Source organism: Chlorocebus sabaeus, chromosome 17 (assembly GCF_047675955.1).
Source record: "Chlorocebus sabaeus isolate Y175 chromosome 17, mChlSab1.0.hap1, whole genome shotgun sequence".
Lineage (NCBI taxonomy): Eukaryota > Metazoa > Chordata > Mammalia > Primates > Cercopithecidae > Chlorocebus > Chlorocebus sabaeus.
This window is the reverse complement of record NC_132920.1, coordinates 19,050,413-19,263,774: the sequence shown is the minus strand read 5'-3', so window position 1 is coordinate 19,263,774 and position 213,362 is coordinate 19,050,413. Positions and strand designations below refer to the sequence as shown.

Below are 213,362 nucleotides of genomic sequence, written 5' to 3'. Positions count from 1 at the left end.
AGTGGGGGCTGGCATTTTTTTTTTTTTCCACACACAAAAAATCCTTCCTGACTCCTATCAGATCTGATCTGGGCCAGGAGGCCAGAAGAGGCCCAGTGCCTCCATGCTGCTCTTCTGGACTCCCAATCATCATTGGTGTGTCTCCATCTTTCCAATGCACTCCCGTGCTCTCCCTTCAATACTCCAGTCAAATCTTAGCTGTTTATTCATTGTCTTGATCCTTTCTTGTTGGGGCAACAAACTCCGGGTATCCCTCGTCAGTCACCTTCCTGAAGTCCTGGATAACTATTCTAATTTCACACTGGTGAGCAGCAAGACCTGAGTGATGGCACTAGTAACTCTGGAATGGTACTTTATTTTATAAGGATTATAAGTTAGATTCAACACAAAGACCTCCTGAATTCTTTCAGCACGAGCAGAGCAGTCGGTTTGTTTGCTACCTTGTAACTAAGATCTGATAAGAATTCAAGTGATTGCATTTTCGGAAGCAAACAATGGCAAGGCTCAGAGCAGCTGTACAACATGACCACTGAGGAACCTAAACCGCACTCTCATTAGCATTGGTCAGAGAATGAAGATTCAATCTATGTATAATAGTTGCCTCTCTAAAAACAACCAAAACAAATGGAGAAGAAACAATGGTCCAAAATTAGGTAAAGAATGGACCCTACACCTTCCAGATAGGAGCCTCAAAAGAGGAAAACATGAGCTGGAATTTAGCCACCTGCATTGGACTCTGCCTTCTTCCTTGAGAGTATAGACTAAGCGAGGTATTCTATGAGAAACTACTAGCCAATGGTTAATAGACAGAGGCAATCTGTCCTCAGTGTTTAGCAAAACTAATAATAATAATATTCATGATGCTAATGCTAATGAGGACAACAAAGGCAACACAGATTTTAGGAAGTAACATTTAAGCTGAGAGTGGAAAAACTGGAAGAATTAAGCCACATGAAAGGGAAGGGAGAAAAGTGTTCTTGGCAGAGTAAATTTAATGTGAGTAAAGACCTACAGAATAAAACACAATAAATTAAATACAAATATAGAATTGTGTTATAGTTGGAGGAAGAAATCTGATGAGAAATGAGGACTGAAAAAGAAGCATAAGTGTATGTTCAGGTTCCTATCCAGAGACTTCTATTTAATCAGACATTAGTTATTGTCCTGTCTTTCCCTACTATAGAATATTATTTTCGTTGAGAGCAACAGTATTCTCAGCTTAAAGACAAACAAATAAATAAACAAAAACTAACCCCTTTAACTTTCAGAGAGTGATGGCCACATGACTAAGTTCTGGCCAATGAGATATAATGGAAGTTATGGTTGCAGATTTTGGACAGGCTTGACACGTGGGGATGAACCCAGTAGGCATATACCTTTCTCCTATATTCTTCACCTTCTTATAGCTAGCTCAACAAGTGGAAGCCTCTTGTGGGGAAATATGAGCATCTACCAATCCAAGGCTTTGAAAAAAGAGGGGATTCACTTTTTTCCCTCTTCTCTCCTCTTAGCCATAGTCAGCCTGGCTCTCCAAGTCCCCCAGAATCACTGATAATTTACTTAAATTGTTTAATTTTGATTAATCACAAAATCTATTACCCACAAAAACACTGATTCTAAGAGGAACCACTCATTATTTCCTCTCTTATGATGTGGTTCACACTGATTATTGCATTCATAAGAGCATAACAGAGCCTTATCTAATGACTTTCACTTAGGGAATCAAAGTAGCTTACCGAAAACATATTTTTCTAGACCTGTATCTTATCCTCTTATAGTCTTTCTTAAAATGGTTTCTGATTTGAATGTTATACAGAAATTAAAATATGCTTAAAATATGAATAAATATTATTCACTATATTTCCAGTTTTAAAAAGCTCAAACATATTTATAGTTCAGTTTCTATCTCTGTCTATCTATAATCAAATGCATTGATAATTCCCTTATTCATAAAATACTTTCTTCTCATGATTTTCAGGACACTGTGGCCTCTGGATTCTTCTTCTACCTCACAAGCTACTACTTTTCAGTCTCCCTTGCTATATTCTTCTTCCTTTCTCTAACTGTAAGTATTGGAACTTTCCAGGTATTGATCTTCACACTTCTTTCTTTCTTTTTTTAAAGCTATGTTCATTTCTATGGGACACATGATTTAAATATTATCTATATATTGAGGCATCACAAATGTATATCTTCTGTCCTGCTTCTCCTTTGAGTTTTGACCAGTTTTTCCAACAGTCTACAAGATATTTTTCACATAGAAGTCCAGTTGGCATATCAGACTTCATACTATCACCTCATGTCTAAAATATTCCCACAGCCTCCTAACTGGTTTTCCTGATTTTGCTCTTTTGCACAGTGATGTGGATGAGATTTCTAAAGTGGAAATCAAATCATTTCACTCTCCTGCTCAAAACCTTACAATAGCATCCCACACTCTTTAGCAAGAAGCCCAAACTGATAAACATGACAAGGTTCTGCCTGTTTCTTTGATTTCATTTTTTGATAATTTCCTTACCTCTTGCTGAAACCTCTCCAGCTCCACTGACTTTCTTGCTATTCTTAAACAACCAGAGTATGTTCTTTTGCCAGGTTTTTTACCCTGCTGCTGCTTTTGCTTAGAATTTTCTTTCCAGACCATCATTGACCCCCTCTCCTCCCCCACCTCCTCCTCCTGCTTACCTCTTTCTCACCCACCTCCCCCTCTTTATTTGAGTTCAATAAGACCTTTCCTCAGCATTCAAATAAAATAGCTCCTTGATTCCTTCTTTCATCATGATAAATTTTTCTTTATAACATATGTTATTAGTAACTAATACGTTTACAATTTTCGATTTCTCCCATAAGTGTGAAAACAGGCTTGTTCTTCACTCTAAACACAGAAAACCCAACAGTGTCTGGCAGTAGGAACTCAATAAATATTTATTGAATTCATATATGTATATTTCTTTATACACACATACATACAAAGTACCAAAATGTTAACCATGGATATCATCTGAGATATCTGGAATATTATCTGAAAGCCTACAATATTCTTACAATCAAATCATTATTTTTTCTTGCTTTCAAAAGTACCCTTTAGCATGTTTGTGTATTTCTTCTATGTTGTGACCATAGATATTTTATTCCTTTCCTTCCTTTCTTTCTTCTTTTGTCACATGATGTACACCTTCTTTACATGAAATGCTGTTACATCTTGCTCTAAGATCAATTTCCTTTGAATGAGGCATACCCTTTCATTATTATAGAACATACACACCTTCATAATGGTCTCACTACTACATAAAAGATTGTGCCAACAGTCTACAGATAAATTTTAAATTTACCTTATCATTCTGGTATTAGGATAAGGTCATATTGCATAGAGGTTAAAACCACAGATTCTGAAATCATTTTTCCTGAGTTCAGTTTCCAGTTATACTGTTAACAGTTCTGCAACCTTAGTCAAGCAATTCAATCTACCAAAGCCTTGAAAACTACCTCACTGAAACACTGTAGGTAATCAATGAGTTCATGTGTATAAAGTACTTTGAACAGTGTCTGCACATATGACTGGCCTGATAAATGTCAGCTATTATGATGATCAGATTCTATCATGATTTATGCTCCTGATGAATTGTTTCTCACCACCTTCTAGGTCATGTTTACTTGAAAACTATCTATTATTGTTATTTTAAAATTGTATCAGATATCTACAATAATGTCTGGTTTCACAGTTTAACTGTCCCTGTTTCTAGAAGTGTCTAGTTAACAAATCTTCTTTGAAAAATATTCTTTCCTAGTCCTTATAGTTGTATTTCATTCTTTGCCAGTTTATCATTCCATTTTCATAATCCAGAAGAATTAATCCCAATCTTTGATAACATCTATAGAGCCAGCCATTCTCTTTTGAAATTCTCTCTTTTAAAGATCATTATATTTCAACTGGAAAAATAGAAAACACACACACACACACACACACACACAAATGCCTCTTTCTTTCTGCCTGCCTTCTTGCCTTCTTGCTTTAAATAGCTAAAATGGTTACATCTTAAAACTGTAAGCTGCTACAACCAGCAAATGCCCCTGCACAGGGTTCCTTCCCAGCCCAAGAATGATGCTTATGCTAAGAAAGGAGGAAAGTTGTTAATTGAAGACATTTTTATTTACTTATAGCTACTTTAAATGATTTCCAAGATTATTCTTGGTATTCATTTCTAACTGGTGAAGTTCCAGTTGATTTAACCAGAACAGAGAGAAATTTTCAAACATTGTTTGTTTTTGCCTTCGTGGCTCAGTAATGGAATAGACTTTGTAAAGACTTTCCTTCCTTCTCTGTGTAGGCTGTGCTTGAATGAAGAAGTCATCCAGCTAGGTCTTATAAAATGTATTTCTCCTTTCTTGTCACAGAAACATAATTTGATCAGTATTTTTTAAAAATGATATTTTTTCTCCCTTTAGAAATTGTGTGGGTTGAAAAATTCTCCATGCTGTCAAGCTCTTCATGACTAATAAATGTTACCTGTATCAAATCTTCTAATTATCTCCAAGATTTTAGATTTTGGAGCCAACAATTTCATTATTTTACCATCTGCCAAAGAGTGTTTTTGGCAGAGTGCAGTAGAAAAATAGGCAATGTGGATGAAAACTTGACTAATTAAATCCTAAACCTACTTATAAAAATGATACTAGGGAGTTTTGCTTAAGTGAACCTGAGTTGCATTTGGTGCTACTGGGTCCATGGTGAACTTCAATGCTTCCCAAGCCTACCCACTGGCCATGTCACTCATGCACAGGGGAGTTAAGGAGGAAGCGAGGAATACTTTCCATGGCAGTTAATGTTCATTTCTTTAGGTGAGTATTTTATATTTAAATAACTTGTGATTTCAGGTTATTAAAAATAACATATTAACAAAGAAAGCCAAAAACATAAACAAATACATCTTTTACAAATTTGTATTTGCTACAGAACTAATGTGTGCATTGAGATCTAGAGTGTTTCTTGTGATTCTTATAAGTTTTCTTATCCATCACACAGAGGGTGGTAGGCATATGAATTTTGGACTTCTTCAACACCTTTAGGTAACTCACAGACTGAGAAAACTGCTTCTAAAAGGAAATGCTCCACGTGTGACCTTTTATCTAAAGAAGACCTTTAGGCCGGGCATGATGGCTCACGCCTGTAATCCCAGCACTTTGGGAGGCCGAGGCGGGCAGATCACCTGAGGTCAGGAGATCGAGACCATCCTGGCCAACATGGTGAAACACCGTCTCTACTAAAAATACAAAAATTAGCTGGGTATGGTGGCATGTGCCTGTAATCCCAGCTACTCGGGAGGCTGAGGCAGGAGAGTCACTTGAACCAGGGAGTCGGAGGTTGCAGTGATCCGAGATTGCACCACTGCACTCCAGGCTTGTGACAGAGCAATACTCTGTCTCAAAAAAAAGAGAAAAAAAAAAGAAAAAAAAAGAAAACCTTTAGACACTGATGTGTGCCCTTTTACCTAAAGAAGTCATGTAGACACTGAAGTAGTCCAGTTCTTTCTATGCCATAAAGGTACTACACTACCATTTTAATAGCAAATTGATATCACAGCACGTCCTGTGCATCATCTTGAAAAGACTGGCACTAAAACTCAGTCTGAGGAGTATGAGTGTATTTGTTCAGAGGTGCTCCTGTGATGTTTCCATCTTTGGAAACTGGATTTGAACTCTAACTCTGCTGCTTACTATCTAGCCATGAGGAAATTATTTGACCTCTCCTATGTGCCTCAAAATCTGCCTCGAGAGAAGATAGATAATAATAAGACCTTGTTCAACAAATTGATGTAAGGATAAATGAGTTAATATCTATGAAGCACTTAGAACAATGTCTGATACATTAGTAAGCACTTGAGAAATGTTACCTAAATAGAACATTATTTGTATCATTGACATAGAAATTATATTAAGATAAAACTTCCCAAACGCACATGGTTATAGAGAGCAACATGCATGGCAACATTTATAACTGTATAAATATGGTAGCAAATTTAGTAACATGCAAATTCTAATTTTTTCATATTAAGCAATAGAAATATGACACAAGATTTCATGTAAACATGATGTCACTGATATAAAACCATAAGCAAAGTGCCATATAAATAAAGCAATGTTAATAGACAAAGATGAGGCCGGGCACGGTGGCTCAAGCCTGTAATCCCAGCACTTTGGGAGGCCGAGATGGGCGGATCACAAGGTCAGGAGATCGAGACCATCCTGGCTAACACGGTGAAACCCCGTCTCTACTAAAAATACAAAAAAATTAGCCGGGCGAGGTGGCGGGCGCCTGTAGTCCCAGCTACTCGGGAGGCTGAGGCAAGAGAATGGCGTAAACCCGGGAGGCGGAGCTTGCAGTGAGCTGACATTCGGCCACTGCAGTCCAGCCCGGGTGACAGAGCAAGACTCCGTCTCAAAAAAAAAAAAAAAAAAAATAGACAAAGATGATCAGATTTATGGGTGATTTTTTCTTCACACTTTAGCTCTTTGTTTCTACAATAAATATCACTTTATAGAAATAAAAAGTAATATATGTTAAAGTAAATTATTCCATGAATGAATTATAACAAAGTCAATATAGAAGGGAAATGTAAAATATGAAAACTGTGGGATCTTTTAAAGATCATTTATTCTAACGTCTATTAATGAGGGAATAGTACGTTCAGAAAATGGCTTGTTTAGTCATACAATTAGAGTGTCTGACTTGTGGTCTAACTTGTTACAAGACATGTATTGAATGAGGTTTTGCTGTGATACTATCTCGTGCATCTGTGATTAAGGAAAATATGAAATAACCTTTTAGAATGGGAAATTCTCTTCTTTGGTGCTATACGAGAATATGTCTTTAAAGGAAAATGTCATTATGACAAAAGCTGTAGAACAATACTGGTATTTCAGAGAGGCGGATTTAAATCAGTTTAAAGGGAACAGAGGGAAAATGTTTTTAATTAGGTAACTATCCTGACTAATATTTTGGTGTTAGCATGTGAAGTTAATACTGTACAATTCTCACTGGCTGACAGGAGAGTGACAAGTGAGGTTGGAGTCACAGACCAATTAGACAAGATTCTGAGACGTGACATCTCACAAGAAAGTAGTAATATCGTGTATTTGAATTTATAAACTTGCTCTAATAGGTATCCATTATCAATCTTTTGGTATTTGACGCATTATTTGAAGCCGGCATTAGGTGTATATACTTTACTTATGACTGAATCTTCCTATCATAGCTTTACTTTCTCTGGTATTTTAGATTTAGTTTATCTTGCTGATATAGTATTTCTTTTAAAGTCACCCTAATTTGTTTCTAGAATATAGTGGGCTGTAAATAAACTATTTTGTTATTGTTGTGATTATTGCTACACTAGGACTTATTCCTACCATTTTACTTTGTTTTTTATTTCTTATGCTTCCTTACTATACATTCTCTATTTTCCAGTGGGTAGAGGAAATTTTTCTTTACTTGTCTTAAAGTTCTGCATTCTATTTTATTCTCCTGGTGGTTACCTCTAATTCATTAACACTCAAAGGCATGCTTATTTATTATTTAGCAACACTAAAGCTAAGATACATCTATATATTACCCTGGGCCAGCAAGCCATTTAGTTGGCATGTTCTCATCTTCCACTAGTGCCATGAATACTGCCTCCAGTTCCCAGTCAAGTAAGTATTTTCTAGAGTTTTCATACCAGATTATACAGATTAAATTTTTACAAATTTTTGCCTATTTTGACATGTTCATCCATCTGTCTTTCCTCTATATCTTATTGCCTTCTGCATTTGTTTTTCTTCTTCCTGAGGTACAACATCTAAAAATTCTTTCAAAGTAGATCGTGTTGTAATACTATTTGAGATCCTTTAGCCTGAGAATATCTTTAATCCTCTTTTATCTTAAGTGCAAATTGGGGTATATATGAAATTCTTTATTAAAATTTAATTTCTTCAGCCCTTTCAAAATAATATTCGATTATCTTCTTAAGTCGGTGTTGCTGTTAAGCTATTTAATGCCAATCCAATGTTTACTCCTTAGAGAGAATCCGATTTTTCTTTCTAGAATCTGTTGTAGTTTTCCTTTGTCTATGGTGTTCTTAAATTTTACTAAAATGCAGCTAGGGTACTTTTCTACCCTATGTGACACTTTCTGAGCCCTGCTATTCCAAAATATTATGACAACATTTACTGTTTGTAAAATTGCCATTATAATCTCAAATTTTTCCCCCTCTCTGTTTACATTTTTTTTCTGGGACTCCTAGGGGTAGATGTTGAATGTCTCCTGTCTTCTTCCCTGTTTGTTACCTTTCCTTTCTCACTTATCCTTTCCTGATCCCTTCTGGAAATATTCTTTGACCTAACCCTTTGCTCACCAAATGTATCTATCCATTGAGATTATTCAACAACTATATCTCTTATTCCAAATACCTCCAACTGATTTTTCTTCATAGCTGCTTTCTCCTATCTCATGTTCCAAATGTCCTGTTCCATCTATGAGTATTTTAAATTCTTCTTTCTTTTTCATTAGGTCTGTCTCCTTTTGTAGAGCTCCCTCAATTTGTTATTTTGCTTTCATTTTAAGTCCTCAAAAGTATTGATTTCACAGTAACTGAAATTTTACCCTCTGTCATCATTAGCTGTATTGACTAGTTTTGTCAACTTTATGGGAACTGATTAAAGCCTGGGCTTTAAGCTTTCACTCGCTCCAATGAGACTAGAGGGAGCAGTGCTTCAGAACAGGGAGCCTCTCCCTTGTAATCCATGCCTCTCTACCTCCCCAGGCATCTCTTGGCTGCTGAGAAAATTCCCCAGTGCCTCTGATCCAAGTTGTGTTTTAATCCAAAAGTAGGCACATTTTAAGGTTATTGCTTGTTCAGGGAATGCAGAAAAATGTTCTGGATCATTGAAATATTTATTGCTATTGGCTGTCCAATGGAGCAAAGGTACAAGCAATTAAAGAAAAGGGCACTACTAGAAAACTCTCCGTAGGCCAGGCCACAAATGCACGCCGGCCCTGGAGTTCTCCTACTGGAAGCTGTTTCCCACATACTGGGGCTAATTCACTTCTGTCACTCCCTAGGATTTTCATTAATACTTTCTGTGAGTTACCATTGGCATCTCCAAATCTGGGTTGAAGGGAGGAAGCCAGAAGCCTGGACTTTTTGCTTAGAAATATATACAGTATCATTTATATGTGAACTATAAGTATGTTGATGTGTTTTCTTAGACTAGAATTCTATAATTTAACTTCAGGAATATACAGACATTCTAACTAAATGAAAGCTATAATATATTTGCATAGTAATTAAAACTTTAAACAACTTTTTAGTTTTGAAAGAATAGTAGCTAGATACAAAATACAGATATGATAACTCAAACAATATAATAATATTACATTCATGTTGAACATATTTTAAAGTGTGTATTTTTCAAAGAAAATGCTTCACTTTTTAGGCACTCATGGCAAATTTTACCAATAGAAGCTGCAGAGGAAATCTCAATACATTTTGAAAAAGATATTTTTTATTGTTTACATTCTTGTATTGAACTGTTGCAAGAAAATTTTGAAACAATAGTAAAAAACTAAACAACCACTACCAACAACATAAAAAAACCAAGCTTTTAGGAATTAAAACTTATCTGCTAAAAACCATGGTGATCAAATTATAAATTAAAATGTTGGTTATATATCAAGGTTGGCCAGGATGTAGGAAAATGGGCATGGATACATACTATTGTTGTGTGTACTAATATAGCCTTTTGTGGAGAGCAATTTGAGAATTCTTATCAAAATTAAACATGTATATACACCTTGACCCAGGAAACCCACTTACTGAAATCTATTATAAAGAAATATTTGTACATGCAGGCAATGATATGAACATAAGAATGAACATTTACAGCCTTTAAAAAATGTAATGCATATTAATGTAAGTAAAAAATGTTTAAAACAATAAAGGGACTATTAGCAGTTGGTAACATTGGAAAGAAAGCTGGTTTGAGGTAAGGTACAGTAGAAAGTGTATTTTTTATTTCATATTTCTTTATTGCTTAAAATTTTATGATTAGTAAAGAGCAATAAGGTAACATATTTAATTCTAGAGTATTTTAGAAGTAATCATAATGTGATTAAAACATCACTATAACAGGTGGCCAAATAATTTTTTACACACCACTTCAGATACTTGAGTGGCAACATTTTGCTAGAATAATGTAAGTATGTAAATAAAATATTCAGTCATAGAAACTGAGTATGCACAGCAAAGGAACTCAAAGAAAAATAAGAAAAAAAAATATCAAAAACGAAAGCTGATAGTTAATGATTTAGCAAATATATCCAAGAGCTGGTTTTTTAAAAATTTTAATAAAATAGAAAACCCTTTGGGAAATCTAACGATAATATAATGTAAATACTTACAATTAGAAATGAATAACTACTGGGAGAAAAAATACAAGATAATACTTTGTATGCCTTTAAGCTACTTTATTTATGTTTTTGTCATTTCATGATTTTCTAGAAAAAAATTTATAAAACTGATCTGTTTTCCTAAATTACAAAACTTAAACCAAGAACCAAGATCTAGAAAGGTTCTAGGACCTAATGATACAGAAAAGAATTTTTTAAAAAAATTCATTGAATAAATGAAAAATAGAAAGCTTTCAAATCATTTTATGATTATTATGACCATTCCATAAAACCATTACATAAAACCTGTTTTGTAAATGTATATGTTAAATCAATTCAGATCCTTGTTTGAAGAACAATTTTAGGTAAAATCTGGAATTATATTAAAAATCAAATATTTCCATGCCCGAAGAAGGTATATTTTGAGAAAATAAAGAGGATGCAACATTAGACATTAGAAAGTTTCTTAATGAAACAAAGCATGTCAATAAGCTAAAGATTAGCCTGTAGGCCAACTGCCAACTCTACCCCAACCAAAGTAAAAAAGCAAAGACAGAAACAGAAACTAACAAAACAAAGGATTTGACTAAGTACTACATACATATTGTTGCCAATAAAAATTCTCAGAATACTAGAAATAGAATGGTACTTCCTTAGTATTCTAAAGAGTATCTCAACCAACAGCTGCATCATTCCTCATGGGGAACACTGAATCCCCTGTAAATAATGTATTATTACAGTAAAGAATAATAAAATGATGCTGTTTCTAACAGCTGGTGAATTCCTACTTAAGAATTATTTCCTCTTCCTTCTGCTAATAGAACCTCAATATGATTCAGGCACTGTGTGTCTATGTGCTCCATTGGATACTGGGCCCCTCTTTAGTCCCAGAGGATGCATCTTGATAAGTCGAAGCCAGTCCTGGTAATGTTCTGTTTGCCTAAGCGAAGGTTGCCTTAGAAAAGAATGTACAATAAAATTATAAAAATAAAATGTGAGATGTCTGTTGTGGGGCTTCTGGGAAAATGGGCATAAATGATGCATAAAAGTCACTGTGTTATGGTTTTATTATGTTTTCACTGAATACAGAAACAGAAACTACAGCAGCCTTCTTGCAACCATGAGGAGTGAGCAACCTTCTGAGGATGGCCAAGAGAAAAGATAGAATCTGGATCATTTAATAATGTTGTGGAGATAGATTTACTAGCCCTGAAATAACTCTATTTTAGAGTTATATGAAATGAAGTAATTAATCTGATTTATTTAAGCCCTGTGTATTTGGGGTTTCTGTTAAGTAGAGCTGAAGTCATTGAAATACCTATGCTTTCCAAATTATTTAACAGTTTTTTGGAACTAGAAGAAATTAAATGGAACTGGTAAAACAAAATTTAACTTTAGAAAAGAAAGTGTTGTTATTTATAGATATTATAACTGTCCCTGTAGAAAACTCAAGAGAAACAGCACAAACTATTGGTCTCTAGTGGATGTTTTCGAGATTTACCCCTTTACGGGGGCTGTGTTTTCATTAATCAAATGCTACATTGTAATAACATTTTCGTTTAGGCATCAGACCATTCTCTGATACAGTTAACGCTGTTGGCCTTAGATTTAAACCTGATTCATGAATCTTGATTTTAATAGAACCATTTGAATTTAGAAGCCAGTGCTATGTCTGAAATGTAACAGTGCAGTTGAATTACTTCTTGATGAACTCTCACAAAGTGAATAACTGAATACTCTGCAACCACCTTGCAAGACAAGAAATAGAACATGGACAGCATCTCAGAAACTACCCTGGTATCTTCTCTGTATCTTTACACCTTCTCTCTTTTATCAAAATGTAGCTATAATAATTTTTATCTCATCTACTTCTGACGAACATTTCGATTAGGGAGAGTTTTCTGTTAAAAATTTTTATTTTGAAATAATTTTAGACATACTATAGATGGTAGAGTTCCTATCTACCTTTCCCTAGTTATCCTAGCTTTCCCTAATGATAGCAGCCTACACAAGCACAGTAAAATTATCAAAATGATACTAACATTGGTACTATGCTGTTAACTGGAGACTTCATCCACACTTTACCAGTTTTTATTTATTTATTTATTTATTTGAGACGGAGTCTCGCCCTATTGCCCAGACTGGAGTGCAGTGGCGCAATCTCGGCTCACTACAACCTCTGCCTCCTGGGTTCAAGTGATTCTCCTGCCTTAGCCTCCTGAGTAGCTGGGACTATGGGCGCCTGCCACCACGCCCAGCTAATTATTATTATTATTATTATTTTTACTTTTAGTAGGGTTGGGGTTTCACCATGTTAGCCAGGATGGCCTCGAACTCTTGACCTTGTGATCTGCCGACCTCGGCCTCCCTAAGTGCTGGGATTACAGTGGCGTGAGCCACTGCGCCTGGCCTAACTTTACCAGTTTTTAAATTAAGTTCTTTTTCTGTTCCAAGATTCAATCCATAATTCCCCATTATGTTTAGTCATTGTGTCTCCTTAGTTCCTTCAATCTGGGGCAACTTTTCAGTCTTTTATATGTTGCTGGATTTGGTTGGCCAATATTTTTGTTGAGTTCTGCATCTATATTCATAAAGAATTTTGGTCTGCAGTTTTTTCCCCCAAAATGTTTTGTTTGGTTTTGATATCAAGAAAATGTTGGCATCAAAGAATGAATTGAAAGTGTTTTATCCACTTCGAATTTTTTTTTTTTTTTTTTTTTGGAAGCTTTGGAGAAATATTTGACACTCTTTTTAAAAGCTTGGTAGAATTCAGCAACAAAGTCATCAGGTCCTAGGCTTTCCTATGTGGGAAATCTGTTGATTACAAATTCCATCCCTTTACTTACTGTAGGTGTAATCAAATTTTCTGTTTCTTTTTGAATCATTTTTGGTAGTTTATGTCTGTCTATGAACTTCTCTATTTCATAAAAAATACTTTAACAAAACTATGGACTTAATAGGCCTAACAGATGTCTATAGAACACCCCAAACAATAACAACAAATACACAGTTTACTCAAGGGCACATGGAACATTCTCCACATGCAATATATATCACATACAAAGTCATAAAACAAGTCTCAATAAATTTTAATAGGTGGAGAACATACTACTAAATATCAGTGTGTCAAAGAAGAAATCCCAAGAAACATTAAAAAATACTCTGAGATGAATGGATGTATAATACAACATGCTAATGTGTATGGAATTCAGCTAAAGCAGTGCTTAGAGAGAAATATGTAGATTAAATGTGTATCTATTATTGAAAGTGAGATATTGGGGAAGTCTTCAAATATTAATGTTGAATGGTCTGTTTCTTCCTTCAATCCTGTTAGTTTTGTTTTGAGTTTTTGGTGTTGTGTTGTTAGGTGCATACAAATTTATACTGCTATACCTTCTTAATGGATTGAAACTTTTATTATGAAAGAATGTCCTTCATTGCCTCTAGTGACAATTATTGTCTTAAAGTCTATTTTGTCTGATATTAGTATATCAGCTCTCTTTTGTTTACTGTTGACATGGTATATCATTTTTCATCTTTTTACTTTCAACCTGTGTGTGTCTGAATCTAATGTTTGTCTCACGTACATAGCATATAGTTAGATCATGGTTTTCCTTAGAAATGCTTTTTGCACATCTCTGCCTTGTTCAATTCATTCACATTTAATGTAATGATTGATAAGATAGGATTCATCTCTACCATTCTTTTAAATTTTCTTGTTTTGTTTTCTACTGGTACTGTGTTATTTTTATTCCTCTACCTCTCAATTAGTGTCTTCTTTTATGAAATCATATTTTCTTCCAAAAATGCCATCTTAACTCTCTTGTTATTTCTTTTTCTATGTTCTTCGTGTTATTCTCTTAGTAGTTTCCCTAGGGGTTACAATTAACATGTCAACATATAACAACCTAGTTCAGATTACTACTAACTTAATTTCCATAGTATATACAAATTTTGCTATTATGTAGCTATATTCTCTTCTCACCTGCAAGATTTGTGCTATTATTGTCACACAAATAATATCTTTATACATTGTATGCCCATCAACACATATTTATAGTTACTACTTTACATAGTTGTATTTTAACTCACATAAAAGAAAAAAAGATTTACAAACAAAAATACATTTAACTGTTTTTATGTTTTCCTGTGTATTTGTCTTTATCAGTGTTCTTGATTTCTTCGTGTAGATTTGAGTTAATGTATCATATTCTTTTATTTCAGGTAGAGGACTTCGTATTATAGGGCAGGTTGGTTAGTGACAAATCAGTTTTTGTTTATGTGGGAATGTTTTAATTTCTTGTTCATTGTTGGAACAGTAGTTTTGCTGGATGTAGTATTGTTGGTTGACAGTCTTTTTTGTTTAGTGCTTTTTTTTTTTTTTTGAGACGGAGTCCTGCTGTGTCAGTCAGGCTGGAGTGCGATGGTGTTAGCTCACTGCAACCTCCATCTCCCAGGTGCAAGTGATTCTCCTGCCTCAGCCTCCCGAGTAGCTGGGATTACAGGCTAACACTACCATGCCCAACTAATTTTTGTATTTTTAGTAGAGATGGGGTTTCACGGTGTTGGTCAGGCTGGTCTTGGACTCCTCACCACAAGTGATCTGCCCGCCTTGGCCTCCCAAAGTGCTGGGATTACTGACATGAGCCACTGTGCTCGGACTGTTTAGTGCTTTGTACACATTGTCGCACCTCCTCTTGGCCTTCATAGTCTCTGAATGAGAAATCAACTGTTAATATTATTGAGGATCACTTGTGATGCATGCTTTTCTTGCTCTTTCAAGACTTCTTTATCTTTTAATAATTTGGATATGATACAGCAGAGTGTAAATCTGTTAAAATTAATTCTACCTAGAGTGTGTTGTGCTTCTTGGATGTAAATACTAATGCTTTTCACTAAACTAGGGGTTTTGGCCATTATTTCTTCAAGTATTAATTTTATCCCCCTTTCACCTTTTCTTTGAGAACTTCCATTATGCATATCTTGGTATAGTTGATGGTGTACCACAGGTCTCTGAGGCTCTTTTATTTCTTCATCCTTCTTCTGTTTCTCAGACTGGATGGTCTCAGTTGACCTGTCTTCAAGTTTGCTGATTCTTTTGCCCTATCTTCAAGTTTGCCAACTAAAACATGCTATTGTGCCTCTCTATCCTCTAGTGTGTTTTTGTTTGAGTTATTGTATTTTTAAATCGAGAGTTTGCATTTGTTTATTTTCCTTTCTCATACTTTACTTTTAGTTCATTCGGCATTGTTTCTTTTTGTTCTTTTAACATATTTAAAAAAGGTAACAAAATGTTTAGTAAGCCCAACATCTAGCCTTCCTCAGTGACGCTTGTCCTACATAGCTGTATTTTCTCCTCTTTCTCTTTTTTTTTTGCTATTATTGTATATATTATGTTTATTTTGGTTACAAATACAATCATACACTATTATAATTATTACTTTATATGATTATATGTCTTTTAAATAGGCTGAGAAAACAAAAGAAGTATATGTTTATTGAGCTTGTTATAATTACCATATACTTACTCTTTCTGCTTTCCTTAACATCATTTTGTGGTTATAACATCTAATGTCTTTTCTTTGCTCCAATACAAATTTGTGACCACCTGGTCCTTTGTGTTGTTATTGTTACATATGTTACATTTCTATATTTTATAGGTCCACAAATTGTATAATTCTTATTTTATATAATTGCCTTTTAAATCGTTTAATAAAGGAAAGAAAAAATATGCAATTATATTGTCTTTAGTAATTACACAATTACCTTTATTGATACTCTTTATTTTGTATGTAGATTTTGTGTCACTTCCTTTCATCCTGAAGAACTTTCTGTGGAATTTCCTGCTAGGTGTTTCTGCAGAAAACAAATTATTTCCATTTTGGTTTATCTAACAATGTCTTAGTTTTACCTCCTCCATTGAAAAAATGTAGTGTTGCTGGATATAAAATTGTTAGTTGGCAGTTTTTTTTTTTTCTATTTATAACTTTGTAGATGTTATCCCACTGCTTCCTGGTCTCTATGACTTCTGTTTAAAAGTCTGCTGTTAATTTCATTGCTTTTCCTTTTGCTCAATGAGCAATATTCTCCTAATGCTTTCAAAATTTTCTCTGTCTTTGTCTCAGCATTTTCACTATGATGGCTCTGGAGGTAAATCTCTGCATTTATCATGCCTGCAGTTGACTGAATTTTTGGATGTGTAGATTTATGTTTTCTATCAAATTTCTGAAGATTTTATTCATTTCTTTTCAAATATTATTTCTCTTTTTTCTCTCTTGCCTTCTTATGCTATTTCCATTACACATATGTTGGTGTGTTTAATGGTATATTACCTTTCTCTGAGGCTCTGTTCATTTTGTAAATTCTTTTTTCTCTCTGTTCTTCAAATTACTTAATCTCTATTGATTTATCTTCAAATTTACTGACTCTTTGCTAGCTTAAATTTTGTGTTGAGTCCCCTTAGAGAGTTTTTCATTTTAGTTATTGTATTATTCAACTCTACAATATCTATTCATTTCCTTTTTATAATTTTTATGATTTTATTGATACTATCTATGTTATGAGGAATTGTCATCAGGCCTTTCTTTGTTTCTTTAAGCATGCTTCTATTTGTTCTTAAAACATATTCATTTTAGCTAGTTTAAAGTCTTTGTGGGTCGAATGTGACATCTGGGCCTTCTCAAAGTCAGTTTCTGCTGCCTAATTTCTCCTCCATCTATAAGTCATGGTCTCCTGTGTGTTTTCATGTCTTGTGAGCTTTTTAGTTTTTACTGTGGACATGCAAATAATTTATTGCTGCAACTCTGGATACTGATTTATTTTCTCCCAACTAGGAAGTTGTAGTTTTTGTTATTTTTGCTTGTTTATTTATTTAGTGACTTAATATTTCAGTGAAGTCTATCACTCTATAGAGTGCATCCTCTAATGCTGCACCTCAGAGGTCACAGCTCTGGGTATGTGCACAGTCATCCTATCCACCCCCAACTTCCATGGATAAAAGTGGCTTTAGTTAGTTTTGTTTTAACTGTCTTTTCTTTATTATTTCTGTTGAGCTTCTAACTGGTCTGCCTATATTGGTACCACACTCAGCTGTTAGCCTCCAATAATTGAGCCATTGTTTTCAACAATGCCCTAGGGCATAAGTTGCTCCACCATCTGACTAAATTAAGGAGGCTTGTTGGGATAGTCTTTGATGCCAGTCATTGAGACTTGTTTTTCTTAATATTATGATTGTTATTATACTTTAAGTTCTGGGATACATGTGCAGAACATGCAGGTTTATTACACAGGTATACATGTGCCATGGTGGTTTGCTGCACCCATCAACCTGTCATTTAGGTTTTAAGCCCTGCATGCATTAGGTATTTGTTCTAATACTCTCCCTCCCCTTGCTCACCACCCTGCAATAGGCCCTGGTGTGTGACGTTCCCCTCCCTGTGTCCATATGTTCCCACTGTTCAACTCCCCTTATGAGTGAGAACATGCAGTGTTTGGTTTTCTGTTCCTGGGTTAACTTGCTAAGAATAATGGTTTCCAGCTTCATTCATGTCCCTACAAAGGACATGAACTCATCCATTTTTATGGCTGCATAGTGTTCCATGGTGTATATGTACCACATTTTCTTTATCCAGCCTATATTGATGGGCATTTGGGTTGGTTCCAAGTTTTTGCTATTGTGGATAGTGCCACAATAAACATACATGTGTACGTGTCTTTATAGTAGAATCATTCATAATCCTTTGTGTATATACCCAGTAATGGCATTGCTGGGTCAAATGATATTTCTGGTTGTAGATCCTTGAGGAATTGCCACACTGTCTTCCACAGTGGTTTAACTAATTTACACTCCCACCAACAGTGTAAAAGCATTCCTATTTCTTCACATCCTCTCCAGCCTCCGTTGTTTCCTGACTTGTTAATGATCACCATTCTAGCTGGCATTAGATGGTATCTCACTGTGGTTTTGATTTGCATTTATCTAATGACTAGTGATGATGAGCTTTTTTTCATATGTTTGTTGGCCGTATAAGTGTTTTCTTTTGAGAAGTGTCTGTTCATATCCTTTGCCCACTTTTTGATGGGGTTCTTTTTCTCTTGTAAATTTGTTTAAGTTCTTTGTAGATTCTGGATATTAGCCCTTTGTCAGATGGATAGATTGCAAAAATGTTCTCTCATTCTGTAGTCTGCGAATTCACTCTGATGATAGTTTCTTTTGCTGTGCAGAAGGTCTTTAGTTTATGTAGATTCCATTTGTCAATTTTGACTTTTGTTGCAATTGTTTTTGGTGTTTTAGTCATGAAGTCTTTGCCCATGCCTATCTCCTGAATAGCACTGCCTATGTTTTCTTCTAAGGTTTTTATGGTTTTAGGTTTTACATTTAAGTCTTTAATCCATCTTGAGTTAATTTTTGTATAAGGTGTAAGGAAAGGGTCCAGTTTCAGTTTTTTTGCATATGGCTAGACAGTTTCTCCAGCACCATTTTGGTTTCGTATGAAATTTAAAGTACTTTTTTCTAGTTCTGTGAAGAAAGTCAGTGGTAGTTTGATGGGAATAACATTTAATCGAAAAATTACTTCGGGCAGTATGGCCATTTTCATGATATTGATTCTTCCTATCCATGAGCATGGAATGTTTCTCCATTTGTTTGTGTCCACTCTGATTTCCTTGAGTAGCGGTTTGTAGTTCTCCTTGAAGAGGTCCTTCACATCCCTTGTAAGTTGTATTCCTAGATATTTTATTTACTTTGTAGCAGTTGTGAATGGGAGTTCACTTATGATTTGGCTCTCTATTTGTCTATTATTGGTGTATAGGAATGCTTGTGATTTCTGCACATTGATTTTGTATCCTGAACGTGTGCTGAAGTTGCCTATCAGCTTAAGGAGTTTTTGGGCTGAGATGACGGGGTTTTCTTAATATACAGTCACATCATCTGCAAACAGATACAATTTGACTTCCTCCCTTTCTATTTGAATACCCTTTATTTCTTTCTCTTCCCTGATTGCCCTGGCCAGAACTTCCAATACTATGTTGAATAGGATTGGTGAGAGAGGGCATCGTTGTCTTGTGTCAGTTTTCAAAGGGAATGCTTCCAGCTTTTGCCCAGTCAGTATGATACTGCCAATGGGTTTGTCATAAATAGCTCTTATTATTTTGAGATACATTAAATCAATACCTAGTTTATTGAGTGTTTTTAGCATGAAAGGGTATTGAATTGTATTGAAAGCCTTTTCTGCATCTGTTGAGATAATTATGTGGTTCTGTCATTGGTTCTGTTTATGTGGTTGATTATGTTTATTGGTTTGTGTATGTTCAACCAGACTTGCATCCCAGGGATGAAGCCGATTTGATCGTGGTGGATAAGCTTTTTGATGTGCTGCTGGATTTGGTTTGCCAGTATTTTATTGAGGATTTTGGCATCAATGTTCATCAGGGATATTGGCCAGAAAATTTTTGTGTGTATGTCTCTGCCAGGTTTTGGTATCAGGATGATGCTGGCCTCATAAAATGAGTTAGGGTGGAGTCCCTATTTTTCTATTGTTTGGCATAATTTCAGAAGGAATGGTACCAGCTCCTCTTCGTCTCTCTGGTAGAATTTGGCTGTGAATCTGTCTGGTCCTAGGTTTTTTTTTTTTTTTTTTTGGTTGGTAGGGTATTAATTACTGCCTCAGTTTCAGAGCTTGTTATTGGTCTATTCAGGGATTCGACATCTTCCTGGTTAGTCTTAGGAGGGTGTATGTTTCCAGGAACTTATCCATTTCTTCTAGATTTTCTAGTTTATTTGCATAGAGGTGTTTATAGTATTCTCTGATGGTAGTTTGTATTTCTGTGGGATCAGTGGTGATATCCCCTTTATCATTTTTTGTTGTGTCTATTTGATTCTTCTCTCTTTTCTCCTTTATTAGGAGCATATCTATTTTGTAATCTTTTCAAAAAACCAGATCCTGGATTCATTGATTTTTTTTTTGAAGGGTTTTTCAAGTCTCTATCTCCTTCAGTTCTGCTCTGATCTTAGTTATTTCTTGTTTTCTGTTAGCTTTTGAATCTGTTTGCTCTTGCTTCTCTAGTTCTTTTAATTGTTATGTTAAGGTATCAATTTTAGATCTTTTCTGTTTTCTGATATGGGCATTTAGTGCTATAAATTTTCCTCTTAACTCTGCTTTAGTTGGTCCCAGAGATTCTGGTACATTGTGTCTTTGTTCTCATCGGTTTCAAAGAACTTATTTATTTCTGGCTTAATTTCATTATTTACCCAGTAGTCATTCAGGAGCAGGTTGTTTAGTTTCCATGTAGTTGTGTAGTTTTGAATGAGTTTCGTAATCCTGAGTTCTTATTCAATTGCACCGTGGTCTGAGAGACTGTTTGTTATGATTTCCATTCTTTTGCATTTGCTGAGGAGTGTTTTAATTCCAATTATGTGGTCGATTTTGGAATAAGTGCTATGTGATGCTGAGAAGCGTGTATATTCTGTTGATTTGGGGTGGAGAGTTCTGTAGATGTCTATTAGATCCACTTGGTCCAGAGCTGAGTTCAACTCCTGAATATCCTTATAACTTTCTGTCTCATTGATCTAATATTGACAGTGGGGTGTTAAAGTCTTCCACTGTTATTGTGTTGGAGTCAAAGTCTGTTTGTGTATCTCCAAGAACTTGCTTTATAAATCTGGGTGCTCCTATATTGGTTACATATATATTTAGGATAGTTAGCTCTTCTTATTGCATTGATCCCTTTACCATTATGTAATGCCCTTCTTTGTCTTTTTTGATCGTTGTTGGTTTAAATTCTGTTTTTTCAGAGACTAGGATTGCAATCCCTTTATTTTAAACCTATGTGTGTCTCTGCATGTTAGATGATTCTCCTGAATACGGCACATTGATGGGTCTTGACTCTTTATCCAGTCAGTCTTTTAATTAGGGCATTTAGCCCATTTGCATTTAAGGTTAATATTGTTAGGTGTGAATTTGATCCTGTCATCATGATGCTAGCTGGTTATTTTGCACATTAGTTGATGCAGTTTTTTCATAGTATCATTGGTCTTTATATTTTGTTATGTTTTTGCAGTTACTGGTACCAGTTTTTCCTTTCCACATTTAGTGCTTCCTTCAGGAGCTCTTGTATGGGAGGCCTGGTGGTGACAAAATCTCTCAGCATTTGCTTGTCTGTAAAGGATTTTATTTCTCCTTCACTTATGAAGCTTAGTTTGGCTGGATATGAAATTCTGGGTTGAAAAATCTTTAAGAATATTGAACATTGGCCCCCAATCTCTTCTGGCTTGTAGGGTTTCTGCAGAGAGATCTGCTGTTAGTCTGATGTGCTTCCCTTTGTAGGTAACCTGACCTTTCTCTCTGGCTGCCCTTAACATTTTTTCCTTCATTTCTATTTGTGTCTTGGGGTTGCTGTTCTCGAGGAGTATCTTAGTGGTGTTTTCTGTATTTCCTGAATTTGAATGTTTGCCTATCTTGCTATTTTGGGGTAGTTCTCCTGGATAATATCCTCAAGAGTGTTTTCCAATTTGGTTTCATTCTCTGTGTCACTTTCAGGTACATCAATCAATTGTAGGTTTGGTCTTTTCATATAGTCTGATATTTTTTGGAGGCTTTGTTCATTCCTTTTAATTCTTTTTTTTTCTAACCTTGTCTTCATGCTTTATTTCATTAAGTTGATCTTCAATCTCTAATATCCTTTCTTTCACTTGATCGATTCAGCTATTGATACTTATGTATGCTTCACAACATTCTTGCACTGTGTTTTTCAGCTCCATCAGGTCATTTATCTTCTCTAAACTGGTTATTCTAGTTAGCAGTTCCTGTAACCTTTTATCAAGGTTCTTAGCTTCCTTGCATTGGGTTGGAACATGCTCCTTTAGCTCAGACGAGTTTGTTATTGCCTACCTTCTGAAGCCTACTTCTGTCAATTCATCAAACTTATTCTCTGTCCAGTTTTGTGCCCTTGTTGGAGAGGAGTTGAGATCATTTGGAGGAAAAAAGGGATTCTGGTTTTTGGAATTTTCAACATTTTTGTGCTGTTTTTAATTCATCTTTGTGGATTTAACTACCTTTGATCTTTGATGCTGATGGCATTTGGATGGGGTTTTTCTGTGGGCATCCTTTTTGTTGATATTGATGTTGTTGCTTTCCGTTTGCTAGTTTTCCTACTAACAGTTAGGCCTGTCTTCTGCAGGTGTGCTAGAATTTGCTGGAGGTCCATTCCAGACCCTGTTTGCCTAGGTATCACCACTGGAGGCTACAGAACAGCAAGGATTGCTGCCTGCTCCTTCCACTGGAAGCGTCATTTCAGAGGGGTACCCACTTGATGCCAGCCAGAGCTCTCCGGTATGAGGTGTCTGTCGATCCCTGCTGGGAGGTGTCTCCCAGTCAGGATGCACAGAGGTCAGGGACCCACTTGAGGAAGCAGTCTGTCCCTTAGCAGAGCTCAAGTACTATGCTGGGAGATCCACTGCTCTCTTCAGAGGCAGCAGGCAGGAATGCTTAAAGTCCCCCCAAAGCCGCACCCACAGCTGTCCCTTCCACCAGGTGCTCTGTCCCACGGAGATGGGAGTTTTATCTATAAACTCCTGACTGGGGCTGCTGCCTTTCTTTCAGAGATGTCCTACCCAGTGAGGAGGAATCTAAAGAGGCAGTCTGGCCACAGCCACTTTGCCGTGCTGTGGTGAGCTCCGCACAGTCTGAAGTTCCCGGCATCTTCATTAACACTGTGAGGGAAACTGCCTACTCAAGCCTCAGTAATGGCTGACGCCCCTCCCCCTACCAAGCTCAATCATCCCAGGCCAACTTCAGACTCCTGAGCTGGTAGCAAGAATTTCAAGCCAGCAGTTCTTAGTTTGCTGGGCTCTGTGGGAGTGGGACTCTCTTAGTGAGACCACTTGGCTCCTTGGTTTCAGTCCCTTTTCCAAGGGCATGAACTGTTCTGTCTCACTGGGGTTCCAGGTACCACTGGGGTGGGTACAAATAAAAACTCCTGAAACTAGCTTGGTGTCTGCCCAAACAGCCGCCTAGTTTTGTGCTTGAAACCCAGAGCTCTGGTCTTATAGGCACATAAGGGAATCTCCTGGTCTCAGTTGGAAATGCAGAAATCACCCACCTTCTGCGTTGGTCTCATTGGGAACTGCAGACTGGAGCTGTTCCTATTCCGCTATCTTGCCAGCAGACAGCGAGACTTGCTCTTACCCCAGGAGGGCTAATTGGAGCTTTCCTTCCTTTTTTGAATTAAAATTCTAGCTTACTTACAATTTTGCTTATTGTCATCATGGAGTACCAGCCTCCTCTGAATTGCTGATCGGCAAAATATTCATTGATTTTGACAACCTTAAGAAGCTTGAACCTTCTGCACTGTGTTCTAAATAAAGTCAGCCCCAATGGGAGAGCTATAGAACTGTCTGCTCTTTGGGGCTACTTTTCTCACTGTGCCACTGCTCTAGACCTGGGCATGAGGACAGTGATCTCTTTCTCAGAGTGATACCACTGTTGTACAAATTAGATGTTGGGCAAGTATGATAGCCATTGTTTTTCTCAGCTCGACTGTCCTGGCATGAAACTTTCACCCTCTAAATACTGTAAGGCAAGGGTGATTGGGGTCCAGAATTCTCAGTTTTTTGCTCCTAAGATAGCTCTGCAAGTGGAAACTGGCTGAAAAAAGGGAACCTCAGACATCTTAGTTCCACTTCTCTGGAATACAGCTCCTGCAATACAAAGTTGGGGAATAAATAAGGAATTCTTGTGGCTTGCCTCACACAGGGAAAACTGTAGCCCTAAACTGTATCTTTTGGGAGAAGGAGCTCCATGTTCTTCACTGAATCTTCCTAGAGAAGAGCTTCCATCACATTGAGTTGGTGGTGGGCATGGGAAGGTCATGGATCAAATGCCATAGACTCTCTCTTTTCTTACCAAAAATTAGATTTGAATAAATCTGCTTAACTTGCTGTATCCCTTAGGACAAATTCCAGAAATTTTAAATAGTTGCTTTCTACAATTTTCAACAATTATGATTTATAATTGTGAAGAAGCTTTATAGAGCTCTTCATGCTGGCATTCCAAAATTACTTTCTATTCTTTTATTTAGACAACATTAAATTGACTTTATACTATTCTTTCCATTGGTATCTGGTAGGACACTCAAGTGAAACCATCTAATCTTAGAGTTATTTTCTTGAAAGGCTTTAAAGTAAAAAAAATTCAATTTCTTTAATAGAGATGGAACTATTCAAATTATTCCTTTTTGAGTAAGTTTTATAACATATCTTTCAAGTGTTTGTTGATTTTATTTAAGTTGTTAAATTTATGTGCATTGAGTAGTTTAAAATATTCCCTTTATACCCTTTTAATGTCTGTAGGTTCTCTAGTGATATCTCATTTTTCATTCTTAATATCAATAATTTATGATATTCCTTTTTATTTTTGGTCATTCTGGCTAGAGCTTTATACATTTTATTAATTTTTCCAAAGAAACACCTTTTAGTTTTATTTATTTTCTCTATTGTTCTTTTGTTTTCAATGTATTGGCATCTGCATGTATTTTTTTTTAATTTGTATTTTCTTTCTTTTGCTTATTTTGAAGTTTGCCTTTCTTTAGATTCTTACCCTAGAAGCTTAGGTTACTAATCTGACAAATTTTTTTTCTTTTCAATATAAAAACTGAATAATATAATTCCACATATGTGTACTGCAATAACAGCATCATAAAACTTTTGATAGATTGTATTTCTAGGTTTTTTTGTCAGTTCAAAATATTTTAAAATTTTACTTGAGAGTTCCTCTTTGACTCATAGGTTATTTTGAAGGTTTTTTTTTTTTTCCCCAAATATTTGGGAATTTCTTGTTATTTTTATTTTATTGATTTCTAGTTTAGTTCCATTATGGTCTGAGAATATATGGTTTCTACTATTTTACATTGTTAAGGCTTAAAAATTTCTTGTTTATCTTTTGAAAGTTCTATGTCTATTCTATTCTTCGTTAGATTTCTAAAAACTTTCTATAAATTCTAGTTAGGTCAAGATGTTTGATAATGTTTTTTAGGTCTTGTGTAGTCTTCCTGATTTCTGTCTATTTGTATTATGCATTACTGAGAAAGGAATGTAAGTATCCAACCGTAATTGTGGATTTATTTCTTTCTCCTTTCATTCTGTATGCTGTTTCTTTGTCTATTTTGAAACTCTGTTGTTAGATGGATAACATTAACATTCTTGTATCTCCTTGGAGAACTGACTGTTTTTCATTCTGTAGTATCTCTCTTTATCTCTGATAATACTCCTTAATCTGAAGTCTATTTTGCCTGTTACTAATATGACTACTTAATCTTTTTTTTTTTTTGGTTAATGTTTGTAGGTATATCTTTTTCTATCCTTTTAATTTTAACATATGTATAGTTCTATATTTAATGTGAATTTCTTATAGATAATATGTAAATGGATCTTGATATTTTATCCAATCTGACAATTTCTGTTTCTTCTGGTGATGTCAATTGATACATGTGGTTTAAAATACACTAACTTTCTAACTATTTTCTATTTGTTCCTTCTGTTTATTCTTCCTCTTCTGTCTTTTTGGTACTTTTTAATGATTTATTTTATTTCCTTTATTGATATACCTTTTAAGGACTGTTTATTGGTGGTCTTAGAGTTTACAATATACATATTTAATCAATCAATGTCTACATTTAAATAAGATTATCTCTTCATGTGTAGTGTAAGAACTTTATAACAGTATGTTCCCATCCCAATTTTCCCTTTTCATTTATTGTGCTATTGTTGCCATACACTGTGCTTTCCTTCTTTTTTTTTTTTTTTTGAGGCAGAGTCTCACTATGTTGTTACCCAGGCTGGAGTGCAGTGGCACAATCTTACCTCACTGCAAGCTCTGCCTCCTGGATTCACGCCATTCTTCTGCCTCATCCTCCTAAGTAGCTGGAACTACCGGCACCCACCACCACGCCCGGCTAGTTTTTTGTATTTTTAGAAGAGACGGGGTTTCACCGTGTTAGCCAGGATGGTCTCGATCTCCTGACCTCGTGATCCGCCCGTCTCGGCCTCCCAAAGTGCTGGGATTACAGGCTTGAGCCACCGCGCCCGGCCTACACTGTGCTTTTCTATGTGCTACGGACATACATATTCCTACTATCTATGGTTTGAATAGTCAATTGTCTTTTAGAGTAATTAAAAATAAGAAAACATTTTCATGCTACCTCCTCTAGCACTCTTCTTTTCTTTGTGTAGATGCAAGTTTCTTTCTGTTGTTGCATTTCTTTTTCTTTTTTTTTTTTTTTTTTTTTGAGACGGAGTCTCGCTCTGTCGCCCAGGCTGGAGTGCAGTGGCGCAATCTCCACTCACTGCAAGCTCCGCCTCCCGGGTTCACGCCATTCTCCTGCCTCAGCCTCCCGTGTAGCTGGGACTACAGGTGCCCAGCACCGCGCCCGGCTAATTCTTTTTGTATTTTTAGTAGAGACGGGGTTTCGCGGTCTTAGCCAGGATGGTCTCGGTCTCCTGACCTTGTGATCCGCCGGTCTCGGCCTCCCAAAGTGCTGGGATTACAGGCTTGAGCCACCGCGCCCAGCCTGTTGTTGTATTTCTCTACCCAAAGAACTTCATCCAATATTTCTTGAGTAAGAATTCTGTCAAATTCTTAGTTTATTTTTATTAACCTGAAAAACGTTCTTATTTTCTTAAGAATTGAAAGATTTTCTTTTCTTTTTTTTCTTTCTTTTTTTTTTTTTTTTACCAAATACAGAATTATTGATTGACAGCATTCTTTTTCTCTCAGCCGTTTAAATATTTTACTTCCTTGTTTTCTAGTTTGTATGGTTTCTGACTAAAAGCTGCTTTAATTCTTATCCTCATTCTTGTCAAGATAATGTCTTTTTCTCTGACTTATTTCAAGATTTTCTTTGCCTTAAAAAAATCGGTTTGAATATTATAGCCGTAGGTGTGGTGTGGTGTACACGTGTGCTTGTATGTTTGATATTTTTCCTGCTAGGGGCTTCCTGAGTTTCTTATGTCTGAGGTTTGATGTCTGTCTAATTAAAAAAAAAAATTCTTCATTATTATTATTTTTCCTCTGCTCTGTTTTTTTTTCTTCTGAGATTCCAATTACATATATTTTATGTAATATAAAATTACATAATGAGCTTTTCTGTTGAACTTTCATTTTTAGTTTCAGTTTTTGTAATTTTTATGGGCTTATCTTCAAGTTTGCTGTATCTTTCTTATGTTATGAGCTGAATTGTCTGCCCCAATCCCTGGCCCCAAGAAACCTCAGAAGAAAGTAACTCTACCAACACCTTAATACCAGACTTCTGACTACAGAATTGTGAGAAAATAAATTTCTGTTTTTAAGCCACTAAGTCTGTGCTACTTTTTCGTGGCAGCCTTACCAAACTAATACACCTTGACTAAGTCAGGTCTACTATGAACCTGTTAAGGGTATTCTTTACTCCATTACTGTATTTTTCATTTCTAACACTTCTAATTAACACTTTCTTACAGTTTGTTTCTCTCTGCTGAAATTACCCAATTGATATTGCATGTTATTTACCTTTTCAATTAGAGCTTTTAATAGCTGAATCATATTTAATTGAAACTCCTTGGCAGATAGTTCTAATCTCTATGTCATATCTGAGTCTGCTTTTAAGGATTGCTTTGTTTCTTAGGAATGTGCTGGGCTTTTTTCTTTTTTCTTCCTTATGCTTTGTACTTTTTACTGAAGACTTGAAATTCTGTGTACTATAGTAAAGGCTGAGGTATACAGCATTTATTCCTGGAAATTGGCATAGTTTTCTTTTGCTAGGATTTTACTGTGGAGAGGTTAGGGTTAAGCTAATTAGAAGCTGAGCTGTGTTTTAGGTTTGCTGTTGCAATGGTTATCCTCGGTGCACCACATATTCTTCTAGTGATGCTTTGTGTTTAGAGTGGGGACTATTTTGCCTGAAGGTTTTTACCCTCTTTTTTTTTCAGTGTCTACTCAACTATCAGCTTTTAGTCTTTCCTTAATGCCATGTATACAGAGGGTCTATATCTTGAAAGTTACTTCTTTCTACATGCTGGTTAGCCTGTCATGGAGGATTGGGACATTCACTGTTTTGACTAAGCTTCACTCTTAGGTCACCATCAAGTACCTACATTTTGTGTTTCTGGGTTTCACCACTGACCATGTAGCCCTGAGCCCAGCCTGTATTCCTGTTCCTTGCTGAGGGATAGAGATTATTTTCCCATTCTCTTTTCCTATTTGCAATAGGCAGTGGTGCTTGTTGCCCTTCCCGCTTCCCTCTGCAGATTAAGGCTTTTGTTCCATAGGGAAAATAGGGGAGAAGTGTCTTGACAAAATTTCTCTTACTACTCCAAATCTTTTCAGTATATGTTTTCTATCTTCTAATTGGAAGTTACCACATTTTTCATATAACATATATCCTAGAAGGTTTTAGTTTTAACTTTGGGAGATCAAATTAAATAGCTAAAATTTAATGAACTATAATATTTAATAGTTTAAATTTCTTTGTTATTATTAGTAACATAGAAAGAAATACAATGGAAATATGATCAAAGTGTTCATTTCAGGTATTAGGGCTGCTCAGTGATAATGTAGCTTTCCTCATTTCAGTTACATGGTAAGATTGCATTTCCCTATCTCCTTGATGTTGGGCGTGTTATTTTAAGTTGTTTTTGGAAAATGAAACTTGAGTACAAGTGCCAGGAGACAGTTTGAGACTCTTTTCTGTACATTTCCTACTTTCTGCCATCAGAGGATCTAGCTATACTCCTGTTACACACAGGGTTCCTAGCCTGGGACCTGGAGTAAAGAGATGTGGAATAGATTTCACAGTTAATTCAAAATGAACATGTAGCCAGAGTATACTTTTGTTGTTATAAGACACTAATATTTTAGGAATGTTTGTTACCTCACTATTATATAGCTACTTTAACTAATATTATTGCATTTCTCAGGGAAATGAACTTCAGCAGTGGTATCTATATCTCAGTGGACATCTGAAATACCCCTGAATGTGGGAGGCCCAGGCCAGTAACATAATGTGTTATTGATAACCCACGATAATTTTATTGTTAAAAAAGACGCACTAAAATTCACATGAAGACATTGAGTTGTACTTAGGGATGTAGAAAGATGGAAACAGAGCTGGAATCTACTTTGTACAACATCTTTGACATCAATTATTCCATTTTCTTATGTAGGGTCCCTTAGTCTGTCTGTATTTTTATTTTCACCAATATTTCCAAGTTTGTGTTCTTCCTCCTCTGTTTAATGGATAATATTCAGCCCCTTTTTATATCCTTTGGGAATAATCTTTTTAGATGACTGTATTTGCTCTTATAAATTATATTTTTCCTTTGTGTTAAATTGCCACATTACTCCAAAAATATTATAAGAATGTATATCATTCAGCTATTGACATATTTAAAGACATACATGTGTGTATATATATGCTCATATATGTCTCCACATTCATGTCTGCTTAATGTCCACTCTAATAGAATTGCCATGAAAAATCATGTGAACTTATATGTCCACTATCATTTTGTATACCTTTAGTTTTATATATGGCTACCGTAATTTTTCTTTGAAAACATATATCTTATGGTAAGACACATGACTATATTAAGGGATAAATTATTTGATGTTATTTTACAATAATCACTGGTAGCTGGGACAGGAGTAGGAAACATTTCCCTTTAACTTAATAGAAGATCTAGCATTTCCATTTCTTTAAAGCAGCAACAAAGGAGTTTGTGCACCCTATTCTGATAAGCTTATGGCAATACAGACAAGAAACATGGGGAAGCAGAGACCCAGACTTGCAATGTGGGTTGACAATGAATACAGGCCCTTCTCCACTACTGATTAATTTCCAGGTGATCTTATCACCTGCCAGAGCAGGAAGAAAGGCTGAGGGTGCCTTATAGGGAAGAAAAATCAGGCTTTGAGTTCTGGGCACCCGGATGTTTGACTCTTTCAGGTACTTTGCTCATTTTGGTGATACCATTTTATGAGGAATTTTGTTTAGTTTTTCTATCAGTATTTCCCCTCACACTTCAGTAAAATGTAAAATAAACTTAACTGACTGCCAAAACCAAGCTTATAAGTAAACAGTACTAGAGAGAGCAGAGGCAGAGTGCTGAGCGGAAAGCCATGGAGAGGAATGAGAGTTTAGCCTCACAAAAGCCTTAATAGGAGCTGCTTTGAAATGACTAACAATAACAGACTAAAACATTCAGGAAGAAAAAATAATGTTTAAAAGGTTATAAAGCAAAGAGGCTAGTAGCAAATATATGACACAAAATGTTCTGAAGCTGCTTCGCCGCTCTCTCTCTCTCTCTCTCTTTCTCTCTCTCTCAAAGCTATTTTGGCTTGGTTTCAGGTTCCAGGACAGGGCTCAAAGGGACCCTCTGTCTTTTGGAAACTTTGTGCCAAGAATCCTGGATCCAGAGTGCCTCTGGGAGCCTGGCTTGGTTCTGGGGAGTTGGCATAGACTCTGGAGACTACACAGAGAAAATATATATTTTTTAAATTCTAAAAGCTTCATCCTCCCCATCAACTGGTTTCACCTCTTTACTTTTTCTTCTCAGTTTCAGATACCCTGAGGTAGATGAAAAGCAACCAGCAAGGCAGAATGGTACGTAAGAGATGATTTTCCAAAGTTCTTAGAGCAAACATTATAGGGAAGAACATGAGTTAACATTGTTCAGGCCTCCAAGAAAATCTTGAAATCTCTGTTCATGTCTAAACCTTTCAGTCATAGTTCCTGTCAACATTTATTTTTCCCTTTATCCAAATTCCTATGGTTCCTAGAGTCTCTACATTGGTGCTTATTTTTAGATGTATATTTTTTTACATGTTAGAATTATCATGAGAGATTTTAAGTGTTCATGGCCTCATCATAGTATTGTGTCTGCTTCTTAGGGTTTTCACTCCACCTGTTGATAAAACAAGTGTGGGTAGAATGTGGCAAATAAATTGTTGTATATTCTGACTATACAACTATTATACACCAAAAAAGTTGAAGAAAAATATTGAAAAGAAGGTGCATACATTTATAAGTTGCATTATCTATGATCACTTAGGGTCAAAGCCTGTCAATAAATGTTCATAACTCACACAATGGAAGTACATTCTTATTTAACAGTATGAAGGAAAACAAGCAAGAAAATATCGACAGGATAACATTGAGGAAGGAAGGGTACAGGAAGAAAATACAGGAAAGTTTTTATTATTCACATTAAGGAACCAATAGATATTGTCTAAAGAAATGAATGTCTAAAGATACAGCAGAGGAAATAGAGACCAGCAAACCACAGCTTATGCCAAATCTAATTCCTGCCTGTTTTCATATGACCTACAAAATATGTTTTTTTCATTTTTTAATTGTTGAAAAAAAATCAGAGGATAATAGTTCCACACATGTGAAAATTGTATAAAATTTAGGATGCAGAATCTACAATAAAGTTTTTCTGGAACGCAATCATACTCGCTCATCTGCAAATAATCTACAGCTGCTTTCATGTTATAATGGCACAGTTGTGACAGAGATCCTATGGCCTGTATTTTCTAATTCTAGTAATTAGAAAAATGATGGATTTAATATAGAGAAACAAAAGATGTTTCTTTCAAAAAAGAACAAAATATTAGGTAACTTAATCAAGAAAAAAGGCAAAAAAATTGCAATTAAAAACAAGCAATGAAACATACAACCAGATAGTAAAATGGAAATGACCACATAGAAACAGAGGAAATTAAAGATTCATAAGAATTCTAAATTGAAAAGCTTGGATGAAATAGTTATCTTTTAAGGAAAATATGATTTACACAAAACGACAACACAAATGACAGAAAATCTAAACAGAACTACTTCAAGAAAGGCAATAGACAAAATTATGCAAAGGTTATTCCCAGCAAAGTGGCAGATTTGGACAGTTTCATAAAGGAATTCAAATATCTTAAAAGCAAGTAATGCCAATGCTATTTAAATTGTTCTGGAAAAGACTAGACAAAAGAAAATCTCCAAATTTTTTTTGGAAAGGGGGTATAAAATTGGTAATGAAACCTAATAAAGATGTGCACACAAACAAAACTATAGATTAATCTCAGTTATAAATAAAAACAGAAACATTCTAAAGAAATTTTTAGCAAATGAAATTCAAAGGCTTGTAAAAAGAATCAGTATTTTGAAAAGAATAATTTATTTTAGAAGTACAACCATAAGGAAAATGCAAATCAATATCACCTTACATCTATTAGGATGCCTATTATCAAAGAAACCAAAAGACAACAAGTGTTAGTGACTATGTGGAGAAAAAGGAATCTTTACACACTGTTGGTGGGAATGTAAATTGGTACAGGCATTATGAAAAACAGGATGCAGCATTCTCAAATTGAAAGTATAACTACCATATGATCCAGCAATTCCACTTCTGGGTATTTACTCAAAGAAAATAAAATTAGAATCTCTAAGAAATATCGGCATTCACATGTTCATTGATCGCATCATTACGCACAACAGTTAAGATGTGGAGACAACCTAAATGTACATGAACAGATAAATGGATAAAGAAAACATGGCATATACAGACAATGGGATATTATTCACCCTTTAAGAAGAAGGAAATCCTGCCATCTGCGACAAAATGAATGAACCTGGAGGGCATTATGCTAGGTGAAAGAAGCCAGACACCGAAGGACAAATTCTACATGATCCTATTTATATGAGAAATCTACAATAGTCAAACTCATAGAAGCAGATGGTAAAATGATGGTTGCCAGTGTCTGGGGGGAAGGGGAAATGAGGAGACACTTTTCAAAAGGTACAAAGTTCTAGTTATGCAAGATGAATAATTTCTACTGATCTGCTATGCAGCATAATGTCCATAATTAACAGTATGGTATTGCATACTTAAAATTTTGCTAAAAGGTAGATCTTATGTTAAGTGTTCTTATCATAAACATAGATAAACAAAGACGGTGGGAGAAAACTTTTGAAAGAGAGGGATATGATAATGGCATTGATGTAGTGATGGTTTCACTGGTGTATTCTTAACTCCAAAGTCATCAAGTTGTATATGTGAAATATGTACAGCTTTTTGTACATATTCATACCTCCATAAAGTGTTTCTTTAAATAAGTACAAGGATGGTTTGTTATTCTGAAATTTGTTAATAGACAGCTTATAATGTTGAAGAAACGTTGTGATCATTTTCCTATATGTCAAAAAGACATTTGACAAAGTATAACAGCCATTCTTCACAAAAACATTCAGTTCAGTAAGGATGTATATACACTTTTTAAGCACAGGAAACATATTTATCTCAATCCAAAAAGTTAATATCATGCTCAGTTGAGACATACTACTAAAATCAAAATCAAGATGCTCACTACTACCTCTACTATCCCACAAAGTACTGGAATTACTAGTCATTATGATTAGACAATGAAGGAAAATTAGAAGCGTAAACACTAAACAGTTAACTGTGTCGAGATGACATCATAGTATATTTGAAAACCCAAGAGAATCAACTTAAACACTACAAAGAGTGAGAGAATTCATGAAAGTTATTGTGTAAAAATTTTAATAAATAGCAATAGATTATTATGTACAAATAGCAAGGAGTTAGAATACATAATGGGAAAACATTTAAAACAGCAAAGCAATACCTCTAGAAATACATGTAATAAAAATGTAGAAACCAATATGAAGAAAAATTAAAACACTTCCCAAATGTGAAAACAAAGATGGACTTTTTAGTAAATGGTGTTGATATTACACATCTGGGGGAAAAAAAAAAGGTGGAATCTACACCTTACACTAAACATCAGGAATAATTCCAAATAAACAAATTTCTTTTTTTAAATTAAAGAAGAAAAGTTTTTAAAATAGTAGGTAAAATGGGATAATTCATATATAAATCTGAAGTGGGGGATTCCCTTTTAACCAGCAACTCAAAACCTAAATGATAAAAGATGACATAAGAAAACAGAAAAGAAACTTCTTCAAGCAAAAATGAAAAACAAAAACCAACACAACAATAACATAATGAATAAAGAGACGAATATACATAGGACAGGGAATAATTACAATCTCTAGCACAGACACAGGAATACTTTTTCCTAATATATAAATAGTTTCCCCAAATTAACAGTAAAAGAGAATTGTATAGAAAAAAAATAGATTGAATGGACAGCTCAAACATAAAAAATGATGAGGTTCATTTCTAATACAGTAAAACCACATAGATATACCATTCTTCATCTATCAAGTTAATTCAGATACCACAGTTTAGAAGGCCCCCCTTGGTGATGCTGAGGGATGAAGTATTCTGCTACAGTACTGATAGAAGCATGCATTGCCAGGGAGCTTTCCCACCACTGTCCTGGGAGATCCTGATCACCTCAGCCCTCCGGCAGCTAGACGGATCCTGATCAATTACAGCTCCTAGGGTTGTTGCCTTTGGCCATAAGTCATCTTTTATACAGCTCCAAATCCTCTCCAGTTTAACCCATGGGTTATTTGATGGTTGTATTTACGATGAGTTTTATGATGTGAAAAAGCTTGGGAAGACCTATTATAGTCAATTTGATATTACCTGTCAAAATTATGAATTTATACCATTTCCAATTTGGGAATTAATCCAGGAGATATACCTGCACATGTGTTTAATGAAATATATTCAAGGTTATCCTGCGTGTCAGAATTTGTAATAGCGAAATACTGGAAGCAACTCAAATGTCCATTGAGAGTTCAGTAAAGATTAGATAAATTAGGATCATTCAAACAATGGAACACTATGAAGTGACACTTAAAAAAAATCATGTGCTAGTTTGGAAAGATTCCAAGTAAACTATTAATTTTTTAAAAAGGAGAGAGAAGAACAATGTATATAATATGCTAACTTTGGTCAAAAAAATGGTGAGAAATAATATATATTCACATTTGCTTGCATAGCATTAGTAAGTGAAGAATACATAATTAGAAGGACTTTCCTGGGGTCAGGCGATGTGGGCTGTGAACTAGTAAATGGCGATCAGAGGTAGGATCAAGATATTTTGCTGAATATATTTCTGTATTTTTCAATTGTTCTTATTTGTGAACAATGTAAATGTGTCACCATACCAAAACTATTAAAACAAACAAAATGCAGCAGCATTTGTTTTCAAAACAAGGAATTAGGACAAGTGGTAGAATTGGTGATAAAACCTGTTGTGTCAAATGTCAGACACAAAGAAATACATACTGAATCCCTACAAGATACCCTGGTCAGGAGGTGGTAAGTGTGGTAAATGCTCCTGAACAATTGTCTTTTCCCACTACCACTGGAGATGTCACACCCTGCTCTGATTTTTGGTCACACCCTACTCTGATGCTTTAAGGAAACAAGAGGGCAGCTTCTCATCTGGCTTATTCACTTTCCCCTCAGTCACATTCGAAGTAGCCACATAGGGGTAGTACTCTTGACTTTTAAGGAAAGCTAGCACCAATTCCTTTAGAATAGGAAGTCGAGCCAAATCGTGATGCTAAGGCAATAGGCTATGAAGATCCCAGACTCTGGGGGAGCCTGCTGGGGTTGAGTCCAGCTTCTACCTTTAGAGACTTTTTACCTTGCCATTTAATCTCCTCATCAGGAAAAAAATAAATTATAATATTACCTACCTCAGAGTGCTCATTAGAATTAATCCATAGAGAGTGTTCAGAAGAGTGGATGCCAGTTAGGAGGGGCTCTGTGTTAGTTATTATTCTTTTCATAATGCAACTCTTGCAATCAATAAAGTCTTATACTATTAGACCACAGACACTTGAGGACCTGTGGTGTGTGACTTCTTTACCCTGCACTGTACCTGGAGTTTTGTTGCATATAACCCACTGCTTTTTAAGTTGAACAATATCAAAGTTTTCTGACATCTATTTAGTTCTCTAAAAAGGCCAATGAACAGGATGTGTTAAGGTTGCAGATTGTGCTGACTTACTACAGTGCAGTGACAAATATCCCAAGCTTTGGAATCAGATAACTGGAGATTACATACCAGCTCCACGAATTACCTACATGTCTCTGTCTTGGTTTCCTCACCTCTGTTAGCCTAATACCAGGCTCACAGGGGCACTGGGAGAATGATGAGATGCTGGGCAAATAACTAGTAGCGGCTAATTAAGTAGATGCTATTTTTTTTCTTTCACTATGTCATCATGACCCATCTCAGAGACATCTGGCATGCAATAAATAAGAGGAGGGAAAAAATGCAATCCAAAGACAAATTCCCAGAATTAATGAATAATATTGAAGTGGAAGAAAGGCTGAGGTTAATTTTTTGGAAAACTTTCATCTCATCCATTGCCAGATTCCATTCCAGAGCTATAAAGGTCAGAATTGGTATCATTTTCTAACATCAGAGGTTCATTATACTCTCTCCAAACTCTATGAAACATCAATTGTGTTTTATTCCTCAGATCTTGGCTCTTAGAGGAATACTCTCGTTTTTATAAATAGTACAAGGTCACATGTTACAAAAGCCGTACAATTCACAGGGGATACTCTTGTGAGGGGCTGCAGCTGTCCCAGATTTTACTGACGAAAGCTTTTCTTCTTTCTCACTCTAATGTTATTTAGTGTTCACTTGATAAATTTTATTTTACTATAATAATAATTCAAATTAAGTTCAGAAATATAACCATCTTATTGGTTGCCTCTCTTGTTGTCTCCAAATCTCCTGGTAAAAGGCCTTTATACAATTTGCCAAAAGGCAGATATTCTTAAGCTGCCTTGCTGCTGTTTAAGTTAAGTTCCTCCAGATAAATGTGGAGCTTAAGACGATAACTTCTTTGAGTGGCCTATTAAGAGAAATTCTGCTGTCCGACCCACATCCCTGGAGTCCAGGCAATCCGATTATGGATTTCTGGACGACAAGGTGTTACTTTGTTTCAGTATCAATCTGTTCCAAGACCTTGGGGAGGCCACAGTGATGAGATGTTATCTCTAATGAACTTAATATTAAATAATCTACTGAACCAATGCGAGTCTCAAGTTATGAAATGTATCACGGTGGATAGACCATCTGTCAGGATATAAACTGTTTTGATAAAAAAATATACGTGTGTGAGAGTTTATAACAAATTTCACAGCACAGTAGAAATACTTGTATCACAATGATAGAGATGCATAGTATACATAGAGTAGTCCCCCCTTATTCACTGGGGACACATTTTGAGACCCATAGTGGATGCCTGAAATCACAGATAGTACCAAATCCTATATATACTATGTTTTTCCTGTATATACTTACCTATGATAGAGTTTAATTTATAAATTCAGTTTAAAGTTTAATTTATGAATTTAACAATAACCAGTAATAAAATAGAACAAGTCTAACAATGTGGCAGCACCACTACTCTTGTGCTTAGGGGCCATTTGTAAGTGAAATAAGGGTTACTTGAACATAAGCAATGTGATTCCATGACACTCCCCTGGTAACTGAGATGGCTCCGAGGTGACTAACAGGTGCGGAGCGTTTGTGGATATGCTGAACAAAGGGATGATTCAAATCCCAGGTGGGACGCAGCAGATAGCATGAGATTTTTGTCATGCTCCTTAGATCGATGTGGAATTTAAAACCTATGAATTGTTTACTTCTAGAATTTTCCATTTCCTGAACACAGTTGACTGTAGGTAACCGAAATCATAGAAAGTAAAACCTTGCGTAAGAGGCGACTAACATATAGGTGTCATTAGAAGTACTGCATGTGTATTGCTACAAATATATGTATATGTATAATTTCACCTGTCATCTAAAGGGATAATGACATCTCATAGTGTAGATATTACATATTGTCTTTACAGGTCCAAGCATAAAAATTGAAGAGGAAGATCAGTTTAAAGCTTAATTTTACTTGCCTCTCTCAGGATGTAAAAAATAATAATAAAATAACAATGTTATCAGATCCTGGATACTAGGCATTCTTCACAGCATCTTTAAAATTTTACTTCTTGACTAAGATAATGCTGCAGACAGACTTGCTGAACCAGCTAATTGAATATATTTAAGCAATATTAACATTAGTGATATCAGGAACCTTGAAATGAAAGGCAGCTGAAATGTCATCTTTTCAACCAAATGTACCTTATGTAAATAAGTTCTAACTTGGGTTTATTGACTCAACCCCCTGTTCTTATTGTTTCACTTATCAGGGACTCTTGGAGGGATTTCATATCAGGTAGAGTGAGTCATTGTGGTGACATGATAAGCCATGTATTCTGGGGTACAAATAATTGCCTCTTATTTAAATCGTATGATATAATAACGTGGATTAAAATTGGTTCTGGTACCAGACTCAAGAGCACTCAAACTGTATTATTTTTATCTTGCCTTGTGCTCAACTTGGATTTTATTAAACTGAAAGCTGTCACCATTTTTCTATAATCACACACATCCTACTGCAGATGTTGTATAGTCCTTGAAAGAAAATGAAGACTGTGTTTTATACATCTTTGTACTTCTTGTAGCACCTGTGTAGTGCTTTCTGTATGCAGGATTCCTAATAAATGCTTGATGAAGGTATAAATGATTTATTTAGAAAATCTTCATCTAACTCATATAATTAAAGGAAAATTCTACCTAGTGCTATAACTTACTTGCAAATCAATATTTGTATTTTTTCAAAAAGGATGAGATTCATGGAATAATTGGAGTCTGCTATTTTTTCATGTGGCTTTGATGTAGATCATTCTCACAAGGCATACATGGAAAGATGAATTTAATGAATGTTTCTTTTTAGGTCAGATTTTCTAGAGGACTTTGCCAATGATTAAGGATCAAATGCAAATGCTACATGATTCCTTCCTCTCAGTATTTTCCCTACTGGTCTTTATTTCTCTAAGTGGTAAATGTTCATTTGAATGTTAAACTCTAAAATTCAATTTTTGTTTACTAGCACCACTGCAATTTTGAGGAGGACGCAATTCACATTCTATCTTTTTCAGAATTTTAAACAAAACTTTGAGGCTGTGTAACATATCTCTGAAATCCACCGAAAACAAATAGACAAAGAGATGATACCATTTTGAGTAGTAACTGTTCTTAAGAAAGACAATCAATATCATCAATATCAACATAATGAGATAGGTTTGTTCATTCCATTAGAACCTAGGAACCCTAGGCCAAACCCATGGATTAATACTCAATGAATTGGTTCTACTTATCGTGGGGATCAGGCTTGTGCATACATGCTCTACCACTAATCAACAAAGGGATACGTGATAAATCAGTGCTCATCATAACTACCAACAAAACAACTCAAGACAAGCTCCACGTTTGGTAAATCCATAGTCTCTACCTTATTACCTGTTTCTCAGTACCTATACCTGGTACTGTTCCAAGTACGTAGAATGCATCAAATTAACACAGGTACACAAGTCACACTCTCACTTTCCTTTGCTCCCCATGCTGTACTGTTTGTTCTTCCTTATCCACTGCTCATTTCCACATCATGGCCTTCATTCATTTTTCTCTGTGGGGTTTGAGTATTTCTTCGTTTGATTCCTTTTCCTTTCTTCACTCTCTTCTCCTGCCTAATTCCTACTCAACATTCAGATCTCACTTTAAATGTCATTTCTTCTTATTTTCTCTGATATTTTCCTTATTTATATTTGACAAGAATGCTTAAAATCATATGCATCTCCTCTGTAAAACCTCATAATTATGATAGAAATAATTGTGAGATTGGTTATAAATCATGTGTCTTCTCCACTAGCGCGGAAGCTCCATCACAGCGAGGACACCATTTTCTTATTTACTCTTCTATTCCCAACATATAATAAAAATTTAATTAGTATTTATTGCATAGATGAATCTATATATATAGATATAAAATACGTAATGCTGTTCTTATACTTTTAGATTACTGTAGGAAATGTTGTAGTACTTACTATGCAATAATTAGACTTTGCTAAATGAGCACATAATATTGTATTACGTATCCATGGAAAAAAAGAGTTTTGAAATATGAGAAAAAAGCACAGACTGTGAAGTTAAAAGAAAAAGAGCAGGACACACGATTGTACATACAATATGGCCTAACTGGTATCTACATAGAAAAACCCAGAAAGAAAATTCACTGAAATGCATAAAGTGGCATTTGGATGATGAGACTAGGGATATTTTATACTCTTAATACAGTTTTGTAGTTTCTATATTTTTTGTAATTACCATAAATTGAGAAAATAAAGATATTGGAAAAATAAACATTTAAATTATGTATTAATCCTTGGTTGAGCATCTTTTTTCCAGACGCTGGGCAAAAGCAAGCAGTGACAATAAAAATAGTCTCTGTCTGTTTGAATGTACATCCTTATGGGAGGAAGTATACAAGAAATCAGCAAACAAACAAATAAGAGAATGTCACATAGAAATAAGTGCTTTAAAGAAATAATACAGGTCACTGGGACAGAAAATGAGTGATGGCAGAATTTTAGACAGGGGGTTCATGATGGGCTGTTCATGAAAAAAATAATAGCTAACCATTTTTAAACAACTGCATCGTACCAGCCAACCTAATTGTCCAGTTAAATGCTTGATCTCATTTTTTTCTCACAATATTCCTAGAAGAGAGGTGTTATTCTTACCCTATTTTAACACACAAGGAAGTAGAGGTTTAGAGATATCACATAATTAAGATTTAACAGCCAATTTGTGATCTACTTCAATGCAGTGTTTATCACATTGTAATTATTTATTTCATTCTCTGTCTTCACTATAATACTCTCTGTTTCATGACTGCTGGGGTAAAGTCTCAAAGTACTTTATATCTTAAGCACATATTCCAGAGACTGAAACAGAATTAAATCTCAGCATACTTTTTGTTAGATGAGCAAATACATGAGTGAAAAAGTTAAGACGAAGGAGAGAACTCACCATAAGAGAATGGTAGTATTATTCTGAAAATTTATGAAAAAGTATACCTTATAAAATGAGTGGAAAATTATTCTGTAATGTATCTGTTAATGTTCTCAATATGATAGGAAAAAATGTATATGAAATAATAATAGAAGTTCATCAAAAATAATAAATAGGCCAGGCGTGGTGGCTCACGCCTGTAATCCCAGCACTTTGGGAGGCCAAGGCAGGCAGATCATGAGGTCAGGAGATCGAGACCATCCTGTTTAACACGGTGAAACCCCGTCTCTACTAAAAATACAAACAAAATTAGCCAGGCGGGGTGGCGGGCACCTGTAAACCCAGCTACTTGGGAAGCTGAGGCAGGAGAATGGTGTGAATCCGAGAGGCGGAGCTTGCAGTGAGCCGAGATTGTGCCACTGCACTCCAGCCTGGGCGACAGAGCGAGACTCTGTCTCAAAAATAATAATAATAAATAAATAAATGAAACATTAAGGCAAATTATAGATTAAATTTTTAAAAGAGCTAGTTGATTTTTTAAAACTCTAATCTCATGACAGAGTAACTAGTTGATTTTATTAAAAACCTACACAGAAGTTTAAAAATATAGTAAGAAAATCAGAATCTTAACTAGAGGATTTCAAAGCTTTAATGAGGGAATTTAATATACCACTTTCAAACTTCATCAACCTAAGTACCTGAAAATTATACAAGAGAATAGAGCTTTTGAATATGTAACACAATTAATAAATTCAACCTGATAGCATATAAGAACTTTATAAAAAAGAAAAGCTATAAAATTTGTAAGAGTTATCTAGAACGAAACTATAATAAATGATGAGTCATATATTACTGTAAGAGGAGAGTGAATATTATAAAGATATCAATTCATCTGTATTAAATTTACAGGTTTAAATGTTATTCCAAATAAAACTTAAATATATTTAACTTTAGGGCTTTGAAAAAAATGACTTAAAGCCTTTCTGAAAAATAAAGTTTCAAATAGATTAGAAAAAGCATCACTAGAGAAGACATGAGGAGGGGATAATCATATTAGGTACTGCTGTACATTTGAACACCGTAACAATTTAATCAACAGAGCACAAAGACCAATGGAGGGAATAGAGAGAAGTACAACATGGTAGTTAAGGCCATGAATGTTGATTTATGAAAAACAAGATTTAGAGACTTCTTTTTTCAGCTCCTTTACCTAAGCAGCTTGGAAGTCATCATTCTCATCCTTACTGTCAGGCCTCTGAGCCCAAGTCTGCATTTATACATGCAGATGGCCTGATGCAACTGAAGAACAAAAAAAGAAGTGAAAATGGCCAGTTCCTACCTTAACTAATGACATGACCTTGTGAAATTCCTTCTCCTGGACAATGAGTCTCAGAAGCTCCCCACACTGAGCACCTTGTGACTCCCGCCCCCGCCAGAGAATAACCCCCTTTAACTGTAATTTTCCACTACCTACCCAAATCCTATAAAACTGATCCACCCCTATCTCCCCTTGCTGACTCTCTTTTCGGACTAAGCCCACTTGCACCCAAGTGAAATAAACAGCCTTGTTGCTCACACAAAGCCTGTTGGTGGACTCTCTTCACACAGACAGGCATGACACTTACAAGAAAAGAGCTGAACAAACTTAAAATCATGGACATTTCTTTAATTTATTATATAATTGAGATCCCAGAGTAAACTCCCACCCTATACAATCTACACACAGGTGAATATGAGGTATCACATCCCAGATAAGCTAACCTTGGGCAAAAGTCACTGCAGCCATAAACTGGTAGAAACACTTAAATGGTAATATTAATGAATTGTTAGAGACTGAGTATGGATTAGCCTAAGGGTAAGAAATTCCTTGGGCACCTCATCTTAGGAGGGCCACAACACTTTTACCTCCAGGAATCCCATCAAGTTTTCAAGGATTGAAGACTCATGAAAAATTCCCTCATGTCTGGCACAGGGAATGAGAAAAGTAATCATTTAGAAATGCACCTAGAATGTTTTCCATAAGAAACATCCTCAAATATAGTTAATTTATCTTTGACAGAAGAACAAAGGCAAATTAATGAAAAAAAGATAGTATTTTCAATAAATGGCACTGAAACAATTGGACAGCCATATGTATTGGCAACAGAATTTAGACATAGACCCTACACTTTTTACAAAAGTGCCTTAGAATAGATTATAGACCAATTTACATAATACAAAACTATAACATTTCTAGAATATGACAAAGAAAACATAGGTTACTTTGGATTCAGTGATGAGCTTTTAAATACAACATAAAGAGCATGATGCATAAGAGAAAAATTGATGTTTGACTTTATTAAAATTAAAAACTTCTCTGTGAAAGACACTGTTAAGAAAATGAAATGGCAAGCCACAGACTATGAGAAAATATATGTAAAACACCTCACAAAGGACTTGTATCCAGAATATACAAAGAACACTTAAAAGTCAATAATAAGAAAACTAACAATTCAAATAAAGATCTGAACGGACATCTTATCAAAAAAGATATACAGATGAAAATAAGCATATGAAAGATGCTCAACGTTATATATCATCAGATTTGCAAATTAAAGCAACAAGAAGATACCAGTACAAAACCGTAAGAATGTTAAGTCCAAAAAACTAACAATACCAAATGCTGACAAGGATGTGGAGCAACAGGAACTCTCATTCACTGCTGGTGGGGATGAAAAATTGTACAGCTACTTTGGAAAATAGTTTGTCAGTCTTATAAAACTAAACATTGTCTTGCCATAAGATTCAACAATTGAACTCCTTGGTATTTGCCTAAATGAGCTGAAAGCTGTCCACATAAAGTTTACACATAAATGTTTATAGCAGTTTTATTCATAATTCAAATTTGGAAGCAACCAAGATGTACCCCAGTAGGCACTAGGTAAATAAACTGTGCTACATCCAAACAATAGAAATTTACTCAATGACTTGAAAAGAAATAAACTATCAAGCCATGACATGGGCAACATTAAATACATATTTTTAAGTGAAAAAAGCCAATCTTAACTATATGACATTATGAAAAAGGCAAAACTATGGAAACTAAAGAGATCAGTGGTTGTCATCGTTTTGGGGGAAAGGTATGAGAGACAGAATAGGTAGAATACAGACAATTTTCAGGACAGTAAAACCATCTTTCAGGACACTGTGATGGTGGATATTTGGCATTATGCATATGTCAAAAATCTTATAGAACTTTACAACACAAAGATTGAACCATAATACAGGCAAATGAAAAAAAAAAAAGTATCATGTAGGAGATCATGGGATCCCAGGAACGAATGAAGACTGACAACAGAATATAACTGTGTTACAAATGTATGAAACAGCCTCACTGAAAGGAGTGGGAGAAAAGGTGCTACCCTAAGTAACTGGAAATGAATGGAGTTTGTAAGACTTAAGAAAAAAGGAACTGGGTAATATAAGGAGTAGCCTGCTCCACCATGGACCTCCCACAGACACTTCAGCTGGCAGGAGGAGCTGCTTTGAGAGGTGGTAAGAGCAGTACTTTAGCCTGTGTAGAGCCCAGACGGTTTGGTACAGAAATGTCTGCAGGGTAGCACTGGAGTGGACCAGGTATGCCCAGTCCCCAAGCCCTGCCATGTTCCTCCAGGAGACTTTGGCCAGAGGGGGACTGTTGGACCTGGACAGAGCAGGGCGGTCTTGCCCATGTAATGGAACCAGTTTCAGCTGAGTGTCCTCCTGGCTGCCGGCCTCTTCCCAAGGCCCCCAGCCTGTCCATACCCACTGACATCCGATGCCCAACCGGGGTGCTTCCTGGAGACCGTCATCATAGTTCTTTCACCAGCAGGTGGCGCCTGACCATCAGAGAGCTCCAGCAGAACAGCGCCCGTCCTCCCCGCAGTGTGCACAACCCCACCCCACCCCAGTGCAGACTCTCTTATACTGCTTAGCTGGCACACACTCACCCATAACCCCCACTCCTCGCCATGGCTTTGCTGGTGTGTGCACACAGATGAGCCTGGCATTCTCTCCCCTGCTGGTGTGTGTGAATGCACACAACCCGACACTGCTGCCAGCGTGACCACAATTCACTGTCCTCCCAACCCCCAAAACGTTTCCATCCAGCCATGCTGCCATTGCTGCCACAAACACATGCATTGGCAACAGTGATCCACACACACGTGCACACAGTCACGCCACTGCCACTGGCACTAAGGAGTTCATGGACACCAGCGGCTCCACTTTACCACCGGTACAAATGTGCACACAGATGCCAGCAGCCATGCCCCCACACCTGTGCCAAAACCACCACCAGCATGAATGTGTGCATGGACACCAGAATTTCCTCCCAACCTCCATGCCACCACTGCCACCACTGCAGTCATGTGAGTGGATACCAGTGGCCATGCTCCCCCAGGACTCTCACCACCAGTGGTGCAAACGCACAAATGCTGGCAACTCCACCCTGCCCCCTGGCAGTGTGAATGCACACACAGAGCTAGCAGACATGGGGCAGCACCGCACCACTGCCCAGGCAACTGCAGGCATGAACACTGACAACCATTTCCCAACCTGAGCTCCACTGACAGCATCCGCACATGTAGGAAAGTTGCAGGCCATTTCCACCAGTACCCCACCTGCATCAATCTGTTCTCGCATTGCTATAAAGAACTACCTGAGACTGGGTAATTTATAAAGAAAAGAAGTTTAATTGACTCACAGTTCTGTAGGCTGTACAGGTCTGGAAAGGTCTCAGGAAACTTATAATCATGGCGGAAGGCAAAGGGGAAGGAGTCATGTCTTACATGGCTGGAGAAGGAGGAAGAGAGAGAAGGGGGAGGTGCTACACGTTTCAGAACAACCCCATCTTATGAGAACTCATTCACCATCACAAGAATAGCAAGGGAAGCTGGCGCCCAGGATCCAATCACCTTTCATCAGGCCCCTGCTCCAACACTGGGGATTACAATTGAACATGAGATTTGGGTGGGGACACAAAATCCAAGCCATGTCACCACCCTAGCCAATGTGCATGTACCCCACTTTACTGCCACAGCCGCTGGCATACCTCAGTAAGCATGGATCCTGCTGCCACCGCCCCAAAGAAGTGCTTTGACCAGCAGAATGGCAGCACCCAAGCCCCTCCAGTGCAGTAGGTTCGTAACCTCCAGGAGCTAGAGAACAAAGCTGGGGGCCCAGTACCAGCTCCCAAGAGTTAGAGCACACACATCAGGAGTGCTGAGCGGAGCCCTGGAGCCCTAAAATCTTCCAGAAATGAACCCAGTCAACTGAACCTACCTTATACCACAATCAACCCCCCAAGATAATCAAAGATGATAAAGAAAAAGAAAAAGGTCAATCCATTCAGAGGAGGGCAACTTCAAAGACTGGAGGAATATCACCTCAGACAGATGAGAAGGAACCAGTACAAGAACTCTGGCAACTCAGAAAGCCAGAGTGTCTTCTTACCTCCAAATAACTGTACTAGTTAACCAGTAATGATTCTTAACCAGACCAAAATGGCTGAAATGACACAAATAGAATTGAGACTATGGATAGGAACAAAGATCACTGAAATCCAGGAGAAAGTTGAAACCCAATCCAAGGAATTTAGGGAATACAATAAAAATGATTTAAGAGACAAAGTGTTAAAAAATGGCCATTTTAGGAAAGAACCAAACTTATCAGACTGAGCTAAAAGACTCACTTCAAGAATTTCAGAGTACAACTGCAAGTATTAACAGCAGAATCGACCAAGCTGCGGAAAGAGTCTCAGAGCTGGAAGACTGGTTCTTTGAAATAACTCAGTCAGATTAAAAAAGAATAAATGAAGAAGAATAAGAGAAATATGAGATTACATAAAGAAACCAAATCTATGACTCACTGGTGTTCTTGAAAGAAAGGGAGAGAAAGCAAACAACTTGGAATATATATTTTAGGATATCATTCATGAAAACTTTCCCAACCTAACTAAAGAGCTTCTACACAGCAAAAGAAACCATCAACAGAGTGAACCGACAACCTACAGAATGGGAGGAAATATTCACAAACTATGCATCCAACAAAGGTCTAATATCCAGAATCTATAAGGAACTTTAACAAATCAACAAGCAAAAAACAACCCCATTAAAAAGTGGGTAAAGGACATGAACAGGTAGTTTTCAAAAGGAGACATACATGCAGCCAACAAACATATGAAAAAAATCTCAATATCACTCATCATTTGAGACACGCAAATCAAAGCTACAATGAGATACCATCTCACACCAGTCAGAATGGCTATTGTTAAAAAGTCAAAAAATTATAGTTTCTGGTGAGGTTGCAAAGAAAAGGGAATGCTTATACACTGTTGGTGGGAATGTAAATTAGGTCAGCCATTGAGGAAAGCAGTTTGGTGATTTCTTAAAGAACTCAAAACAGAATTACCATCCAACCCAGCAATCCCATTATTGGGTATATACCTAAAGGAATAGAAATTATTCTACCGTCACAACACATGCATGCCTATGTACATCACAGCACTATTCAAAATAGCAAGGATGTAGAATCAACCTAAATTCCCATCAACAGTAGCCTAGTTGAAGAAAATGTGGTATATACACTCCATGGAATATTACACAGCCATAAAAAGGAACAAGATCATGTCCTTTGCAGAAACATTGATGCAGCTGGAGGCTATTATCCTAAGCGAACTAACACAGGAGCAGAAAACCAAATATCACATGTTCTCACTTCTGAGTAGAAGCTAAATATTAAGTACACATGGACATAAAGAAGGGAACAACAGACACTGGGGCCTACTTGAGGGTGGAGCATGGGAGAAGTACTACCTACTAAGTACTATGTTTATTACCCAGATTACAAAATAATCTGTACACCAAACTCCCATAACATGCAATTTATCAATACAACAAACCTGCACACATACCCTGAACCTAAAATAAAAGTTTAAAAACATTATAGATTTACTAAAGAGAACAAATAGATTGAAATGCAGACTTCAGTGTAGAGAAAATATTTGTCAGTGAAAGATCACTTAACTATCCATTATTTGGCAAATTAACAGAGACTTTTATAAATGCAAATATGTAGTGCAAATAAAGGTATGAGGATATGGGCATCCTAAATATTTTTCTTTGGAGTATACAGGAGTATATTTTGCTAAGCATCTTGGAACTATGTATTAAAATTTCAAAATTGCCTGTTTTCTCTAACAAAGATTTATATACAGAAATGAACAGTTGTTCTTATCTTATAAAAAGCTGGAAACAATCTAAATATCCCCAAATAGATAAATGGTTAAATGGTTTTTAGAATATTCATAATTTAGAGTGTTGAACAGCTATCAAAATAGTATTTAGATTTTCTAAAACTCACTTTGTTTCTAATAAATGATATTTCCGCATTATAAAGAATTTAAACAATTAAGGAAAAAGTTACAAATTTCCAAACCTCCCTCTACCCCACCATTAAGCCAAAACAAAACAGACTTTTAGGCATTATTCCAGGTATATAGATAGGCAAATAGACAAAAACAAACAAACGAAAAACAGAGAAGATAACTGATGCCTATTGGCATTATTTTTTATGTTTATTTTAAAAAATAATTTCAACTTTCAATTTAGCAGATATATGTGCAGGCTTATTACATGAGTATATTGTGTGACACTGGGATTTGGGGGAACAAATGGTGTCATCACCCACGTAGTGAGCACAGTACCCAATAGGTAGTTTTTCAGCTGCTGTCCCCATCTCTCTCCACCATCCCCCACCCGTGTAGTCACCAGTGTTTATTGTTTTCATCTTTACGTCCGTGTGTATCCAATGTTTAGCTCTCACTTATAAGTGAGAACATGCGATATTTGGATTTTTTCTTCCTGTGTTAATTTGCTTAGGATAATGGCCTCCATCTGAATCCATATTGCTAGAAATGATATTTTATTCTACTTTACAGCTGTGCAGCATTCTATATACGTACCACATTTTCTTTATCCAATCCATTGTTGGTGGGCAAGCACCAGAGTATTTCTTTTTTTTTTTTTTTTTTTTTTTGAGACGGAGTCTCGCTCTGTCGCCCAGGCTGGAGTGCAGTGGCGCCATCTCGGCTCACTGAAAGCTCCACCTCCCGGGTTCACGCCATTCTCCTGCCTCAGCCTCCCAAGTAGCTGGAACCACAGGTGCCCACCACCACGCCCGGCTAATTTTTTTTTGTATTTTTAGTAGTGACGGGGTTTCACTGTATCAGCCAGGATGGTCTGGATCTCCTGACCTCGTGATCCACCTACCTCGGCCACCCAAAGTTCTGGGATTATAGGCGTGAGCCACTGCGCCCGGCCTTTTTTTTTTTTTTTTTTTTTTTTAGATGAGGTTTTGCTTTGTCACCCAGGCAAGAGTCCAGTGGCACAATCACAGCCCACTGCAGCCTTGACCTTCTGGGCTCAGATGATGTTCCTACCTTAGGTTCCCAAGTAGCTGGGACTACAGGCATGTACCACCACTCCTGGCTACATTTTTTGAACTTCTGCATGGACAGGGTTTTGCCACGTTGCCCAGACTGGTCCCAATCTTATGGGCTCAAGTGATCCACCCACCTTAGCCTCCCAAAGGGATTATAGGCATGAGCCACCGTGCCCAGGCATATTTTTGAAAAGTGTTATTTTTGAAAAATGACAGTACCAAGTGTTGGCCAGAATGCAGAGCAACTGGAATTCTCATATGTAGTACAAAATTGTACAAACACCTTGAGAAACAGTTCAGCAGTTTCTCAGTGAGTCAATTAACCAATATGCATTTATTATATGACCAAAAAACCCATTTAAAGATGTTTATCAAAGAGAGAGAGAAAAAGATGTTGACACATAAACCAATGTGTGAATATTCACAGCAACTTTCTTCATAGCCAAAAAATCGGGAAGCAACCCAGATGTCCCTCAATTGGTGAGTGGATAGGTAGACAAATTATGGCATATCCATACAATGGAATAATATTTTGCAACAACAAAAAACCAAACATGCATGCAGTAACTCGGGTGAATATCAAAAGCACAGTGCTAAGTAAGGAAATTAGACTCAAATGCACAATATAATTCTGTTTATTTGAAATCCAATAAAAGACAAAGCTGTAAGGACAAAAACTCAGTGGCTGTCCAGCAGAATCAGGTTAGAGTGAGGATTGACTACAAAGGGGCCTTAAAAAAATTTTGGAGTGATGGAAATATTTTATATCTTTATTATGGTGATGATTAAATGAGGTCATTTATTTGAATAATCCATAGAATTTTATTTACCTAAAAAAGCAAATTTTACTGTATATAAGTTATACCTAATGAAACAAAGAAAACAAAATATCAATATACTACTTTGCTATTTTTTAAAAAAATTATATAGTAAGTACAGAGAGAGAAGGCACTGAGACTGGATGGAGGGAAGACAGGAAGCTGGGCTGATGGGGGAGAAAGCTGGCAAACCTGCTTGGGGTAATTGCACACAGAGACTTGTTCCTGGCCCCCAGTGGCTCCTGGGTAATGGGTTTGTTGAACTGGCAAGGAGCAACCTGCTCCTGCCACAGGCCTCTGGACCCCTGGCAGGAGGAGACCCCTTAACCACCATGGATACTCTTGTTGGCATGGAGAGCAGCTTAGAAAAGTGGTAGGGGCAGCAAGCCAGCTGACATGAAGCCCAGAGGTTCGGTGAGGGAGCATCTATAGCAGAGCATGGCCAGAGATGGCCATCTCCCTAGGCTCAACTTGGTCCCACAGGAGACTTTAGCATTAGTGAATCTGTTAGACCTGAACTCTTTGTTCTTGCCCAGCAGATAGGGGCTGGTCCAACCTGAGCACCCTTTGGTCTGCTGGCTTCTCACAGGTCCCCAGCCTGGCTATGCATGTTTGCAGGACAGTTTTGGATACCCTGGGAACCTACACGATAGCTTCCACTCTGGCAGACTAAGATTGACTGGTGTAGAGCTCCAGTGGGGTGGCCCCTGCAACCACACACCAGCCCACTTGCCCTTTCTCCATACTGCAGCTTCTGCCTGGGACCAAGGAAACGTTCCACATTGCTTTGCGGGAGCATGTCTGCAGGCACGTTTTGCATTCCTTGCCCTGACAGCAAGCAGGAGTGAAGTCTGCCCCACCTCTCCCTGCCAACTGCCATTGCTGACAAAGCCTTCACAGGCACAGAGCCAGCCAGCCTCGCGCCAGCCAGTGCCCTGCCCTTGCGCTAACACTGTGCAGAGAACAGCAGATACTCCACTGCCCCAAGCAACCACTCCTGCTTGTGGGGCAGAGAAAAAGCACCCAGACCTGCAGTCACCAGTGTCCTGTCTACAAGCCAACACCACCTCCAGTATGACCATGCACACAGTCACCAGGAGGAGCTCCCTCAACTCCCACCTAGCTGAGTGACCTCCACCAGTGTGGTGAATGCCTGCAGGGAGGCAGGTACCCTGGTACCCACTAGCACTCTACTGCAGCTGATGCTGTGAGGATGAATTCCACTGTCACTGCACTACAAAATGCTTTGTCTGACACTACCCTATGGGAGAGTAGTGACCAGTGGCCCAGAAGCACCTTGGGCCTGCCAGCAAAGTGGATTTCTAACCTCAAGGAGCCAGAGGACAAAGTCACGGCCAAACACAAGTCCCTCAGATTTAGAGCATGCAGCCCAGAAGTTGGGAGCTGTATGTTGGCCCCCTAAAATCTCTCCAGAAATGAAGCCATTTGGCCGAATCCACCTTATACCATAATCAAACCCTGAAAGTCATCAAATAAAATAAAAGAAAAAAAATCCAAAGGTCAGCAAACTCAAAGATTGAAGGTAGATACACTCATAAACATAAGAAAGAATCAGTGCAAGAACCCTGACAACTCAAAAAGCCAGAGTGCCCTCTTTCCTTCAAATGACCACATCACCTCTCCAGCAAGGGTTCTAAACCAGGTTGAGATGGCTGAAATAGAATTCAGAATATGGAGAGGAGCAATTGAGCTACAGAAGTACTCAATCCAAGCCAGCTAAAAACCAATCCAAGCAAGCTGAAAATTATGATAAAACAATGCATGAGCTGAAAGATAAAATAGACAGCATAGAAAAGAACATAACTGACCTGATAGAGCTGAAAAACACACTACAAAAATTTTAAAATGCATTCACAAGTATTAATAGTAGAATAGACCAAATGGAGGAAAGAATCTCAGAGCTTGAAGGTTCCCTTTCTGAAATAAGACAGCCAGGCAAGAACAGGAAAACAAAAACGAAAAGGAACAAATAAAACCTCTGAGAAATACAGGATTTTGTAAAGAGCCCAAATCTACAACTCACTGATGTCCCTGAAAGAGTTGGGGAGAATGGAACCAACTTGGAAAACATATTTCAGGATATCACCCATGAGAACTTCTCCAACCTAGATAGAGAGGCCAACATTCAAATTCAGGAAATACAGAGAAACCTAGTAAGATAACTCATGAGAAAATTATCCCCAAGATACATAATCATCAGATTCTCCAAAGTTGAAGTGAAATAAAAAATCTTAAAGGCAGCTTGAGAGAAAGGTCAAGTCACCTACAAAGGGAAGTGCATCAGACTAACAGGAACTCTCAGTAGAAACCCTACAAGCCAAACAGATTGGGGCCAACATACAATATTCTTAAAGAGAAGAATTTCCAACCCAGAATTTCATATCCAGTCAAACTAAGCTTCATAATGAAGGAGAAATAAGATCCTTTTCAGACAAGCAAACGATGAGGGAATTTGTTACCACCAGACCTGCCTTATAAAAGTTGTTGAAGGAAGCACTAAATATGGAAAGGAAAGACCATTCATCACTGACTACTACAAAAACACACCAAAGTACACAGGCCTGTGATACTATAAAGCAACCACTAAACAACTATGAAAAATATCCAGCTAATATAATGACAGGATCAAATCCATACATGTCAATACTAACCTTGAATGTAAATAGGCTACATGCCCTGATAAGAGACATAAAGTTGCATGTTGGATAAAGAACCAAGACCATTTATATGCTGTCTTCAAGAGATGCATCTCACATGCAATGGCACACATAGGTTCAAAATAAAGGGATGGAGCAAAATCTACAAAATAAATGGAAAACAGAAAAAACCAGAGGTTGCAATTCTAGTTTCAGACAAAACAGACTTTAAAACAACAAAGATAAAAAAGACAAAGAAGGGCATTACATAATGGTAAAGGGTTCAATTCAAGAAGGCCTACCTATCCTAAATATATATGCACCCAACACAGGAACACTCAGATTCATAAAGCAAGTTATTAGAGACTTTCAAAGAGACTTAGACTGCTCCACAATACTAATAGGAGATTTTAACACCCCACCGACAATATTAGACAGATCATTAAGACAGAAAATTGACAAAGATATTCAGGACCTGAACTCAGCACTGGATCAAATGGACTTGATAGACATCTACTAAACTCTCCACCTCAAAACAACAGAATATACGTTCTCCTCATCATCACGTGGCACATACTTTAATTTGATCACATAATTATAAATAAAACACTCCTTAGCAAATGCAAAAGAACTGACATCATAACAAACAATCTCTTGGACAACAGTGTAATGAAATTAAGAATCAAGACTAATAAATTCACTCCTAGTCATACAATTACATGGAAATCAATATGGTTTGGCAGTGTCCTCACCTAAATCTCATTTTGAATTATAGCTCCCATAATCCCCACATGCTGTGGAAGGGACCTGGTGGGAGATAATTGAATCATGGGGGTGGTTTCCCCCATACTGTTCTCATAACAGTGAATAAGTTTAATGAGATCTGATGGTTTTATAAGGGGTTTCCCCTTTCACTTTGCTCTCATCCTCTCTTGGTTGCCACCATGTAATACATGCCTTTCACCTTCTGCCATGATTGTAAGGCCTCCCCAGCCATGTGGAACTGTGAGTTCATTAAACCTCTTTTTTTTTTTTTTTTTATAAATTACTCAGTCTCATGTATGCCTTTATCAGCAGTGTGAAAACAGACTAATACAGTAAATTCGTACCAATAGAGGGGGGCACTGCTGCAAAGATACCCAAAAATGTAGAAGTGACTTTGGAATTGGGTAACAGGCAGAGGTTAGAATAGTTTGGAGGGCTCAGAAGATAGAAAAATGTGGAAAAGTTTGGAACTTCCTAGACTTGTTAAATGGCTTTGACTAAAATACTGATAGTGATATGGACAACCAGGTTCAGGCTGAGGTGGTCTCAGATAGGTATGAGGAACTTCTTGGGAGTAAAGGTCACTCTTGCTATACAAAGAGACTGGTGACATTTTGCTCCTGCCCTAGAGAACTGTGGAACTTTGAACTTGAGAGAAATAATTTAGGGTATCTGGTGGAAGAAATTTCTAAGTAGCCAAGTGAGCAAGAGGAAGCAGAGCATAAAAAGTTTGAAAAATTTGCAGCCCAATGATGTGATGGAAAAGAAAACCCCATATTCTGGGGAGAAATTCATGCTGGCTGCAGAAATGTGTATAAGTAATGAGAAGCCAAATGTTAATTGTCAAGACAATGGGGAAAATGTCTCCAGGGCATGTCAGAGGCCATCATGGCAGCCCTTCCCATCACAGACCCAGAGGCATAGGAGGGAAAAATGGGCTATGACTTCAGAGGGTGCAAACCCAAAGCCTTGGGAGCTTCCAGGTGGTGTTGAGCCTGTGGGTGCACAGAAACCAAGAATTGAGGTTTAGGAACCTCCACTTAGATTTTAGAGGATGTATGAAAATGCCTGGATGTCCAGGCAGAAGTTTGCTACAGGGGTGGGCCCTTAAAGATAACCTCTCCTAGGGCAGTGCAGAAGGGACATGTGGGGTTGAAGCCCCCACGCAGAGTCTCCACTGGGGCACTAGACAGTGGATCTGTGAGAAGAGGGCTAGTATCCTCCAGTCCCCAGAATGGTAGATCCACCAACAGTTTGAACCATGTGCCTGGAAAAGCTGCAGACACTCAACACCAGTCTATGAAAGCAGCCAGGAGGGAGGCTGCACATTGCACAGTTACAGGGGTGGAGCTGCCCAAGATCATGAGGTCCCACCTCTTGCAGCAACTGTGACCTGTATGTGAAACACAGAGCCAAAGGCGATCACTTCGGAACTTTCACATTTGACTCTGTCGATGAATTTTGGACTTGTATGGGGCCTTTAGCCCCTTCATTTTGGCCAATTTCTCCCATTTGAAATGGGTGTATTTATCCAATACCTGTACCCCCATTATATTTAGGAAGTAACTAACTTGCTTTTGATTTTACAGGCTCATAGGTGGAAGGGACTTGCCTTGTCTCAGATGAGACTTTGGACTGTGGACTTTGAGTTAATGCTGAAATGAGTTAAGATTTGGAGAACTGTTGGGAAGGCATGATTAGTTTTGACATGTGAGGACATGAGTTTTGGGAGGGTCAAGTGGTGGAATGATATGATTTGGCTGTGTTCTCACCTGAATCTCATCCTGAATTGTAGCCCACATAATTCCCACATGTTATGGGAGGGACCTGGTGGGAGATAATTGAATAATGGGAGTGGTTTCCCACATATTGTTCTCATGGTAGTGAATAAGTCTCATGATATCTGATTTATAAGGGGTTTCCCCTTTCACTTGGCTCTCATTCTCTCTTGCCTGCTGCCATGTAAGATGTACCTTTTGCCTTCTGCCATGATTGTAAGGCCTCCCCAGCCATGTGGAACTGTGAGTCCATGAAACCTCTTTTTCTTTATAAATTACCCAGTCTTGGGTATGTCTTTATGAGCAGCATGAAAACGGACTAATACAGAAATCAAACAAGCTGCTCCTGAATAACTTTTGGGTAAATAATAAAATTAAAGTGGAAATCAAGAAGTTCTTCGAAACTAAGGGCAACAAAGATACAGCATACGAGAATCTTTGGGAGACAGCTACGTCAGTGTTAAGAGGGAAATGTATAGCGCTAAATACCCACACTGAAAAGTTAGAAAGATCTCAAATTAACAACCTAGTATCACAACTAAAAGAACTACACAACCAAGTGCAAACAGATCCCAAAGCCAGTAAAAGATGAGAAATAATCAAAATTAAAGCTGAACTGAAGGAGACTGAGAATCAAAAAAACATTCAAGAGATCAACAAATGCAGGAGATGTTCTTTTAAAAAAATTAATAAAATAGATAGATCACTAGCTAGACTGAAAAAGAAGGAAATAAAAGATTTTAAAGTAAACACAATCAGAAATGATAAAGAGGATATGATCACCGACCTCACAGAAATACAAAACAACCATCACATAATATTATAAACAACTCTATGTACATAAACTAGAAAATCTAGAAGAAATTGATAAATTCCTGGACTTACACAACCTCCAAAGATGGAACCAGGAAGAAATTTAATCCCTGAAGATACCAATAATGAGCTCTGAAATTGAGTCAGTAGTAAAGACCCTGCCAAGAAAAAATGCCCTGGACCAGATGGATTCATAGCCAAATTCCACCAGATGTACAAAGAAGAGCTGATACCATTCCTGCTGAAACTATTCCAAAAAAATGAGAAGGAGGAGCTCCTCCCTAATGAGCTCTATGAGGCCAGCATCAGCCTGATACCGAAACCTGACAGACACACAACAAAAAAAGAAAACTACAGGTTGATATCCTTGAGGAACATCAATGTAAAAATTCTTAACAAAATATTCGCAGACTGAATTCAGCAGCACATCAAAAAGCTTATCCACCATGATCAAGTAGGCTGCATTCCTGGATTGTAAGGTTGATTCAGAATATCCACCTTAATAAATGTGATTCATCATGTAAACAGAACCAAAGACACCACATGATTATTTCAGTAGATGCAGAAAAGGCTTTCAATAAAATTCAAAACCGCTTTATGTTAAAATTTCTCAATAAACTAGCTGTTAAAAGAACATATCTCAAAATAATAAGAGCCATCTATGGCAAACCCACAGCCAATATCATATGGAATGGGCAAAAGCTGGAAGCATTCCTTTTGAAAACTGGCAAAAGATGAGGATGCCCTCTCTCACCACTCCAATTCAACATAGTATTGGAAGTCCTGGCCAGGGAAATTAGGCAACAGAAAGAAATAAAGAAAGAAACAGAAAGAAATAAAGGGCATCCAGGTGGGAAGAAAGCAAGCCAAACTTTGCAGATCGTGTGATACTATATGTAGAAAACCCCATAACATTAGCGCAAAAGCTCCTTAGGCTGATAAACAACTTCAGCAAAGTCTCAGGATGCAAAATCAATGTGCCAAACTCACTGGCATTCCTATATACCAAGCCATAAGTCAACTCAGGAACACAATCCCAGTCAAAATAGTCCCCTGCAAAAAATACTAAGGAATACAGCTAACCAAGGAAAACTAGAAAAAACAGTTTCAAAATTCATATAGAACCAAAAAAGAGCCCAAATATCCAGGGCAATTCTAAGCAAAAAGAGCAAAGCTGGAAGCATCATGCTACCCAGCTTCAAACTATATTACAGGGCTACAGTAACCAAAACAGCATGGTACTGGTGCAAAAGCAAACACATAGACCAATGGAACAGACTAGAGAACCCAGTGGTAATGCTGCACATCTACAACTATCTGATCTTCAACAAACCTGACAAAAACAAGCAATGCAGAAGGATTCCCTATTCAATAAATGGTGCTAGGATAACTGGCTAGCCATATGCAGAAGATTGCAATTGTACACCTTTCCTTACACTATATACTAAAATTAACTCAAGGTGGATTAAAGACTTAAATGTAAAACCTACAACTATCAAAACCCTGGAAAACAACCTAGACAATACCATTCTGAACACAGGAGTAGGCAAAGATTTAATCATGAAGAAACCAAAAGAAATTCCAACAAAGGCAAAAACTGACAAATGGGATCTAATTAAACTAAAGAGCTGCTGTACAGCAAAGGGAACTGTTAACCGAATGAATAGGCAAACTACAGAATGAGAGAAAAATTTTGCAAATTACGCATCTCACAAAGGTCTAACATCCAGTATCTATAAAGAACTTAAACAGATTTACAAAAACAAGCAAGCAAACAACCCCATTAAAAAGTAGGCAAAGGACATGAACAGATACTTCTCAAAATGTCCATCAGTGACAGACTGTATTAAGAAAATGTGGCACATATACACCATGGAATACTATGCAGCCATAAAAAAGGATGAGTTTGTGTCCTTTGTAGGGACATGGATGCAGCTGGAAACCATCATTCTCAGCAAACTATCGCAAGAACAGAAAACCAAACACCGCATGTTCTCACTCATAGGTGGGAACTGAACAATGAGATCACTTGGACTCGGGAAGGGGAACATCACACACTGGGGCCTATCATGGGGAGGGGGCAGGGGGGAGGGATTGCATTGGGAGTTATACCTGATGTAAATGATGAGTTGATGGGTGCTGACGAGTTGATGGGTGCAGCACACCAACATGGCACAAGTATACATATGTAACAAACCTGCATGTTATGCACATGTACCCTAGAACTTACAGTATAATAATAAAATAAAATAAAATAAAATAAAATAAAATAAAATAAAATAAAATAAAATAAAAAAAGAAGACATATATGGGGCCAACGATCATGAGAAAAAGCTCAACATCACTGATCGTTAGAGCAAAGCAAATCATCAAAACCACAAGGAGATACCTCTGACACCAGTCAGAATGACTTTTTTTTTTTCTTTTTTTGAGATGAAGTCTCGTTCTTGTTGCCCAGTCTGGAGTGCAATGGCATGATCTCAGCTCACTGCAACCTCTGCCCCCCAGGTTCAAGCAATTCTCCTGCCTCAGCCTCCCGAGTAGCTGGGATTACAGGTGCCCGCCACCACATCCAGCTAATTTTTGTATTTTTAGTAGAGACGAGGTTTCACCATGTTGGTCAGGGAGCTGGTCTTGAGCTCCTGACCTCGTGGTTTGCCTGTCTTGGCATCCCAAAGTGCTGGGATTATAGGTGTGAGCCACTGCACCCAGCCCAGAATGACTCTTATTTAAAAAGTAAAAAAATAACAGATGAGGTGAGGTTGTAGATAAAAACTTTTATACACTGTTGGTAAGAGTGTAAATTAGTCCAGTCATTGTGGAAGACAGTGTGGCAGTTCCTCAGAGACCTAAAACAGAAATACCATTCGACTCTTCAATCCCATTACTTGGTGTATACCCAAAGAAATATAAATCATTCTCATATAAAGACACATGCACACATACGTTCATTGCAGCACTATTCACAATAGGAAAAAAAAGGAATCAATCTAAATGCCCATAAATGGTAGACTTGATAAAGAAAATATGGTACATATACTCCATGAAATACTATGCAGCCATAAAAAAGATCATTTCCTTTGCAGAAACATGGATGGAGCTTGAGGCCATTATCCTTAGCAAACTAATACAGGAACAGAAAACCAAATACCGCATGTTTTCACTTGTAAGCGGGAGCCAAAAGATGAGAACACATGGACACATAGAGGGGAACAACACACACTGGGGCTTACATGAGGGTAGGGGGTGGGAACAGGGAGAGATTCAGGAAAAATAACTGGTGGATATTAGACTTAATACCTGGATGATGAAATAATCTTTACAACAAACCCCTATGACACAAGTTTATCTGTATAACAAACCTGCACATATATCCCTGAACTTAAGATAAAAGTTAAATAGAAAAATAAAATATATAGTAAGTATAGTATTATATTTAATTTTATTAGGATTTAATTATAGAAGAAAGATAAATTGATGTGAATTTAAAAGCATGCTGAAATTCTCCTTCATTATCCTAGATCATAAACAGATTTACCATTTCTTAAAAAATAATTTAAAGTTTAGAAATATTTATGAAAAATTGTGAGAGACTTAAGTCAATATTGTTTTTAATCAACCTGTTTTCATTTGACACTGTACAGATTGACCCCCTGCTATACAGATGAGAATATTAACATGTGTATCTTTCTCCCATTTTCCTCTCTTCTTGCTTCCTGGTTTTGTTAATTATTTGTTTTGTTTTATGCTGTTAATGTGTTTTACGCTGTTAATTTGTTAATTATGTGTTTTATGTCAAAGTTTCTTCTGTTTAAATTCTATTTCATGATAAACTGCACTCATGTTTAGTGTTAATTCTCTACTTAAAATTATTCCATGCATGCGACCCTCAAATTGTATCCGCTGTATTCTTGTATTCTTAATTTCACAATTTGTTTGGTTTTCATTTTTCATTTTTTCTAACTTACAATCACAATCAGTGCATCAAATATGGATTGTGCGATCATAATTCATGAGTTTCCTTAACATTTTAAGGTATCTGCCTATCGCCTTCAGACTAGAATTACATCACTGTGGAATTTAATTTTCTCTGTCCCAATTTTCTTCATCTAGAAATTTGTTCATAAACCTCTGACTCCCATTATTCAGTGTGGCTGAGGAGATTTTTTTTTTCTTCTATCTTGGAAGCTAAGTAATTTTTGTGTTAGGATTTCTAAGGTATTCTTTATTTTTCCTGTAAGTGTCATACACCAAGGTTTGTTTTGATGTATAGTGTGCTTGATATATAGTGTGCTCTGTCAATTTGCAAATGTAGTATTTTTTCATTTTCAGGAAATTTTTGAATACTTTTAAATGCTTTATCTTCTGAATTTGCTAAATTTTTAAATTTATGACTGTTCAATATCTATATGTAGGTTCATTCTTTCATTCTTTTCTTTTCTTTCTTTTTTTTTTTTAAGATAGAGTCTTGCTCTACTGCTTAGACTGGAGTGCAGTGGTCCAATCTTAGCTTACTGCAACCTCTGCCTCCAGGGCTCAAGAGATTCTCATGTCTCAGCCTCCAAAGTAGCTGAGATTATAGGCATGTGCCACCACACCTGGCTAATTTTTGCATTTTTAGTAGAGATAGAGTTTCACCATGTTGCCTAGGCTGGTCTCGAACTCCTGGCCTCGAGTGATCTGCCCGCCTCAGCCTCCCAAATTGCTGGGATTATGGGTGTGAGCCACCATGCCCAGCCTATATGTAGGATCATTCTTATCTGTCTTCCATTTCGATTAGTTTTTCTCAGTTGCTTTAATCTCTATATTTTTCATGAGCTTTCACTGGGCTTATCCCAAACCATTTTCTCTTTGTAATTATCAATTGTGTATGCTGTGTTTTGTTTCCAATGTATTCTCTAATGATATTACTTATGTCCTCATTTTGTTTTCTTAGGCTTGTAACTTCCTTCCTTTTGATTCTGGATTTACTAAATTTGTGTTCTTTAACACAAATTAAAGCTTTTAAAATAGTATAAAACATGCATATGGAATTACATTATGTGAAGAAATCTGAGTTAATTTTCAGTCTATCTTAGAATACTTGATTACTTATAAGGATCTCGTAAATGTTCCATAATAAGATTCACCCCAACTAATTGAGAGGTGCACCCAATCCCAGAGAGGGATATCCACAGGGTTGAGATAGCTCACATGGATTGACATGAGGCCCTGACCTTTGACGTCCTTCTGAACAGTCAATCCCTTGACTCCTTCTCACTTTTATTTGTTTTACCCTAACAGCTGTTGTCACCACTTCCTGGGAGGAGGAAGGAAGTCACAGATAAGGGTATCTTCTCAAAAGAGGATCTGTCTGGTTTGGGAGTATTGGTGAGAAAGCTGAGGTTTATCAATGCAGTGCTTGTGGGTAAGGGTGGTGATTAAGAGAGCCAAGCTCTTTTGCACTGTGCCTTTCTCCCAAGCTCCTACGTTTTTTTCCTTGACTTTTACTCATTGACATTTATGGCTTTGGGTCCTCTTTTCATCATGAGTTGATGTAAGGGAAGTTTGTCTAAAGAAACAGATTCCCACATCCTTACTTCCAAGATGTCACCATTGCACTGGATCCTGCTCTCCAGTCTGGGGGTGCCTGACTCTTTAAACACAAAGGCAAAATAAGGGGGCCGTGCAGTTCAGGTGCAAATCATGAACTCCAATGATGAAGTATTAATACCTTTCTTCAACAAGTCTTTAAACCCAACACTAGAAATTTTCCTAACAACTCTATTCATTCAGTTTTTTTCATAAAGCTGGAGCAAGAGAGATCATTAGAAAATGATTTCCAATGAAATTTGGAGAGGTACTCTGAGAAATATGCTTCATTGTACTGATACTTATAAAAACTGAAAACAGTGAGTGCACTATGAGTAGTGCTCTTCCCTCCAAGAAGATGTCCTCACTTTGTGTCCAGTTCACCACACCAGAAGCACATTAGCCAGATGCTTTCTCAGATATAGTCTACTTTTATTGTTTTGACATGATGACTGACAAAGTACTTCTAGCTTTTAGTGTTGGGTAAAACCTAACACACCCAAACCCAACACACCCAAACCCATTCTTGCAGCTGTGTTTTCCCATAGTTGTGATGTAATATACTTGGGGAAGGCTACATTAATACAGTCTTGTCACATAACTGGAGGTCACTGATTAATCTGCATAAAGATCCTATGGAAGTGCTGGAGCTTGAAGGTTAATCTTGTAGAAAATGAGAGAGCCCATAAGATTAGTGGTCTCATATTGCACCGTGTAGGTGCTCAGTCTATAGTTGGCAATTGATTTATTTTCCTTGTAGAACCCCACAAAAGCCTATGGCAAAACAAATAACAGGATCATTTCCCTTAATCTCACCCTAGTGTGCTCTTTTATTGGATTTAGAGAAATGAAAGCAAGCCAACTTATTATTCTTGGAATAAAAAATTCACATTTTGGTTTGTTTTGCATATGTGACAAGCCAAATTTAAGAGGACACTTATAATCAGATTTGAAGTCTGAAACAGATTTAGAGGAAGAATTATTTTGCCTACACCAATCATCCTTCTCCCCCAAATGGACTAACACAATAAAAACTGCAAATAATTGGTTGAAGTACTTTCCAGGTTTCAAAGATGTAAGCAGAGTTTATTATCATCTTTAGAAAGTGTTCTTAAAATTTAATCTAATTTTGTCCAACTTCCTTCTTAGGTTATGGATTCCAGACCTATGGAAAGGAGGGTTTTGTACATTGTAAGCAGTAGGTTGTGAATACGCTAGTGTTGGTGAAGTGGGTTTTCAGCAATACTCTTTCCTGTCCTTTGGCCTCCTAGCCTCTTTGTAATCACTTGATACCCTACTGCTGGGATTACAAAGAGGAACTGCAGTGCTCAGCAAGATAAGGGAATGCAATTCTTTTGGTCAGTCCCATACTGTTAACCAAGTTGAAAACTGATAGAAATGGGACGAGAGAAGATAAGAAAAGAATTGCTTCTTCAGGGCCATTATATACAGGAATTTATCTAAGTTATGGGCTATATCCACCTGTTCCCTTGGAAAAATAAAACCTAATCTCTTTGCATTGTGCTTAGGCCTGCAACTTTAAGAGAAAGGAACTTCATCTTCCAACCAGAAAAGAGCCTTGAAGGCAGGTGCTTCTCTTCACCAAATAGGAAAGGTCCAAAGTAAGCCCTAGTCTCTCGGCTGTGCCACATTTGCTGGTATCATGGTCTGTTTGTACCAGAGCAAGGCAGCATTCTGGTGGAGGTGACACAACACGAAATCTCTCAGCTGGGCCTTCATAGGAACCTTAATGAGGAATAGTAGGGTGGGTTGTTATTGCTGTATAAAGAAAAGAATGCTTTTTCATTTACCTCAAAACTGTAGGGAGAAAAAAAAAACTTTATGAAGACAAAAAGGCTGAATACAAAAAAGCAATTATCTTTTATTCATTTACATTCCATTTGGTAAGAAAAAAATTATATGCTGTTGGGCTTGATATCTTTTAAAACATTGAAAAATCAATCAATCAAATAAATTAGGTGCTTTGGAATTTTACAGTCAATGTCAAGAACATGCCATGGGGATTACATATGAATTCGGAGCTATTTTTTTCTGAAGCATATTGCATTAAAAACATTTTGAAATGATTTGAAGCAATACAATACAATATAATACAAATAAATGTGAAAAGAGAAATAATAACTGGGCAGGGGCTTCATTTGGAAGGGGAAAATATCCATGCAAGGCTTGGCCCTGCTAAATTTCAAATGTGGTATCAGGGCTTGAGTTTTTAGAAGAAACATCAAATAGATTCAAGTCTGCTAAAGTCGATAGGTGGCTTTGTTGTACAGTGTGGGGGAAAACCTTTGCTACGTACTTCTCAGTCTGAGAATTCATTATACAGTCAATCAATCTCTCCTCCTCCTCAGTTCTAAGGTTGGTTCCTGCACTAAAGCCCAGAGTCAATGTACCACAGACTTAGCTGTCATTGTGAAGATAATGTTTGTGTCCCTGTGTTTTGTCTATTTTGAGATGCAACTACAAATAGTCCCTGACTTATAATGGTTTGACTTCAATTTTTCAAACTTAAGATGGGTTCATCGAGGCATTAAATATACCTTCAACTTCTGATATTTTTGGCTTATGATACGTTTATTGTAATGTGACTCCATCGTAAACAGAGAACCATCTGAATTCATCTGTATACTGATTGTCATTGGTTGACACTTTCATACATATTTAACTCACACATTTATCCCACTTACTTTGTTATCAAATCTTTAGCATCTAAAGATATTTATTAGATATCACATTTTTTGTACTCTTCTAATGGCAAAGTGCAACATATACAAAGCAGAAGGCCTTTGTGATGCTGAAATATTTCACAGCTTTTCAAGAATAAACAAAAGGTATTTGGTGTAATTTTAGTGGAAATGGTATTTTAATCATATTCTAATATTTGTTAAAAATATGTTAACCCCTGTATATTACACATGAGAATTCTCTTTATTCTGTATAGCGTCATTTATTTATTATGTATAGTTTCTTTCTGGTAACATAGTTTATTTTATATTCACATGTTATCTACTTATTTGCTATAGTCTTGTCTTAATTTTGAATGTCATCTGACAAACAATATCATGCATACTTGAAAAGAGATTCTAGGTTCTATAAAGACAGAGCACAGATGCTCCCTGTGTTAATGAAAGTGGGGCCATTTGGAAAAATAACCTTCGGAAAAATAACCTTCAGGAAAATAGAAAGGCAAAGACAGGAACTCGTAGGAGGGAAAGGAGGAGAAGAACATCATGGTTGAAGCCAAGAAGATGAGGACGATAATGAACATTCCCTAGGAGCAAGGGTGTAGGATTGGCAAAGGATTTTAAAGAACAAGTAGCTTTCTTGATTGTTCTGCAGCGTGGCAACAATTGTGTAGCCCTAGGCCTTCAGTAATACCTGCTGCACACTTATCTTTAGGCCAGTGGTACTCTGAGAATTGAAGTCATCACGGCTTTTTCCAGTGATAAGACAGAGAGTTGAAAGGGAAGAAAGTGTTGAAGAAGTCAGTTGTGGAGACCAAGAACAGAAGCAGAATACAAAACTAGGTAATTAGGAGAAATACAACTTCTCCAAATAATTCTCAGTGATAGTAGCTGGGATGCTGGATGTCCCATTTTACGTGAGTTAGAGATTTAGGCCAATATTTCTTACATTTTAAAGCACTTAAAAGTCTTGAAAGAACCCAAAAAGGTGATATGTAGGTTACATTATGTTATTGCAAAAGTCTAAAGAAAATTCTATTCACAGGCATTAGTATAAACTTATCAATGCACAGAGAGATTATTGTAACTAAAATGAAGCCTCAATGTACTGATCATACTAATCTGAATACAAGGCAAAGTGGGTCAGAAGTCACTGAACCCAGAGACTCTGGGAAAGAAGACTGAAGTCGGTAGTGAAATGAAAAGGAGGAGTTGTTGGCGAGGCTTCTGGGACCAATTTGTTTTGGCAAATGTTATTATGCGTTCCGCATAACTCGAAGATGTGGGAGAATTGTACCTTCTTGTAATTCTTCAGCCAAAATTTAAAACACCAGTTACATGAGGGTGTGAAATAATTATTTTATGATTAAACTATGTTCATGTTAGCAAACTGCAATGGTTTGACTTTCGTGAGTCCTGCTCACCTGATACTATTAGCCATGCAACAGAGGAGAAGTTACTAAGCAACGTGAGCCTTAGTTTCCTCATATAGAAAATGGTATATTAATAGGCAAATCAACCAGCTGCCGATAGGATTAAATGTGAAAAGTACCTAATCAAGAACATGATTTAACAGTGATGTGCAATACATTTTATTAATCCCCTTTTCCTTTTCTGCAGAAGTCATCACCAAAAATTCCAAGGAAGAAGATTAGGTTGGCATCCATAGTCTGAGCAGGAAATAGCTTAACGCATACGGTGTCAATCACCACAGCTGGGGATGGAATGTGAGGCCAATTTAGATAAGGGAGATTTAAAAAGAGTAATAATTGTGAGTGGTCAGCATGTTCTAGAATATGGCTTGACATTGGGGGTGGAAAGTTAAGAAAAGCTTGAGAGACCTTCAGACCAAATCATCAAAGACTATAGATCTAATGATCAGAAGTCCTAGTAAGGTGGGCTCTGCAAATTGCTATCAGACAGGGGCTATGGGTGTTTTCTTAGGATACAGAGATCGAATGCTTAGTAAAGAAAAAAGTTGAACACATTTTGCCTTGGCAAGTGTGGTAGGAAGCTCCAACGCCTGAAATGTGTATCTCATTAGAGCCTTTTCTGCTAAAAGCAGCTTTCGATTAATTAACCAATGGAAGCAATGCATGTGGATGCTTTTTTTATTTTATTTTATTTTATTTTATTTTATTTTATTTTTGAGTCATTATCAGGGCCAAATTTTAGCATTTATCAAGACTACCTTAACCATTAGTATTGCAATGATTTTTCTTAAATCTACAGAATTACTTTCCAAAATCATCTGTACCTGTTCCCTTATATCTGCCTCATGCCATAGTCTAGACTAAAACTGGGTTATTATGGCTCTACAAGAGTGTTATATCAAGAGTGGATATATATATATAAGGAAGACTCCAGTCTTCCCTTTTCACTTCACTTTCAAACTTTCTAAGCTTCTACCTGCGTTGTTCCAGAAGCTTTTGGATTAGGGTTTTGGTCCTATTATTGAGATATGCATGTCTTTGACAAGTCTCAATTTCCTTGCCAATGTTACAGGATTTCTAGAGAACCAAATGGCACTAATGCACTGGCAAGTGCCTTGAAAAGTAAGAGTATTATGCAAATGGGAGGCACTTGATATGGTAGAGCTTTGAGGGCAAAATAGGTAAGTGTAGCAGTGATAGTGATAGATAAGTATTCCTTCTAGAGGCAAAAGAAAGGCCCAAGTTTCTTCTTCAGCATCTTTCTCCTTCTTTAGTTTCTGAATCTCCTTTCTGCTCTTGTGTTTACACATAAATTTGGCCATCAGTAGCCCAAGATTTGTCCAGGAGCCTCTGCTAGGGAGGCATGTCCGTTGGTTTTGTTTTTCTCTACTTCAGTGCATGGGTAGGAAGGAATGGCAACTGTATGAAAAACATTACTTCTCTCTGTAATGGTCAGTGCATTGCAGTCAGGCATCATCTTTCCTTTGATGCTCTTGGTAACTATCGAGTGTTTATAAGGGGTGCCATACATGATTGATTTTAAAGGAATCCCCAACCTGTATACAAAGAAGTATGTGACTACTTTAGAGGAGGGACTTTAAAAGGACAATGCCAACTCTTAAAAAATTTACTACTAGAGCGTCAGCTGGAAGGTGTCCCAGATAGCATCAGAGCACCAAGATGTTGAACCAACATTGTCCTCCAAGAGGGTGTTAGAATATTACAATGTGCTCATAAAAATAAATGGTTAAATTAAACCTATAGGCAGTGACTAAAATAACCACTTCCATTATATAAATTCATCTATCATGGGCAGATGCACCATGGCTCCTTCAAAGAGCTATTATGACCCCTATGGACTTCAGTGTCTGAAGATAACAGATTCTCAGAAATTTTTGACAAATTAATAATCTAACAAGTGAAAATGTTTGTATAACTTGGATCAATGGTTCCTCATTTCCCAGCATTAGTTTAAAGAGATATTATGCTTTTGAACTATAAAAATCATGACATCCTTTTAAAGTTATCTACATATCTTACTCAATAATCAGAAAAAGCACTGAGCCTGCAGTCAGAAAGAAACCCAAGTCTTAACCTCTGACCTGCCTCTACTGAGACTTCAATTTCTTTATCTGCAAATTGAAATACTTGACTTGAACATTCTACTCTTCTATATATTGTATAATCTGATGCAAATACATACAAACAAACAGATCCTGACTTATGGTCAAAAGAAAATCTTGGAGTCTGTTGACAATACAGCCCAGAGTTAGGTCCCAAGTTTAAAGGTATGATTCCAGTCCATGACAGTCTCTGTAATGCAAAAGAATCTTGGAACAAATTATATAAACTGTTACAAAGTTGTCTTCTCTCAACCTGGTAGTAGCCTTTTATTCAACCTTCAAACATTCCTAGTACACTTTCTATGTTCTGTTATTGGAGCCTGAAGGCAGTGCTTATACCTCCCACTGCTCCTGGATTTCCTAAATTAAAGACAAGTAGGGTGTGGTTTGGCTGAGATAAGGAAATGAAGAGGAGTTGAAGTTCCCTAGGGAGGAACAATGGCTTCTGTGGTGAAGATTACCAGGTTCAGTAAAAAGAAATCAGAGAAGAGGGACAGTAGCAGCCGGAGGACTACCTATGAGATTAAAGAGTGACTAAATCTGTGGCTCAGACTTTTCAAGAAATTCTGTAATCCTTTCCCACCTTCCTCTCCTCCATTCCCATCCTGATCCCAACCAAAAACACTTGGAAAGGACTCATTTGGCAAACTGGCAAGGGATCTTTGGGATGCAATGGTCAGAACACATTGGAATCTGAAATCTGCAAGGTGGAATCAGTGGAGTCGTGGGATAGAGAGGGAATAGGATGCCACAGAAGGATGCTCAATCCTTGTGTTCCAGATCCTGTTTGAGAGACTCATATACCTTGTCACTTACCTCTTTTCAAAAATTATCATTTTCCTAAGTAGTAAATGTTTGCAGATATACTTAAAATAATATGACATCCCTATACTCTCCATCCAAATTCAACATATGTTACTATTAGTGCTAATATTTTGTAATCTTGATAAAGATCTTTTTAAAAATATAAAAATAAAATCGTACACACCCCATTGAAATGCCCCTTTTCATCCATCTGATTATGTTTCCTTCTCTTCCTTCTCTCTCCTCTTAAAGGCAGAGGAGTTGTCCTTCTGTCAGAAGCACAGAGTCTGAGGGGGGAGTCAAAGGTAGCCAAATGGTGACCTGCAGGAGAGATGCCTTGACCATGGCCAAGGTTGTGTGAGAAACCTCCAGGATAGGGAGTCTCTGAAGAACCCATAAGTGTGTCCTGGGAAAGAAAGGAAGCAATTGCACATCTGCCACATCCAGATCATTCCAATGTCTGGATCACAGTGAGACCAGAAAAGTGACACCATTTTTACCGTTACTTTGCTCCCTCCCTTTCTCCAAGACAGCACAGGTCTTTTAAATTAGGTCTCAACAGAAAACAGATGGCACTCTCAAAACAGCATAATTTGAGGAGGGTTTATTTATAAGATGACAGCTTAGAAAGATGAGAGTATAGGGGAACCACCAGAGATAGCACAGTAACCCAGGGCTGGTCACAGCTGGGTAGTGTGTCACAGCTCTAGGCCCAGAGATGAGGGAAGGGTGCAGTTACTAGAACTCAGAATAAACTGTTAGCGGGACATAGCCATCTGGAGGCAACCACTTGGAGTGGATGCCAGGAGAATGAACCCACTAACATCACTTTCCTAACTCCACCTGATCCCCTGCTGTGGCACCATCATGAAGCCAGAAGGCACTGGAACTCATTTACATAAATCTATACAGGTCAGCCATACATTTACATGCCTATATTAGCAGCATTACAAAGTTTTGCTCTATGATATTTCACATTCCATTCTAGATACTGTGCAAGTTCTATTATAGCCTCTTCGACCCAAGAATTATTTACAAATAAAATTTATAAATGTTCAAATATGTAACTTTGTGGCTATCTTTCATAGTTTAATACCAATTTTCTGGCATAATCCAAAAACATGGTCTCTACTATATAATTTTTTGTTGAGTCTTTTGGGACCTAGTACGTGATTAATTAAAAACTGTTCAAGGTATGGTGGATAAGACTGTATAATCTTAGTGATTACAGAGTTCAATATATATCCATCTAATCTAGCTTATTACTTTGTTGCTCAAATTACTTTTCTACTTTTTTAAAAAAAATATTATTTTCAAGAGCAGATCTCACTCTGTCACCCAGGCTGGAGTATATTGGCACAATCATAGCTAACTGCAGCCTCAAATTCCTGGGATCAAGCAGTTAGCCCACCTCAGCCTCTCCAGTATCTGAGACTACAGCATGCAAGACTATGAGGCTAAGTTTTTTTATGTTTTGCAGAGAAGATGTTTTATATGTTGCCCAGGCTGGTCTCAAACTCCTGGCTTTAAGTGATCCTCCTACCTCAGCCTCCCAAAGTGTTTGGATTACAAGCATGAGCCACCATGCTCAGCCTCTTTTTTTCTTTTTTCTTTTTTCTTTAGAATTTTTAGTTTTATTTGCTTCCTGATTTGTTTTTTGTGAATTTGAGTCAACAGTTTTCACTTTGCATTTATTAGTTTCTCATTACAATTTTATTAATCTTTGATTTATATAAAGTTACATTGCTATGTGCCAAAAATAACTTACATTTGCTACATAACTCTTAAAATTTTATTTCCATTATTATGTAATGATTGTCTTTTCTGTATGTGATTTTTTTTCTAGAGACTTTTTAAATCTGCTATTAACATGGCTAAGCAAGCTTTATTTTTGACAATATTTTCTCAGATGTGTTTTTTATCCTTTAACTTTCAAAGCATTTGTGTACTTATATCCTAAGTGTCTCATAGACAGCATATAGCTGGATTTTATTCTATATTTTGGTCACTGGCCAAAACAACAAGCAATTTAAATCTATTTAATTTTATTAAGACTACTATATATGTGGGATGTTTAAATATTTTCCTTTGCTTTACTCTTATGCATTTTATCGGATTGACTGAACTATATTTCCTTCCTTCCTTCCTTTCACTCTTTGTACTGAGATGAAGTTATGTATATATTTATTCTCTTTCAATTTTCTTATGACATTTTTAACAGCGTTTAAAGTTAAATAATTTATCTCTAATACTCCTACAAAAGCAATGATATTAGAATGCTTTAAGCCTTCTATTTTCCATTTTATGATTACTATTTTTGAGTTTTATTTGTACCATACCAAAATTATTTATGTTAATTATTATGGCTTTTTAGAACCAATGCTCCCTTAGTTTGTCTCTCAGTTTCTTTGGACATTTTAGGTTCTTGGTTTCATTGCCTCCTTTTGTTTGAACTTTTCTCCAAATGATATTTATATTTCTGTGATTTTTATAACAAAGGTTTGTGGATGATAAATTATCTTAATTTATTTTCCAACATTATTTTTTCACTTTTTGTAATAGTTTGGCTGGTGTTGAAATTTAAGTTTACAGTTATTTCCCTCAGTTTTTTGAGAAATCTTATGCCTTTTGACTTCTTTGTTGCAAATTTGTGTTTATTATAAGGGACCTGCCACATTTCTCTGATTGCTTTTAAAATTTCTTAAGATTTTGATTTCTTTGGTTTTATTACTGTCTAAATGCAGAATTGTTTTTTAGCCTGTCTCAGTGTGTTTCTTCAATTTGAGAACTCATGATGTTTTTCAATGCCAAAAAAATCTCAGCCATTAATGTTTTGAATAATGTGTTTGCACTATTTTTTTTCCAACTACTTTTTCTGGAAAACCTATTCTTTGTGTTTTAGTCATTCTCATTCTATCATCTATATCTTTTGAACCTTCTTTACTGTTTATGATTATGATTATTATTAATGTTAGCTATAGTGTTCTGTATAATTTCCTCATATCTATCATCTATTTCACTAACTCTCTCTGCAATTGTGTTTTCCTGCTCTTTATACTTCCCATTGATTTTTATTTCAATGACTGGTAGTTCTACTTGGATATTTTATAAATCCACTTTTTCTCCATAAAATCATATTCTTCCATTATGTTTTTTATTTTCTTTTAAACCATCATGTTCAATATACTGATTTTCTTATTTCTTTTAGATATTCCATGATCACAAGTTCTAATTTTTCTACTTGTTTCTGCTGTCTCTTTTTCATGGAGATTTTCTGTATTAGCCTCATTCACTCTGGATTGGACCCCTATACTGGTATTTTGCTACAGAAGCCTGAACAGATTAAGACAATTAAAGTGGAGAATTTCTAAAACAGAGATATGAAGAAAATGATGCCAGAACACTGAGGGGCGAATTGAACTTTAAAGTCCTGATAATGATTTGCCTGATTTCAAACTGATATTAAAGATAGAACCAGGCCAGGCGCAGTGGCTCATGCCTGTAATCCCAGCACTTTGGGAGGCTGAGATGGGTGGATCATGAGGTCAGGAGGTCGAGACCATCCTCGCTAACATGGTGAAACCCCATCTCTACTAAAAATACAAAAAAATTAGCTGGGCGGTGTGGCGAGTGCCTGTAGTCCCAGCTACTTGGGAGGCTGAGGCAGGAGAATGGGGTGAACCTGGGAGGCGGAGCTTGCAGTGAGCCAATATCGCACCACTGCACTCCAGCCTGGGTGACAGAGTGAGACTCCATCTCAAAAAAAAAACCCAAAAAACAAAAGATAGAACCAGTGAATTGGGTTGCTCTTCCATTGCTATAAAGAAATACGTGAGCCTGGTTAATTTATAAACAAAAGGGGTTTAATTGGCTCACAGTCCTGCAGGCTGCACAAGCATGGTGCCCACATCTCTTTGACTTCTGGGGAGGCTTCAGGGAGCTTTCACTTATGGTGGAAGGCAAAGTAGGAGCAGGTACATCACATGGCCAGAGTAGGAGCAAGAGAGAGAGAGTAGGTGGGGGGATAGCACACACTTTGCACTTTCTAACACAAAATCTCCTGCCTTTTAAAGCAGAAATGGTAGTAGCAGCTTCAATATAAGGGTTACATCATGAGTGGTGGGAGAGTTGTCCTAGATAGAGTGCTGGATTACATTTCAGATTTAACATTAATTAAATAATCTTCAAAGGCTCTTGCACCCCTCCCTCCCATTTCCATTTGAAAATATATATATATTGCTCTAAGCCTGAGCTTTCTCTTGCCACTAATTTCCCAGCACCTATGACAGAGAGCTCAATGGTTAAATGAAAGCGAATTTTAAACCAGAATTTGGGATTCCAGGAAGTCCAAGAGCATAGAAAATGGCAGAAAAGAAGGCCTGGTAGGATGAGAATATTCTGGAGTCGAGGTTTGGTAGTTTTAGACTCTATGGGAGGGAAGGAGATACTATCTGGGACAGTTTATAGCCTTACAAAACAAGGACTTCACGTGGAAAACGTCTAGGAAACAGCCACCAGGCCTCCTGCTGTTCCCTCCTGTTGATGAGCAGAGAGACTTTTCAGAGACTTCACCTTAATTTCCTGCCCAGTTGGCAGCCTTTGAATTTTTCAGTAAGTTTTATGTTAAATAAAATTGTTTTCTTCCTCTTAAAAAGGACAATTTTCTCATGTATGTGTTTTTGATCTGGAAAATTCTTAGAAAGTCATTAATTATTTTATCTGATATTAATTTGAAATGAAAAACCGAAAGAAGAGGCAGGCAGATCTGCTACACTGATGATGTTTTGTAGCTAATTTGATTTATTGGATAGGAAGAAATGTCAGGAAAAATCTAAAGTCTTCACTTCATCAGATATGGTCTGATGGCACTTATGAATCTACCACCCTCACCATTTCAGAAAATAATGCAGGTTTAGGGGAATACACACACACACACACACACACACACACGCCTTAGGAGCCTGTGGCTATCTTTGTGGCTTGGCCAAGTTGGCCCAATAGTTCAACTTCATCTGACTGTCAGGTTTCAAAAACCTATTTATTGGTGTTGTATCTTAGAGTCTTAAAAATTTTAATTAGCTGGGCGTAGTGGCATGTGCCTGTAGTCTCAGCTACTCAGGAGGCTGCAGGAGAATCGCTTGAACCCAGGAGGCAGAGGTTGCAGAAAGCCGAGATTGTGCCACTGCACTGCAGCCTGGCAACAGAGCAAGACTCTGTCTCAAAAAAAAAAAAAAAAAAACCAACAACAACAACAACAACAAACAATTTAGTTTTCAGTTTTATTAATGTTTCCAATTCAGCTAATAATTTACTTGTTGATAGCTACAGGTGTGATAGGAATGTGGATCAAAGAAAAAAAGTTTTTCAGGACAAAGTATGACACCAAAGCAGAAATTTAAGGCATTATTTTTGTGCGCCTTACAGTCGGCTTGACATATATGTGTTGACATCTTCCAACCAGATCTCTCTCTTTTACTCTGGATGTATACATTAAGCCACTTATTGTACACTCCATCTGCTGCTTGCACATTTGCCTTCAACTCAATACATCCAGAATTGAATTTATTGTCTCGCTAACTTTCCTCTTCCTCATCTGCCTTTTCTTCCTATATAACTTAAATGAGTGAATGGCAACACTACTTAACCAAGTGCTAAAGCTAAAAGCTTGGCAATGTGTTGACTTTTGTGTTGTTCTTTCTAAACCCCAAACCATAATATGATACTTTGATATCATTTCTTGGGTACCTCCTACTTGGTAGGCTCTGTAGTAGGTACCATCTCATTTAATGTTTACAACAATCCTCTGTGCAACCTATTATTGGCCTATTTTCCAGATAAGGAAGCTGAGGCACAGAGAAGTTAAATAGCATGCTCTTGGTAACACAGGCAATAAGTGGCAGAGTCATATGCACTACTTTCAGCTTCCTCAACGTATCTCAAGTGGTTGCCTAGAACTTTTCTTCTCTATCTGTTTGACTTACCTTTTTTTTTTTTTTTTTTTTTTTTTTTTTTTTTTTTTTTTTTTTTTTTTTTTGAGATGGGGTTTCACTCTTGCTGCCCAGGCTAGAGTGCAATGGCACAATCTCAGCTCACTGCAATCTCCACCTCTGGGGTTCAAGTGATTCAAATGGAACTTAGAGACCATTTGATTAAATCCCTCAGAGGAAAGAGAATCCCAGAAAGATACAGCAATTTACCCAAAATTCTGCTGCTAGCAAACAGTAGCCTATTTCTACTTTATCTACTCAGCTTCTCTCTATCATTTTGCCTTTTTGGGGTCAGGTTGATCTCCATTTGGGTGGGTGGTTATACCTGAGAGCCTGGGCTCTACCGACTTGTCTCTGGAGGCACTCAAGAGGGCTCAGTGCTCTGCCTCACTTCTTCAAGGTCATCCAAGACTGACTGTAAGACAGTCTTGTTATCTGGTGGTGTAACCTCAGGGCAGCCTGCAGCGTGACCAGTCACTCACTGAACAGAACAACAGCCAATTCTGTCACCCATCCAAGGATTTGTAGCTTAGCCATGACATCTGGGGAAAGTGTTTACAGAGTCCAACGCCTGGACTCACTGAAGACATGTACTCACATCTGGAGTCTAGACAGCGTGGCTCTCTCATCTGGGCTCACAGCTTCTTCACACCTCCTGCACTTCTTTCTGACTGCTTCTTTACCCCGGTTTTCATTTTACTAAAGCTTCTTCCCTACCGCCATGTGCTTCTCTCTCTTGTTTTCTTCTTCTTTTCTTTTTTTTCGTTTTTCAAATCACATTGGGCTTAAGTTTTTCCAGATAATCCTGACAAACTTCTTAGAAACGGGTTTTCCCAACAATGAGGAGATCATACAGGCATAACGTCATGGTAGACAATGTCCTAGCAATGTTCTGATACAAGGTTTTCTACTGACCAGCTGCATGACCTTAAAAAAAATATATCACTGTGGCTTGGTTTTGAAAAAGTTAGACTACATTTGGTGCAGTCCAAATATATGTTTTTTTAAAAAGCAACAAAATCCTTTCTTCAAACAAAATTGTATGAGGAACATCAATATGGGGAAAAATGAAGAAAAGCTTTTCTGATTAACATGAGGGAGGGGGCAGAATAACTTTTACACCTTCAAGAATCCCTAATGAATGCTGGGAGCAATAGAGCTCCTGGCATGCACAAATGGAAAATCTTTGGCCTGGATGATCTTGGAAGTCTTTTCTATTTGGTAGGTATGGCTGAAACAATAATGCTCATCACATATACTCTTTGTACCCTACACTCCTCAGCACCTTGCAGCTAGGTTTTGCAATGCAAATAGTTCTAGCCAATGTGGGCAGACATGATTTGTCATTACTGAGTCAAGACAGTGAAAACTCATGTGATTCTTGTAAGATACAATAAATCTTTCTGAGTTTATCTTCCAAGAGTTTAGCCTGTTAACTTCCTTATCCTTTGTTCTCAAACTCAACTTTCTTGTTCTTCCTTGCCCCTAGTGACCATAAACAGCCTACCCCCTTCCCATCAGCTCTAATCAATAACTCACATCCATTCCCTTGGTTACCTGTACCTATTGTTCCCCTGAAACTGCATGTCTCACGTGCTCCACATCTGTACCTTACGTCCCCCTCCCCTTCTATATTTAGGAAAATATGTACAAGTAGCCAATCGGGTCAGCTCAGTTTGTGCAGTTCGACCCCAGCCCATGGGGAGTCACACAGAGATAGGGACTGCATTAAGGATAAACCCCGCCTCCCCCGGTCTCCTTTGTTCTCTGTGCTCTTGCAATCTTGATTAACGCAGGTAGCATCTTTCTGCAGAAGTAAATTGCCTTGCTGAGAGAATTAAACTTTTGCCTGAGTGCTGGTTTTACTTTGTGTCACTGAGCATTTATTCCTAGAGCATTTTTATATCCAACATTCTTCATACTTTTTTCCCTTGCTGCAGTGACAAAAGAGGCTGCCTCTTGCATGGGGTGTACCTATGAGAAGATGAACTCTCTGTTAGCCTGGGTCCTTGAATGGCAATGTGGAGCAGAGATGTTTATGGTGCCACTATGGACATACAGTATGATTGAAAAATAATCCTTTGTTGTGGTAAGCCACTGGGATTTGGAGATTAATTGGCATGCTGAACTGAAGCCAGCCTATGTTGATTAAGGAGAGAGGTAAGAAGAACAAAATTAGGAGAACAAGATCAAACTTTCCTTCAAGTTAGGGCTTATTCAGCTATCTGTGCATTGTGGAACTATCTCTTTCTACTGAGTTATATGATTAGACAAACCAGACAGTTTCCATACTGGTTTATTTAAATGAAATTCAATAAAAAAGGAGTTTCCTGAATAATAGAAATGCTTTGAATATAATTATTCAAATCTCTTCAAATCTATAAAACAATTTTTAAACAAAATCCTTTCCCCAAATAGGGGTCCATACATTTCTACAGAATCCTATACCTTAGAAATAGAATGTTAGAGCCCTCAGGGCATCTTTGGAGAGGAGGGCATCAGAACAGGCTGGAGCAGAGGCTGCTTTCATATTGTAATGCAGGACTTCCTTCCTGAGGGCTTTCTCTGTTTCTTCCCCCAAGGGCACTGTGCTAACTGAGGATCATTATTAGTAGGTCTAAATACTCCAGCTCCTACCTGGGGATTAGTGAGAAGTGGAGGTAACTCTGAGTCCCATATTGTACAATGAATCCTGCAGGATTAAGCTCCAGTTACTCAATGGGCTAACTGGCATAATAAAATCCCCTTTATTGGCTGCCTTTCTTTCCCTCTTTCCCTGTTCCACTCCCTTTTTCCTTACTGTTCCCCCTGCCCCTCCGTGGTATCACATATCAATAAACCACTGCACATGAATCCTTATCCCATGATTTTGGGGGAACCCAAACCAAGACAAAAGCCATTTAGCCCAGTCATTCCATTTTCCATAGCTCCAACCAGTCTCCTCCAGGAAATTTCTAAATGACATGAATTCATTGGATAAGTGATAAAATCAGGTATTTGGGTGGGTTTTTTTTAATGGACATCACAAAAGAGTTGAGAGTTTCTAATTGGAATTGAGTTAAATCCACTATGGAACTGTAGCAGTGCCTCCTACTGGGTTTTGCTATTAAGAGATTGCTAAAACTCATCTCCCACTTATTAAAACAAAAGTCTTAAAAGAATGCACCTTGTTTTTATGCTGAATCTCCCATTTCCATTTGTTCACAAGTGCAAGAGTATTGTCACATGACCATTGCCCCTAAAGTATTCCTGGTTTACTGGGTAAAGGCTGATCAATGTTCTTGGGAGAGTGTTGGACTATAGAACAGAAAATGCTAATGGATACAAAGAAAAGAGATCAGTGCTCCAAGGGATGTAATGTCAAATAGATTTTTGTATTAGAAGCATTTGAGGGAGTGAAATGGGAGAAATGATGCTGATGATCTCAGAGTATAATGTCTGATTTCAGGAGTGGCACAGCAAAAGGAACAAATTACAAGGTATAACGACAGAAGGAAGTGGCTAAAACAAAGTGAGAACAATGGAGGAAAGATGGCAAAGAAGTATATAGCCGTCAGAGTAGGGTCGTATTTCTAATTCCTGTTAGTAATGAACTTCATGTTTCTAAATGTGCACTTAGTCTTTATATTTGTTGATTTCTCAAAAAATGTTGCCTCTCTCTCTCTCTCTTTTTTTTGTTTTCCGCCAACACACCCACTCCTCATCTTGGCTCCTTGGCTCCATAACTTTAGGAGTCTCATTTACCTCTTTTCTCTTCCCATATTCTTTGCAAATACCTCTTTTTAAAATGTTGGTGCTCCATAGGTGTTAAGTCCTACATCCTCAGTAGTTCCCGGTCAGCCTTTTACTCTGGATGATTATATCTATTCTCATGGTATTAATTCCCATCTGTATGCTGACAAGTCCCTAACCAATATCTCTAGCCCAGACTTCTTTCCTGAGCTCCTTCAGTTGTATACCTCAGGGGCACCTCAAACCGAATGTGTTCGAAACAGAATTTTTCACAACTCCAACCTCCCACCTAAAACCCACGAAACACTTTCTATTTGACTTTTCTCTATCTTAATAAATGGCAACACTGGGATCTAAGCTTTATGAAGCCAGAGACTTCTATATGTTTTATCTACTGAAATATCCCCCATAGAATGGTGCCTAAAAAAAGAGTAGTTATTAAAAACTATTTGAATGAATGACTGCTTGACTCTTCCATACTCTATAAAATCAGCTAAAAAGTGCAGTTTAGCTCTGGCTGATTAGTTGCTTGCCAAATTTCTGTCCAGTTCATCACAGTGCAAAAATATAGGAGAAGTCCAATAATAGGAAATAAGTTTATCACATCATTATTAGTAGCAACTAAATTTCATATTGATATATATGATTTTAGATTGGGTAATAATTCATACTCTGTGACTGAAAAATGTGAATATTATGGAAAAGGGAATAATATATAATAGTGCATTTTTCAAGGGAGCATTGACTATTTCAAATATAGGATATTTTTAGTACATTCATATATAACTATATATGTGTTTAATGTACAAACAAGTGACTAGAAAAAAATATAGCAAAGTATTAATACTGATTTTCCTTAGAATAATGGTTTTTTAAAAATTTTATTCTTTATACTCTTGGCTCTTTACCAAGTTGTCTACAAATAAGCATGCTTCACTTTTATAACCAGAAAAGAGGTCTAAAATATTTATATGTAACAAAATCAAGGTTAAGCATTTGGTTCTTACCCTTTTTTGGGGTGGGGTGGGGTGGGGTGGGGACAGGATCTCACTCTGTCACCCTGGCTGAAGTGCCGTAGCATGATTATGGCTCACTGCAGCCTTGACCTCCACAGGCTCAAGTGAACCTCCTACCTCAGCCTCCCAAGTAGCTGGGACTGCAGGTATGTACCACCATGCCTGGCTAATTTTTTGTATTTTTTGTAGAAATGGAGTTTTACCGTATTGCCCAGACTGGTCTTGAACTCCTGGGCTCAAGCAATCTGTCTGCCTCAGCCTCCCAAAATGATGGCGTTAAAAGCATGAGCCACTGCATCCAGCCTCTCTTTTTTTCATATTTTAAATTTTTTACAGTTTTCTTTTATTATTCAGTTAATTTTACTGAAAATATTTTCTTTTGATATCTAATAATGAAGTCAAATGTTTATTTTTTAATATAACTACAAACAAAGAAAAAGAAAATGGTTTTATGTCGTGTGTTTCATTATTTTTTAAGTACTAATATACAATGGAATACAACATCTCTTTATTTTATGTAACTACTTACAAAAGATCTGGGCCCTAGATGCTTCTGTAAAGAATATAGAGTCAACAGAACAATATTGCTTTTTATATTAATGAAGGTATGGGTTAAATACCCTCATCCTGAGTTTTAATTGCCATTTATAAACTTTATGGTTCTTCAGTAAGTAAACCTATAAATTGCAAAGCAGTAGTACCCATCACAATAAGAATACGTTTCTCTGTCTCCACAGATATAGAAATATGACTAAATGTACTATTATGAATGAAGATTGTTATATACATATAACCTGCTTCGAGAAAGCACTTTGTGAAAGAGGAAAGTAAAAACATGACTATGAAAAATTCAGAAAGATTATAAATATTCCTATGTCTACAAAATATGAGTGTACATAGAGTCTTTAAATGTGACCCATGTTAAACACAAATTTTGTTGTGAACTGAGAAAAGTTTATATCGTCATTTCAAATAGCTTGGATTTCAGAGAAGAATAGCACCTAGGAAGAAAAAGACCATCTTTTGTTTCATCAGGGTTCAGTATTAATTCAAAAGAGTGAATGGATTCCTTCTTGTTCTCTTCCCCAACCACCTAGCAATTTAGCTATATATCTCAAGCAAGCAGAGTTTTACATAAGCCTGTTCATTGCTTCCATCACACTCTCCAACACACATTCAATCACTCTCCTCTCCTATTTTGGGATAAGCAGTTGTGAAATTTTGCTGAAAATTTCTTACTGTGCCTTTGACATTAATTCCCTCTGTTAAGTGAATACGGATGGAAATAATTAACCTTTCACTCGGTTTTAATAGAAAAAATGTAGAATTTCGGTAGCACTAACTTACTTCATAGGCTATTACTTCTATTGTCTCCATCCCGTCTCTTCCCACATGTGACCATCCGGTTGGCTGAATGCAGCTGTTCATTTGTGTCATTTGCATGACTACAGGTCCAAAGAGCATAATAGGAGGCGAAGGAAATCATGCACATGTGGGAAGGGGAGAGCTGAGTTATGGACCCCAGGAGTTCTCATTTTGGATAATTTCTGAAAATGCATAGCATATCACTGCTGGGTGATGTGATTGTTAAATTGCTGTTCTGGCCTCAGAAAGGGAGCCTGGGTGCAGCAATTGGTGTTTGGGAAAAGAAACATGTTTATGGTATTATATGTTCAAATGACAAGTGAGATTTAATAAGCAGGAATACAATATCTCCTGCCTTTACTGCACACCTACTCTGACCATGGGAAATGAAATGTATACAATATGGTATTCAATGTTGAGTATCAGATACATAATCCCACCTTCTAGGGACTTTTGAGGATATCTCTGCCTGCCCTTTTTTTTTTTTTTTTTTTTTGAGATGGAGTCTCACTCTGTCAGCCAGGCTGGAGTGCAATGGCGTGATCTCGGCTCACTGCAACCTCCGCTTCCTGGGTTCAAGTCATTCTTATGCCTCAGCCTCCCAAGTAGCTGGGACTACAGGCATGTGCCACCACGCCTGACTAATTTTTGTATTTTTAGTAGAGACGGGGTTTCACCCGATGTTGACCAGGCTGGTCTCAAACTCCTGACTTCAAGTGATCTGCCCACCTAGGCCTCCCAGAGTGCTGATATTACAGGTGTGAGCCACTGCGCCTGGCCTGCCTGTCATTCTATACCCTAAGGACAGACTCTGGAGTTCAAACCCAGAATCTGTGTTTTAACAAATTCTTCAGAAAATTTTGACACATACTCAAGTTTGAGAACCACTGGCAAAATCCTTCAGCCATTTACTCGAGGTGATGTTTCTTTCTACTATTTTAGATCCAACTATGTTGTTTTTTGATGTGTTTTGTTTTCACTCTTTCATTCCTTTTTTTTTTTCCGGGTATCCAACAATTTTCGTTGGACAATCGAATTATGTCTAACAATTGTTTTTCTACCCTGAATAACCTCTCCACCTTGAACTTTTTTCCAGGGGTGGGGGTTACTTATTTTCATTTTTTTTTCATTGATATATCATATTATAATTGTGCATCTTTTTTGGATATATGTGATATTTTGATATCTGTATACAATGTGCAACGACCAAATCAGGGTAATTGGGGCATCTATCACCTTAAGCATTTATCTTTTCTTTGTGTTGAGAACATTGCAATATTTATTTTCTAGCTATTTTGAAACATACATTAAATTATAAACTATAATTTTTCTATTGTAGTATCAAATACTAGAATTTGCTCCTTTCATTTGACTTTGTTTGACCTTTTAATCTTTTTTAAACATCCCTTACATCATGGCCTCTTACTTCAACCCCTAGAAACTCCCCAGTGTCAATTGGATGAAGTCCAATTGTCCTGCCCTGTTCTGTAACACTCCACATGGTACAAGCTTCTGACAGTAACTTATGAACTTATTTTTTTTTTCCTTTCTTCACAATTTAATTCTCTGGTGAAATTTATTTCCTTAATGTCTATACCATTCCTTGCATATATTTTTCCTCTGTGCTTTTGTTTACCCTCTTCTTCCAGGTCTAGATCATTCTTTTTTAACCTTTCTTGTGTTTTCTTTTCTTTTTTTTTTGAGATGGAGTCTTGCTCCGTCACCCAGGCTGGAGTGCAGTGGCGCGATCTCAGCTCCCTGCAAGCTCTGCCTCCCAGGTTCACACCATTCTCCTGCCTCAGCCTCCCAAGTAGCTGGGACTACAGGTGCCCGCCACCATACCCGGCTAATTTTTTGTATTTTAGTAGAGACAGGGTTTCACTGTGTTAGCTCGATCTCCTGACCTCGTGATCCGCCCGTGTTGGCCTCCCAAAGTGCTGGGATTATAGGTGTGAGCCACCGTGCCTGGCCCCTTCTTGTGTTTTCAAATCCTAATCACCTCTCAGTTTTCACTTCTTTCAGGAAGACTTTCCCATCACCTCATTTACTTACTCATTTACTTGCTTACTTACTTACTTACTTACTGTTCATTCCTCTCCTCTGACCACTACATGTACCCTATCTTACACACATGTCCCCAAGGACAAAAAAATTTGATTTTGACTTCTTTTGTGTGTTTTCACCCAATAGCTTACAAGGCAGACTGAAGTGTTCATAAACCGTAGTGGTCTTTGAATAATAACTCCAAAGCTTTGAAAAATAGGTAGAAGGCTTATCTTTAGTGAACTGTCATTTAGATTGACATATTAGTATTTAATTGTTGGTCACAATTCACTATCCTAACTAGAAATCACTCTGGTGTTTTGGGATGAAGGTAACTGTGCAATGAGAGGTCATTGTTCTGTAGAAGCAGAGGAGCTCCGATGGCCAGTGGCAGTGAATAGCTCTGAGGATGGAATTATTGAACCAAGATAAGGAAAACTGGCACCGGCTTCAGTTTCTTTCAGTGTCAGAGTTGCAAGTTTTCTAGTGTCACAAAGATAATGTTCTGGTTTTCTGTCAATGATACAAAAAGAACAAGGTGGGGATGTGGGAGGAGGAAGAAAATCCATCTCTCTGCTTGCCTTTGCTACTACAGGAGAAAAGTATGTTGGAAAATGAGAAAATTACATCAACTATACATGTCAAATGATAAACAAAGTCCTTATTGTAAATTCCAGATAAAGTTCTGATTTGCTATATGAGGTTGGTCAAGTAACTTCATGCTCTGATATTCAGACTTCATCTCTCAAATGAAGATTCAAATCCCTTTTCCTTGGGATTGTAAAAATTCAAGGAGATAATGGCTGTTCCTGGATCAGAAGTTGGCCAATTTAATCCTTGCTATTCTGGGGCTAGTACTGGGACAAGGTGTGAAGTGCAGGGTGTTCATCCTACCAAGGATGACTGCCTTTGTTTCCCATGTCCTGCATTCTCCGTCTACCATTGGAGCTTTCAGGCCCAAAGGAGCTATGAAGAGAAGAAAGTCAAATGCTCAAGCAGATATGAGGGAAATAGCATGGCTATACCTTTATTAGGAAAAATAGATGTTATCCCTGGGTTTCCCTGGATACAGAAATATAAACATCCGTTTACTTGTGGAAACTATGCTTGCATAGTATCTCTAGATTTCCCGAGTTCCTGCCATGTGCCAGGCAAAATGCTAGATGCACTTACATAGATCACTTCAACCTGGTCACAGCTCCATGACGTAAGTTGCCCAAAGAAGAAAAAAAATTCAAAGAAGGATATGTCAATTTCCCAGAGATACTTTTTACTCTGAAGATGATGTTCTTTCTACTCTCCCAGGATGCCATTCTGAAGCCAGCATGACCTAAGAGAAGAAGTCACACAGAAGAGGAGGTAAACTTGTACTAACTATAAAAGTTTTGATCCAAGTGGCAGCTGTATTATTAAAGCCCCTGAGTTCCCTATTTTACTTGGGATAATCTACACAAAACCATATCAGTTAAGAATATTGAAGGGTGGAAATCAATAAGAATATAACATGTCCATGCCTGGGATAAAGTTGCATACAATTTTTAAGTAATGGAGCATCCACTCCTGTCTGATCTAGATTCAAGACTCACTGGCACAGATTTACCAGTATCACAAAACACTGGTTATTTTGCTCCTTCACTACTCCATTAGGTGTGCAGTTGTCTTGGGGCATCAGAGGTGAGTCCTTAAATGGTGGTTGGTCAACTCTCAGGGAAGCATGGGAAAGAGTATGAGACAGGTTTCCTACTCCATGCACTGGCCCTAAGCACTTAACATGGAGTCCCTCTTGCATGCTTCATTTGGTTCACAGGCTCCAGCATGACCCTGGCCTTAGAACATCATCAGGTATCCTGAACCATTTCTTTGTTCTTTTTCCTGTCTTGTGCTCATGGTCCTGCCAACCCTTGATATTTGTTTAAGGTTCTCATTAGAAGACATCCTTCATGCCTTTTCTCCTGCAAAGGAGCAGATTATCCTTTCTAGAAGAGATTGATGGCCTATTTAGAAAGACCCAATTGCTAGAAATACAGAGTGAGTTCTTTGTCCAGCTTGGAGAACAGGTGGGGCAAATCCCTGTTATTTGCTGTTGATGTTTCACCCCTCAAAAGCCTAACAAAAATGTTTCTTGCTATAGCAATGAAAAATAAAATACAAGTTAAATTCTCAAGGCACTCCGTAAGATAAGCCTTTGGCAGCATTCCCTCCTAAATTTATATTTGAACAGAGGTTATTTTTCCATATTAAAATGAACACAGGGAAATTATGAGAAGGAAGAGGAGAGGAAAAGATGGAAGAATTAGTAAAATGAATCCAAAAGGAGAAATTTAGATCTCAGATTAGCAGTATATCTCTGAAATTTTGTTCTGTCGGTGCTTAATTTATCTGTGCACTAATGAAGGTAAATACTTGCTACTCTAATCTTAAAATCTCAGTGTTTCAACATAATAAAAGCAAATTTTTCCAACACATTAGCATCTCATGCATATCAGCCTTTGGGGGCTAGTGGAGGGGCTGTATACTCTGTTTGACACAGTCATTTGGGAACCTAGCTCCAGCTTGTAGCTTGCCATCTTTAAGAACTCAGGTTCTCCAATTATATTCTTTGCTTTGGGCAAAATGAAAGAAAAGCACAAGTGAAGAGTATTTCAGGAAGCTTCTAGGGGTTAGGACTATAAGGGGCATACTTTCTCCAACATTCCATGGGTCAAAATTCAGAAATATGGCTTCATCTGTTTGTAATGGAAGCTATAAATAGAGCTTAGTTGTGTAAACAGGAATTTTAAAAAGCAGGATTTGGAGAAAACCCACATTGTTTGGTAATAATTTGGGACCAGAGCTAGGAATGGCTTTCCCCACTAGTAGTACTTCTTTCTGGCTAAGAGAGGAGTGTCCAACCAAGCTTTGGGAGCCTCTGGTTAGCCTTTTTAAACATGTAAACTGTATGTGGTAAAAGAAAATTTGACCTTCTTTTGTACTGTGTACAAATTCACAAAACATACCAGTAATTAATTTTTTGAATGTAAGTGAAGAGGTTTTATGTACTAGTTTAAATCTTAAATTGATGCTGCCATGAAAACATTTCATAGGTGTCTATGTTTCTGCTGGCTTAAAATTTAAAATACATTTAAAAAATTATAATCTGTAATGTACCTGAAATAAAATTTTGAGCAGAAAATAATCCCCAAATTGGTGTGTTATTTTCTCCCAAAAGCTTTCCCTTAAGTAGAAATAGAAAGGGTTACTGCAGGATTAGCATGCCAAGTAAAAATATTCTTTCAGCAAAACATACATTCTTCTATTCAAAAATACATAATGGCAAATACTCAATAGTTGATTATAGATCAACATTTGGGTAATAGAGTTGTTGTAATTTCCCCACACTCCTCTATGTTGCCATTACAATGCACTAAAAAGCGTTATTAACACCGTGATAAATTACATGTGCATAGAGATATATAAGTCAGAGTTTAACTAGAAAAATAAAAACCAGTTCCGGTACCTATGCTTAGAGAATTGGTTATACAGGTGATGGAGGAATTTAAAATGCAAATAAGACACAATAGAGTAATCTAAGATATTTAAACAGCAGGAAACCACTCCTAGTCTGAGGCTGGAGAGATAAAGGAAGGAGGTAGTGCCCCCTGGCATAGGGGCTGGGGTTACTGAGTGGAAGCCCGAAGCATAGCAGACGTGTCCTGCAGGAAGTGGCAATGTGGAGATTATGAAGGTGCTGGATATGAAGGATGTGAAGGAGCTGACCCTGTGGAGAGTATAAAACCAGTGTCCAAAATTCTGCTGGCAGAGAAGAAGAGAAAGAAACACTCGGTTTCGTCTCTCCTTACCTCTCACCTCCCACAAGCTTCTGCCTGTGTCTACCATTGACCAAACACAGCCAAAGTGTGGCTGATAGTCAGAAAGGAAAATGCTTGGTACCTGCTTTTGCTCTGATAACACAGAGGAACAGAGAGTAAAGACCAATGCCTCCAAAACAAGGACACCCAGGATCATCAAATGCAATGAATGCACCTAGGCAGATCATCATGCGTGCTTTATATTCTCCACTGATTTCTCTTATTCAGAGCAAATGAATGATAGCTTCTCTCCATGTAGCTTCTTCAAGAGTACCTACAAGTTCAGAAGAATTCCAAAGCCTTCAAGTCATGTGTTTGAGTAAAACTAATATTTGGTTTTAATAAATTGCTACCTAAGTTTCCAAAATACATGTTGGAAGTTTGATTTTTAGAATTGTGTTCTTGCTAGAAAAAAAAATTAAAAAAATAAACTAAAATAGTTGGCAAAATGCATCTAGACTTCACACCTAGAAGATCCTCTCCAAAAATATCTGAGAGATGAACATAGGAAGGAGATTGTGTACCTTGAGAATCTGAGTGGCAAATACTTTAAACTAAATGTCAAACTGACAGAACAGGTTGATAAACCCTGGGAATTCATTCCCCAGTCAACAAGCAAGAACTACACAAATAAATTCCCATACTTCCTACACTTCTCTAAAAATCTGTAACCTTTCTTTATAGTTCAAAATCATGCAAATAACCTCAAAGATAAATAATTTGAGACATGCTGCTTTTTGAAAGGTGATAGAAATGAAACTGAAGTTGCAGAAATAAAAAGAGTTGGGCACAGGGAGAATCTCAGGGCAGTAATGAAAATGGCACATTTTCAACCCGGTAGTACTAAACCTTATTAAAGAAATGTCTGGAAACATGTAAAATGCTTTAATCGTTCATAAAAATAATGAGAGTTCCAACAACTTTAGCCAAATCGATGTCACCAGAATTCTCTAAGGCTGGTGTCTAACGTGTATTTTGTCTGTGAAAAGCTGGGTTTTTTTTGCAGAATGAATTACAGTCTAATAGAAAGAGCCAGAATTATGTAGCCCAAACAACCTAATATGAGGCTGATTTAGGTATCTACTAAATGTATGGCCTTGGAACAAAGCATTTTCTCACAAGAACCCTCAGTTATTTCTTCAGTAAAAAGGAGAAATTACTTCTCTTATGGTTTGTGACAGGAATTAGCAATAATGTTTATAATGAGCTGACACATAGTAAATCAGTGTTCCATAAGTCTTGCTTGTGATTATTATCTTATTATTTGAGCATTTGTGCATAACACAAATTGACAAGGTAGCTTCCTTTAATATTATACTTTTTCTCTTCTCATCAAGAAAGAGATTATAACTTCTTGGAGACACCTTAAAAATGCAAACATCCTTGAGAGGAGTTACTTCTTTAAATAGTATCTGTGAATATAGTGGTTATTTTTAATACCCTTGCAAAGCTCAGCTGACAGTCACCAAAGAGCAAAATTGGGGCAGGTAGTTGGGTGGAAGGAGGACTTGCAGAAAGCTTTAATTCACATATTAATTGAAATGCTTGTCAAAAATGCAGGCAACTAGACACCATGCCTAGGATGTTAGAGCCCAAGAATCTGTATATTTACTAGGCAAGCCAATTGACTCTGAATTATGTAGCCTGGAACCTTAATTTGAAAAAATCACTGCTTTACAGAAAATATGAGAAGTTGCCAGGGAGGAGGAATTGCGAGTGGTGAGTGGTCATCCAACACAGACTACAGCTCCTTAAAAGTTTTGCTAAGCTTCTTGATTCTACCTTATTTTGTTGCCAAACAAACAAGAATAGACTGAGAGTAACGCAAAGGGTTTTATGGCTTGATGCCATAGCTTTGAGTCCAGGAAATCCTTTAAATGCCAGAACCTGTTGCTGAGGAGAGGGGAGTGGTATCTACAATTACATATTTAGAATTGCATTTTGGCATGATTAAAAAAATAGTCACTTTTTGCAAAGTATAGTGAATTTATCAATGCAGGTAGAGGGCCAAGAACCCACATTACCAGGGAATGGACAGTCCTCATTTTGGCAGAGATAGAGTGTGGGCAGACTGGTATGACCCTGACTCACATTTCAGAATAGTAATGTGCTTCTCCTTTGCCACTTGACCTTGACCTTTTCTTGCCATGTTTTATTTTCTGTCTTCTGTCTGCTATGTTTTGTACTCACCACATCTACCACCCTTTCTTCTTACTCATCAATGATTTGAGTTGGCCTGTAGCTAAAAAGGTCACTCGCCTACCCTATATATCCCAGCCCAAATGTTAAACAAGTGACTTACTCCCAGGTTCTATAATGATTCTATATTGAGTAATAATAACGACAAAAATCATCATTGCTTTATTAATACTCCTGCCACTACTAGGAATATAACAAGTAAATGCAAAGGTATGCCAGAAAAACTAAAATTAATTTTTAAAAATGTTCTTATGGTTATCTATGTTATTTCCAGTAAAAATATTTTAAAAACATACAGTTTCATTGTTACAACAGTATTTTTCAGGGCCAGGATGATGAACCATCAGTAAATTCATTCCAGATTCAAAAGGAGAACCCACTAGTAGTTTGCTCCTCCCCCTGTAATATCTTACTGTGACAGAAATAAACTCAAATTGCCAAATCACAGAGTAAATATGCAAGCTTCCTTTGCCGGTAGAAGTCTGTGAAATGTGTTCCTCCTGCTCTTTGGATTTCTGAACATGAAATTGAGTACCTTGTTCTTGGATCCAGCTGACAATCAAGAGAAACTCACTGTTTTACATATTAGCCTCTGTAACTCTCTTTTTCCTTTAGACCTAGGTGACTTATGAAGTGGATAGCAGACCTTTAGAATCAGGGAAAGGCCAAGGCTGAAGTCTTTATTTAATCCGATTTCATGGAACATCCCCTTTTTCTTTTGGATCATAGGTGCTGTGAAGTATAAAACTTGAGCTGTATGTCAGTTTCAGTTGAGGCAGTTTAATAATTTTACATACATGATCAGTTTCACAACTGATTGTCTTCCTTGTTCCAAATCTGGAGAAATGGTAAATTTACTGACTCTGGATCTCAGTAAATAATAAGCAAATATAGAAAATACACCCTGAGGCATGGACTCTTCTATTAAATATATGATACTATTTACTAAACTCCTTAAACTTAAATATGGCCACTGGTTTTGAAAAATTAATTGCCTTTTTAAAGAACAAATACAGATTTACAGAAAAATTGAGATGATAGTACAGAGAGTTCCCATATTCCATCCCCTCTTTTGCACACAGTTTCCCCAGTTAAAATCTTGCTTTGGAGCAGTGTATTTGTTACGATTAGTAAACCAATATTGATACATTATTATTAACTGAAGTCTACAGTTTATTGTAAGGTTTACTCTGTGTTTTACCTTCTATGAGTTTTGACGAGGCATAAAGACATGCATCCACGATTGCAGTATCATACAGAACAGCTCATCACCCTAAAAATCTATCATATGTCACCCACTTATTCCTCTCCACTCCCCTCTGTCTGTTTTCCTCCTGGCAACCACTGATCTTTTCATTATCTCCAGTTTTGGCTTTTCCAGATCATCAGACAGTTGGAATAATATAGTATGCAGCCTTTTTTGACTGGCTTATTTCATTTAGTAATTTGTATTTAAGTTTCCTCCTTGTCTTCTCATGGCCCCCTTTTTTTTTTTTTTTCACTGACTATTTTATTGTATGGATGTACCAGAGTTTATTTATTTATTGTTCTACTGAAGAACATCGTGAATGCTTACAGTATTTGAAGACTACTCATAAAACTACTATAAACATTTATGAGCAGGTTTTTTTTGTGGACATAAGTTTTCAGCTTAATTGAGTACATCCTTGGGAGCGTAACTGCTGGATTGTATAGTAAGACTATGTAAGCTTTGTAGAAAGCTGCCAAACTATCTTCCAAGGTGGCTCTACCATTTTTCATTCCTACCAGCAATAAATGAGAGTTCCTGTTGTTTTACAACTTTACCATCATTTGGTGGTGGTGTTCTTTGGATTTTACTCAAGTAGATGTGCAGTGGTATCTTATTTTAATTTGCAATTCCCTGAAGACATGATGTTGAACATCTTTTAGTACGCTTATTTGCCAGGTCATCTATATATATCTTCTTTAGTGAGGTTTTAGTTGAGATCTTTGGCCCATTTTTTAAATTGGATTGTTTATTTTCTTACTGCTGAGCTGTAAGAGTTCTTTGTATATTTCAAACACAAGCTCTTTATCAGTTATGTGTTTTACAAATATTTTCTCCCAATGTGTGTTTTTCTTCTCATTCCCTTAACAGTGTCTTTTGCAGGGAAGAAGTTTTTATTTTTAATAAAGTCAGTGTATCAGCTTTTTATTTCATGGATTCTGCTTTTGGTGTTATATTTAAAAGCTTGTCACCAAACCCGTAGTCACCTGGATTTCTTCTGTTATCTTTTAGTATTTTTAAAGTTTTGCAGTTTGCATTTGGATCTATGATTCATTTTCAGTAAACTGTGGAGTGTCTGAAATCTGTGTCTAGATTATTGTTTTATATAGAATGTCCAATTGTTCTAGAACCATTTATTAAATGGTTATCTTGTATCCATTGAACTGCCTTTGCTCTTTTGTTAACTATGAAAGATAGGTTGAAATAGTAAATTTCCCGACTCTGATTCTGAGTACAAAAGTAATTGGTTAAACCAAATACAGAAAATCTATACTGAAACGTGCTTTAGTATATCAAATATTTGGTAATGTTTGTTAAGATCCTTAAACTCAAACACAGCCATTAATTTTCCTGTTTCATCAAAGATATAAATATTTCACTGTGGCTTGAATTCTAATAATGAAGTAATCATTTATTGAATGTGAGATGCTAAGCTCTGTCTCTCTATATATATTCATTTAATCCTCACAAAACCCTTATGAGGTGTTATCAGTATCCACGGGGAGCATATCATAGAATGGTGGTTTACAGAAGTTAAATACCTTGCCCATGGTCATCCAGTCAGTATATGGCAGAGCCAGGATGGGAAGTCACCAGGTGATTCCAGGAGCAAAGATCTTAAGCACTTTTTGATAATTTCTTCGTGTTCTCCTTTAAAACTTAAGAGTCCTCACTTTAATTGGCTTCCACTTCAGGATTGTGGTGAAATGACTGCTGCAGTTCTGGGTCTCACATCTCTTCCAGGAACTTTAAAAAAGAAAATCAATGGAACTTTTTCTTCGAGAACCTCTTAGACTTCCCCTTTCATTTTGGTGGTTTGTGTATTCCTAAAACAACTTCAGCGAACTGGGGAGTGATGAAAGGTGATTGACTTTGCCATATAGTGTTGATCAACTGCTGTTGAGGGAATTAACATTATCCGTAGAAATATAAGGCCCCTTGAGCTGGGGATAGTCAGGTTTCCTTGCATGGGATGGTGATGATGAGAAGACACCTATTTGGAAATAAGCTAGACTCTAAGTAGAAAGCCAAGAATTTCCATGATACCTGTTTGTATACTTTCCTAATCACGTTGCACCTTCCAGCCTCATCTCCTGTGTACTTTCCTTAACTTCACTTAAACTGGATGGTCACTGTTTCTAATTATGCTCGTGATAAGCTCCGTCTGTGCCTTTGCTACTTTGTAGAGGCATTATACGTTTGAGTCAAAGACAGCTGGTTGCAAATTCTAGTTCTATTCACCCAGAGTGAGTAACTTACCCTCCCCCATCCTCGGTTTACTCCATTGCAAAAATAGAAATCATAGCTACCTCATAGAGTTACAACAACTATAAATTAAAAGAAGAACTTATCGCAATGCCTGTGGTGAGGAAAAATAAATGATTCCTTGAAATACCTCCTAGATAATACCTCCTTGCTAATAGCACACAATTGTCTTCTGGCTTCATCTCCATCTTATCAGTGTCAAGAGTTGAAAAATAACCAATGTATAAAAAGAGGGAAACATGGTAGTAAAAGCTTTTTTTCTAAATGTTTCATTTTAGACATTGGAAAAATAAACTTCTATAAAGTATGTTCAGAATCCTTGCCATGAACATGAGGCAAGGAAAGGAGCCAGCCTCTTACGTTACCTTCTGTTCCTCACAAAAGTGGCTCCTGGTGCCTGCAAAGCCTGAATTTCCCTCCCCTGCCATTGACATCTGGCTGATTCGTTTATTTCTTCTTAAAAATGTCACCTCTACAGAGAAGATATTGCTGATCCTTCAATCTTTCAAGCTCATTAAGTCTTCTGTCATTGGTTCAGACAACACTCCATCCTTCCCCTCTTGTAGCCCTCACCACATGTGTGATTATAGGTTCTGTCTTTGTCTTCTTCCCTGACTTGTGATCTCTCGAGGACCCAGGTGGCTTTATCTCCTTCACTGCCATAGCCTAGTGCTAGTATGGTCCCTGGCACACACACAGGCACTTAAACATAGCTCTTAGTTAAGTGAATGAACAATTGGAACCTGGACTGAAAAGTGACAATTCTCAGAATCCAGAAAGCTAGACAGACTTATTTGTTTGCTGCATATGCCTAGAAAAGAGTAAGAAAAATTAGCAGAAATAAAATATTTCTAACACAACTCATAGATCTATTTACTGCCTTGTGGGAGTATTAAATGTCCAAACTGTTCTGTGAAAAGTAAAATGATAACTACATTGGGTAAGTTTTGTTTCCAGTTGACTGATACATTCTTGTATAAGTGTCATATCATTCTTATTGAATCAAACCATATTTTACAAATGCAAAAAAATGGAGCAATAAGAAAATAGAGTATAAGAAAAAATGGAGGTAGACATGGCAATAAAACTAATTAAAATTAAAATAAAGGATGTGAGGCAAAATTCCCTGAAACATCTTTAAAATCCCACAGAATATTACAAAGAAAATGTTTAGAATGACTTAAACACAAATAAGGCGACTGATCTCATTAATATGTTAATCACATTAGACAATTTCTTTTGTATATTGAAAAAAATGCATAAAATTTGTTGATTTAATTTCACTGGTTCCTGAAGTACAGCATTGAAATTAAACACTTCAGATAACAACTTGAATGTTCCAAACGCAGTTCATTGCAAACTTGGAAAAAAACAAATATAATACAGTGTGCTGCTGCATGGATTTTGGCATTTTTCAATTCTCCTTGAAATGGGAAGGAATCTACATACTCCAAGGTGATTATCATCAAGAGATCCATGAAAGGTGATTAGTATAAAGTTTGTATTTTAAAAAGTTGAAGCCTGAGAGAAATGTATTTATAGAACATTTATGACGGGAGGAAAATGGTGTAGAATACAGGATTGGAATTCAGATTTTCGTAGGTTTAAGTTCTAATTTCCAGTCAGCTATTTTTTGCTATTTAATCACTCTGACATTGTTTTCAAAGCTACCTGATAAGGATAATAATGATAATAAAAACTCCATATTATTTTTGTTTGACTCAGAAGTAATATACACCAACCAGCTGACACAGAAATAATGGCACAATAAATAGTGAGTTTAATTTTATTGTGTAGAATAAGAAGTCACTTCTTGTCAACAAGACAATAGGCTGCTTCCCTAACATGAAATCAAGTTCATTTCAACACTGAAGTTGAAACCACCAACAGTTACAAATACTCAGGTAAAGAGCAATATATTTGGCCAATGTCATACAAAGAAACAGTCCTTGTCTATTACAAATTGCATTTATCATAAATCCTGCTGACAGCTTTGGTAAGAAGGCCTCAAAAGGAAAATATTTGCAAAACTAGAAAATGCTCTGAGGGCTCAAAGGAGAAAAAGACACTACTGCCAGCAAAAATACCTGTAAGAAAGCTTTGTTCTCAGCTGAACTTTCTTTTCTGTTAGTCTAAAAACCACTGGTTTCCTCCACCAAATGCAAAAACCAGTAGAGGAAACAGAACTGATGGATGAGTTCAAAGCCAGATTTCCTTAAGCCTATGATGGCAGGTAGAGTCAGGGATAAAGATTGCTTCTTCAAGTGATCTGATTTCTTGAACTTAATTTCACAGTCTATCAGTTACCTGAGAGACATTATTTTCTTCAGCTTGGTCAAGTCAAAAGCAAGATTTCACAGATATAAATAAAGAGAGGGAGTAATGTCTTCTTTCAGGGAAATATTACCCCCTAGAGACACGAACCAACTTCTTATAGCTGTTTGTACCTCTGATGTTTCCTGAAAGGTTGGTTAAACCATGGAATACCTTTAATAGCTCCGGCTTCCTCATGTGGAAAAAAGAAGCCCAATAATATCTTAAATATACAAATAAAGGACATTGCAGCAGTGGATAAAATGTCACCATAAGATTTACAATATCAGTGGTATTGTGTTATTGTTCTTAGGTATATTTTAATGCCTTTAACATACTTCTCTTGGATGATTTGGAAAACAGATCCTCTTAGCTAATAGAAACAAAATCAAAACAAATAATTTTCAGAAGGAATTAGCCTTCAGCGGTAGATTTGTGGGGTTGTGTAGTATAAGAAGACTAGCAGAGAAAGTTTTGATGTATTTATGTATTAATTCATTTTTATGTATTTATGTCTTCCCTTGTTCCACAAATGATTTAAGATGCCTAAAAACAACACAACATGATTTTAAAAAATTAAAAATAACTCAGTGAGGAAATGAGGGCAAATAAAAGAAAGAAAGAAAAGATAGATTGACAATTGGTACAAAAACTACTGGCCATGTGGTTTAGAATATGTGTTGTTTTGTCTACGATTCGGAATTAATTTTCAGTGAAACAGTTGCCCAAATGGTTATGGGCCAACAGAGATTTTACTTTTCAAAGACTGAGAAGAAATAAAGTGGTCCTGACCTGCTTCCCCTGGAAAGTACTTCTTGGACCCCACCATGATGGTAGGTGGCCCAGTCTATTTGGCTGAAGTTCCTGCATTTGACAGCTTGTATAGCTACAGCTTAATCACTGCTGAAACTTCAACAGAGGAAAAAGGGTATTTTAGGTATAATGAAAGTTAAACTTTTTTCTCTGTTATTCTGTATACCCTGCGTATGGTCATCACAGATAATGCCTGCCAGAAAAGTTTCACAAAGCCTCCCAAGACAAAATCATATCAAAAGAAAATGGCCTCAGCTATAATGTAAATAGCAGTTTTTATTGTAGGTAGGATCACTTGAATCTACAGAGAGGATTTCCAAGGTCATGACTGTGTAGCTTTTCTCTCTCTCTAATTCTTACCCAGGGATCGTCTATGTCATGAATGACAAATAGATTTTCATATTGAGTTACAACTTAGCTCAATGGTTAATTGGTACTTGATAGCTAACACTATACGTTGAGCAAAATTCTGTGCCTGAATCTGGCCCCAGTGAGAAAGACTAATGTGATCAATTAATGATATTGGCCAAGAGAGTGAGAAGAAGGGTGGTGGCAACTGCACTGAGCATATCTGGTTTCAAGAGCTTTCTGTTTTTTTAATTCTGATTATACCCCAGAGGTGTAGGAAATTGACCTTATGGTACCTATATTTCTTTCCTAAGACCCTTTTAGAAAGGGTGATGATGAGTCAAGAGTTTTCTCAACTCTATATAAGGAAAGAATGATGACTCTCCTCCATTCTGTGATTGCTGCCATGTGTATTTGTTGCTGTGAACAAAGTACCAATATGAACAACAGCATATTTCATATGTTGAAAAAATTATCCAATTTAAGCAGAATTGATCTGGATTGCAGATGAAGAGCGAGAAAAGGGATCCATATCCAGGGTTATATATTTTCTGTCATTACATTACAGATCTTTTCATTATATTAATTTGCTATTAAGCCAGAAATAGGCAGTTATGACAATCTTCTGCTTCTAGTGTGTAGGTGGTTTCCAATTTTAGACTCTTCCTATTATGGATGGTAGAATGATTTCAAGTCCAACATAAGTCATGTTTGTCTTCTAAGATTCTGGAGGTATTACTTAATCCTCTAGGAATATGAAAAGTATTGTGGACATTATCATGATTGAAAGGGTAAACACAGATGTGTGTTGCCAGTGAATTTTTGAGCATGAATAGTGTGAGAACATCATCGATGGAATTCCAAGAACTTAAAATGCTGTGGGAAACTGGCTCCCAAAAAGTTACACAACATCTGACATGCAATTATCCTTCCACTAATCATTTCACTAAGAGTCAGTAGTGTTCATGAGGCTAGTAGTTGCTTAAAAATGTTTAGAGGAGAACATTTAAAACTATAATGAAATTGTAATTGTAGACTGAAATTTGTAGCTGAAGATAATGATAGAATCCAGGCAGTTACTATTATTTTCATATATAAATGTGTATAATGTATTGATCCATGACTGGAGTCATCTGTGATGTTGTAAAAGATCATAAAACTTGCTTAGAGAGCTAAGGCTTCCCAAAATTGGTAGGTGAATTTCTTTTTACTGATGTTGAATGTATTTACATTTTTATTATTGGAATAGAAATCTGTTTGGTAGGAAGCGAGCAGGTGTCTCTGAGGAGATATCACAGTGGGAAATGTTTATGGAATTTCCATACTTGGTTTCCACCCAATAGTACATATTTCATAACATTTCAGCTAAATTAGCACATTCATTTTTGTGTTATATGGGGGTGGGAAAGAACTAACCTTTTCTAGTTTTTGAAAATTAATCAGATATTTTTAGCTTTCATTTTCTTCTGAAATAAGAAATAAAAGTTGCAAATATGAACTTCCACCTTGGCAGGATTAAAAACTCATTCAGGCATGAAGAAAATCAATATCAAGTCAGGAGAAAAAGGAAATGAGAAGGCTCAATTATGAAGGTTTGAAATAAAACTCCTGTGCACAATGAGTCCTATCTTTTCAATGTCATCCCTGGTAGCTGCTGATCCCTACAAAGACGTGAACTTATGAATCAGGAAGTATAGTACAGCACGGTTGAGGAAAGCTCTCCGAGGGAGAGCTTCTGCATGACTGCTGCCGCCTTCAGAGAATCTCATAGCCATCACTGATACCTCTAAGGCAGGTATTTAGAAGACGAAAGCTTGACCTGGTACTTGAGAAAAGCCACCTGACCAGGAATATGCATTATGTTACATGAATAAGAAGTAAATTTTTATTGTGTTAAGACATTAAGTTTTGAATTTGTTAGTTTCAGCTGCTAGCATCATTTTAACTAACGTTGACAATTCTTATCATCTCCAGAAATTTTTCCAAAGTGTCTCAAAATAATAACAAATTAAGTAAAATGATATTCTTGCTAGGTAAAGCCAGCTTTCAAGCAAATGTTCTAGACCCCAAATCCCTCCTCTAGAGAAATTAGAGATGAGCCTCCAATTCCCCCACCTGTCACATACTTCCACTACAGGGTTCACAGGAAAGAATACACCCACCACGAAGGTGCCATATAGAATGGGTTTCCTAGCAAATAGGACCTGGAGGTATTGTGATATAATAAGAAATATATTAAAAAGTCAGGAAACAACAGGTGTTGGAGAGGATGTGGAGAAATAGGAACACTTTCACACTGTTGGTGGGATTGTAAACTAGTTCAACCATTATGGAAAACAGTATGGCGATTCCTCAAGGATCTAGAACTAGATGTACCATATGACCCAGCCATCCATTACTGGGTATATACCCAAAGGATTATAAATCATGCTGCTATAAAGACACATGCACACGTATGTTTATTGCAGCACTATTCACAATAGCAAAGACTTGGAATCAACCCAAATGTCCATCAGTGACAGACTGGATTAAGAAAATGTGGCACATATACACCATGGAATACTATGTAGCCATAAAAAAGGATGAGTTTGTGTCCTTTGTAGGGACATGGATACAGCTGGAAACCATCATTCTTAGCAAACTATCACAAGAACAGAAAACCAAACACTGCATGTTCTCACTCATAGGTGGGAACTGAACAATGAGATCACTTGGACTCAGGAAGGGGAACATCACACACCGGGGCCTATCATGGGGAGGGGGGAGGGGGGAGGGATTGCATTGGGAGTTATACCTGATGTAAATGACGAGTTGATGGGTGCTGACGAGTTGATGGGGCAGCACACCAATATGGCACAAGTATACATATGTAACAAACCTGCACATTATGCACATGTACCCTAGAACTTAAAGTATAATAATAATAATAAATAAATTAAAAAAAAAATCAGGAAACAACAGCTGCTGGAGAGGATGTGGAGCCATAGGGACACTTTTACACTGTTGTAAACGATTCCTCAAGGATCTAGAACTAGAAATACCATTTGACCCAGCCATCCCATTACTGAGTATTTACCCAAAGGATTATAAATCATGCTGCTATAAAGATACATGCACATGTAGTTTTATTGCGGCACCATTCACAATAGCAAAGACATGGAACCAACCCAAATGTCCATTGGTGACAGACTGTATTAAGAAAATGTGGCACATATGCACCATGGAATACTATGCAGCCATAAAAAAGGATGGGTTCATGTCCTTTGTAGGGACATGGGTGCAACTGGAAACCATCATTCTCAGCAAACTATCACAAGAACAGAAAACCAAACACAGCATGTTCTCACTCATTAGATGGGAATTGAACAATGAGAACACTTGGACACAGGGTGGGGAACATCACACACCGAGGCCTGTCGTGAGGTTGGGGGAGCGGGGAGGGATAGCATTAGGAGATATACCTAATGTAAATGACAAGTTAATGGGTGCAGCACACCAACATGGCACATGTATACATATGTAACAAACCTGCACGTTGTGCACATGTACCCTAGAACTTAAAGTATAATAAAAAAATTTAAAAAGAAAAAAAAAAAAAGAAATATATTTGTGGATTCTGCCCCAGATTCTTGACATACAGAGTTCCTTATGTATAGGGGTGCTAGGATAATTTTTTGTTCTAATATTTGGTCTTTGATCCAGGTTCCTGACACAGAGCTCCTAAGACCTTTGTAATTTTCTGAGTGATAGGAGCATCTGGCACAGAGCTCCTACATTCCTTGGAATTTCCTGGGTGAGAGCAGTATCTTTTGTTTTCTGGTTGCCAGGGAACCAACAATGTGATTAGAAGATTGGAACCTTCATCTCCTACCCTGAAATCACTGGACCTCTGAGGAGAGGAGAGGGGCTGACGGTTGAGTTGATCACTGATGTCAATGACTTAATCAATCTTATCTATGTAATTATGCCTCCATAAAATCCCAAAACGACTAATTTCAAATAACTTCTTGGTTGGTGAAAACATTTGCATGCCAGGAGGCGCTCACACTCCAACTCAACAGGTATGGAAAATCCTCCACTCAAGGCTCTTCAAGACCTTGCCCTATGTATCTCTTCATCTGGCTGTTCATCTGTACTCTTTATTATATCCTTTATTAATAACCTGGTAAACATAAAATGTTTCTCTGAGTTCTATGAGACACCACAGCAAATTAATTGAACTCAAAGGAGGGGACCATGGAGACTCCAACTTATAGCCAGTTGGTCAGAAGCATAGGTCACAACCTGGGGCATACAACTGGCATCTTAAGTTTGGGCAATTTTTTGGGACTGAGCCCTTAACCTGTGGGATCTGATGCAATCTCCAGGTAGCTGTGACAGTACTGAATTGAATTGGAAGACACCCAGCTGGTGTCCACTGCAGAATTGCTTGGTGTGTGGGAAACACTCCACAGGCACCTGGTTACAGAAGTGTTAAGTGGGTGTGTGAGTAGAAAAAAACACTATGATTTTTCCTATCCATATTATATTCCCACCTCAATTCTAGGTAATCCTTTTAGTTTTCTAACAAGCAAACAAAACAATGAGCACCTTAACACTGAGTGCTACCTTAGGAAGCCTTAACTGACTTACAGGACTAAGAAAGGCAAGATGCTTTATGTAAGGTAACAGGTTGTATATTAAGGTTCCTGGATATTTTGTTTATTTGCCTTTTTTGCATGGAGTATCAAAGCAATAAACAATTTTATGTCAGGCTAATAGTGTGGCTGGAACATGAAATTTATAGAAGTAGTAAAAGCAATGATTTACGTTCTAAACTGAAAGGGTAATCATGTGATCTAAGACTGGCAGAATCAAAAGTCAAAACTGCTGTCAGTCATCTGGAAGTTTTCAAATATTTAGACATTTGGCAGTAAGTAAACAAAAGGTTTCAATAAGTCACAATTTTTTCTTTAGCTTTTGAGAAAATTATTTTGGTATGTACATTAAATATTAATTGAGATAGTATATTTCAAATATACATTTTAAATTGTATAGTAATATAGTACTACCACTATTTTAAAACCTTTGTTATAGCTTTGGTAAGGTAGCTATTCAAAATATACTTTAAATTTTTTATTGTCTGATAGATACTGTCCATATAAAATATCCTTCCAGAGATATGACAATAGAGTAATTTTACTGAAACATTTCCTAATTTTTCCAAGAATATTCTGAACAACCATGTATATGGAAATGTGAAATTTTCAACTAAGTGATGATTTTCTGCAGTCATTGAAAGCAAAATAGAAAAATGCAACTGTGAATCTAGACTCAGAGGTTTTAGAAAAAATCAGGTAGAGTCCTAAACAAATTAAGGCTGCCCTGGTTCATGCTTTGGCATTAATGTTCCATATGAATTTTGCTAAAACACATGCAAGTACTAGAATTTGTGGTCAACAATTGTGGACAGGTTACATTTTCTTTAAATCCAAGATACTTTTAATTGCTCTAGGCCTGTATTATTAAGAAGATCCATTGAAAGAAAAGATAGAATCCTTGAATTTATATTCTTTTTATTTTATGGGATTCCTAGATAAGAATCTTAGGATTATTATGGTGGGGGAGAATTGGGAGGTTAACTTAACTGGGTTATAGCCTTTGCATCATATAAATAGTAGTAACAATAAGTAGTTAGCAGGTATCAACCATTGGTCTTAGATGCTATTGCAGAATTCTTTTTACAGAAAGAAAACAAATTCCATATTTTTGAAAAAGTTTACAATCTAGTTAAGTTTTGAAAAACAAATACTTTAAGGATTGATATAAAGCAAAATATTAAAAAAGTAAGTGTTACAGGGATGCCAAAGAAGACTGGCATTAATGGATAATATTACCTCCAAAAGAGCTGAATATTTGAGGTTGATCTTAAAGAGTATGATGGGTATAAATTAGTGAAGAGTAGGGAGATAGAGTTCCAGACTACAGCAGGGTAAGAACAGGGAAGAAACACTAGTGGAAATTTATATATACACACTTTTTCATGTAGGTGAGAGTTTAATTTACCTTGAGTATGCAGCATCTAGGAATTGTGCTTTTTGTGCCTCTTTCAGCAGATTTTTTAGTTCATAATTTTCCTCTGGCCCTGGTTGCAAGATATTTATGCTTGACTGTGTTCATTGTTTTTTGTGAACTTATAAAAATTGCTTTTTTATTAGTCTATAAAAGCCATGTTTGGAGACAGCCTAAAATAAAAATTAATGCAACTTATCACCCTACAGCATGGAACAAGTGCCTGTTTCAGTCTCTTATTTAAGCACCGCAGATGCATTGAAACCTAATAAAAACAGTTCCCTGGCACATCAACCCTAACCAGAGAGTAAGAAGCTAAAAATCTGTGAATCGCCTACAACCAAAGGGAAGTCTTTTGAGAGCTGCATTGTTAAAACTCTGAGAACAGGTATGTTATGTCTAGAGGCCTAAAATCTGGGCTTTGTGAAGAAGCAAATGTTTATGACTTAGTAAATACTCTTCCTCCTTCATCGCCTTGACTTTTTAAAACAATTAGTCCTTTTAACCGTGATATAGCTCTCTTTGGCTTTGAAATATATCTTGCTGGACAGAAAAGGAAGCTGCATTCTTTATGGTCCTGAAATAATAATTGCAAGTAGTAAGACATATGAGATGTGCTAGTTTAAGGCATGTTCAGTAACTATCTCTCTAGATCCATGAGGGTGAGGGCCATAGAAAATACATAAAAATGAGCCAGTTTGGAAAATCATAACAATAACAGCAATAATAATGATTATTATTATATTACCAACACAAACACAGCACACAGCCCTGTAGATGTGATTGTTTCCCAGCAGAGAGCTTGGGCCTCCCAGTTTACTTCTGAATGTGTCCAGGGATGCTGTGCAGATGGCCAGTACTTGCAGTGTGAGCCAGCTCACTGGTACACAGAAAGCTGGAGTTTGAGAGGAGAGAGCAAAATACAAGGTGTGTGTCCTAGACTTTCCCATCTAGCCTTCTCATGAGATAGGCCAACAGCCTTCAACAGGTGATGCTTCCTTCAGTAGCCCCACCTCCCTTGGCTCCTGCCCCTGCCCTGGCTCGGGAGTCTTCATGGGAACAGTGTGCCCTTGTCTTAATCAAAAGCAGCCCTGCGGGGAGGAGGCTCAGAAGGAACTGGTAGGAAAATAGCACTCTAATGCTTTTTCCTCAGGTGCTCTCCAGATACATTCTCAAGGACATATTCATCTGTGAATGCGGATTTTTATTCCTGTGCCTCATTCTGTTGGAGCTGTAGAAAACCAAACTCTCTATCTGGTTAGCTTTTAGGAAAAGCATGCTGGCCCTCCCAAATGTGATAAGAAGCCAGTTAAAATGATCTGGGCATTAAGGCAGCCACAGTGGAAGAATTACAGCTACATAGACACCATCTATACCCCCAGAGCAAGCACATCACTTCCAGCTCCTGACCCGATTATCTCTGAGCTATGGCTCTTGTGGCTCGGTCCACAAGTCCATGCCTGGGGTTCCCAGAACACAGACCAACTTGTTGTGCAATGAAGACTTTATGAGAAACTTTGTTTTTTCTTTTCCTAAGGGCCTGAAATCAGCAAGCCAAAAAGCATTTTATCCTAATATAGAAAAGAATTAGACAGCAGATGCTTCTTCACAGCAGCCTGTGTGCTGGGGATAGAAAAAAAAAATGGCGTAGCCTTCTCTCTGGCAAGAGTTAGGACTGAATCATCATGGGAATGTTTGTGGTAAAATTACATTTTTCCTTTAGATAGTGGAATTATTATCACTGGGCTATAGACAGCTAGTCCGGAGTGACTTTGATGAGACATACTCTTTTTCACCACATAAAGAGTGTGTCTTTGACTCCAAGGGAACAAAATATCCAAGAATATCGTCATGGGAGAAGAGCAGATAGGATACCCTGGAAAAAAGTTGGCTAAGATCAAGAAGGGAGGGGAGCCAGCAAAGTAATGAAGAGGATTTGTTTTCTTTTTGAACTAAGGATGGGGATTCGGTCATGTCTCAATAATCGGGTGAACACAAAAGGTCATTCCAACGAACAAATTTCCCAGTGGCCTCCATGAAGCAAACTACAAAATCAATTCTATATCATCCAACCAAAGACCACCAGTAGGGACTAGGATGCTTTCTTAGGCTTGATAAGTGAAAATACAATTTTGTCTAGAGGTTTATTCAGATCAGGAAGGGAAAGGAGAAAAGAGAATTATTGAGGAAGTTCCTCCAATGTTGGACAACATTGGATTCCCCCCCGCACACCCCCCTTTTTTTTTTTGACAGACCTCACTGTTGCCCAGGCTGGAGTGCAGTGGTGCAATCCCAGCTCACTGCAACCTTCGCCTCCCAGGTTCAAGTGATTCTTGTACCTCAGCCTCCTGAGCAGCTGGGACTATAGGCGCTTGCCATCACACCTGGCTAATTTTTGTATTCTTTGTTAGAGACGGGGTTTCACCATGTTGGTCAGATCAGTCTCGAACTCCTGGACTCAAGTGATCCTCCCGCCTCAGCCTCCCAAAGTACTGGGATTACAGGCATGAGCCATCGTGCCCAGTGATTTTTTGCATTTCTAATGCTTTAGGTTTTCATCTTTACCTGGCAGTTGCATAGATATCCAACTTGACTCCTTGCCACCAATGTCTTCTCTCATTTAATCAATTCTTCCAGTTGGCCTTTGTTTTATCTTTCTAAAAGATTAAATTTCCCTCTGCAATCCCTTCCCTTTGCTAGCTCCTCGTGAACTATCAAAGTCCAGCTTCTTCAACCTAAACATCATCTATAAAATATGGATACTCCCTGCCTCCTCCAATCCTACCTCCCAGCAGTCCTCTGATCCAAGATGACTTTCTTCTCACTATTCCTGGAAGATATCTCCTCTTGCATTTCTATGTATTCAGTTGATTATGTTGTTCTCATCAAAAATGGGCACCTCCTTATATACATCTGCTTATCCAAATCTGTCCACTCCCCAAGCCCCTCCTTCAAGATCATCTTCAGTGCTCCTCCAGATGTGTCTTGCGTATCTGAATTTCTATAGCATCTAATGCTTATACTTTTGTAATTTTAGCACTCCATTTAGGCTTATTCAGATTTTTTTCCAACATTATTATGTATTTGTATAGAATGTCTTCTCCATTGAAAGAAAAATCTCCTCTATGACACGAACTGTGTCACAGACATTTTAATATCCCTCATAATAGTTCAAACAGTTTAATATAAACATTAAAAATCTTTTTGTTCCCAAATCAGTTTACATGTATGTAGCCTTTAAACCTCATTGCCAGCCTTTGGTAATGGGAAAATAAGTCCAAATGAGGTATTCCATTGGAGGCTCTTTTAAAGTCATCATGCTTCTATCTCTCCTCTCCCCACTAGGTCAAGAGATCAGGGTGACCTTTGAGCTAATGAGGACGCTAGGTGACATCAAGCCCAAACACTCTCTGAGCAAGTGGCTGGTCCTGAGAGGTGATCGAGGTCACACGACTATAAGATATAAGCAGAAACTGAAAAATCACATCTCCAGACTTATCACTTGGTATGTTTTTTCTCCTTTTGTTATATTGCTCCCCATCCTAGCTTTTCTATGGCTGGTGGGCCAGCAAATATTGGTTAATTCAATTTTAGAAAGAAAAAAAAAAAACCAAAACTAAATAAATGAAAACAGTAAGAGAGAGAAAACAAAATTTAGGGTTGGTGTGAGCAGGGTTTTAGCTTTTCAGTTAGGTTTCCAATGTCAGGAATACAGGGCATGGATGTCAATTATGGCTGTGCTTTTGTTCACTTTGATTCTGTTTTGATATTTTCTTTTTGACATTTTAGAAGTTGCTTTGTATCGAACTAACCACTAACTAACCACATAAGTGGTTGCTTATACCACTAATTATGATCAATTGTCAAAAAAGAGCCACATTATGCCCTCCAAACTGTTGGGTTGCTGCTTCTTTGTTCCAGATAATTCTACCTGAGATAAAGCAAGAATCACAATGTTGAACCTAGGGAGGTAACTACCCAAAGGGGATTCGAATGAAAATATTGATGAAATATTCAAAGTGGACAAATGCATAAAATGTAAAAAAAAAGAGTAGAAATTTGATGCATTTTAGAAATACTCTAAGAATCATTACATTTATATTTTAGGATGCCAAGAGGTATTTCTAGAAGGAATAAAATTAACATATCAGTATGGTTTTATAGAAAGAATTCTAAAGCAAGGTTTAAAAGTCCTTGAATTTAGCTGTTTTTCAAGGTATCAGTCATTAAATTCCTTGATTCTCAGTTCCCCCATCAGATGAGAATTACACAACTCACATATTTGCTTTTATTATTAGAAATATATATAAAAGTATGGGAAAATGTATTTACATATTGAATTTACTTTTTGTGGACTTAAAGAAGGGTTGTCCCCTGGGCTGAGACTTATTTTACTGGTTGTGTTATACTGATTTTCCATGTGCATTTGCTAGGAAGAAAATAGTAATAGGATTTTTACTTTTTAAATGTGAGGCTTACCAATCAGGCTCCAACATGGATGAATTCAACCATATAGCATACAATTTTTTATTCTTTATGCTTCTTTGTTATCTTCCCTCCATTTCTCTCCACATCCCACATTCCATCACCCCATTCTGATCACTGTCAATCACTGCACTGTTTTTTCCTTGCTCTAATGTCCTAACCAGATAGATCCACAACTGACAGGAATTTATCGGGAGAGACACAACAACTCATAACATACAAGCCATATATGAACCTGACAGCCCCTATTAGGGGTGGATGCGCACAGGATAATGATAGAGCCGTTGACAAATAACTAGCAGTTTGGCTCATTTACACTGAAGAGTTTTGCATGCTGGGGTAGTTTTGTGCCCATTTATTGCACCTTCATAGGCAGTATAAATCCGATTTAGTCCACTTAACCCTCTACTGTGATTTCTGCTGAGAATGCACTTACATAGTCTCACGGTAAAAGAGATTATCAGAACTGAGCAAAAAACAAAACCAAAAACTTACTTTCTAATTTTCTTTCTCATAATCACCTTTAGGATCACTACAGATCAAACATAACTAGTGTTTCTGCAAAGCAACATTCTTTTTTCATATGTGCAAAGGTAATTCTGTTAACATAATAGTTATTTATAATCTAAGTAGGTCTCCGTTTCTGCTTTCAGCTTGGTGTAGTTTATAGCAGACCAGTGTTAAGATCCAGAAAAAAAAATCAAATAAACATGTAGAAAATTGAAATTTAAAAATAATATATGCTATTTAAAATAGCTCAAAAAAAATCAAATACTTAAGACAGACATGCAAGACCTCTGCACTGAAAATTAAAAACAGTATTCAGACACACTTAAAAACTTACAAATAGAAGCATATTCCATGTTGTGGACTGATGACTCAGTATTTTATTTTTTAATTAAATTCTAAAAATATTCTCATAGTCAGGGGATGAATTGTAAAGTGTACATTTTATGAACTATGTCCCAGTTCTGGCCACAGCGTCTTACTGATTTCAGCTGCCGACGACAACCTGCTCCCCCGAGAGGACCATTTTATATCTTAATGGTGTCAAAATGAGGGTTACTTCATTTGCAGTTCTTTAAAACCTACAGTCAGATGGATATGATGACAGGATCTGGTATAAGCAGTAATCATATTCAAAATTAACATACTAGGGGTTGCTAAGTTGCCTATAACCAATCATAGAAAGGGTGTGAACTAACACATGTGGAATGATTAATAACAGTGTAGTGAGTTAACTAGTGTCCACTCCAAATTCATGAGACACAATTTTTTCAAGGTTTTCTGATATTTCCAAAGTAACATATATGGTTACTACAATTCCTATCAAGATGCCAACAGGTTTTGCTGCTGTTGCTGTTGTTGGGCTGTTGCAATGGTGGGGTGGGGGTGTGAAGATTGTCGGGCTTATTTAAAAATATACATGCATATGACAGGCTACCTTGTGGAAACACAACGTTGAAGCACTAACACCGTCAGATATCAAGATTTGTTCCAAAGTTTCATAATTAAGACAATGAGGTGTTGGTTCAATGACAGACCGTCAGATATCAAGATTTGTTCCAAAGTTTCATAATTAAGACAATGAGGTATTGGTTCAATGACAGACCAATACAACAGAATAGAGAATCCAGAAATGGACTCATAAATATATAGTCTCCTGGGGCATAACAAAGTGTAACTGCAATGCAGTGAAGGAAAATATTTTATTTTCAATAAATGATGTCAGTTGAAATGTATATTTATAGAGGAAGAATTAGTTTAAATCATAATTTAAGGTGGCTCATAGATACAAATGTGAAAGGTAAAACCCTAGGACCTCTAGAAGAAAAGATAATATTTTCATGAAACTTGGGGAGAGAATGATTTTTTAAAACAGGACTCAAAAAGCACTAATTATAAATAAAACTTTGATTAAGATTAAAACAGTTTCATTAAAACACACCATTAGGAGAGTGGTAAGGCAAGTTACAGAGAGGGAGAAGACATTGGCAATGCATACACACACACACACACGCACACACACGCACATATATACACACACAAAAGACTTATATTAGGGATACATAAACTCTTACCTATCAGTAACAAAAAGATATGTCAGTAGAAAAATGAGGTAAGGATTTCAATAAGCACTTCTCCAAGAAACACATCCAAATGGCCAATAAAAATATGAAAAACATCTACCTTCATTAGTTGTCAAGGAAATTCTGACTAAAACATAAAACTCCTACGATACAACCAAATTGACTACAATAACAAAGACTGACAATAGCAAGAGATTGTAAGCATGTAGGGCAACTAGAAGCCTCACACACTGCTAATGGGTGTGAAAAGTGGTACAGCTGTTTGCAAAAGTTTGGCAGTATCCATTAATATATATAATATGCATAGTTTATTACCTAAATGTTTGTGCTCAACAGAAATGCATATGCATGTGTTCCCAAAATACTATTTGTAAGAGCACAAATACTAATAGATATTTAATCTATTGTTGATACCTGCAGTAAGATACTATACAGCAATTGCTATCACATGAATGACTTGATAGCATTGCTATCACATGAATGACTTGAATAATCGCTGCACACACTACTGAGTGAAAAAAAACAGACATAGAAGAGTACACACTATATAATCCGATTTATGTAAATTTCAAATACTGGCTAAACTATGTTGTTAGAAGTCATGAGAGTGATTACTTTTTGGGGAATTGTGACTGGGCAGGGCATGGGGCTTCTTGGGTGTTAATGTTCCATTTCTTAGTCTGATAGTTAAAGGGGTGTGTTTACTTTGTTCAAATACATCAAACTGAGCACTTGAGATTTTTACACTTTTCTACATGCATAATATACTTCATTAAGAGCTTTCTCAAAAACAATCCAGATCACCTATTCCTTCTGCTTCTACTAATCACTTTAAGTCATTTAATGCAATTACTGTTGCTCTCTAAAATTGCTATGTAATATCAGTGCAGTATGTAGAACCTGGTCTAAAATAATCAGGAAATTCCAACTTTAACGATTTCATGTTGTCTTTTAAAAATCAACACACATACAATCAAGCTGTCAAGGACCCAGCTTGTCTATCGGAGATAGGAGATTCAGGCCAAGAAGAGAATTTTAATATGGCCATGCATTATCTATAACTTGTAGGATGAATAAAGATAAGAATTAGAGTGGACTTAACTGAAAATAGCCTTGTGATAAAAACAAGTCACTTTATTTCAATGACACTCACTTCCACTGTGATTTTTATCTTGTGCTTATTTAGTTCCTAGGCCCAAACCAAGTCTTCTCAGGTTTTTTTTTTTTTTTCTTTTCATTCTTTTCTTTTTTTTTTCTTCTTCTTCAGCTCTGCAAAGTCAATGTAACCTATGGAAATGGAATTGCCCTTTTGCACAATGTCACTGAAGACATAGTAGAGAAGGAAAGCAAGTGTGAAGCCAAAAGTATTTGTGAAGTCTGAACTACCTGTTCTGAACTTAAATTTCAAAAACATTGTTTGAAGTGATTCTGATATTATTTTTATTTACTATATTAGAAACAGCCCTTTCTTAGTTCAGACTTGCAAGCTAGTCACATAAATTAAAGCAGGATCTCATGAGGGCTGATGAGAGAGAGGAGAGAGAGAGAGAGAGAGAGAGAGAGAGAGAGCGAGAGAAAAGACAGGTGACTTCATACAGGCAAGCGGAAGTATATGTTTTAAGTAAGACTTTGAGGGGACATTGCCAGATTAAAATTCTTGTCCTTAATTTTTCAAATGATACCCTCCTTAGTAAATTTAAATACTATGCCAACTTCAATTCATTCAGATACATCACCTACAATATTAATTTAATTGCTCCTCTATTCCATTGTGGTTTCTCTTGTTGCTCTGACTTTATATTTGGTCATCAAAATATAAAGACAGAGTCACCTCAAAGCAATTTCCCCAAAGGCATGCAAATAAAATAACTTGGGGCATTTTTAAATGTAGCTTGAAAGTTCTAGGTAAGAAAATATAAAACTAACGAGAGTGAGAGATGAGAGGGTAAGCAGCCATCCTTAAACTAGTCCTGAGAGATTAGGATGATGACATCTTGTTGTAACAGGAATTCTTTGAGAAGGTGATGAAGGGTGAATAAATGGGTTGTCACTGGCCATTTTACTTAAGGATGTTTGCACCACTATGGTTATGTACCTTTAGAAGACTTCAATTACCTGAAGATGAGGTTAGATATTAACAAAGCCATGTGAAATTTACTGTGATCAGCAAATAGCTCACCACAGGTGAATCTGGAATTATACTCCTCCAATTTAGCAAGGAATAAACTGGAGTTGTCTGACAGGGACATAAAAACTGATATTTAGTAAAAGACATTTCACAGAAGGTCTGTTCAAAAGGAAATAAAATTTAATTTCTAACAATTTTTTGTGGCTAAAATTGCATTTTAAAAATGTAATAAGCAGCCTCAATAGAAACTCATATAACCAAGTGAACCATGCTTATACACACAGCAGTTTTCACCACCTCTTAAGAGACAACAGCTGATTCTTTCGATCTGCCTGCTTCCTAAAGTTCACTGTCTCTGAATTAGCCCCATATTTGGAATCATAGCCCTTTTTTAAAAAAAAAATCTATGCACGTTCTTATTGAGCAAATCCTGCATGCTAACTTGCTCCAGAGTAAATCACTCTATGGTCCAAGATGAATGAGCACTCTTCTCCTCCCCCTCATCACCAGTGCTTTATTATATGTCACAGCAATAATGATGGCATGAATAAAGAAACAGTAATCAAACTACCCCACTGTAAATGGAAAGTTTATACAGAGGCTCAAACCATATTCTATTTAGGTGGAGAAATAGGGTATCTTTCTCAATGAAATATAGAAAATATCCTATGCTACAGTTGTGGCTAATGCTTCTCTGTAACCAATCTAACAATGTTGGAAAGTTATTAGAAGTCAACTTTTTCCAGGGCTGGTAGTTAGTGATATATACGTGGACTTGGACACTGGAAACCTCGGCATGAATAGCTTCACCAAGATAACTGGGCATTCTTCATGTCCCATTCAATAAAATAAAGAAGTTAGAAAATAATGCACTCTGTGACATCTTGTATCTGCCATGTAAAATTTTAATCCTATGTATGACCTTGCATTTGTAGGATATAATAAATTCCTCTTCAAAGGTTTTAGCCTGTAAATTGTTAAGTACGAGTTCTGAGATCCTCCTTAAAGAACCAATGTATCAGTATGTTCAGCTCCCCTGTTCTTTGTTCTCCATTTTAAAATTTAACTTCCTTGTTCTCCTCATCCCTAGTTTCAGTAAACAACCTTTCCCACCAGTTCTAATCGGTAGTTCACATCTGTTCCTCTGGTCACCTGCTCTGTCTTGAGTCACTCCTGGTCACCTGCTCCATCCTGAGTCACCCCTGGTCACCTGCTCTGACCTGAATCATCCTAAGTCACCTGTTCTGTAACTGCCCTTCTGACCAAACTACTCACCGCGGCACTATGGCTAGTACCCCTGCTTTCTTTCAAATAGCCAATCAGAATTAGCTTAGACTGTGTAGTCCAACCCTAGCCAATAGGGGAATGACACAGCAGTAGGGGCTACCTGCATCAGGAATAAAAACCCCTTCCCCTCCCTTGTTTGGGTGTGCTCGCCATTGCTCCTTCCGTGAGTCATACCCTTCTATGGAAGTAAAATTGCCTTGCTGAGAAAATTGAATTTATGTTTGAGTGCTATTTCTTTTGCTGCACCAAAAATTTATTTATAACACATTTATGAATCTGTATTTGCTAATAATGGCTGCTATTGAAAGATCGGAGAGCTTAGAAGCAACTTTCATCTATATTTTTTGTAAATAAGGTGATTCTAGATCTTACCAAGGTGTTAGACAAAACAAGTTATTCCATTGAGTGAAAAATGAAGAGCTTTTGACCCCAGGCTTCTAATACTACACTTGCCTCAGTACCCATGGCAGGCAAATCATTTATACGCTAATACTCACATTTGCATTTTATAATTGGTATGGTAGTAAATAGTTTATAAGCAAAATGAAATTCAGTTTAGTTATTAGGAATTCATGTTCACAAAAGGCAAAGATACAAGTGTGTAGCTGATTTATCAGAATAGGAAAGCAAAGGATTATATGGATTGAGAATGCCAGAGAATTCAAAGATAGAAAGAAAGTTGTGATTCATGTCACATGTTATATATGGACTAGGAGCTGAAACCCAAAGAAGTTCAATTACTTGTCCAAGTTCATATAACTAGTTGGGGGTGAAACCAGGGCTATAAGAGAAATCTCTTCTTTGTGATCTAATTCTTATACCACAATACTGTGCTTCTTTTTGAAGACTAGATTTTCATATCTGTAGCTCAATACGTTTTAATCATATATCTCAAAATTTCCTTCTAAGTGATTGTTAGGTAAACACGTTTATTTTCAAAAGTAGCAGTATTGCCTCAGGAGGTCACCAGGAGCTTTTAATGTAGTTTTCATTGTCAGTTGTTCTGCTCCAGCTGAAAGCAACAGTCTCCAGGCTCCTGTGCAACCCAAATTCAGAATGTGTTAAAATCCCTGGAGACCGCTCTGCCATGGGGCCCTAAAGAATTCATACAGTCACTAACAAGAGTCCAGAAATAAATTTAGTGGCTAAAATATGGTACCTTGAGTCCCCACATAATGTGAGGCTGTGGGTTCCCTGCCAAAAGTGGGGTCTACAATGTTTGACTCTGTAAGCTTTAGTGTGAAGAAAACCAGGGCTTGGAGGACATCTGAAACCCTCATGACTTTTAAAAAATTTTTTCCCTCTTGAATTTTAAATAGAGCTGAGCTGTGAGAATCCTTTTAAAGTTTTTGACAATTTCCTAAAATATAGTATGCATATTGCCATTGCCAGGTGATATGAGTAGAGCTCATTTCACCCAAGTCTTACATTGAAAACCAGAAAGCTAAAAGAGACCGTGACTCTTTTTTCAATTAAAAATACCAATTTGACAGATATTTTACTCACAATAGCCTGGTAACAATCTACCCAAATGGCATGTAGTCATGCATTTTCTTTTTCTCCAAGGACTAGCTATGTCTCATGATTTTCACATATATTATGCAGAAGAAGAGGAAATGTTCAAAGAGGATGCTTAGCTCAAGTGAGTACTCAGTGAATGCGTGGAAGGGAGAACCATTAAGAAAACTGAAACAAGAAGAGAAGCAAGTCATTGTGGGAGAGGGATCGATAGGCACAGCTGGTATATCATGCATCTATCCATCCAGTTAATATTTATAAAATAAACTCCATTTTCTTGCAATAAACTCACCGTGTTACAGCAGAAACAGATCAGAAAGGAAACAAACAGATAATTATTTACAGGTACATATCCTGGTGGATTTTTCCAGCAGACAGGTTGGAAGTACTAGCTTGGGGATGAAATAAAAATTTACAGATATTTGTATGGGAGAGGGTAAACAAGGAGTATGATAATTCTTACAAATGGCACTAGAATTCCTTTTAAGGTGGGAATTATGTTTGTTGGGAAATGTAACTTAATTGCTTGGGGGAAAAATCAAGATCCTTGTTATTGGTTGATTCCAAGGTCTCCAAGAATAGAGCTAAGTTGTTCTGTTAGATAAAAGGGTGGTATGTGTGTTTGATTGGGTGGGTAGGAGGGGAGCGCAGGATGGGGAAGAATAGAAGATTCTAGAGTACTTCTGAAAGTGGGGTCTGCAGAATTCTAGGGGTTCCTGATACTCTTCTAAAGGACCTGAGAAGTCTAAACCATTTATAAGATAATACTTTGTTGTTACTTGTTTTTACTTATAACATTGACATTTGTACTATTGGTACAAATGCAATGGTTGGTAAAACTGCTGGTGCCTGTGTGAATGAAGATAGTGGCACTGAAAGATATTTTGTAAAGCTAATCTAATTTAAAAACATCTTTTGGCCTTGTGCAGTGGCTCACGCCTGTAATCCCAGCACTTTGGGAAGCTGAAGTGGGAGAATCATTTGAGCCCAGTAGTCTGAGACTAGCCTGGGCAACTTAAGGAGATCCTGTCTCTATGAAAAAATTTCTAAAAATTAGTAGCATGTGGTGGTGCATGCCTGCAGTCCCAGCTACTCAAGAGGCTGAGGTGGGAGGATTGTTTGAGCCCAGCAGGTAGAAGCTTCAGTGATCCGTGATTGTGCCATTGCGCTCCAGCCTGGGCAACAGAGTAAGGATCTGTCTCAACAGAAAGTCTTTCATAAGGCAGTAAACGCTGTTAATTTTATCAAATCTGTTTTTTTAATTTTTGTAAATTATTTTATTTCTTCCTTGATGAAGGTACTATCAAGGTACTAGCTTCAAACCAGTACAAATGTTTCATACTTAATACCTGGTCATTTTCTAACCAACTGAGTAATTTGTTGCACAGTAAGCTACCTCACGTCTTTCAGCAAGAAATACATTAAATCTGAATAGTAAAGACATTACATAATGAATTAGGACACAATTAAAATTTGCTTTAAATATTGCTTTGGGGGAGAGGACACCATACTTCTACTCAATGAAGAGAAACATTTTTGCAGTCTAGAGGGCTTTTATTTTTTTAACACCTATGAGGCCATGAATTCATAGAGAAGAGGTTCCAGCAGCTCAGGCTCCTTCCCATTGGTTCTCACACAGTGTGCTTCTCTGGGTGGAGCAGGCTGGGGCTTCAATTGAACCCAGGGACCTTTCTCTTTGGCTTCTTTCTTTTTCTGATCATTTTCCTTCACGCATTTCAGGAAGCTATCTCAGCTCTTAGAGTGCTTAATGTGCTCAATAGGCACATTAATTCTCTTGGTAAGAATCTTACTCTTGTTTGTTTACAACAATGTTACAGCATGCTGGGGAACATTGTAGACTCTCCCAGTTTTGCCATGTTGACATTGTGGCCATTCCTTTTTGAACAGTATCCATTCCCTTGATGTCTACAATATCACCTTTCTTATAGATTTGCATATACGTAGCCAAAGGAACAACTCCATGTTTTCTAAAAGGTCTAGAGAACATATATCAGGTGCCTCTCCTCTTTCCCTTTGTGTTCGTCATTTTGGTGAATTACTGGAAGATGGCAGTTTCGGCCAAAAGAAACTATCAAATCTTAATTCTTGAGTTTATATCTCCCATTCCAAGCATATATCTGGGCATGGTCATATTTTCTACACAAACTTCAGCAAAAACTATTATAACAGGTAGAATGCAGAAACAGATATGAGAATCAGCCATCTTCTATTATGCCAAACATTAAAAAGGTTTGCAAAAATAAAAACAATGCGATAGTTCATACGTCGTAGAGCAGCTATGCCACCCAATACAGTAGCCACAGCCACAAGTGATGATTCACATTTAAATTAACTAAGATTATAGTAAATATCTAACTCTTAGTCATACTAGCTCACTTCAAGGGCTCAATGGCCACATAAGCACAGAATGCATTTCCATTTTCACAGAAAGTTCTACTGGGCAGCATTGTAATAGAGTATACATATAAAGGTGATTTTTATTATGTGTTTCTAGACAAAGATGAAGTTTTTAAGAAAAAAAGTGAATACTTTCATTGTAATGTGTAAAAATAAGCATTTTTCAATAAAACTGGTCTCTGTTCTCCTCTTCAACTTCACTTCTTTTGGGCACTTGGAATCTCCAATTCCCACTGTCAGTCATTTCAGATCAAGGATCAGAGGAAGTAAGCATATTTATTTACTCCACAGCCCAGAAGGTGTCAACCCTAGGCTGTTCCCAAGCAATAAAGTCATCTTCAGTCAAAAGTCCCTGAACTCAAGCGACCCTGTTGTTGGTAGAGCTCTTCTGTTGTCAGAAGCAAGAGAGAGAGAAGGCAAGAAAATTCTTCTCTCTAGCATGAATTCAAGTTACCCTCTCAAACCTTCTTAATAGCACATTTGCCCCCAAAGTCACAGTTCCCTCTTCTGTGTCCAAGTCTGCAATACTTATGACACACATTTCGAAGAATATGGCTCTACCCCAGAGATTTAAGATTGCTAGAAACTGGGACAAGAGAATGCCGGTTAGCAGATGCCAATGCTTTACTTTCCCAATATTTTCTCTTCCTGTGATAACAACCATCATCATTCTTTTTTTAGGAGACAGAAACCCATGCACAGAAATTTGTGTGCTGTTATTCGCAAGGTAACGATATTTGAGTGTTTACTCTCACGCTGGTGTTAATTAGTTCACAGCATATTTAAGTCTGGGAACAAGGCAAGTCAGCTAACATCTCCGAAGGACATCTTTTACACAGCTACATTATGTTCTGACAAAACCCAAGCAGCATTGCCAAGACACCAATGGTGCCTGGTAAACACGGTTTTGGCAGAGTGCAGAGGGATTTTTCTCTACTGGCAACCAGGCAAATCCAGGTTTACAAATGTGCCACTCTTGGTTAATTAGTGACAGTGCTGGCTTTTAATTTAATTTAAAGCAATGTGAGAAAAAAATAAGGAAAAAAAAAGTGGGTAAACAAGCACACTAGTCTCACTGCTGGAGAAATGAAGTTACATAAGCATGAACGATCCAGGCCTGCAAAGAGCTTGATGGATGTGGTTGCTTCTGAAACACAAGAACATCTGGCCACACTGCACAGCTGAGGGGGAAAAAAAAGAAGGGTCCAAATTCATGGACACATTTCTGTCACAGACATCGGTAAACAGATGGCACTGGTTCCAAATAAAGTCCCATAGATATGCTGAGAGGTTTTGAAAACTCATGTGCCCATAAAGGCATTCTTTCTACCCCTTTATTTCCAGCTCAGTAACTTGTCATTAACTCCTTCCCTATGCACTATCTTCAGAGCAGCGACATTTCTGAAGGCAGAGGCAGTAGTCATCTGAAGGCAGAGGCAGTAGTCGTCTGAAGAGGTTCTGTGCTGTGCTCTTATTCTCGACTAAGTCTGACAGATGTGATGAGGAAGAACCACATACCACGATCTAGGCAGTCTAGGTGGGAACCATACTGCTACAAGAACCAAAATGCTCCAGATAAATGAAAGGCTAATAGATAATAATGGCCAGCATTTATTGAACACTGAATATCAGACATTGCTTGTATTATCTCATGTAATCTTCATTCATTTTATATGGTGGCTACTATTATAATAATTTAAATTTTAAGGATGAAGTTCAGATACATTGGATACCTGAAGTTATCTAATTAGTCAGCAGCAAGCTTAAAATTCATACTCCAGTCCCTGCTGGCAAAATAATAGGTTCCTAATTACTTCACCATCCTGCTGATGAATATTTTGGGATAAATCATGTACTTTTCATTTGAGGCAGACAAGTCCCAGGCAATAAGAAGGTAAGATGCCTCATTCAGAGCAGTAAGTTGCTGTAGTCTTTTGAACAGGGAATCATATATTGTTGAGCAAATATGTCTAGAAACTGAAATTTAAGAGATTTTTGCTTCTTTCTGTGATCTGCTTCTGGTCCAGAAATCTCTTACACATGGAGAGGGGAGGACAGAGAGTGTCAGCTGAGACTCCTTGGAAAGCCAGTAGAAGCCTGTGTCTGCTGGAGAACCAGAACCCCACGGGTTTTGCCCATTGTCCTCACTCAGCTGAAACCAATCAGGAACAGAGTTATTACTCCTAGGAAGAGGACATATCGAAGTTCACTTGTTGCCTTGCTGTTCTAATAGATGATCACAAATACCCACAAACATCAATGTCATCCATGAAGACGAGATACAATAGAAATTAAAAGCACTGGCACGGTGGCTCATGCCTGTAATCCCAGCACTTTGGGAGGCCGAGTCAGGTGGATCACGAGGTCAAGAGATCGAGACCATCCTGGCCAACATGATGAAACCCCGTTTCTACTAAAAATACAAAACTTAGCTGGGCATGGTGGTGCACACCTGTAGTCCCAGCTACTCAGCAGGCTGAGGCAGGAGAATCGCTTGAACCTGGGAGGTGGAGGTTGCAGTGAGCCGAGACTGTGCCAGAGCAAGACTCTGTCTCAAAAAAGTAAAATAAAATAAAATAAAATAAAACAAAACAAAACAAAAACACAAATATATACAGACTTAAACACCTTGAACACAATGGCCTGCAGAGAATCTATGCAATCCTACAGCTCTGAAAATCAGACCAGATGCAGGCAACTGGTGATACTGAAGCAATGCATACTTTCATTAAGCATGACTCTAATGATGTAACTTTTTCATCAACCAAAGAGAATCTAGTAATAAGGCCATCTGCAGAAAAAGACATAAAAAGGCAAAGTCATGACTGTATTATTGCATTACTTATGCCATACAATTTATGAGACCCAGACTTGTGGTCCAAACTGATAGTGGAAATTACATAAGGCAAAAGAGGATTTTGCATATTTTCTGATTTTCTCACTTCTGAAGCAGTGCAAAAATCCACAAAATAATTTGGTTCTGTTTTTGACTGTTTGCATCTATACTGGTTCACTGAAGTGGTAGAAGGTAGAGAATTAAGACTCATCTTTCGGTTCACTAAATTGAATTTTAGAGCTAAAAGAAAAAATACTTTATTCTTTCAAGGCTCACATTGTTATATATGTAATAATACATGTAAGGATAACAAAATGCTTTATGAATTTACGTGATATGAACTCAGAATACTAGTTATATAGTTTTAGTATGTTTATAATTTGTTACTTCTATCTCTGTCTTCAGATTGGGCCCAGGAGTGATTGCTGATTACTGTATAGCCCATAGTGAGCCCAATGTTGGACTAAACCCACATGGGTGAAACATATTATGGGCACCCCTTACTGCACTAATACCAGGGAAACGACGTCTGCAGGGAAGTCTGACACTGAGAAAAGGGCACTCCTTTGGAATGTGAGAAGTTCATTAGCTGCAAAACATCTTAGCTCAAAATTAACTCTAGTCTGTGGAAGGGCTCTAGATGGGGTATGACAATACCAACAATGATAATGATAACCAATAACATTTATTGGGTGCTTGTGTATGTTCAAGGCAATGTGCTCAACCCTTTATGGACATGACTTTGTCACAATAACTCTATTCAATTAGTTCCGTAATTATTCTTTATCATCGGAGAAAACTGAGGGACAGAGAAGTTAAAACTTGCCCAAGAACAAACACTGCCAAAAACTAAGTCAGAAAATGACAGCTTCTAGATTCAAATTCTAATCCATCTGGTGCCAGAGCCCCTAAATTTAACTCCTATTTTCTGCTGAGTGTATGGGAGATCTGGAAGCAGAGCAAACATATCATTTAACATCTTCTCAGGGACATATTTGAAAGTGGAAGGAGGCACTATTGATAATCACACCAGGACAGCACAAAGTAGGATGTAAAACCACTCTACCTAAGAAGAGTACTGACATGAGACGTGCACCTGCCTGAGAGAGGAAATGACATGTCTGAATGCACTTGGACATTAACATATGTCAACTGCTCCCAGATTTTAATAGAAACATTTTCAAAAGAGAGACCACCATCACGAGGTAGGCAGTCCCCCTTATCTGTTTCAGATGAACATGGGCTTAAAAAGCCTCTGTTTGCCTTTGCCTGATATATTTTAATACTTTTCTCTTAGTTTCATTTTATGCTGTCACAAGCATTTTTAAACATCAAGGACCTTTTGCTTTTAAGTATTTGTTGCCTTTCTAGTTTAGGTTGGCATTAAAGTGAGTTGTTTTATATAGACACTAAGGCAGAATTGCAAAATCCCTGCACCCAAATGACCATTTTCAAATGGTTTGGTTTTTAAAGTCTTGGCTGTAGTGAAAATATGCTCACAGCACTTGGTTTAAACTCTTAGTGATTCCAGTATACAGGAAACTGACTTTGGGAGAAATATTAAATATACGATTATCAATTCTATCTGTTCTTCTCACACGTTGCCTCCCCCAAGGCAATGTACATGTAACAGTAGCATTTCTTTTTAAGCAAGTCTCTAATATCATGAAACTCCTATCACATCTGACACTGTGGGCCACTTCCCTCTTTTCCTGAAACTTTGCTCTGATGATTTTCTGGGACTTTCCTCCTTCCCTGTTTTCTACTCTTCCTCTGTCATTTCTGTTTTCTTTCTCAGCCACTCTGAATGTTGCCACTGTCCCTGGGTCTCACTACTGGCTTCCTGTTTCTATTTTTGTCAATACGACTTGTCATTTAACAATCTCATTGATTTCATGGGTTCAATAAATACTTTCAGGTAATACAAGACTCCCAAATCTATATTTCCCGCTCTAGCATTCTCTCTCAAGCCCTAACACTCTATCTGTCTAAAATTATCTATCGGGATTTCGGGATGTTTCCTTCTGACATCTCAAATTCAATGCGTGCATCTGAAGCAGGTCTCACATCTCTCTTCTCTCGGCAGCCCTCACCAGTGTCCTGTCTATCCCAGGCATGCCTCTTCCTTTGAATTTCCTCTTTGCAAATGAAACAACTTACTTAGGCTCACAATCTTTGCATCCTTTTTCTTTTCCTCATCCAAAATAATCCAAAATAAAATTAGTTGACACATTCTCTCAGGTTTGCCGTTCTAATACCTCTTAAATATAATATATCACTTTCTCTAATTTTTTCTAGCCAAAGTTGTCCAGGACACTACTGTCTCTCACCCGAAATATGCTAACTGTTCTCTCCTATTCTTAATTCCTCTTTTGCATTCATCCTGTAGTAAAGATTCAACTGCTTTAAAAAAAACTAGATTGGAGTATGCCATTTTTTTCTTCAAATTTCTGTGCATGCAAAATATCCTGTTCTGCTCACATTTCTCAGGCTGGCATCCAAGATTCAGTATTGATTTGACCCCACCTCATGATTCAGATCTTAGTTGGCATGACATTTCTTCTGTGAGTCCCTCTCTGAACCCATGGGTTGTGTAGCCCTGATCTGAACTCTCCCAGCACCTTTCCCTCCATCATAACCTGCATCGTGCTTTATTGCAAACACTCATTTACTTACTTATCTTCCCTTAGTCTTTCAAGTGTCTATAAGGACAGAGAGAACAGAATGCTTAGTCATATCCCAGTCCTAGCCTATGGGGGAAATCCAATAAATATTTGTCAAATTAACAAATAAATGAATCTACTCACTGTAAACAAATAAATGGACCTATTCACTCTAAAGTTCTGTAGCTCCGGACAAAGTGACTCATTCTCCCCAGTTTAGCCATTTATCTATCTCAACGTGGTCCTTAGCTGGTCCCACCCACCAGTTTCCACATGGCTAACCTCAACCTACTTTGATAGAAGTGTAAGTAAAAATGCCCCCTCTACTATGAAGTCATCTTTGAGTCTCCCGTGACTGACCTGTTCCACTTCTAAACTGTCACAGTATTTTCTGTGTACCTCTTTTATGGTATTGGGTACTTTCCACTTCGTAGCATGCGTATTTTACTCCCCAATACATCTGTAAGCTCTCTGAAGACAGAACCTTTGTTTGATTTGTTTTTAATCACCCTAAGTACCTAGTGTAATGCCTTTTAAAAAGAAACTCAAAAGATCAATATTTATTGATCTAATGAATCAATACATGGCTTTAATGACCTAATGAATTTCTTCTATCCACAAATAAGACACTCTCTTACTTCAAACCATCAAATCTGTATTTCTCAGAACTGTTTTGTACATTTTTATTGAAACAGATTCTCAATTAGAAAAAAGTGATGTCCCCTCCCTCAGTGATTTTAAGACTTGCACTTAGCTCCACAGTAAAGACCTTGTGCACACAGTTGATTTCTCTCTCTGTGTGCATGTGTGTATGCATGCTGTCTGTATGCAAGTGTGCATACATTTTCAAAATATAAACTACAAGCAAAAAGTATAATGATCACAGATGTACAGTTTGGTAAATTTTCCTATAGTGAGTATATCCATGTAACCAGCACTCAAATAGAGAAACAGAAACGGCAACAGCACACAGAAACTCCCTCATACTCCCTTGCAGTCATTAAGTTTCCAGAGACAACCATCATCTTGACTTCTAATCATATAAATTACATTTTCCTGCTTTCAAACTATGTGTAGATGAAATACTAAAATATGTACTTTTTTATGCACAATCCAAAATTTCATTTATAAGATTCATCCACGTTGTTGTATGCAGCTGTAGTTTGTTCATATTCATTGATGTACAGAATTTCATTGTATCAAGATTCTATAGTTGCTTTGTCCATTCTATAGTGGATGGACATTTTGGTTGTTTTCAGTTTGGGGCTATATGGGTAATGCTGCTATGAACATTTATGTTCTTTTCGTGAACACATTCATACGTTTCAATAGGGCATATATTCAAGAGTAGAAAAATTGAGTCAAAGCACATATAGACCAGACTTTAGAAGATACTTCTAAACAGTTTTCCAAAATGATTGTTTTGATTTATACTCAACTACAGTGTATGAGAATTCCAGTTGTTCTGTAGCTTCATCAATGCATGACAAGGTCATGATTATGATGAGGTTATGATTATTAATAATTAATCATTATTAATTTCATTATTCTGGTGATATGGCATTATATCATATTGTGGTTTTAATAAGCTTTTCTCTGAGAAATGAAATTGAACATCTTACATTATTGATTATTTGCATATCTTCTGTGGCATTCAAGTTTCTTTGTCCATGAGTTTTTTAATCATTTTTTATGGGTTTGTGAGAGTTCATTTTTACATATTTTAATATTAACTTCTTAGTTAGATACAGGTACTACAAATATCTTTTCCCAGTTTGTGGCTTGCTATGCACTCTCTTAAAGGAGCGGACCTGTTTTTCTGCTTCACTGATATTCAAGTTCAAGGACCATACCATATAAGTGTGATTAAAGAAACATTCTTTAGCTTGACAGATCTTACTTTAAGCCAAAGCTGCCCCTCCGTGCTGCCTAAGTTAGATGATAAGAAATATGTGTCAGCCTCCATGGCAGCTGGCAAGTGTCCTAAAACTGCTTGTTCTCTAATCCCTGTGGGAGCCAATTTTTCTGGGTTACACAGAATCACATAACACATAGAGCATCAAGTGAACTGAAGGGGCACCTGATATAGTACATCTAAACTGGGTTCCTCTGAGTTCTAGGGTCCCTTACATGTGAAGTTTAGGACTGAGAACAGAGAACGGGATATGGGGCTTTATACCCCTTTTCAATTTATACAGCTACACATTTGTTTGATTCATTTAAGAGGGTTGCATAAGATTTCATTTGACAAATTTGGAATCCGTGCTTGAAAACCTAGATCTTATTCAACTATCTAACATAGTGTCTATTGACAGTATGGCATTTCCATGTTTGGTTGATGGGTTAAATTGAGTTGCATTTAATTGATGAGAAAACTGAGCTCTGGAGAAGTTAAACAACATAGTAACTTTATACAGTGTATCTGGCATCTCCCATTCACTACATCAGTTCACCCATTGCTTTGGCCACTACCATGCTCTGACGACTTCCACGCTGGCTTTGTCTAGGTTTGCACAGGCACAACAGGCAAAGCCCTACATGAGACCCATACTACATACCTCATGGTTCCTGTTCAGGGACTTCTCTGATGCCTTGTATTGAACACCTCATGGAAATGAAACCAGAGAGTTTCCTGATTCCTCTTGCAGGACGTGTGATGGAGCGTCATTGCTTGGTCACCCTGCAGTTCATACCCCCAGGGGAACATGCAGATGGGCAGCTGCAGAGGCCAACATGAGTGCTTTGGGGCTCTGGCCTCATGGTAGTGTCTAGGGATGGGTGTCTGCAACTCCTGAAGCCCCAGTGGGCATGTGTTACCAAGCTCTTTCAGATTTGCCATCTGCAGATGGCATATGTGTTAATCAACTCAATGTACCCTCTGCCTTATCACAAGCGCAGGGGGTCAACGTGACAGTCTTCTGTATCGCGAGTCCTTGCCCAGTGTACTGGAAGATTTGGATCACACACTGGAAGAATGTGTGCAAAGTTTTATTGAGTGGTAGAGACAGCTTTCAGTGAGATGGATGGGGAGCCAGAACGGGGGGATGGAGTGGGAAGGTGGGCTTCCCCTGGAATCAGGCCACCCAGTGGCCAGACTCTTCTCTGGCTTCCCCTGGCTGAACACCCCTTGTCCTCCAGGCATCCCTCCTCTTCTCTGTTTCTCTGCCATGTTTTTCCACTGTCTTTTGCGCTGGTCCCAACGTTCAACCACTTGTGTGTGTGTCTGTTGAGGTCTCGTGGTGGGCCAAAAGTCAACTTTTGGGGTGCAAAAACAGAAATGCCTGTCCTCATTTAGGTCCACAGGTCTTCAGGCTTGAGGGTGGGTTCTTTGTGAGGGAACCACTCACTTCTAGCCAGTATTTCCCTGTCTCCTGTCTATACCAGAAACACATATAGCACTCACCTATGTGTAAGCCAGAAGTGTAAGGGAGTTAACCTGTACAGGTATCAGGTGACAGCAGATAAATGCTTCACTCTTTTATACTTGGGTGGACAGTACGAGACCTATTTCATAAAGCTCCTGAAGACATCTAGTGGGACGGAATTCTAGTTATCCTGCCTGGTTGCTAGCTTAATAATGCTTCCTTGTATTGGCTTTTTTTCTTTCCTATTTCATTATCTCTTCCCTATACATTTGGTCCTTGCCATGGCACTCTCCAGTATACAACCTCAATGTCCTCACATGAGACATGGTCTCAGTCTGCTTTCAGAGACCCAGACTAAGACACATACCTATTAAGTTGGAAGACCCAAATATTGGACTTTAGTTCTATATACTTAAATGCATTTTCTGCTCCTCTGGCCCAGAAGGTGTGAGCTTTGCAAAAACTTATAATGTCCTTATTTTATTATCTCTCTAAGGAACATCACACCTAGAAGTAGAATTAAACAAACAAAAACCAGTGTCACTGGTTACCACTCACTTTTTCCCCCACAAAAGAATGAAATAACCAGTGTCTGGAAAACTTAGAAACACATACAACATCCATGTGTATGTGTACATAATATCCACCAAATGCTTTTCAGTAGAGACGATGCTATAGAAAAAGAATATATTACAGCACAGAGTGCAGATCTGCACTGCTTCCATTGTGGGCTTAAATATTCAGTCAATGGTTAACTATGATAATTAGTGCAGAACTTATTAACACAGAGAACAAAGGAATTCTAAACTGAGACGATATGAAGAACTCTTTACTGGATATCCAAATACCACGCAGATAATCAGGAAGAGACATCAATGAACATGAACCTGACTGAAAGCCCTATCTGCCACATCACATGGCCAAACCATCATTATTTCAGAGAAGAGGATTCCAAAACAAACACTTACTGTGTCCCCAATTTGTGCCAGACACTGTCTTAGTGCTTCCCTCTTACACTATCACCCCACACAGGCATCCTTTACAATAATATGAGTAATAACATAATTATAATAATAGTAGCTCTCTGTCCTCTTTTATTACATATATATACCCAGCACTATTTTAAACATTTAAAACCATGTTATTTAATATTCATGACAACCTTATGAGGTAAGCACCCTCATTACTCCTACTTTTCAGATGACAAAATTAAGGCTTACAAGACTTGCTGTCTCTTGCCTGGTGAGGGAGAGCAACAGATAGGTCTGTAACTCGAAACCTTGAGTTCTTAAATTCAGATTACTTCTAGAACTTCAACGACTTTTACTTCTCACATGGACATCCAGGTATTAGCGCTGTCTCAGATCTTTCATTCTAACATATTTCAGTCACACTCTGCTGCAAAACTGTGTTCCTCATCTGCCTGATCACCGAATCGTGGCTCAGTTTTGCTATCTGTGGCCCTATATTTCCGAGGAATCTCAACTATTCTCTGGGCCACCCTATCCTCTGAGATATCACTCTTATCATTAGTATTTGGTGAAAATCTGCTCATTAACATGGGCAAATGGATTTTCATTCATCCTGCACAGATAGGCTTTGAAACATAGGCCTTCTTTCAAGGAGATTTCTTCATCCTAGAGAAGCCTAAGATTTACACTTGCAATCCTTTATCATTTGTTTGTGCTTAGGTCTCTGAGAATCTGCTTCCATTTTTAAGACAGCTATTGTGATGTATCATAAATAATCTCAGATGCAAAAGTTTCCTTATTTGCCAAGTAGCCATTCTCAATAATCTTATTGAGATTATGTTCCATAGTTTTAAAAACACTCTATTTAAGGAGTCACTTCCAAGTCCCAAAGTCTCCTCTTTCTGCAAGCATATGACAGAGACACATTAAGGCACATTTTTTTATATATCGCTTTTCCTAGAGCAACAAAATGCCATGTATTTTAAAATAAACTTTCTATTTTAGAATAGTTTTATGTTTACAGAAAAATGTTCAAGAGAGTACAGAGAGTTCCTATATACCCAATACCAGAAAGATCACAGAAGTAAAAAGCTATTTACATCACATCATATGAAATGTACATACTATCAATGTGACTTACCACTGTTGATGTTGACTTTGGTCCTTTAGCTCAGACAGTGTTTCTCAGGCTTCTCCTGTTAATAACATCAAATATAGTATGGCACATTTGTTACATTAATGAAATAATATTGATACTTTGATATTAACTAAAGTCCTTACTTTATACAGATTTCCTTAGTTTTGTCCTTTTGCTATTCCAAAATCTCAGTATTTCATACAGGCTACCACATTACATTTAATCATTTAATTGTCATGTTTTCTTTTTCTTTTCTTTCTTTCTTTTTTCTTTTTCCTTTTTTTTTTGAGACAGAGTCTCGCTCTGCCACCCAGACTGGAATGCAATGGCGTATTCTCGGTTCATTGCAACTTCCACCTCCCAGGTTCAAGCAATTCTCCTGCCTCGGCCTCCCAAGTAGCTGGTATTACAGGGGTCCACCACCATGCCTAGCTAAATTTTTTGTATTTTTAGTAGAGGTGGGGTTTCACCATGTTCAGACTGCTCTGGAACTTCTGACCTTGTGATCCGCCTGCCTTGGCCTCCCAAAGTGCTGGGATTACAGGTGTGAGCCACCGGACCTGGTGAATTGTCATGTTTTCTTAGGCTCCTCTTGGCTGCTACAGTTTCTCAGACTTGCTTTTTTTTTTTTCTTTTTTTGATGACTTTGATAGTTTTAAGAAGTACCTGTCTGGGTAATTTGTTAAATGTCCCTCAATTAGGAGTTGCCTGGTGTTTTTTTCATGATTAGCCTAGGGTTATACATTCTTAGAGAGGAAGATCACAGTACAGACTAGCAAAATGACTTATCACTACTGATGTTGACCTTGATCATCTAGCCAAGTAGCGTTTGTCAGGTTTCTCCATTATAAAATGATTGTTTTTCCCCTTTCCATACTGTACTCTTTGGAAGGAAGTAACTATGTACAGCCCACACTTAAGGAGTGAACAGTTATGCTCCCCTTCATTAGGGTGGAGTATCTAAATAATTTACTTGAAATTCTTCTATATGGGTGATTTGTCTTTTCTCCTCCATTTACTGATTTATTGAATTATTTATATGCGCTCACAGATATAATACTTATTTAATACTTTGGGCTATAAATACTGCTTTTCTTATGCTCCAGTTGTTCCAGGTTGACCATTGAGAGCTGCTTCTGTTGTCCTTGTAACATAAATTCATCATTATGGGTTTTCAGTTTGTTTGTTTGTTTGTTTTGCTTTATTACTTCTTCATTTCTGAGCCACAAAGTGCCATGATGCTTGAGGTCATTTTGTATATTTCCAGCCCTGGTGCTCAAATCAACCATTTCTCCAAGAAGTCCTGCTTACCTTTACTAGAGAATGGTATTAGACACCAAGATCTTGGCGCTAGGTGTGCTTGTTGCTAACTGGTTGTTTTTAGGCTGCCTCAACTGACAGAAGAGGAAAATAAATGTCTGTATACTTACCCCTATACATACACATATTTATAAATATTTCTATTCATAACTATCTGTATATTAAGCTAAACATGAGTTGATACTGAAGTGTCCAAATCTAAACTACTACCACATGGATTATTCTAGCTTCCTCCCCTTGTTTTTCTACAGATTTCTACTCCAGCAGTGAGAAACTTAGCTATCATCATCTGTCATCTATTTACTTCATTGTTCAATCCCAGTGTACCCGTATAGCAATAACAGAATTAATAACCCATACTCCCATGGAAAACAACTTTATCATCTAAAGTACAGAGCATTGCCATGTTTTTTAAATGTATGTATGAAAAGATAATTCTAAGGGGCTCTCTTCATTTTTTCACCTTTGATTTCTAAATTTTATTCACTTTACAAGTAGAACAAAAACTACAGACCAGAAAAAAATATATATATCTCTAGTATCTAGAAAAAGTCTTAGGAAAGAGTAAAACTGAAGTCCACAAATATAGAGTTGGTACCTCAGGACTATGAGAGGAGTGAGTGCAATTTCAGATACGACTTTAACAACCCCAGCACAGGGAGCTGTGTTGCTGTCTTTGAGTACAGCACAAAGCTGTCTTTGATTGACAGGCTATCTGAAAGCTGGTGGCAGGCAACAATAGCCCTTTACTTTCTTTCTTCAGTACCCCAACTTGAGAAACAACTCCAGGCTCACCCTTATCATTGCTAGGTGAATGTAGAGGAAAAAACTAGAAACTCTTTCTTTAAAAAGAAAAAAAAAAAAAGCTTTAGTTTTTAAAGCCACTTTGAGTTCACAGCAAAAACTGTACACAGAGTACACAAAGAGCTCCCCCATACAGCCTGCCCTCACACAAGCACAGCCTCTCCTACTATCAACATCTTGTATCACAGTGACACATTTGTTATAATTGATAAACTTACACTGACACACTGCTGTCACTCCAAATCCATAGTTTATATTAGGGTTCACTCTTGGTGTTGTATACATTCTAGGGATTTTACAACTGTATAATGGCATGTACTCACCTATTCAGTATCATGCAGAATAGTTTTACTGGCCTAAAAATGCTCTGTGTCCTGCCTATGCCTCCCTTTCTCCTGCTTAATTCCTGGCAACCACTCATCTTTTTACTACCTTCACAGTTTTATCTTTTCCAGAATGTCATATAATCGGAATTATATAGCATTTGGCTTTTTCTCAAATTGGCTTCTTTCTATTAGTAATATGCATTTACACTTCTTCCATGTATTTTTATAGCTTATTTCCTTTTTACAATAAATAATATTCCATCATCTGGATGTACCACAGTTTATTTATCATTCACCTACTGAAGACCATCTTGCTTCCAGGTTTTGACAATATGAGCAAAGTTGCTGTAAACATGTGTGTGCAGGTTTTTGTGTAGATAGAGTGTTCAGTTCATTTTGGTAAATACCAAGGAGCACCACTTCTGGGTTATATGGTAAGTTTGTTTCGTTTTATAAAGAAACTGCCAAACTGTCTTCCAAAGTGGCTATACCTTTTTGTATTCCCACCTGTAATGATTGAGAGTTCCTGTTACTCCAACTCTATCCTGTGCTGTCAGTGTTCTGGATTTTAGTTCTTCTATGTGCGTGGTGATAATTCATTGTTTTTCTAATTTGCATGATGTTGCTTTAATGCCATGATTTTAAACATCTTTTTATATGCTTATTGCCATCTGTATATCTTTTTTGGTAAAGTGTCTGTGTATATCTTTGGCTCATTGTCTTTGGGTTGTTTGTTTCTTATTGTTGAGATTTAAGAGTTCTTTGTACATTTTGGATAAGTCTATTATCAGATATGTCTTTTGCAAATGGTTTCTCCCCATTTCAAGCTTGTCTTTTCATTCTCTTAACAGTGTCTTTTGCAGAACAATTTTTTTTTATTTCAATGAAGTCTAACCTTTGTTATTTCTTTTATGAATCATTTATTTGATGTTATATCTAAAACATCATTTCTAAACCAAGGTCATCTTGGTTTTCTCCTATGTTATCTTCCAGGAGTTTTATTGTTTTGCATTTCACATTTAGGTTAGAGTTCATGGTTAGGTAATTTTTGTGAAGGCATAAGGTCTGTAACTATATTCACTATTTGCCATGTGGATGTTGAGTTGTTCCAGTACCATTTGTTGAGAAGACTAGCTTCTCTCCATTGTATTGCCTTTGCTAATTTGTCAAAGATCAGTTGACTATATTTATGTGGATCTACTTTGGAGCTCTCTATTCTGTCCCATTGGCCTATTTGTTTATTTTTTTGCCAGTGCCAAACTGCCTTGATTACTGTAGCTTTGTCTTGAAGTTGGATGGTGCCAGTCCCCCAACTTTGTTCTCCTTCCATATAGGCTCTGTTTTAGGCCAATTCCTTCTGAATGTAGTGCAAAGGCATTTAACCATATTCTCTTTTTCTCTTCCTAGCTTTTCACCTTTCCTACAGTATTTGTCTTGGGAATAACTGACAAAGTGGTATTCTGCCTTTTTTTTTCTCTCTGACCTTAAGAAAATTTGATATTAGAAACATTTCTCTGTTAATGCTTCTGATAGGAAGAAGCTGGTCTAACAAGGCGGGTAAGACAAAAGAGACCGAGAGAGATAGAGAGACCAACTTCCTGGATGCTTCTGTAGTGATTCCAGACACTTTCTTCCTGGAAGATGCCAGGCAAATGAGCTTCACTGAGCATGCATCCTTCTTAGGCCAGACCCTCTCCTATGACCACAAGGAATTGGATAAATAGTTTTAAACACTGACTGGTGAAAAGCGTTCTTTGCTACATAAAGTTCAAAAATAAGGAAATATTGCAAGGAAAAGATTCCACAAAACCTGAAGTATATTTTCCTAATGCTGGTCACACAGGAAAAAGTAAAAATGCAGTTTTTAAAAAACTATAAATATAATGTGTATATTGTTCTAATTAGAAAAAATGTCCTTCAAGTATTTAGTAGTATTCAAAATAGGCATTTTTTTTTTTTCATTTTAAGTTCTGGGATATATGTGCAGAACATGCAGGTTTATTACATAAGTATACACGTGTCATGGTGGTTTGCTGCACCTATCAACTTGTCATCTAGGTTTTAAGCCCCACATGCATTAGATATTTGTCCTAATGCTCTCCCTCTCCTTGCCCACCATCCCCAACCGGCCCCAGTGTGTGATGTTCCCCTCCCTGTGTCCATCTGTTCTCACTGTTCAACTCCCACTTATGAATGAGAACATGCAGTGTTTGATTTTCTGTTCCTGTGTCAGTTTTCTGGGAATGATGGTTTCCAGCTTCATCCATGTCCCTGCAAAGGACATGAACTCATTCTTTTTTATGGCTGCTTAGTATTCCACAAAATAGGCTTAAAAATCTTTACAATGCTTGGGGCTAAAGCAGGTACTTCAAAACTTCCTTTTGTTACATCAGTGAGATTCATTTAATAATCATATTTTAGAATGCTTTAGTGAAAATAATTTTTATTGTCATTAGGTGTTTAAATATTCAATACAAGTAATTTTCATTTTTGTTAATTTTCGTAGTAAAAGTGGATACTTCAGACATATGCTTTCTTTCACTCATAGAAGCATATTCAAATTGTTTTAGTAACACAGAATTAAGAAATTTTCTCATGTTTCATTTAAAATGAATAGTGCATTTCTGGATGCAAAGAGCTATCAATAAGAAAGGTAAGAAATGTGCTTTATTTTCTAGACTACCTGAAATAGCCACAGGTATATTTACTAGGTCTCCACTAAGAATCTTATAAGTAATATTGTTACTAGTTTTAGAAATGAAATCTTCATTTGGAAGAAGTGTCCTTAGAAAGTATTTATTTATAAGTAATGAAGAGGACTAGATAGAATCATTCTTGAAGAGCAGTAATCCACAATACAAAACCACCTGGTACTATTTTTAAACATCAGTATAACATGCATTTTCTATTCAATAGGAGATGATTATTATTTGGAAAGTTTTGCCTCCCAGCACTTTCTGAGTCATTATCATTACATATATAAATGTACCTTACAGAAGAAGAGAGTTCACATGATAGTTGTCATTGCTTATGTACTATTCTTGTTTCTTGTTTTGGCCTAGTCCTTAGTCTTACCAAATTTGTTTGAAGCAACTTACTCTGGAATGCATCCTGGAAAAGTGTGTAATCCAATATTGCTTTGTAGCACAAATCATCTCTCTCAGATTAATCAAACACAACTTCACACTCTACCACACATTTTATACAATAATAGGATTATCTTGCAATTTATCAAATGGGGACAATTTTGAACATGAAAAAGTATGTGTTAAATATTACTTTGGGACAACAGGCACAAACTGGACATGTCATATAAATGGAATATACAACATGTAGTCTTATGTGTCTGGTTTCTTTCACTTAGCATAATGCCGTCAGGGTTCATCCATGTATCAGTACTTCCTTCCTTTTTTGTGCTGAGTAATATTTCGTTGTATGACTAAACATTTTGTTTCTCCAGTCTTCAGTTGATGCACACTTGGTTTGTTTCTACATTTTGGCTGTTATAAGTAATCCAGCTATGTACCAAGTATACATATTTTTGTGCAAATCTGTGTTTTCAATCCTGATGGTACATACTGAGGAGTATAATTCCTGGGTCTTATGGTCATTCTACATTTAACTTTCTGTGAAACTGCAAAAAAATGTTTTCCACAGTGGTTGTATGATTTTACACATCCACAGGCAATGTATGAGAGTTCTTTTTTTTTTTTTCTAATTTTTATTTATTTATTTTTTTCTTTTTTTAAATTTATTTATTATTATTATACTTTAAGTTCTAGGGTACTAACATCTTTTCAGGGTCCCCAACATTTGTTCATTTATTTAAATTATAACCATCTTAGTAAGTACAAATTGGCATTGCATTTTGGGTTGAATTTGCATTTTCCTAATGTCCAATGATACTGCATACCTTTTCATAAGCTTATCCACCATTTGTATATTTTTATAGAAATGTCTATTCACACCTTTTGCTCATTGTTAAAAACTCGGTTAAATTTGTTTCTATTACTGAGTTGTAAGAATTCTGTATATATTCAGGATATTTGACCTTTATCAGATATATGATTTGCAAATACTTTCTCCCAGTTTTACCTTTTTCACTTGCTTGATAGTATCCATTAAAGTAGAAAAGGTTTAACGTTTTTTTTCCTGGGTTATTTTTAAATAGTGTTTTCTTAGTGGTGCCCTGGGGATTACCATGACAACTTCATTTATAACAATATATTTTGGATTAACACCAACCTAATTTCAATAGTATACAAAAACTTTGCTTATAAAGTTCTATTTCCTGTCTCTTTCATGATGTTATTGTCACAAATTTCATCTTTTTACATTGTGTGCCCATCAACTTAGACTTACAATTTTTTATTTATGCAGTTGTCTTTTAAATCACATACAAGAAAAAAAAAGGGTTACGAACAGAAAATACGTTATACTGTCATTTATATTTACCTTTGTCCATACCTTTACTAGTGTTCTTTATTATCTTTACATGTATTCGAGTTACTGTCTCGTGTTCTTTCTCTTCAACCTGAAAGACTCTTTTCAATGTTTCCTAGGGAGCAGGTCTGCTTGCTAGTAGCAAATTCTCTTTGTGTTTGCTTATCTGGCAATGTCTTAATTTCTCTATTTTAAAAGAATTATTTTACCAGAGATGGTGTTCTTGATTGACACAGTTTTTGTCTCTCAGGCCTGTGAATATGTCATCCCATTTTCTTCTAGTCTCCATGGTTTCTGATGAGAAATCTGCTGTTAATTTTATTAAGCATCTCTGATATGTAATGCATCTTTCTTCTCATGCTACTTCCAATTTCCAAAATGTTTTAAAATTATCATCATGATGTCTTCTTTGAATCCATTAGTTATTTATTTGTATGCTGCTTAGTATCTAAATATTTTGAGATATTATAGTTGTCCCCTTTTATTTCCACATTTGTTGTCAAACCCCAAAAGCTAGTTTGAGTACATTTTGCATAGTAAGCCAAACACTGACATATCACTGATTAGGAGCAGAGAAAGGTTTATTTGATTTGGCCAAAGCATGAGAAGAGGAGAGGCAGACTCTCAAATCCAACATGGCTTTGAACATAACTTGTGACTTTTATGAGTAAGGTAAGTATGCAGGAGGTGAGGTCCCCAGTGATCAAAGCTGCTTGCATCCCTCAGCTGATCAAACTCCTGAACGCCATCGGGGAGGTCAGCATGACCTAAGAATTACTGTTCTCTGAAAAACAAGTTCATTAATCAAGTAGGCAACTCCCAAGGGTCAGGATGTGAAGTTAATCAATTATTAGTGACTTCTCTCTCTCTATGGAACTGACTAAGCGCAAGCAATCATGCATGGAAGAAGAAAAGGACAAAGAGAAAGGAACATAAGTAAAGCAAACACCTTAAGATTTTTAAAATACAGGCTCTGTTACACTTTAATCTTACTTGGCACAGAAAACATACTAAGTATGGTTCTAATACTATAGAATTTGTTCAGAATCACTTTATGATCTGGTATATAGTCTATTTTTATTAATGTTCCATGTACAATTGAAAAGAATATGTATTTTGCAGTTATACTGTATAGTATTCTATATGTTTAAATGAAGTCAAGTATATTAATCATGTTGCCTAATCATCTGTATCATCTATATCTTTACTAATTTTGTCCTGTTAATTTTATCAGCAACTGGGAGTTGTCAGTAAAATCTTCTCCTATTTGCCTGCTTCTTTCATTTCTCTAAGAGATTTTCTTTATATATTTGGAGGCTGTATTATTGGGTAAATATAAATTTAGAACCTCATTTCTTTGTTTTAAATTCATTATTAAATGATTAAATTTTTATCTCTATAATATCTACTGCGTTAACTTCTAATTTATCTAATATTAGCATAACTATATAACATTTAGTGTTTGTATGGAATGTTTTTTCTGTTCTTTTACTTTCAATATTTTTGCCACTGTACTTAAAGTATGTATTAAAGGAAATAAAAACTATTTTACCCCAAAATGTAATTTTTTGATATATTTTGAAATGGTTGCCTTGAGACTAGCAGACTGAGATAGGGGAAATTTGCATCTCTAGAGAATCTTCATTAATGCAGCCATGCCATCCATTTCTATGCCTCTCTTGGATCTAGGAGAGATTGAGAGTCTGACACCTTCAAAAATCTGAAAAGAAACATTTACCATCTATTCTCTATAAGGGAGGCTTCATCTACACAACAAATTCAACTTTGCTAGCCAAACCTATTCGTTTCTCCCTCTCATGATCTGTCTTTCCAGTAAACCTGATTTACCCACATAATCTGTTTGGGGCCATGCTCTGAGTCTGCATTTTTTTCAGTGGCCTCAGGATGGTATATAAGCTTCTGTATCTTATTGTTGGGTTGAGTCTTCATTCTGAAGACTCCCATGTAAACACGTTAAATAAATTTGTATGCCTTTTCTCCTATTAATCAATCAGTCTCATGTCAGGGATTTTTCAGTGAACTTTTAGGGGACCAAGAGTCTGTGACTTCCACAGTTTCTTATAAGCAACCTATCACGGTTATTTTTACACAGTCATTTCCTTTGTCTTTTAATTCAAACATGCTATTTACTTTTAATATAATCATTGATACATATATTTGAGGTTATATCATTTTACTGTTATCTAGCCCATTTTTCTCCTAAATTAACTTATCAAGATTAGCTCATTTTATCTTAGCCCATTTTCCTCTTATATTAACTTACCAAGTGTGATCCTCCAGCTTTGTTCTTCTTCCTCAGCATTGCTTTAGCTATTTGGGATTTTTTGTGGTTCCATAAAATTTTCAGGATTTTAGTTTATTTATGTGAAAACTTTGTTTTTTTCATACAAGGTAAGAATTTTAGAACGGTTTATTTTCTCTATCTTCTGACTTCTGTGCTTCTTATTTTTTGTATTTTAATTCAATGTGCATTTTAAATCCCAGGAGACATTATTTTATTACAGTTTTATGCAATCTATATATACATATACATATATGTGTGTATATATACACACACATATATATTTTATGCAATCTATAGATACATATATGTATATGTGTATATATATACGTATATGTGTACGTATACACATACGTCTATGTGTGTATATAGATTGTATACAACTATAATAAAATTCCATTCATAGGAATTGCACTGAATCTGTGCATTGCCTTGGGCAGTATGAATATTTTGACAATATTGATTCTCTCAGTCAATAAACATGAAATATCTTTCCATTTATGTGTATTTTTTTATTTTTTTCATCAATGTTTTATAGTTTTCAGTGTGTAGATTTTTTACCTCCTTGGTTAAATTTCTTCCTAAGGATTTTACTATTTTGGATGCTGTTGTAAATGTGAATGTTTTCTTGATTTCTTTATTGTGTAGTTTGTTGCTAGTGTAGAGAAATACTAGTAATTTTTGTATATTAATTTTCTATCCTGAATTCATTTATTAGTTCCAATACTTTTTTGATAGAGTACTTAGGGTTTTCTCTCTATATATAATATGCCATCTGCAAACAGAGACAATTTTAACTCTTCCTTTCCCATTTGGAAGTCTTTTCTTTCTTTCTTTTGCCTAATTTCTCTGGTTAGGACTTCTAGTACCCTATTGGAAAAAAAAGTGGTAAAAGTGGGCATTCTTACCTATGTACTGATTGTAAGGGAAAAGCTTTCAGCTTTTCACCAAGAATGACAATGTTACCTCTGGTCTTGTCATATGCAGCCGTTATTGTACTGAGGTACATTCTTTGCAGATCTAATTTGTTGAGTGTTTTTATCATGAAGAATGTTGAATTTTGGCAAATGCCTTTCCTGCATCTCTTGAGATAGTCACATGGTTTTTATCCCTAATGTTGTTAATGTAGTGTATGAAATTTGTTAATTTGCATATGTTGAATCTTTCTTGCATTCCAGGAATAAATTTCACTTGATCATGGTGAATGAGTCTTTTATGGGTTGTTCATTTCAGTTTGTCAATATTCTATTTAGCATTTTTACATCAATGTTTATCAAGAATATTGGCTTGTAATTTTTATTTCATATTATGACCTTGTCTGGCTTTGCTATCAGGGTAATGCTGGCCTCACAAATTAAGTCTGGTAGTATTACTTTCACTTCAATTTTTGGGAAGTTTGAGATAATTGGTATTAATTATTCCTTAAATGTTTGGTAGAATTCAGCAGTAAAGGCATCCCATCCTGAGCTTTTCTTTGATGAAAGACTTTTTGTTACTGATTCAATCTTCTTACTTATTATTGGTTTGTTCAGGTTTTCTATTTCATAATGATTCAGTCTTGGTAGATTGTATCCAGGAATGCTTCATTTTCTTCTAGATTATCCAATTTGTTTGTATATAATTGTTCAGAGTAGTTTCTAATAATCCTTTGTATTTCTGTAGTATCAGTTATAAGTGTCATCTTTTTTTCTTTAAAAATATTTTTAAGTTCTGGAACACATATGCAGGACATGCAGGTTTGTTACATAGGGAGACGTGTGCCATGGTGGTTTGCTGCACCAATCAACCCATCACTTACGTGTTAAGCACAGCATACATTAGTTATTTATCCTGATACTCTCCCTCCCCCTGCCTCCTCCTCCCAACAGGCCTCAGTATGTGTTGTTCCCCACCCTGTGTCCATGTATTCTCATTGTTCAGCTCCCACCTATAAGTGAGAACAAACAGTGTTTGGCTCTCTGTTCCTGTGTTGGTTTGCTGTGGATGATGGCTTCCAGCTCCATCCATGTCCCTGAAAAGGACATGATCTCATTTCTTTTTATGGATGCATAGTATTCCATGGTGTGTATGTATCACATTTTCTTTATCCAATCTATCATTGATGGGCATTTGGATTAATTTCATGTTTTTGCTATTGTGAATAGTGCTGCAATGAACTATTCACATGTAGAATGGTTTATATTCCTTTGCGTATATACCCAGCAATGGGATTGCTGGGCCAAATGGTATTTCTGGTTTTAGATCTTTGAGGAATCGCCACACTGTCTTCCACAATGGTTGAACTAATTTACATTCCCATAAACAGTGTAAAGGAGTTCCTATTTCTTCACAGCCTTGCCAGCATCTGTTGTTTCTTGACTTTTTAATAATCACCATTCTGACTGGCATGAGATGGTATCTCATTGTGGTTTTGATTTGCATTTCTCTAATAATCAGTGATGTTGAGCTTTTTTTCACGTTTGTTGGCCACATAAATGTCTTCTTTTGAGAAGTGCCTGTTCATGTCCTTTGCCTGCTTTTTAATGGGGTTGGTTTTTTCTTGTAAATTTGTTTAAGTTCCTTGTAGATTCTGGATATTCGACCTTTGTTAGATGGAAAGATTGCAAAACTTTTCTCTCATTCTCCCATGTCTGTTCATTCTGATGATAGTTTATTTTGCTGTGCAGAAGCTCTTTAGTTTAATTAGATCCCATTTTTCAATTTTTGCTTTTGTTGCAATGCTTTTCATGTTTTTGTCACAAAATCTCTGCTCCTGATTATGTCCTAAATAGTATTGCCTAGATTTTCTTCTAGGGTTTTTATAGTTTTGGATTTTACATTTAAGTCTTTAATCTATCTTGAGTTAATTTTTGTATAAGGTATAAGAAAGGGGTCCGGTTTCAATTTCCTGCATATGGCTAGCCAGTTCTCCCAGCACCACTTATCAAACAGGGAACCCTTTCTCCATTGCTTGTTTTTGTCAGGTTTGCTGAAGATATGATAGTTGTAGATGTGTGGTCTTATTTCTGAGTTCTCTATTTTATTCCATTTTTCTATGTGTCTGTGTTTTTATGAGTACCATGCTCTAATGGTTACTATAGCCTTGTAGTATAGTTTGAAGTTGGGTAGCATGATGCCTCCAGCTTTGTTCTTTTTGCTTAGGATTGTCTTGACTAGTAATGTATCATCTTTCATTTCTAATCTTATTTATTTGAATCTTCTCTCTTTTTTCTCTTCTAGCTAAGAGTTTCTCAATTTTATCTTTTCATAAGCAAACTCAGTTTTGTTAATCTTTTTTAATGCTTTTCTAGTCTCAGTTTCATTTATTTCTGCTCTGCTCATTTATTTCTTTTTTTTTTCTTCCTCCTTCTAACTTTGGTTTTAGTTTTTTCTTCTTTTTCTAATTCCCTGTAGTGTAATGTTAGGTTTTTTATTTAAAGTTTTTCTTTTTTATTAATGTAGGCATTTGTTGCTGTAAACTTTCCTCTTAAAATTGCTTTTGCTTCATTCCATAAGTTTTGGTATGCTATGGTTCCATTTTCATTGTCTGTAGATATTTTTAAATTTCCTTTTGAGGCCTTCTTTGACCCATTGGTTGTTCATAATTCCCATATGTTTGTGAATTTTCAAATATTTTATATTATTCATTTCTAGTTTTATGGCATTGTGGTTGGAAAATATACTTGACATGATTTCAAAATTCTTAGAAATGTATTCAAACTTGTTTGTGGCCTAACATATAATCTATCCTAGAGAATGTTCCATGTGTAATTGAGAAGAATGTGTATTCTGCTGCAGTTGGATAAAATGTTCTATAAATTTTTAGGTTCCTTTGGTTTAACGTGAAGGTCATATTCAATTTTTAATTAATTTAATTCTGAATGATCTATCCACTGTTAAAAGTGGGGTACTTGGTAGAAATGATGTTAGCAAGATGGTGGAACAGGAATTCTTCAGCTAAACTACTCCCCCATCTCCAGCCCATACCCCTGCCATACACAGACACACCCACACACAGAAATCCAACTAACAAATATCCTCAGGCAAAAATACCTTTGTGAATATCCCAAAACTCAGGAGTGAGGCTGAGATATCCCCTGGGAAACTAGACCTGAAAAATGCTGCATTCAAAGGATAAGGAGAATGATTCTCTTTGGCGACGTTACCCTTCCCATAACCCAGTACAGCACTACACACAGAGGATGCGACAACATCCATGGTTTTTACAGTGGAAGAAGTGTGGGCATTCAGCTCACCACCATTCTGTGACCTTTTGCAAGGGGCTTATTTCTGTCTTGCCCTATAGGAAACATTGACATTACCAGCAGGAATAGATCACCTAGATCAATTAGAAACAAAAAGCAAGGGTGGGGCTCACAGCAACCAAAGTACAGATCTTGGCTGTTGGTCTGCATTCTAGACGACAGAGGCACCACAATGTAGAGACTTGCTCACAGAATCATGTGGCAGAAAGCATGTTCCACAGATTTTCCAGACTTGAGTCCCTAATCAACTTCCTCACACAGCCCTGGTGCTCTTGTTAAGCCATATCCAGGCCAGAAGGCAATAGCAGGTCAGTGGTTATTCATAGAGGGAACATCCAGTCTCACCCATTCACGGCTGTTGAGTGGCAACTCTACATATCCTTGGTGCTCTGCTTAAGCCCAGTTTATCCAGAGGGGCAAGTCCACGTCCATGCATATGTGTGGAACATAACCTCTGGCCCTACCCACTCAGTGTGGGCCAAACAGCAAGCCCAGAGATATTACCTAGCCTCAGTGCCCTGCACACAGCATTTCCCAACTTCATATTCCACACAGTATTGCCCAGCCATGGAAGATGATATTCATCCCTGCCCAATCAGAAATATTTACAGGACCTAGCCGGCAGCTCTGTCTGATGGCATAGTCCAGCCAGTGGTATCACTGGAACATGGACCACAGCCAACAGTACCACTTGACCTCAGAGCACAAGAAGTAACCCAGCCCAACTAGAGAACCTAACACCAAGGTCTGCCTGTGCAGGGTTGCTACCAGTTAGCCCATCCAAAATCCCAGGCTAGATTAAAGAGTAAAGGTCTGTAAATCCCAAAGAACACCTGCAAATGATGAAAGAGGTGGCAATCTTCTCAAATGTGGAAGCATTATGTAAGGACACAAGGATTGTGAAAAATCAAGGAAATATGACACCATCAAAAGAAATGAATAAAGTTCCAATAATCAACTCTATAAAAAATGGAGATCTGTGAAAAGGCTAACAACGAATTCAAAATAATTGTACTAAGGAAGTTCAGGGAAATCTAAGAAAATATGGACAAAAATTAAATAAAATATAGAAAGCAACTTATGAACAAAATGGTAAGTTTGACAAAGAAACAAAACAATAAAAAATTTGAAATCCTAGAGATAATACAATAACTGAGCTGAAAAATTCAACAGAAAATTTAAACAGGAGACATGATTAAGAAGGAGGAAGAATCAGTGAGCTCTAAAATACATTTGAAATTATTCAATCATAGAGGCAAAAACAAAAAAAAAGAGACTAAGTAAAGAAGATAAATGGGAATTATGGAACACCATCAAGTGAATTAACCTTCATAATAGCAATTCCTGAGGAAGATGAGAAAGAGAGAGTCCTGAAAAACAGATTGAAGAAAATAATGGCTATCAATTTTGCAAATCTTAGGAAAGATGACACCACTTGGTTACAGAAAACTCAGAGATTACCAATCAAATCTAATCCAAAGAGAAGTTTACGAAGACATGTCATATTAAATTATCAAAAATCAGGCAAAGAATGAATACTGAGCAGCAAAAGATATAAGACATACCACATTCAAGAGAGTTCCAACATGGCTGTCAGCAGATTTCTCAGCAAAAACTCTGCAGTCCAGGAGAGAGTAGGATGACATATTCAACATGCTAAAGCTGAAAAAAAAAAAAATTGTCAATCAGAAATGAGGGGAAAAAAACTTTCTCAGAGAAACAAAAGCTAAGGTAGTGTATCACCTCTAGGACTCCATTACAGAAATTGCTAAAGGAAGTTCTTTAAGCTGAAGTGAAAGTCTGCTAATTAATAACATAAAAACATATGAAGGTAAAATTCTCAATGATATAAGTAATACATAGTCATATGCAGAATCTCTTGTACTGTGAGAGTGGTGTGTAAAGCAATTCTATCCCTACTAGAAGGGTTAAAAGACAAAACTATTTTTAAAAATGATAACTACAATAAATTCTTAAAATATAAAAATTACAAAAAAAGATAAATTTTGATAGCAAAGTCACAAATGGTGGGAGGGAGAAAAGGAAAGTGTAGAGATTTTGTACATTATTAAAATGAAGTTTTTATCAGCTTAAGCAGCCTGTTATAAGGAAAATATATTTATTGTAAGCCTCATTATAACCACAAACCAAAAGCCTAAGGCAATTTTATAAAATATATAAAGACAGGATTCAAGGCATACTGCCACAGAAAATCATCACACCACAAAGGAAGAAAGCAACAGAGGAAGAAACAAAGAAAAGACCTCAGCTGGGTGCAGTGGCTCATGCCTGTAATTCCAGCATTTTGGGAGGCCGAGGCGGGCAGATCACTTGAGCCCAGGAGTTTGACACCAACCTGAGCAACATGGCAAAACCCCATTTCTACCAAAAATACAAAAATTAGCCAGGCGTGGTGGTGCACGCCTGTAATCCCAGGTACTCGAGAGGCTAAGGCAGGAGGATTGCTTGATCCTGGAGGTAGAGGTTGCAGTGAGCTGAGATCACACCAGTAGACTCCAGCCTGGATGACACAGAGACCTTGAAGGGGGAAGGGGGAAGGGGAAGGAAGGAAAGAAAGGAAGGAAAGGAAGGAAGGAAAGGAAGGAAAGGAAGGAAAGGAAGGAAGGAAGGAAGGAAGGAAGGAAGGAAGGAAGGAAGGAAGGAAGGAAGGAAGGAAGGAAAAGAAGAGAAGAGAGGAGAGGAGAGGAGAGGAGAGGAGAGAGAAGCAAGGGAAAGGAAGGGAAATGAAGGGAAAGGAAAGGAAACAAAGGGAAAGGAAAGGAAAAAGGAAGAAAGGAAGGAAGGAAGGAAGGAAGGAAAGAAGGAAGGAAGGAAGGAAAAGAAACTACAAAACAATCAGAAGCATATTACAAAATGGCAGTAGCAAGTCCTCACCTTTAATAATTACTTTATATTTAAATGGGTTAAATTATCTAATAAAAATACAGATTGGCTGAATGGAGTAAAAAACAAGATCCAATCATATGTTGCCTAAAAGAGACTCAATTTTCTAGTAAGTATACACAAAGATTGAAAGTAAAGGGATAGAAAAAGATATTCCATGCAAATGGAAACCATGAAAGAGCAAGGGTAGGAACACTGATATCAGACAAAACTCACCTTAAGTCAAAATTTTAAAAAGAGACAAAGAAGGTCACTAAATATGATAAAGGGAATAATTCACCAAGAGGACATAACAATTATAAGTATACATGGACCAAACATCACAGAACCTAAATATATAAAGCTATTATTAAATAATCTGAAGAGAGAGAGTACAATACTATAATACTAGAAGGACCTCAAAATTCTACTTTTAACAATGGAAAAATTATCTAGACAGGAAATCAATTAAAAAAATTAAACTTGCACGAATTTTACAACAAATGAACCAAACGATCATAAACAAATATTTTTATCCAACAACAGTAGAATACATATTCTTCTGAAATGGACATGAAACATTCTGCAGACTGATCATATGCTACACTACACACAAAAAAAAAATCTTAACAAATTTAAAAGATTTAAAATTATATCACAAATCTTTCTGGATCCCAAAAGGAATAACTCCCAAACTTATTTCCTGAGGTCAACCTTAGCCTGATGGCAAAGCCAGACAAGGTCATAAAAAGAAACAAAAATTACAAGCCAACATTCTTGATGAACATAAATACAAAAACCCTAAACAAAATAAAACATTAACAAGTTGAAGTCAACAACCTATAAAAGAATCATTCATCATGATCAAGTGGGATTTATTCCTGGGATGCTTGCATCCATATATAGTCCATGTATGTGATATACCACATTAACAAAATGAAAAACAAAAATTACAGAATAATTATATAATAAAAAATCTCAATAGATGCAGAAAAAGCATTTGACAAATTTTATCACCTTTTCATGATAAAAATTCTCAATAGATTTAGTATAGAGAGAATGTACTTCAATACAATAAAGGACATAAATGGCAAACCCATTGTTATCATCATTTTCAATGAAAATTTGAAAGCTTTTCCTGTAAGATCAGCACCAAGCCAAGAATACCACTGTCACTGCTTCTCTTTAAAAGGGTACTTGAAGTCCTAGCCAGAGCAATTAGAAAAGAAAGCAAAAAAAACTCTCCAAATAGAAAAGGAAGAAATGAAATTGCTTCTATTTGCTGACAACATGATTTTATATAGATAAAATCCTACCGACTCCACTAAAACACTGTTAGAATTGATAAAAATACAATATAAGTTGCAGGATACCAAATAACCATATAAGAATCAGTAGTTTTTCTATATACTAAAAATGAGCTATTTGAAAAGGAAATTAAGGGAAAAAGTCTAATTTACAAAAGAAACAAAAATTATTTTATTATTTTATTATTTTATTTTTCAGTTCTGAGGTATATGTGTACAGGATGTGCAGGTTTGTTACACAGGTAAACGTGTACCATGGTGGTTTGCTGCACCTATCAACCCATCACCTAGGTATTAAGTCCAGCATGCATTAGCTCTTTTCCCTAATGCTCTACCCCCTACCTTCCCCCTACAGGTCCCAGTGTGTGTTGTTCCCCTCCCTGTGTCCATGTATTCTCATTGTTCAGTTCCCAATTATAAATGGGAAAATGCAATGTTTGGTTCTCTGTTCCTGTGTTAGTTTGCTGAGGAAAATGGCTTCCAGCTTTATCCACTTTCCTGCAAAGGACATGATCACATTTCTTTTTATGGCTGCATAGTATTCCACAGTGTATATGTACCATATTTTCTTTATCCAGTCTATCATTGATAAGCATTTGGGTTGATTTCATGTCTTTGCTATTCTGGATATGCTGCAATGAATATATATCTTTATAATAAAATGATTTGTATTCCTTTGGGTATATACCCAGTAATGGAATTGCTGGGCCAAATGGTATTTCTGGTTCTCGATCTCTGAGGATTTGCCACATTGTCTTCCACAATGGTTGAACTAATTTACATTCCCACCAATAGTGTAAAAGAGTTCCTATTTCTCCACAGCTTTATTAGCATCTATTATTTCTTGACTTTTTTTTTTCTTTTCTAGATGGAGTCTCACTCTGTTGCCCAGTCTGGAGTATAGGGGCGGGATTTCAGCTCAGTGCAACCTCCACCTCCTGGATTCAAGCAATTCTCTTGTCTCAGCCTCTCAAGTAGCTGAGACTACAGGCATGCACCAGCATGCCCAGCTAATTTTTGTATTGTTAGTAGAGACAGGGTTTCACTATGTTGGCAAGGTTGGTTTCAAACTTCTGACCTCAGGCAATCCACCTGCCTTGGCCTCCCAAAGTACTGGGATTACAAAGGTGAGCCACTTCAGCTGGCTACTTCTTGACTTTTTAATAATCGCCATTCTGACTGGTGTGAGATGGTATCTCAGTGTGGTTTTGATTTGCATTTCTCTAATAATCAGTGATGTTGAGCTTTTCTTCATATGTTTGTTGGCCACATAAATGTCTTCTTTTGAGAAGTGTCTGTTCATGTCCTTTGTCCATTTTTTAATGGGGTTGTTTTTTCTTGTAAACTTGTGTAAGTACCTTGTAGATGCTGAATATTAGACCTTTGTCAGATGGATAGATGGCAAAAATTTTCTCCCATTCTGTAGGTTGTCTGATCATTCTGATTATAGTATCTTTTGCTGTGCAGAAGCTCTTTAGTTTAATAAGACCCCATTTTTCAATTTTTGCTTTTGTTGCAATTGATTTTGGCAATTTAATCATAAAATCTTTGCCCATGAATATGTCCTGAATGGTGTTGCCTAGATTTTCTTCTGGAGTTTTTATAGTTTTGGGTTTTACATTTAACTCTTTAATCCATCTTGAGATAATTTTTATATAAGGTATATGGAAAGGGTCCAGTTTCAATTTTCTGTGTATGGTTAGCCAGTTCTCCCAGCACTGCTTATCAAATAGGGAATCCTTTCTCCATTGCTTGTTTTTGTCAGGTTTGTTGAAGATCAGAGGAAGCAACAAAAATTTAAATACTTAGAAGTAAATGTAACCAAGGAGATAAAAGTCCTCTACACTGAAAACTATGCAAGACCAATGACAGAAATTGAAATGAATACAAATAAACATATCACATGATCAAGAATAGTAAGAATTTATATTACTAAAATGTCCATATTACCCCAAAAGATCCACAGATTCAATACAATTTCCATCAAAATTCTCATATCCTTTTCACAGAAATGGAAAAATCAATTCCTAAATTTGTATAGGACCACAAATGATTCTGAATACACAAAACAATATTGAACAAAGAACAAAACAAAAAAATAAAAAGAAAGCTGGAGATATCACACTCCCTGATTTTAGAACATATTATAAAGTGACTATAATCACAATAGCATGGCACTGTCATAAAACAGACACATTACCCAATGAAACAAAATAAGAGCCCAAACATAAGCCCATGCATCTATGGTCAATTGATTTTTGACAATGGTGTCAATAACACACAATGCAGAAAGTACAGTCTCCTCAATGGTGTTGAGAAAATTGCAAATCTACATGCAGAAGAATGAATGGATCCTTTTCTAGCACCTTATAAAAATCAACTCAAAATGAATTAAAGTCTTAAACATAAGAGCTGAAACTATAAAACTATTAGAAGAAAACATAACAGGAAAGTTCTAAGACAATGGTTTTGGAAATGAGTTTTTGGAAAGCACCCCCAAAGCACAAGCAACAAAAGCAAAAGATACACACACACACACACACACACACACACACACCTGGGACAGCATCAAACTAAAAAGCTTCTGAAGAGCAAAGGAAGCAATTAACAATGTGAAGAGACAACAAACAGAATGGGAGAAAACATTTGCAAACCATACATCTAATAGGCTTTAAAATTCAAAATATACAAGGAACTCAAAGAACTAAACAGCAAGAAAACAAATAACCCTGTTTAAAAATGAGCAGGACCTGGACAGAAATTTCTCAAAAGAAGGCATATAAATGGCCAACAAGTACATGAAAAAGTGCTCAACATTACTAATCCACAGAAAAATGCAAATTAAAACCATAAGATATGACGGTAATTATAATAAGACAAGAGGGTAATCTTGTCTTCTGCTAAATTTCAAGGGGACTGTTTCCAGCTCTTGCCCATATCAAAAAAAAGAATAACTTTTGGTAAGGATGCAGAGAAAGTGGAATTCTTGTACAATGATGGTAGGAATGTAAAGTTGTTGCAGCCATTATAGAAAATGGTATGACGGTCTCTCAAAAAACTAAAAATAGAACTAACTATGGGCCAGTAATCTCACTTTTGAGTATATATTAAAGAAATCTGAAGTCAGTATGTCAAAGAGGTTTCTGCCTTCCCAGGGTTCTTGCAGCATTATTCACATTAGCCAAGATATAGAACAAAACTAGATGTCCATGGACAAATGAATAAATAAAATGTGGTGTGTGTATGTGTGTGTGTGTGTGTGTGCGCGCGCACGCATATATATACACATATACCTATGCTAAATGGTCATGGACACAAGAATGAAGAAAACCATCTTTACCCATTTGTCCATGGACATTTAGCTTCGTGGTGTGTGTATATGTATATATACCTATGTATACATATATATATGTACATATATACATATGCATACACACACATATACACACATAGGTATATATCTGGTGAGTGTATATATGTGTATATATGTGCATATATACACACATGGATACATATACATGTATGTATATGAGTATATGTGTATATGTACACATATGGACACACATATATCCACACAAAGTATATATACACACACATATGTACATATATATACATATGTACATATATACACATACCAGATATACATATATATATATATATAAAATGGAATACTATTCAGCCTTTAAAAAAGAATGAAGTTCTGTCATTTAAAACAATATGGAGAAACCCAGAAGACAACAGTCTAAGTGAAATAAGCCAGCTGCAGAAAAATCAATACTGTATGATCTTACTTTTATGTGGAATCTAAAAAAGTTGAAATCACAGAAGTAGAAAGCAGAATGATGGTTACCATAGGCTGTGGATGGGGTGGGGTGGGAGGGAGGAAATGAGGAATTGCTGATCTAAGGGTATAGAGTTTCAGATAGAATAATTTTTGAGATCTATTGTATAGCAGTGACTATAGCACATAATAATTGATTGTACATTTCAAAATAACTAAGACAGTAAATTTCAAATGTCTCACCATAAAAATGAAGAGTAAGCAAGGTGATGAATATGTGAACTAGCTTGATTTAAGCATTCCACATTGTATATATCTATCAAAAATTAATTACATTTTACCCCACAAAGTATACAATGATTTCTAAATCAAAATCATATTAATAATAATAACAGAAAGAATATTAAAGTATCCTACTATTATTTTATTATTGCCTATTTCTCCTTTCTCCTGTTATATATTTTCATGCTTTATGTTTGATACATACATACTTACAATTGTGGTAACCTCCTGATGAACTGATCACTTTATTATAAAATGACCTTTGTCCATTTTTACAGTTTTTGATTTAAATGTCTATTTTGTCTGATGTGAGTATGCCTGTCCTTGCTCTCTTTTGATTTCCATTTGCATGGAATATCTTCTTCCATCTTTTCAATTTTGGTCTTTGTGTGTTCTTACCAGTCAAGTGAGTCGTTTATAGGTAGCTTATGGTTGGATTTTCTTTTTACATCCATTCATCCACTCTGTGTCTTTTAATTGGAGAACTTAATCTATTTAAATTTAAGAAAACTATGGATAGATAAGAACTTACTATTGCCATTTTGATAATTGTTTTCTGGTTTTTTTCAAATCTTTTGTTTCTTTTTTCCTCTCTTGTTGTCTTCCTTTCATGATATTCTACAGTGGTATACTTTGAATTTTTGTCCTTATTTTTTGTGTATCTAATGTACGTTTTTGCTTTCTGGTTGCTAGGAGGGTTACTAAAAATCTCATAGTGTATGTGATTATAACAGGCTATTTTAACTGGTAACAACTTAACTTTGAATTTGACTATATACCTGTCTTTACCAGTGAATTTTATACTTTTATATGTTTTCATATTAATTAGCAGTTTTCCATTGGAACTTGAAGAATTCCCTTTATTATTTCTTGTAAGCCAGGCCTAATGGTGATAATCTCCCTTAGCTTTTGTTTGTCCAGGAAAGTCTTTATCTTTCCTTCACATTTGGAGGAAAACTTTGCCAGGTGAAGTGTTGTATTCTAGGTTGACAGATTCTTTCTTTCAGTACTTTAAATTTATCATCCTCTTCTCCCTGGCATGTAAGGTTTCTGTTAAGAAATATACCGATAGTCTTATGGAGGTTCCTTTGTGCATATAAGCCTCTATTCTCTTGCTGTTTTCATAATTTCATCTTTTACTTTGAGTTTGATTATAATATATATTGTTCAAGTCTTCTTTGGATTGAAACTGCTCATTAGAGGAATGCAAGTCAAAACCACAATTAGATACCATCTCATGCCAATTAGAAGGGCAATGATTAAAAAGTCAGGAAACAACAGATGCTGGAGAGGATGTGGAGAAATAGGAATGCTTTTACACTGTTGGTGGGAGTGTAAATTAGTTCAACCATTGTGGAAGACAGTGTGGCAATTCCTCAAGGATCTAGAACCAGAAATGCCATTTGACCCGGTAAACTCATTACTGGATATATACCCAAAGGATTACAAATCATTCTACTATAAAGACACATGCACACATAGGTTTACTGTGGCACTATTCACAATAGCAAAGACTTGGAAACAACCCAAATGCCCGTCAGTGATAGACCAGATAAAGAAAATGTGGTACATATACACCATGGAACACTATGCAGCCATAAAAATGGATGCGTTCATGTCTATTGCAGGGACATGGATGAAGCCGGAAACATTCATTCTCAGCAAACTAACACAGGAACAGAAAACACCACATGTTCTCACTCATAAGTGGGAGTTGAACAATGAGAACACATGGACTCAGGGAGGGGAGCATCACACACTGGAGTCTGTTGGGGGATGGGAGGGCTTGAAAAGGGAGAACATTAGTAGAAATACCTAATGTAGATGACGGGTTGATAGGTGTAGGAAACCACCATGGCATGTGTATACCTATGTAACAAACCCACATATTCTGCACGTGTATCCCAGAACTTAAAGTATAATTTAAAAAAAAATAAAAAATTTTTAAAAAAGAAGTAGCACTGATTCTGTAAATTGTTTTGGACAGTATGGCCATTTTAATGATATTGATTCTTCGTATCCATGAGCTTGGGATGTTTTTCCATCTGTTTGTGTCTTCTTTGATTTTTTTGAGCAGTGTTTTACAATTCTCATTGTAGAGATCTTTCATCTCCCTGATTGGCTGTATTCCTAGGGGATTTTTTTGTGTGTATGTGTATGGCAATTATGAATGGAATTGCCTTCCTGATTTGGCTCTCAACTTGGCTGTTGTTGGTGTATAGGAGTGTTAGTGAGTTTTGTACATTGATTTTGGATACTGAAACTTTCCTGCAGTTGTTTATCAGCTTAAGGAGCTTTTTGTCCTAGACTATGGGGTTTTCTAGATATAGAATCATGTCATCTGCAAAGAGGGATAGTTTGACTTCCTCTCTTGCTATTTGGATGTCCCTTATTTCCTTCTCTTTCTGATTGTTCTGGCTAGGACTTCCAATACTATATTAAAGAGGAGTGGTGAGAGAGGGTAATCTTGTCTTGTGCTAGATTTCAAGGGGACTGCTTCCGGCTTTTGCCCATTTAGTATAATGTTGGCTATGCCATAGATGGCTCTTATTATTTTGAAGTACATTCCTTCAATACCTAGTTTATTGAGAGTTTTTAACAAGAAGCGATGTTGAATTTTATCAAAAGCCTTTTCTACATCTATTGAGATAATCATGTGGTTTTTGTCTTTAGTTATGTTTGTGTGATGAATCACATTTGTTGAATTGTTCAATATACTCAAATCAATAAATGTGCATCCCGGGGATGAAGCCTATCTGTTTACGGTGGAGTAGCTCTTTGATGTACTGCTGGATTTGGCTGTGTATCCATCTGTTCCTGGCCTTTTTTTTTTTTTTTTGTAAACTATTTATTACTGATTTAATTTTGGAGCTCATTATTGGTCTGTTTGGGAATCAATTTCTTCCTGGTTCAGTCTTGGGAGGGTGTATATGTCCAAGAATTTATCCATCTCACCTAGGTTTTCTAGTTTGTGTAAATAAATTTTCTACCCCTTTATATTTTTCTGTTGTTCCCTTTGGACTCTCATTAATGTGTATACTAGTTTGCTTTGTGATGTCCCATAAATCTCAAAGTATTTTTTTTTCACTAATTGTTATTCTTTTTGTTCTTCTGACTGGGTAATTTGAAATGGATTATCTGTCTTCAAGTTTGCTTATTCTTTCTATTACTTATTTTTCAGTAGAGTCATTTTATTCTTCAGCTCTAGAATTTCTGCCCTTTTATGATTTATACCTCTCTTGAATTTCTAGTTTTGTTAATACATAACTTTCCTGATTTTATTAACTGTGTTTTTTTTGTTGTTGTTGTCTTGTAGCTCACTGAGTTTTTAAAAGACAATTATTTTGACCTTTTTGTCAGGCAATTCATACTCACATTTCTTTGGAGTCAGCCATTCAGCTGTTTTGTTCCTTTCATGGTGTCATGTTTCTTTGATTTTTTTATGTTCCCAGAAGCTTTGTGTTACCGTCTTCCTTTCATGTTTCTTGAAGACTTTCATTGCTGCAGTTGAAGGAGCAATCACATCCTCCAGTCTAGCTAACTAGTTTATAAAACAAACAAACAAACAAACAAAAAACCACAAAACTTTTATCAGTCAGCCTGGCTGGAGATTCTGGGGGTCTCTCAGGCCTTTTTTTTTTTTTTTTTTTTTTCAGACAGAGTCTCACTCTGTTGCCCAGGCTGGAGTGTAGTGGCACGATCTTGGCTCACTGAAAGCTCCACCTCCTGGGTTCAAGCAAGTCTCCTGCCTCAGCCTCCCTAGTAGCTGGGACTACAGGCACGTGCCACCTCCCACCCCCCACCCCCAGCTAATTTTTGTATTTTTAATAGAGATGGAGTTTCACCATGTTGACTAGAATGGTCTCAATCTCTTGACCTCATATTTCCACCAGCCTCCACCTCCCAAAGTGCTGGGATTACAGGCATGAGCCACTACGCCCGGCCTCTCAGACCTTTCTATGAATGTGCCTTTCCCATTTCTCTTGTTCCTTGGCAGTGGTGGTGGTGGTGGGGCGGGGTGGGGGGTGGGGGAGGTGTCTTAGAACTGTGTGCTTTCTCAGTCCCACAAAGCAGGTTGGACTCTGAGAGTCTTTGTTTATTTTCCTTAGGGCAGTGAGGGGAAGGTTCCTTGCTGTGCACTTTCTCCTGATCCACCAGAGTTGCCTGCTAATGTATGTGTCCTATGTGTGGAAGCTCACGTGCAATCTGTGGTAGTTCATGTGTGCTCTCCATGGGGGGAGCACATACATGATGATGTCTATGGTGTGCTCAGGATGCCAGCCACAGCAAGTGGTGCATGCAGAGTGCTGGGGATATATGTCAGCTTGTTGGGTGTTCACAGTTGAGACACCCCATGAGACCCGCGTTTGGAGATCCGGGCAGAGTCTTCACCCCAGCCAGTAGGATCTGCAGCTTGTTGAGATTTGTGTGCCAGTTGCCACGATGCCTCTCTTCTTGTCCCTGCTCCTAGCTGTCCCCAGATGTTTTTGCTCTGCGTATTCCCTGTGTTTTTGGTGGGGTGAAACAGAAGTGAGCCTCCTGGATAGCATCCCAGAAGACTGGGGAAGCCAGGTACTCATTTCGGTCTCCATTTTTCTCATTAGGAGAAATCACAGGCTGAGTGAATCTCTTAGCATTGAGCTGTGCTGCACTTGGGCAGGGGTAATATGAGTAAAGTGAAGCTCTTCTTACTCTCCTTAGTGTATTTATTCTTCAGTTTTTTTTCACTTCATTGAGGTGCTGGAACCTTTTAACTAAATGACTGGGCTACCATAAAAGCATTGCTATCATGTGTAGTTGTTAAAGTCAGTGTTTCTGGGTGGGGGTTGGGGGTGGAAGGAGAGTTGAAGGCTGAAACTTCCCATTCTATCATCTTGACATCCCAAATAGGACCTTTACTGAAAGAAATTGGTTTCTATGTTTCTTTTTATAATTCATATTGCTTATCTTTTAAACATTTAATTCAACAATCATCTCTGTTCTCTGCCTCTTAAGCGGCCTTCCCCAGTTACTTTCTATCATTGCCATATAGTTTATTTACTTTGCAGCATATGTGACAATGAAAATTATTTTGTGTTTTCATTGCTGTTTATTTCTTCATTATTCATTTCTGCCATTGTAATAAGGTCTTAGAAATTTTATCTATATTATTATTTTTGTAGCCTCTAGAACAATACATGCCCCAGAGTAGGTGCTCTCTGAATAATTATTGAATAAATAAATTTTTGAAAGGATTCTAAAGTTTTCTTCAAAGCTCCAAAAAGTTCTAATTAGTCTATTATTTTGCTGAAATAAAATGTAATTTCTCAAATATTAGCATTTGTAATAAAAATGATTTATTCTTCAACTTTACGTTTTGATTATATATGTGGTATAGCCAATTATATTTTATTGCAAGTCTAAAGCAGTTCTGTTATATCCTAGATCAAATAGGCTTTATGAGCCTTCCAGGGAGCTTAAACTGTATTTATTACATTGTTTCTGCATGAAAATATGATTTTGTGATTGAAGTAACAATAATTTTTACTTTCCAACAAACTTTTACTTTGGTTAAAAAAGAAGTTATTTTTACATTGATAACAGTGTACTTTTGAGTTCGGAGTAAGCATTAAACCTTTGGGTTATACACCACATTTGCATTAAAAGCACACTAATATTCATGCAACAACTATACTAAGTCTTTTTTTCAGAAGTGAGTAGGAATGTAAATGTCAAATTGGTAACTATAGAAGTATATATGAAACAGATAAAGTATCTAATAGATAACTTCTGCCTTTGTTAGGTATTTGTTTCTGCTGTGGCCATTGCATTTGAGTGCAGTACCCCATGGTATTGGAGAGTCATTAAGACAGTCCTTACATGGGTCTATTTAAAAACACCATTGAATAAGAAAATACTTATTGGTGCATATCTGCCTATTGTTTAGAAAAAAGTTAGAATCTGTTGCATCCCACTCACTTTCTTAAAGTTCACCTGAGGGATAATGTAGAAAAGGCATTATCTTCTACAACAAAATGTTTTGTTTTTATTATGTATTCATATTTTTCTTTGATATGTATTTAACTTCTTTTTGTGAGATTAATGGAGGCCATATTCTTTACTATTTAGCCAAACTATTTTTTAATTCCTTAAATAATTATTTTATTTCATGTAAGAGGTTTAATTTTTTTTAAATGAATAGGACTTTTAACATATTTTTCTGGCCAGGAGTTAATATATAATTTACTGAAACATGAATAATATCCAAATTTCTGTGTTAATAGTCAGGAGCTCAAAGTGTTATTCCAATAGAAAATTATACATATTTGGTAGCTCTTATGGAAGAATTAAAAATACTTCTATGCCCATATATCAGCAAAACTATTTATACATGTTTCTCTTAAATGAATTTTATTTTCTCGGAAGTTTAGAAAAACAATTTCATCCTTAAAAATGTTGGAAAAGAAAGAAAATGAGTTCAAATGTGTTCTGATATTTGAATGTTGCAAACTAAGATATGTGTGTGTGTTTCTATATTCCTTACATGCTTGAAATGCAGTTTTTCTCTTCCCAGGCTAACGTTAGGCATAAAAAACTTCCCATAACAGGCTGCATTGGTCAATGTGTCCCTGGAAGAAGGTATTTTGTATCTCAGAGGTAGCATAAGCAGCATTAGATGTGGTGTTGCCATGGTAACTGCTCTCTTTTTTTTAATTGAATGGCATAGTAAGTAGTCTTATAAAACCCACCAACCCATAACTTGCTGGTGCCCCAAGGCAGTTTTAACTTAAGCACCTTCTCTTTGTCTTTATATTTTTAATCTAAGGGATTCAGGTGTTTGACTATACCAGTTTTATGAGTCTAATGTGCTTTGGAACTTAAATCCTTGGTTTCTTGACCATAGATTATTTCTAAATAGGAGCTCAATGCAGTTATAATATCAAGGAAAGAATACACAATTTCCAGTGCAAAAAGAAGAAAAGCAAACTTGTACATAAGGCCATGTCTATAACACACAAACTGAGTAAGATGCTAATATTTGATCATCTGATTTCACCAGAACCTAGCTACACATGGCAAAGGGCAAATAAATCATTCTAGAAATGAGAGCCACAAAAATACTGTGGTAAAATATGTCTTGGACAACCAGTACAAATAGCTTAGTTTAAATATAAATTCTCCTGGGATGCAAGAGTCCTTTGTATTTTTTTGTTTGGACTCAAGACACACCTCTTAAAATATCTATACCCTGCTGCAAAGATATTGCATGGAGTCAAATAAAATGTATTGTAACTTCCTCTTCACTTACTTTGCTTCCTAGAGACACTAATTCTTTTGATTATTTTGGTAGTCATTTGTGTTTAAACTGTTAATAAATCTATTTAAATTAAAAATTCAATATATAAGAATTGATAATGCTCTGTAGGAAAATAGGGCTCTTATAATATGTCTATTTGTGGAAAAGAGGGCATTGTAATATTGATGAAAAGATTATTCCAACAATATTAATTTAGTATCAATAAATATTATCTTCCTACTGAGTAGCATTGTCATTTTCCAAAAGACTGTGTGGGTAAGTACAATTAGAAATAACTGTAAGTTTATAATGGGTACTAATGATTAAGCATACCAAAGAAACCCAAGTTGAGAGTTTAGAATTTACCTTGTCCAGCTTCCTGAAAACATGCTTTATCTACTCTTTTAGTGCTTCTAATTTTTTTTTTAAGAGAGGGTCTCACTCTGTCACCCAGGCCAGAGTGCAGGGGTGCAGTCATAGCTCACTGCAGCCTCAAACTCCCAGGCTCAGGTGATATGCCCACCTCAACCTCCCAAGTAGCTGGGACCATAGGTGTGTGACACTATGGTTGGCTAATTTTTGTTATTTTTTGTAGAGACAGGATCTCCCTATATTACCTAGGCTGGTATAGAACTCCTGGGCTCAAGTGATCCATCCACCTCGACCTCAGAAAATGGCTTATAAATTTTCAGGCAACTCAAATATAGATGATTGTTTTCTCAAATTTGCTAGCATCTTTTTATAAGGTGAATAATTTAATTTACATATAGACAATTAATATAGACCATAGTAGAGTGGGAAATTATGACAGCTTACTCTTTGCAGGAAATTCCTCTCCCTAAGTCAGAAAAAGCCCACAGGAAATAAGGGTATTGGGACAAGGAGTTAAGTATGATGATGAAATGTATCCACACTATTTTTTTGGAAGAATCACATCTCACTGAAATCAGAGTAAAGAGAACTCCAGAGGAGAGATGTCGGGAGACACTTCTCCATGGGTATCTTTTGTTCCTGCTTTCTTGCTCAATATGCAAAGAATTCAAGGCCCTCATGACTCTTACCTGGTCATTTTTCAGTGTTGTGTTTGTAGCAAGCAACCTTAAGGGATAAGATAATGTGTTGTTCTGGAACAAAGAGCAGGCTTGCTTGCTGCTTGCTATAAAACAGCAGGTTTCCAATCTAAGTGTTCCTTGGCTGTAAGACAAAGTCACTGCATCAACCTGGCCTCTATGCATCACCCCTATGGAACACGGGGATCAAGGGGGAACTGATGCAAAGATGCTGGTGCTTGTGTTGCTTGCTTTGCCATGATTAATAAAGTCTTTTGTCTCTGATTCAGGAGTCTTGTGTCTTCTACTAGCATTCACAAAGCAGTAGCAGCCTTACTTATTAGCTTAGAAGTAGGGCAAAATCCCTGACCAGATAGGAGAAAGCTGCATTAACTTACTCCATCATCCTTTTGGGGATGGAATTAATGGACCACCAAAACTGCAATCTGATTCTTGCCAGAAAAGAGAGCTATGATTTAATGAATCTAAATCTGAAGCCATTACGTTGGTAGATGTTCCATGAACAAGTGAAATGTTTTTTAGAAGCACATTCAAAAGTTGTGGGAGTGGGGGAGGGATAGTTTACTCAGAGGTATGTATTGTTAGTCCCTTAAATAAGATGAGGGTTTTTGTTTCCCTCCCAGTAGCAGAAAACTTTTAAACTAACATTATTCTGAACATTTGGAATAAAATTTTGCACCTTTGACCACTTATGTATTGATATGGTATAAAGTAAGTTTGAATCCATTAGAAGCAGAATCTTGGCATGATCTACAGACTTCCAGCAAAAGTGGCACTTGGGTCCTAATACTGACCTAATAACTGAGTTGTTGGGCAAATCAGTTATCAAGTGAAAATGTCAAATCTGTCCCTTCACAGATACCTGCTTGGGTGTAACTATTTGTATTCAACTGGTAACAGCCTAACTACACTTTTGATCCTATGGAAATAGACAGTCTGGAATGTGGTGATACTCTGTAGCTATCAAATCTGCAGGTGAGAGAAATAATATTTATGAAAATAATCTGAAGAACATGCAGTCCATCTATTTCTCTAAACAGTTATTTCTCAACTTTTTGCTTTTTAAATTGGTCCCTTATGGAGCCTTTTTAGGCATTTTTCTCCTTATCACCTTCCTGCTCCTAGAGAAACTTGAATATCAGAGATAAGTGGTGTATATATTTATGTACTGTGGCCCTTTAGAAGTCTACAAGCTATTTTAAGATCTAAGATTTTCTTGCCTCCTAAGAACAAATAATCATCTGCTTTTGGATGGTATTGCCCATGTTGAGAATTCACGCTCCAAGCACTAGGAAATCTATCCCTGGACTGATGGAGTATTTCTCTGCCTACACTCCATTATATTGACTCCCAACAATTTCTTTTTTGCTTAACTTTCCTGTACTTTGGATTAATATGTATATTTAGTAATGCTGTAAGAAACAATACCAATAAACTACTGTAAGGCTACAGATAAATTGCTAATTGGAGGCAACATAGCATAGTGATTACAAGTTCTATCTGACTACTTGAATTTAATCTTGACATTACCACTTACTAGCTATGCAACATTGGACTTATTATATGTCATCTCTCTAAGTTTCAATTTGCTCATGTGTAAAATGAGAATAATAATAGTACTCACACCACAGGATGATAAGAATTAAGGATAAAACAAACACAAACTGCCTGACCCAGAATAAATGTTCAGCAATATTAGCTCTTAGATATATGTACAGTAATGCAGGGTGATCTCCACAAATATTCTAAATGGAATGACTTTTAGCCAGGACCAGTGGCCTATATCTGTAATCTCATTGTTTTGGGAGGCTGAGGTGGGAGGATCACTGGATACCAGAAGTTTGAGACCAGCCTGAGCAACATAGTAAGACCCTGTCTCTCCAAAAAAAAATTTAAAAGAAAAGAAAAGCTTATAACTTAGCCTGGTGTGGTGGGGTATGTATACTGCCTGAAGTCCCAGCTATTCAAGAGGCTGAGTTGGGTGGATTGTTTGAGCCCAGGAGATCGAGGCTACAAGGCTACAGTGAGCCATGATCACACCACTGCACTCCAGCCTGGATAACAGAGCAAGGCCCCATTTCAAATAAAACAAAAAACAGGTGAAACTCCGTCTCTACCAAAAAAATACAAAAAAACTAGCCGGGCGAGGTGGCGGGCGCCTGTAGTCCCAGCTACTCGGGAGGCTGAGGCAGGAGAATGGCGTAGACCCGGGAGGCGGAGCTTGCAGCGAGCTGAGATCCGGCCACTGCACTCCAGCCTGGGCGACAGAGCGAGACTCCGTCTCAAAAAAAGAAACAAAAAAACCAAAAAAAACCAAAAACAAAAACAAAAAACAACAAACAAACAAAAAACAGAAAACAAACCAAAAAAAACCCCAAATCAAAAAGAATGTTTTTACTTGTCATACTGAGTATGTTTACACTGGTCATATATAGTTGAGTAATTGATTTTATCTTAGGAACACTAGAAATAGACATTGAGGCTAGTGATATATTAGTTTTCTTTCTTTGTATCATCTGAAAGTTTTAAGTTCAATTTGTCTCCTTCTGTTAGCAAGTATATAGTAATTCATAGCATATATATTTACTCCTGATATCTAATTATGTCCTTACTCTCATTTCCATTTCTTGTTTACCATGGATATACAGGCCTGGATTTCAGTCCTTCATTCAATACTCATCAACCGGTTAATCTTGGTTGTGTTTTCAAGCCTCCTTAACATCCCACTTACATAAAATAGGGTCAATAGTAGGACCTAATTAATAGGATTGTTTTGAGGAAAGTATACAGTACCTAACAAGTAATAAGAATTCAATATATGCTAGTTACTTTTACTATTTATGTTATTTTGCCATATTTTAAACCACTGTAAATATTTTTTCTGCAAAAAAATGAATAAATAAAATATACTTAGAATGTTGCCATGACAGCAGTGTCTTTTCCACCAGGGTTTGGGATTTCAGGTATTTTCTCACACTATTACTTAAGCCTTCTTAACTAGGAAAGGAACAATGAAATTCACTCAGCACCACTCTGGTCATCATTGTAGACTCATCTTCAAGTCCCTAGTTGGGACACTGGCTTATGGTCTGTGGATGAATGAGAATGAGAATTTTACCAGTATGATGACTGCTTTAGTAGGGCAAGCCCTGGAACTAAATTTACATCTTTAGACACTTTCCTTGAAGGTCAATGAAGCTTTGCTCATGATGCTAAGCAAAGTAACTTGTACATCCTCATGCCTGTCTCACATCTGCTAATAAAAATAGTTGTCTTTTTTAGTAGCTGACATCTAGGGCTTGTACTAACATATTTAAAAATCCTCAGCCTAGATGAAAGTTCTAGCTTCTTTATTTCACTTCTGTGGCCTTGAGCAGGTTATTTTGTCTCCTAGGTTTCTCTTCCATAAAGTAGAGATAATATACAGACATGGTGTTGAGAATGAAGTGAACTTATATATAAATATGTAAAGCTTGTGCCATGCCTATTGTAGATACTTTGTCAATGTAAATTTGATTCATTTCCCTTTTATTGGTAGGGGGATCAGGGTTTTCAGGTTGATTCTCAGGTTAAGAATAGAAAAAGTAAAGCATTTCTTACCTTAAGTCCCTTACAGTGCTGATTTAGCCTAGTAAAAATAGATCTCAATACAAAGTGCAAGGGCAGAATCTTCTCACCACAATAAGGAATTTCTTGCTTTTCTCTTTTCAGAGGAGTTTGGCTGTGCATGGATGAAATTAATGGGGGTAGATATGAATGGAGGAAGGGGAAGGGGATGTTTAATATTTGTTCTCCTCCTTTAGTGTTGGTGTCATGGGGAATGCAATTTCTGAGACCCTGTGTGATAGTCATAATTCTAAAATGATTCTCAAGGACCCATTCTTGTATAATTTCCTCCCTTTAACTGTAAGAGGAACGCTTGAATATGAAAGGACATCACTCCAGTTAAGTTACACAGCAAAGAAGATCTTGCAGATGTAATTTGGGATGCTAATGAGTTGACTCTGAGTTAACCAAAAGGGAGATGATTTGGATAGGCCCGACCTAATCACAGGAGCCCCTTAAATCTGGGTCTAGAGGACAAAGACAAAGTTAAAGACTTGAAATATGACAGGATTTGACTTGGCACAACAACAGGAATAGAAAGGGGGCCATATGGTAAGGGTGGCCTCTAGGAGCTGAGAGCAGCCCCACGCTGACAGCTAGCAAAGTAACAAAGACCTCAGTTTTATAACTGCAAGAAACTGAATTCTGCCAAAAATGAGAATGAATTTGGAAGTCAGTTTTTCTCCAGAGTCTCCAGCCAAGAACTCAGTCTGGTTGACACCATAATTTCAGACTTATGAGATCCTGAGCAGAGAAACCAGTCTTGCCATGTCCAGACTTCTGACCTATGGAAACTGTGAGATAATAAATTTGTGCTGTCTTAACTTGCTGGGTTTGTGGTAATTTATTGCACAGAAACAGAAAACTAATGTGCCCTGGTGCATTATATATTTACTCCTGATAATACAATAGGTTTTCTATTAAATAAATAAATATGGCAAAAAACATAAATAGTAAAAGTAACCAGCATATATTGAATTCTTATTACTTGTTAGGTACTGTGTACTTTCCTCAAAACAATCCTATTTATTAGGTCCTACTATCGACCCTATTTTATATAAGTGGGATGTTAAGGAGACTTAAGAACTCAACTAAGATTAACCAGTTAATGAGTAATGAATGAAGGACTCAAATCCAGGTCTGTACATCTATGCTAAATAAGAAAGGGAAATGAGAGTAAGGACATAATTAGATATCAGTAGGAAATATATATGCTATGAGTAAATAGTTTTTATCATATTTATTATATTTCTTTTAATAGTTTTTCTATTAAAAGAACCATGATATAGTGAGTTTTGCTTGTGCTTTAAGTCTTACCCTCAATTACTAAGCATATAATAACTTACAGAGAAGCCCAAGGCAGCACCTAGGAAGAGCCTGAAACCTGTTCCACTTATTTCAGCAGTAGCTTCATCACTGTTAGACATTATCCTCTTGAGCTACCAGCCCTTCAGATTTAGCAACTTTATCCTACATACAGCTTGGGAATGAGGTCATGGTAGCTCCTCATTGGCGTGGGCCCTAATTCATGATTCAAACATATCAGGCTTTTCTGCAGTAGTCAGTTCAAAAGTTTGATTCTGCATGATTCATAACATGCTCATTTATTTCTTTTGTGCCTCTTAATGTTCTTATTCCTTCATTATTATTATTTGAATCCTCCTAGATTCCAAAGTCCTGGGATGACGAGATCTTTTTCTTCCTTTTGATCTTCTACAGTACTTATTATTGTTTGCAAACTAGACAGTCAAAGATTGATTAAAAGAACCATGATATAATAAGTTTTGCTTGTGCGCTAAGTCCTGCTCTCAATTAGTAAGCATTTTCTGATCTAGCATTCACCTGAAAGATAGAAAGGAGATGGAATCTTATTAATAATAAACCACCAGAACGGAGTCAAATGATGCAATAAGAGTGGAAGCTCTTCTTTCTGGCAGAGAAGAGGAAGTCCATATGCTCAGAACTGTCAAGCAGTGAGAGCAGAAATGGGCTAGGGTAGTTATCAAGGAATTAATTCAAATACTCTCTATGAAACAACTGAGCTACTAATGTCTTGGCACCCCAGACGCACCTCCCCATGTGAATCACAGCCATTTCTATCCTGTGATACAAGCAGAGAGCTGCCATTAAGGAAATGCAACAGTTTGCAAGAGGAGAACTAGAAATAACAGCTGCTGATACATGAAAAAATAGAGCAGAGACTAATGTAAACCGTCCAACAGACAAGATATTTTAAAAGGAAGGTAGATCTGACCAAGAGGGGAAAACGATAATATGTTCCCAGAGTAGTGGATGACATCTACACACCAGAGTAAGTCCATCCATGTTGGCTGGACCCTAAACCAACTGGCTGGACCCTTTTGATACATACTAAAATCAGTCATGCTACAATGCACACTTTACCCATGTAGACAAAGCCTGCAGTCATCCCACTATTTCAAGGGAGAATAATAGAAAAACAGACCACAAGTTGCAGAGGCAAACCACATCAGTGACTTGCTAATGTAAGTTCAACTGATATTAGGTTCCAAACTGGAAGCCAGCCATGGTGGTTCATATCTGTAATCCAAGCACTTTGGGGGGCCAAGGGAGGAGGATCGCTTGAGTGCGCATGAGTTCAAGACCAGCCTGGGCAACATAGCAAGACCCCGTCTATAAAAGTTTTGGGGTTTTGTTGTTGTTTTGTTTTTAAATTAGTCAGGTATGGTGGCACACACTTGTAGTCCTAACTACTTGGGAAGCTGAGATGGAACGATCACTTGAGCCCAGGAGTTTGAGGCTGCAGGGAGCTATGATCAGTCCACTGTACCACAGCCTGGGTGACATTCCAGCTTGTCTCTAAAAATTAAAATAAAAAACTCTTCTACACCATGTACTGTGTGCTATTCATTGTAAGTGAATACTAAAAGATGGGAGCTATTTGTGAATTTTGGAACTAAGAAGGCCTAACAGATGCAGATGGAGTCACAGTATGAGCTCAAGTACAAAGATGGAAAGAGCATGGCGCATTGGAGACAGACTCATCCACTATATCCAAATTACTTAGTGGTTCATGAACAACTGTGAGTGGATAATCAAGAATCACCAGATACATGCGTAGAAGCAGCAGCAAGGGGCCTTATAAAAAGAAACTTGATTCTGGAAAGAAATAGATAATTCAGGAAGAAAACTTAAACATGATCATTTTAGTATTCTCAGAGAGATTTGAGAAGCCATTATATCCAGAATTGAATAAGATAAAATAACTAGAACTGGTTCTTAGAAATGCATATGATTGTCAAAATAAAATACTGGATAGGATAACTGAATAACAACTTGGACACAAATTGTTAAAGTTGGTGATACAAAATATTCATAAATATCTCTCTACATATATATAGGAACATAAAGAAAAAGACAAAGAAATTTTTTAAATGGGTGAAAATATTGAGCTGTGAATAATATTTATTAAAATATATCAATCAAAGTGTTCACAAAAAAAGTAAAACACATTATTGAAGATGCAACAGGAAAATTTCTTTGGGCAGAGTAAAGATTCACATCTTCAGATTTGAAAGGAGCTGTAAAGTATCTGTTTATTTCTTTACTCAACAATTATTTGAGCTCAGTATTATTCAGAATTTTGTGGTTATGAAAGTATCAAAAAGGGCTGGGCGCAGTGGTTCCCACCTGTAATCCCAGCCCTTTGGGAGGTCAAGGCGGGCAGATCATGAGGTGAAGAGATCAAGGCCATTCAGGTCAACAAAGTGAAACCCCATCTCTACTAAAAATTAAAAAATTAGCCAGCACGGTGGTGTGCACTTGTAGTCACAGCTACTCGGGAGGCTGAGGCAGGAGGATCACTTGAACCCTGGAGGTGGAGGTTGCAGTGAGCTGAGACTGCACCACTGCACCCCAGCCTGGTGACTTGGTGACAGAAGGAGACTCCATCTCAAAAAAAAAAAAAAAAGAAAAAGAAAAGAAAAGAAAAGAAAAAAAGAAAAAGGAACTGTGTGAAAAATACGTGATAGGCAGTGTTTTAAAATACCCCCCAGGAATCCTACCCACTGTGTATATGCCCTATGGCATCTCTTCTTCTTAAATATAGGGAGAGACCCCTGATTCTGATAGATGTCATTCCCATACTAGGTTACGTTATATGGCAAAGATGAGGGATGTTTTCAGATAGAATTAATGTCCCCAATTAGTTGACTTTCAGTTAATCGAAAGGGAGATTATTCTAGGTGTGCCTGACCTCATCAAGCAAGTCCTTTAAAAAGGCTCCCTGGACTAGAGACAGGAAGAAGAGATTCTCTTTCTATGGCTGTCTTTGAAAAAGCAAGCTTCCATAAATTCTACAGCTTCAAGGAAGTGAATTCTGCCAGAAATGTGAGGAAGTGCGGAAGTCGACGCTTCCCTAGCCAGTTGAGAATGTAGCTTAGTAAACACCTTGATTTTAACCTTGAGAGACTTTATGCTGTGGATTCAGCTGGCCTTTCCTGGACTTCTGACCTTCACAAACTGTGCTATAATAAATATTATTTTAAACAGTTACATTTGTGGTAATTTGTTAAGCTGTAGTAGAAATCTAATATATCTACGTAAATTATGGTGAAACTTCAGAACACTGTGTGTAAAACAATTCTTACAGCTTTCCAATAAAATTTTAAAAGTTATAAAACTCAAAATAACTTTAAACTTTTCATTAACAACACCATATTCTAGAAAACAATGCAACAACTCCCTCCATGTTCTGACAGAAAATGATTTGGAGCCAAACAATTAATAAAGTCAGAGTGAAATAAAGACATTTTCTGACATGTAGACTTTGGAAGTTCACTGTCCATATGGCATGATTCTGAGAAAGTGATAGAATATTTTTTAAAGAATGAATTTGACTTTCACTCTTGAGAAAATCTCCTTGCAGGGGTACATATGAATATGTGCCAGATATCTCACTTGGATCTGGATGACATATTTGCAGTATCTTAGTATTTTAAATGCTGTTTATTGTTTTTTACATTTTTTACTGAGGTACAATATATGTGGTCAAATGAATATCAAGTTCACTAATCTTTAGGAGGTTGAATCAAGTTTTAAAGATGTATACACCTAAGTAAACACTACTAAGATGAAAATATATAACATTTCCAGAACCCAAAAGTGGTCTTTATGCCCCTTCCTAGTCATACCCTTCCATTCTCAAAATAGTAATCACCATTCACACTTCTTTCTTCATTCATTAGTTTTGCCAGTTCTTAAACTTCATCCAAATGTAATCCAATAGTGTGTATTATTTTGTGTCTAATTTCTGCCATTGTGAGAGTCATCCTTGTCATTGTGTTTACCAGTTGTTCATTCTCTTTTCATTGCTGTGTAGTATTTCTTTATACGCTATAATTTAGCCATTTTTGTTGTTGGACATTGGACTTGGTTTTGGTTGTTGGTTGTCATAAATGAGTCTGTTATGGACATCCTTCCACAATATTTTGGTGGATGTGTGCACTCATTTGTGTATGGGAAAATACCTAGGAATGGGATTGCTAGGACATAGGGTAGTCGATATTTTTGTTGTTTTTAACATTTACACTCAATTTATGAGGAAATATTGAAGGCTTATGTATAGTTATAAGCTAATAAAAATAATAAAATTATTGGCAATTTGAAAGCAATGTTAAGACTGAGAAATAAGATCTATAGGGAAAGAAAGAAAATTTCAGTTTATTTCTTTACATCCACTAAGCTGTAATTAGGGTGAACTCTCAAAAACTTTATTCTGATCATGATTTGATCAGAATTAAGTGACTTTTCCTTGATCTTAGGATAAAGGCGAAACTCCTTTATAAATGCTGCAAAGTTCCAAATGGCCGGTCGATATTTATCTTTTCTTTCTTATGTCTCTGCAGTTCTTGACTTTATCCACTTGAGTCTCACTGACACTCATCATTACTTCTCTGCCACAGGGTCTTTGCACAAGCTGTTCCTCTGCTTAGAAAGCTTTTGTTACAATTTTCCACATAGTTAAATCCTATTCATTGGTCAGATTTCTTATCAAGGGTGGTCTCTTCTGAGAAACTATCCCTGACCTCCTTAATATAAGTTCTCATGACTTATCTCATAATGATTTTATTTTGGGTCATACTTATAATTTATTTTGTTTTGTTATTATTGATCACCCTTTTCATTAAGTGGTGATTTTCACTATGGCAGGATTTATGTCTATTTTCACTCATTTTATTGCTAGAATCTAGTGCAGCATTTGATCCACGTGGACACTCAATATTATTGAGCAGAAGAAAGACTCTTGTATGATTTTCAATGTCGAAATCTCAAAATTGAAGGAGTAGTATCATTTAAAATTATGAAGGCGTGAGCCGAGATTGCGCCACTGCACTCCAGCCTGGGCGACCAAGCGAGACTCCATCTCAAAAAAAAAAAAAAAAAATTATGAAGGCAACCACTTGAAAAACTGAAAATACTGTAAATCGGAATGAAAATAGGAGAAGACTCTAGTAAGGGAACTAAATTTCTCTTCTTTGCAGAATGGAGTCTGTATAAGCTATCTAAAGCCCAGTACTTACAGTGACAAACACTAGAACTAAAATTAGAAATATTTAAATGTAACTGTCTCTGGGAAATGAGACCGAGGCTGAGGAATGGAGACTGGGAAGGTGAATTTCTAAGTTTTACCCTTATTTTTAATTTATTTTGTTACATTTATTATAATATATATCAGAAAGATGAAACTGAAGGTCACAGTACACGCCCAGCTTTAGAAAACTTTGGAAGACTGGGAGACCTAATTTGTATATCTGTCCCTGTGCCACAGATTGGGCATAAGGTATGGCACATGTAAATAGTTATTTGAGATTGCTGACAAAATTACTGGATATATGATAAGCTCAAGGTTTTTGGGATAAAGTTATGCCAATGGGAGCCACAAACTCATTTGAAGACTATCACGGTAACAATATATTTTGGGAATTGACTTGTAAAAAGGCTGAAGTTCACTGGAATTAGTTCAAGTAGTCAGGGATTAGTACAAAATTTTAACATCCTGGGTGGTTTCTGCATTTGCTCCCACTTTAGTCACAGCACAGGTGGTAGCAATACCAAACCAAATTGATCACATACAATGACAGAGTATGATAAAGTATGATTAACAAAATGTTAATCACTATATAGGTTTCAGATATAAGATCTCAAGAGCTGAATTTGAGCAAATATTTCTAACCTAATTGATGAATTCAAGCTAAGGATTAGTGCTATCAGGAGAAAATTTGTAGTAGGATGTGGGGACTTGGGGTCAGGATGATCCACATTAATTCTGGTACACCATAACGTACTCCCTCAGTGACTCTGTTTAGAAACCAGGACCTTGCCTTCTGGGCTATATCACTGAACATTTCCAGTACGTAGCCTGTCCTCCAAGTTCCAGCACAAAGCTAATTCCTTTTTTGAAGCCTTTCTGTTGCCCATAGCCAGAAACAGTTCTTCTCTCCCTTATCTCCCGCAGCATTTTCCCAAATTTCTTATGGCATTCAGCACTTTATACTATGTATTCTGGTTACGTATGTGCATCCCTTACTTCTTCCATTAATCTGAGAGCTCATAAAAATTATGTCATTTGCATTCACCACAGGGCCTGGCCATGGACTTGCATATCATTGCTGAGAGAAGTCTCAATAGCAGCTTAAGTACTATTGAGGACCTCAAGATGACAAATTTTCTCCATCTCTTCTAAGGCTGAATTGTCATATGCAATGTGCTTTATGACTATACTGGTAAGGCTGGTAAGTGTCACAGGATTTAGAATTGGTGCTACTCTATATATGCTCTAAACATATACTATAATTTCCATTGTATTATTTAAGGGAGTGGAGAAGGTTTTTGTCAGTGTTAACAAGCACTGGGTATCTTCCTATATCAAATATATGTGTTAAAAAAGCAGAGGTTGGTTTTCATTAATAAGAACTGAGAAGATATTTGAATGTTTGTAATAATTACAATGATTTTTGCAAGCTGTATAGCTTAAGCTAATTTCTAATATTACATCATTTAAATTCTCATAAAAGTTATAATATTCTCCTACAAAGACAAACTAACACTCTACATATTCATTGTCTACAAACCTAAAATAGTAATGAAAATGTCTTAGAGAGGAAATAGAGACAAAATTCATGCTACATTCAAAGCAAAAAATTTTTCATGATTTTAAGTACGTGCAAAGAGATTCTTAGCAGCCTGTACACTGAAGTTGTGATTTCTAAGTTATGTCCCAAGGAATTCCTTTTCTTATTTTCTCCCAAGGCTATCTTTTTTTTTTTTTTTTTTTGGTATTATTATGGATTAGATTTGTTTGGAACATAAAAAACAGAATTGATCTTCCCTCCTTGAATAATGCAGAAGATAATATATGTAGGAAACTTTTTCCAAAGCATATCTGAGTATACACCTTTGAATTTTACTTGAAAACATGTCATTCCATTCAAAACTCTGAATTAAGATGCACTATTTTTTTGCTGAAGGCTATTTTAAATTAGGCTAATAAATTGCTACTCTCTGCCTTGCGTGATAATGCATTACATTTTCTACTGATGTACATGTATTGTTTGACTCTAATGGTGTGGAAATTAAATGTTAGACATGGGCCAGATGTTCCTATAGATGAATATGAAGTATGACTCTGGCACAGTTATGTCTCATCAGAACAGAGAGGAAGAATGCAATAACCAAACAACAATAATAACCACCCAAGAATGCCCTCTGATAGTGGTCTCCAGTAAGAACTAACAATCATGTAAGCCTAGATCCTTAGTCCCTACCTTTGAGGAGTGTTCTAAATGTCAGCAGTATTTGCACCTGTTCATGAGGAAAGTGATGTCATTTCCTAAAATACAGAATAAAATAAAGTTGTGAATATACTACTATTTGGAGGGGTGTCCAGAGACGGTAAATATATGTCATCTTTATTTGGCAAACAGGAGCAGCTTGATTTGGCACCTCCACAGGACCATGAGATTCCACGGGTCATTCCTCTGCTCTGAGCAGTTCACAGCAGGGTGGGAGGAATATGTGACTTGGGGGAAGGGAAATGGCAAACAAATGGGCCTTATGGTGAATTTTAATGAAGATTCCCTGCTGGCTTTAGCCCCATTGGGAAAAAGAGAGAAAGAAAAAGAAACCCATAATCTCCTATTTGAGGTTAAGTTACAAATGGGATAATAATTCAAATAGTAGCAACATCTCACAAGAATGAGGTGGGGTTAGGAGGGTATATAGGATGTTTGCTGCTGCTGCTGTTTCTACTAGCACTAACTAGATTACTAATGATAAGTAGCTATGTCTTTGAAAATAATCAGAGAGATGGTGATAGAAGACTAATACATTGCATCATCATCCACTCAGTGAGAAATGGCTTTTGCAGATTTGTGCTGATGGATCTAGCGTGTGGACTTCTGGAGGCTTTGAGGTGGATATACTTCAGCTGTGGATAAAGAGGTGAAGAAGGACATCTATGGTGATGCTCAGTAATACCTGCGAAGAACTGTGGAGACAGACAAATAGTCAAAGGCGAGGTCAGTGCTTGCAAGTATCTTCTTTTAAAAGAGTTGCCTAATACCAAGAGGAATATCATGGGAAAAATGCAACATGAAGAAAGAGGATAATTTATCCCTGCAAGAGTTATTTCAGCTGCAAGTGTTGCTATCAATTTTTTCCCTCTCTAGTGATTCATTTGAAATATGGGATAGTGAGGGATTCATTGCTTTGTGCATTGGAGGTTTGTTTGTGTGCTCCTTTTCATTAACAGCCATATTTCCTTTCCAATTTATGAGAATTTTTTTTTTTCTTTCTTTGGCATTGTTACTGATTTTTAGCCCAAATAAACACTGATTTCTCAGGAGTAACCTAATTTCTACCTTTTTCTTTTTCTTTCATTTCCATATTATGTCACTTTCTAAAAACAAAAAACTGGTGTCTTGAAAATCTTTTCCTTATTAATTATAAAGTTTCTAATGTGAGCTTTGCACTCAGATGAATGCTACACCTTCTGGATCTCTCTCTCAAGCTATCTGTAAGCAGAAACCTATTGTTTTTCCATTTGAAAGTATGATTGAATACATATTTAATTTGTTCCTGGTGTCATCAGTTCCAGGAAAATTAAAAGTGTGTATTCCTGCCTGCCAGGTTAATGGAGGCACTGGAAATAACTTTCTAGAACCCTCATCTTTTGGAGAAAATTGCTTTCATTCTCCTTAGCTCTGCAAGTTTCCTTTTCTTATCATCTAATCAAATCCACTGTCATCATAGAAGTAGATTATTTGCAGAATTTCCCTTGATAGGTTGATGTTGGCATTTTTTTGTGCCTGGTTATTTAGCCAAATTTCAAAAATGGATACTTTTTGTGTTTAGCTCAAATTCCATCTTGCTCTTGGATTGGCCATTTCTTTCTAGACTCACACTTCTTCAGCACTGGCACAGTAAGTGGATGGTGGGCCCAAGACAAAAGGCCAAAGGGGGCCACTTTGCCCACCATTTGCCTCCTCAAGAAGAGTCACTGGCAGAATCTAGACTAATTCACTAGTTATTTTATTGGGGTTGAAGGCTGAAGCCCTAATCCCCTTGTGCTCTAGACAATTACTTCCTTTGAGGTCCTGAAGGAGATGACCATGGCAGGATAGGATGGGAACCCAGGATTCTAAGTGACGTTCGGATATTAAGTATTGTATAGGTAGAGTAATATTTGAGTAAAGAGCATAAATTGGAGAGTGAGGCTCAAAATGGAGTCATGTCATTATCACTTACTATGTGGTCATGGTCAAGTTGTCGATACTCACTCAACCTCAGTTTTCTCATCTGTCCAATATATGTGATTATAGTTACTACTTTATAGCACTGGTGTATTAAATGAGATACTATATATAAAAATGTTCCGTTCAGGGCCCAGTACAAAGTATACCCTCAATACACATTATCTGCTATCAGAACATTACTAATAATCATAATACCATTAGTGAAAGTTAGAAGGATTAATTATAAAAATTCAGTCAGACAGTTTGGCTGTTTGGGACAGTCAGATAAAATCAAGCACTGACATTTTTTTCCTACTTTATTTTTATTTTCCACGTCAGATTTATCATGACCTCTGTGAAATAGGCACCACACGTTTTATTAGGTGATCATGACCACTCAATATTTACTTTGGGTTTAGTTGGAAAGACTTAATATTTTTGGAAAGTACACTTTTAGTTTTCAACCCCACTGTAACTGGTCAGTATCTATCAGTTAAATCAATAAAACTAATCAGGTATGTAATCTAATTATATAGAGGCCGCACGATAAATATAAGCATTTTTCCTAAATCCAACAAATCTTGGTATATTCCAATCTTGCAATGTAATTGGGAAAATGAGGGTAACATATGAAACAATATGAGCGCAAAAATAAAAACTATACGATGTACAAAAACTTTGCCTTTAAGACTATTTTGGGACATACCTTTCCACTTATGTCTTGTTTTTTGTTTTTTGGTTTTTTGTGTTGTTGTTGTTACTATTTTTCTATGAGAATTCTGGACCTGTTATAATTGCTTACTTTGTTATCAAACACTGCTTGCTTAGATTTGCCCAGAAATAATTATATTTGAAGTCTGTCTTTATGTCAACCCAAAATATAAAACTTCCATTTGACCTGTGACATCACTATTATTTTAAGGACTTAGGTTTGGCAGCTCGCCCATAATTTTTCTAACTTTTGACCTTAGCCTCCATTTTTAGCTTTGCTATTCTTAATTTCACACTGACAATTCCAAAAGACATTGCCCAACATATTGATATTGGCATGGCATTTATGTTATGTTTTACAGTTTATCAAGGGTTCTCCCATGTAATCAGTTTAGTTAAATGTATGATAAGGCACTACATTACGTAGTGTATAAAGGGAAAGAGTTTTAAGAGTGCAGATAAAACAAATCAATAAATGATGGAGTAGGGAAGACTTTATTTTTTTTTAAAATTTTTTATTTTTTTGAGACAGAGTTTTGCTCTTGTTGCCCATGCTGGAGTGCAATGGTGCGATCTCTGGCTCACCGCAACCTCCACTTCCTGGGTTCAAGCGATTCTCCTGCCTCAGCCTCCCGAGCAGCTGGGATTACAGGCCACCAAACCCAGCTAATTTTGTATTTTTAGTAGAGGCGGGGTTTCATGTTGGTCAGTGTGGTCTCGAACTCTGAACCTTAGGTGATCCGCCTGCCTTGGCCTCCCAAAGTGCTGGGATTACAGGCATCAGCCACCGCGCCCGGCCTGAGTAGGGAAGACTTTATAAAATGGGGAGAATTGAACTGGGCATTGAAAGTGGGGTAAAATAGTGTTTATATTTTATAACACCTAACTTTATTTTACTTTTAGTTTTTCTATAACATATGAACATGTGCTCCTTATATAACATTCAAAGAAGACAAAGTATATAGAGTCCTCCCTTAAAAATCTTCCCAATACTGTACTCTTCTTCAGAAGTAGTAACTGTTAAGAGTTCAACATACATCACTTTAGTTCTTATGCATTTTCACACATAAATGTGTACATGGATAAGCAAACATTTTACATAGCTAGGACTATATTCTATTTAACCTACAACTTCGTTCTCTCCATTGACAATATAACTTGATAATTTTTTTCTTATGCATTTTTGCATACCATAATTATTTTTCAGGTACCATAAAATTTACTTTTAAGTTAAACCACTCAGTGGGTTTTAGTAAATTCGCAAAGTTGTGCAGCCGTCAATAATACTAATTACAGAACATTGTCATCACCCAAAAAGAAACAAAGAAACTCCTTATTTATTATTCTTCCCTTCCCCAAACCTCAGGCAAGCACTAATCTAACTTGTGTGTATAAGAATTTGCCTGCTATTGACATTTTACATGAGTAGAATCTGTGGTCTTTTGCATCTGCCTTTTCTCACATAGCATGTGTTCAAGGTCTATCCACGTTGTAGCATACATCAGTAATTCACTCATTTTTATGGCTGAATAATACACCACTGTGTATATATAACAAATTTTGTTTATCCATTTACCAATCAATGGACATTTGTGTTGTTTCTACTTTTTAGCTATTATGAATAATGCTGCTATGACTATTCGTGTACAAGTGTTTATAAGGATACATTTTTTGTACATATGTTTTCATCTCTCTTGCATATGTGCCTAGGATTGGAATTGTTGGGTCACATTGTAGCACCCGGTTTCAGGCATGGTAACACTAGCTTTAAGAAACTGTCATACTGTTTTTCAATGTGGAGACACCATTTTACAATCACATCAGATATATTGGAAGATAACCACACATCCTTGTTGTTGTCTGTTTTTCTGATAATAGCCTCTAGTGGGGGTGAAGTGGCACCTCATTGTAGTTTGGGTTTAATGATGTTGAGCATCTTTTCGTGTGCTTATGGGAATGTGTCTATCATCATTGGAGAAATGTCTGTTCACACCTTTCATCTGTTTTCTTGTTGAGTTGTAAGAGTTCTTTATATATTCTGGATACTAGACCCTTATCTGTTATACAACTTGCAAAGAGGTTGTCTTTTCATTTTCTTAGTAATGTCCTTTGATGTACACTTTTACATTTATTTAATGAAATCTAACATTTATCTTTTGTTATTACTTGTACTTTTGATATTATATGTAAGAAACCATTGTCTAACCCAAGGTCATGAAGATTTATGCATATCTTTTCTTATAAGAGTTTAGAGTCTAAGCTATTGCTTTTAGGTTTTTCATCCATTCTGATTTAACTTTGGCAGAAGGCGTGAGATAATTTTAGAATCAGCTTGCAACTTTCTGGAAATAAATCAGCTGGGATTTTGATAGGAATTGTGTTGAATGTGTAGATCAATTTGAGTATTGCCATCTTAACAATATTCTTTCATTCTATGAACATAGGGTTTTAAAAATTTATTTAGTTTTTGTTAGTTTGCTACTTTCAATGATGTTTTATAGTATTTGGTACATAAGTCTTACACTTTTAAAATTATATTAATATATTCTCTTTGACACTATTGTAAATGAAATTGTTTTCTTAATTTTATTTTCAGATTGTTCATTACCAGTGTATAGAAATACAATTGGCTTTGGTATATTAATTTTGTATACGCACCCTTGTAGAACTTGTTTTTAGCTGTTTTTTGTTTTTTGTCTTTACGAAATCCTTGAGATTTTTGTATAGAAAAAAATGTCAGAGATTGTTTTACTCCTTTCCTTCTTATCTATATATCGTGTGTTTTATATTCTTGCTTAAATGCCCTGGCTAGGACCTCACTTACAGTATTAGGTAAAAGTAGGAAGAACCGACATCCTTGTTTTGCTCCTGACCATAGGGAGCATGTAGGTTTATCATAAATATGCTTTATCAGATTAAGTTCTTTTATATTCCTAATTTGTTAAGGGTTTTTATCATAGAAATGTGTTAAATTTTGTCACACGATTTTCTTGCATTATTGAGATAAAAAATGTATTTTTTGTTCTTATTGTATTCATATATTACATTGATTTTCATATGTTGAAACAATTATGAGTTCTTGGGATAAAACACACTTGGTCATTGTGTACAATTCATTGTAAACACTGCTGTTTTTGGTTTGCTAGCACTTTGTTGAAGATCTATAGTCATAAAATATATTGGCCTGCTTAATGATTTTTTTCCCGTGTGGTATCTGCATGTGATTTTGATAGCAGGGTAATACTGGCATCATGGAATGAGTTGGGAAGTGTTTCCTCCCCTTCAGATTTGCTTATGGCCTCTTTATTTTTTCAGAAGAGTTTGTAAAAGATTGGTATAAATTCTTCTTTAAACCTTTGGTAGAATTAACTGATGACAACTGGTCCTGAAACTTTATTTGTGAGAAGTTTTTTGATTATGAATTCAATCACCTTACTTGTTCTAGGGCTCTTCATTGGAAAAAAAAAAATAGGTCCGTTTTGGTAGTTTGTGTCGTTCTCAGAATTTGTCCATTTCATCTAGAATATCGAATTTGTTGGCATACAGTAAATTTTGTATAGAGATGTAACTCATTCTTCTAAATTTCTTGGTGATATTCTGTGGCATGGATATGCCTTAATTTATTTAGGTGTAAACAGTTTTTCTCCTGATTTTCCCTATTATGGGCAGTGTTACAAGTAACAAAAAACAAATTGGTCTCATATATTTGAGCATGTTTTTGGCTAGTGATTTATTCTCAGGCTTTTATTTTATCTTTCTATTATAATGTATATGCAATATTGATGTTTTAGGCATTCTGTTTCTTTAGCTTTACAGGCTATTATGTTTAATCACATAATTTTCTCACTTTCACGTCACATAGAAGAGGCAATATTAAGTGTTCTCCAAATCCTGTTTTATTTTCCTCTTCTTAAACACACAGGAATACTCTTGTGTACTCCCTACCTCCTCTTGCAGTTAGACCAGGGTGACGTGACTATTTCTGGTCAATGGGCTACACACACTGGGGTTTTCCACTTTTAGTCCCATGGAAAAAATAAGCAAGAATGGAAAAAATAAGCAAGAATGAGTCCTCTATATCAGCAATCCCCAAACTTTTTGGTACCAGGGACTGGTTTCAAGGAAGGCAAGTTTTCCACAGTAATGGTTTCAGGATGCAACTTGAAACTGTTCCACTTCAGATCATCAGGCATTAGATTCTCATAAGGAGCATGCAACGTAGATTCCTCACATGTGTGCAGTTCACCATAGGGTTCACGCTCCAGGAGAATCTAATGTTCCTGCTGATCTGACAGGAGGTGGAGCTCAGGTGGTAATGCTTGATGGCTCGCTGCTCACCTTCTGCTGTGTGGCCCAGTTCCTAACAGGCCACAGACGGATACCGTTCTGCAGCCCAGGGGTTGGGGATCCCTGCTGCCCATTCTTTCTTGTTGGGATTGCCTAATAAGATGGCAGAGTTACAAGATGGTGACAGTCTGGCTCTTTGAGCAATAGCTTTGGAAGAGCTTTTTATACCAGGAGGAGCTTCCTGACTTTATCAGACTTTGTTGTACTACTGACATTGACACTCTGGGATAATTTGCTACCATCACAGGACTTAGCCAATCCTGACTATAGAGATGAGTTTCCATTCACTCCTCTAATCCTTACCAGCCTTCATTTATTTTGCTTTCTTCTTCTGTCTCCCTAGACAATCTCCTCCTGCTGCGTACATCAACTATATGGTGAATTAAACAAAAGAACTGATGGCTAGAAGATAGAATAGGTGGGGTTTAAAAATTATGCGGGGGAAAGGAAACTTCACATTTTTCTTGGAAGTAACAAACAAAGCAGCTCAAATCTCAGCTACTTAGGATTGTCTCAGAAGTCTGACCAAAGCTGATTTTCTTTGCCCTTCACTATGTAGTAGGAGACTTGTGTTTTTTTAAATATTTCTTTTTTTTTTTTTTTGGATACATAATAGTTACGCACAGTTATGGAGTACATGTGATATTTTGATACAAGCATACAATGCGTAATGATTAAATCCAGGTAACTGGAGTATCCATTATCTTAAACATTTATCATTTCTCTGTGTTGGAAACATTCCAAATTCTCTTTGCTATTTTTAAATAGCCAATAAGTTGTTATTATTGACTGTAGTCACCCTACTGTGCTATCAAACGCCAGGTAGTATTCCTTCTAACCCCTGCCCTCACAAACCTTTTTAGCCTCTGGTAGCCACTGGTCTATCCACTACTTTTGTGAGATCTATATTTTTAGCTCCCAGTTATGAGTGAGAACGTGATATGTCTCTCTGTGCCTGGCTTATTTCACTTAACATAATGTCCTCCAGTTCAGTCCACGTTACTGCAAATGATAGGATTTCATTCTTTTCTTTATGGATGAATAATATTCCATTACCTATGCATATACACCACATTTTCTTTTTATCCATGAATCCATTGATGGACCCTTAGGTTGATTCCATATCTTGACTATTGTGAATAGTGCTGCAAAAATAAAGAGGGGGAAGTTCAGATCTCTCTTCAATATACTGATTTCCATTCTTTTGGATATATACCCAGCAATAGGATTGCTAGGTCATATGGTAGTTATATTTTTGGTTTTTGAGGAGCCTCTACATTATTTTTCATAGTGACTGTGCTAATTTACATTCCCACTAACAGTGTGCAAGTGTTCCCTTTTCTCTACATCTTTGGCAGCATTTATTTTCTCTATTTTGATAACACATTTTAACTGGGGTGAGATGGTATTTGATTTTGATTTTGATTTCCTTGATGATGTTGAGCATTTTTTTTATATACCTGTTGGTCATTTGTCTTCTTTTGAGAAATGCCTTTTAAGGTCTTTTGTCCATTTTTAATCAGATTATTTGGAGGGTTTTTTTTTTTTTTTTTTTTTTTTTTTTTTGCTATTGAGTTTTCAGTTACTTAAATATTCTGATTAGCAGTCCATTTTTGGATAGTTTGCAAATATTCTTTACTAATTTTGTATATGGTGAGGGATGGGGCCTAATTCTTCTAATTCAACCTAATTCTGTAGGTGGTTTCTTCACTTTGTTGGTTGCTTCCTTTGCTGTACAGAAGCTTTTTAGCTTGACATGATCCTATTTGTCAATTTTGTAGATGGTGAGATAGGAATCTAATTTTATTGTTCTGCATATGGATATCCAGTTTTCCTAGCACTGTTTATAGAAAAGACTGTCCTTTCCTTAATGTATATTCTTAACAACTTTGTTGAAAATGACTTGCCTGTAAATGCAAGGAATTATTTATGGGTTCTCTATTCTGTTTTATTGGTCTATGTGTCTGTTTTTATGCCAGTACTATGTTTTGGTTACCATAGATTTGTAGTATATTTCAAAGTATAGTAGTGTGATATTTCCTGCTTTGTTCTTTTTGCTCAGGATTGCTTTGGCTATTTGGAGTCTTTTCTGGTTCCACTGGAATTCTACGATTGTTTTTTCTATTTCTGTGAAGAATGCCATTGATAGGGAGTGCATTGAATCTGTAGATTGCTTTGAGTAATACAAATATTTAAATAGTATTAATTCTTCTAATCCATAACATGAGATATCTTTCTTTTTTGTGCATTTTCTTCCATGTCTTTCATCAGTGTTTAGTAGTTTTTATTATAGAGATAAAAACTTTAGTCAAATTTATTCCTAGGTATTTTTTGTGGCTATTGTGAAAGTGATTACTTTCTTGATTTCTTTTCCACATCATTCACTGTTGGCATATAGAAATGCTAATGATTCTTGTATCCTGCAAATTTACTGAACTAATTTATCAGTTCTACCAGTTTTTTTTGGTAAAGTCTTTAAGTTTCTCTAAATATAAAGACACAAACAAGGACAACTCAAATTCTTCCTTTACAGTTTAAATGCCTGTTCTTTCTTTTTCCTGCCTAATTGCCCTGGTTGGGACTTCTAGTACCATATTGAATAAAAGTGGTAAAAGTGGGCATCCTTGTCTTGTTCCAGATCTTAGAGGAAATGCTTTCAGCCTTTCCCCATTCAGTATGACACGAGCCATGGGTTTGTTTTATATGGCTTTTATCAAGTTGAGGTATGTTTCTTCTATACCCAGTTTATCGTGAGTATTTTTACGAAAGGATGTTAATTTTATGCTTTTCCAACATTGATTGAAATGATTTTTGCCCTTCATTCTGTTATGTGATATATCCTTCATTTTATTATGTGATGTATTATGTTGACTGGATTGTGTATGTTGAAACGTCACTCTATCCCTGAGATGAATCTCATTTAGTTGTGTTAATGATTTTTTTCTTTTTTTTTTTTTTGAGACGGAGTCTCACTCTGTCACCCTGGAGTGCAGTGGCGTGATCTTGGCTCACTGCAAACTCCACCTCCTGTGTTCACGCCATTCTCCTGCCTCATTCTCCCAAGTAGTTGAGACTACAGGCACCCGCCACCACACCCGGCCAAATTTTTGTATTTTTAGTAGAGACAGGGTTTCACTGTGTTAGCCAGGATGGTCTCAATCTCTTGACCTCGTGGATCTGCCCACCTCGGCCTCCCAAAGTGCTAGGATTACAGGTGTCAGCCACCACACCCGGCCTTAATGATCTTTTTAATGTGTTGGTGAAGTTGGTTTGTTAGTTTTTTGAGGATTTTTGCATCTACGTTGATCAGGGAAACTATAGGCCTGTAGTTTTTGTTGTTGTCAAGTCTCTGTCTGGTTTTAGTATCAGGGTAATACTAGCCATCTAGAATGAGTTTGGAAGTATTCTTTCCTCTTCAGTTTTCTGAAGAGTTTGAGTAGGATTGGTATTATTTTTTCTTTAAATGTTTCATAGAATTCAACAGTGAAGCCATCAGTTCCTCAGCTTTTCTTTGATGAGAGACTTTTTATTACTGTTTCTATTTCATTCCTCATTACTGGTCTGTGCAGGTTTTCTATTTGTTTATGGAAAAACCTTCATAGGTTGTATGTTTCTAGACTAAATTCATACATTTCTATTATGTTTTCTAATTTACTAGCATATAGATGCTCATCATAGTCTATAACGGTTCTTTGCATTTCTGTGACATCAGTTGTAATGTCTTCTTTTTTCTCCAATTTTATTTATTGGTTCTTCTGTTTTTGTCTTAGTCTTGCTAAAAGTTTCCAAATTTTATCTTTTCAAAAACCCAACTTCTTTTGTTGATCTTTTATTTATTTATTTATTTTAGTCTCAATTTTATTTCTGTTTTGACGTGCATTATTTCTTGTCTTCTACGAATTTTAGGTTTGGTTTGGGTTTAGCTCTTTAAGGTGTACCATTACGTTGTTTATTTGAAGTCTTTCTATTTTTATGATGTAGCCATTTATAACAAAAAACTTTCCACTTAGTACTGCTTTTGCTGTATTCCACAGGTTTTGGTATGTTTTCTTTTCATTTTTGTTTCAATAAAATTTTAAATTTTCTTAAGTTCTTTGTTGACCCACTAGTGGTTTGAGAACAAGTTGTTTAATTTTCATGTATTTTTATAGTTTCCAAAGCTCTTCTTGTTATTGGTTTAGAGTATTATTCTACTGTGGTCAGAAAGGAAACTTGATATGATTTTGATGTTTCTGAGTTTGTTAAGACTTGTTTTGTGGCCTAACGTATAGTTGATCCTGGAGAATGTCCCATGTGCTCATGAGAAGAATATGTTTTCTGCATCTGTTTGGTGAAATGTTCTACAAATGTCAGTTAAGTTGATTTAGCCTAGCATGTAGTTTAATTCCAATATTTCTTTGTCGATTTTCTGCCTGGATGATCTGTCCATTGCTGAAACTGGGTTGTTGAGGTCCTCTGCTATCATTGTACTGCAGTCTATCTTTAATACTCACTTTAAATGTCTGGGTGATGTATTAGTCTGTTCTTGCATTGCTGTAAAGAAATACCTGAGACTGAGTGGGTTATAAAGAAAAGAGGCTTAATTCACTAATGGTTCTTCAGGCTGTCCAGGAAGGATGGCTGGGGAGGCCTCAGTAAACTTACAATCATGGCAGAAGGCAAAGGGAAACAAGCACATCTTATGTGACCAGAACAGAAGGAGGAGAGAGAAAAATGAAGGAGGTGACACAAACTTTTAAACACCCAGATCTCATGAGAACTCACTGGCTATATAGTACCAAGGGTGATGTCACTAAACCATTCATAAGAACTCCACCCCCATGATCTAATCACCTCCCACCAGGTCCCACCTCCAACACTGGGATTACAATTGAACATGAGATTTGTGTGAGAACACAAGTTTAAACCATAACAATTGCTTTAATTTTGGTTGCATATATAATACAATTGGTTGCATATATATTTAATACAATTAAATACAGTTGTTATATCCTCGTGCTGAATTTACTTTTTAATCATTATATAATGACTTTTGTTTCTTTTTACAGTTTTTGACTTGAAATGTACTTTAAGTATAGCTACTTTTGTTATTTTTTGGTTTCAGTTTGCACAAAATATCTTTTTCCATCTTTACTTATTTTTCATCCATTTTTACTCTCAGTCCACATGTCTTTATAGGTAAAGTGAGTTTGTTGTAGAGAGCACATAGTTGTGTCTTATTTCTTTATTCAGCTATTTCATGTCTTTTAACTGAAGAATGTAGTCAATTTATATTTAGCGTCAATAAATCTCTTTCTTACTAGCTTTGTGGATAAATGATTTTCTCTGGCAGTATGTTTTAATTCATTTTTCCTTTTTAGTGTATTTGTTAGATTTTTGCTTTATGGTTACAATAAGTGTTGAAACAAACATATTAGAGTTGTAACAAGTTATTTTAAACTGATGACAACTTAACTTTGATCCCAAAGAAGAAAAAACAGAAGCAAAGAAAAATTAAAATACTCCACGGTTTAGCTCCATCCCCCTAGTTTTTGACTTTTTGTTATATCTATATATCTTCTTACAATTCCTATCTCTTAACAAACCTTTGTAGTTATTATTTCTTATAGATTTGCCTCTTAGTCTTTATACTAAATGTATGCATGATTTACATACTGCAATGGCAGTATTAGAGAATTCTGTGTACTTAACTTTTTCCAGTGACTTTTCTACCTTTAGGTGATTTCTTGTTGCATGATAGCATCCTTTCTTGCAGTTGGAAAACTCCCTTTAACATTTCTTATAAGACAGGTCTGGTGATGATGAATTCTCTCAGGTTTTGTTCATCTGGGAAAGTCTTTATTTCTCCTTTGTATTTGAAAAATAGTTATGCTGGGTACAGTTTCCTTAGTTGGAGATTTTTTTTTTCCTTTAGCACTTTGGATACGTCATTCCCATTCCCTCCAGGCCTGTAAGGTTTCCTCTGAGAAGTCTGTTGCTAGATGTATCAGACCTTAGATGTTACTTGCTTTTATCTTGCTGCTTTTCAGATCCTTTGTTTTTGACCTTTAGGAGTTGATTATATGCCTTGGGACAGTCTTATATGGATTGTGTCTCGATGTTCTGTGAACTTCTTGTACCTGAATATTAATAATTTTACATAGGTTTGGAAAGTACTTTATTATTTATTTGAATAAATTTTCTACCCCGATCTCCTTATCTACATCCTCTTTGTGGACAATAACTCTTAATTTTGGCTTTTAGAGACTATTTTGTAGATTTTGTAAGCACACTGTATTCATTTTTTCTTCTCTTCCTATTTTTAAATAGCTCATCTTTGAGTTCACTAGTTCCTTCTTCTGCTTAATTCTGTTAAGACAGTGTTGCATTTTTTAGTTTATCTATTTAATTTTTCAGCTCCAGTATTTTTTTTTTTAATGTCAATGTCTTTGTTAAATTTTTTGGATAGATTTATGAATTCCTTCTCTGTGTTATCTTGAAGTTGGCTGAGCTGCCTCAAAATATTTATCTTGAATTTCCTATCTGAGAGATTATATCTCTGTCACTCGAGGGTTGTTCACTGGTGCCTTATTTAGTCTGTTTGGTGAGGTAATATTTTCCTGGATGTCCTTCATGCTTATGAACATTTGTCCTTGTTTGGGCATTGAAGAGTTAGATATTTGTTCTAGTCTTCACAGTCTGGCCTTGTTTGTTTGGGACTCAGTTTCCTCCTGCTTGGGTGATGGAGTCTCCTCTGGCCCAGGGCTTGCCTTAATGGCATCAACAGAATTCTGCCCTGTGCTATGTTCTGACTGTGACATGGTGGGACTGAGTTCCAATGCCAAGTTCCAAATTCACTTTGCTCTTCCTCCTCCAAGCACAGATTTTCTCTCTTGACTGTGCTGCTGGGAGTTGGGGTAGGGACAGTGTAAGAAACATGAGAGACTGTCCTTCCTACCCTCTTCAATGTGTTCTAGTTATTATGCTAAACCCAGGTACTCTGATCACTCACCTGATATTTTTGGTTCTTATGAAGGTATTTTTTTGCATGGATAATTGTTTGATTTTATGTTCCTGCAGAGGATGAGGGAGGAAATTTCTGGAGGGGAGGATTCTAGTCAGCCACCTTGCTCCACCTCCTTCAGTAAGAGTCTTATCTTTGTAGCGTGGTCTTCCCAATAATTTTCTATTGACTTTTAATAATTATGTCAAAAATTAATTTACCAAAATAATTTTGAAGCAGTATCATGACAATTTTAAGTGATAATGCATATTCAACCTAAACTAAATTAAGCCAAACTAAAAACTGGGAAAAAGTTATTAAAAAATTGCATTTAGCAATTTTAATCTGACATGATTTTAATGAAAGCAATAAATTACTTGAAATAGAAATCATACCATTAATATTCCATATAGATTAGTTAAACAACTTTTCTACATATGTTGAGAAGGAAATAAAAATTGAGACAAAATTTTGTAGATGAGAAAGAAAAAGACAACATAATTTCTAAGTAATACACTTGGATAAATGCTATTTTAAAATAGCAGCTAGTAATTTTAATTTGACATGAATATAATAAAAAATGCGACTAGGGTGAATGAAAGAATTGTAGGACTTCATATTGTCTTCATCATATCGGGTAACGCGTACCAAAATGTCCCTCTAAATTAAAAAAAAATTAAACTATCAATAACTTGTAGTCAACATAGATTGAAATTACATATTATAATTTCAGTAATCATCATTAATTAACTCCTTCTCTGAAAGATGATATAATATGGAACCTCTATTTCTCTTTTCTTCTGAGATTGTTGATTTTATAATATTTAATTTGTGATGGTTTATTATATATCTGTTCTACTCTGCAATAATAATTACCTCAGTTGTTTTATATTAGGTCATACTTAAATGAAGTAAGTGTTCAGCCACCTGTTGTATAACCATGGTTTCCCAATTTCTATATTCTTTATTATGATTTATCTCTTCATCAGCTGCATTTAATCTTCAAGTAGGGTTTTTTAAAGTTTCATTTTTGTAAAATTTCATTAAACCTGTTACTTAATGTATAGAAATGCCTTTCTGTTGTATTTATAACTGAAGAGCAATTTGCTCTGTATAATGGAGACTTTGTTACATTGTTTCTGAAACTCAATATTTATTCTGAGGCCAATCAGATTTCCCACTTGTTATGTAACTTGCTTTTTTTTCCTGAAACTTGAAGAATGGTTTTATTTTTGAAATTTAATAACTAAATATGTTTTTATATTATTAGTTTTTTATTAACTTTTCTTGACGTGCTCTATATTTAGTCATTCATTTACTTTAGGTAAATTTCCCTCTTCTATCTCTCTCTTTATTTTCTGTTCTATTTGTTGCTGTCTTTACTTCAGCAGTATCAATAGCCTTATGGTGGATGCACTATAGTTTATATACCTGTTGTCTAATTATTTAAACCTGTTGTCAGTTTATTTTTATTCACTATAACTAAATAAATCATTATCTCCATGATGATTTCTGTTTCCTGCTGCTTCTAATTTTTTTTATCTATACTGTTTATTTTGTATCATAGTTTTTTCTTTTTCTTAGAATATTCCTTTTCTCATAATTCTGATCTTTTATTACATTATTGTACCTTCCTTGTTTTACTAAATCTATGTCCTTATTGGATTATTCAATAAATGCAAAACACCGGCAAAGGAATTTTAGTTCCTTGGATTGTATATTCTTTCAAATTGGATTATCTGTGTTACGTTTTAAAATCAATGTCTTTCTCCATTTATATATTAATATATTTTTATTTTGGGGCTGTAATATATTTTCATCACTCTCAAACCATTTTTTTCCTCTTGCACCTTTGTTAATATCTTATATTTACTATGAAATGGTGTATGTGGTTTCTCCTTGACATCACTCTTACCTTATCTGGGATTATTTCTCTTCCCCCTGCGTACTAGAAGGTACAGAGAACAGACAGAAGACAGTGGGAAGCACAGCTGGGACTGATTGCGGTCTTTGAGGAGGTCCTGGGTTTACTCTTCTTGCTGAGATCCCACCAGATGTTCTTCATTGGACTCCATTACACCAAGCTTGGCGTGAATTCAAGTCTTTTGGGCTTTGTCTCACTTCCCTAATTTAGCACTGTATGCTGGAGCAAGAGAATCTGTGGCCCTTCCTGCTTCTGCCAAGGTCCAGATGTGATTTGTAGAGCATTCACTAAGTGTTTTATCTTGATTTTCCCAGACCCATCAATTCATCCCTTCATCCCACTCCTTTCAAGTTACAGAGCATTCAGATTCAGGATTTGTGTCACTTCTTAAATCCCCTGTGTCGCTTCCATAGGTGGAAGAAGAGTTGGGAATTCTGTTGACCTGGCCATGACACCAGAATTTTCTGTTACTTCATTGGTCGTAATTTTTTGAGGTTATAATCCTTCCCCATTTCTTTCTGCTGATGGGAAAATTGGCAGGGTTGTTTTTGTTTTGCTTTTGTTTATTGGAGGAGGAAGATTCTGTACCATAACTTCACAGCACCACCATCCCACAGATAAATAACTATTTTTAAATGTATTTGTGAGATATGCATCTTAAGAGATTAGAGCAAAAATATTAATGTATAAAAATAAGCAAGTGTGTGAAACACCTAACTTCGATGGCTTGGACTATCAAAACTAACACTTATCAACATTTAGTGTCCATTTTATACAAAATACTAGGCCTGGTGCTATGAGAGACATAAAGGTGCATAAGTAGGGACAGGAAAATGGAAAGAGGCAACTATGCTTAGACCACTGTATAAGGTAGAATTAATTACTTCCAATAACAAATCACAGACAAAACGTAAAGGTGAGTTAAAGTGAGGAGACAGTATATCCAGTTAAGGGAATATCAAAATGCATAATGAAAAACATGGCATTTATAATGTATTCCAAAAGATGGTCAGGGATGGGGGCAGGTACATTTAAAGAAAAGAAAGTAAAAGGATAAGCATTAGATATGAAGGAGAAGAGCATAGAGTGTAGCTAGAAAAGAACAAGTTACATAACATGTGTAAAACATTTCACACACATTGGAGCAGTGAAAACAGCTGGAAGTGGAGCATGTAGATGCAGTGTGCTTAACTGAATGTCGAAGTGACTTAACTCTATAAGGTAATGGAGAATAAAAACCATGAGCAGTTAATAAGCAAGAGTATGACACGAATAGGCCAGTGAGGATAAACATTAATCTGGCAGCAGGATAGAGGTTGAATCCTGGGAAAGTGGAAAAAATGTTACACTGGGTGTCATGAGATTTAGACTCTCAGTCCAGCTTTGCCGTACTACCCCTATGTGTGAGATTAAGTGAATCCTTTGACCCCTTTTGTTCCCATTGAGCTCTCTGTAAAATAAAGATGGTGAACTTGGCTTCTAATATTTATTCTAGCTCTCAAATAGCATAGGCCTATATATTATAATGATGAAAACATGGGAAATATGGAAACTCTTTAGTATATAGCATAAGTTTGGCAAAAAATAAATGGAAAAATAAATTATGATTGAAGTGTTTACAGAAAAAATATTTTATATGCAAGGGAATTTACAAAGGTAGAGTCAAGAAGTCAAAGAAATTGTATGAAAAGATGACTCCGGGTTTCTGATTTGGCCTTATTAGGAGAATACAGATAACCTTCAGAAGAAGTGTGAACACCAAGCTGGGGAGCTTTTTTGAAGAGCAGGATCTTTCTATCAAAATGGGATAGTGGAAGATTAAAGTAGTGATGACTACATATAGAAATACAAAGTTGACAGTGGAGACGCAAGTCTGATACTGCAAAAGAAAAATGTAAGAAACTTAGGACTCAACTTTATCAATGAGCTTAACTACAGAAATGCACTAGGGACTGAATGGTGTTTCCCCAAAATTTATATGTTAAAGCTCTAATCCTCAATATGATGATCTCCAGAGATGGAACTTTGGGGAGGTAATTGGGTTTAGATGAGGTTATGAGGATGGGGTCCTCATGAAGAGATTAGTGCTCTTATAAGGAAAGGTCAGAGAATGCTCACCTGTTCGCATATGCTCTTGTATTCTCTCTCTCTCCTCTACCCCCACCATAAAAGGACACAACAAGAAGATGGTTGTCTGCGAGGCAGGAAGAGAGCCTTCACAAGGAACCAAATCAGTGGGCACCCTGATCATGAGACTGCCAGCCTCCAGAACTGTGAGAAATAAATGTCTGCTGTTGAAGCCACACAGTCCACAGTATTTTGTTACAGCAGCCTGAGCAGACTAAAATAAAGAAATGTAACTTGTGAGACAGAAAGGTAAGAAAAAGAAAATGTAACATAAAGCCTATGCTTAAAGGAGTGCTTATTAGTAGTTAAGATGAGCTAGACAAAATATAAGTGGTAGAGAAACGAAAGATGACAACACTCATAACTTGCCCATTCATGCAACAGATACTTGCAGAGTATTTATTGAAGGACCCTGCACTGGCACTTAGGGATCAAACTTAAATCCCACCTTCCAATCTGACAGAGATAAGACATATACTGTTTTTTATTCAGGTAAATTATGCATACCCATTAAAAGATCTGTAGATAAATGCCTTTGGATTTCTAAGACAGGGGATATTATTTCAACTGGGAGAAACACAGGAATATCATTTTATATAGTAGGTAGCATTTGGTCCAGACCTTGTAGAGAAATAAGATGTTCACATGGACAGAATGCTGTATGGGGAACTCCAGATGGAATAGTTCGTATTAGCTCTGGTACCAGAGTAGTGAGTATCTTTGCAGGAAACCTCAGGTGTAATCTTATGGCGCTCTGGAAAGACCATAACAAAATAACTATTTATGGAGATGGCTGGCAAAGTTAAGGATGTGGACAAGGGACACGAGGGGCCTAGGGACAGGCAACAGTGAGGAGTCACTCCTAGGAATGAGTGTTCGAGGAGCTAGTAGAGTGTAGCCATGTGGAAAGAATGGCCTCACAGAATGGCTCATCCTAGAGGGATGCAGCCACTGCAAGAGCCATGATGCTGATGCAGGAGAAGAGGGAGACAGGAGACAGGAAGGGACAGGAGGAGACAGGAGGAAAAGCCTCAGCCTCTCTCTTCCCACTCTCCAACCTCCCTGCTTGAACTCTCACCAGCTGATCCCAACAAGAAACACAGTCAGTAGGAACAGCTCAGTGGAGCACAGCTTGGGGTAGAAAATGGAGTGGGGTAGGGACCAAGAGGAAAATAATTGCCATGGCTACTGAGACAGGAGAGAAGAAAATGTGTATATGAGAAAACGGTTCGTTTTGGCTAGAATAAATGATGCATGAGGGCAAAAAGCCAGAGTGTGCTTATAAAAGTAAATGGTAGCTGACATTCATCAGAATAATGACAAAACAAAGGGAAATGAAAAAACTTATGAATCTGGTGCTTAACTCATCAGGGGTGTTTAGTGCCTTTCCTGGAAATTACAGATAAAAGCAACAGGAATAGAGAGAAATGACATCAGAACATAAGAGGTACCACAAAATGAGTTAGTTTTTAGAAATGTGAATGTAACAGTGGCCAGGAAGAGGCAAGAGGAAGAAAGCAGTACTCTGATTCCTCCATCTCACTCAATGAGGTGAACAGAAAGAATGCCATTTATTTTCTTGGACAAGGGCAGCATAGTCTTCAGACACTTGCTGGAATCAGGAGGGACAGGCTACTTCCATGATTTGGGTCATTGTGAGGGAAATAGTTTAAAAAAAATGAAGGACAGGAGATCAGGGAAAGTATTTGTGGGACTAGTAGAAGGAAGGCAGCAGTGGAGCGGGGAGAGGTGGAACAGAGCTAAAGAGGAAGGAGAGAAGGAAAAGGGATGGCAGAGGATGGGATGGTGATTTTTAATGGCAGGATCACAGAGTCACGTTGTCAGAAAGTTGAACAAATATATATATGCCCCTGTGGGAATTCTAGAGAGGAAAACCAGCCATGAGACCTAAGTATATACTCTTAAGAGAAATCTTGATATTGTATTCGACCTCAGAGGTTAAGGAAGAGTGGGTTTCAGGAAGGACCTGGGGGGCGGTTAGCTACACACATAGAGGTGTGCTGCAGCCAGCTTGCACCAGCTCCTGAGAATCAATTGTGTACATCTCTTTCCAACTCTGGGCTCTGTGGCTTCATATAAATACCAAAATAGGTCAGGGTAGGTGTAGTTCTACCCATAGAAACTGACAAATGCTACAGATGAGGGTCCCCTTCTCACAAAGTCAACTATCAACCCCAGAGCCTATTACTAAACCTTTACGAGCACACCACTGATCTGCTGCAGCTTCCATTTGAGGACAGGCTGCCGCAGTGAGCACTGAGGATGGTGTTGCGTGAGAACATTTTCATGAAACAAGCAGCACCCTCCACCAGAGGTCACCGGGTGAGTGTGTGCTGAGCAGGTGCAGGCATGGTCTTCCTTAAAAGACTGGAATGAGTGGCTGTTCATTGATAAGAACTAAATTTTGATCGAGCTGAGAGAATTCCAGATGATGCAACCTGGAAGAAGCTAAGCAAATAAAAATAAGTCATCAACAACCTGTCAGACATGCAGAATTCAGTGAATAGAAAATTAACCCATTCCTCTGAACTGAGCAATGCTTGATTTAGCTTCAGTGAGCCTTACAAGTGGAAGCTGGAACTTTCTTCCTGTTTGTATCTACCGCAAGAAGTAAAAATACACACCACCTACCTGTAGCCTGTCATGATACCTGTGTTTCTGTAGGAATATTTTCTAAAACATCTTAAGTTACTGCTAGAAATTGCCAGCAACTGTGTCTGTGTTTTCCCATTTTTGAAAGAAAGTAATACCCTCAATGCCTTAGAATTGCTCCTTCCCACCTTCTGATGCCTTGTCCTGGGCTTAGTGGATGTAAATTAACTCTGCTGCTGAATAAAGAAAATTTTATTCTAGGAATACAGTGCTGAATACAAAAAGAGAGTCATCAATTTTGTCTTTCTTTTCATTTTCTCTCCTTGACCCTTTTCTTCTTAACTATTTTTCTAATTTTTTTTTCTAGCTAGCATGTTTTCTATGTCTGTCACATACACAGGGTTTCTTGGGGACTAGAAGTGCATAAGAAGTTTAACAAGGGGTGATTTACCTGCTTAATGTTATTGTTCACATAGCACAGTCATTCATCATCAATTCAATAATGTTTGTTAATCACCTGTGATGTGAGAGACACTGTTCTAGACATATTATATCCTATAGAGCAACATCTTATAAGGTATATATTAAAACAGAAGATACAGATTTCAGGCAGGTCCATTCTGCTCTGATTTGGGTTTGAAATCAACAGCTCCATATTTGTTTTCATTTGTTTTTAATATAAATTTCATTGACTATAGTTAGTATACAACGTGATGTTATGGGATACATACATATAGTGAAAAGACTATTATAGTGAAGCAAAGTAACCTATTTGTAACTGTGTTAGTCTGAATACTCTTGTATATTGACCATGTGAATGTGTTTCACTTTATTATTTTTATTTTCTTAGCCTTACATCTTGGGAAATATTAAGTTCTCAGAGTGGAAGCAGTTCAGATGAGCCATACTGTAGGAATACACTATTACTATAAAGGATACTTGCAGGAGAGCACTGTGCATTTCCTCTCTCGGTGTCAGCCAAATACACATATAAAGTTGGGGCAGTGATACAATTAAAATGTTAGTTGAAGGATGCCTACAGGGCCCAGGCACAAAAGTGTCACCTCTTTTGTCAGTCACCTGCCTGACATCCCTACCATCAGCCTCTCCTTCCTGTTATAACAAAAGTCTTTCTTAAAAATGTAAGCAATATTTACCACTTATAAAATTTTAGTTTCAGCTGTGCAAGGTAGCCCTCACCTGTAATCCCAGCATTTTGGGAGGCTGAGGTGGGAGGGTCGCTTGAGACCATCAGTTTGAGACCAGCCTGGGCAACATGGTGAAATTCTTTCTCTGCGCGCACACGCGCGCACATACACATACAAGCCAGGCATGGTATAAGTACCTGTAGTCTCTGCTACTAGGGAGGCTGAGGTGGGAGAATCACTTGAGCCCAGGAGTTAGTTTCTTAAAGAACACCTTAAATAGGGCTCTGAGCCATTTTTCAAATCACATGTATGTTTTCACAGGAAATGGGGCAGGGGGATAGGAAATAACTGAAATACAGGCTGTGTAGAGGAGTATCCACAGGGGACGACAGAAGTTAGCAAAAGAGCATGGTGTGGAGGATGGTCTAACTGAAAAAGAGAGCCATTACTAGAATGTAAGATCTGCTGCAGTTAGAAGAGACCCAAAATAACATTGTGTCAAATTGAGACAACTTTATTTTATTTTATTTTATTTTATTTTATTTTATTTTATTTTATTTTATTTTATTTTGAGACGGAGTTTCGCTCTGTCGCCCAGGCTGGAGTGCAGTGGCCGGATCTCAGCTCACTGCAAGCTCCACCTCCCGGGTTCACGCCATTCTCCTGCCTCAGCCTCCCGAGTAGCTGGGACTACAGGCGCTGCCACCTCGCCCGGCTAGTTTTTTGTATTTTTTAATAGAGACGGGGTTTCACCGTGTTAGCCAGGGTGGTCTCGATCTCCTGACCCCGTGATCCGCCCGTCTCGGCCTCCCAAAGTGCTGGGATTACAGGCTTGAGCCACCGCGCCCGGCCTGGAGACAACTTTATATCTCTGTTGTTTAACGGCTCAGGGAGACATGGGCAGGGCTAGCATTGTGAGTCAGCTCCATGGGGTCATCCAGGGACCCAGGCTCCTTCTACCTTATTGCTCCACATCTCTAAAGTGTTGCTCTCCCTCCAGGTCTCACTACTACAGGCTGAAAATTTCCAAGTTCATTACACCTGTGCTTTCAATCAAGTTTGCTCTGCCAAGCCCCATTGCCACTCTACTTTGTCATCATGTCCCCGGTACAGCCTTCTTGTCCCTACTAGAGACCCAATAGGTGGCAATATAGGCATTGATGGATCCTACTGGGTTCTGACAGGCTCTAATGCCCACTGGCTGTTTGTTTTGCTAAATCTGTAGGGTTATCTGTGGTTAGGTAGGGGAAAATGCTTCTTTCTCTTCTGGTTACACCATGGTCTAGAGTTTCCAAAGTAAGATTGTTTATACTCCAGTGTCCTGTAAATTTTTATCAGAAAAAAACTAAATAAAATAATTTCAACTTTAATGGACAGTCCCTATTCTCCACTGCTCTAGATATATATCCAAGAGGAACTAAGTTGTAAGATACACATGGAAAATAACAGTCATACTGTGTTCAGAATCACTCCCCCTAACTTACAACTATATCTCTATTATAGTAAGCTCATTTACCTAGGCTCCCTTCCCCCAGACAAGATCTCCTGTCCTCATCCTACCCCTCCAAATATATTCTGTTAGACCTGCCCCACCAGTTCAGTGACATGCTCTGATCACTTATATTTAAAGTGATGTTCAGCTAGACACAGCCTTGGCACAAGGAAATAGGTTGGGGCATAATACTTTGAAAATCGTAACACATGAGAAACAGAACAACACATCAGTTTGTTCATTGGGAGCCCCTCATAGCATGAGGTATACTATTCAAGACCGTAAAAGTGTCTCAAATTGTGACATCTGTATTATTCAAAGTAGCCAACTATTGGGTATAGCAACCTGCTTGAGTGTTGGGTCTATTGATTGAAAGTTCTATTATAATTCTAAAGTGGATTTAATCTACTATGTTGTAAATGTCAGTAAACATTAATTTTGAAACGAAAAAGTCATTTTTTAACAATACAGCAATAGTACTCCTTAGGATTTACACGAAAGAGTTAAAAACCACAATAAGATACTATCTCACACCAGTCAGAATGGTGATTTTTTAAAATTCAGGAAACAACAGATGCTGGCAAGGCTGTCAAGAAATAGGAACGCTTTTACACTGTTGGTAGGAGTGTAAATCAGTTCAACCATTGTGGAAGACAGTATGGCGATTCCTCAAGGATCTAGAATCAGAAATACCATTTGACCCAGCAATCCATTACTGGGTACATACCCAAAAGATTATAAATCATTCCACTATAAAAACACATGCACACGTATGTTTATTGCAGCACCACTTAGAATAGCAAAGATTTGGAACCAATCCAAATGTCCATCAATGACAGACTGGATAAAGAAAATGTGGTAAATATACACCCTAGAACACTATACAGCCATAAAAAAGAATGAGTTTATGTCCTTTTCAGGGACATGGATGAAGCTGAAAGCCATCATTCTCAGCAAACTAACACAAGAACAGAAAACCAAACACCACATGTTCTCACTCATAAGTGAGAGTTGAACAATGAGAACACATGGAAACAGGGAGGTGAACAACACATACCGGGACCTGTCGGGGGGTGGGTGGCAAGGGGATGGAAAGCATTCATTAAGAGAAATACCTAACGCATGCAGGGCTTCAAATCTAGATGATGGGTTGATAGGTACAGCAAACCACCATGGCACATGTATACCCATGTAACAAACCTGCACATTCTTCTGCACATGTATCCCAGAACTTAAAGTAAAATTAAAAAACAAAAAACAAAACTTATGTCCAAACAAAAACTTCCACATGATGTTTTAGTTTCATTCATAATTGTCAAAAAGTAACCAGGATGTCCTTCAGTGGGTGAATGAGTAAATAAAGTGGAATACATCCAGACAACAAAATATTATTCAATGTTTGAAAAATGAGTTACCAAGCTACAAAAAGACATGCAAGAAACTTAAATGTATATTACTAAGTGAAAGAAGCTAATTGATAAAGACTACATACTGCATGATTCCAACTAGATAACATTCTGAAAAAGGCAAAACTATGGAGACAGTTAAAAGATCAGTGGTTTCCAGGGATTAGAGAGAAGGAAGGGATGAACAGCTGAGCACGGAGGATTTCTAGAGCAGTGAACCTAATCTGCATGACACAACAATGTTAGACACCCCATTATACATTTTATCCATGCCCACAGAATGTGCAACACAAAGAGTGAAACCTAATGTAAACAACTATGGACTCTGGATGATTATGATGTGTCAGTATAGGTTCACCAATTGAAATAAATGTAGTACTCTGGTGGATATTGATAATGGGGGAGGCTATGCATTTGTGTGGGGAGAGAGTGTATGGGAAATCTCTGTACTTTGCACTTTTCTTTGCTTTGAACCCAAAACTAGTCTAAAAAGTCAAGTCTACTTTAAATGAGGGAAAATACAGTTCTTCTGAAACAACTGTTAATATCCTTAGTGCAATCCAGATTCCAACAACATAAATACAGCCCTAAAGTCCACCTGTGGAAATTTCTCTTCCCTATTTATAAACACCAATATTTTGTCAATATACCTGATGTAAATGACGAGTTGATGGGTGCTGACGAGTTGATGGGTGCAGCACAGCAACATGGCACAAGTACACATATGTAACAAACCTGCACGTTATGCACATGTACCCTAGAACTTAAAGTATAATAATAATAAAAATAATAATAAATTATATAGATGTAGGTAAAAATTTTGTAAAAGTTTCCTAAGTAATTTAGAGAAAACACAAAAAGCTTCACATCCTTCCTTTTAGGGGATTACAGGAATGTATTCCATATGTTCCAAACCTGAGATATTAAATAAAAATAACAATCTGGATGAGAGCCTGCCTCTAGGGAGCACAGGGGAGACTGACTAAATGTTGGAACATGCCAGGGTATGGCAGCAACATGAAATGCATTATATCATTTTAAACTCTAAAGTAAATTTTAAGCAGACATTATCATTCTCACTTTATTAAAATTTTGCATGAGACAAGGTCAGGATTTGATGTTACAAACACGTTTTATTTTGTAGTCTCATTCTCCAGGTACTCAAATTCCCTGGTTGTAAAAAGAAACAGCATTTTTATCCAGCTTATTTGTCAGGATTATATGAAAAAAAAAACTGAACTCGGCCAGTGGCCTTGAGTAGGAGATAAAACTGTAGAAATAGTCCTATGAACTAGAAGTAGGAGAGACAATAAATGAGGCAGAACTGGAGTTGAAGAATCCTCAGGAAGGAAAGCAGCATTACAGAACCAGAGAGGATAAGAAAGGCAGCTATGGCTGGGTGTGGCTCATGCCTGTAATGCCAGCACTTCGGGATGCCAAGACATGAAGATTGCTTATGGCTAGGAGTTCAAGCCCAGCCTGGGTAATATAGTGAGACCCTACTAAAAAAAAAAAAAAGGAAAAAAAAAATTAAAAACGCAGTCATATTCTCAACTGGGAGGAGAAGGTTGAAGTAGGCTAGAAATGGATATATACACACACACACATACACACACACACACACATTTTATATATACATCATACACATATACACACATATATATCTTTAACTCATAAATATATGATAAAGATGAAGTTGGGCCAGAAATGGAGGCATCCACCAGTTGTGGGCCAGTGGCAAGGGTTGGGGAGTAGTGGTGATCGCAAACCATGAGCAGGAGGAAGGAGGGGGTAGGAATAAAAAATAATTTTTATGTTTATTTTTCACTCCTGAGTCTCAGCTCCAGCTTGAGACTGACCTCACTCTCATCATTTGGTGTCTTAACATGGAAAGTGGCATAATTAAAGCAGAAACTCTAACAAGCTTGCTTCTGAGGCTTTGAGCCTAAAATACTGGGGTGACTCTAACATTGGAAGCCTGATCACTTTCTCAACACCAAGATCAGGATCTTTCCAATCAGCCATGTCACTGCTAGGGAGTCGGAACATAAAATAATAATGATTTTCAATAATTTAGGAAAGTTCAAACCAAACTAACATTAACTTTTCTTTGCCTCTCCATCCCCTCTTCCTCTGGCTGAGTTCCACTCCATGGATGAAAATTGCCTGAAGTTGCAGTGGTTCTCAAGCCTCACTACATATTAGGCTCACCCGGGCAGGTTTTAGAACTGAAAAGGCTGGCCCTACTCCAGAAAAACTGAACCCAAACCTAGGAGATGGGGAAAACCTGAGCAATGACATGTTTACAGCACTCCCCAGGTGACTCCAATATACATCCAGGGTGCTGAGCATCTTTCTATCTGAACTGTTTGAGGGAAAACAAAGGATAGGATGTTATTTATTTAATTATTGAGCAGGTTTCCAATTCTTATATATGAGCTAGAGCCTTTGTTGTGAGACAATTTGTCTGTCAATAAAATTACCTTCAAATGTTTTGAAGGCTGGGATTTCTTGTTCTTAGCACAAAGAAAAGCATATGCCATTATCAAAGTACCAACAGGAATGTGGATTTAAACCAATCTGGCATTTTTCCTTTATATCTTTTTTTGTCAATTCATTATCATATTCTCTAAGAGAAACAGCAAGAAGTGAGCATTTCCTCAGGGTAATCACTTGAATATGAGTGCCAATAATTTCATCCTACAAAAACCAGATACTCAATTAGAGTCTGCTAAGAAGAAAAATAAAATATATTAAATTCATAAGAACAACTTCCAAATACTGAACCTTTAACATTATCTCCAATTATAGGTCGTTGTCATATCTAGGGTGTAACCAGCAATGTCAAAAAGCTATAGAATCCTGAAAAGTGCTCCAGCACGAGAACATGACATAATGAAAAACTTGCAAAGAAATTCCTGTTCCTAGAAATGCAATACATTGTTAAAAATAAAAATCATTAATTTTTGGAGGGGAGGTGTTTTCCAGGACTCTTTGTCTTATGACTAAAGTATTTGTTAATTGGATAAAAGTAAAAGGAATATTAAATCTCAGTATTTGATGGCAGAAGCCAAGGGTGTTTCCCTAGATACAGTCTCAGTTTCTCTTCCCCCGGGCATCCTGCCATAGGGATTGCTGAGGATATACATTTGTGATGATGTGCACATCTGGTAAAATGACATACGTGTGACCTTCAGTATTTTCAACGTGCGTACAGCTTGTAGATTGCCTTCGGTGTTGACTTTCCTTCATCTAGCATTTGCAAGAAATTTCCATAGTTTCTAGGTCACTTCATGGAGCTTTTCACAATCTCTAATTTTAATTTTTAGACAGATATACAAATGTATTCATCACAAAGTCCAGAAATCTCACCTGCTATAGAAAGATTGAAGAAAATTAAATTTAAACATACTCAACTTGTTCCTAAGACTCCAGCAGTTATTCCCCACTGGTAACTTTTGTGTACTTGCCTGGGCTCATCATCCCTGAGAACTATATCCCCACCTAGTTTCACATGTAAGGAGCTTGGAAGTTGCCACTCTGTCCTAATAACGTGGAGAAAGCAGAATAAACTGAAAATATCAACAACGTTTCTTGAATGGGTAAGAGAGGTGAGACACAGGGTGAAGCACTGCCCCCAAGATTGGAGGGATAGGCGAATGCAGGAAGTCATAGCTTACTGGAGCAGAGACTCACAAGCAGAAACCTCGGCAGGAATCAGTACCAGGGAAGGAAAAATCTGAACTGTAATTGACAAATTGCTGGAGGCCCATGCAGGCAACTCTTAAGACTTAAAAACCCTAGGAGGCACCCAGTCATAGGGGGACCCTCCCAGTTTTGTGTGGTTTACCTCCAGAATCTTGTCCAGGTTCCCACAGTAAATAAGGTAGAAAACAAATCCCTTCGGGCTTTTGGCAAAGGTAGGGGTATTTATGTAAGCATATTAGTTTAAAATTATCTTTTTCTCTCTCATCTACATATTTTTTGTTTCAATTTTATTTATTTCCCTCTCAATATATGTAGAGAGATTGTTTAAATAATCTTTAGGGAGTACTAGGGATAGAGGTTTCTATTTTAAGTAATTTATTGCTTTAAATAAAATCATGTCAAATTAAAATTACTAGATGCAATTTTAATATTTTCTTTCCAACTTTTAGGTTCAGGGGTACTTGTGCGTGTTTTAACGTTTTAATTTTTCCGGATACATAGTAGGTGTACATATTTACAGGTTATGTGAGGTATTTTGATACAGGCATGCAGTGCATAATAACACCGGGATAAATGGGGTATCCATCACCTCAAGCATTCATCCTTTGTATTACAAACAATCTAACTATACACTTTTAGTTATTTTATTTTTTTTGTTTGTTTTTGAGACGGAGTCTCACACTCTCGCCCAGGCTGGAGTGCAGTGGCACAATCTCGGCTCACTGCAAGCTCTGCCTCCCGGGTTCAGGCCGTTCTCCTGCCTCAGCCTCCCGAGTAGCTGGGACTATAGGCGCCCACCACCACGCCCAGCTAATTTTTTTTTTTTTTTTTTTTTTTTTTTTTTTGTATTTTTAGTAGAGACGGGGTATCACCGTGTTAGCCAGGATGGCCTGGATCTCCTGACCTCGTGATCCGCCCACCTCGGCCTCCCAAAGTGCTGGGATTACAGGCGTGAGCCACTGCGCCCGGCACTTTTAGTTATTTTTAAATGTACAGTTATTTTTTACTATAATCACCTTGTTGTGCTAGCAAATACTAGATCTTACTCATTCTTTATAATTATTTTTTTGTACTCATTAACCATCTGCACTTCCCTCCCATCACACCCCCACTACTCTTCCTAGACGCTGGTAACCATCCTTCTATTCTTAATCTCCATGAGTTCAATTATTTTAATTTTTAGCTCCCACAAATAAGTGAGAACATGTGAAGTATGTCTTTCTATGCCTGGCTTATTTCACTTAACATAGCGACCTCCAATTTCATCCATGTTTTTGAAAATGGTGGGATCATCTTTTTATGGCTGAATAGAACTATATTGGGTATATGTACCACATTTTTTTTTAACTATTCATCTGTTGAAGACACTTAGGTTGCTTCTAAATCTCATTAAATAGGTAAATTACGTGTTGCAGGAAATTGGTGCACAGCTTATTTTGCCACCCACATAATAAGCATAATACCTGATAGGTAGTTTTTTGACCCTCATCCTCCTCCCACCCTCTACCCTCAAGTAGGCCCCAGTGTCTATGCTTCTCTTCTTTGTGTCCACGTGTACTCAATTTTTTGCTCCTATTTGTAAATGAGAATATGCAGTATTTGGTTTTCTAATCCTGTGTTAGCTCACATAGGATAATGGCCTCCAGCTCCATCCATGATGTTGCAAACGGCATGATTTGAGGGTTTTTTTTATGGCTATGTAGTATTCCATGGTATAAATGTACCATATTTTCATTATCCAGTCCACCATTGATGGGCGTTATGTTGATTCCATGTCTTTGATACTGTGAATAGAGCTACAATGAACACACACATGCATGTGACTCATCATATATTCCTTGGGGTATATACTGACTAACGGGATTGCTGGGTCAAATGGTAGTTCTTTTTTAAGTCCTTTGAGAAATCTCCAAACTGTTTTCCACAGTGGCTGAACGAATTTACATTTCTAGTAGTAGTGTATAAGCATTCCCTTTTCTCTGCAACCCCACCAACATCTGTTATTTTTTGACTTTTTAATAATGGCCATTCTGACCGCTGTGAGATGGCATCTTTTGTGGTTTTGATTTGCATTTCTCTGATTAGTAATGATGAATATGTTTTCATATATTTATCTGCCACTTATATGTCTTCTTTTGAGACATATAAGTCTTCTTGTTTTCTTGTGTCTGTTCATGTCCTTTGCCTTTTTAATTTTTTAAAAATTTTCTTATTTTTTGAGACAGAGTCTCACTCTTGTTGTCTAGGCTCCAAAGCAATCTCAGGTCTGTAGCCTCCACCTCCCAGGTTCAAGCAATTCTCCTGCCTAAGCCTCCCAAGTAGCTGGGATTACAGGCACCTGCCACCACGCCCAGCTAATTTTTGTATTTTTAATAGAGATGGGGTTTCACCATGTTGGCCAGGATGGTCTCGAACTCCTGACCTCAGGCAATCCGCCCACCTCAGCCTCCCAAAGTGCTGGGATTACAGTCGTGAGCCACCGCACCCAGCTATCCTTTGCCCATTTTTTAATGGGGTTGGTTTTTGCTTGTTGATTTGTTAAGTTCCTTATAGAAGCTGGATATTAGACTTTTGTCAGATGTATGGTTTGCAGATATTTTTTCCCATTCTGTAGGTTGTCTGTTTACTTTGTTGATGGTTTCTTCTGCTGTACAGAAGCTCTTTAGTTTAATTAGCTCCCACTTGTCAATTTCTGTTGTGTTGCAACTATCTGGAGGGACTTAGTCAAAATTTCTTTACCAGGGCTGATGCCGAGAAAGGTATTTCCTAGGTTTTCTTCTAAGGTTTTTATAGTTTGAGGTCTTACATTTACATCTTTAATCTATCTTAATCTTTGTATATGGTGAAAGGTAAGGGTCTAGTTTCATTCTCTGCATATGGCTAGCTAGTTATCCCAGTACCATTTATTGAATAGGTAGTCCTTTCCCCATTTCTTGTTTTTGTCAGCCTTGTAGAAGATCAGATGGTTGTAGATGTGTGGCTTTATTTCTGAGATTTCTGTTCTGTTCCATTGGTCTATGCATCTGTTTTCATACCAGTATCATGCTGTTTTGGTTGATGCATCCTTATAGTGTCATGGAGTATAGGAGGCATGGCTGGGGAAGCCTTAGGAAACTTACAATTATGGAGGAAGGTGAAGGGGGAAGCAAGCACATCTTCACAAGCTGGCAAGAGAAGGAGGAGAGAGTGAAGAAGGAAGTGCTATGCACTTTCAAGCAACTGGATCATGTGAGAACTCACTCTCATGAGAACAGCAAGGGGTAAATCCATCCCCATGATCCAATCACCTCCCATCAAGCTCCCCCTCCAACACTGGAGATTACAATTCAACATGAGACTTGGATGGCAACACAGAGCCAAACCTTATCAGGTAGTGTGATGCCTCTGGCTTTGTTCTTTTTGCTTAGGATTGCTTTGGATAGTTGGGCTCTTTTTTAGTTCCATACGAATTTAAAAATACTTTTTTGTAATTCTGTGAAGAATTACGTTGACAGTTTGATAGGGATAGTGTTGAACCTCTAAATAGTTTTGGGCTGTATGGCCATTTTAACAATATTGATTCTCCTACTCCATGAGCATGGTGTGTTTTCTGGTTTATTTGTGTCATCTTTGATTTCTCTGAACAGTGTTTTGCAGTTCTCATTGTAGAGATTTTTCACCTCCTTGGTTAGATGTATTTCTAGCTATTTCATTTTCTTTGTGGCTATTGTAAACGGGATTGTGTTCTTCATTTGATTCTTAGCCTTGATGTTACTAGTGTTCAGAAATGCCACCAATTTCTGCACACTGATGTTGTATCTAAAACCTTGCTAAAATCTTTTACTAGTTCTAGTAGCCTTTTAGCAGAGTCTTTACGGTTGTCTAAGTATAGAATCAAGTGATTGGCCAAAAGAGATAGTTTGACTTCTGCTTTTCTATTTGAAAGCCTTTTATTTCTTTCTCCTGCCTGATTGCTCTGGCTAGGACTTCCAGTAATATGTTGAAAAGGAGTGGTGAAAGTGAGCATCCTTGCCTTCTTCCAGTTTTCAAGGGGAATACTTCCAACTTTTGCCCATTCAGTATGATGTTGGCTGTGGGTTTGTCATAGATGGCTCTTATTATTTTCAGGTGTGCTCATTTGATACCTAATCTGTTGAGGGTTTTTATCATGAAGGGATTTGGGATTTTATCAATCATTCTTTTTCTGCATCTATTGAGATGATCATATAATTTTTAATGCTGTTTATGTGATGAATCACATTAATTTGTGTATGTTGAACCAACCCTATATCCCATGAATAAAGCCTAGTTGATGGTGATGAATTAAGTTTTTGATGTGCTGCTAGATGCAGTTTGCTAATGTTTTGTTGAGGATTTTTTCATCTGTGTTCATCAGGGATATTGTCATAAATTTCTCTTTCTTCACTGTGTCTCTGTCAGATTTAGGTATTAGGCTGATGCTGGTTTCACAGAATAAGTTGGGGAGGAATCCCTCCTCTTTGATTTTTTGGAATAGTTTCATTAGGATTGGCACCAGTTCTTCGTACATCTGGTAGAATTCAGCTGTGAATCCATCTGGTCTAGGGCTTATTTTGTTTGTAGGTTGTTTATTACTGCTTCAATTATAGAGCTCGATATTGGTCTATTCAGGATTTTAATCTCTTCCTGATTCAATCTTGAGAGATTTTGTGTTTCCAGGAATTTGTCCATTTCCTCTAGATTTTCTAAATTGTGCATATAAATTTGTTTACAGTATTCTCTAAGGAGCTTTTCTGTATCTGTGGAATAGGTTGAAATTATCAACATTGTAATTTCTGATTGTACTTATTTGAATCTTCTCTTTTTTCTTTGCTAGTCTAACTAGTGGTCTATCGATCTTGTTTATTTTTTAAATAATCCACTTTTGGTTTCACTGATCTTTTGTATGGATTTTTGCATCTCCATTTTCATAAGTTTTTCTCTAATTTTAGTTATTTATCTTCTTCTGCTAGGTTTAGAGTTTGTTTGTTCTTTTTATTTCTAGTTCCTTTAGGTGCAAAGTTAGATTGTCAATTTGAGATCTTTCTGACTTCTTGATGTAGCCATTTATGGCTATAAACTTTCCTCTTAACACTGCTATAGCTGCATCCCAGAGATTTTGGTAAGTTCTGTTCCTATTTTTGCCAATTTCAAATAATCTTTTTTAAAGTTGTGTCTTAATTTCAATGTTCTCTCAAGAATTATTTAGGAACAAGTTGTTTAATTTCCATATGTTTGTATAGTTTTGAGAGGTCTTTTTGATATTTACTTCTATTTTTATTGCACCATGGTCCAAAAATGTGCTTAGTATGATTTCCATATTTTTTTGTTGTTGAGTTTGCTTTATCACCAAGTATGTGATCAATCTTAGAATATGTTCCATGCGCAGATGAGAAAGATATATTCTATAGTTGTTGGGTGGAATGTTCTGTAGATGCCCCTTATGTCCAGTTGGTCAAGCGTTGAGTTTAAGTCCAGAGTTTGTTAGTTTTCTGCCTTAGCGATCTAATGCTGTTAGTGGGGAGTTAAAATCTTCACTATTATTGTGTGGTTGCCTACATTTTTTCATAGGTAAAGAAGAACTTGTTTTTTAAATATAGGTGCTCCAATATTGGGGGCATATATATTTAGGATAATTCAGTCTTCTTGTCAAATTGCACCCTTTATCATTATGTAATGCCCTTCATTGTCCTTCTTCATTTTTATTGATTTAAGTCTGTTTCATCTGATTTAAGAATTGTGACTCTTGCTCTTTTTTGTTTTCCATTGCATGGTAGATTTTTTTGCCATCTTTTACTTTGAGCCTATTGGTGTTGTTACATGTGAGATTGGTCTCTTGAAGACAACAGATGATTTGGTCTTATGTTTTTATCCAGTCTGTCTTTTACATGGGGCATTTAGCCCATTGACATTCCAGGTTAGTATAGATATGTGTGAATATGATTCTTTCATCTTGTTGTTAGCTGGTTGTTATGTAGACTTGATTGTATCTTTGCTTTATATTTATGCCTGTGAGCTATGTGCCTAAGTATGTTTTTGTGGTGGCCAATCATGGTCTTTTGTTTCTTTGTTTAGCACTCCCTTAAGGACCTCTTGTAAGGCTGGTCTAGTTGAAAGGTATCACCTTAGCATTTGTTTGTCTAGAAAAAGATTTTATTTCTTCTTCACTTATGAAGCTTAGTTTGGCAGGATATATAAATTCTTGGTTGAAATTTCTTTCCTTTAAGGATGTTAAAAATAATCCACCAGTCTCTTCTGGTTTGCAAGGCTTCTACTGAGAGGTCTGCTGCTACCTTGATGGGGTTCCCTCTTTATGTGAATCAACCCTTCTCTCTAGATGCATTTAAGAATTTTTATTTTACATTGACCTCTGTGAATCAGACTATGATGTGCCTTAGAGATATATAGTCATCTTATACAGTATCTAGCTAGGGTTCTCTGTATCTCTTAGATTTGCATGTAAAGCTCTCTAATGAGATTAAGAAAATTTTTGTGGACTACGTCCTTGACATAGTTTGGATATTTGTCCCTGCCCAAATCTCATGTTGAAATGTAATGCTCAATGTTGGAAGTAGGGGCAGGCAGGAAGGTGATTGGATCATGGAGGTGGTTTGCTCATGAATGGTTTAGCACCATCTTCTTGGTGCTGTCATTGTAATAGTGAGTGAGTTCTTGCAAGATCTGGTTGTGTAAAAGTGTATGGCACCTCCCTCTCTCTCTCTTGCTTCTGCTCCCTGATGTGAGATGCCTGCCCCCCCTACACCTTTCACCATAATTGGGAGCTTCCTGAGGTCTCTGCAGAAGCAGATACCTGTGTTATGCTTTATGTACAACCTGCAGAACTGTGTGTCAATTAAACATCTTTTCTTTATAAATTACCCAGTCTCAGGTATTTCTGTATAGCAAAGCAAGAATGACCTAATTACAGTCCTCAAACATAGTTTCTAAGTCGCATATTCTCTCTCCTTCTCTCTTAGGATTGCCAGAGAGTTATAGATTTGGTATCTTCACATAATCCCATATTTCACAGAAGTTTTGCTCATTTTTAAAAATTATTTTTTCTTTCTTGTCTGAGTTGATTTGAAGAACCAGTCTTCAAACTCTTGAGATTCTTTCCTCAGCTTTATCTATTGTAATATTAATATTTCTGATTATATTATGAAATTCTTATAGTGAGTTTTTCAGCTCTAGAAGTTTAGTTTGGTTCTTTCTTTAAATGGCTATTAATCTCTCAGCTCTCGGATTATTTTACTGAACTCTTTGGATTTGGTTTTAACTTTATCCTCAATCTTGATGAATTTCCTTGCTATCCAAATCCTGGATGCTGTCTGCCACTTCAGTTACTTTAAAGTGGTTAATAACCATTGTTGGGGAATTATTGCATTCATTTGGAGGTAAGGGGACACTCTGGTTTTTTGAATTACCAGAGTTCTTGCACTGATTCGCATCTGGGTGGTTGGTGTTCCTTTAACTGTGGCATAAGTTAGATATAAGCAGTTTTGTTTCTGGTGCTTTCATAGGGCCGGGGCTCTGTACAGGACCTTCATGTGTGGATGAATTCTTGCAGTTAGGTTCACAGGTATATATATTAGTGGCAATCTTTATGGTATTGTCTTTTGGGCTGCAATCCAGTAGATGACACTTAAGAGTAATGGTCGGTAGCTAGGTTAATACCTACTCTCACAGCTCTTTTGTATTTCCTGACATTCGAAGTGTGCTCTGTGGTTGAGGTGGGGCATAGCCTCCTCACTAGGTTCATTCCTGGGACTTGGGGGAGCCACTTCTGATCACTGGCACTGCATCCACATTGCTTTTGTTAGATGTTCTGGGCTGTGGGGCTCTCTCAGGCAGAGGCTGCAGCAGGCAGATATGCCATACCATTTCTAGACTGGCCTTGTAGAAGAAGGCATGCCCCACTCCTGCACTGGCCCAGGAACTCATGCATCTTACCCTTCTCAGTGCTCTGAGGGTCAGGGTTCTCCCCTGCTCTTCTGTCAGCCACATAGCTCCATATTCCCCAGCTAAGCACCACAGTCCTTGGGACACCAGAACATCCCACAGCTTGGGGTCAGGTTCCAGCTGCACAGAGGGATCTTATGTGCTCCCAGGTCACCAGGAAAGTACTCAGGTACAGAAATCCACTCAGTATGGCATGCAAGGGCTGTACTGTGACCTGCTCCTGCAGTTGGCTAGCCCTGGGCCCTGGGAAGGTCTGGTGGGTAGGGAAGCTTGCATCTTCCCATTGGAACAGATGCACCCCAGGTCCAACGGGAAGTTAGCCTTGCTGTCTCTTGGCTCAGAGGTCAGTTGAGACTTCCAGCTCCTGGAAAGGGATGGGGAGACCTGGGGAATGGGTGTCCATGGCCACTCTCTGGTGAAGCTGCCCAGCTCACAAAAGCTTCGCAGCTCTATGTCATCTGAAGGCTGGCTCTGTTTCTGCAGAGAGGCAGATCCCTATGCTTGCTCATATAATCACAGGGGATGAAGAGTCACCTGTAGCTAGGATCTAAAAGGTGCACAGTGAGAGTGAGCCATCCTTCAGTTCCCTCACTCATCCTTTTCCCATGAGTCATTCAGGGCCAGAAACTACTCCTAGTATGCCTAGTACCCCACTCAAGGGTCTAAACTTCCTTCCTCTTAACTTCAGCTTTAGTACTGTTTCTACATCCACTCTTGGCATTTTGTTTCTGAAGATATACACAAGTTATGGTGGTTTACTCAATAATTTGGTCTCCTTGGTGGGAGCAGCACTTCCTGGTTGTATGTAGTAGGCCATCTTGTCCCACTTCTCTAGGCGCATTATTTTCAAACTACAGAAAACCAAAGACGAAGGAAAAGCCCTGAAAACGTCAGGATAAAAACACTTTACCTTTAGAGGAACAAAGAAAATAATTATATATGACTTTTCCTCAGAAATAATACATGTAAGAAGACAGTGGAAGAGATTTTTAAAGTGTTGAGGAAAAAAACCCACTGACCTAGAATTCTGCACTCTGCAAAATTATCCTCCAAAACTAAAGATGTAGTAAGACCTTCTCAGAAAAACAAAAATTGAGGAAATTTTGCCAGTAGAACTGCCATGTAAGAAATGTTAAAAGAAGTTCCTTAGAGAGAAGGAAAATAATATAGTTCAGAACTCAGATTTACATAAAGAAGAGTATTTAAAAAAGAATGAGTGAAGATAAAATAGAAATTTTTGTTTTTCTTATTCTTTATTGATTGAACAGACAACAGTTTGTTCAAAATTCATAATAACAGCAATGTATTTGATTTTTGTCCTCATCCATTTTCTGCTGCTATAACAGAATACTGAAGACTAGGTAATGTATAATGAACAGAAATTTGTTTCTCACAGTTCTGGATGCTGAAAAGTCTAAGACCAAGGCACCAGCATCTGGCAAGGCCCTTTCTCTCCAACTTCTGGAAGGGAGAAACACTGTGTCCTCACATGATATAAGGTAGAAGGGCAAGAGAGGAAGTACACTCCCTCTTCCACCTAGAGCCTTTTTATGAGTCCTAATCTCATCTATGGGGGCTCTGCCTTTATTATGTAATTACCTCTTAAAGACCCCCCACCTTCCGATACTATTACATTGCGGATTAGGGGAGTAAGTTTCAATCTATGAATTTTGGAGAGGACATAAAAATCTAAACCATAATAATTATGTGTGCTTATGTATATATAATACATAGTTGTAAATATACACTACAAACTAGGGCAACCACTAAAAATAAAAATAGAAGTATAACTGATATGCTAAGAAAGGAGATAAAATGGTATCATATAAAACGCTTGATTAAAACCACATACAGCAGAGAAAAGGACAAAAATAAGAACAACAAGAAAAACAAATAGAGAACTGTTCCAAGTAAATATTAATACAAATATCTATATGCCAATAATCACTTTGAATGTCAATGGTCTAAATGACCTACTTTAAAAAGAAAGATTGTCAGAATGAATTAAAAACAAGACCCAACCATATCTTGTCTACAAGATACCCACTTTCAATATAAAGACATACATACATTAAAAGTAAATCGACGGAGAAAGATATACCATGCTACACACACACACACACACACACACACACACACACACACCAGAACAGACTTCAAAGCAAGGAGAGTTATCAGAGATAAAGAGAAGCATTACATTACAATAAAGCAGTCAATGCTGCAAGAAAACATAACAATTCTTAATGTGACAACAGACAGTTGAACTGTGTGAAGCAAAATCTCATACAGCTGCAAGAAGGAAAAGGTGAACTCACTATTATAGTTGGAGACATCAACACCCCCATAAGAAATAGAGAAATCTAGCAGACAGAAAGGCAGCAAGGATATATTTGAATTCAACAATACCATCAATTAGCCGGATATAATCAACTTCTATAGACTACTTCATGCAACAACAGCAGAAAATACATTTTTCTCAAGCTCACATAGAGCATTTACCAAGGTAGACCACATTGTGGGCCATAAAACATATCTTAACACATTTTAAAAAATAAAAATCATTTAAGTTCTGCTTTCAGACTAAAATAGACTTAAACTAGAAATTACTGAAAAAATAAATGAAAAATCCCCAAATACATGAAGATTAAACAACATACTTCTAAATAACACATGAATTAAATAAGAAATCTCAAGACATATTTAAAAATATTTTGAACTAAATGAAAATGGAAAACACAAATTGAAATTTGTGGGATATACAAAAGCAAAGCTTACAGGGAAATATATAGCATTGAATGCATACATTAGAAAAGAAGAAAAATCTAAAATCAACAATATAAGTTTCTACCTTAGGAAACTAGAAAAAGAAAAGCTAATGAAATCCAAAGTAACAAGAAGGAAAGCCATAATAAAAATTAAAGCAGAAATCAGTGAAATTAAAAACCTGAAATCAATAGGGTAAAGCAACAAAACCCAAAGCTGTTTCTTTGAAAAGATCAAAAAAATTAATAAGCCTCTTTCATGCCTAATATGCAAAAAGAGAAAGGATATAAATTACATCAGAAATGAAACAGAGAACAATACTACAGATCCAATAAATATTAAAAGCATAATAAAGGAATAGTACAAATAACTCTATGCTCTCAAGTTTGGCAATCTAAATGAAGTGAATCAATTCCCTGAAAGATACAATTTGCCAAAAATTCCACAAGAAGTAATAGACAATCTGAATTAGCTTCTATCTATTAAAAATTTCAGTTTCTAATTTTAAAATTTCTAAAACACAAAGCATCAGACCCAGATGCATTCACTGGTAAATTCTACCACACATTTAAGGAAGAAATCATTTCAATTCTCTACAATCTCCTTTAGAGAATAACAGCAGAGGCAATACTTCCTAACTCATTTTATGAGGCAAGAGTAACCCTAATACTAAAACCAGGAAAAGGTGTTAAAAGGAAGGAAAACTACAAACCGATATCTCTCATGAACATAGATGTAAAAACTATCAAAAATAAAAAACTAGCAAATCAAATCCAACAATGTATAAAAAGAAGTATACATTACCACCAAGTGAGATTTATCCCAGGTATTCAAGACTAGATAAACTTTAAAAATCAATCAATATATTCTATCACATTAACATTATAAAAAAGAAAAATCACATGATCATATCAACAGATGCAGAAAAAAGAATTAAAAAATCCAACACCCATTCATGATAACAACTCTGGAATGTCTTTCACTTGATAATTTTTTTTAAGAATCTATGAAACCTATAGCTAACATCGTATTTAATGATGAGAAACTTGAAGCTTTTCCAATGATTTGTAGATTAGGAGGAAGGCAAGGATGCCTTCTCTCACCATTACTTTTGAGCATCATATTGGAAGTACTAGCTAATGCAATAACACAAGAAAAGAAAATAAAAAGTATACAGACAGGAAAGGAAAATAAAACTGTTTTGTTTGCAGATGACATAATCATTTATGAAGACAATCTTTAAAAACTGATGAAACAAAAACACTATTACACAATTATGGCAAAGTTGTAGGATATAAGATTCATATACAAAAGTCAATTACTTTCGCATATACCAGAAAGGAACAAGTGAAATTCTAGATCTAAAACACTATGCCATTTACATTAGCATCCTCCAAAATAAAATCCTTAATTATAAACATAATAATATATGTATAAAATCTATATGTGGAAAACAATGAAACTCTGATCAATGAAATCAAGAAAGAACTAAATAAATGGAGAGCTATTCCATGTTCATAGTTAGGAAAACTCAGTATTTTCAAGATGTCAGTTACTCCCAAATTCATGCATAGATTCAATGCAATCCTAATAAAAATTCCAACAACTTATTTTGTAGATATAAACAAAATGATTCTAATGTTTTTATGGAGAAGGAAAAACCCATAATTGCTGATGCAAAATTGAAGAAGAAGAACAAAGTTTGAGAACCGACACTACATGGCTTCAGGACTTACTATGAAGCTATAGAACCCAAGATAATGTCGTATTGGTTAAAGAATAAAGAAATAGATCAACGGAAAAGAATTGAGAGCCCAGAAATAGACCCACATAAAGACAGGCAACTGATAGTCTTTCAGTGAATGTTGCTAGAACTGGAGAGCCACATGCAAAACAGTGAACTAGACAAAGACCACACATACTTTACAAATATTAACTTGAAATAGATCATAGACCTAAGTGAAAAAAAGAAAAACTATAAAACTCCTAGAAGATAACATCAAAGAAAATATAAAAGACTTTGTGTATGGTAACGACTTTTTGAATAAAACACCAGTCACAAATAATGAGATAAAAATTGATAAGCTACACTTAAAAAAAAAAACCTAAAAATTCTGGTTTGTTAAATACAATGACAAGAGAATAAGAAGACAAGTCACAGACTGGGAGAAAATATTTGCAAAAAGACACATATCATAAAGGACTGTTATATAGTCCTATTAGTACTATTATATAGGTCTTTATTACATGAGTCTTTTTGCAAATACTTTTATATCAAAATAATATAATATATATTAATAATATTTCTATACATATCAATATTTATATCTATATTTATATTTATATATCAATATTTATATCTATATATTTTTATATATACCAATAATATTTATATCTATTAAAATTTGAGTTTCTAATTTTAAAATTTCTAAAACACAAAGCATCAGGCCCAAAATGCAAGTATTTTGATATATTACTTATATATATCAAATATATTAAAAACTTGAAAACTCAACAATAATAAGCTGATTTAAACAATAAACCAAAGACTGCAACACACATCTGACCAAAGAAGACATACAGGTGACAAATAAGCATATGAAAATATGTTCCACTTCCTATGTCATCAAGAAAATACAAATTAAAACAATAATGAGATAGTAATACACACCTATTAGAATGGCCAAAATCCATAACACTGACAACACCAAATGCTGACGAGAATGTAGAGCAACAGGTACTGTCAATCATTGCTGGTGGAAATACAAAATGGTACTGCAGCTTTGGAAAACAGAAGTTTCTTACCAAACATATTCTTACCACATGATCTAGCAATCACTCTCCTTGGTATTTACTCAAAGGTGTTGAAAACTTATGTCCACACCTAAGCTTGTGGACTAAACTGGTACTCAGGTGTTTACAGCAGTTTTATTCATGGTTACCAAAACTTGGAAGTGACCAAAATGTCCTTTAGTAGGTGAATGGATAAATTGTGGTACATCCAGACCATGGAATATTATTCAGTGTTAAAAAGAAATTATTTATCAAGCCATGAAAAGGCATAGAGGAAACTTAAATGCATATAATCAAGTGAAAGAAGACAATATGAAAAGGATACAGATTTATTATTCCAATTATATGACATTTTGGAAAAGGCAAAGCTATGGGGACAGTAAAAAGATCAGTGGTTGCCATGAGTTGGGGAGGGAGGCATGAATAGACAGAGCACACAATATTTTTAGGGGATTGAAACTATTCTATATGATACTATAATGGTGGATATATGTCATTATATGTTTCTTCAAACCCATAGAGTATATTATGGTAAACTGTGAACTCTGGGCATAAGTGATGTGTCAATGTAGGCTTATTAATTCTAACTAATGTACCACTCAGAAGGGGGATGTTGATAATAAGGCAGACTATGCATGTGTAGGGGCAAGGATCATATGGAAAATCTCTGTACATTCCTAATTTTGCTGTGAGCTTTAAATCTTCTAAAAACATAGTCTTTAAATAAATGAAAAAGAAAAAGAAAGGAACAAAAGAAAGAGGGAAGGATGGAGGGAGGGAGGAAGGGAGACAGAGAGGAAGGAAGGGAGGAAAGGACTGTGTCCCATTTTATCATAAAAAGTGTAGGGCAAGTAGATGATTCTATAGCAGAGAATGACTTTGGGCTCATGAATTATGTGCTCCATTATGGTTGGCTCAGTAAAGATCCCTTGCAAGATGGAAAAATATTTAAACCTTGGTCCTCCTTGTGAAATACCAGAGAGTGAAAGAACAAATTCAAAATGATGTATATTTTCCTTTTCTGAAACATTCAGCAATTTCCAAAATATTTGCAAACATTTAGCTTTAATCTGTAGTATAAGCATACTACTACCCACTTAGGGATTAGAAGCAAAAGTATTTATTATGCACTGAACATGGCATCTGGAATATATGATAGAAGAGACTTAATAAATGTGGATTATTGACCTCTTCTCTTTATTTCTCAGAAATGTAACTGAACACTACACAGGACTTTTGAGGAGCAGAATTTTGAAGATATCTTAATACCTTATTATATTTTTCCCTCAGGCACTGAAGAAGTGCTGGATGAAGCCAATTCTTTCGATCTGAAAAGCAAAATCAGATCCCTATATTTTTTAAGTTGGGATGTGTAACTGGTGCTTCTGGATTGTTCTTATCTAGGATCGTGATGACCTGTTACGAGTGTGCTTTAGCGACCTTGAAAATGGGTAACATCAAAATGCAATTTACTATACAAAAATGGCATGAAACAATGCATCTTTCAAACATGCTCTGAAACGCTCATCATGATGGTGTCACAAAGATTAACAGTAAATTACAAAATAAGTACATGATAGCATAGCAGTGTATTGTTAAATGAAAATGGGCAGGGGAGAG

At 36.7% G+C, this 213,362-nt stretch overlaps 1 long non-coding RNA gene across 1 annotated transcript; it reads left to right on the top strand.

The window, feature by feature from the left end:
• Positions 1-75,569: 75,569 nt before the first annotated feature.
• Positions 75,570-188,038, top strand: LOC140708925 (uncharacterized). Its single transcript, XR_012089238.1, has 11 exons — positions 75,570-76,436; positions 78,143-78,208; positions 80,701-80,790; positions 105,803-105,962; positions 114,014-114,089; positions 130,036-130,240; positions 156,920-157,070; positions 158,253-158,369; positions 168,622-168,763; positions 170,342-170,552; positions 187,460-188,038. It is a non-coding gene; the product is annotated as an uncharacterized lncRNA (long non-coding RNA).
• The last annotated feature ends 25,324 nt before the right edge of the window (positions 188,039-213,362 follow it).